The sequence below is a fragment of the Sturnus vulgaris genome, chromosome 5 (assembly GCF_052056855.1).
Source record: "Sturnus vulgaris isolate bStuVul1 chromosome 5, bStuVul1.hap1, whole genome shotgun sequence".
Lineage (NCBI taxonomy): Eukaryota > Metazoa > Chordata > Aves > Passeriformes > Sturnidae > Sturnus > Sturnus vulgaris.
In genome coordinates, this window is record NC_142247.1 from 56,553,006 (window position 1) to 56,841,363 (window position 288,358).

The 288,358-nt window shown below is 37.9% G+C and overlaps 4 protein-coding genes and 2 long non-coding RNA genes across 14 annotated transcripts; 3 read left to right on the forward strand and 3 right to left on the reverse strand.

The window, feature by feature from the left end:
• Nucleotides 1–17,097: 17,097 nt before the first annotated feature.
• Nucleotides 17,098–34,199, reverse strand: LOC148223726 (uncharacterized). 2 transcript variants are annotated; one of them, XR_015804054.1, is made up of 2 exons: nt 18,842–34,199; nt 17,098–18,749 (listed from the first exon to the last, which is right to left on the reverse strand). It is a non-coding gene; the product is annotated as an uncharacterized LOC148223726 (long non-coding RNA). The 2 variants fall into 2 exon arrangements; XR_015804053.1 differs by having other exon boundaries at nt 17,098–18,752.
• Nucleotides 34,200–82,413: 48,214 nt separating this feature from the next.
• Nucleotides 82,414–95,186, reverse strand: CRELD2 (CRELD disulfide isomerase 2). The gene is made up of 10 exons (XM_014868935.2): nt 94,888–95,186; nt 93,909–93,991; nt 92,907–93,017; nt 90,606–90,697; nt 89,420–89,596; nt 88,102–88,200; nt 86,406–86,483; nt 85,519–85,614; nt 84,549–84,689; nt 82,414–82,987 (listed from the first exon to the last, which is right to left on the reverse strand). The coding sequence occupies exons 1-10, from the start codon at nt 95,056–95,058 to the stop codon at nt 82,929–82,931; spliced, it is 1,107 nt and encodes a 368-aa protein (XP_014724421.2). The 5' UTR covers nt 95,059–95,186; the 3' UTR covers nt 82,414–82,928.
• A 213-nt stretch (nt 95,187–95,399) lies between these two features.
• Nucleotides 95,400–121,478, forward strand: ALG12 (ALG12 alpha-1,6-mannosyltransferase). Of its 5 annotated transcripts, none has more exons than XM_014868937.2 (10): nt 95,400–95,571; nt 99,326–99,515; nt 99,661–99,793; nt 100,297–100,470; nt 101,792–101,986; nt 103,322–103,425; nt 103,882–104,105; nt 104,837–105,006; nt 105,189–105,264; nt 108,940–110,254. In XM_014868937.2, the coding sequence occupies exons 2-10, from the start codon at nt 99,351–99,353 to the stop codon at nt 109,169–109,171; spliced, it is 1,473 nt and encodes a 490-aa protein (XP_014724423.1). In that variant the 5' UTR covers nt 95,400–95,571; nt 99,326–99,350; the 3' UTR covers nt 109,172–110,254. The 5 variants fall into 5 exon arrangements, with proteins under 5 accessions (XP_014724423.1, XP_088021902.1, XP_088021901.1 ...); XM_088165776.1 differs by lacking the exon at nt 95,400–95,571 and adding an exon at nt 95,888–96,131; XM_088165775.1 differs by lacking the exon at nt 95,400–95,571 and adding an exon at nt 96,067–96,432.
• Nucleotides 116,436–121,324, reverse strand: ZBED4 (zinc finger BED-type containing 4). Its single transcript, XM_014868939.2, has one exon. The coding sequence runs from the start codon at nt 121,322–121,324 to the stop codon at nt 117,806–117,808; it is 3,519 nt and encodes a 1,172-aa protein (XP_014724425.1). The 3' UTR covers nt 116,436–117,805.
• Nucleotides 121,479–142,280: 20,802 nt separating the features above from the next.
• On the forward strand, nt 142,281–152,144 carry LOC148223727 (uncharacterized). The gene is made up of 2 exons (XR_015804055.1): nt 142,281–145,772; nt 146,647–152,144. It is a non-coding gene; the product is annotated as an uncharacterized LOC148223727 (long non-coding RNA).
• A 525-nt stretch (nt 152,145–152,669) lies between these two features.
• BRD1 (bromodomain containing 1) lies at nt 152,670–211,131 on the forward strand. Of its 4 annotated transcripts, none has more exons than XM_014868941.2 (13): nt 152,670–152,814; nt 157,013–158,393; nt 169,786–169,942; nt 176,149–176,280; nt 179,894–180,022; nt 180,927–181,239; nt 181,952–182,212; nt 185,401–185,889; nt 200,811–200,946; nt 201,996–202,123; nt 203,973–204,079; nt 206,351–206,505; nt 209,230–211,131. In XM_014868941.2, the coding sequence occupies exons 2-13, from the start codon at nt 157,027–157,029 to the stop codon at nt 209,411–209,413; spliced, it is 3,558 nt and encodes a 1,185-aa protein (XP_014724427.1). In that variant the 5' UTR covers nt 152,670–152,814; nt 157,013–157,026; the 3' UTR covers nt 209,414–211,131. The 4 variants fall into 4 exon arrangements, with proteins under 4 accessions (XP_014724427.1, XP_014724429.1, XP_014724426.1 ...); XM_014868940.2 differs by having other exon boundaries at nt 152,671–152,814; nt 203,970–204,079; XM_014868942.2 differs by having other exon boundaries at nt 152,671–152,814; nt 185,785–185,889; nt 203,970–204,079.
• The last annotated feature ends 77,227 nt before the right edge of the window (nt 211,132–288,358 follow it).

The window sequence follows — 288,358 nt, forward strand, 5'->3', positions numbered from 1 at the left end:
TATTGCTTCTGTACTGCATATCACAGCTACAGAAAACTGTTAGAATATTCTATCGCTCTGCATAAAAGCATGATTTTTTTCAATTACACATTAAGTATTCTGTTTAATCTAGTCTATGTATGTCAATCAGAAAGGCTTTCACCATTTCCTTTGGGAAAATTCTCCATAGACTTGTAGATTTTGCTGTCACAGAGGTTTCCCAGACAGTTAGCTTTTGTCCTTCCTTAACTCCATGCAGTTACTCATGTTTCTGCTCTCCTTCAGCCTCCTTAACTGATTCCTGCCCATTACTGAGAAGGCCTTTAGAAATTTGCAGAGAGCTAAACATCTGCTCCTTCCTCCTGCCAGTATTTTCTGCTATCAGTGATACTTCTGAAAGCAGCCTTTTAAAAAATAAGCTTGCAATGGGTTGGCGATTAAATTGCATGTTGTTTTATCAGCACACCTGTGACCCTCAGCCAGTCTTGCATCCTGTTGTGTTAGATGCTCTATGGGCATGATGGTGGGCATGAAACCAGAGCCAAAGCTTTTTCACAAACTGGAATTTCTCAGCTCATACTTTACTGAGTTGACTTGGCACATCTAGATCTTTATTCCCTGGATCAGTACCCCCTTTATGAAGTGAAGGCAACCACAGTAGACACTTTGTACCTTCAATTTGGATCAGTGTAGAGGGGAACTTCATAATTCCTGAGGGAAACAGGAAAGGAAGGACAAGTGTAGGAACCCAGGGCTCTTGAGCACTCTGGTAAACTCTGGGGTTAACGTTGTCACCTCATGTGGTTTGGTTGGGTTTATTGGTTTGGTTTGGCTTGGGGTTTTTTGTCAATAGGAATTGGTATCTTTGCTGATAAAGCTTGATTCTCAATGAAAAATAATGGCCAAAATGTCATCCCATGCTGAATTCCCCCACCTATCCACAGAGTGGCTCCCAGCCCAGAGCATGCAAACTGCTATTAGCTATTGAAAAGGTGTGCCATAAGCAATGAGTGGGAGGGTGGAAGGGTAGGATCCCAGGTTCCAGAGCCAGGCTTGTGCCAGCCTCAGTGGCAGACAGATGAAAGGAGCTGCTCCACCGAGTTCTTCTGGGGCAATGGGGAGCATAGTGTTGCACTCCCAAAATGAACCTGTGGGAGCTGGTGCACCCAAGAGCACCACAGGCACCCAGCTAGTGGGTCACACCAGCCCTTGGGAGGCTGTCTCTGCACCTCTCCTTCTGTTGGGTCTTGTCCTTTCTGTTTCCTCATTCAGCCCAGTCCTGCTTCCCCATGTAAGCTACAGTGGCTGTTTGCCTCTGTCCTTGTCTTGGTCTTGCCCCAAGCTACCCCTAATGCAAATGCTCAGTTTTATTTGTTATTCCCTTTCTTGCAGTTGTTCAGCCCCTGTTTAACACAACTTCTCCCAGGATTTGCTCTAACCAGCAGTGCTGAGAGATTTCAAAATAACATAAAGCCTTTGAGAGGTCTAAGATCACAGGCAATTGAGAAAGGGTGAACTCTGCTCTCCAAGTCTGGACTCCTTGAAACTCTCACACCTACAGGTCATCTAGCAACAAATGCACATGAAAAGTGCCTGGCCACTTTCCTTATGTGACTAGTTAATTTTTTTTTCATTATAAATTATTATTCCTCATGGGATCCATTATGATTTAATTAGCAAATAGGTTTTGGGATTTTTTTCCCTTGTTAATACTGTGTCTCACTGTGTCAATTAAAAAGAAAATTTGACTTCAATCACACAATATAGAGCTGTTAAAAATTGCTATGCAAACTTTTGTGGGAGAAAAAGTCTTTTGGGGGGGAGGCAATACTATGATAGTGAATCATAAGTTTGTATTGAAAAACAGCACAAAAATCAAAGAAATAGCCTGTGTTCTTTTTGTGACACATTTTCGTGCATAATTTTTAAGACATAGTCTTGAAATCTGGTAACAGCATTAGTATCTCCTGGTAGTTTGGGTTGGGTTTTTTTTCTTCCAGCTTTCCTTTTCTTGTTCTAATTATCTGAAACAGAACCAGGAAAAACTTTTCATAATTTCCTCTTAAATAGACTAATAGAAGGGTTTACCTCAGAGCAAATTGCCTACTTGCACCATTTTAATCTGTTCACCGTTCAAAATATTTTTTAAAGCCAGCTGAGGGAATGGAATAGGTACATTTCTTTGCAGCAATGAGTCAGTGGAAAGAGACACAGTGACTCCAGGGGAGACAACTGACATGTTTCATTGCCTTTTGAGCAGGTATTAGCCATCTTGTGGAGATTACAAACTTGATAGCCCACCTCCACATTAACCAGGTACAGAACTCTTTTTAGAAGCATGCTGATCATTTTTCAGTGTGAGGCTCTTTTCTCTTAGCTTTACAGTCACTTCTTATTTCTCATGATTGAACAGAGCGCCTCTGAACTTATAACACCTGAAAGATGACAGTAATGTGTCTTCTGCAAATGATATACTTTGGATATCTGTACACTTCCTGCTTTAAAAAGAAATGTTCACAAAGATAACAAATCATAGGAATTTTCTGGTTTAAATGAAATTCCCCATCTTCAGGATTCCAAGAGAGTGCTGAGATGAATCCATGGCTTGCCCAGAGCACTGCACTGATGAATGAAAACATACTGTAAAGCTTGATATTTATTCTAAACTCCCTGCCTTCACTCCATGGAAGGTTACCTTTCTACTTTCAGTCCAAGAAATATGAATAATTTGATTATCTGTGCATAGGCAAAATCCCACTGGGAGTCAATGCAAACATAAATTTCCTCATATGTTTCCTAGCATGTGAAGCTCTGCTCAAATCCATGTGCAGGAAAAAAAAAAAAAAAAAAAGGTAGTAATTTTAAATCTAAACCAGAAATTAATCCATCTGTTTAATATTTCCAATCTTCCAAGTGGCAACTGTCCTTATTCACAAGAAGAGGAGCATTCCAGTGGCATTCCATGCTCTGTCATGAGCAAGATCTTGTTCTCCACTGTGGTTTTCACTGAAAACTGTAAAAGATGCTGGGGAAAAAAGTGATAAATGTGCTATTATGAAATCCTTAATTTATTAAACAGCTAAAACATACCTCTGTAATTAAAACTAGATATATTCATATCTACCTATTTTCAGTGTGAGAAATATGCCTTGCCAAGTATTTCTTATCAGACAAAAAGAATCCTAGTTTGACCTTCAGTTCAACGTTCCTGTGCTTTCATTGCTTACAGCAGGCCTTTGAAATTCAGCGAGAAGAAAGCTCTGAAGATGAATACCTCTAGTGTCTCAAGAAATTCCATTTGTCTATGTCCCAGGTACATGTGTGGTGTCATTCCCATCTGTCAGAGAAGCCATGGCAGCGTGCCAAAATAACAACTGAACAGGAGTGCTCGAACACGCAACAAAATAACCAGAAACACCTGGTACATCAGGAGCTGTGTGCAGGAAACCTCCCTTATTAACGAGCAGGGAGGGAAATCTAAACCACCTTCCCTCAAATGTGTCGCATGGCCTCAGGGTCTCATTCTCAGCCCTGAAGGAACCATGTGAAGAAAGAGTTTTCCCACCATCTCATATAAGCAGAGACCCAAAGCAGGATTTTTCAAATATTTCACAAAGCCAGTACTAGGCCCAAATATATCTTCCCTTGCTAAGATATTCCTCCAGACAGCTGCAGTAGTTATTCAGAGTTCAGGCTGACTGTGGATGCTCAGAGCTTGATAATGCTGATAAAATTTGATAATAACATTGCCACATATATTATCAACAGAATGATTGTGAACCATGTGGGAGACCTAGGAGATGTATCTAACAACATTAAAATAAAACTATGACACTTGTTGAAAAGTCAAAAATCTGTCAGCTATAAAAGGACAAAATTAAGATCATCTGACATTTTACATCAGTCCTCTTGTACCTATAGCTGGGACAATCCTTCATGACATGGCATGGTGAATTCAGGAGTCTTCAGGTGTCTCTGTCATTTTGCTGCACAGGTGAGACAGTGCAAAGGACATATGACATTGTGATGACCATAGCTGATTACCAAATGTTTCCTTGGCACATTTCTTCCAGAAGGCTGGAGGGATTCTCCAGGAGGAAATGGTCACTTTTGTAGTGATACTACAAAGATGCTGCCTGTAGACATACAGGCAGGATATCATGCCCAAGAGCTCAGTGTCTGGAGATCTACAAGCAGGCATGTGGGAAGCTGGTCTGGCAAGGGCTTCACAAGGACCTCTGGCTGAAAAAAGCTCAGTAAGAGTTGTTATTCTGTTGAGAATTTTGGGATGAAATAACACATTTCCATAGTAAATGGCTGCAGAAGGAAGAAAATTTAAAGAGGTTGGAGGAGTATGTTGAATTATGCAGTTCATTTAAACAATTTTCGTCCTGCAGATACATTTGGAGTTGATTAACGTATACATAGATACTTGGCACCCTGGCTGCAGTGAATTTCCCTTCAAGCAAAGTAACAGTTCTTTTACTTCTTTTAATTCACTGAGTTCCACCAGATAAAAGAGAACAAAGTGTACCTGGAGCCTGAAAAGGGCCCCTATGTCCCAAAACAGTGTAAAAGCCAGTTTCATTAGCACACATCATTAAACATTTCATACAGAAAGGCACCATCTGCTCTTGAAAATTCTGGGACCTCAGCACAGAAGGTATTTGATTGCCCTCAGCAAAGAGGGAGAGCCTTTTTGACTGAACCTGGTAGACTTGGAACTGGGATTATTTTGCCAAAACTAGGGTTTTTCTTTGTTATACTAACCACTTCTCCCCTGATTTTACTGGATATCAAGAGCAGTCTCCAATTCCTTCCCAGTTGTTGCTGGGTTCCAGAGGATGGGAAGTCATGGACTGGTTGGACAGTAGTATTCAAAATTTATCAATTATGTGTATCCATTTTCCCTCCTGTAATCTCACAGCATCAGGCAGCTGCACCCTTACAGTCACCATACAGAGACTTAAACCAAAGCAAACTCTGGGCTAAATTTTGGCACAGGTTCCCATTGACAGTTCCTGACTGCTACACCAAGAGCAAGAAGGGCAGAGCTAATGTCACAAACGGGGTTTTCAGTGCCCCAGCTCTGTCCTACTTCACTGTGGCCAGGTCAGCAGCTGGAATATGCTGCAACCTTCAGGATGCCACAGCTCATGAACTGTGAGCCCAGAACACCCCGAGAGCTCCTCTGAACACACTGAACAGACCAAAGAGCTGCAGCTGAGGGACGTGGCTACTGCCATGGCTTTGTGCTGAATGAGCAAATGTCCCTTTTCTGGTTTTTCAGGAAACTGATCGCACAAAACAAATTTCATTACTCAGAAGAAAGAACTTTCACGAATATTTTATATTTACTTAATGGCCAAGAAACCAGTTATAATAAGGGATAAACCATCGTTCATGAAGATGTCAATTTGGAATATTTCTATCACATTTAAATATCCGTAAGTTTATATCAGATCGTAGTACATAACGGTAGTACACACTATAAAATTCTGGGGTTTTTCCCTGTATTTCTGTAAAAATTAGAGTAATATTTTCAGGAAATTACCCCCCAAAAAGAAAACTCTAATAAAATACACACCATTATGTTTAATGGTGTACTTTACTGGAATAATACTGATTTAGAAAACAAAATCAGTATTTGAAACTTGTAAATCTTTTTTTCAAACAAGACAAGATAGATCCTGAAAAAAAAGTCTAAATTTATGAAAATAATTTTTGGATCTTTTTTACAATCATGCAAGAATTATTCATTTTCACAACAAACTACATTTTTTATCAAAATGTATATTTTATCAAAATGATACTATTTGAAAAGTAATAAATATTATGTCTAATGCCAGGAAAATTACCATATCTGAAAATGACCATCTTATCACAATTGATAAAATTACCACCTAGGGGTTGCATATCCAGCAATGTCATCTAACCCACAGTCTTTTCCTCTTTTCCAAATGTGATAATTTAATTTTTTTCATGGCTATCAGCCTAATTGTCCCCGTGTTTTGCTCTCTTCTTTAATGAAAGACCAAAAAAATAGATAAAGCTTCTCAGCAGATCTTTTGTTCTACCCTTCATTTGCCCAATTACTTGTTAGAAACTTTGGGACTTATCTGAAATGCAGAGAATGCTTTTTCCTACATCATTAGTGTGAAACTGGTTTATATCCCTCAGAAAAGCTTCATCTTTATTGCTTTTTAAAAATCATTATTGTAGACTGAATTATTTCCATTTGTAATTCTGGAAGTACTTACTGATCTGTAAATTACTGGCATCCCCTTCTTCTGAGTTCTTTTGCCTGCCTAACATCTGATTACAATGATTCCAGCACTGCTAGGCATGTTCCAGTGTTTTATTCATAACAGTTCTTTATAAAATTGTGGGGCCATGTTTCACAATGTAATATTCATTTTCCTTATGTGTCTTTACTTACTAAAGTGTATTAACACATTTTAAAAAAAAAAGTTTCATAAACTTTCCTGCAAAAATAAGTCTCTTCAAGACATTTGGTATGTAGCTGTAGTGCATAGTCATTCTTCATCATTCCTAGTAAAGAGAGAATTAGCATTCCTTCAATCACTTATCTTTATAAGAATTAAAATTCTTTCCAGGATATTTAGTTCTTAGGGCATTTTATCACAGCACGTTTATGTTATAAACATGCTCTTTCTTGTTAGGAATTGCATTAATTTTCCAGTTAGTTATCAAAGCAAATTACTTCTAAATTTATAGCAGCCTGACATAGATTTACAGAATTAGAGCATAAATCTTCCTTGCTATCTTCAAAAACATAGGATGATACGTGCCTTTGCCCAGTCACTGTATGTAACCAGATGTGCTTGTTTTTTTAAGAAAAAAATTTATTCTCTCCTTATCTAAATCATGTGTGTCTGTGATTTGATGAATATGTTCCTTCGGTTGCTTCATCACTTTCCTAACAGAACTATTCTTTACCATGAAAGACAAGGCACTGACAATATTGAACTGTCACTCCCCAAATTTGTACTGCATACATGAAATGACCTTGAGGTAGAGTCTAAAGCAGCACTGCTGCTTCCTCAGAAGTACAGAACTAAGGAAGTTAGTCTGCCATGAGGATAAAGAGGATTCTACCGGGAAAGTCTAGTGCAAGAATAAGACTATTTATTATTTTAGTGTGAAACTGTCTGTCTCTTGATTTCCTATTTCTCTCATGAGGTTGATTTGGTATTTGCTGGTGATTCATTCTGATTTTTCTCTCGCTCAAAGCAAGGAAAGCTCTCTCACTCCAGGACAAAACAGAATTCAAGCAAAACACTTCTCCAGCACTTCTGAGTCTCAGTTGCTCTTTTTGCTGCAGTACATCTCTGGCACTATGCTCACAGTCATGCCTCTGCTCTATTACTAATTTTAGCCTTTGGATACTTCAGCTGTGAGCCATAGCCTCTTTTTTAACCACAAATTACTTTCTGGGTTCCTATGGGCTTGTTCATGTTCATGTTTTTCTCTTCTACTCTCCTTTCTCCCAAAGGGGAGTGGACCTCTACTATCCTTTCATGCAATGGCCTTTCTTAGTTGATAATTGTTTTATTTTCCCACCTCCATTTCAGCTTATTTTGTCTCCTCAGTAATGACTTTTGTCCTTAAGAACATTTTCTCTAAATAGAATCGACTAGAGTTTTGACTGAAAATTTTCCCTATTAAAATGGAATTGGTAAACTCAGTAAAAAATTAGACAGAGAGAGAAAAGAAAGAGGACACAGAAAGCAAAATATAAGACATGCTATTTAATATTTTCAGGGTAAAATTTCTTATGCTAACCTTAGAAATATCTTTTGGAGAAGATTTATGCATTATATGAAGTCAAAGAAGAGTGAAGAGTTATTTCACATGCTTCATGTGAATGGTCATCTCCAATATTGATATTAAATGGACAATATTGATGATCAGCTGGTCATCTCATACTGAAGACTAACCCATAAACTCATTTTTAGATGAGCTTCTATTTTCTTTTGCTTTTTTTCTTTTCATTAAGATATCTGGTGCATCTCTGATTAGTGCTATAATACCTATTATTGTGATTGAAAATGTAAGTATGAATATATGATAGCAAGGTTTATAAATAAATTATTCTAAAGCCTTAGCTCCAGCAATTGTAGATATAATATTTTGAAAAACAGAAGAAAATCAAATATTGGACAAGAAGTTAATCAACTGGAATCTCTATGGGAAGATTTACTCTTCTATTACATGGAAGTACAGCCATACATACATGTGTAAGTAGGTGTCAATACACCATCTGAATATCTAGAATACTTAAATTCCAAACAAAACATAGAAGCCTCTCTATCTGTCATCTCAGTAAGCTCAGAGCTTAATGAGTGAAGCATGAGATGCAATGCAAAAAGTAATTACTCAGGAGAGGAGAACAAGTATCACTTCCCTTCCTGATGTAACCAAAGATAAGCTGGAAAATGTCAGAAACTTTACTAATGTATTAGAATAATTTGCTGCTCCTGAAGCATCATTATACTAGTGAGTCAAGGGGCATTCTAACATTAAAATACATGATTTAATATAAAAACTAAACTTTGCAGAGACTTAGCTTCTAACCAATTTTGACAGTGTTAGCTTTATGGTTGGACTCAATGGTCTTAAAGGTGTTTCCAATCTAAATGATTCAGTGATTCTACCAGAGGTAAATAACTAAAATGGCATATCTGACATATTTAGAGAAGACTTGAGTGGTGAGCTAGCCAGCAATATTTCATTAAGGTTATTTTCATTAAAACAGAAAATATCTGTTCCATGAAATTGAATTTTTCTAGTGGCTATCTTCATTTTTCTGTTACTGATGAGAGCTACAGTTACCAATGCCATAGGCCCCTGTATTTCAGCCTTGAAAGAAAGCTGCAAAGCTAACAGAACTCTCTGAATGGGCATCAGCAGAGAGGAGCAGAAGGACAAAACACTTCACATTTGGCCATTTAGCTGCTGGTAACCCCAGCTGAAGATTAATAATTTCACATATGGAAAGGAAGAGGAAAGTGAACAGTACTTTCTGGGCAGGTAGACAACTAACAAGCCAAAACTCTCTGCAGGCACTTTTTTTTTTTAGTTTTTAAAGAAATCTCCTTCTGTTGACGTAAATAAAAGAAAATTATATGTGATGTTGGAAACTGGAAGAGGGAGGGAGGTCTGTTCATCATACTTTTTACCCCAATTCTGGAGGCAAATATTTTCCAAACTATTTTATTAGACCAAACAGATTTCTATTTTCCAAATATCTAACTATGATCAGTCAGATTTCCGACCACGTGCCAAACATACCTCATATATTTACATGGGATTTCACTAGAAAAAGATTAGCATGGTTCAGTAAAACCAGCCCTCCCTGCTCCCACCAGGCCTCCTAGAAATCATGTCCCACCCAGCCAGGGCCCTGCTCTCCATCCTCCCTGCTCAGCCTGCTCTGCTCATTCCTGCCTGCAGAAGGACCTGATCCTTCTCTTCTCACTCTCCCCATGCTCATGTGGCCCAGTCCCCACATTCCTTGATTCTGCTGGTCTTTCATCAGCATTTACTTGTGTTTCCCAGATATCACTATTCTTGACTGATAGGGAAGGGGTTCTTACTCACTTTTTTCCTTTTGATTTCTAAGGGAATATTGGTGATTGGATGTAAGCCAGAAATGAGTATGTGGTATATAGGGCTTTTGTAACTGACTTTTTTTATATACCAGTACCGTTTCAGTGTTTCATATAGTGTTAAATTTTTATTCTACTGAAAATTGTGATCCAATTTTTTAGTATATTTTATTTTCTTTATTTTATCAATATGTGTATGAACCTTATATTTTGTCTGATCATCAGCTAACAGATTTTTTCTTTTGAGAAATACACTTTATTTTTAAAATCATAGTTTTGTAAAAGAATTAACAGTGAGGGAAACACTGAGAAGAATTTATACAACTGTTTGGGCTCAAAATAAATAAGGGGGTTTGCTACGATTTTCCACAAATATGAGCTGAATAGATGCCTTCCCTCAAAGTAACTGCTGTGCTTTCCTCTCAGGGAAGGGAACAAAGATCACCAGCTGCCAGACTCAAGCTACTACACAGTAGCAAGCAAATGTTTCAGCACAAAGACGTTATTTATTTACTTAGTTAGTTTATCACCAAGCATGTGGAAGACAAGAAGATGGTGAGGAGTAGTTAGCATGGATTCACCAGGGAGGAAGCATGCTTGACCAGTCAGAGAGCCTTCCATGATGACTTGGCTGCATGGGGCAGTGGAGGGAGAGCAGCAAGGCTTTTGGCACAACATCCTTGCAGGCAAGCTTAGGAAGTGTGGCTTAGATGAACAGACAGTGAAGTAGATCAAGAACTGCCTGAATGACAGAGCTCAGAGGATTGAGATCAGAACCCAGCTGGAAGCCTGCAGTCTGTGGCATTCCCTATGGATCAATACTGGGTCCAGTTTTATTCAACTTGTTTAGCAATGACCTAGATAGAATGTACTCTCAGCAGGCTCAATGGTGATATGAGAGTGGGGAGAGTGGCTGATCCACCTGAATGCTATGCTGCCATTCAGTGGGACCTTGATAGGCTGGAGAATGGGGCAGAGACAAAAGGAGGTTCAACAAGGACAAGTGTAGGGTCCTGCAGCTGTGGAGGAATAATTCCAAGTACCAGCTGAGGGCAGCTCTGCTGAGAAGGACCTGGGAGTCTCGGTGGATGGCAATCTCTTTGTGAGCCAGCAGTGTGCCCTTGCAGCAGCAGTGCCAATGATATCCTGGCATGCATCAGGAGGAGTGTGGCCAGCAGGTCAAGGATGGTGATCCCACCCTCCCACGCCTCAGCCCTGGTCAGGCCACACCTGGAGTGCTGTGCCCCATTCTGGGCCCCTGAGTACAAGACAAGGAGCTACTGGAGAGGCCCAGCAAAGCCCACAGAGATCATGGAGGAGTCTGCAGCATCTCTCTTATGAGGAGAGATTGCAGGAGCTAGGCTTGCTTAGTCGACAGAAAACTGAGAGGGAATCTCCTTAATGCATATAATATCTCAAAGGCAGGTGCCAAGATAATGATGCCAGACTCTTTTCAGTGCTGCCCAGTCACAGGACAAGGAGCAATGGTCATAAACTAAAACACAAGAAGTTTTGCCTCAACACAAAGAACTTCTTTACATTGAGGGTGACAGAGCACTCTGTCACCTGCCCAGGGATGTCATGAAGTCTCCCTCACTGGAGCTACTCAAAATCCACCTGGATGTGTTCCCGTGTGACCCTGCCTTGGCAGGGGGGTTGTACTGGATGATCTCCAGAGGGCTTTTCCAAACCTAACAGCTCTGTGATTCTGTATAGTTATTAACACAAGCTTACTGTGATAATAGAAAAAGAATGATTAAAATTGGTGGGCAAGATATCAGTCAAAGAACTCGACATGAAATTATTTTCCCCAAAGCTGAAACAAACAGAAGGTCAATTATGTTGATTCAATGGATGGGTGACAACATATTAGTTTACCACAATTCAACTCTGTTTGGCTGTGAGCCCTGGTCTTCCACTTACAGACACAGTGTTTCCACCTGTCCCCCTCATTGTAGTATTAACTCTTCAGAGATACTATTAATATTTTCACTGTGTAAACCTGCCACCCAAATAGTACCCACTATATTGAGGCAAACCATTCCAATCTACTGGTGGAGAACATCAGTAACTGTCACATTTTATAAGCTTCAAATTTATTATAAAGTGGGGGATTATTAGTTTATTCTATATATATAAAATCACTAATTCAGAAGAACAAGTTAATATGCATTACTGTGTGTTTACCACCATGGGCACTAGCACATACAGATAGCTGCATCAATGTGCAAAAATAAACATTATGTCTTGAATTTTTTATGGAAATACAAAAATTTTATTCCATGTGTTTTATGTCATAATACCATCTCCAGAGAATCCGTGTTTCTTACAGATTTTAGTCATTCAGTTGAAGCTTAGAAAGCCTCATCAAAGGTAGTAAACTAAGGAATACACTATTAAATAAGGCAAAACCAAACAAAGATTGGCTTTTGCAGGGGGTGTGAATATATTCAAAAAATAATTATGCTTGACACTGTCATAGTCTGACCTCCTGGTGCCCCCAAAGCAATCACATACATGACAGAACAAAAGAATTCTGACATAATCTCATGAATATAACAGTTTAATAAATTATAACTTGTACAGTGAGCCACAGCACGTGGGATTTAGTTGCCCTTGGTTATATATTTAGAACAACTCAGGTTAAAAAAATACAGCTCAGCTATGAAAAGACTATGTCTTACTCCCGTGAATAAAAAAAAAAGTCTGATTTTCTCAGGACTAAAGAGCACACTGCCAGGTAGGTTCACCTACCCTGAGCAAAGTACCTCCTAATCCATCTCATCTGATACTACTGCTATCATATTAAGTGCCACAGTCACATTCCAAGAAAAAGACAACTTCAAGCATAGATCTGTACTTAAAACATCTTGTCTATTAGCCTAGCAAGTAAAAAAGAAATACCAAAGCAACTTTGGTAAAGTCTTTGCTTTATGACCTGTATTTGCAATGTTAAGGCAGTCTATAATTAGAGCACACAGGGACCAGTGACTAATGCACATGAAGCTACTGTGAATTAGGTGAAGTGTTGTCATTATTTTTGCTCATAGATGTAAATACCAGGCATTCTGATGCTGTTCCTCAAAGTGTAAATATTAGCACACCCTCCTCAAATACAACCACATAAAGAAAACACAAAAGAAAGAAAAAAACCCTCCAAGTGCAGATGCCGTATCTTCTCTTAAAGTATTTACAATGAATATGTTCACACCCAGCATGACCATAATTGCAGCGTACACAAAAATTCCATGCCCCCTCTGCAGCGACACATTTATGTGTATGACTACTAACAAAGAGGCACCAGTTTTTCACTTGCTCCTACATTGATTTTACTGCCCTCTCCCTTGACTTTCACGTTTTCCCTGTCTACAAGATCTTTTTGGCATCTTCAAGCAATGGCTGCAGGAAACATCAGATAGTTATTATTATTCACTAAGACCTGAAAGAATGCCTTTAACTATTACTTTCTTCTTCAAACCAAAGAGTTCCTGCAGTGCTAAACACTCAGTCACTGGACTGTCAGCTTCTTCTTGGTAAACAAAAAGCTGGAGTAAATATTGTGTATTTGCAAAGAATATGAGTGTTTTAACTGATTAAGTGGGAGGATGGAACAGCTAGCTCACAAATATTGTCCAAAATATGTGAACACAAGACAAAAGAAACATTCACTGTCCTAGCAAAATCAAGATAGCTCCTGTGGATTGCTAAGTATGTCTGTATCTGAACACACTCAATTATTTTTTTCACAGATATATAAAATCTATGAGTTCTCATATGTTTTAGAGTTTGGTGAAATCCAGCTCAGTGCCAGGAGCCAGTTATAGGATCAATGCACCTTTGAAGTAGTGCCTAGGTTTGTGTTGACCTTTGATAAGAGGATAAATTTCACCCTGTGTCATTAGTGCTGCCCACAAACATAAAAGGAGTATGTTTGCCTTGCCTTAACATCTTTGATATTTGCCCACTGCTTTGCTTGAGATATCAGGTATAAAGATGACCCTATCTTTCCTGACTATGTTGAAAAGGAGAGATATTTGTATTTAAAATAAGGTTCAAACCTAGGACGGAAAGATAGTGCCAACTCTTGCTGAACCTTTCCCTAGCATAGTGCAAGAAGCCAGCAGAGGTGAGCTGATGCAACTTTGCTGTAATAAAAGAGTTCAAAACCAGTCATGATTTGTCAAGCCAGAGGCTAAAACAGCTTGAGAGAAGGTTATGATACCACAGAGATCAGGCATTACCCATTGACCGTGATATCCCACCAAGAGGAGAGGAAAACCTCAAAGCCATCAGTTTTCTGACCCTTTGAGGGCTTGTAGCACACTGGGTGAAGGATAGCCTTGTCCAAGGGTGCAGACCTCACTGTTGTGCCCTGCTCAGCCCACTGAAGCAGGTGATTAAATTTGGCTATGACCACTTTGGGCTAACACTGCTTCCCCTGGCACACCCACATCAAGTCTCTGACATGGGGAGGAGAGGGGCTGAGCTTAGGGCGTGGGCTACAAAACAAAACACACTTTAGATACAAACTCTTCTGCTATCCAAAGGACAGCTGGAAGTGCTGTCAGGCAGCTCCTCTGCTGTCCCAAACAGATAGGTCCCATCCCTTAATGTCAGCCCTGCCCCTTCTCCTCTCATAAGCCAAAGGACACCAGAAGGTTGCCCAGCTGGCTGCAGGCAATGCTGGCTGCCAGCAGAAGAGGAGTGACCAAGGCCAGCTCTGCTTGTCAATAAAACAGGCCTTGACCCATCCTTCCAGCCTGCTATGAGTGGGGCTTTTGCATGTGACTAAGAGGCACATATGCAGAGAGAGTGAAAAATTAAACTGATTGGGGGAAATTGGTTTAAATTGTGCTTATGTTTGTGATCCTTAAGAAGGCGGGTAGCAGGTGAAGGTTCAAATTCCCAGTGTCACACACAAACACAGACCATGACCTTAAATGTGGAGCCTTTTTTGACAGAAAATTAAATACAGGAACGTGAATGTACAACTGTACAAATTTTGTAATGGGGTTCCTTAAAAACTTGCTGGTAGAACAAGATTTCTGCTACAAACAAAGAATCATATTGGTAGTCAGTTCTCTATTAATTTATCAGTCCTCAATGTCACAAAATAGGGGCTATGTTTGGGCTATGTCCCCAGGAGTTCCTCTGGCAAAGGGGTCCCTCTGAATCTGGAAGACTGCCCAATTACAATTTAAAGAAATTTACAGCAAGGATGACTGACTACAGACAAAAGTCTTTAACAGCATCAGGAAAATAGAAAGAAAGGCTGTAAGAGGGCGATTGTGTGTGTCAGAGCACTTTCTTTTGTCATATGAGTGAAGTGAGGACAATTTTTCTTTTTAAGTTTTGCAGTGAGTGGAATCAAGGTCCTGTTTGCTTTCCTTTCTTTCTTCTTTTCTTCTCTCTCTCTTTTACTGTGTGCAGACTCTCTATTAACATGGAAAACTTACACTGGTTATTATGGACTCTTTTTAGACTTACAAGTGGTAACAAAAAGGGGCCCTTAACTTAAAATTCTCTTTTGGGCAGAATGGGGAAAAAATACAACATTGCTGTTAGCCCTGGGCTTAGGCAGGGAAGCGGTAGATGTCCAGTTCCCCTGGGAACTAAAAGGAGCTGCCAGAGAGCTGCTGCATTGGAAATTCCACCCAGAGCAGAATTATCATAGAATTGTTTAGGTCAGAAAGGACCTCTAATAATACTGAGTCCCAGCTATTAACTCAGCACTGCCAAGCCTGCCACTAAACACTGTCCCTAAGTGCCACATCTACATGTCTTTTAAATACCCCCAGAGATGTGACTCCAACACTTCCCTGTTCCAACACTTGATCACTCTTTCAGTGAAGAAATTCTTCCTAATATCTGACCTAAACCTCCACTGGTGCAACTTGGGGCCATTTTCTCTCATCCTGTCAGGTATTACATGTGAGAAAAATTCAACCTCCACCTGGCTACAGCCTCCTTTGGGTTAGTTGTAGAGATAAGGGTAGTTGTTGCAATAAGGTCACCCTTGAGCCTCCTTTCCTCCAGGCTGAACATCCCCAGCTCCCTCAACTGCTCCTCATAAGATTTATGCTCTAGACCCTTTACCAGCTCCGTTGCCCTTCTCTGGACATGCTCAAGCACTTCAATGTGAGTGCTGTAGAGAGGGGACCAGAACTGAACACTGGCCTTGAGGTGTGGCCTCACCAGTGCCAAGCACAAAGGGACAATCACTGCTCTGGTCCTGCTGGCCACACTATTTTTCACCAAGGAAACAGTGCACCCCTTCAAATCATGATCAGTTTCTCCAGGAGAATGCTTTGGGAGACAGCTTCAAAGGCTTTGATAAAGCGCAGGTAGACCCTCTTCCAAGGGTCACCTTGTCATAGAAGTATGTCCTTCCTTACCTAAAGGGGACTTACAAGAAGATTGATGAAGGACTTGTGGGGTTTAGGATAGTAATGTAGTGACAGAACAAGGAGAAATGGCCTTAAAATGAAGGAGGGTAGGTTTAGATTCAATATTAGGAAGAAATTCTTTACTGTAAGAGTGGTGAGACACTGGACTGGGTTGCCCTGGGAGGGTGTGGATTCCCCATCCCTGAAGGTGTTCAGGGCCAGGCTGGATAGGGCTCTGATCTCCTGGTCTAATGTTCTTGCTCATGGAAGGGGAGTTGGAGCCAGCTTTTAAGGTTCCTTCCAACCCAAATCATTCTGTGATTTTATAATATCAGAGATCAGGATTAGAAGATCAGATCAAGAGCTAAAATAATTTTCAGGAGCTAGGGACTTTTGCTAGCTCTCTTTCTAGTTTCTGGGAGTTGTCCATAGACAGAGGTTGTACCATTGTGCCTGGAACAAGCATTGTTTGCTCATGCCATCCCATCGTTATCATGAGTATTACAATCCAGTGTTGAGCTGGTACAGGAGAGTGGCCAAATGATTCAGAAACATCTAAGATTGATTATAATCAAGCTCATTTGCTCTTTTTTTATTGCAAATATCTCCTGCCTGACTCACCTTCAGGTGTGGCTGAACCTTACTGTTTAACCCTTGCAGCTTCCAATCTGACCTTGTGCCTCAGCAGCGTGGCTGTGAGTCAGTGCACTGCCCAGACATGCACTGGGAGCTTTCGGTTACCAGGCTGAGAGAAAATAAGGCAGTCCAGCTCAAGATGTACAGCCAGGAACCCTTGCCACCCTATACTGTGTGGTCTCACCCATGAAGGGAATGGTCTTTGGGCTGTGCTATCCTGTGAAAGGCTTCTGGGCATTATCCTAGGCAGCGTAAATATGCCAAAACTCCAACATGGGGCTTATTTCCTTCTAATACTTACAGTTAAATTGTAAGGATAATTGAAGGCTAGATCAAATCTGTTCTTCAACTGGCACACTGGTTTACTGGTAATTCATACCCCAGTTCTCCCACTGGTTACAGAAAAAGTCCATTTTCACCTAGATAGATCCCATAAATCCTCACAAAAGCATGTGAAAAATTGCTCAGTTAAAGAATTTATTTAATTTAGGACAGTTCCTATGATTTCTCAAACAGTAAGAGGGAAATTATGTAGAGCAGTTAATAAGCTGACCAAGTAGATAAAAGAATAAATAGATATGTTCACACACTTCTCAAGTAATAATAATGTAACAAAGCACAATACTCATTAGAAATATCTGGCCTATCTACAGGTCAAAAAAAAGCAGGTCTTCTCTTCAGGTTTAATTATAACTTACCAGAATCTAAAACATTGATCATAGAAACAAGGCCCTAACATTATTTCTGGAAAGGGATACTACATTTTATTTAAATAATTCTGTAGCATTATCTCTTTCCTCTAACATTTTCAGTTGTTTGCTCCCTAATTCTACCCTCCACCAAGTTCAAGAACCTGACAGGATTCTATAAGTGATTAAAGCAATGATAGCTTGAATTGCTCTGCATATCTTCATTAGTGTCAGATCAAAATCATTTCAGATCAGTGTCAATTCCCAAGCAATATCACCATGATGATCTCACTGCCTTGCAGGAGAATCAAAAGTGGTTGCAGCCAGGTCCAGCCCTCGGTGGAATGGTGTCATTTGCTTCCTCTGGCTTACCTGCCCACCTTTCACCCTGTATTATGCAGGCTTCTTTGTCTCTTTTAGGGCAATAAGCCCCCTGAGTCATATATGACAGAAATAGGCCATGGGTTATTCTTATGTTGGAAAATGGGTTATTCTTATAAAAGTGAGTCCAAATATTTCTGACACACTTTGGATACATACTAGCTAAGGCACCAAACATACTGTTTTTATGATATTGGCAAAGTACATAATTAGAATTGTGCATGTCCATGTTTGATTGACTGATACTAATTTCCTTTACAAAAACAACTTTAAGAAAATTATTTTGTGGAGGAATTGGATGAAGTGTGTCATAATATTTAATGATCATACTTGTTCCAGTGCCTGAATTAATGACATGTCACCTTACTGAAAGATGGATTTATGAGTGATTTAGCTTCAGCTCAGTTATTCTGTTTATCATCTTTCACCACAATGGGAAATACACCATTCGAACAATTCCAAAATAAGAAAAATAAACAAAATTGATGATGACAGTTTCCCAATATAATTGTCCTGAATGTTTAATATTTTGACATCTGCATTATTAAACCAAATTGCTTCATTTTCATTCAGTGACTGCCAGTGGAGCTGCAAATCTTGCAAATGTCAGTGAACAGCATGCAAGTGAAACCACCACTTCTTTGTAATGTACAGGCACCTCCTTGGGCAGATTAACTGTACAGTGGACATTGGCTGATTCAGCACCATGAAAACACAGCTGTGCTGCTTCTTCAGCTGTCTTGGGTCTGGTATTAGTGTTATGGTTTTCATATCATAACCTGCCTGAACTAATAATCTTTCCAGAACTTTACCTGGCTTCATGAAGGATGGGCAGACTTGATGTCCTTTCTCAGAACCAAGAGTCCATAGGAAAACAATGTGCAGAGGACCAATGACTTCCAGACTTAACAACTACAGGTGAGCTTTGGTTTATTAATTTATTAACAGAAGTTGGACTTGTGATCCTTGTGGGTACCTTCCAACTCAGGATTCTATGATTCCATGGTTATGCTTTGTATCAGACCTCAAGGATTTGGAGAGAGATGCTGCTGGAAGCAAAAGAAGATGACAGTGTCAGTATCATGTTGCCCAAGGTGCATTAAATAAGGTGTAGAGCAAGACTCGTGCAGATCCTGACCTGGAAACTGATGCTGCACTTAGCTCTGGAACTGGAAGCACTGGGAAACATGGGCATGTGGAATGCCACAGACATGGCTCTGTATAGTTACAGCTTTATGGTGAGCAGTGACTAGGAACACAAAATCAACAAACAATTAGAAGGAACACCTGGAAACCTTTTGATCCAAACACCTCAAAGCAGGGCCTGTCTTGAAGACAGTTCAGATTGCTGAAAGGCAGATATTACATTGCACCAGTCAACACTGGTGGTGTCCAGAATTTTCCAATTTCTAGATGTCCAAGATTCTTTATATTGAAAAAAACAGGAAAACCACAGAATAAGTTCACTCTGTCCGTCAGTCTTATCACTGACAGATTGTTGCATACTAAAATATAATCAACCAAGCTCTAACTTTCATTATTCCTATGGAACTCAGTAACAGATTCAATAAGTCAGTAGTACTTCCATAGTATGAAATGGGTATAAGTAAAAGGAAAATTAAAGCCAGATATTATTTACAGCAGCGATTTTATAGGAAGAAGTCTTCTGCTCCATGTTTTTTTCCTCAGTCTTCTTCTCTAAGGCAGAGCCCAAAGTTTCCCCTCTATAGTTCTCCAAGCCAAGAGTGATGGAAAGGAGTCCACAGCAGAATATATTGATCCTGAATGAAGAAACTTTCCAATAACTTCATTCCTCTTGCTTCATTTTACTCCATCTCTCACCATGTAAGACCTGGAAAACACTTCATGAGCATCCTGGCTTTCAATTCAGGGAGAAAATGTCCTGGTTCCTTTAGGATTTAGCTTTTAGCTTTTTCATATAGAATACGCTACCTTTGTATAAACACCTAAACAAAGGCATAACTGAGTTCTAGGTTTGTGCAAAGTAGATACTAGGGAAAGATTATATGTTTAGTTTAAAAAAACATATCTTGATACAGTTAATTAGAAAACAAATAAAACACTTACTGAATTATAGTTATGTGTAAGTGTAGCACACTTAGATAATCCTTAGCAAAACAGCTGGGAGCTGGAAGCAGTCTTACCACAGCAGCATGGGCACCACACATAATGGGGCTCACTCCTTGCAGCAGCACAGCAAACCTGGCTCTTCCTGTCCTCCTTACTAAACAGAATGCAGACAAAACATGCACTTGCATCCTTAAGTTTTTTAATCAAGACAGATTTATGAGGTGGGTAAATTCACCGCAAAGTGAAAGGCATTGTGACAATGCAATCCAGCCCTCATAAAATGAAAGCTATATATAAAAGTAGTCCAAAACCCCTCACAGTTAATTAAGGAGAGATCTTCAGAAAAAAAAAAAAAAAAAAGTGCCAAAATACCAATAACTTCAATATTGCAAACAATATAACTTCAGTTTGAAGAACTTCTAGTAACTCTATCACAGGCAGAGTTAAGATGAGGAAATCTGTTAAGTCTGAGTCTGTATGCATTTATTATGTTTTCAAAGAAGTTTTGAGATCCTTCAGAGCCTGTTTTTGGCTTTTTGTTGCCTCACAAGTTACAGCAGCCAGGAAAAACTCTGGCTTTCTTCTGGACAAGGGGTTTTCCAGATATTTGTTGAGGTTAAGAATGTGTTTTGCATGGATTTGGCCTAGAGAAAAGTGTTAAAGAGAACAGAATTTAAATAAGCTAGAATCCCCAAAGCAAAGATAATCAGAAGCTAAGAAAGTGTTGCAGTTTAAATACAGAGTTTGAAAAATCCAGTGAGAGATGTCAGGCACATCACAAATTCTCTCTGTCTCCATTCTCCAGCTGTAAAATAGAGATAATATTTCTCCTCTAATTCTCCAGGAGGTTATAGCATAAATTCATTAACATTTTCAAGGCATTCAGATGTTATATGAGTATCTGAGAGCAAAATAGGAAACTGCTGTTGGTGAATGAAGGCCTTAAAAATTGTTAAATAGATACATCTTGATCCCTTTTATATTTCCCATGGAAATTTGAACTTAATTCTGGAAAAGAATGCAAGGATAGAAAATGGATTCTTTGAGAACTAAAGCCAGGGATCATTGATATCTCTAAGGTTGAAAAGGACTAATAACCTCTTAATATTTGCAATCTCAGCTCCTATCCCTGTTCACATTCATATTACTTCTGCCTTTTCTGTTGCTCTTCTATTCCCATTATTTATCAAGAGTGGTAAGAGAACCCATCCCTGTAACACAATATCAGGTTTTTTTAATGAGACTGGCTGAAATTTACTCTTGCTGTTAATAAGGAAGATAAGCAATGAAATCTTAGCCTCATTGAGACCAATGGGATTTTTTCTGTTGATCTCAGTAAAACCAGAACTTTATTTAGGAATCAATACTGATACCTTAGACTCTTTGACAGCTTTGATATATCTTTGAGGGAAAGTGCATTGACTTTGTTGCAGATCCTAATAGGAAAACATGATTTCAATATCACTCTTTCAAGGGTTTATTTTCTACCCAAGAGAAATAATTGGTACCCAGAATAGTTCATTCAGCAGGAGAGTGGTCTCATACACACTTGAATTCTGATTCTCTTGGTACTTGAGTCATAGATGAAGGTAAATTTGAGGTGACCTTTTGGTCTCTTTCCTTCTATGGTTAAATAACTGTTCATAAGCAAAGAGTAGAACATATTAAGAACAAGGTGTATTGTCTGACTGGAAGAACACATCTCAATGTAGCTAGAAAGGTCTGCCTAGTCTTATTAAATAATTCTTTAAAAAGCTTAGAGATTTTTGTATTTTATCTGAAGTGCTGGTCTATAAAAGCATGTGACAGTCTGTAAGATATAAACAGAATCTACCATAAAGAAAAAGTATTTGCATCAGATATTTACAAATTCAACAACCAAAGGAAAAGAGATATAATATCAAGATAGTGAAAAACAGTCAGTAAAAGGTATTAACAGCTTTCCTTTTTGCTTCTGTATCCAATAATGTACTTCAAGCAGTGACTTATAAACAAGTAAATCATTGTTTACTGTGATGGCATTCTTTCAAATACTAGGAACTGAATGTGTGGTCCACATCATAAAGGGCAAGCAGATTATCTGCTTTTGATGGAGATTCATTTCCCAGCAACTATTTGTTAAGAAAATTATTCAAAGACAGACATCCATTAAACTTGTCAGAATTAAAATGTCTCCAATCTTCGGGCACCTGTTGGATCAATTTGGAGATAAGTAGAACTCTTAGTGTTGTGACTGACACAAATAAAAATGAAAAGTATTCATTTTGTAAATATTTATTATTCACAAAATAAGAATTATATCAAGAGTTTTCATAATTGCAAAAATACCAATTACATTCAAAGGAAAGAGGTAGAGTTATAGTACATTTGATGCTCGGTTTGACCTTTTCAGCACTGTAGATACCTGGGACTCAAAGTATTTACTGTCAATCCTTAGGCATGCTCCAGTTGAAGGACACACTTGTCACCTTACTCTTCGCTGTGTTTTGCAGGTTTTCTTCCTGATTTCAAGGTAAAACTCTTTTCTCAGTTCAAATGCATAACAACTGGGGCCCCTTTTATTACATCTAACTTTGTAAGCATACAAAAGAGTATGATCAGCTTTATACAAATAAATATGACAGTTTTATCTTTATTTGTTGACCAGCAATCCAGTGAAAATATAGTGTATTTTCTTTTTCTTAAAATAGGTAGGATACTGCTTTGATTTCTTTTTACTCAGATTAATTCAGGAGAATAGAATTTCCCACCTTTTGTCTTTTTAACATAAGTGCATCTTTAGTAGTTTTGGGGACCTGATTGGCCAGCATTGCTGATTATGGAATGAAATAAATCCTGAAAATAGAAACACAGGAGGAAAATTTAAAGGGTACCAAAGAAGATTTTTCATTTACTAGTTAGAAAGGGATTGGTGTAAGATTTGTCCCTGCTGGTAAAAGCCTGAGATTCCAATTCTATTTTGACAGATTTCCAGTGACTAGGCTTACTCACAAGTACCAGATGACTCCAGAAAAACCTAAAATCAGTTATGACATTCAAATCAGAACACAAAGTTCCCATGGACCTGTGCCCAGAAGCTGCTCCTGTGGATGCCCAGGAGTGTTTTGGTCTGGAGACCAAACAGTTGCCCAAGTTCTGTAATAACACAGTAATGCCTTGTTGTATGTAAAACACAGTCACCGTGTTTTTGTGTACCAAAAGTCTTGTTACTGCCTCACTCACCATTTTGTTGTTTTGCCATAAAGATTTTAGTGCTTATTAACCACTCTGCTCTTCTAACTGCTGCAATTATCCCACCCTTCTGTCCTTTGCCTTTGATTTATTTAATTTGCCTTCATAAGAAGAGAACTGATGATGACTAGGATGAAAATATAACAACTCATAAAGAGGCACAAAGAACACATGTACTAGAAGATGTATGTCAAGCCTTCAATATTTTATGAATTGATGAGCAATTCTAGAATGGTGGCCTACTCTAAGAAAGACTGGAAGAACCACCTGGGCACCACAAGACTCAGTCCCAACTTGCAAAGTGATTGATCAACCTGAGGATCTTGCTACTGCCTCCCTGTCCTCCCCATAGCACTCCCTGCCCCATCAGTTTAGCCTGTGTACCTTTCATGACTCACTAAGGATGACCCCTCAGGAGCACCCTCCCTAGATAGCAGAGTGGGCTTGTAATGCCAGCAAGTACACTTGAGAGACCAAAACTGCTCCATGTCCTTCTTGCTAAAGCATGGTTACTATCCTCTGAGAGAGACTAAAGGGGAAAACAGCTTCTCTACATTTCCTGAGAACTCCTCTACCACCATTTTATAGGGGAGAGTGACTAAAAATATATATATTGGCAGGAGTTAAAGCAGGAATCAGCTTCTGTCTGTCCCTTTCTCCTTCCTTCTCCTACACATGACTGATTTTTCTTCAGCGGACACACAGTCCAACAAGGAGTTCTGGTACACTCAAGCCAGGGCTATGATCTAGGTGGGCCAGAGAATAGATCTGGAGGGTGTAAGAGGGGTTGGTAGAGCCTTAACTCACATAAGCAATCTGTAGAAGCTCTTCACATCTACAGCATGTGCGGGGCAGGAGGGGAGAGCAGAGAGAAGTATAGAAAGGCATTGACAGCAGCCTTATCATTTTTATTTTTACTGGAGAACAGTTTGGCCAATTCCAAACAGTAGGAACACCAGAAGGAAGGGATTAGCAAGTCTATAAAGTCTGTCAACACAAAATAAAACTATACCTGACAAGAGTGAATTTCCACTTCCACACTTATATTCAGTGCCATTTCAGCTTGTTATGGCAGACATTGTCTGGGAAACAATAGGACACCTTAGCATCCTTTACAGCAGATACCTTAAAGCCAGTGAAGGATCCATTTGTCTCAATTGGTATTTGCAAAGAACTATGAAGAGGTAAACGAGATACTTGTCAGGGAGGCAGCACTTGGAGTGATGGTGCAGTAGGGGCAGTCCCTTGAGATTTTTTAAAACCATTTAGACAGCTAATAGCAGCGGGTGTTCAGTGCTGGTGAACAGACATGTTAGACTGCACTGCAAGAAAACAAAATACACATCTGTGAGGCAAGGTCAAAGCAGACTGACAGCACACAGATGCCCAGTGCTGGTCCTAGCTCTTCCGTCAGCTAAGCCAGGATTCATCCCTAGAGAATTCAGCAATTGTATCTTGTGACATTGGGGAGCTACACTTGACCTATTTAACATTACAAAATAGATGTATCTTTAGGAAATCTTCCCATTTGCTATTGACAAAGAATAAAACATGACTTCTGGGTCACATGTAAAAACCTCTAAACAGAACTTTAAACCAGTTAAGAGCAACATGAGCAAGCTGCCATTGCACTGTTTGAAACAAGTAAACAAAAGCCACTTCTTGTTATTATTTCATAAGGGTTTAAATAAGCAAACATTTGAAACACAAGATTTTACAGTAAAAAAGCAAGAGAGCCATGTTTCATTAGGGGCATTAGTTTTTGTAGTCAGAAACAGCACCAAATAGATCAAAGATACGGCTCTTTATTGATTAGTCCTCGGCGTGTGTTTAATCAGAGACTGGCCTCTTCCAGGTAGACTGACAGTAAATTAACAGAGACACTCATCTGTTCTTGGAAATACCACGTTGTTGGACATTAGAAGGTTCTCTAACTAAGTCCAGTGTTTTTAGTGAAATTCACATGACCATAGTCTAAATTATCAGCAAACAGAGGATTACAGATGTGTTAGTTAACGACTAATGAACAAGCAAACAAAAACTATTTGCATTATATTATTATACTCTTAACCTTATAGTCACCTTAGTCTATTTTTACAGTTATTTTCTTTAGCTGATGAAACCAAAGCATACCTTCAATTGAATTTATTAGGCTCTGTGTTGCTGTTTCTATTTTGTTTCAGCTGTTTTTGCTGCATAGGAGAACCAAGAAAGGATTGCAAATGCTCAAACAGAAAAAAAAGAAGTGAAAATAAAAGCCAATCTGAGTCCCTTTTAAAAAGCTTTACTCTTAACAAGATGTTCTCCATTTCCACAGGTTTTAAAGAGAGGTCCAGCCTCTATTTTCAAAGGCAATGTAGCTGATCCACAGAAAATGTTCACCCATGTTTCATCAGCCTGTGTTACTATTCGGATACCAGAAAGAAACTTTGACTAGACTGGCCATCAGCAATCAGACTCCAGGTAAACATTTCCCACAAAGAGCAGAAAAGCCCTCTCCACGTGACAGCAGAGCCAGGACTCGTGTTCCAGGAGTCAGGTTTTCACTGCTGCATGGCACCAGCCAAAGGCAGGTGGGCAGTGAGGTCAAGGCTGGGCTGACACAGCACCCTGACCTGTGTACACTGCAGGGCTCTGGATGCCTGGCTCTCCCTTTACTCTTGCCAAGCTGACGTTCATCATCCTGCATGAGATAAGTCTGGACTTGATGAGGCTCATGCTTACATTTATACCATTAGTCAAGCTGCAACAGGTGCTCTTATAATGGTAAGGGAGATCATGGGTGGCACAGTCTCTTGTTTTCCCATAGATGTAGAAAATGCAATTTTTTATGAGTTGAAGGACAGGGCCCTTACCCCAAAAGCCCATTTTACCTGCTCTTAGCTATCCTGCATGCTCTCAGCTGATGTAGCCCCACAAACTAACTGGAATTATATCATGTGTTTGCTGTCAGCTGTGTTCTGCTTGTATTTCAACTGCATATATTTGCAACCGAGTGGGGTTTTTTTTCCCAAACTTCACAAAGTAGATTTCTTTTGTAAACTTTCTTCCTACTTTTTAAAAGGGAAGTGCCTCAGATTAGAAGGAAGTTTTGTAAAGGTTCCATCCAGTACGCTCCTAGAATTTCACACTCCAGTGAATAAAGCAGGGTCTTTGTAACTTTGGGGATCACAAAGAGGAGGGAGGGGAGGTTGAACATAAATGAGGCAAAAATGCAATCTTTATTTTAAAATGTGGTACTTTTGAGACAAGTATTTTTTAATGTCCCTAGGAGGTTTCAATCTTCAGGACGTATTACTGCTACTGCTGCAGCAGTTTGCTCACAGCTAGTCCCTGGAGGATATGACAACTGCTTGAACAAGAAACACCACCCAAACTATCCAATACCTCCTGCATCTACACACACCTTAATCAAGACAGTGTGGGCTAATTTTTCTGCTGTAATAGGGAAATCTACACAAGCTGCCAGCACAGGAAGTGATATCACTCCTACCCTTGGCAAGTACACTAGGATGTGTACTAGGGAAGGGTACTTGAACATTTCCTAGCCTGTCAAAGGTCTGTCAAGGAGGGGGGCATTATTCCCTGTTTTGCAGTTCAAGACCCAAGACGGAGACCATGTGCTCTGACCTGCGTGACACAGTCTGAAACTGAGCAGGGATTCAGCCTTTCATCCTTGTGTTTTGGACAGGGCTTTTTTCTTGTGTGGTTGGAGAGTAACATGGAATACCATACTTCAGACATAAAAAAACCCCAGGAAGATGTAATTAAGACACATCCCATAATGAGATCGTAATATTATGATTGACAAAGTCCTTTCTCAGGGAAAGAGAACTACCTGGCTCTTACTCAGAGAAGAAAATCAAAGGGACAGTCATACTGACCCTGCCACACTGAGTGGTTTTCGGGTTTTCACTTGGAAGTAAAAGGAACTGTGGATGTATGATTAGCAAAATATCTGTAAATCCTGTTTGAATAGAGGAGGGAGCTATGTTTTGTCTTATAAATCAGGATTTTAGTTGATGTGGTAAGATTCCTTGTATAACTTGTCTACATAAATGAAACTCAATCCCTGTTGTCTCAAGCCACAGAGAATTATAGAATAATGAGAAACAAAACTAAACCCAAGGAACCTAGTCAACTAAGACTTAAAATGAAAATTGTAAGTAAAAGTTACACAAAAAAGTTACACGAACAGATTAACTTTCTCAGTGAAATTGTTTTCATTTCACTAAGGAAAACAAACTTTGGAAACCCTTTGCAACTGGAAAACACAGCATCAGTGTTAAAACAATCCTGTGCAGCTGTGTCTGTGTTCTGCACCTGCCTCTTGCACCTTGGGTAGATGTCTTTCAGAAAAAACATAGGAGTGCTGATTAACAGCTGGTGGAGAAGATGGCCAGGGATGGTGATGAACAAAGGCTGAGGTGGAGTATTACAAGATAATTGGGCAGATTTGAGGTCAGATAACAGAGCAATCTTACAGTAATCAATGAACACATAGAAATTTTATTTCTTGTAAAACTTCAAGGCAGTTGAAATCCATCTATGCTCAGTATTTTGGAAAGAGCAAAACAGACTTTCATAGTTTACTAAATAGAACTACACCATGGCCAATGTTTTACTGGCTTTATCACCACATGCAAAGTGGTGTACAAACAGATTGAGCCAGTGCATAATGAAGCAACAAGTCTGCACTGAGCATAACTGCCACCCTACAATAAACAATCATCAAATATTATGAAGCCCTGGGAACAGTTTTTGGAATACACAACATTGCACTTTTTCCAAGTGGCTGAAGCTGTTGGCTGTGGCATGGTAGTAGTTCAAGGTCCTCAGGGAAATCCATTTACTTCCCAGTGCTCACGTCTTTCTAGCTAAAGAGGGGCCAAAAAAAGCAGCAGCAAGTAGACAAATGTCAGGATTGTGTAATCCTTATTTTTTCCCCTCTTCAGGAAATAACTAGAGAAAATAATATAATGTATGGAAGCCATGAGATAATGTCTTATTTCACTTGGTAGAGGACATGGCTTTAACTGTCTCTTACTACAGTAGGATTTCACAGGCCATATCTAACCATAGAGCTATGCTGACATGTAACTGAATCTTTAAAAGAAAAGGAAAATCCCTCTACTGCACGCTTTTGTAAAATGCAAAATTTCCTGTCCTCATAGTGCTTACCCAGAATGTCTGTGGTACACAGATCTGATTTTGCTGTTAATTGTTCAGTTATCTCTCCACCTAATTACCTACCTCTCTAATTGCATCTGGGAGGCCAGTAACTGCAAGGTAGAGAAGTCTGTGTCTATTTATCTCATATTTGCACCTGACAAGTAGTTTCAACATGGGCTCCTCCCATGTTAGGCTGACCTAACACGGCATAATATGCCTTGCCATCGGAGTTGCATCGAGAAGCTGGTTCCCATCAGACTGGGTTATCAGTGTCCATGCTTTTTCCTCCTTTGGATGCAAAATTCTCTAGATGTCCCTTGATGCTGAGATCACCTGGTGGCTCTGTCTGATGGCTCATGCAGATTTCCCAAGGAGAGCTGTATGCACAGACAGTGTTTTAACCCATATTTGAGCAGCTGTTTCCAGGTGCACTTCAGACTGCTGATTTTTGGTCGGCAGCTTAGAGGCAACTTTGGCTGCCACACAGAGAATAGAGAAGTGGAGGCAGAAAAGCACAGGCAATCCTTCTCTCCTCCCCCATCATTTAAATTGGATATATAGTATGGAAGAGACCCCTGGAGCTGTGTATAACCCAAATTCTGACTGAATGGAAAAAATTAGTATGCTGCAACCTCTCACTGAGAGCAGGAGATATACTGGCAATGGAGCCAGAAAGGACAAGAGGAGCTATCTAGCAGAATTGCCTCCATCTTTGATTGTAAAACCTATACTATACCCCCAGGTCCAACAGAGTCTAGTCTGATTGCTTGGTGAGGGAGGAGGTGGGTGGCATTTCAGGGCTTGCTGTATGGAGACTTTTTTCATCTATTTTTGAGGCAGTTGAAGTTTAGCTTTAGTTGAGCTAAAGGCAAAAGACTGTGGGGGGAAATATTTGTGCAAAATATTTTGTATAACGTTACAGGACTTTTAAAAAATTTATGTGGCAAGCAAGCAGAGACTTATATAAGTGCCAAAGCTGCATGATCAAAATGTTAATAGGTAAACATATTCATAAAAATGCTGTGAAATGAAGAATCATCTGAGTTTCTTTTAACACAGAAGAGATGTTAATAATGATCCTCAACCCACTGCCAACATGCTGCAGGGCTCAAAGCTGCACATAACTCTGAGCTCCACAATTCATCCCATTTGTCCTTGCTTCCAGACTGCCAGAGTGCAGGTCGGTTCATGGTCAACAGCACTGGAGGCAGCTGACACATCCAAAAGAATCAGAAATGACACCTGATCTTCATCCATCATTGGCAAAGGATTATCAGCCAACACAAATATGTGCTGTGACTTCTGTTATCAAGTGGTTTGTAAACAACCATGTATTACAGACAGGATTTCAAGAGAGCTCCATGTTGCCCTATCCAGAAAGAAAAGCAGAATAAAAGTGTGCTGACACGAGCTGATGCAAATTCAGTGCTCATAGCATACGGAGAGTAGGCTTATCTGGCCACCTACTGTAGGATCTGGGATCTGACAGAAGGATTTGGGATCAGAGGAGATAAGTAAGGAAATAACGAAGATTAAATTGATGCATGTCATTGTGTGGAAGAGTGTCTGGTTTAAAACTAGGATTTATTGGGAACACTTTCTGTGTGAAACAAGTTCAAAAACACTACGTTTCAGTCTCTCAAATTTGCTGTCATGTAGAGAATTTTCATATGGTACAACTATTCCACAGATCAGTCAAAATTCATGTCATTCTGACTTTAAAGGTAATCTCTGGATTATTCTGTCCAAAACAAGGCTATTTTAATTTCTACAAACAGAGAAAAAGGGAAGGGCTGTTCTTTGGACAAGGAGGCAGTTCTCTGTGCGTGTGCTTCTTCTCTGACATCAGAGCCCAGAAAATAATACTCCCCTGAGTAGTAACCCTAACTTCTCCCTCACTCCCGTACTGTCCTCAGTCCCTTCTGTCCCAAGCCTTAAATTTCCCAGTCCTTCCTGCCAAAAAACTCTTTCAAAAGCCTTCTGTGTTGAGGCTCCCCTTCCACATTGTCCCTTTCCAAGTTCTCTGCTGTTTCAAATCACCTTCCTCCCATATAAAAGCCACTCATCTTCCTGCCCATCTCTCCTTGCTTAGATTTACTTCATCTCTGACAATTATTTCCTCATAACTTTCACTAACCCTGTTCCTCCAGAGATAGTCCTTGCAATCCCCCAACCTCTAAAACAGAGAAATCCTAATCCTTTTTGAAACCCAACCTTTCTTTACCATCTGCCACCTTTCTTCTCCAAACCCTTTATCAAACATTTCCTCAGACCTTTAGGTCCCTTTCTGTTCCCAATTCCCATTTCCTCTCCTGCAGCCCCTGTGCTCCACATGCCTAGTATTCCCAGCCTTGTTCCCACCTCCTGAGTGGTGCCATTCATTTATAATCCATGTATTACCCCCCTGTTGACTGCCAAGGGTCTTCTCATCCTCTTGCCTCCAGCAGAGCCCTCCCCTTCCTTATGCTGCCCTCAGAGAAACTCTTTGGAGATGCTGGCCACACACTGGAGCCAGCTGCATTGGTTCCATCAGACATAAAGGAAACTTCTAGCAGCTTCTCACAGAAGCCAGCCCTGTAGCCACCCAGATACCAAAAACTTGCCGTACAAACCCAAGACAAAAGTAATTATTCAAGAAGTATGAGCATCAAGTTTCATTTCCCTCCTCAGCCAGTGGGAATTCAAACTCATTTATCCTCCTGCTTTATACTCTCCTTTTCATCTTGTTAGTCTTCTTTTTCCTGTGACAATTCCAACTTCAACTCAAGAAGATGCAACAAAATACACAGAACAACCTGTACCTGAAGAGGTCTGATGCTCAATCAAGAAATTAAAGACTTGACATTGAACTTTCTCAGTCTAGCCAAGAAAGGCCTAGAGACAAAAATTCACAATTTTTTCAAGTATTAGAAAAAGCTATTGTAATATATTATGAAGGAATTAAAAAACCCACTTTCCTTTAAAAAATATTCATAACTGTGTTTTTCAAGCAGCACACTGTTCTGCATGCATTTGCTATGAAGGTTCTGAGAATATATTCCAACTTAAAGAGAGACTTAGGAGAAAATTCCTATTTCTGAAACTTGATCAAGTGTTGAAACAGCTGCTGAACTTCTCATATTGGGCAATTTGAGATGAACTGCAGAGAACTGAATTCTCATAATAGTAATGTTAAACATCAAACAGGGGGGCCCTGGTGAGTTTAGGTATCTATATTGAGTTAGCTGAAGCTGAGCAGGGGATTTCAGGATCATAATTATGCTCAGCTACACCCAAGTTTACCCAGAACTTTCTCAACCCTGAGTCCTTTTGCAGATATGACCTTGTTTTGATTTTTTTCCTTTCCTCCAAAATGTCTTCCAGATCATTCTCAGAAATCCATGAGGTTAAAGTGGTTTTCTGCTTTTTTCTTCTATACTTGGACATAAGGTAATGGTTAAATGACCTCAGAAGGCTTTATGGGAGAGATTATGAGATGTTGTCATAGCAAATTACCAGTTCCTGATCAACACTGGTGCTGGCTCCTCACGAAAGCAAGAAACTCAAGAGACAAGAAAAGCCTCTCCAGCTGAAGTAAGAAAGGAGACTCCCCTGCCAGAACACTTTTCCACAGTGCTGAGAGGATCACCAGTAGTTTGGCTGGCTCTGTCCATTGTCCTCTGTTAGGGTAGTGCATGAGGACAGTGCAACTTCCTCTCCATGTGCTCATCTTGCTGGGATTCCCTCATGTCCTCAGGCTGGGACCTGTAGCCTCTCTCTACAGAACTATTCCAGATGGGATGTGGTTTTGTCAGCTGGACTGACAACTGTCCTTTGGGAACTGACTCCAGTGAAGTATGTCAAAGTTGTCATGCAAAGGGTGACAACTGTCAGATAACCATTGTCATTGATTTCTCTAGTTATGTTTTCTCAATACACAATATTTTGACTGTGAAATATCATCTAACTGCATACTTCCTAGTGGGGAAAATGGTTTTGTTTTGGTTTTTTTTTCTCATTTTTATTCCATGTGCTAGAATGTCTTTCCTATACTTTTTTTCTTCCACCTCCAAGCCTTGCTGTAGTAATTTAATAATTGAGTAACTAGCACTGAAAACAATGGAACAATTAATTCCAGCTGTCACATCCACATTAGAGAACTTACCTCTGGGGCAGATTTGGCTCTCCCATTTAAAGTTTTAAACTGTCAGTTGCAAAACAGAGATTTTAGAGCAGCCCCTATACTGTCTAGCAAATTTCTGAAATGAACCTGCAAGCCTTTTAAAAATCTGTTTCGCCTAAATGGCACTTTTCAAGGAGGTAATTGGGTTTTTTTGAGACTATAAACAAATGTGAGTAAAGAAACATTACACTGGGCTGTATCACTCTATCTTTCTAATCTGCTTAAAGCCTAAAGAAAATTATTAAATTTAACCTCTCTGAAATAGAAACTAAATAATTTCAGCAACAATTACCATTCACTTCTGTATTACTTTCAAAAGTAAATAAATAAGGAAATATCTATCAGAACCATGATAAGCTACAAAGAAGTTTTCCTTTTGTTACCTCCTCAAACAGGATTGTGGTGTTTTTCTAGTAAAAGTTAAATTAAATGTTCTATAAATCCTTGCAAATGGTTTGCTTTCATTTCAATAAAAGATATCTATAGCACTAGTCATGAGAATCGGCCTTCTGTGCAGTGACCACTTCAGACAACACTCAAATCACTCCCTCACCTTTTGCTTCTGATTCAGGCAATGATGACACAGAGGCACCCTGAGTTCCTTACTGCCTCTCTGATGCCCATGCATGTGATAGCCTGACTAAAGGGCTTGGTGCAAAGATGTTCCAGGGTTCATTAATAGCTTCTGCACAAATTGCAGTCCTATCCAGAAACACCTGCCAGTCATTCAGCAGAGCTCTGGGGTCAGAGGAACCAGGTAATCCACAGCAACCATTTAGCAGGTGAGTAAATTTGGTCATTTCAAAATAGTCTGTGCTTTGCCACACAGAAGATTCAAAGACTGCCAAGAGAACTGGACAATCAAAGCTGGTTTATCAAGCATCCTCCTATTTTACTACATGTCAGCCAAAGATCTGCCCTGATGTATTGGTTATTTGACAAATGCACTGCGAAACGTGTGGTGCCAATAGCTCTGCTGGTAATTACATTTTTCCTTGTGCCGATCCTGGAATCTCCTATTTTGAGTTAGTGGCAGCTGGACACTGGGCCAGCAGTGTGCTGAAATGGGGAGCAGGAATAGCAAAGTTGTAGACAGTATCATCATGAACTGAGTGTGTTATTACGAGCAAAGCATGACCACACATGCAAAATGCTGATTCCACCCAAACACATAAAGCCTGACTTTAAGCTGATTTAGCTCTGTCTTTTCTGCTCCTTGTTGAGTCATCACAAGGCTTTCTTGTCCAGGATTAGACCTAATCCTTCTGTGACATCACCCTTTACACCCACTAATGTATAAAGTGAGGGCTGAACCCTGGCCACAATAGCTCCCGCAGATTTGTAAATCATAGCATACACGAAACAGCTTTTTCTTGCCTGTATTATAAAGTATCAGGTTCCTTTTTCTAATTTCTGCACAACATCTTGATGTAATTTGTTCTACTTTGGCATTTTTTACAAAGCAATATGTAGCACAACCCAACATTTATAAAAATTACAACAATCTGTACTTTTTACAATATACTTGCATTTCAACTATAGCCTTTAAGTTTATAAAAAATGGTTTTTTCACATCTTACAGTGGGGTTCATCTACCTTAATTCTAACACCTAGAAGTCAACCACTTCATGTAGAGGCCCTGCTTCATGTTACCTTTATTCTTCTTCCTCTCTTCTTGCTTCCAATGCTCATTTTGCCACTGTTGTTTTTCTGTGATTGCTTCCACTTCTCCATAAATCCTCTTACTTTAAGATTACCATTCCTCTGTTCTGGCTCTAGCCTTCCTTCCTTCCTTCCTTCCTTCCTTCCTTCCTTCCTTCCTTCCTTCCTTCCTTCCTTCCTTCCTCCCTCTTTGGTCACCTTCCTCCTCCATTTCCCTCTTCTCCTCTGATGTACCAGCTGCCTTATTATCCCTCTTTGTCACATTCTTACTTCTTCTTGTCTTTCCTTTCTGCTTCTCTGCAAGATACTCCTTCCCCTTTTCTTCTTCCTCCATTCCCACCTGCTCTTCTGTGTATCAGTTTTCCACTTTGATGTCTTCTCACTCTCACTGCTCTTATTTCCTCATTTCAATCTGCTTCCTTTAAATCCCTACATCTTTTACTATTTCCAGCTGTTCTTGTTTTACCATTTGAATTTGTTTGGCTTTTTGATGGCTTCTTTTCTTCTTCTTTCGTTCCTATTCTATAAGTGATTCTCAGGTGTTACAGGTTTTGCTAATTCTGTGTGAGCCCAAGAAATAAAAATACCTGTCCTCCAAATTTCATCTACCCAAACTCCTGAAGGGACGTCTTGAATGGTACCACAGCTCTTCAGTTTCACTAGGCCATCACTAAAATAAAATTTTGAGTTTAGGTGGAAGGATAGCCTTTCCTTGTTCTGGTCTTCAGATCAGGAAGGATCTTGTTGTGTAATCTCCCACCTGTGCACCCAGGTTTTCTTTGGAAGGAGTGCTTATTGTGCTCCAGACTGTGCTTCAGCCTGGACAACAGACTGGGACTGCAACCATTCAGCAGAACACATGGGCACAGCAGGACTTCAGGAGTCTCAGGCTAGAAAAGTGAGTTATGCATGTGACATGGCAAAACTTACTATTTTCATACTACATAAAAAGCCGAGGTTAGAAGCATTAGAAGGAGACAAACAGAAGAAAATGCCAAACTACAGACTCTGTACAGACTACAGCAGTCAGTAAGAACTTCTCAAGACAGCCTTCTATCTTTCACCCTGTCAGTTCTTGGCACAGAGATTGCAAACATAATCTACAATTCTCAGGGTTGATGAGCTTCCAGACTGGAGACAACAGCCTGAGGAGTGATCTGTAGATTGTCTAAATGGCACTGGAGACTTCTTAACTGAAAGGCCTCAGCACCTCTTCAGCACAGTATCACCACTTTGAGTTAAAGAACTCTCAAAACTGATCAGAAAACTGACAGCTCTGAACATGCAGACAGGTCTAAAGAAATAGAGCAGCTCCCAACAGCAACCAGCAAACCCAGAAAAAAGGCAGCCAGGAAAGCCTGGAACCAGAGGGTTGGTGATCCTGTATTACACTCAAGTTTTGGGTGAATCCATGTGCTGCACCTTTCAGTCATAGCTTAGATACTCCTCTGGGCAGAGAGAGTCACTTTTTTGGACAAAGGAATGAGCACATTCCTTTTGCTGTTTGATTTTATTATTCAAATACTACTGGATTTCTCATGTAAATACATATAACTGTGCTCAGCAAATTCCATTTTGCAGTCCTTCAAAACGAGCCCTCATTTATGCCTAGGCCTCCCAAGTATGGTGATAATACAACTGATTAAGCAATAGCAATACTGAAGCAAATTCTTTTGGAATTACATTACTTTAGACTCTACTGCTATTCCTCAGCATGTCTCTCCTAAGGAGTTATTTGGACTTTCACTCAATTAACTCAGCATCCCCCGAAGTGAGTAAGCCTCCAGATGGTCTCTTCTTTTGAGGTGGCTAAGATATTTTTACTGGGAGGGGGATGCAATTTCTTTCAGACTGCATCTGTGAGACATTTAGGAGGATATATTGGTGCTCACAAAATAACGATGCCTGTCCTGAAAAATCATCCTGCTCTTTTATGACAGTCTGTTTTAATTGGCTGTGTACCTTGTGTAGCTGTCTTCTTGGCCCATAGTTTTGCCTGAGCTGGGCTGAGATGTCAAAAATGGAAGAAGAAAATTAATTAAACCTTCATGCAAAAAAGCACCCAATTCTTTTGTCATAACACTAATTTTACATTAGTTTGTAAAGTTTACCATTCATATTAGTGCATTTTATGAAATTGCTTTTAATTGACAGCACTGTGAGATGTCAAACAGACATTAGGAGGTTTTTCCAGTTATATAATATTCTTTTATTTAAATAATATTCTTTTTTAAAGTATCTTAGTTTATCAGTCCCTCCATCCTCTATTTCAGAGCAACATCACTTGATCAGTTTTTAGTATCATCTTGGTACTAATAGAAAGAATTATAAAAGGTGTCTTAAATACTCTGATTCATAATTTAGAATATTTGTCAACCTCCAGTATAGTCCTCATGTTTTGCACTGAAACCTGCACTACATCCATATTTCTGAGTTCTTTCATTTTTCTTTTTTTTTTTTTTTTCTCCTTTATTCATCTCTTTGTTCTTATCTGTACTCAGGCTTCTCACCCTTGTTCACAGAGGCTTTAAGAGCATTGCTGTTTCCTAACTGTTCTGGTTATTGTTCTGGCATATCAAGGACATATACACATGTATTAGGACAGAGTATTTGGTTTGAAAGCAGAAGTTTCATCATGAATGTGAAGAGTAGCACGCTGACTTCTTCCACCCTTCTAATTGTAATGATCCCACAATTACTGATTTGAGAATCACAAGGACTATATTGAAAATATATCCCCTGCTGAAAATATACCTGGTGTTTTTGGCTAATTGCAGCACAGAAACACAGGAATAGGTTGAATTCCTAGAGAGTCTATTCAGTCTCATTTTTTAGTTGCATAGCATTTTCTCCCACACTGCAATTTTCCTAGGTAATAATATCACCCTCGCTTTGAAAGGGAGAGAAATATTTATAAATGTGTCAGAGCCCTAAAAGACAATTCTTTATTGAAAGCTGAAATTTGCTCAAGTAAGAACTTCAGTCATCAGATTTTCTGTGCCCTCTGCTGCAGCATACTATTATTAAACCTCACCAATGAGTATGAAAAACGTGACACAGTAACCAAACAGTTACATAAATGCTTCCTACAGATGCTTCAGATGAAAAAGCTAATCACAAGCCCTGCTAAATTAGGCTGAAGTGAGGGTAGTAGGGTCCCTCTCACTGATAAAAAACTCTCCTTGTCATGTGGCTTGTGATTGTAACCTTTGCTGTAGTTTTCTGAGTGGACAATTGGTAAATGATGGTCCACACTTGATGGCAGCAGGACCCTGTCCTCTCAGAATCTGTGACACAGGGAAGATCTACTGCACTCTAAGTCTCAGGGGACACTCTGAATACCTACCATGTTGCTAAAATGGATATAGGTGGAATTTAATATTCACTCCCAAAGGAGAGAGGGATGTCAGAAACCTCTATCCCAACATTAAGTTTTCTTACACCAAGCAAATCATGGAAATGCAGCACTGGGTTCATTGAAAAGCATTTCCTAATACTGCAGGCAGCAAGTTACAGAAAGGCTTTTCACTGGAGAAGAAGTTAAAACCATCACTGTTAAACTAGATCTTGAACTCCCTTATCTTATGCTATAATCAATGGAATGACACAAAAATTATTACTGTCTATCCAAATGCAGAAAGAAAAGTATTCGTCACCAGAGCAATTTTGTTTATATTTCTAGAAAACCAGAATAAAGATCTAGATTTAGACATACTCCCACCCTCAGCATGCTCTGTTAGTTAGTGATGAGTAGCAGTGCATTTAATATATTAGCGGTTTTGGAATTCTCTTCACAGAAGTTAAGTGCCTAACTGTGAGTTAAAGTATCTTTTCAGGAGGCCAAGCACTTGTCTGTGAGCTCCTTTAGTTCCTTTTGCTTATCTGGCCTAATGAATTTCTTGGTGTTCTTTAGAGAGATAGAGAGGTAGGATGCTCACAGGGATCACTGGGAACTCAGCATTCCTGCAAGCCAGACTGGTTACCAGAGCATACCTGTTTCCTCACTAATGCAGAATTGCTATTCACTTGTTTCAAATAAACATACTCTCCTGCCCTTCCACGCACTTTGCATTATTCCACAGAGTTTTACAGTACTTCTCCAGGAGGCACGTGATCATCTCTTCCAGCTATGGAACCAAAAGGTAGAGCTGTGTGAGTCCAAACATAGATGATAAAACAATGAGCTGTTAGTTTCAGACTTTTTTGTTGTTGTTTGTCAGGAGCTCTGCAGTGACAGTGCATTGGTCTTTGGTCTTTCTGTAATCTAGCCTGAATCCCACAGCTCTGTAGCCCAGCAATTTGTCACGAGCGAGTCCTTTGTATTTGTCGTCTCACAGAAATTTGCAGTATTTCATACTAGTTCTCCCCTAGATGATCTTTGGATGTGATATTAAACATTATCACTGTGTACCAGAGAGAGGACATGGCCCATTACAACAAAATATCAATAACTATCACCTCATGGCTTGGAGTGACAGAATCTAAATTCCGGGGTTTTGTACTTACAGACAGGAATTGGTGGAATTACCTTCATGTCCATCTAGCCCTTTCACCCAAACAGTAAGGGATACTTCTGTGTTTGCAAGGAAGGTGCTGTATTGAAAATGAAATAGCCTTGTGTTCTTGCAATAGAGTTTTGAAGGACCACATCATTCATAGGGGTGCAGGCTACACAAAACTCTGAGGAATGCATAGGAACAGTGCTCTGAGGTCAGCATGAGAGGGCAAATGTGACAGAGGACAGGTGACCCACTCTGCCTGGGATAAACCCTACCTGGTGCAGGTCCCTGGAGGTGGGAAGAGTGGATACACCAGCTGACATGCTCCAAAGCACCCAGAGCACACACTAGCACCTACTTTCCTTAGATATTGTGTTAAAGAATCTGCACCTCGTGGGCTGCTGGAAGCATTTCAACAGGACAGGCCAGAGGAAGATCACTCGGTCAAGAAGCTAAGAACCCCAGGATTGCTGTGTGAAGAGAATCTACACTGCACACACGTTACATCTTTTGAGTGGGAAAGAAAGCTTCTTCTGCAAAATTTTCCTGTGCTGACTTCACCAGCAAGACTGTGGTAAGTGGCAGTGTGATCACTTGGCAGAGAGAATACTATTTTTTCTACCCTTTTCAGGTCTCATAAAAATAAAAGTGAGCTTATTGGTTCACGTTTTCATTGCTCAACCTTCCCTGAAAGATGGGAAAACCTATCCATAGGGGAGCTACCAAGAAACAACTTTAAAAAAACCCCACTTTAAAATAACTTGTACCATTATCACAAGGAAATACTTAATAAAAGCAAGGATGCTTTTCTTGCTTTTTGTGTAAGTACCAAATAAAATGCATGCCCATTACCTTGTCTTCCAAAAATAAAAAAAAAGAAATTCAGAATAAAAATATGTCCATTGTTTTAGAATAAAAACACTATATCATTCACTATATCTTTATAAAGGTCCAGTTTTCCTGGAGATTCCTGGTAATTCCAAGGCTCTAAAAATTACATGTAACAAAAGAACTTATAAAAATGTGAGAAGAGGTGAGGTATAATTTTTTCCAAAGAAACCATCAATTCCAGTTAGATTTCTTGCTTTAAAAACTGTAAAATAAACCAAACCACAGTCATTTAAGGTCACTAGACTGAAAAATTACATTTTCTTGGAAGTATTTCCAAGTGTAGTAACAGAAGATATGAGGCTCTTTCCTTGGCTGTCTCCAACAAGTTCTCAAAGGAACTATGCAGTAGCAAAGGAGAGGAAACCTCCTGCAGCTTTCTTGTTCAAGGGGTTGTTCTGTACTGATTCCACGCCCAGTGTGATCTGGATGCCTCTCAGGGATGCTTAACCAATGCTGAATGGCCAGAGCACCTCACCATGTGCCTTAGAGAAACTGCCTCAGAACACACAGGCAAATCTTCCTCTGTCCACAAAACGATGTAGCCAAATGGCAAAGTGTCGCCACAAAAAATCCCCAGTAGCTGCTCATGGCAGCTTCTGGCACCCTCTGCATTGCCAGCAGGGCTCAGAGGGCTCCAAATGTGGCTGAAGTTGCTGCCTGCAGATTTTATAGCAATGGTTGTTGTGGAAAGGAAAACTCCAGAGCTAACTTCATAGAAATAAAAATCTCTCTCTGTGTAATTTACTTTACAAATCTTCTGGAATGTGGTACCATGCAGTGTGTTGTGGTGCATCACTGTCAAGCTGAGAGTTTGAGTAAACACAAAAAAATCACAGATAAGCTCATTCTAACTTGTGAAAGCCAAAAGTGAGCTGGGATGTAACAGGGGCTAAGTGTGGCATGTCCTGTGATAAGAAGGAGCTTAATCAGGGAAGGGCCCTTGTTCTCAATTTGCTAATTTCCTTTTCCTACAACGTTGTCAAACAAGGGCGTAGAGGGCCTTTTTAATTGGAAAATGTCCTAATGTCTTCACTGATTCAGGCACTTGCAGGTCTGGGTGGGACTTTTACAGTCAGCACCAGCCAATATTGTCCCAGTGTTTCAATGTTTTCTGTCCCTCTATATCCTGCATTGCGAGGTAAGGCCACTTGTCATGTCAACCCATATTGCCAGCAGGGAATATAGAATAAGGTACTATGAAGGAGATCAAGTTGGAAGAGACCCGGCTGAATATCTAAGTATTGGGAATCTCTAATGCCAGTATATAAATCAGCTTCGTTCTTAGTGGCCAAATTCTGGTCTGATTTACATCTGTGTGGATCCAGATAAACTCTGTGAAAGTGAAAGGAGGTCCTGTGGAGCAATGAGAAAGAAACAGAATATACCTCTTTGCTTAAATCTATCATGGTTTCAGGACTACAAAGAAGTTGGGAAGACTTTTTTTGTGAACTAGTGAAAAGGTAATCCATAAAAACAAAATTTTACCCAGTGATCAGAAACACAAATAGGGTACTACTAGATTATAACTCTCAGAGTTGCACTCATAGGAGAGCAAAAAAAGAAAAAAACATCATGATAGCAAAAGAGAAAACTAGAACCATCAGCTTTTCATTCTATATAACAGGTTTTCTTTGTATTTGTTTCCACTTGGAAACAAGTTGTGCTTTGTAACAGGTTAAAAACACGTAAAACTCATTTGTGTGAGACCTAGTGTTTCCCGATTCTGCATGGCAACAAGCATGATGAACTGAGAGCTGCCCACTGGAAGTGACACTTTGCATCACCAAATGCATAAAGTATCACTTTTTTGTTCTCTCTGTACAACACAGTACCAGCTTTCACTGCTTGTTACATCATAATTTTCGTGGGACAGAAGACTAAAGAACAGAATGCCAAGCCTGGTATAATGTTTTTCGGATAGAACGAGGGGGAGAATGAAGGTCGTTGCTACTGGAAAAGAACAACGTACTTCACAGAGGCAAGATAGAGCAGGAAGAACTGGAAACTAACAGCTTTGGCTCCCATGCTGCACACAGTGATGCTGCCTATGAATTGTCAGTGACTGGAAGTCCCCACTGATATCAGGATATGGAGAGATGTCACCATTTTTCCAGGGGTATAAAATTAGAAAGCTAAATCTTGACTAGTGAAGAGATTTTCTTCAGCAGGAGGAGGAAAGCAACTGCAAGGTTTCAGAGGGGTTGTCTGTCTTTGTGAATTCAAGCTGTGAAAGCACAGCAGAATGGCCTGCTCAGTCACAAAATGGCCCCAAAATCCCTGGCTGTTAGATGGAGCTGACAGATCTCAGCTTTCCTGAAGAAACCAGCCAGATGCTGTAGTCTCTCATATGGCTAGCTATGTCAGGCAGAACAGGGTATGCAATCCATGAGCCAGGAAAAAATTTTGAAGTGTCTTCCTCTGCCCCACTTCTCTTGGTTTCCAAGGACTGAAATAGCTTCTTGTGAACAGAAACAAGTACAATCCTGAGACACAGGACACAACCACAAGAATTTAATGTTCACAGCTTGGTTTCAATGCCAGTTCTCTTTCTCCTCCCAAAATGTAGACATAATCAGCTCTAGAGAAGTCACGTCCACTCAGCTTAGCTCTCTGCCCCTCCACAGCAGAGTAGTCCCCTCCTTGATGTTACAGAGGGAGAACAGTTCCAGGATGTTCACTCTGTCCCTGGAAACAAGGCCAGGTACTTGTTGGTAGAGTCCTGGATGGGCCAGTCAAATGCCCACCAGAGGCTGGGCTGTGGCAGGAGAGACCCCAACCCTCTGTGCAGCTGTGATCCCCTTACTGGTGTACTCATGGCCAAAAGAGCAGGAGAGACTGCAGGACTCAGCAGTAACAGCACTGACCTGTGGTCACCCTCTGTTACCTGCCGTGGGCAGCTTCTCCTGCATCCACACTGCAGTGCAGACCAGACTGCCTCACAAAATCACTGTGCTCAGAGGAGAATTGGCTACCAGTGTGATTGACTTTCCATAAAATAGTCCCAGTCAAAATATTTAGGATGTACATAAAAGATAGACAACAAAATATTCCTGTTCCAGAGGATCCAGTGAGGGGATGGAGCAAATTTCCTAAAGACACCTTCCAAAACATCCTGTCCAAAAAACAATAATACTGTCACAACAAAAGCCTCTGCCCAATGCCACTGGAGAATGGCTAAGGGGCCCTGTAAAATCTGCTTCTGGAGAAAGAACATGCTCAGATTTGATGCAGTGTACAGATTTTTATAGATTGCTAAACAGTTTTGAAAATAATTAGTTTAAATTCAAGTAAGAAAAAGACACACAAAATATATTTCTTGAGCCCTCTTACAAATTTTCTTGCTTTATTCATTCAAGGCTCTCAGCAGGGAGGCTAACCAATTTCCTTTGTATTGCCAGCAGTTTCAGGATTTCAGCATCACTAGCAAATGCCAAAACTTTCACAGTATCTGTGATATTTGAAACAGAGCTTTGGTTATGAACATTTGTTTATAGCGTGCTTTCACTCCAAACTCCCAAAACACTGAGCACCACAGAAATCTCTGCTCTGGTACTAACAGGAATCCCTTCACTGGTCCCTGGATTATTAAAACCTCTGTCAAGGGAGCAACAGCTCTTAATACAGCAGCTCTGTACTACAGCCTCAGACAAGAAAGGAATAATAATGTATCTAACTAAATTACATGCAAAAGTCAGCAAGAAAGAATATAGTTGCCCACATGGAATTTGGACAGAGCACTCGTGTTAACACCCTAGCTCCTGGCCAAAGTGTCAAAGCACTTCTGGAAGCTAAGAGTGGCCAAGAACTTGGTTTTACAGCTCATTCAATAGACCATAATGTTCGTATTAACTAATGGATTATATAATAATTACCATTTTAGTGACAAGTTGCAGCTCTTCATATTATGATTTTTTTGGTGGTGGTGGTGGTAATGGTGCCTGACTTAAAATGGCCTGTCACTGCTGTTGGTTTTTTTCCAATTCTGAGTGGGTTTAGTCCATTTCAAGTCTTTCAGGCACTCATTCTTTTCTGTGTCTCTTGCTGATAAGAGTTTCTACAGGAGTCGTTTATTATGACAAAAAAATCAAGACATACAGATCAGGTAATTTTTCAGAGAGGAGTTCTTAGATTTAAGGGAAATGCAGATTTTGCACTCATCTGCAAAAGTTCACTCCAATTCAAGGAGAGTCTGTGTGACCTGCTCATACAAGATTTTAGCAAGTCTCTTTCTTTCTTTCTTTCTTTCTTTCTTTCTTTCTTTCTTTCTTTCTTTCTTTCTTTCTTTCTTTCTTTCTTTCTTTCTTTCTTTCTTTCTTTCTTTCTTTATTAGGCAAGTACAGGTGAAAGAAATATGTGAGCAGCAGAATTTATTAGAGTGTATGGAGCACCAGGGGAGACTAATTATAAAACTTCAATACAAGACTGACACCATCTGGCTACTACAAGAGTTTGCAGAACTTGTAACGTTTCTGTGAAATACTCATTTTATACCTGGAAACCTACAGTATTTTGAGATCCAGTTCCAAGTGACAATCCCCAGTGAACAGTCAGCACCACCAGTGTGCACCCTATGGAAGCTGGAAAAGCAGAGGGCTGCTGAGCAGCAGACACCCTCCTGCTGCTCCTCCATCTCTGCTCTCAGGGCAGGTGCAGGTGCTTTATCACCACAGCTCTGCAATGTCGCCAACTAAAGCGGTCCTCTAGTGTAAGCAGTTTCTACTGAAGATTGATTTCGCTTTTTTTTATATCTGCAGGGTAAACCTCTAGCTTTTGTTAGTATCTTCCCAGGAGCACGCAAGAAAATGAGGTGAGAAGCCAGAGTGTTCTTTGAGAAACTGCAACTGTTTCTCCCAGCAAATCACCCGAGGCTTAAGCCAATGCACTTGAACAATGTACCAAAGTCAATTAAATTGTTCATGCTCTTAAACTGAAGTGACTGGATAAGCACGTCTTAACAACAGTTTGAAAAACAAATTTAACTAAATGCAACCTATTATTTACCTAACTCCTGTACTGAGCTTGGATTCACAACCTATGAACTTCATTCCCTCCATCAGGAAAGAAAAATAAGATAATGATCAAAATTACACTGCAGTTGAATACAAGATGACAAGAAGTAATTTCTCACTTCTCTAACTGCTTTTCCCCAGATACTTGCAGCTGACTTATTTGCATTTATTTGGAGCAGAATTGCTTTTTCTTTGCACTTTCCCAGAAAGGAGTAACACTGACTGCTTTCTTGAGCTCAGTGAGTCAGAATGAGTCAGACCACAAGGCGAGAGAGGGTCCCTGGCACAGAACTTCTCTCTGCAGAGGGTTTGAGGAAGAAGGGAGTTTCAAACCACACATGGAGCTCCCTTCATGGAGCTTTTGCCAGGATGCCACGACTGTAGCACATTTCCCCAGTCAGATCAGGGCAAGGGCATATTGAATTAAGTCCTTGCTGACTGATAAGATGAATACTTGCGCTTTTGAGGAAGGAGTAGAGTTATGCAATAAACAATAAAGAATATGATCCAAACAAATCATCATTGCAATTATAGAGACAAAAACTTCAAAGATATTACAAGCAGATGGAGAAATAGGATTTTCAAAAGTATGATGTTTCCTTAATAAGAACTCCATATGGGATTTAAAGTTTCCAGCTTTTTCTAGTTTCCATAGAAAACTATTTGCGTATCTTAACATAATATAGATTATTACCGTGTGTCCAACAAATTTACTAAAGGAGTGTTCAAACTCTACCCAGAAAAGGAATTTTCATTCTTCACATTGCGTGTTAAGTTCAAATTTGTGTGTTCAAATCAAAAAGAGATTATTTTTTTTCCCTTCCTTGCAATCCTGAAAACTACATACTAGGGTAAATAAGTAAGAAAGAATTGTGAAATCTCAAATATACTTCCCTTCCTAATAAATGGTCTAGTTTTCCAAATACGTCTTGGAAAACAGCCAGAACTACAAGCCAAAGCTATGTGAATATCTGTTTGCGTCATTTGGTTGCCAAAAAATGATCAAATAATGAAATAAAAACTACTTTGACCTAAAATGAACTTTTCTTAATTCCTTGGAAAAAACAGACAAATCAGTGAAAATTATTTGAGGGAAAAAAAAAAAAATCCAAAAACCAGCAACGACAACAAAAAAACTTCTTAAAACTTTATGTTTTCTTCATATAATGAACCTACTACAAATGTTTGCATTTGTTAGTGTAGGATCTTTTTTTCTGAAAATGAGGTAACTACTTTTAATCAGGTTACCAGATTAAACACAAATGCTTCTCTCATTGTTTACTGTTCTGTTTCCTGTCCTTAAGAGACTTCAGTGCTTCTGACCGTGCCCCATTATTAACATTTCAGCAGCTCTGAGATGAAATCAAATGCTGCTGTGGGGAGTTGTTATTCTGCACTTTGTTGGAGAGCACTGGGCTGGCCTGGACTCTGCTAGGGAAGCACCTCTTTTCTGTTTGGCAGCTCGTTGCTGCATTTCTGAGCGATTTTCTACCTTGTATCAAAATGAGTAATCACAATTTATTAAAAATTCACACAAGCATTTCCATGAGTTCACACTCTGTTCTTATCACAGATGGACCCGAATTGCAAAATCTGGATCCTGAATTAAATATTCTTTTGCTTTGGTATGTCAGATGCAAGGTCTTGCCTTCATTAAAGAAAAAGAAAAAAAGGAAAAAGAAAAATAAAAGGCAAAAGGTGTGTTCTCATTTTGAATTTGCTAAGTAAAGGTTAAATCCTAGCAAAGGCAAAGGAACTCAGATTTTATGTGGCTTCTCTACAGTCATCAGCTCAATGTGTAACTTATTTGAAGCCTATAAACTGCCCTGTCTTCAATGGAGAATTGTTGTGCATCAATTGCTCTGAGTTATGGGTACCTATTATCGTTAGTGAGGAAAGTACCCAAGTACCTGAGCAAGGCCTAGTTCCAACCTCAAAAACACCAGAAACACTAAAGCACTGAATGCTAAGATATTTATCATTTGTTTGTGCTGCAAGCACACTGCACAATGTTAGAGGCAATCGTGAGGCAGGATCCCAAGATGAGAGATATCACTCACATCTCCAGTACCACGGGAGAACAAAGGAATTGTGCAGAAGATGTAAGGATTTTGCTGCTTTGCACGGAATGATAGGAAAGCATCATGTTTTGCTTATGCTGGTTTGTGACAAGGACCACTAATAATAGCGTTTTTCACACTGTTATTTTTGGCTGGTCTGTGTATTATAACATAAGGAAGAGAAAATGAGGACCAGTCAAAATTTAGCATAAATTAGATTATTATGATGTAAACACTTAAATTTTGACATGCACTTAACAGTTCTTCTGCACCCAGCAATGATTGAAATAAGATGAACGTGTTTTGCAGTAATGCCAGATCCCATAATATCATCCAGGATCAGTAATGAGAAGGGCTGCTCTCTCTGAAGATTACTGCAATCACATATTTCCACAGAAGGTTTAATGTTCAGCAGTCTGTTAGGAAGAAATGTGTTTTAAAATAGAGTTGGAAATTGAAAAGATTATTATGACACAATTATGCAGAAAAAAAAAAATGTGCAGAGAATTTCATGGGGAGCAGTCTGGGAGAAGTCAAAACAAACAAACAAACAAAGAAAAAATGAAGCTTTTTACCTGTGTTACACCCAGCTTCTTAACAGATACCTCGGTGGGACTTCTACAGTTACTTCTCTGTATTGGTTTATCTTCAGTCACATTAAAAGATCCTTCTGTCACATTCTGAACCGTGCAAAGGGTAAAATACATAATGTTGTGTACAGCTAAAATTCAGTGGCTCACCAATATTGCAGCCAAGGCCAAAATCCTTGGATTGCAGTGTCAGCTTTACGATAGTACTTCGTAGCACTGAAGTTATCTATTTCCACTTCATAAGCATTTTTTATTTTTTATGCTTTTTTGTATGCCTTTTGAAGTCCAGAAAACCTTACAGCAAAGCATGCTGTATCACCAGACAATTTTTCCATTGGAATTTTCTTTAGATATATCCTGGAAGATTGTGATCATGAAATTTGTACTGTTCCATGATTTATGCTTTTTCCCTGTGCCAAATAGATACATACTAATATACTACAGAATATGCTCTTAGTATCACCAAGCAGAAAAACACAATGTATTAAATGTCTACTAAGTTTACCATATGAGATCATTTAAATTACGTTTAAGTGACTTCAATCCTCCAAATTCATTTAAAACCCTAAGAGCCGGCATAAGTCCAGAAGCAATCAGAAGGAAACCAAGACCTACATGAGATCGATAAAATTTTTAAATTTAGAGTCTCTGAATCATCCAGATTGCTGACAAAGAATGCAAGCTCATAAAAAAAAAAAAAGGAAACCAGTTAGTGGCTTTTCTAAGTAAACATCCAACATATTTTTTATCATGCAATGAAGCTTTTTGATATATGTCATCTTTGCTCTTTTCCAGCTCCTATCTGTCAGTGGAAATGTAATCTTTTATATACCAAAAGATTAATGTTCTCAAAAAAAAAAAAAAATCTGTTTTCAGGGGTTTATAACTCATCTGTGGAAGACTGTTCCAGGCAAAAAAAAAAAAAAAAAAAAAAAAAAAAAAAAGAATCTTTTTGAAGTGCAAAGATCAAAGATCACATTAAACTACATGTTTAAAAGAAAACTGTACCTTTTTTCTTCAGCACAGCAAGCCAAAAGTTCAGAACAGCAGTGAAAGGATAAATGGACCTGGTCTGCTTTATTTTGACTTCACACTGTTAGAAGTGATAGAATTTATATGTTTAATAGCAAACATCAATATTAGGAGAACATTAAACTGATTTTGAGGAATCATGGAGGCTGGCATTCACTATCACAATTTAAATTATTTCAATTCATTGCAAGACAAGAGTGTCTCCTAAGAGTTTCAGAAATAACTATTTTAATTTAAATTTGGGGTAACCATTGATTTCATAAGAGCAATGATTTTGCCCCCAGCAGATTGTACACAGCAAAAATTCAGTTTCATCAAGGGAATGTTTGGCAATCAGGATAAATAAAGTGAAGGTTTATTTAAATGTTGAGAAGAATGAAAATATTAAATCAAACAGAAAATTAAAAAAAAAATTAAATTACTTGAAGTATATTACCTGAATCTTGTCACAAAAGGCAAAACAACCCTTCTAAAGCACTTCTATGTGTTGGTAGTTCCATAGAAGTCTGTACTTTTGCAAGGTAAAGCTGACATATAAGGATAGCTTGAAAACAAAATCAGACAAGCATGTATGCCAGAGAGACAAACTATCAAAGAGAGATCTCTGGCACTAAAAAAGCACTGTGAACCAATCACACTGTGCTAGTTAATCTCTAATATTTTTATAAGCTTTTTCTTATTTTCTTTTTAAATATGTCCTGTAGTTTTGATGTTACAGGATATATATAAAATAATAAGTTATAAATCATTAAACCTGATGATATTTTTTCACTTAGCATTTATGTTTTATTTGTATGATGGAATTTTTTGCAGTCTGCCTCTAATTATAGGAAGATTTCTTTCCTGTAGTTTATTTGACTTCATTCACCACTTCTCAACATATGCCATATTTAGAATGTGATATAACTAAAATTTTGTGTGAAACCATGCCAGTTCTTCTATTTTGGGGCCAATTAAAGAATGTATCCCTTTTAAGTGAGTGTTTAAATCTCCTTTGGTTAAATATCATAATTAAAATAAGCCCAAGAAGACCACCTCTGTGGAGGTAAAAGTGATGCTGCTTGTTGGATAGAGCTTGGGCAGGTTATAGGACACAGCCCCAGTGATGGAATTCCTTCAGAGTAGGCATCGTCACTGGGCTTTGCAGAAGAAACTCAGGAATCTTGCACATCAATCCTCTGTGAGTCCAAACTGACTCTGTGTCTCTTCTTCTAGAGTGTGTCACTTTAGACATTATCTAGTTAGATATGATCTAAATTATATTCACTTTAGACATTATATATTTGGCTATTGTTAGTTTTAATTTCTAACCTATGATCAAACAAGCAAAAATAAACCCATTTTAGTGTTTTTAAAAATTATGTTAGCTCTAGAAAATCCTTGGATGAAAAATCCGTATTTTATTTTGGCTGTTTCCTTCTCTCTCTAGCTGATAAATGTATAAAATATATGAAAATTCGGTCCACTTGTACTTTATAAGCACAAAAGAAATCCACCTTCCAAATGTACACAAACCAAACCCTATCACATTACTTCCCTGCCAAAGACACATGCACATTTTGGGAATCGGAAGCAGAGCCAGGAATACATCTAAACTATTCACTGGAATGATAATAATACTATTAATAAATATATACAGAGTTTGTAACTTCTCTTGTTCGATCAAAGAAGATTGAACAAGAAAGATTACCTAGTCTGTACTCTGACAGATTACAGATCATTGCATTTTATCAATTTACCCTTCTCAAGTGTTTGAATATCTAAATTTAGGACTCTGAAAGGAATGCTCAAAGGCCCTGAGTTGAGCTAAGCTATTTATCACATGAAGTCTTCTATTCTCTCCTTATCCCAAAGGTTCTTGCTCCTGTAGCCAGGCAAAGGGGTAATTGTTACAGCCTGCATCTTGCTTCACCTTTTAACAAGGAAGAGGAGGTGAGAATACAGAGCTGGATGCACTGACACCTCCAAAACCAGAAGCTAGATCCAAATCTGAGCTCATCTTTAGGCACTTCGGTCAAAATACTCTGAAGCTCATCAGCGATCCTGTTTACAGCAGGGGAAATCAAATTCTTACAAGTGTCCAAGGCCCTTTATATGATACAATACTGAAATTATTTCTCTTTCTAATCTTGCTGTTATTCCCTGCATTTCCTGTGTATACAATAGTGATTTCAAATACAAGTTCAAACTTAAATAGCAGACCCTTTTATCCCTGGAGTCAGGCTATTCTCCTAGAATATTGCAGAAGTCAATAGGAGAATTTGCACCAAGAGTAGTTTTTGGCCTTTACATTGTTTTTGACACCTTAAATACTTGCAATTTTTTTTGTGTGGGGCATATGAACCATCTTTAAGAGAAAGTGGTCATAAAAGGCCACTTCACAAAGGCTTCCACTGGTAAGTGCCTTCCCATGACTGGATTAGTGCTGCCTCTGCTGCCTGCCTTCCTTCAGCTGCCTGACTTCTGACAGGTGATGTTTTGGGAGCTAGGATCTGAAAGGTGTCAAATGGGAGGTAACACACCTCAGCAGAGCTGTTTTTTCTAAATTCATATGGAAACTTTTCTTCAACAGGTACCCATTAAAGAATCCTGTTTTAACTTACACTGGGATCAGGCACCCTGAAATCAGTGACCTCTCAAGCCCCTTCAGCACAACGAGCCGTGTGTGTAAAGCCATGGGGTACAGCACACATTTCAACCCGGGTAGTCACTGTCTAATACTGCGTTTCCATGCATGAATCAAGGACCCAGATACCTTGAGGCTTGCTCATGGCTAGGTGTCAATGCTGTCTTCTCTTTTCCTCATCTTAGACAGGTCCTTGAAGAGAGCTCTCTATGAAAAGCCACCAGGAAGACATTCCTGTGAGAAGGCTGTGTGCTGTAACCTCCTGATGTCATGGCAACAGCTAGTGAAGTTTTATGCCATTTTTGCTTTATTTCAGGACACATGTTCCTGCAAATGAGGATTTGCTCCCACTGATTAATGCTGTCCAATTTTTGTTGAGTCACCTCAGAACAAAACTACTGATTTCTACGGGCTTAGTAGAAAAATAAAAGATGAAGCAAAATTCCCATAAAGTAATCTAGATTAGCCCTGTGATTGAGGGTTGTGCACAGAGATTACAGTAATTTAACTAAAATGTTTTGAAGCTATTTAGTTAAAATCCATGACCTATCCATACCCTTAGAAAAATTTATTTGACTGAATGTATTTGTTTTAGGCACTGGAAGAGACTGATAAATTTTTACAAAAGGGAGTGAGTCTCAGATTTTCCAAATGAATTTACAAATTTAAAAACTCTATTTTCACCCTGGGACTGAAACTGACAAATGTCTTTTTCTCTTATATTAACTGAAATGATTACATGAAAATTACTGGAGTTGAAGTCGTGTATCCCTGATTACTGTAGAGAAAACAAACAGCTTCTATATTCACACTGCCAAAGAGCAGAAGTATGGTGAGGTCATTTCTAAAAGATTTCTCATAAATTACCACCCAAATTTCTCACAAATCCAGAAATTATTTCTCTTATCAACCCAGGATTATTTTGGCATTAGGTCAGGGATTAACTCAAGCATTCTGAAGTAAAAACTGGAAGAGGAGGGTAATGTCTGGAAAAACAAATCTGGTTGACTCCTGCTAAGTTTCTGGAATGTCAACTATTGTTACAGTTGTACTTTGTAAAGTGTGTCTCATAGGTGCCACTGTACTACACTCTAAATGGAAGATGTGACCCCTGACTCAACAAGTTTACATTTGCTTTTCAGTTCTGGAGCACAGGAAACACATAAGAAGAGGCCAAAATACAGAGACTAAAAATCTACAGTAACCTGTCACACCTTAGTTTGCTCATAACAAAGAACATCAAAGATCAGGTTTGGATTTTTCCTAACTAAGAAAGGAAACTGTTGGAGCTAACTCATCTCTTAGACTGGGTGAATTTAAAAGCTCAAATAAACCACTTGCTATCCTGTATCCTATTTCAGAAGGATGCACGAGCATTGCAAGAGCTTGCAATCTAAAAGATCATTTCTGTGTTTGGCCCAGAAGCTGTAGTGTACATTATTACCAACTTAATGGATATTGTAATGGTAAGAAAGAGAACATCCAAGAAATGCAAACCTGGAAGGTCCATCCTTTATGATTCCTGATCTGCTTGTATCCTTCCCTTTACACTAGTGCTGCATGGACTCCTATGGCAGTGACTGGTTTTGATGAGAGGAGATATTGCAGGTTGTGTTGAATTGCTTAGTACTGTCAGTAGAGAAAAAAATTGGGAAAGATGAGTTTCATAATATGAAACTAGGACAGTTTCAACCCATCACTGTGATGGTGGGTTTGTTTAAGCTAAAAGATAACAGGTTCAAGTATGTGCTTGATATTTAGACCCCCATCTTCCATATTTTTCCCAAAGTGTGAAGGTATGGAACTCTTAATTACTTCAGTTGGTGTTAAGGATTTACCAACTCTGAGGAAAGACCAGAAGAAATGTCTTACATACAGATTAAGTGTCTCACCAATCACAGGATTAATCACAGAGGCATGGGAATGTGCACATCCGCATGTGTGAACATAGGCACACTTGCAAGTGTTTAGGGATGTCACATCTGTACACCATCAGGAGTCAGTGCCTCTCTTTGATACCACTTCAGACATCCACAGAGCCTGTCTCACGAGGGTGGAGGACAAGCTGGGAACCAGGGAATGTGATATGTGGGTATTTGTTCCTCATTCTCCCATGACAGTGGCATCCTCATAGACTGTCTGCATTTCTTTATTTATTTTGTTGGCATTGATCTTGGAGGTCTTAAATTATCCTAAATGAAACATTTGAATAAAAATGCCTGAGAGCTGTCAGCATGCAATTCCACTCTGTATTATTTTCTAAGCTTTGCATCCAGCCTTCACAGTACAGATGCTTGCAGTCTGGTGTGCTATAACTTGCTTTTATTTTCAAATAGTGCATTTTTTCAACATTTCAGAGCTATACAACCTCCATCAGGACATAGTGACAGCTGAACACAGGTTTTAAATAGCTGCCTGATATTTAGAAATACAGCTTTCTAGGTGTCCAAGATTAACTCTGTGATTCATTCAAAGTTGAAAGAAGGAAGGTAGCGACTCTTCTCTGATGCACTGTGGTTAGGAAGAGGATTTATTTTTACAAACTCTGACTAATCAAATTGTAAAGCAAGGGAGAATAGCTAGTGTGTTAATGAATGACCACTACATAGGAAGGTCAGTATTGACATACAGACAGAGAGCCATGGAGGTGTCCTTCACCACTGCTCTCCATAAGCTAAGGGTGCATTGTCTATAAAACCTTCAAAGAGCATTGGCAAAAACAACCAACAAAACAAAGCTCAGCAAATGTCTCTTTCTTGTCCATTCTTTGGCTCACAACCCAGAGGCAAGTGGAGCTGTGCAGACTTGCAGCAGCAAGGTCTGAGGCCAGCAGAGCATCCAGGATATGCTGGCAGTCTATCAGAGCACTCGACACACAGCTGTTGTGTAGCTGATCCTCACAGGTAAGAGAGCACCAGTACTGCTGGCTGTGCAGTCCTGAAACCAGGCCACAGGCAGAGTTAGTCCAGGCTCAGAGCAGTGTTCACAGCAATATACTGCTTCTATGGCCAAGCCAACATCTGCATCTAGCAGGCCTGCAGGCTCAGAGCTACGTTAGAGCTCTCCTGACAGACCAGCAGTGCAAAATTTTGTCTTGCCTCAATAGTGGCAGGTTAAAGCTCAAGACTCAGTAATTAAATGCTGACTTTGTTATGTCTGACTTACTGCTTCAGTTACTCACTGCTCACTACTGAATCTACTGGAGCCTCCCTCACTGGAGATATTCAAGAACTATCTGGACACCATTCTGTGCCACGTGCTCTGAGATGACCTTGCTTGAGTAGGGAGGTTGAACCAGATGACCCACTATGGTCCCTTCCAACCTCATCCATATTGTGATTCTGGATGATAACTTGATTTAGTTCCACAGTATTTATTACAGATGCATTTTTTAAAGAGAGAGCATAAAATTAGATACTGAAATCAAATTTCCTAGTAAGCTTTGAAAACTGAGGTAAAATTACTGAAGTAAATGTAGTAGTAAAAGTGCTTTTTTGTATTAAACTATTTGTAAATTGTGAAATGTAACAATTTTTCATAATTGACTACTTAAGAAATGTAGTACAAAGAAAGTCACAGCTGGCCACTTGAGACAATAAATATCAATCAAGTCTATTCCATAACTCAGCAATTCAAAATAGCTGGTCTGACATATTTTAACTGAGGTATTTTAACTAATTTCAAGTATAGTGGTAAGGAAAAATACTGCTTATGTAACTTTCCTAAAGCAACTACTCTGATAGTAAATTATATCTGATGTTGAGTCCTAATGCTTCATTACACTTCAGATTTGCCTTTTTTTTTTTTTTTTAATTTAGAATGGTTAGAAAAACTGGCAGGATGACCCATTTTCATGTTACTCATTCAGGCCTCACTGGTCACTGTAAAGAAGGTTTTGGTGCCCATCAGCCAGGAGAAAACTGGCTTAAATTTTATTTAACCAATCACTGGCAGTTCAGAGATAGGAGCATCTAGTCATCATACACATCCCTGCCCTTAATGACTAGATTTAATAGTCCTACTCTCATTTGGTACTGTATCTCTCACCCAACTTAAATACCTTTCTAATGTCCTCTGAAAGTGTCTAGAATGCCAAGAAATGTCATGTTGCTATGATCATAATCATAATAAATGACAGCTGACTATAACTCAAGATACTGCCAAAATCAATTATTAAAATCTCCAGTTTTAGCAAGCAATATTATCCATACAAAGAGAAACACCATCATATCCTGCATTATTCCCTGAACTAAGGTAGGACCATTAATTTATAATATTTGCCAGGATGTTTTTGGATTGTTTTTCTACCAGAGAAGGACACTTGCCATTTGATTCACTGACTCCATTTTCTTAACAGATCCCATGGAATACATGAGGAGCACTATGAGTATGGTTTGGCAGGGACATAATTAATTTTAAACATCACTTAACTTGATCACTGAAACCTCTTTAAGTCTTTCTGAGACGAGATTCTGTTTAGAAGGGCTTCTATATATGCTGAAATATGGACAGGTCCAAGGAAAATCCTTCTATCTGGAGATGAGGATTCCTTTCAGTTTCATGCAGCCCCATGGCACATCCATCTCTGCAGGTTGAAAACACCTTGTGTAGTGCCTACCTGCCCCTGCTGCCTCCAGCACTGCCTTGGCACAGGGACAAAGCTTCTTGCACGATTTCAAAGTGATTGTGGAGTGCACACACAGACAGAAGCTGGGGCAACAGCCTTGAAAGTGAGATCTTGAAGGTCGAGAAACCACTGGAAGGCCCCAGAGCTGGGATAGCAGCATCATGGACAGATCCTTCCCTTTACAAATGACCCAACACAGAGGGGAGTGAGCAGAAGCACTACTATTATATAGCCCAGCCTGAGACCTATGCAGCTCCCAAGTAAAATGCTATATACACTGAAGAAGAAAGATAAAATAAAAGATTAAGTGTCTCCTCAGATATTTGCAAAGATCGCTATTCTCATTTTCCACCTAAAGAAACCCCACTGCACTGTTCCTCATGTTGGCACAGTCCAGGCAAACACCTGGACTGACATGGCTCCATCTTGGCTCTAGCTTCCTATTTGTCCAGTGACACCTCCACCAGCAGCTGTAGCTCCATCTTCCAACATTCTCAGCACCTGCCTTCAAGTTCTAACCCACTGATCTTATTCCATTCTCATGTCTTAACACTCTCCCATTCTTTCTATGTGGGAAAGACCTATTAGCAATAATTTAACACCAATCTCCAATCTCAATGATCTCTGACTGAGAGAAACAACTTAGGAGTCATGGTGACTATTGATTAACATCACCCCACTCTACACTTTGCCGAGACTACCTCAAACAACATAAATTCAACGTTGTGTTGAATTTACCTCCTTATAGGTCATTGGATCAAGCACACAGACCGGTGGGGAAGCAGGAAGCAGAAACAAGGCTTTCTCCTTGTCGAGGATGTATCTAAAATAGTAGCCTACAGATTTAGACACTTTTCTTTCTGTTTTACATTCTGTCTGTAGAGTAAATGACCATCACCACAGTCTTGTCTGTAGGCTGCCAAGGAGTGCAATATCCTGGTAAGGACAATCTGAATCTCATCAGGATAAGAGGAATATTAAACCAGATCTCCCCCTTTCTGATTAACATCTATAGTCTTGCAGTACTATCTATTTTCTTTAGCTGTGATTTGGAAAATACTGGGGTTTTTTTGTGCTGAACTCAATACTCTGTGATAGACAGGTCTAATTTGCTGCAAAATTTGCTTAGATTTAAGACAGATGCCAGAAAGCTCCACTAGCTATCACAGCCAGCCTCGAGACACAAGCCACAGAGCTTTGAGGATGCCTGCAAGTGCAGGAAGAGTGGTTGTGCAAAGCACAGCCCTGTCACCTGGAGGCACCCAGGGACACTGAGCAACCTGGCTGAGTCCTGCAGTCCCTGTGGTTTGTGTGGGCAACTGGCTTTGCTGAGAATTAACTGAGTCTGATGCCTGTGTGAGCAGGGCTGAGCAGGTACACGCCAGTCTGTGGGACTGCTGACGGTGCCAGACAGATGTATCCTCTCCTGGATGCTTCCTTCCCCTGCAGCAGGGAGGGCAAAGGAGGACAGCTCACAGGGCTGAGCCACAGCAGCTTGTGTGCTGGAACAAACTCAGAAACAAGCTCGGATGTTCAAGTTCAGTGCAGTGGTCTTTGTACAGCTTTGAATGTCCTTCTGGTTCTCTGTTTGTTCTCTCTCCTTAGAGGCATTCTCTCCTTAGCAGGGATGGTGTGAGAAAAAACACTGAATATTGTGAAGCTTGCAGATATTTGGATAATGGGGCTGTGCAGCTTCCTCAAATGCATTGTTAGAGACCATATAGCACACTGGTGATTTCTTAGGAAATACTGGGGGTTTTATTATTTTGTCTACATAGGTGCATAATTATATAGGGGTTGACACCACTGAACCCTGTGACAAGCTAAAACTTTCTATTCTATTTTCTCTCACAAGGTGAAACTTTTTTTAAAAACACTTCAGTAAACTGCTTCATCCATCCCAAAGTTCTATCTAGGTAAAAATTACATTTTGTTTCTTTCTTTCAGAGAATGAGAAGGTTAGTTTTAGCATGACAATAACTCAGGAACATTTAGAGAGGAAGAGACAGACTGCCACCTACTAAACACACCACGCAAAATAAAAATACATACCCTGTACTTCATAGCTAGAAACAGTTTTTTTTAGTTAAAGGTTTAACTCCATGTAAGCAATAACATCAGTTACTATATAGACTATATGGCCTAAATAAAAATGGTAATATCAGGCTATGAAGTGTTCTCAAATAAGGTGAAAAACAGCGTGAAATACTCTTTAATCTGTGTATAGGGTTGAATGAACCAATAATGAGATTTGTTAGGGTCTGGCTGCACCCAGGTGACTGGTCTGCTCTACCAAGGCTGTGTGATTGCTTTTGTATACAAACGGGGCCAATCCTAAGAAATCAGCTGCTGCACAAAAACCATCATTAGTTACCTGACAGTATCCTGATAAAACCCGAGACAATAAAAGGATGAGGGATGAAGGCATAAGACTCTTCTCATGTCAAAGGATTGGAGTTACCAATGGTCAAATGATGTAGTAGAAGCAAAAGTGTCATAATGGACACCACGGAGCATATTTCATGCATGAACCATAGCAGACACTATGGCGTTCAATGGGATAAGGCAGTGAGAAGTAGCACCTTGTTTATTAATAAATTAAATTTCTTAAACCATATTTAGCTCAAGCTGGGAATTTTCTATGATCACCACAAAGCAATGAGGTGACCTCCAGCAGCCATGTTTGTGTGCACATTTGGGGAACAGGACACCCCAAAGTGCTCCTCTTCTTTGTTCTTCCCGATGGAATCCAAGTCTATGCCTGTGTCTGACCTGTGTCTGGGCACTCCAGTGCCATATTAAAGTTTTACAGCACAGCATTTAAAAATCTTTTAGAGGGAGCTGATCACCTTGCAGTACTATGAAAAAGGGTATTATGACTGCTTGGCGAGTGTTAGCATCTGCCACAGAAATCTGACCATCTTAATTAAGTTCAGGTGGAATAAATACATAATAACACAACAAGCAGTGCAGAAAAAACTAACTAAAAGATCCGCACCAAAGATTATCAAGATGCCACTATTCTGGAGGAAGCACTACTTAAGAGTTTGAGAGCTGGTTAAAAGACAGAAAACAAAAGACAGGGCTCAAGTGTCACTTATAGATGGAGGAAATACTGGAGTATCCCCAGGTACAGATGCTGGAACTAGTTTCATTTAACTTTTTCATGAATGACCGGGAAAAACAAGTATGCAGTGAAACCCCCAATTATCCAGACCTTACTACTACATGTAGTCAAAAGCCACACCAGTGGAGAGGAGACACAAGAGCTTCACTGGCCCGAGCAAAAGTGTAAAGTTCCCCTTAAAAGAAAAAATCCCCTTCAGAACAGACTGGATCTGCACTGTTCTTTACTGACACAGCTGTGCAGGAGAGGACTTCTCATGTGGGCAAAGATTTACTCCTTCATAGGAGAGGCCATTATCCATGAGACTGTGGCAGTACATGTTCCTTTTCCAGGGAAAATCTCAACCTTCATTTTGCTATCAATCACAAATTGCCATGTTTCAGAAAGAAACTTAAGGCTCAAGAAGATCTTGCAGGTCTTTCATCCTCACTGGATGAAATGTTGCAAGAAACGGGTTCTAGAGAGTAACATCTCCAGCTTCCAGATTGGATTCAGTAACTAATGACTGCTTATTATGTGTGAGAATACTGTGTTGTTCCATTCATCATTATATATAAAGCAATACTTTTACTTTCCAAATTTGAAGAGTTGTGAGGCTCTTTCCTTAGCAGTTCAAAGAAGCAAAAATCTAACTCCTTCATATTTTCAAAGAACAGTGAGATCCTCTGTCCTCCATCTTAGTTCAAGCCTGTTACTCCTGTCCAAAATCTTCATCACTACTAACCCAATGTGGTACTGATAGCTATTAGTGCAAGCATAGTGACAGACACTTGCAGAGCTGAAGCTTTGAAGTCTGTTTTTTTTTTTTTGAATGGATGTCTCTGAATTTTTAGGAGTAGGATTTAGCTCTGGATTAAGACAATAAGGTCTTGTTAAAATTGTTTAAAGAATTCAAGGAATACTTGTAGGTTCTTGTGCTACTTTAGAGAACTTAGCTACTCCAAACCATTTGGAGGTAGCACAGAGCTTGCATATGACACTGAATTAGCAAAATATTTGAAGTTTCTTGGAAGAGCAGGTGGTATGTCTCACAAGCATTTAAAATTACACATGATGTACATTTACTAAATCCAGATGCATATGAGTGTATCTAGAAGGAAATAAACTTGAATTTTGGCAGCTAATGTTTTGAGCAACTGGTGTCAGATGAACTTTGTTTCTATCATAGTTGTTCACATAATGAATATGGGTTTCCTCCACATTTTCTCGTCACCTCACACTCATTGCACTATGACTTTAACTATCAGCGATCTCCTGTTCCCAAGTGTCCACGCAGAGTATGAGATCACAGCCCTTAGATTCGCAAGCATTAAATATACACGCCCTGTGTGTACCTTCAACATGAATAGAAGTTGCTTGACCATGTCTCCAGATAGCTTTAGTCAGATCAGCCACTACACTTAAATAAATTTGCAGCAAAGTTATCTTGGCTCTGGGCTGGGCACATGCTTACTCCAGCTGCTGGCCTTCCTCCTACTCAGCAGCCACTCTGCGAGTGGGCAAGACCAGGCTGACCAGTGGCAGCTGGCATTGCACTTACAGAGCAGAAGGAGACTGCTGGTAGGGTTTAAAATACATGTTTTACAGCATGCCAGTGCAAGGCAGGAGCCAATTTTATGACATTTGGCTGATATGGAATGTCTATCCTCGATGCTTTAGGGAATGAGAAAATAAACAGCGCCAAATATGCAAATTTAAATCATTCTATTCCATACACGCATTTTACTAGTATGATAGCGTGCCTGGCAATTATGTCCTCAGCTAACCCTGTATCTAGGTAATTTCTCTCTCCCAAGCCAGCCTTTTGTGATTATCACTTATAAAATTTGTGTTTTGCACTCTACCTTGAAAATTATCAAATTGGGCGCAGCTTATACATGTCTGCAACTCACTGCAAGTAATTTGGAGAAACATGGTAAGCAAGAGAAGCCCTGCCTTTCCACAGTCGTATGACTTGACTGCAATATCGCTTGTAAATTTGCATTTATATTTAAATAATGAACTTTGTGTTCAATTTGATCTTTCTTGAACTCTTGTACTATAAATATATATATATATATATATACAGGAGTATTCATGTGCAAGGATATTTTTTTATACTTTTAAACTTTCAACCTGCTAGAAAACCTGCTGTAAACAAGTTCTTGGACTCCTACATTTTTCACTACTACATGACTTCTGCAATATTATTAAATGAAATCTTTCATACTTTTATCTGAACTAAAGGTAATATTTACTGGAGCATACTTCTATGGAATTTTTCAGCAAAAACCTCTTTTGCAACGACTCTGAAATACACACAGAGATGCTTCAGCAGCTTGGTACTTAACTATCGTAAGAGGGATGTTGTGTGACATCTGAGGTCATGAAGCAGCTTACAGGCAGCATTCAAAAGCATGTATGAACGAATCCAAACTAACTGCAAGAAGACAAGCACCCTCCATTTACTTGCAAAGCCTGACTATGAAAGAGCTCATTGTATCTGTGTGTGTACGTGTATGTGTGCAGATACAATCACTGGCGACTGGCCCTTCATGGCAAAGTCAAACAGCAAGTGAAAATGAGGATATGAAAAACAACCTGCTCTGCAGTCACCTTACTTCTTCCTTATATTCATTTTAACTTCTTTTTTAAATGAAGGAGATCAATTATGCCAAACAAGCAAGAACCAGTCATGACAATTATTCACAGTCCAACACAAATATGTAACCAAGCAGCACAGAAAACACCCCAATAAAACGGCACAAAGATAAATAAGTGAAAAAAGGGAAGTGTTGCATGTTGCTTAGCTTGGATATGAGTAGGATGGGGTAGGATGTGCACAGCACAGGCTATAAAGCACCTGCTCAAAGACAGGGGTTGGAACTTTTCTACCATAACCTGGTTACTCAGAAGTTGTTTTGTAGTGTGGTTGCTGTAAGCTTAAAGCCACCATGACACCTGATGATGACTCTGAAGCACTGTCAGGAAAGAGAAAATTACAGTATCTGGGACTCCCTGGAAGTGCAAGAAGTAGCATATTTCCAGCTGGATTCAAGAGACCGAGATGTGGCCTCCATGACTGTGGAGTCTTCATTCCCTTTCTACCTGAGGTGATTCACCTCAATCCCCATCAGGACTGAAAATGTCGAGTCACCCTAGGTGACCACAGAAAGCTACAAAAGCCCTGTTTCTCACTGTGGCTGAACCACAGTGTTTGCTTCCTGCCTTCTGGAATTTCCTTATATAAATTGGAGCTCAGGGGATTCCCTCTCCTATTGCTTTTTTGAGAGCTATTCCTAGGCTGTCCTCACTTTCCGCTTCCTGGACACGCTGCTGCCTATTATGACATTGCACTTTTGACCTGCAATCCCCTGTCTCTTTTTTTTTTTTCCTACTTGTGTTAAGAAAAGGGATTTCCAGCTGATTTTCTTATATCATCTGGTTTCTGAGAAGCTCCTAAATAATCTTGCAGATTTCTCCAGTACCTTTGGTTCTCTGCACAAAGCAGAGAGAATGGGAGTCCCTGCTTATCGGTCCCTTACCCCAGCTGAGAGGCTCCTCCCTATCAGCCAGCTCCCAGCCAGACCCTTTGAAAGCCTCATGGTCAGACAGCTCATCCATCACATAGGTCAAACTCAGCCAGAGCTCAGATGAAGAAGTCTCCAGGTGGATTTTTACAAACAAACAAATCTCCAGTATGATCTGAGGGCAGGGAGGGTGCTTTTGGAGCCTAGCCCTTGGCTTTGCTGCTTAGCTGAGATTTTGAGAATGCTAAGGCAGTTAAATACCTTAAAGCTATCAGCATGCTTCTGCATCTCACAAATGCTTGGAAAACATAAGACAAAGATTAAAAGTTTTAAAGCAGGATGGAAGGTTTACTCAAATTAACTTAAATCAGTGAAACATTCCTAACTGAATCTGCTGATTTTTAAGTTGGACCATTCCCAAAAAAGGCATTTTTAGAGCTTTGGGGTGCTATAGGGAAAAATATACCAAGAAAGTACAGTAAAGCAAGCTGTGAGGAATTGGTGACAAGACTTCCAGAATTTTTGGACCATGTGCCAGGGACTTGGCAGTACACTAGCCATAATAAAATATCCCACCAAAGGGGAAGACAGTAGCATTTACCCTGAAAAGAAATGGAAAAGGTATTAGCATTGTTACTACTGTATCTCTGAGCTCAGAGCCCTTCTCTTGGCCCCAAGGGAAGCAAAGGATTTCATCCACATGGGTTTGCTCTTTTAAGCTGTCACATCTCTGTAATAAACTCATGGAACATGAAAACAACAGTAGACACAAACCAGGTGTCTCAGCTCTACCCAGAATCCAAGCTTACTTTACCCACTGTTTCTGAATAAATACCATGACTGCATGAGAGAATGCTATATCCCAAATATATCCAGATAATGCATTCTCCTTTCCATAAAAACTAAAATAGCAGTTTCTTTACCATTTAAAGAAGTGTCATTGAACGGGCTCTTTGTGAAGCCAAGCAGGCATTATGGAAATGATGGGGATGTGCATGGGTTAAGCTTTTGCCTGACCAGATTTCATGTTCTTAGCAGGTTTCCCTGCGAACACCACTGGAGCACTTGTAGGTGTGTAGAACCAAATGTCCAGGGGCCAGGAGGAGGTTTTGGGACGCCCTTGCCCTCCTGTGAGCAGTCAGGAGTTGGTGCGAGGGCAGCAGCTCCTCCCCACAAACCCCGTCCCTGCCTCCGCTGTCCAACTGGGTGAAAGGGAAAGCTCCAAACAAGCACAGACACAGGGCAGACCTGGCAGGGGACATGGAAGAGCCGCGTGTGAGCGGCACACAGCCCGGGAGCCGCGGCGGCGGAGCTCTGCGCGGAGCCGCGCTTCCCTCTAGCGGCTGCGGCACTGCCGGGAGCCCGAACGCATCAGCTGAAAAACATCGCGGCTCGGGTGCCCCCACGGCAGGGTGTGGCACAGGTATCGACAGATGCGCTCGTGTGTGTGCTGGGTCGAAAGAGGTAAAGACATCAGACACGTTTAATACGTTTATACACATGCATATAGTTGCGTCTACATACACACTTCTTAGTGCTGTTCACTCTGTGTTGGTTTTTTAATCAGCACCCTACTAGGTAGCTTTTCCTTTTTATTCAGGCACTTGCTGTTCACAGACAGACATGAGCCAGAAAGAGTTCAGAACTGATAAACACTGCATTCCCAGACCTCTTTCGCTTTGCAAAGGGAAGTCAAAAAGCTCCCCAATAACAGGATGTAGGCTTCTCTAATGGAAAACAGCCAGGGAACTCCCCAAGCCTTTCAGTAAACCCAGCAGTTTTCCAGCCAAAAGCTAAAAATGACCTGATGAGCAATTGACACCTTCGGTAAGGGAAATGGCAGCAGGGGTGCCTTGACGTGGCCCACACAGCATATTTTAAGCACAGATTTGTGCATGATGTGAAAGCCATGCCAGTAAAACTCATCAGCTGAGATTTCTACCACCCCCTGGATGCCACAGGTCCCAGATATGCAGCTGCTGAAACACTCAAGGATGACACATCATGCCTTTCTGGCACAGCTCAGTAAGTGCTTTTCAGGTAAAAGCACATAAAAGAAATAACACATAAACACTGGGTTTTCCTCCTGTTGAAGAAAAGAAACAGAAAGAAATTTAACTGTAAAACCAAAGTAAAAAAGTAGATTTGTGCCTCTGTAGTGACTTTGTGTAAAAATAAGCAGTTTAGAAGGTGGACAGCACCCATCAATTAGAAAAATACAGCGCTGCTTTCTGTGTCTGTTTGCTTACAACATAACCAGGTTTTGTGCCTTGCTCTCTTGGAAGGCTGCTGCATTTTACATTTGTGAGTTATATACTTTTAATAGCACCTAATGAGGCATCTTCTGCAGAATCCTCCTCTGTTCATAAATGTGATCCATTGCCTGCATGTGTAGTATCACATACCAAAAATAGCTCACAGCTCCTACCCATATTCTGAATATATCACACAAAAGAAGCACCATAGAAGCAGCACACAGAAATAGAAATCGTGGGCAAAGTAGAAAGGATTATTGTAATTCAGACTCCTGTAAGTGCATTGGCATTGTCTTTCCTTACATGGTGTCATCCTATTTTTAGTAAGATTCATATCTTATTTAGTACTTGCAGTTTGAATGGGATAGAGACAGGTGAGGAAAAGATGTTTTTCCAAAATGGCTGTAAGCTTCTAAAGAAAAAAAAATCTCTTGTAATTGAAATTAGCCTTCACACTTTTAATAAGACTAATGTGGGGGGCATTAATATAAAACCTAATCCCTTAAATTTATAGAAGAGAGTGAGAGATTTTCATGAGCTCTGAAAGAAACAGGACCAGTTTGTACCGCAAAAAGTGGTGAGGATGCATGGTGAAGGTCAGGAGAGTAGTCATATGGTGAAGAATGAATTTAGTGGTCACCACTTCTCACCCATTTTTGCTAGGGCTCCCAGTCCCTCTGGGCTGGCCTCAGTCTTGTCTTTTCCACATCCCTGCCTCTGAAGTTTGCTCCTATTTTCCCCCTGGGCCAGTCCTGCTCTCCCTGGTAGAAGGCTGGGCAGTAAGGGGTTAAGTTACCCCTGCCTTGGCTCCACTCTCACTCAGCTCCCATCACTCCTCTCCACTCACAGGTCTTGATCCCAGGAGTATAGATTTCTAACTTCTTCTCTAGATTCCTCAGCCAGTTGCAACGCCCTGGCCCGGGGCACCTCAGTCTCTTCCCAGCCATGTCCTTTCCCAGCCCATCTCAAAGCTCCACCTGCTTCCTTGGTTCTGCTGCCTCTGTTCTCCCTCTGTCCAACCTTATCTTGCACTTTCATGGTCTTGCAGTTTCTTGCAGTTTCTTTGCTTCCTTCAGAATTCAACAGCCTCTATAATATTAATTATTTCCTTTCTTTCTTTATAGTCCCACTTTCCTTATCCAACAAGTCCCAGGTAATGCAGTAAATTAATCTGGCCATCATAGCAAACTTTATCCAAGTTTTTAAGTCCTGAGGAAAGCCAGGGGAAGAATGTCTAAGAAAAAGCTCCTAGAGACCCAGTGGAGACCTTGTTTAGGCTCTTTAGTTTTATTAGGAAAGAGTTTTATATGTCTCAAGGGAGCCTGCCAGAGAAACTCCTAGGAAGAGGAATCACTTCTCTCTGCTGTCCTGGAGTAGAGTTGTGGAAGAATGAGTCATTTTGCAGATCAAAAGGTCTGGGAACTGTTCATGTTTACAGGAGACGTGGATTCCAGATCTAAGCTGAAAACACACTGATTAGACAGGAGATCAAAGTAAGAACATCAAATACATCTGACCCAGATGTAACATGGCCACAAGGGCCTTTATGGTTTTGTCATGTTATGCCAAGCCATATTTCCATTTAAAAACAAACAGTACCTTATCTGAGTAGAATGGGACATCATAGACAAATGCAAGTTTCACCATTTTGCTTAATATATGTAGTTTCATTTCTTTATCCAGGTGCTTGAATGCATAACATCTGTTGCTTTCATCTCTAATTCCCAAATGATCCACTGCCAAACTGCTAAGGATGGAAGTTTTAGTGGTGCCACGTGCTCCTAGTTCAAGTATATGTCATTTCACTCTTGCAGCTAAACTGCTTTGTCCCCCCAAAGGAAACCTGACCAGAACTGCAAAGAGACACCAGAAAAACACACCCTGCATAGCTGTGCTGGCCATGTGGAGTCACCTGAATGTTCCAGGAGGACTGAAGGGAAACCACCTCTGGGTAATCAAATCACAAACTCATTCCACCATCTAGTACAACAGGCTCCAGTGCCACAGTGCCACAGAAGAGGGATAGCTGTGGCTTTTAAGCAAATATGAAAAGCAGATTTTGTAACATTAATGCATATGTAACTATGCATGCTTCAGATTGACAACATAATTGTCAAAGGATGTCAAAAGGAAAGATCAAGAAGTGCAAATGTGTAACAATTTTAATGATTTCTAAATTGCTAATCATGATTTTTGAATGATCAATTAGCAGCTATTGTACAGCAAACAAAATTATATACATAATGTAAGTAGCATAAAGTCCTCTCAGATGTAATTTCTCCAGCATCTGAAGGCCTCATCCTGTAAACTGATGCTAATTTGCTGAAGTCTTGCCAGTTAATGATCTGCCCAATTGCAATGAAAAGAGGTTTTATATTTTTCTTTTACTTACGCCATTCCATTAGGTTAATTGAAATAACAAAATATAAATGGTCTAAGTTATGATATTTGGAAACATAGTGGTTTCAAATATTAAGGCAAGAATCAGCTTCAGTTTTAGGAGCACCCTAGTAGAGACACCTAATGTATATAAGACAAAGACTGCTATAGGCAACATCAGAACCTGGCATTTATGAAAACTAGTCATCTTGCTAAGGACAGCAATAATAATGACAGCTACCTATTATATACCTAAAAATGTTCTTTATAGTATTTTTAAGGATGTGAGGAGAGTAAAGTTTCAAAACACCTCAGTATCAGTCAGCAAGAGAGGAGAACACACAGAATGAATGCATCATCTGCTGACCAAAGGCACTGATTACCCAGTCAGTACACAGATGAGATCAACATGCACTGATGGGGCACTCACAAGTTAAAGCACCATTTAACAATAGATTTAAGTCTGTACCTAAGCAGGAGACCAGAAGAAAATAAAGTTTTTGTCATGGTCATTACCTCCTCAGCTGGAGTGGGAATGAAATTTATTTTGAGCTCTTTAGTGATACCCATGACCATTTTCATAATTAGATTCCAAACCAAACACAACCCAATTAATATAAAGCCTGGAAGGAATCCTAAAACCTAAAAAAATTCTACAGTGCAGCTAATCTGATGCCAGGTTGCAGTAGGTGAGGCCTATCATCTAGCAGGCTGAAATTATACAAAAGATAATGAACACAAACACTTGGATTCAAAGTGAAAAGGAGAGGGATGTGCCACTTGCTGCTAAAAATGTTTGGTGCACTTGCCAAGAGTCATCTGCAGGACTTGCTGCACTCACTGCTCCGTGTTTCACACAACGTGGATGTCCCTTTTCTTAGGGAGGAAGTGGAAACAGGTGGCTTCAGTTCCTTTTGTGGGTTACAGTTGATGAAGTGATGAATTCTGCAAAAATCTAATTGTGTTTTGGATGCTTTACTTTCTGTTCTTTTTTTTTTTTATGAACACTCAGCAAGTAGTGGATGACAACACAACATTTTTCCAGTGTAGTTTAATTACTCTGAATTCTAAAAGAATTAAGAATCTCTTTTTCTCCTGTAATTTCAGCAACTTCTTGTCTCACTGAGCAGACACTCCTACCATAGCTGTGCCTAGCTGTAAGTCTAAGAGAGGAACATATCCTAAGAAGAAAGTAATTTCCTGCTCTGATTCGGTATAAGCAATGAGTCTCTAACACTTCACAGGTGGTTTTTATTGCTTAAACTATTCCTAAAGCTACACTGTAAAACAGCTCTGTAGTACAGAGGTCTATTTCTGACTGAAGATGCTTGTGTGGGTAGGGGCCATTTATGGGGTTTGGCTGACTCATCAGGGGCCTTGTGAGGAAATGTTCGACTTGCCATGAGTAAGGAATAGGCAGAGTTTCCACAGTGGGGAGCATATGGAGAACAGTGATGTACTTCTCCTACCACCTTTAGCCCAGTCAGAGGTCAAAGTGACTCCTACCAGAGTTTATAACAGCACATAGGTTACTTCCAGCTTAGCAGGGCGAGACCTGCTAAGTAAGTGAGAGTTATGTTTCTAATTAAGGAACAAACGTCTCCCGCTGCTGTGCTGTATTAATCCAATTCTGGTGGTTTCTGTGTGAAGGGAATCCCTGTCTGCCCTGATGGGTAAATCAACACCTGCTTGTCCTGAACTAAGTGCAACCCAGTCAACAGAACTACCTAGGGCTTCTGAACCCAAAGGTTTTTGTTTTGAATGAGGTCCACAAACACCCAGATGAAGATTTCTCAAATTCAGCTGCTGTGCACAGATGAAGCTGAGTTTGAGGTCCCCGTGCTGCTGCTCTGAAGGGAGCCCAGTGTGCAGATGGGTCAATGCCAAACACAAGTGCTGATCCAGAATCAAACACATCGACATTGAGGAGTCCCTGGGCACCTCTTGACCCTTTTAAACAGCCCTGGCAGTATGACTGTGGGCTATGGCAGTGGGCAGCTCATCACACAGTGCACCCAACATATTGCAAACTAGATAGGACAACAACACTTGAAGGCTTTTTGGAAAGACTTGATAGAGGAACAGGTAATTCCTAAGTAGCCCTAAAAGCCATCACTACTGGACATCACAAATTTTGTATACACAAAGCTGAACAAAGAAAAGTCATGGGTTTTTTTTAGAAGACTAGGAATATCTTAAGCAGGTGTTATGAAAATTACCAAATAATTTAATTACAACATACAGGTCTGATCCCAAAAGATAATTAAAAGATAAAAGATTAAAATATAATTATCATAAACTATCCTATTGTAAAACAAAAACATTTCTTATTGGTTTTGGAGAAACTACAAAACTGGTACAGAAAGCAGACTCTCACAGAAAATTATTACCATAGATAATTGAATAGAAAATTATTTCATTAATAATACAGTTTACTGAATTGGTAGACATACTCAACCAGCATAACAATAGAATCTTATATTGAAAGTATACTTCTTGCAAGAGAATCTTCACCCTGGAGAAATGGCATGTTTTTTATTATTAACATAGCACAACACTAAAACTACTATACAACTCATGGGATTTTGGGATTAATTATCATTGCTATGAACCATAAAACTTCTACAAGCATAAATTTTTATCAATGTGATAAAATAGGTGTTATAAAATATGTCTGTCAGTTGCCTGAGGGGTGTTCAGACTGTCAGAAAACCTTTTTCCAATTAAAAAAGGACACATTTTTTTAATCTTTTCCTTGGTGAAACTGCAATGCAGATCTGCCTTGAAAAATGTATGCTGATTCTGAAGTCTTAGTACTTTTACATCCAAGCCTCATTTGTATCCTTAGTCTGTGATAACCTGCCTTCGAAGTGGTGCAGTACTTCACAGTCAGACTTGATTTCCATCATTGCATACCCATTACAATGACATTTCTGCTAATTCAAGCCAAATTAAGCCTCCCTGCAGGACAAAAGACTATTAATTTCTAAACCAGGAGGGACTGATTTTGTTTGCTGAGTAATACCATTTTCCTAGCTTCAATAGGGATATAATAGTCTGACTTTGCATTAAGTCTCCTGACACATCCAAAACAAGAATCATCATCAAGATAGCAGCATTTTCTTCACTGACGGGTACTAGCTTTTGTGTTCAGAAATATTGTCTATGTTTTACTTGGGCAACTGTTTCATAAATATTTCTACTTGCAGTTTTACTCAGCAGACAACCAGGTTTTGGTAAAGGTGTATATAAACACATTGCCAGCCCCACTCAGTACTGCTTAACTCTTGAAGAGAAATCTGCAGTCATAATAAACAACTTGTGATATCTGTGTGAAGCACCTACTGTGGACTGGCACTGTACCAAGAGATTTTCAGCCATTCCAGCCCAGTGTTCTGGGGGGAGACTTTTTAGGAGGCATTTGGCAACAGCAGACCCAGAGATGCAGCTACACTCAGTCCTTATTTGCAAGAACTTCCTATGTGAGAGACTGGCTCATAGAGGTATTTTGCTTTTTCTTACATGTGAGCAAGCAAACCCATCTGCTATTCAATTTATCCCTCTGTTTAGCCTCTACTCTTTTGTATATTTGGAGTTTGAGATTTCTCTTTGTAAGAGAGCCAGAACAAATAAAGTTTTATCTGTTATGCTATTGTCTAATTCTCTAATTCAAGTGTTCAGACAAAATGCATTTATCTTTCTTCTCTTTTGAACTTTTGCTTCTTTCTGAAAGCTCATTTACTACAGGGGGGGTCCCCAATGACTAGGGTATTCTCCTTGCAAGAGACCTCTTTAAAACACTGGCAGAAAGGTTTCTATTTTCAACTATTCATTTTCAGTGCTGTAAGGTCTCAGCCATGGTCCAATTAAAAACTGTGGGTAAGTCTCCCACTGACCCACAGCAATGGTAACACCTGACTTACAGTGATACCCCCAAGTGACAGGATTGGCTTAGTTCCATCCCTTCAGGGGCATTGAATCACTGTGGATCACCCTAAGTTTTACTGGCAAGGGAAAGCATTCCATCCTCTCTCTTTAGACACCAACAGAAATGAGGTAAAACAACACCTAGTGTAGGAAAAAAGTAAGCAGCAAGCAAAGGCCTTTGGACAGCTGTGATCTGAGGAAGGAGACTGGCTGCAGATAAAAGCAAGAAGGGAGTGGGGAGGAATGTAGCAGGTGGGGAAGGGAGGGGGCAGAGAAAGCCAAGGAGTTAGCCAGAAAAAATGATCCCCAGAATTGCTTAATCAGTATCACCTGCCATCTCCAAAATCTATTCAATGTTGGAAAGTATTCTTGAACTTCTCCCTACCTGCATGCACAACTTTACTAATTAGCTAAATGTTTCTCTTTAACTTGGAAGCCATTTAAATATAATAACCTATGTTTTCAAGTGGAAAATAATAATAATTTCACTTGTCTGCTTTCATTGATTTCCACTACAACATCAATTCTGAAAAACCAGTTTGTACTTTAAACACTAGTCACTGTATCTAAGTGCTTTTAAATGTGAAAAAAAATGTTACTCCTGCTAGTTGTAGAAACAAGTATTCTAGAAAATAATTCATGACTGGTCACCATAAGATATATCACTAGCAGCTATGAAAGAATGAGAGGTTAAAGAAGTTTGATGAAGTTAAGCATTTCTTAACAGCCTTCATAAGAAAAGTTTTCCCTGTGAAGAAGAAAGAACATTTTGTCCTGCTATTATTGCCATCCCCTAAAAAAGTTTCTTTTTCTTAGAATTGGTACTTTTTAGACAAAATAAAGGGAAAAATTAAAAAAAAAAAAAAAATTTGGAAAAAAGAAGAGATTGAGACAATATGCATTCGTCATGTTGCATTTTATAATTTTCTCTGTCCATCTATTCTGTTCTTGCTGTGGGCATACAGCAGCACTGATTCCCTGAACAAGAGGCTTTGTAAATTCTAATCATGACCATACAACCATCCTTGTATAATCAAAAGCAACTTTTTCTCCCTGCCCGTTATTTTCCTTGAATTCTGGCCAAAATTGCAGCTGCCTGTCCTTACAAAGTTTACATTAATTGTCGGATTTGTTTGAACTGATATGTGTCAAGCTCCACAGTCCAAAACTTGGAGTTATTTCATTGTTTTGGACATTTCACACTGGAGCTTTTGAGTGGCTTTCCCACTTTTGTGGTGATACAAATTTCACAGAAGCATTAGAAAGCACAAAATCACTATGATCCCCGTGTTCACTAGAGATGTTTGGTTTGCAGCAATACCACTGAATTCATCCAAAGTCCAGTCTGCCACAGGCCTGTCACGTTCTCCAGAGCAAGTCAGGTAACCATTCAGATGCCTTGGATAACAATGACTATGTGTTGCACACTTAGCCCACTAAATTTCCTAATTAAGGTCAATGCTTATAATTCCTGAGTCTGGCCTTCAAATTCAATGAGAGGCACCAGAGACACTCCACCCTCTGTATTAAGGGATGTGCTCTCCTATCTCACACTGGGATAACACTGTCCGGGCCAGTTTATCAAGCACAGGCCTGCCCAAAGGATAAAGCTCAATGAAGCAAATGATCCAAAAATCACACAAGTAATTTACAGCATGGCTAGATCTAGAACCCAGGAATCTCATCCCTGCCTGCACTCCACTATGGATTTGTTTATGGACATGTTATCTGAACATCCTATGCTTTATAAAAGGTACTTCAAAGGTGGACCTGGAGAAACTCAGAGCAATCTTTGTTGAAATCTTGCAGAATGTAACCGACTGACGCCTCAGTGTGCTGCCATTACACACAACTCAATTCATCAGTCATCTGTCCTTGCTGACAGGTCTAAGTTAAAAATCTTTGGAGTTTCAAAGCTCTTCTGTGGAAGAACTAAAGTAAAATGTCAGTGTGCTACTGGAATGACTTTTGCTCATTCCATTTCACTGGCATCACATTTACCATATATTCTGAACTACCCTGTTTTTCAGAAGGTTCTATATTTTGTTCTACACATCATCACATCTACTTTTTCCTATAGTCCTATAGGGGTTTTTTTTAAAAAAAGAATTGTCAAAGCTCACTTATTTTGGATGCTTTGGTAAAAATCTTCTGCTTGCTGCTTATTCATAGAGGACAACAGGATTAAAACCAATGATATTAGCAATGACAAAACTCATCAGTGACTGTTTCCCACTTCTTATTCTAACAAATTCCCATCTCTTCCTTCAACCTACTATTAGGAACTGTAAGGGTTTTAAGGCTTTCCTTGAGTCTTAAATACAGTTATCGTGCTTAGTTTGCAGAATTATGGCGTTTTTACCTCCTCCTTTATATTTGTAAACACAAGGACTAAAAAAGTGTTGCCTGTCCATTCTTTTACTGGCAAACTCAGAAGCCCATGATCCTGTGAAAAAATCCCTTTCTATTCCAAAGAACAGTGAAACTTTTTGTCACAGTATGACTATTTCCTAGAATCATTTTTAAGTTGAGAAATAAACAAATTTCCCATGAAAGTTTATTCAACTGCTATTCAAAGAACATTAACTCATATAGCTGCTTCTTTCCAGTACTGTGCTTCTAACTCATATAAACACTGTGTTCTTACTTCACATTGAGGGAAGTCCAAATATTATTACAATACAGAATGCAAGCCAATAAGAAGCATGTACCTCCACTGGTGATGCTTTCCCTGGTAAATATCAGACTATTTTCAGAGTAATAGCAGATAACTCTTCAGAAGTACTACATATGCTTGTTTATAGAATTCTATGAAAGCTGGCAGGTTTTTAAATTGCTGTTAATGGACACGTAAATTTACAGGATTTGAAACACATGCTCTAATATAGCTAAATTCAACAACCATGGATGTTTCCCGTGGAAGTGTGAGACGTAGAGCAGGGGTCAGTCTCTTTTCAAGTGCAGTGTGCCAGACTACTTTTTTCCCCCAGCTAGAGGCTAAGTGCACTTGAAAGAGCTCAGTGGTAGCTAGAAAACACTGCATCTGAAGGGATGACCTCTCCCCCACTTCTGGTATTTTATGTTGTTGACCCTTGCCTTAGATGGAGACATTTCAGCCATATGCAGACCTCTCTCTCTGCAGTACCTTGAGGCCTGCAGGCTGATGCTTTCCCATTAAAATTTAAATGTATCAGTTACAGACTGAGATTATTCATAACCTTAAAATGAAACAAGTAACAGAAGACTAACCTCACCGTTCTTCAGGTAACAAGAATGGTAGCTATCTGGTCTATAGATATTCCAGCACCTAATTCTCTCTTTGCTAATCTCCTACTTTTTCCAAACATGAAATCATAAAAAATGAAATTAAAGAAGAAGTACACTAGACCGTGACCTTCACAAAACCATATATTTTTGCTGACCCAGTACATTTCCACAAGGTTTTGGGAAGAAATAGATAGAATTCAATTGACCATAGTGTCAAGTCAAGGGTCTTGTACAAAATACTGCTATACTGCCCCTAATGAGTCACCAGCTTTCATCAATTCATCTGGCTCACATGGTGCCAGGTTGCAAATTGGTCATAAAAGTGGTTCCATTAGTCTCAGTGCTCTAACAATCCTAGGAGCTCCAGATGCACCAGCAAGAATTCTGAAAAGGTCCCAGGTGCTTCTTGCCACTTTATTGCTATGCTTGTGATCTGCAGAATACATGCAGCTGTAGACAGCAGGAGAAACTGGTGATATAGTTGACTGGCAGAGGAGAAGACTGAAGAACAGTGAGGGAGCAACAGTTATGCTTTAATAATCTCTGTTTCTACACATGAGTAATGACATAAATATATTTGTTTTTTGGAGAAAGATTATGATCCTTTAAAAATAAAAGTAATACTTATAGTGAGGTTTTCATCACTCTGTCAACTTAAATGTCCATTTGTGCCTTGTACCTCGACTATCATATCACATGAGAGATATGTAAGCTATATAAGAAACTATTTTTCTTCTTGATGTATTATTTTTCAAATAAAAGATAAAACTCTGTGAGTCTGTTATTTGCTGAATAGACTAGAAATCCATGATGTAATTTTGTAGTTTCACTTGTAGTAACATTGTGTGCAAATCTGTAATCCACAAGCCTACAAATTTTTGTATGTGATTCTAGTAAATTCATTCTATTAAAGGCAGCGGAACTGTTGATTTGAATGAGAATGGAGTGTAAATATAAGAATTCATAAAAAAATGGGATCTAGCCAAGATGGAGGAATGGACTGACAGTGCCTTATGAAACTCAAAAAAGACAAGCCCAAATTGCTGCCCTTTGGAAGGAAGATCCTCTTGCAGTGACACCATCTAGGGACTGAGATCTGGACAGGGAGTCTGTGTAAAAAGCCCTGGGGGTCCAGTGGGCAGTGAGAGGAATGAGAGCCAGCAGTGCCCTGGCAGGAGAGATGGCCAGCAGCCTTCTGGCATGCATTACAGGAGCAGAGCCACTGGATCAAGGATTCACAGCAGTGCATGGCAAGAGGCAAGAAACAGCAGAGGTAAGTTGGAACACAGCAGGTTCAACCTGAACACACAGATAAGCATTTTGCCTGTGAGAGCAGCTGCCAAAAGAGGACAACGCGCAGTCTCCATCCTTATGGGTTTTCAAGAGTGGGTAAAGCAACTGCTCAGCTTTCACAGCAACTCTGCCTCACCACTTGTTTGGGTGACAAACAACCTGGAGTACCTCCAAGCCTGAATTTCTCCGTTTTTAAGATTGTACTATACTGACAAGATCTTGGTTTGTGCTTTTGGAAAAACAGCAGTGTAGGTTTATTCAACAAAGTATGTGGCCTATTTAACACTTTTACTTAAGCACAATGAGGCCCATATAATTAAGCGCTGACATTTTCAGCCCCTCCCCTCAGTACAGTAACTCTCAGGCAGTAACCTCCTGATGTATCCAATCTAACACGTTCTGGCCAGCTGAAGAGTACCCTCTGCTGGCTTAACACTGAAGCTGTGAAAATCTGCAGCACAGTATACTGAAAATGCATGGCACAGAGAAACTCCTTTTCCTGAGTAGCACAGCTGTGCATCTGTGCATGGGGCAAACAGCTGTGCTGTAGCATTTATAACCTACAAAGGGAATTCCTGAAGCAACACTGCACCACAGTCCACAGAGCTCTCTTTCCAAACAACTGCAATTCCAGAGCTGTGCCATTAGAATGAGTCTTGTCAAATAGCCTGTCAAGCGCCATCTGTGTGAAGAGCTTTAGCCTAAAACAAAACTTATTCTAGGGACACTCTGTTTGTTTTGAACATGTACAGTGTGCAATGAATTGATAACAGAATTATGTCCTAAAAGACACAACAGCTTGTGTCTTAATGACTCATCTTTTCTCTCTTGCAAGCTAATGGTAAGAGTTTATCCAGCTTCTACAGCTCACACTGCAATAAAATTTCTTGTTGCAAAAGTTGACATCAGGTAGAAATAATTTATTTTAATCACTGCATATCTCATGATACTTAATAAAAAAAATTTAAGTTATGAAGTACTTCAATTGGCAGCTGTTTATCTATGGCACACAAGTCTATATATATACCTACCTGTGAAAGTGTTTCTTTATAAACATAAGCATTTTGATGTATAGATGAGTAAATGAAAAAATGGAGTAGAGACAATTCTTTATTTCCTGACCTAAATACTAAGAAGCTGCTGCTTCAGTGCAGGCTCTTGGCCAAATTCTTAAAGAGATCCAAGAGATTGCCACTGAAGGTGAATACCACACCATCCCTTTCTGGTGGCTGCTCCATACACCTGGCGATTTTGTATTCCTTCTTTTCTACTCCCCGTGATGTGTGATCTTTCTATTTGCCCATGCTGAGCTGCAACAGCTAACCTTGCTGTTACTTGATAAATAAATGAAAATAACTTTCTTAAAGTTACAAAATCACTGAGGGGACACATTCACACAGAAAAAATCCTGAATTTCCCAAGAGCAAGTTGATTTATCTTAGTACTGAAACTGTGTTTCACTGCTGCCAAGAGTTATGGTTAGCTATTTTATTTAGATGACTACATCTCATACAAAAATGTCAGCTGTTGTTATGCTTTTCTAAATGGTAGTTTCTGGTCTTCTTAGCTTTAGTGCTTGAAAATGCGACACTGTTTATTCCAGAAACCAAAAAATTTGAAAGCCAACTAAAAGGCTGCATGTTTTTTATGATAAAGGTCAAAGATGAGTCTCAGTTCCCTGAACATGTTCCTCTTCCACCTTTTGCAATGCAAAGATCTTATACAGGACTATCTTTTATGTCTGTGCATTACCTCAAACAAATGAGGCATAATCACAGCTGCGCATGGGAGAGTTCTTGTTTATGGTGCTAGTCATTAAAAATAATTACTATCAATTGATAATATATTCTGATAGATAAAATAATGTGGAATGATGGAAAATACATTACCTCAGCAATTTTTAAATTAGATACTGCATTTCCAAACAGCACGGAGAGAATAATTCCACTTTGGCGAGGGAAGAATAAGATGACTCACAAAGTCTCACTTGTTGGAATACTGACTAATTTATTCACATATCCCTTTTTTGGGGGCAGCCATTTTTATCTATGAAGAAAAAAAAATATAACAAAACAAACAAGCAAACAAAAACCACCAAAAAACCCTAAGTAGGACACTTTATTTCTTAAAGTGTCTATTCCTTCTTCCTCCAATTCATAAAAATACAAACAAACAAAAAACCAGAGTTTTTAAAACTAAGAAATACTAAAGAAAATCAATGTTTGATTGGTTTTTAATTACAGATAATTTCTTACAAGTACACAGAATGGGCAAGAATAACAGGACCAAATTCCTAGAAGCCACTGAAAAAATCAGTGTGAGCTAGAACTGATTTTATTTAAGGAGCTTTTTCTTTTTTCCTCAAGGAAGATAAATTTGCATAGTCCAAGTATGATATCTATCAGAATTCCCCCAGAGGTACAGAAAGATTTATGAAGTTGCTGTATATGTAATCTACCAAAATGATACACTATGTGGACATCACAATTTGCAAAACATGAAGAACAACCACCAAAGTATCCATAATTTCTCAAATATGCTTAAAAATACTGACATAGCAGCCCCTACATGTATTTAAAGATTCAACTGTTTTCTTTTTTCTTCCCTCTTGGATTTACTGTGCACTGTGAATACAGAATTCAGCAATAGAAACACATTCTTCTAGATGCACAACTTTCCAGCTACTGCCCTTGCAGTTTCTGCACTAGTGGATGCAGAGCTAGATGTGAATCCTACACATCAAATGCAGTGATGTAAACTGGGGGACATGTGAGGATTAGAGCATATCTCTAACAAAAGCAGATGAAAAAAAGATGACCCTTAGTCCCAAAGAGCCTACAGAGCCTACCCCACCAAGACTGAATAAGAAGGGTTGGATTCAACAAAAAAGCACCATTAGGTAGAGAGAGAGTATTTTTACCTCAGCAGTAGATCAAGAAGTGTAACCAAATTCTATTTTGCCTTCAAAACAAGCAAGATCATAACCCTTTATATCAGAAGAGTAGATCTGCACAGTTCAGGCATCAGCATGAGAGGAAAGCCAAGGCAGACTGTCCTAGACAGAAGGGTCCAAGGCAGTTGGTTGATTTTCAGTGATCACTTTCTCCAATCCTCATGTGTGGGAAATAAAGCAAAGGCGGCAGGAAGCTGAAAAGCTGAGAAGAATGAACAACGAGCTCCTGACTACAGTCATAAAAAGGAACACACAAGGTGGAAACAGTAGCAAGTGGTCTGGAAGGAACAGAGCCACTGTCTTGGCATGAAGGAATGGAATCAAGAAAGCCAAAGCCTGTTTGGAGAACTGGCAAAGGATTTGAAGAGTATTAAGAACTGCTGCAGGCATATCTACAGAAAAATGAAACAATGAAATTAGACAACATGTGAAATTGCTGAAAGGAATGAGAAAAATTCAGTTTTGATGCAAGAAGGGGGGTGAAAAAAGCACAGGCAGTTGTTTTGAATACCCTCAGAAGATTCTTTTCAGAACAGATAAAATAATATCTTAGGCAACAATCTATAGCAGTCTGACAGACAGAGGGAAGGGAGGGGTATCAGGTTATCTAGGACCATTATAGACAACTGTCCTTTATATTATTGCTACAGATGATCCAGGACTTCTTGGAGTTTTTAAAGCTTTTATTTTGTAGCTGGGGGTTTTATTGTTTATTTTTCTCTCGACACATTTTTTTCAGTTAGTCACTTGCTAAGGCAAACTTGAATTATTTGTGTGCCTTACTTTGTGTAGTATTAAGAATAGTTAGAAGGGCAGGGTGCACCCTGCTCATCAGGGAGAATTGTCTCTATATATCCACGTAGTGCCACATACACCAAGAGCTTTATGCTAGAAGTGTGATTTGATGATTTTCACAATTCTTGGTGTTTTTTCAACTTGCAAATGTCATTGTTTGATTCTTGAACTGACAACTGCCTGAGTAGTACCTCTCCCATACACATTAGGATGATATATGATCAGTCCTCATCATCCATAAAAAGTCCTGTGTTTTTACAGTATATCACATATATTTTACAGTCACCTGTGTCATAATCTTGTCTATAACTTACAGACTTGTTATCTTTCCTGAGAAAGAAGATTATGATTTGAACCCTTTCAAGTGATCGCTGACTTCCTGAATTATCTAAGTCATCAAGGTGTTCTGCAAAAGAAAATTCATTTACCCTATTTAGCAATGGATGGTATTACACTTTGAAGAGAACTCAGTTATTACAGACATGTTGGGAATTCACATCAAAGAAAATGCTCAATATTATGTACCAATGTTCAGCTGAAAACATTTCAGCACATACCTTGATTTCTAAGTTTAGACACTGCAGGATTGTGGAATAGATGCTGCATACTTGAGACTACTTTCCTGGTCTACTTTGGAGCCTTAATTGAAACATGAAAGCCTCTAAGTTTGCTCCTGGAAAGGGTTTCTGGACCTTCCATGGAGTGCAGCTATCACATACAAGAGAATCTTGTCCTTTCAAGTGCCTATTTACACTGTTTAGTACTATTTCCCATGGCAAAAACCCACTTAGATTTAGGTCAAGAAACCCCAAAGTAGTAGCAAAATAATCTAAGAAAAGCAATGCCACTTCCAGTTTGATAGTGCAGTATGAAGTTTAGAAAATAAATCATAGGTGTGGGTCGAGAAGTTCACTTTGGTATTTATGACAGAAGTACCTAACCAACACTTTGCTGATGCTCAAACCTTGTTTGTTGGGTATCTCAGATAACTATTTACCAGCATATTTGTATAGTTGGACATGAGACCTTTAATTCCAGACAACCCTAAATACAAAGTCTAGTATCACATAACCACATGTCCTAACAATGCAATGACAAAATTAATGAAACAACTTTCTTTTAGCACTAAAGTATTAACATATACAGTAGAAAGCATTGATAGTCTGGACTGGCTTGGTTAAGAAAATGTACTTCATCACCACTTTCTGCTAATCAGTTCAAATCCTGCTCTTCCCTCCCTTTCATTCTGATTGTAAAGGGCAAAACCCAAGAAAACTCAGAGTTCAATCCCCACTGTATTCTAGACAGAGGGGAAAAAAGATTAAGTTCAGTCAAAACAATTTTTAGTTTCAACTTCTAAAATGCAGCAGTAATTACAGTCTGAAATAGTGAAAAGAGAATACAGAATAAAACAAGGGAACTAATTCATTAAAAACTCAGCATCAAGACAGTGTATGATAGTAGCATAGTACTAAATATTCATTGCATACATATCTCGGCCAATATTCCTTCAGTCAAAGCTCTAAATATTTGAATTCACCTTTTTGGACCCCACAAGGATTTAATACAGAGAAACATGTGCCTATAATTGGTGGCAGGAGAATGGGAGAATTGAGGAAAATTGAATATTAGTGACTCCTAATACCCAGGTACTACATCTGTATGTTTCGTAGGGAACAACACTGTGATGGTTCTACTCTAGTAATGGAAAGCTGAAAACATTTTTCTCCTGAAGTGGAAAATCAGTCTGGCTGTATCAGACTATTCATTACTTTTGCAAGTCAGGCGAGGAAGAGTTTCTCTTCTTTATCACCACAGAAGAACAAATTAATGAAGTTTTTGGTTTTTATCAGTTCATCTCAGAGTTGAGCCTAACTAAGACAATTCAGTTAAGGCTTTCTGTCCAAAGCTTTGGGAGGTGGGAAGCAAATGCTTCTACAATGTAGTTAAGAACCTCATCAGGTATCCATTAGTAAGTTGAAAGAAACTTAGAATAGCAAGTTCTTCATCAGGAAGCATTATTTCAGGCTTGGAACATTAACAGACGTTTGTACTGGACAGACAACTCCCTTGAATATGAGTGGATGGTAGTTTCTAAACAGAACGAACATTTCCTATTACGATTAACAACCGTTCATACCACAACCTGCTACACCCGGGAATTAAATGTGAGTGAATGAGCAATACAGAGAAGCTACACTCCTGCAGGTTCCTTAGGGGCTAATACTAATGTAACTGGCTACACCTGTACTAAAAAACCTTAAAGATCCTCCAATTGTATTCCATGTGCTTCCCAAAATGCCTACTTTTTCCTTTTAATTTAGTACTCATTAAATACAATGCCTACCCTCCAGCTTGCAAGATTTTGCGACAAATAGGCCCATCTTTGACAATTACAGCTGAGAAAGCACAGAAGAATAAGCAAGATAAGATAAAATTAACTTGGCAAGTTAAGAAACATCTAGATATAACAGCTAAAGAAAACTGACTTAAAGAAAATTGTCACAGGTATCTTAATATCACTAGGCATTTAAACTACCATGCACAAGACTAGCTTAGACAGCTTTTGACATAAGAATCCAACAGAATCAGATTTTGTACAATATTCACCTAGGTATCTATCACACATACAAATTTTCCATGCACTGTGACTTAGTTGGAAAAAAAGTCCTCAGAAACATGTAGATGTCTGATCCTTATTACTCAACAGAATACGTCAATCCTATTTACGGCCTTTTTATGTCTCCTTACCTCAGGGTACTGTTTATAACTTCTTCATAGTCAAGCCTAAACTGTGCTCTTCTTAGCTGTATTCTACAACCCCTTGTTATACTCCCTGTATCCACCACCAAAATGTATTTGAAACTTTAATCACCTCCACCAAACACTGTACATGGATGGTCCTTATTTTATTTAGAGCTATGACACTCCTACAGGATTATATCCATTTTAGTTCTTACACTTGCCTTTAAGCTTAGAGACAACACATAGAAAGTTGTGTCAATGCTATGCTTATAAGCTTTCCCTCTGAAATAGCACAAGAGAAAAGATGAAAAATTGATTGTAGTATGCTTGCTCTGCAGTAGACAGAAAGCCATTATATTACACACAGGCTGGAGGCTGTAGTGAAAGTCCTGTATTCATGAGTTCTAGAGAGTACTCACATAATTATGAGCCATTGTGGATATGTGTTTGCCAAACCTACTCTTCACCACTTTCTAAACTAGTTTACATAGTTGATGCAAGTATCTATCAGAAAGACCTGTTTACCTGCCTTTGAAAAGTTAAGTTGATGTAATTCTTCCTTTAGAGGAAAGTGTATTGTGAGAAAGGGGATGTTGTTGGGTTGGGGTTTTTATTTCATGTGTATTCCAATACAGCTGAGTGCTAGAATGCAGTGCTGAACTGAAATACAGTACAAGGCTGTGGGGTTTTGGTTCTTTGAGAGTTGTTTGGGTTGCTTTTGTGATTTTGTGATTTTTTCACTGACTTAAAAGAAAAATAGGCATAACAACACATCAAGGTATTACCATCTTAAAAAATTTAAGGCACATTCCAACAAAATAAACTTTTATTGAATGCAATATTAGGCATTCTATTTTGTTTAAGGGAACAGTGCTTCCCTCCCCCCCAGAGAGATTCCCTTTGACAATTTCCAAAAGCTGTATTTCAATTACAGAAATATTTCTCATGATTAGAAACAAATTTTCCTCGAAACAAATTTTCCTTGAATTATGAAGTGCAACTAAATTGTTCCAGAAGATAATATCTTTCAGTAGGCACTAGAACAAGAAGCCTGCAAGTTGTTTACAGTTGCTGGGTACAGTGTTATGTTCATTCAAATTTTATAGTAACCCATCTAGAGTGTTGTTTTTGAAGATTTATATAAAAAGTGGGATTTAAGAATACAGAAATGCAGCTTAAAGAGCAGGTTGTCACCATTGAAAAAACAAAGTCTTAATGGCAACCTGTGTATTTCATACCACTTTCACGGTATGTCAGCTAGCAGAGGCTTAGTCCAATAATTTAAAACTTTAGATAGGAATGTCTTTTGGTTCTGAACGCAGATCATAAGTCAACATGTTCAGTATGTGAAGGCTCAGCTGTTTCACTCTCTACTTCCTCTCCTGTGAAGTTAAAATCACAATTAGAATACAAATCTACTATCAATTATACATAAATAATTAATTATATAACTATGATTTTTGAAATTAGGATTTTTTTAAAGAGAAACCCAAATTAACATATTTATCATGACCAGAGAAGCAATTAAGCCATATATAACACCTACTTGCACCATTCACCTAACCTAAGCTTGTATTGTTTTTTTACTATATGCAAACAAAATTTTTCAAATAAATTGGTATTATACTATTAGTAGAAGGGAAAAAAAAATCAGCACAGGCACTTCTATTCTAGGCTTTCATTTTCAGCTATTCAGTGAATTTCCTCCTTTCCACACAACCTGTCAGTAGCAGTTCTGGTATTTGAAAAAACTGTGCATGTCTTACTCAGAATTGTTTTTTATAGTACAAACTGCTCAGTTCAGATGTTAAAACAACTTTAAAAAAAACCAGAGCAATTTTATTCTATTAGAAAAAGCATTATCTAAACAAAAAAAACCAAAAAAACAACCTAAGCCAATTTGTCAACCTTTTATTTTACTTTTAGTCTCAAAATGTCAGACCACATTACCAAAGATAGTAACTGATACCCTGCAAATCTGTATGAGAGAAGTACATAACTGATTCTAAAGGACTAATAACAGTAAGCACTGAGAGTAAAAGGAATTAACTAAGTGGCCTTGAGAAGTAATACAATATCCATCTTTACAACTTATTAGTACAAGATGAAAAATCAGTCTTGGGGATAGAAATGGGAGGACAAAAAAACCACTCAAACAAGCTAAGAAGTGTAAAGAGAACAAAGGTATGAAATTAGGTGTCTCTCATCTATTTTTCTATAGCTATAACTGCAAAATAATTCCATCTTTCTCTCTGGAATTGTAAAAGAGGCCTAGATGGAGTAATGGAACATTTAATGAATGTAGTTCTGTCCATACGAGTCAACACATCCTAGAAAAATGACAGCTGAATTTTTTGACTGAAGCTATAATTTAAGTGAAGCTAAACAGTTGTCTATGACTGACAGGTGGATGTCTTCCCCATTTTCACCTTAACACCAGCTTTGGCATTTACATAATCACAAAATAAACAAATTCAGCTTTGTTATCCAGCAAAACGAATTCCTAATTATTTTTTTAATTTGCAATTTTCTGAGATTTCAATGAGTTGAAGCTTGCATGCAATCAGATAAATCCTTAAGTCAACTATAATTAATGATAAAGGAAAGAAGAGAGGAGGACAAACTCATTTTTTGACAGTGGAAATTTGCTAGCTTATCTTATGTAACAAAGCCAAACCCTTAAGTGACTTAAAAACACAACTTTGAGTTAAGCAAAAATGTAGCAACACAAGAGCAGAATGTTTAAAAACAAAACTATCTTTAAGCAAAAAACAACCACATGTCAAAGCGTGGCCTACACTATAAACTATTAATACAGACCACGCCTGTACGAAGATGAGAAATAATACAGAAGGGTTTACAAGTAACTAGACCCTTAAACTTAAATAAAATTCCAAATTGTTGATACAATTTTTTTTAAATTGTCCCTGAAAAGCTACTTGCCTGGTTTTACAGTTTGAACACAGGTTCCATCCTTATCTTCAAACCCTTTGGAACATACACACTTGTAACTACCTGACGTATTAACACAGTCTTGATTCTCTTTCGTGCAGACCTTTTCAGGAAGGTTACATTCATTTATATCTAGAGATAGCACACGGGAAGAAAGAATCCACTGCAGTTATTTTGATATAAACCTTATTTGCGCTCAGTCATAAACAAAATTCTATTCAAATACGAAAAACACTGAGTAGCAGAATTCTGCTGCAACAGATTTAACTTCTGTTAAAATAATCTAATTCTTCATTATTTGAACTGTTTCAAAGTTACTCAGATAACACCCAGTAGTGCTTTTTAATGTTTTGCAGTCCCTGTATGGAGAAATGTATTAAGTTATATTTGTCACAATTAGGCAATTTGTCTTAACCTACTGAACATTTTCCCCACAGTCATTTTCTATTTATGCCATCAAAATATAGCTAAAAGGAACAGAGCTTGAAATACTGCATTATCACAGTCAATAGCTACTTCAGGTTATGCATATGTTCTGCTATTTCCCACAGAGGAAGTCTAATTTCACGTTAAAATTCACTAAGAATGAATATGATTTGAACTTGGACATTGATGGATTATCAGAATGCCTGCCTTTCTGCTACAAAATGAATAGAAACACAGATCTGATAAAGTGGTAAATAAGGGACAAAAGACTCATATAGCTGTCTCCTGAACCTACTATAAAATACCTTGTTCCTTCGTACCAGGGCTCACTTTGAGATTTGTCAAGCATATTAGCTCAGTAATATAAAGGAAGTTATTGAGAACGTCCTTGCAGCTAATACCAGAACGACTGGGTTCATTCTGACAGGCATGAAAGCTGAAGCACACAAATGTGAATGTACTTATGAGCTCCTCATCATGGCAAACCAAGAGTGAATTAACCAGAGTTCTACCAAGTACTGCTAAATCCACCAACCTGTACACTTCTCATCTTCCTTCACGTATCCAGATGCACAGGTCTTACATTTTTCAGAACCTTCTCCTGTGCAACCAACACAGCTGGCATCACATGCTAAAGATAAAATATTTTATGTATAAAAAAATGTTACATCTGGGGTTTAAAATAAAATACCACCCTTCAAGTCAGGCAGCTTACCCACATAAGGAATCATAGAATGGCTTGGGCTGGAAGTTGACCCTAAAGATCATCTAGTTCCAACCCCGTGCCCTAGGTTGGATGCCTTTCACTAGACCAAGTAGCTCAGAGTCCCACCCAACCAGTCTTTGAACACATCCAGGGACAGGGAGTTCATAACTTCTCAGGTCTGGTGCCTCAACACCTCCATAGCAAAGATTTTCTTCCTAATACCTAATCTAAGTCTACTCTATTTCAGCTTGAAGCCATTCTCCCTTGTCTTGTCCACTGCATGCCCTTGTAAAAAGTCATTCTCCACCTTAGCTGTAGGCCTCTTTAGGTACTGAAAGGCCCTGAAGCCTTCTCCTGTCCAGAATGGACAATCCCAGCTCTCTCAGACTGTCCTCATAGGGGATGTGACCCACTTAATTAAGACCTTCACAGCTATCCTCTGGACCCGCTCAGGCAGGTCCATGCCTTCCTTACGTAGGAGGCCCAGAGCTAGATGCAGTACTCGAGGTGGGCAGGCGTCTCACAAAAGCCAAGTAGAAATAACCAGAAATTTCTTTGTTTTGCTCATACAATAGGTCTAAAGCCTCATGTTCCCCATGCCCAGTGAGGATCAGACCACACTGTACCAAATACCTATCATGCATTTTCTAAGCATTACTTCTAGCATTAGTTTAGGATTCTAGACAGTAAAATACAACAGCAGATTGAAAAGAAACCTTTGCATGAGAAAGATCCATCTGTGTTCAAACAATACTGGTGATCTTTGCAAGGAGAAGCAGCACATTCATCTATATCTGAAAGATAAACAGTGACAAGTTACTTAAAGTAGTAATGATTAAAAAGCCAGATTAAGAGTCGAATGCTATAAACTGACTGCATTGAGAATAGCTGTTGTGATGGGCTTGGGGTCAAGTATGCAACAGAACTAGGATGGCAACATACAGGGTTTTGTTCAGCTTAAGATTGTATTAGAAAATCAAAACTGATCCTCATTTGCTTTGCGATGACAGTAAGATGTATCAGAAACTCAAGAGCTCAAATTAAATAAACTTCCAGGATACCTGCTATCCTTTTCATTTTCAAGTCATGCATTTATGCAACTATAACAAACAAGCAGACAGACCATAGTTCTGGAACACTATTTTCTCCTGTATTCCTACATTACTAAGTTACATAACTTTTCATATGACTAAAAAACTTATACTAATGCACATACATGCAGCTCTTAGTATTCTACACAAAGCAAATTGGAACAAACCAGATTATGATTAGGATGAAGCTGAAAACCAATTCTACTGCAGAGTTAAAACATGCAAACCTTATGATTTTGAGGAAAGTTAGATTAAAAAATTCAAACAAAGAAGGGTATTTCAATCTCTCTCTTCCTGTCATTGCCGTCACTCTCATCGTGTTGCTGCACCTATCATTCATACTGATTACTCAATTGATTTATAGTCCATTAGTGGCAATAATTATTTGGAAAAAAACCTAGCTGTACAGAAAACAGTACTAAAGCATCTTAATAATGCCCTGGGAGTGTTCAGTAGTTGTCTAAGCAGGTATTGCAAGACCTATAATTCAAGCCCAGTTCTCACCAGCACTTTGTAAAGGAAGCAGTGTTTATATAATTTCTAAGACACTGTTTCCAGGCATTATATTAGAGGTCTTTAAAGGGTCACATTCAAGCACTTAAACAGAATGTGTTACTCTCTCCTATTGCATTCCTGCATTGGGAGTATTTTCAATGTTCGCATTTTTACTGAAATGTTACACATTTATCTCCTCATAAACCAAGTTAAATGCTAAGATAAAAACAGGTAAGAGATTAGTGGAAGCACTGAGCTTGATGTCTCCCAGTATTTCTGTCCAACAACAGGAGAAGTTAGCATGCATGGCTTTTAGTGAAGTGTTTGAATTTTATGAAGGTTGAGCATTTACGACAAAATTATGTGAAGGTAAATGTGCAATTTGTACAAAATATGTAGTTAAGTTTATACCAATCTTCTACTAATTGACAAAATATCTAAAGTCAAGAGCAGGACATTGTTTAGCATTCAAACAAGCACCATGAAAACTCATCTAAAAAGAAACACCCCTATTTGCTGCTCCATGTATTCCACTAAACTAAAAAGACATACAGTAAACAGTATGATAAAGATAACTATCATCACCAGGCAATCAGTGGTGAAAAATACTGCTTTCCTGCAACACAAAACAAGTAAGGAAGAGAGAGACTATTAAAACTGTAGAAATCTAAGCTGACAGATCATTTCCATAAAACACAATAAAACTATAAATAAATATACAATAAAATAGGAACTACTACTACAATAAAAAAGGAAGTGATGTCATCTAATCTTACTAGCCATTGTCAGTACAAAAATAGCTTGAAGTCTACCAAGCATTACTCACCCACACAAGCTCCACCTTCATTTTTAATCCAGCCTTCTTTACAGTCTTGACAGTCCTTGTTACTTGAACCAGTACAAGTCTTACAGGCAGCATGACAGGCTGAGAGAAGAAAACTACAATCTGAGTTTTGTTGAGAGATCCCAAGACAAGTTCAGGCACACAAACTCTCAGAGACAACTTTATTTAGAATTCACTGGAAGCAGTCATTTTTTAGTAGCTTGAAACTCCCATTCACAAGCCAGCACTTCAATAAGGTCAAGATTTAATTTCGAAACATGCAGCTATCTGACCAAAACAACTGCAAAATCCCAAAACACCCCGGGAAACCAAATCTAGCAATTAGTTATTTGCACCACTGAGAATACTGCCATGAAATTCTAGTGACTAGAAGTGGCAAGTCCAATTTCTAAAGTATCTGGAAAGAGGAGATCAGGAAGGCAAACTTAGCTCAGTCCCTCAAGGCTGGGACATGAGTTTAAACATCAAACTCTGCAATTCTCTACCTAATGAATCCTCACACTACTTATATTTAAAACTAGCTATGAGAGCAATGCGTGAAGTGATTTAACTCTGAAGAACTTCAGAAGGAAATATACTAGAAATATGTATATGCAGCTATATATGCATATTGTAGACATATATATATAACATGCATATATAACACACTCTATGTAACATATGTATATTATGTATTGTAATCTAAAATCATATAGAATTACTACACAACTAGATTAAAAAGAAACCAAAAAAACCCAACCCAATACAGGCAATTTAAAAACAATCTTATTAGACCCCAGGGTCAGGATGTAGCTGTTGCAGAACCTCATCAAGAGTCTAAGAACAATTGAAAATCTGACCAATGCAAAATTTTATTCCTATGACCTGACTTTGTTGCAAAATTAAACTTAGGCATATCTAACTGGAATCTAAGTAGTTTGCAGTACAGATGAACTGTTTCCATGCCCATTTATTCCATTTAAGCTTATCTGAGACATGAAGAAAACCTAGCTTTTAAAGCAGTCTAGTATGTAGCAATTTCAGCTCAAGATTTTAACAGTACTTTAGGCAGAGAAGCAAAGAAGCAAAGATTGTTATGAATTCTGCTTCTTAAAGCAGGAAAAAAAATTAAAAATGAAGGGCAATGTGGAAAGATGACCTAGCAAAACCTTAGAATTCCACTAAACTGACTAACATGTCTTTTATGCTTAAAGCTGAGTGGCCAAAGTATGTTTTGTTTCTACATTTGTTAGTTTCAACTGTTTCTAGTTTTGCTTGCAAAAACTGAAGCAGTAACACAAAGATATAAGCACATCATTACCTGTACAAACAGAATGTGTCTCATTTCTCAAGGAACTGAAGTAACCACTAGAACAGTCCAAGCAAAATTGTCCTGTGTACTCCTTCTTACAGCTGCATGAGCCATCTCCACCTCGGGTACCGTCACCGTCACAGTGGCCATTTCCATGGCAAGGTCGTTCTGATCCACCATGACAAGCTAAAAAAGGATCAAAAATATTTTTAAATCAGATGTTTAAGGAAATAACTTTCTACTCTCAGACACAAGCACCTGAAGTCCCTCCTCCTTCACAGAAAATAAAATAAAAATTAATTTTAAAATGTCACACAAAAGCAGAATGTAATTTCCAAGAGTCTTTTTCGCTCTTGAGAGTAACCAAAAGTTTTGCAATAAGGCAATGCTCAATAATATATTCAAGTATAAGGGAAACTCAAAAACAATCTCCAGGAAAGTATCAATTTGATTTTGGGTAAAGATCATGGCTCAAATTTTTATTTATTTTCATAGCTTCCTGGATAAAATTGGTATCTTTATTTTTTCTTGATCTCTGAGAAGGCTCATATCACATTTGTAAAAATATACTGGCTATCATTTAGATCAATATAGGGAACGGGGACCTAATTTTACCAATATATTAAGTGGCCAAAATCGATCTCTTAACAATGTGTACAGTTTTAAAGATTTATAAATTTTACCAGCTCCAGAGGCCAAAATATCTCTCATCACTTTTGCAAAGACCTTTCATCTCCCATCTGCTTTTACCCAATTTTTCTCATGGCCTTTTTAACTGAACCTCAGTTGCAAGTTTCTTAATTTAAACCCTGGCAGCATTTGGGTTGTTTTACTCTTGAAACTGGTCAAGGATTCTTGTTTACACAGATTGTGCAAGGTCACCTAAACAACAGACTTCATGTTACAGAGAGCCTTTAAGGATGGGTCAGGTGCGGATATGAGCATCAGACGGATTTTTTCTACACATCTCCATACCCTTGACAGCTTTGTACATTACTGTATGCCCAGAAGATATTTATTCAGGCAGGATATTCACAAGGTAGCCACTCAATTATGAGGCAGCGAGCAGGTACATACTACACAGCAGCCTGTGCCTCATACAAAATAGATCACGTATTTGCCCATGACAGTATGGACTGAAACAAACAGGCAAAAAAACAGTATCGGCTACTGAATGTTTCAGAAGAAAAATTACCAAGGCAATCTGGTCCGTAAGTTCCAGTAGGACAGCAAACTTCTATTGTTTCAATGCAAAACCACTTAAACAGATCTGGATACTTCTTCTTTCTGTATACGAAAGACATTAATTTACAAACAAAAAGAACAAAGATTCTTTAAAAGCCAACTCACACAACTGAACCAGCACAACACAGGAGAGAAACCTATTGCATATGACATATTAGAAACCTATTTCTTCCGAAGATTTCAGGAATTAATTTCTAGAAGTCTTCCAACTTGAAAACGTACCTTTTAAAATAAAATACTATTAACAAGTTCTACTCAAATTTTATAGATATATTTAAGAAAAAAGTGAAATAAGAGAAACAAATCAATTCATCTTCATATGTGCACACACCCCTTTTTTTAAACACCTTACTTTATTGAGAAGGTTTACCTAGAGTTTAGACAGTCTTATTTATGTCTTTCTCTTATAGATAATTGCTGTATCTTTATCTCAAGTATACAGAAGATAGCCCAGAAGAGATGTTAACATTTGTTCAAATTATTGGCAACTTGACGATAGGGTTAAAATTTCTCCCTTTTTTAGCATTGATTGAATATTATTTAGAAGACATTTTTAAAATTAAGAAGTTAGTTATGTGCTATGTGAGCACCAGCATACCGTTGAGTCTAGCTCCCTGCACCTCACAGGACTTCCTACCCTAAACTAGTCAGTTAAGTGAGCAAGAATGTCCTCCAGATGATTCCAGAACTCTGACAGGCTTGGTGCTGTGAGGAATCTGTTCCAGTGATCGACCACCCTTTATGTAACAATTTGTAAAAAACGCCTAAGGTATTCATGGGCAAAGAGACTGTCTTTGGAAACTGCCACAGAAACCAAATGACATTTGGATACTGCAGGTTAAAGAAATGAAGGCAAACAATCAATTGCGTGCACTCAAAAGGTCTATTAAATACAGAAGCTTTCCAAAACCCAATGTATTTTATGAATGGTTTTTATTATTTTAAGAAGTTTACTTTGTCAAGTTTTCTAATTTAATGACCAGTTCTGCAAATTTTAGCCAAATTAAAGACTCTGGGTTGCATAGTTTACCTTTCTGGAAGGCATGTCCTATGAGGAGCACCTAAGGACTCTGTGCTTGTCTAGAAGCAGGTGGAGGTGGCCTCATTGCCCTCTGCAGCTTCCTGAGGAGGGAAAGGGGAGAAGGAGGTGCCGATCTCTGTTGTATTTAATGACAGGACACAAGGGAAGGGTTCACAGCTGCACCAGGAGAGGTTTAGACTGGACATTAAGAAACATTTCTTTACCAAGAGGATGATCAAACACTGGGACAGGTTTCCTAGAGCGGTGGTGGAGGCCCCAAGCCTGTCAGTGTTTTAGAGGTGTTTGGACGATGACAACATGCTTTAACTTTTGATCAGCCCTGAAGAAGTCAGGCAGTGGGACTAAGTGATTGTTGTCGGTTCTTTCCAACTGAAATATTCTATTTTCTGGTCTGCTATTCTATTCCATTCACGATGTGTTAACATATACGCAATCCTATATAGTTAGGTAAAAGGATAAAGCAGTCATTTAGAAGGAAGTGGAATATCAAAAAGCCTTATCCAGTTATGAAACATTATAATGACAGTTCACCCTATTGAATTCTAACTAACTAGGAGTGCTGACAGTCTAAATCAGTGAAAAAAACCTAGAAGAAATGTGATTTGGAACTAAAAAACCAAAACATTAAGAAATCTAAATGTTACACTGTCATCTATGCAGACTAAGACTAGTATACAAAAAGCTTAGCTGTAACACAAATCTCAGTTTAGCTTAAAATGCAGGTAGAAAAGTCAGCTGATACTCTATCATTCTCAAGAGATCCAACTTGTACACTGATTAGCACCAACTATTCCTTTGATTGCCAGCAGAACAAAACGTAGTTTCAGGAAAAAAAAGCAATCAACCAAAAAACCCACAAGAATCAAAGAGACCCTTGCAGTTTTGTGACAAAGGAAAACAAACAAGGGACTAAATTTCAAAATTTTCCAATTGACACCCCACTGGCAAGTAAATAGACAGTGTACAAGAAGTAAGTGTAAATGCTTTGGTGCAACACTGCTGCAACTGGAAATCAGAAAGAACATGGTACAGCAGCACACGATACTAAAAGTTAGCCTGAAACCAGCTGTTGCCCAATGGCTACTCTCTTGAAAGGCAATGAAGAATTACACATACTGCTATTGTTCAGGCACAAGATTTAACATTATTAGTTCATCCTCTTAGATAGTTTAATGACATAAAGATCTCCATCAAGAAAATTATACTTACAATTTGAACCACCATTTCTCTATAAGTTCTTCATGCTCTTCTACCATGTTGTTACATTCGAAGTTACTACTGTCACACAGATTCTCTATGATCTCTACAAGACGAATTTCACTACAAGCAAAGAAGGAAAACCGTAAATTTAATTTAAACATTCAATACAACTCAAGACCTGACAGAGCAACCAGACTCCAGTAAGATTATTTCATCATTTATGGGGTACCCTGAATTAGTTTCAAAATATACCAAATATCAGAGTAAAGAATCAATAAACATTATTTCAGTAAACAAAAAAAACAAAACAAAACAAAAAAAAAACCAACACGCCAAAACCAAAATAAAGACCACAAGAACCTTGTGACTTGCTTGCATTTACTATATTTGCAGATTGTAGGTTTGATAGATTTTTAGCTTCCAAGAAAATTGGAGTGCAGTACTTTTCTCTTATGTTCAACAACAAATTTAATGTATTTTTATTTTATACAAGTCTGTGAATCTCACAGTAACATCTCAGTGCTCCAAGACAAAAAATGAATTTGAAATGCAGGAGAAAGGTACCAGGTTACTCCTCTCCATGGTTAACCAGATATGCGTACAGTAATCTGCTTTCTCTTTGGCACTGAAACAGTGACAATTCTAGGGAGGAGATACCACACACTGTACCTTTTATGACTAGCAATAAAGTATTGACTATTATTTAGATTCATTATTTTAAGACTTTAATGGGTCAATAGGAAAAAAATCCTACTATGACTAATAACATAATTAACTTTTGTTACTTTCAGAAACAAGACTAATAAAGGCAATACTAAAGCCTTCAAGTCCTTACTATAATCTTTAGATTACAATATAATGCAACGTTATAGTCATTAAGAATTTGAGGTTTGGACAAGAGAAACCTTAGCTGCTAGCTTCAATATTTAAGTTCCAAACAAGCTCTGGTATAGTGAAGTTACAAACAGTGAATACAAATTCAGCTGAATGAGAAGTACTGAGACAGCTCACCTGGACTCATACTTTGACAGCGTCTTCTCTTCCCAAGCAGTGTTTCCACCACCAAAGTTTTTTTTAGCTGTATCTGCTAAACCCTAAAATAAAAAGTACCAGAAATTACATAGGGTTTGTTTCTAACAAAAATTAAGGACAATAACAAATGTTTACATAAAAATTGCAAAAAGTGCCATGCATAAACTACAGTAGAGCTCTCAAGCCGCTGATCAAATTCCTGAGTGAAAACAGCAGCTACTAACAACATGAAAAGTGAGAAAGTGTATGTTACAGCATAGCATGATTTAATTTTCCTAATGCATTAACAAGGCCACGTTACAGGAAGTTTATTATTTATTATCATTTGAACAGAACCTCTACTTCATTCAGTTTACATAACAGCCTGGTCTGCATCACGTTGTAAGTTAAGCACACAACCGTACAACAGGGCGATCAGCACAGCTGTCTCCAAACACAGCCAATGCCACCAAACAACAGCTCGCAGAAAACCCTGCAGTTCGAGTGACCTGGCGAGCCGCAGCAGCCGATTGGCGTATGGAGAACACAAAGCTCCGGGCACCAGGCGCAGCAGCCCCACGCAGGCAGCGCAGAATTTACCGTGCCACACGTATGGCTGCTGCGAGTGGCAACAGACAGCGAATGTTCGGGGACGGAGCCTTTCATCAGCACTTCCCATGGAACCAGACACACTCCAACGGAGCCAGCCTTTTTGCACAAAGGGCAAGAAAACACCTTTGGCAGCAGAGATGGAGGAGCTCCGGCATCCGCCTGCCTCAGCACTGCGACTGCTGCCGGAGCGGGACCCGCCGCTGCCCCATCACAGGGCCGGGCACCGCCTCCAACGCGGCTCCGGCAGAGGAGCTCCCGTAGCGCGGCCTCTCGGCCCGCCAGACCTACGCCGCTGCTCGGCCCCGCCGGGAGCCCCCGCGAACCCCCGCCCCACCGCGGGGCCGTCCGCCCGCACGCCGCGGCCCACCTGGTTGAACCTGTCCACGATGCCCCGGCAGGTGGAGCACGCCAGGCGCCGCCGCTCACCGGCGCCGCGGACAGGCGGCGGCAGCAACAGGGCGGCACAGAGCAGCACGGCCAAAGCTACGCGAAACGGTCGTGGCACAGGACCCGGTCGAGGAGAGGGGCCGGGCCCCATGGCGAGGTCGCGGGACCCCTGGACGCGGAGCGGGGCCGTCCCAGCCGAGCCCCCTCAGCAGCGGCGGCGGCGGCCGCGCTCGCCCCGCCCCGGCCCCGCCGGCCCGCGAGCTCCATTCAGATTTCCGCGTCAGCCCCACCCGCGTACGAGCCGCGGGCGCTCGTTGGCCGAGGTGGCGGTGCGAAGGGACGTGGTCCAATCAGCGCCCGCCACGCTCCGGACCAATGGGAGCCCCCCGCGTGCCCAGAGAGCCGGGCGGGGCAGAGCTGTTAAAGCAAGCGACGCCCATCGGCCGCCATTATGAGAAAGGGCAGGCACCGGCTCCGCAGAGGCTTCAGAGCCGCGCGCCATTTGTATTTTACAGCCTCCTCGGAGACCTTCTACTGCCGGGGGCGTGCCCTGCCCTCACCTAATATGGCTGGTGGGGGAGGCGGTCACGTGTTCGCGGGGCTGGCGGTGCCTCTCCCGCGCTGCCGGCGCCCTCTGCGGGGCGGCCACGTGGGCGCGCGCGCGGTGAGTGCGGGCCGGGCCGCGGGCGCTGCCCGGGCCGGCGGCGCGGGCGGCATGGAGGGACGGGGCGGCGGGGAGAGCCGCGGCAGCGGGAGAGCCGCCAGCTGCCCGTGCCTTCGCTGTAGCCGGGACAGAGGGCGCTCCCGGCAGCCCCGCCGGGCTGTGCCAGGCGGCCGCCCCGGCTCTCCGCCTCCCGGGCGCGGGAGTTGTGGTGTGGCGGGAGGGAGCGCGGCCGGGCAGGGCAGGGCAGCGCAGCCGCCTCCTGAGGGGTGTGCGCGGGGCGAGGTGCCTGCCCCTGCCGCGGGGGCCTGGCGGCCTCGGGGCGGCGCCGGCGGCTGCGGGAGCCGCGGATGGTGCTTGGTCTCGGCCTGAAGCCCCCACGGAGCTCCCTCACAGGAGCGCCCTGACACGGGCGCTTCAGACCCGGCCGGGCGCGCACCTGCGGGGCTGGCTGGGCTGCGCTGGGTGGATGTCCGAGAGTCCGGCTGTCCCTTGCTGGGGCCGGGGTGCCCGGGAACCACGAGGGCAGGCTGGGGGGGGGACGGTGTTTGGGTTGCATTTGGGTAGGTTTCCGTCCGAGCGCATTCTGCATGCTTCTTCCCCGGCCCCAGGAGTACCATTTCTTTCTTTACCACTTCGTCGTACCTTTGTGTCTGGTAGTGTCTCACACTGTATTTCCTGCCTCAACTTTTCTCTTCTTTTTTATTTTTTTTCTCCTAGTTTTTTTATTTTTGTTTTTTTTATAGCAAGTCTCGAAACTTATGAGGAAGTGCATATAAGAATAGTAACGGTAGTTTTTTCCTAATACAAGAAGAAGAAGAAGCAATCTCAGCAACTGCAAGGTTTAAATCTAACCTCATTGAGGTATTAGCCCTAGAGCAAGCTTGGAAGAGCCATTAACGCATAGGAAAAAAAGCCATGGAAACTTAAGAAAAATGGGTTTTGCCAAAGCTAGATCAAGCAAAAGAGGGAAGACCTTATGCTGGGGTGTGCTTGGTGGTTCTGCTTAGGTGCCTCCGTGTGAGGAAGTGAAATGGCTCTGTGGACAGATGTAACATGCAGTTTGGCTGCCAAACTCTATCATAGCTCTTATGAAGCATGTCTGAAAAACTTAAGTGAGCTAAATATGGTAGGTTTTTCACGGGAAGGGTAAAAAATCTATGTAAACTAATGATACTTCCACTGAATAAGAATAAAACGGCAACAAACCATTTTTGATGGAAGTACCTTAGATGCTTTTTTTTGTTGTTGTTGTTGTATGAAAACCCCTTTTTTTTTCCCAACCAGTTTAATCCCAAGAAAAGATTAATCCTTTGTGCTAAAAACCTCTGCTCTTCTATGATTCAGTCTTGATATAGATTCCTGAGGTGGGGGGGGGGGTCATTGTGGCTGTGTTCTAGAGGCCTGAGGAAGATTTTTCTGAAGTTGCCAGAATGTAATCAATGGACAAATCTCTGCGTATTTGCTTATGATTATTCCTCTAAGCTTCATTATTAAATTATTTTATTGAGTGAAAATCTGTTTCTGTGGTTTTGGCATTTGAAAAATAAAAAACCCCTTTAATTTCAAGTATTTGTTTTTATATAGCAAATTTATTTTAATCACCAAATTTAGTATCGACCTGTCATGATAAATTCCACTTGAATTTCGATGCTTGTCAGCATCAATTGTCAACAAAGCAAGTTATCTTGAGTCTTGACAAGACCACTGAATTTATTAGGGTTTATCTCAGAAACCTGGGTGTTGTCTTCATGCTTTGGTTTTTTATCTTTTAGCATGTTTCCCTTCAGGGAATTTCAGTATTTATAATGCATGTAATTATCTTCAAGATGTACAAGTATACTGGTATGCTTACTTTTTTCAGGCATACAAAAGGATTGGAGTCAACAAGATTAAAAAAAAAAAAAAAGCTTGTGATAAACTGTTGTAGATCGGTCAGAGGATAATAAATGCAGTATTTATAGGTGATGGTAACAACTCGGTATTATGCAGATGATGTAGTTAAGAAGGAAAAAATAGAGCTTCTTGGTACTTGGGTCCTTTTGTAAGGATTCATTGGGTCCTAAAATAGCTGCAGTGTTAAGAAGTTGTGAATTTGGAGTCAGAAATATCTACCTTGCAGGTGAATATCCTGCTTCACCTGATGCATGAGCTACAAGTACCATGTTGCTGTGTGCAGCAGTGGATTTACCCTTCAATGTCCATTCTTCTCAGTTACGTTTGGCCAGTAACATGAGATTCTTCTGCATTATTGGAAAAATTTGGCAAGTTTGCCTTCGATAGACAAGATTTTGTGTGACATAAATTGCCTGTGCAGGGACTTAATTCCTGCCAGATACTTTTTGAGGCATCCTGGTGTGGGAGATCAGACCTCAAAAAGTGGGACTGACTCAATCCCTGCATCCTGGTGTCAGTCCCATACCTCTTTTCCTACTTCTGAGGGACAGGGATTCTGTTGTAGCATAAACCATCGTTATTCATTCTGGTAAAGAAGTAATACTAGGCACGGGTTAAAAAAGCTATTCCCATCTCCTGGGATGAAGGGTTTAGGCTCCTGACAATGCTCTGTCTTTGGGCCCAGGCTTAGAGCTTCAGTTACAGTCTCCAGCAGAAGCAATCATCAGAAAAAGAAATGCAGTCAATTAGATATTTAAAATAATATGCAGATGCATGCAATTTACAGGGATACACAAATTTCAGGATTTATTGTTAATAGTTCTGAATACAAGGAACATAAGCTTGCTCATTTTTACTAATTAGCATCACAAACATCGGTTCAGATAAAGGTAGCTCTAGGAGGCAGCTGCTAAGTAATCCTAGGAAATCTGCCAACTATCTTATATCTGTTTGATGGACATATTTAGATCAAAACAGGAGAAAACATCTCTAACCAAAACCTCAGTTACACCTTAAAAGTGCTGGTTTTGAAATTTATCTCTGTGAGAACAGAGCAAGAATAACAATAACCAAAATCTCTTGTCTTTTATTAAATTGTAAACTTACAAAAAATTCGGAAGCTTAAATTAAAAGAGCATGAAATAGATCAGCTCTGGCATCACCTGAACATATGATTTTATCGTAATGATAAAATACAACATAAGTACTACCATAAGAATGGCTCAGCAGTTTTGTGAAGTGAAGCACTAGGGAGAGGTGGCCTTCATTTCTGGGTAGAAGTGTGAGATATGGGGTACCGAATGTCTCTTGCCATAGTGACATGTGTGAGTGCCAGAGGGGATTTGTCCTTCTCTGGCCAAGTTCAGACCTTGCTGCTGGCAAACTCGAGACATCAAAGTACTCTGTTCTGAGTATTCTCATTCTCATGGGTCCTGTCCCACTGATTTTGGAGCCCTGAACAAACAACAGAGTGTGTTCTAAAGATCAGGTGTAAATCCAGTGTGCAGTTAAAGTGAGGGTAAATTACAAAGCTGTCCCACAAATCACAGACGTAACTGAGGTGACACTCAGCAGTGGGGCAGTATGGAATGCAAAGGGATAAGGTTTTTTAGGTGAAAACTAAAACAATTATATTTACAGACAGTGACATAAATTCTGAAGTGCTTCTGAATATATTTTTGAGTACCTTAATGGAATGTAGCAAAAAGTTTCCTGGATGTTTGGACTTATTAGTCTTTGTTTAAACTTTTCGACTGCTGTAGTACATTTTCCTTGCATCATCAGTCTTTTTTTCTGATTGTACACTTCATGCCATGTTATTTATGTAATTTTTTTCAAATTTTCTTTTTAATAATAATAGAATATATCTGAATTTCAAACCCAAGATGGCTCAGAAGAGGAGCTCAAGTGGGCGATCATTCCCATTGCTGCTGCTGCTCATTGCAGTGGCCTTTATTCATTTAACTGTCTGTCCTTTCACAAAAGTGGAGGAAAGCTTTAACCTACAAGCTATCCATGATGTGGTGTACCACCAGCTGGACTTGGATAAGGTAAATTGAAGATAATATCTTAATTTTTGGACAGTGTTAAAGATGGCAATTCCCTGCAGTATCTGTAGGACAAATGTGGTGTGAATGTGACTTATTTTCCCTTGTTTCTGATTTGCCTATTTTAAGTAGATTCTCCTTTTTGCAGTATGACCATCATGAATTTCCTGGAGTTGTCCCAAGAACGTTCCTTGGACCAATTTTTATTGCTGCTCTTTCCAGCCCAGCTATCTACATACTTTCTGTGCTAAGAATGTCCAAGTTTTATTCCCAGCTGATAGGTATGAGAACTTCAAGTCCTCAGAGATGTCACCCATTAGAGCATCAGTTAAAACATTGTTGCTGCATTTGGATCAATGGTTGAATTATGATACTCATTTCCACAATGAAGGAAAACCCAAACTATGGCACCTGGGTCTGGCATGGCCATCCCCTCTTTGGGGAGTAACTAACAGCACACAGAAAGTCTATGCTAGCAAATGCCAGGCAATGTAGAAAAAGCAAGTAAGTCTCTTCAGAGAGTACACTCCCGCTTCAGAAAGGATTGTTAACTTTGGCATGGAAGCATTGACCTTTGTGCAGAACTACCAGACAAGTTAAAAGTGGGTTAGAATAGTTAAATCAAATGGAATTTTGTTTGACTTTGTTTCTTTGAAGGTAGTTATATTGTGGTATCTTATGTGTTAATCTTCAGAACACCATCCCATTACATTGTATAACATGGTCATTCATCAGCGATCCGTCTGATGCTATGCTTTGATTCCCATTTTTATTCTCTTGATAGTCCGAGGAAGTCTGGGGCTCAGTGTGATTTACACGTTATGGAAACTGCAGAAAGAAGTTAGAAAACAGTTTGGAGCAACTACAGCATCAATCTTCTGTCTCATCACTGTTACTCAGTTTCATTTGATGTTTTACTGTACAAGAACCCTCCCTAATGTGTTTGCACTTCCATTTGGTAGGTATTTAATGGGAAAAAATTAAAATTTAAAACTTAATGTATCAGTAGTTAAAAAACATGAAAAGTATAGACAGACCAAATTAACATGTCCGCTTGATTAAATTGTGTGATAACAAGACTAGAAAGCTTGAGATTTTTCTCTTTTTTTGCCATATATGCTTACAATGATTGTTGAATCAAGTTTTTTTTGAAAGTGAGTACGTGTGGGTTTTGTCAGATGGCTTTGATTAGCTAGAGGTGTGAGTATACTTGTCTAATGCATGAAGCATAGAGCTATGAAAAAGGATGAAGTACACCTGCAGTTCAAAAAAACCCTATGAATTTGGCCTGCACTTTCTCATGAGAGTGTAGAAGAAATTCCTACTGCAGCATCTCCACCTTCCTCTTCTGAAGCTGTCTACAAATGCAGCAGTTTCTATACTTGGAGTAAAAAAAAAAAAAAAAAAAGCCCAAAGCCAAACCCTTCTTTACATCTACGCTTTTCCCCGAGAACTGATGAAGAGGAAAATAATCGCATGTGACAGATATTAACTGAGTCACTGAATGCTTCAGTGCAAGTTGTTCAGCTAATAAAATTGTGAGGTTGCTGTAAGAATCTGTATAGATGAGAAATGAGAAACAAAAGCAGATTAATTGTCAGATGAACTGTGTAGTAATGTCTCAGATAATTTCTGCATATTAAAAAGTACAAGTTTTTTCATTATTTTACACATTAATATTTCATGTTTTCCTTAGGATCCTGAGCACTTTACTATGCTGAGATTTAAACTAAAAGTAGAGACAACTTCATCTGTAGAGATATGGTCCCACCTAATCATGTAAATGAATTTATAGATCTTTCTCCCACAGCAGTAGTCTGTAGTCTCATTTTTATGTTTGAAATGAGTTTGTGTTGTCATTAATATAGAATATACTTAGCCAAGAGAATGAACTAACTGCCCAGTTGATATTGAGCAATAATAACTATGAATCATAGTTGGAGAAGCTTTTAATGCTCTTTTAATGTTTTCTTTTCTTTTTTCCCCCCCTCAACAGCTATTAAATATATTGCCTAGAAAGAGGTCCCATGTTTTCCTTCTAGGGTTATACTTTTCCTAATTACTTAAGCATCGACAGTATAAAGCTGTGCATTATTCCAAATTACATTTCTGTAACAAAGGAAGAATTTCTGGACTAGAAATGGTAGGAAGACCAAGAAAGGATTGATGGGAAGTTAGAGGAACAAGAAGATAGCGTTGAGTGTTACCCTTTAGAAAATAAATAATTCAGTGTGTTGGATGATGTGTTTGGGGGTTATGTTGTTTTTTTTTTTTTGCAGTGCTCCTGGCATTGACGTTTTGGATACAGCAAAAGCAAAGGCCATTCATTTGGTTCTCAGCTTTGGCGATTATAGTCTTCAGATCAGAGCTCTGCATATTTTTAGGCCTCATGCTCCTGGTGACGTTATTAACTAAAAGAATCTCCATTTTCAAGGTGCTTTCCCATGCTGTTCCTGCTGGTATATTTTGGTTGGGTAAGTGTTTGCTTGGAAGAAAGCAAATGACATGAAGTTCAAGTGGAGTTTTGACTGATTTACCTGTTGAATGGCCCTTTAGGGTGTTTTTGGGGGGGTGGCAGTGGAGAGAGGCTAAGTGGGGTGTTGTAAGTTGTTTTTGTTTTAGTTTGAGTCTATTTGCTAATAATACAACAGGATTTTTTATTTCTTTGAGAATTTCTGTGTGAGGAAATAGATGTGTGCAGAGCAGGGAAAGCTAGTGTGGTCTCTGTCTTTAGATGCATACAGTGTAATGCCCTGATCTTCAAGAGGCTTAGATGTGCAAGTTGACTTCAGTACAATTAGTACCTGACTGTAGCTACTTGTGCGTAGTTGTAGTATCTATTGCCATGGTGATGAGTCCCAGGATAAAATACCAACTGTGTGACAGAGAGATACCAAGCAGGAGGGTTCTGGGGAGAGTTGCAGTTCACCTCTGTTCCGTATTAAATTCAATTTAACAGCTTAAGTGATCTCCATACTGGAGAGGTTGAAAAATTCCCTTGTCTCTACCCATCTGTGGGAGACCCATGTGTATATGCACAGAAATACTCCAAGCTGCTCTGCAGCTTACTTAATGAAAAATGCTGTTGTCAGATATGTGATGATGAGCCCTGGCAGTGTGCTGTCCCTTGCACAGTGTGCACAGTAGAAGCACTAAAACAATTATGCCAGGTGCATTTGGTGGCACCTCATGATGTAAGAGTTTGGAGGTCCAATGGGAATTAACTGTTGGCACTCCCATTTTCTATCTGAGCAAAATCCTTAAATACCAGAGCAGTTTTCACAGAGTGAGTTTTCACTCCTCCTGAGTGGAGGAGATAGGGCTGACAGTTTTGCTGCTTTCTTTTTGCCTTTCATCCCTTATTCTCCTTCTTCCTCCACCTAATGAATAGTAGCAAACTTTGTGATTGCTTTTTATAAGTTAACAAAAAACAATTGTTTACAATAAAAAATTATTTAATACTATATGAAGTTAACATGAGCTTCTTATCATTCATTACATTTAATGCTCTTAATACTAAAGCAAAACTCAAACCATTTTTTTTTAAACCTGAGGTTGGAGTGGGGTGAATCCTAATAGGATTCATGTTTAACATGCTTCTTTTAAGGCTTCTGTTCAGAAGTGTCTCCCCTGCATTTCCCCTGCAAGACAGACCTATTCAGCCTTCTCCGTGGTTTTGGATGAGGCTTACAATGCATGTTTCAGTTTATGTTGGTCTCAATATGCTGTGTATGTGCTATTTGGATGTGTTAGCCTGCTTTTCCCGGGTTTTTAGTTCATGCAGATTTGTATCTCTTTAATTCTTTTAGGGCTAACGGTTGCTGTGGATTCTCTATTTTGGAGGCAGCTTGTGTGGCCTGAAGGGAAAGTGCTCTGGTATAACACAGTTTTAAACAAAAGTTCCAACTGGGGAGTATCCTTTGAAAGATACAGAGAAAAAGAACACTATCAGCCAAAGCAAAGACTTGATGTGACTTATTCCTGAGACTTTGGATGTTAGAGTCTACTTTTCATTATTTAAAACTTATGAGACAATGTCTATCTCTTAGGTAGTTTTGCAAATTGTAAGTCTCCTCTGCTAACGTTTTTCTTGCCTCTTTATGTTCTAACAATATAAAGCCAGGTTTCTTCCCCTTGGTTTTTCATGTTGCCCATCATTAGTGCCATTTGATGCGCCTCTGTTGGCTGATATGAATGTAATTAAGCAACTGTTTTTAGTTCTCCAAAGAGAAGACAGGAAATGAAAGGCTGGAAGAATGTGTATACAAAAAGTATACCGTATATTTGCAAAACTTGTGGGTACTAATGTAAAGAATAGTTACTTTACTTGTTAGCAGTGAAAGCATCCTTAACTCTTTTCACCTTGAAGACCTCTCCCTTCTTGTGGTATTTCTATTCAGCCCTGCCTCGTGCTTTGGGATGCAGCATAATATTTGTACCTTTAGGAGTAACAGAAAAGAGAACTCGGATTTTACTTTTGCCAGCACTGGGCTTTATTTTCTTGTATTCGTTTCTCCCACACAAAGAGCTGCGTTTCATCATCTATACTTTCCCTGTTTTCAACATAGTGGCTGCTAAAATGTGCTCACGAATGTAAGTTCAAAATCCTGTTTGTTGGGTTTTTTCCTCTGAAAATGCAAAATGAAAACTATTAGTACTATTTCTGTGTACTTTTTTCCATCTTGAATTTTGGATCATATTGAAATATTCATATGCTGTAGAAAGGAGTTTAAGGTCTTTGTACCCATTTGACTGCAGAGAGAAGTGGAAACAGAGAAAAGTCAAATGCTTTTATGGGACTATTTGGGAAGTCTGAAGGAGAATTGAGAATAGAGCTCTAATTTTACTGTAACGCTGTTACAATGAAGTTTATCTACTGAAAAAAAAAAAGACATATTGCAGTGTACTCCTGAGCTGTTACTGTAACTTACCTCAGGAGATAGTTTTATACACAGGCGAGGCTTGTGAAACATGGAGTTAAATAGTTACGTTTGGGTATATTGAGAAAACAAATTGAAGTTCAGAGTTTAACTTCTTTAAAAGAGAATATATTCATAGCTGAAGTTTTTAAACACAGAAATACTTAGCTTTATTGATAAGTTTGTCTTAGCTTTTTTAATGAGAATATTCTAATTTAAATGTCACTAGAAGTTAAATCTTCTAGAAATTGGTAATAAATACATGCCATACAGGATTAATCAAATTTGCATTAATCTTCATTACCTAGAAGTGGAGTTTCCATAACAGTTGTGTCACAGTAGTCAGTGACCAATATGAAAGAAAGTAACAGTTAATTCTTCCTTGTTTTTTCTCTTCCTCAACAGTCTGAATAACTACCGGAGATCCTGGCTGCACAAACTTGGATCTTTCTTTATTATAATGCATCTTCTACTTAATGCTATTTATTCAGGAACATCTTTATATGTTTCACATTTCAATTATCCTGGAGGAGTGGCAATTCAGAAGTTGCATGAGTTGGTACCTTCAACAACAGGTATGTAAAGCTGGCTTGAGGTATGTTCACCTAATTTTAATTTCAGTATATATTCTAATGTATTGTATACTGCTTCTTCAAACTTGGTGCATACATCTTCTTTGTTACTATTTTGTTAATTTCTTACTAGAGTGTACCTGGAAGAATTTTGAAACTGTTCTCTATATTCTTTATTGATGTAGATGTCTCTGTTCACATTGATGTGGCTGCAGCGCAAACAGGAGTTTCTCGGTTTCTGGAAATCAATTCTGATTGGAGGTATGTTCTGAAGGAGGTATTTTGATCTGAGGACAGTAAGCTGCTTTTTCCTTTTTTGCATGTGCACAGGGACAAGCATTGCAAGCACAATTTATACTACAGTGTATTTATTAAACTAGCTTAAGAACAGTATGAATCTTCAGAGAATTTTTGATGTCTCCAGTGCTGCCATTTCAGAAATAAAGCACTGCAGTGTTTTTTCATTGTTTTGGTTGATTTTGATTTGCCTATATAGCATAGAATATTTCAAAGGACAAGAGGAAATGGCCTCAAGTTTGCCAGGGGAGGTTTAGATGCAATACTAGGAAAAATTCCTTCATGGAAAGGGTTGTCAAGGATTGGAACAGGCTGCCCAGGGAAGTGGTGGAGTCCCTGGAAGTGTTAAAAGTGTGGATGACTTGGGGCCATGGCTTAATGGTGGATATGGTGGTGATGCTAAGGTGATAATTGGGCTTGATGTTCTTAGACATCTTTTCCAGCCTTAATGATACTGTGATTCTAAAGACATCAGAAACAGCACAAAAATTGTTAGCTTACCAAAATTTATACAATATGCTTAATGCGGCTAGGTTTGATACCCCACTAGACCTTGTGAAACAGAGCTGTTCTTAGCAGAAGAGTGTATATAATGGTTTGTTTGTCTGAGTGATCTGTGGCAATGTGAGGCTCATGTACATTTTAATATTGAAAGTCTGTTTTTATGTGAAACATCCTTCATATAGATGGCATTGAAACTGCTGCTGTGAACACATTCATCAGCTTTGAGGGAAGGCTGTTAAGTGCTTTGTTACTATGACCAGCAGTGATACATAGAGTTGGAATATTGGAATGAATAGTAGGAGACATTGTGGGGTGGCATCATTTGCTTTTCAGGATGAAAACCAGAAAATAAGCCTTTCTGATTCTTAGGCCTACCTCTTCAACTGAAGCATAAGTTTTTAATTTAAACAAAAATGATCTTAATGAAAACGATTCATTAGAAGGTGACACACACACTCCCTCCATACTGCACAAAACAAAAGCAAGACAAGTAGATTTTGATTTAACAAGTGTTCTGAGCATAGTTATTTTTCTCCAGTTATCTCCAGTATTTGGGATCAGATGAACAAACATAATTAAAGTATTGGTATGTTTAGAGCTAAAAGTATTTTGGAAGTAAAGCAGAAGAAGGGGAAAGAATGCTTCCAAGGGAATTGCAAAAATCATCGCTCTTGCTATGCGTTTTTATTTCCAAGCACTCTCATGATGGTACAGACAGTTTAAAGCCTTCACCATTACCTGTCTACTGTTTATTTCAAATTGGTGTTTTGTATGTTGAATCTAGAGAAAGTCTTAAGCCATGAATCAGGAGGAGACATTAAGCTGCTAGAGTACAAGGGATAGAGCATGCATGATAGCTAAAATGTTTCAGTCTTTGGGGTTTTTAAATATACTTAAATAGGCACACTACTCTGAATACAATTCTCTCAGTAGTAGTTCTTCATTCCAATGGGCTTTTTGAGTTGGTGAGTGTTGGATTGCTTTGGATTTGTAAGGCTTGTAAGGCCTTGTGGGATTGGAAGGTGAATGAATAATGTCCCTGTCACTGATAGATGTTTCATAGTGTTGCAGCTACAGAGCAGTTTTTCTCTCACTTTTATCTGTACTCAGCAGAACAAAGGCTCAAAGTCAGCATAAAGTTTCATGTTAAAAAAATTAGGCAAAAATCCACATCTGAGCATCATACAAAGGACTGGTCTGGCAGCACAGTAGTGCAAAGTTTAGTGGCACCAACTGTCCATTTTCTGGTTGTCCAAGAAGGTGAAGCCTTTCAGATGGGTGAAAACTAACTTAACATCTTCATAGACAGTATATGTCAGGTGAAAACAGATTAGGGATGGGGTGGCTGTGAAGTCTGATGATTCATCAGATAATTGCAATCCATAAACAAAAGTGTCTTAAAGTTATCAACTTTCAGTAGTGTGCTCAGATTAGATCTATTTGCCTCAAGAAAAATGCAAGCAATCTATTATTTTTCTTCAAAGGGTGATTGAAAGGAGCTTGATGCAGGTTCTTATACAGAACAGGTGTTACAATCTTGTCTTCAATTAGTGCAGTCTCTTTGAACTCTGAATAAATATGCTGCGTAAGCTTAGAGTATTTAAAAATAATAAAATTCAGAAATGCTTGCAGCCAGATGAAAGGCCTTTTACTTGCTGATGAAGAAGATGCGAAATTAGTAGTTGGTAAGGTTGTTACAAAGTAATGCTGCTCCTTCTACCAGTTTGCATGTATCTACCAACCTAAAGGGTATTGTGATATTTTTGGAAATAGCAGGTGAAATTAGCATGCAATTGTTTTAGAAGAAGAAAACAGCTGTTCAAAGTGTGCAAAGTCTAATTCTGCATTAGATGGTGTATTTAGTGACACTTACGAATTCTGTCAGCCTGGAGTCTTTTCTGAGTTGCCAAAATTTTAGTTAATAAGTCCCACAAAACCTCTAGTTTTCTGTAAAGTACTTCCTTCAAATATCTTAAATGAAACAGTGGTTTATGGAGTGTTTTGGGGTGAACTTACCTCTTCTCCTTTGAAGTTGCTGCATTGAGGACTCGATCAGGCTGCTGTGTCCAGTATGACTATTCTAACCCTTAAGCTGCTATAAATTGCACCTGGCTCTCCTCAGTGGATGAACAAATCACTATTCTGAAGTAGAATCATGTCCTCATGAGACAGTGAGGATGATCTGTCTCAATTCCTAGAAGATTAAAGGGGTTCATACAGCTCTTAAGAGATAATGAACTTTAGTTTTGGGCCTAGGTCAGATGAAATGTGGCTGAAACTAGAACTTGCACATCCCTGCCAAATGGCTAAGTCACTTGTTTTCTCATCCTGTAAATTCCCTCAATAGCTGGATTAAACATAAATTCTTTTAATAAATAAATGTAAGTGTACATAATATATAGTCCTAGAACTCAGTAGTTACTTTTAAATACCTTTTTAAATGTTTATATATAATTTATATGTATTCTGGTACTTTAACAGTTTGTAAAAGCTGACCCAAAGTGACCTGCCCAAACATGTAGTAGATCAGGGAAGTGAACTTAGAAATAACAAGTGCCAAATTAGTACTGCAATTGCCAGGCTCTTTCTTTCCTCCAGTGTTCAAGGAGCTCTTCTCCCTGCTATTCTCTAAGGCTCCTACTCTAATGGATGACTACCAGAAGAAAAAGGTTTCTGCTTAATACCATATAAGGTATTTTTTAGAATTACTAAAAAACCCTACAAACAAACAAAAATCAGCAAAAAAACCCCAACAAAACCAACCCCAAATCCTCACATTTCTCCAAATGCAGTTTTTGTAGAATAAAACTTAAAAATGGTTCCGTTTCCTACAGTCTTAGGCTTTGGAGTCTTTTTTCCACTGAATTCAAATAGGGAACTAGTAAGAAATTTTCTAGGAGTTGTGATTTATATCACAATAGCAGCAGAAAAGACTTGCATGGACTGAGTTCCCTTCAATTAAGTTCATTCTTCAAAAATACTATTTCTTCCTCCAGTTCTATTTAATCAGGAGACATAATTGAGAATGTTAGTTCCTTTTTGTGTTTCATCTTGGATGCTACATGCATCTGCAGTAATGGCCATCTTTAATAGATAAAGCAAGGAATAAAAATAAACCTTCTTTATTCTTCACAGGTATGACAAAAGAGAAGATGTTAAACCAGGAGACCAGTTGATGTTTTCTTATACACATATACTGATGGAAACAAATCCTCTTCAAATATCACATTACAAGACAACCCACAGGCCACTGGCAAATATACCTGGCATCAGTAAAATTGGGTTGAACCTTACTGCACTACCTCCTTTTACTTTAAACTTGAAACCAAAATTAGTACTGTTGGAAAAACTTCCTCTATCATCTTGACTGTGAATTTTAAGTAAGTCTTTTGATATGATTTTGCTGATGACTGAACTATGTAAGACAGCAGCAAATTGTCATTCCAGCACTGCAACAGCTTCTGTGGAAAATGGCACGGAAAATCTCTGTACTGATTGGTATTTAGCTCCATCCTGTTCCTTACATAAATAATACAGTGCATTACTAGTCAGTACATACTCAGTATACTGAGTTGTACTGTTATATATGTTTGAGAGAGGTTGCCTACAAGTTTAGTGGTATTAAGTAAAACCTGCCTACTTGGTTTAGTAGTCTGTTTCATCATATAGCACAGGTATGTCCTAATTATCCTATATAAGATACAAAATCAACAGGTTTGTGCTAGGGCAATAATTTGATATGTAATCTCTGTGTGTAAAGATGTATTACTTAATGTATCTGCAGGATTGTAACTCCCTCAGCTGTCTGATTGCCTGTGTGAAATCTAATGATGTTATCAACATAGGAAAGCCATATTCATCACAGCTTCATCGTAATACCTAATTTTGCCCTATAGGCTACCAAACTAATGAAGCATTCACTTAAGAAGCAGTTGGGCCTCTTGACAAGTGCTGTTTGATAACAGATTTGAGTACTAAGGATGATTATCTTCATTCCAACACCTCATGAAAAAGCAATAACTTGGATTTCCCAGGAAAAAGAATTTTTAAAATAATGTTTCCTCTCTTCTGTTGTAATTATATCTTAATTTGCAGTGCAAAAATTTACCTATGAAAATGTCCACTTAAAGATAGATGGTGTTTTCCTTTTTTTTTTTTTTTTTTATTAAGTAATCCCTTTGGAAAGGAATATTCTAATGTGCCATGTGCTGCATTCTATAAACTAGAGTAAGATTGCATGCTCTGTAGTTTCTTTATTAGATGTTTTTGTTAAAGATGTCTACATAGGTTGCTAAATGGAACAAGAAAAAAGGTTAGAATTCTGTTTCGGGCCAGTTGTAATATGACAGAAGCTCCATTAATATAAAATGCCAGAATCACGAAATTATCATGGGCAGAAAACTATTCCTTGTTGACTGAATACTTGAGTAAAATATAATTACGGAATAAAGTGGTTTGTTTTCTTTTTATTCTTAAACTTGCTTGATCCAGGAACTACCTTTCAGTTTGTTTTTGCTTTTGGGACCATGTTTTCTTTTTATCCTCTAGATTATGTATCAGTGGAACTATCTGGTGGGGTGGAGCCTGCTCTGTTGTGGGTGGCTGTTGTTGCCCGGGCTTCCTTGGCCTGAGCAGATCTGGCAAAGGCAACCTGCAGAACTTGTTGGTCCAGTCTCTGGCCGCTCTTGAAATTTAAATCATTCGAGTATTATCTGACTTGTCTTTGGAAGAAAATGTAGCTTCCTCTAGAGCCAGTTTGAACATCAAACAATTCACAAGAGACAGAAGGAAATACATGTGCAAATAGCTGCAAATTTGGAACCACACAAAGGAAAACTTCTGTTTAAGGATTTAGGTAACCTTCATGTTAAAGCTAATTATTGACTTCATGTAACTCCCCCACACTGGAATCCACAATTCAAGAACCTAGACTAAAATTTATGCTGCCCAGGTGTATGCAAATGTCTGTGTGGTTGCTTCAGCTTTCCAGATCCCCAGTTGTCAGAATCCCTCTGCAGGAACTTGCTTCTCTCACCTACAGAGAAGACTTAGGGCTACTGTGCTTGCAGAATAGGCATCTCAAGCTACTGCCTGAAGTGGCACTAAATATGTTACACATTAGGCATTTGAAGAGTTTCATCTTGCTGAATCTCATACTCACATCATATAGAGTCCTTTCACAGACTTACTCTGGTGTGTAGGTGCTACCTGTGGGACTTAAACCAGTGACAGTGTTCAGCTGTGGAGCTCATGTTCCTGTTCACGGCATCATCACCCATGGAAATAGAAGCCATCAGCTCAAACTGGCCTTTGACTATTTGTTTGGAGTAGAGACAGATAAAATACGTACAAGAAGACAAGAAAGAAATTCTGGATTGCAGTTTTCAAGAGTGTCTGAAGTTTATTTGGGTCCTGTTACATCTTGTTCTGTATCTGAAGTTATTGAAAGTGCTTAATTTGAAAATCTGCAACTTTGGTTTCATAGCTAAAAGGGATAGAGTGTGACCTAGGCAGTGCATGGAATGCCACACGACCTCTGTAACAACATGTGTCAGAGCAGGCTTAAATTGGATAATAGGAAAAGGTTCTTCACCCAGAGGGTGGTTGGGCACTGGAACAGGCTCCCCAGGGACGTGGTCACAGCACCAAGCCTGACAGAGTTCAAGAAGTGTTTGGACAAGTGCTGTGATTCTTGGAGATGTCCTGTGCAGGGCCAAGAGTTGAACTTTGATGATCCTTGTGTGTCCTTTCCAACTCATGTGTTCCTCAGACACAGGCCATGACTATTATGGTGGTCCACACTTGGAATAAGCAGGGGCAGCTGGTGAACTGGGATGAAGATTACTGCAGTTTTTCCCTAAAGGCTGCTTGAATAAAACAAGCAATCTTTGGAACAGAAACTAAAGCCATCTCTCTCTTAAATTAATTTTCTCATCTCCAAGTCTTGTGTTGCCTTTCTTTAGCTCCACAAGAACAATAGAGCTTATTTTCTCATTTAATATAAATTATTGTTGAGTGTACTTGCATGGAAGAAAAAGGTTCCCTTAAATATGAGAAGGCATAAAGTCTCTTGCTCCTTCTACAAACCTGAAGTGGGGTATTACAATTTCTGCATTTGGTGGCACAGTAGGAAGCACCAAGTTACAGAATGAATGGGGCAGGTAGGAGAACAGAGACTATTACTTTAAAGTTTCTTCAAAAATTTCAAGTGTTCAAATTTCTCATACCTATTTAAGTTCTTAAAAGAAAAATACCTTTTGACTTGACTGATTGCAATCCTATCATAAAGTTCAGCTTTTCTTAACAAAAGCAGAAATAAGTCAAGCAGACTGAATTAACCTGAATAAAGCAAAAAGACAGATACTACAGTTCATCTATAGTGCTGCTATAGAATTATTTTAGGATGTCTTGTTTAAACTCTCCAAGGGTCAAATGTTATATAGCATCATGCATTACTCTTTCAAGTTTGACTTAATGTCTTAGAAGCAATGCTTGTTCCTGTAAAAAGTCCAACAGATTATTTGGACAAAAATACATCACCATGCCATTTCACATGGAGAAGGTGAATAATCACAGTCTTAGAGCCTGAGATGTACGACATTCTTGTTATAAAACTAAATAAAGTAATTGCATGAAAAAAAAGGTTGTGGAACTTGCCAATAGAGGGCATTTCTGGAAGCTGAAAGTAAAATCTGCTTCAAAATAAAGGTAAACTGATGCCTCTTGCATCAAGAACCAAAAGAACTGAAGATCAAGGAACAACATCCTGTTCACAAAGTCTCTAATATCAAGAGCTAGAAAAAAATCAGACTATTTTGTCCTTATACCTGCCCTAAGTACTTGCTATGAGTCTTCTTTCTCAAGCTAAACTGAGGTGAGAAGACATGGAGAATGGTTGTATTGGATCTGACATCAAATATATGTATCTGCTGCTACCACTGAGGAAAAACCAGAACATGTCTCGGGTTCTTCCCTTGTTTTTGTCCATCAGAATACAACCTCAATGCTATCTATTTTGTTTAACACATTCTGAAGCACTGAGCACACTCCTTTTTCTTGCTTCCTGGCCATTTCACACATCCCCTTAGTAAGACAGATTACACATTCAGAACAATCTTGAGATTGTGCTGTTGCTCCTGTAGTTACAGTTGTTCCAGGACAATTATTATCCTGACTACTTCTAGTTCTTCCCATAATGTTAAGGAGCTTGAAAACTGATACGAGTTCTTAGCATTGGTTTGCTCTATCAATTTCAATGCAAGAGAATGTGTCTCTTGGATCTGACAGCATTTTTTCATACCTTACACAGAAATTCCAGAAATTATAGCCTTCTGTTGTATTCCTTTACTACATGTGCTCAATCTTGCATACTCCCCTTCTACCAACACCCTGGAAAAACTTTCCTTCTTAGTATTTAAAGGCTCTTTCTTGTACAAGTGACTTCACTTTGTGTTTGCAAGAAAATAAGAAAACTTGTCATCAAGCTGAGTTTATGACTGATGTAAGCAAGTGTTCAGCCACAGCTATCTCAGTGAGCTGGTTACGTAATTAGTCTCAACTATGCCAAGACTCAAGAGACTGTTAAACAATGATACATGAAATATATCACTATCTACTTAACATGTGACACCAAAGATTAAAAAGGTATTTGCAAAAATTCCATAAGCTACATAACAAATACCTCTACAAAGGTTTTCTTCATTTCCTATTTATATATATATATGATTTCAAAGTGTAACTGGTCCACTTTGTATGCAGCTACTTATTTTAGATCAGCTCTTTAGATAAACATGAACAACTGTAACTACTTTTTGGTTGCTGAATTCAGAACTTTATGATAGAAAGGGCAGCCAGTGTTTCCTCTGAAATTCTGCATCTTATTGTCATGGGCAGTCTTTCACCAATTCTGCTTTATTTCAGCTATAACTGCCCTTGGTTCTGTACCAAGGCTTCATCTGTGCCAAGTATAAGGTAAAAATGCTGCCTGAAATGGAGTCCACATTTTCTTTTAAAACTGCCAACTTTGGAAGTTGGAAGAAAGCAGTGGTTCAGAGATTAAATAAGAATCAGGGACAGCTTAAGCAAAGATCCAGTACTTAGAACCCAGGTCTGATACCTGAGCTGGGGACAGCACCATGGTTACTGTTTCTGGTTGGCATACTCATTTTACGAAATCACGTTTTGTCTGAAACCAAGACGGTAAAGAATCACTAAGATTTTGCTAAGAATAAAGCACAAGACGAATAAGTTTGTGAAAGAGTAAAATGCTTAGTTTATAAAATCTAAATAATCTAAAACTACAAAGTGTTATTTGTTAATTGTATATTATATATACATGTAGTTTTCCTGTGTTTGGAGGTACTGAAATGAAAATTTAATCTGGTTAGCTCTGAATAATGACAGAAAATTTACTATAAGGGAGAGATCTCAACAACTGTATACACCGACTCTGAGCTGTCATCATCAATTCCATCAATTACATCCTTACGCTGGTCTTGATACGGCTCTAGTTGAAATTTCAGTTCTTTATAAATTCAGAAGCTATTTTTGGGATGCAAGGGGAAGCTATGAGTATTTGTAGTAAGTGCTCACTGACTAAATTCTGCAAACACATTTCCTTCACTTGGACTTGGTGGGCAGGGAAAGATGGCACAAATAAAAAGAGGCAAATGTGGGGGAAGCATTATCTCAGGTTTCTGAAGCATAATATACATCTCAGTATGTACTTTCCATCATACACCCTTCACAAGACCAGAGTTCTTTGGAAAGGCTGTTGCAGATCTCAACTGCTTTCCATTCCTAACTTTATTACTACAAACTATTTCTTGCTGCAGTGTATAGTTGTTACACCTGCCTACTTTTAAAAGAAGCAGAAGATGCTTCTTTAGAAGGGAGCTTTAAGATTTTTATGATGACCAAGTATCATCTACACTTTACTTTCTGTGCTAACACTGAAAAAAGTTTGCTTACTAAATTTATTTCTGAAGTCGCTAATGTACTGGAGGTATGCATTTAAGTATCACTGTTGCAGGCTCACCATATTATTTATGCATTAGAGAACTGTCTGCTGCTGCAAGGACAGGTGCAGCACAAACTCAGGTTGATGAGAACTCCCACTGTTTACAGCTTTGTTAGTCCGAGGGAAAGCATTGTAAAAATAGGGGGGAGTCTTATCTATTACAAATATGAGAAGAGTTGTAAAAACATAAAATTTTAGCAATCACTGAGAATTTACATTAAAAATAATAAGGCAAACCCAACACAAAACAGTCACTCAAGAACTTACCTCAAGCTTCAATGAAAGCTTTCAGCCCTTCTTTTGGAATCATTATTTTCTCACAGGCAGCAGTGCCTGATCTGAGGGAGATGCTCCTGTAACTCCTATAGAAGGATCAAGGCTTACAACTGAAAACAGCAACTTACTCAGTTTCCCTTATATTTAAGAATTAAGTGTTTCAATTTTAAGGTATTTTGGGCCTGCATATTATCTTAAAAAAAAATATATATAACCGTTTAATTCTTAACCAAGCTGACACTGAAACAGTGTGGTCTTAAGAACTAAGACCTTTAAAAATCCACACCAAACCAAAATGAAAAAGGGAAATCACATGTATAAATAAACTAACTTGATGAAATTTTACTTCTAAAAATAGTGACTAGTTCTTGTGTTCTCAGGATGTTTTGACAAAAAGCGTGACTATACAATTAATTATCTGTATGACTAAGAAGTAGATTTCGAGCTACAAAATGTCATCACTACAACTTTCCACACAGGAAGTTTGATAGGAGCTACAGTAAAGCCTCCCTTCAGAGGAGCCAAGATTCTTGTGTCCAGAGAACTGTGAGTTTCAGGTGAGCTTGTTCACTGCCAGCATTCCTCCTCGTTTGATGTGACTCCACAATGCTTTAAGTCATAGGCTGTATTTACATTGAAGCCTTGAGTGACAAATCACTTGTTTAATAAGAAAAGTGGTTTTTTTCATCATCTCTCCACTGGTTTGGAGAGATTAAAAATCTCCTTTACAAGGGTCAAGGTTATATTCGCAGTTAAAATGTAGGAGAAAAAACTGAGATAATAATTAACCAGTAACCATTTAAACATGTTTCCCAGTAAGCTGCTTCAAACTCACCTATTTCCAGCTATATGTAAACTAGACCAAATTGTTTTATTACTGCAGGAAAAATGTGTGCTGTTCTCATTTAACCCTAGAAGAACAAAGAGATGCTGATTGTTGATAGAAGCAAACATTATTTTTTAAAATACTGCAGGAAAAAAAGCAGTATTAGTCTTTCCCAAGTGCACTATGTGCTACTTAAATAGTACAGGTATAAACGTAACATGATGGAATAACACTTGAAATACCTCAAACTAAAATGTTTGGAGAAACGACACATGGAAACATGTGAATTACTTGGGAAGTAATTCAACCAATTTCCCTGAGGTTAAAATGAGGTTGGAAAATCAAAAAAAGCAGAATCCAGGCTCAAATCTAAAGAGCTAAATGGAAAACCTTTCTTTTCACATAGGTTGTTCTGTGATATATTTATGATTACAATTGTTTGAATTAATTTTTATTCAATAGTTGTCTTAAATCCATCTGAAAATAAAAGGCAGTGTTGACTACCACTGGAAAATTGCAAATAAAATGTTTAATTTCAGAAACTGAGTTCACCATTTATAAATACACTAAAACATAGTAAATGCAAAATTGGATTAGGCATTAGGTAGAGTATTTTAACAAAGCTACAACTTTTCTAAAAGGTCATAGGCAAATGATGACTTGTTTCCCAAAAATGTATTCAATGAAAACTGAAATTAAAAGATGACTCTTTCTAGAGTTAAACTAAGGAGAATGTTCCTTTCAAATTAAAATGCTGGCTATTTTTTCCATCTTATTTGAAGTTTTAAAGGCTGTATATCCCATTTGCCTGATGGACACCAACAGTTAAGAATCAACCCTACTATATAAAGTTCTACGCAGTGCACCATATCCATAAGGCTATAACTGAAAACCAGAAGATCAGTTATTTCTGTACTAGGAGCTTTAAGACGGGCTGTTCTACACAATTGAAATTACATTAGCAGTAAGGGCTCAATTTTTACAATAGGGACCTTATAGTTTTGATGCACTCAAGATTAGAAAAGGCTTCAGAATGACATTAGAGTCTTTTTGTAAGTTTCTTGCCTTTTTTGTACACGGCATTAAATAACAAGCATTAATTCACAAACTTTGAGAAAACTTGCAAAGACCTTTTATAAATACCCAGAATATTTCTGTAATTCACTTAAAAGTAAAACCTGAACAGGAGAACCCAGAACGGGAAGTTCTACTACCGATTGCTGTGTAAGTGACATTCCATCTCATGTTAAATTTAAGATTTATTTTCAGATATTAAGTCAACAGTCTCCTGTAAACACATCTTCCTCAATAACTCTTCTTAATCCTTTAAGTACTTTAGGGCTTGCAGTTAAAAACACCGTATGATAAAAAGACAGCTTGAACCCCATCTTTCACGTACAGCTTTCTTTTGACAACTACAAAACCTGTTTTCTTGCAATTAAAGCAATGTTCAACTAAAATACAGTACCTGGTTTATGGTTTTTACATAATAATTGAATAAAAAACTACAGAATAGAACTGTTTACATCTTTTTTTTTTTTTTTTTTTGCCATTCTATTAAAACAAATGACTGAGCTTTTAAAAGTTCATTTACAATTATGAATTAAAACCTACATAATTTTGTATAATTTGACGAGACAGGCTATCTCTAGTGTGAACTTTTAAAAAACATATATACAATATCTGGCCTGAAGTACTATGAATAAGGCACATGTAGACATATTGAAAGCTGAAAAAAAATGAACCTTAAAATTTGGAATTATAGTCACTGATTAGATGTCATACATGGCCCCTACTGGAGCAATTTAAAAATCCGAGTTATAGATAGTTAATATCCAGTGAGCAACAATAGATTTAGTCTAGCAGTTTGTTCATTAGTTTCAATACTGGAAGTATATTAAAGGAAGATTCACTTTCAAAAAGATAAGCTTTTCAAAGTGTTCAATCATTAACCTTGACTGACTAAAGTTGTTGCTTTCATTGGATGTATTGAACAATCTCTCTGAAGGAACAATGCTTGGTGGACAACCCAAGAACCTGACAGCCAATTTTGACAGTACTGGCCAAGATGACTTCTTAAAGTTCCAGTAAGTTAGAGGATCACAGTTATGCTCAAGGACTTCTTCCTCCAAGTAAGAAAGCACCATTTCCTCTGGTAACTTTGCTCTTTCTTTCAGGTCTTTTGTTTTCTTCATGTCACCCATGAGTGACCAGAGATTATCTTCCCCATACGAATTTGTAGATGGTGAACCTATATCACATCCATTGGAAACAGGTTTATCATCATCTGAGGTAGAACTCATTATTTCCAGCTCCCTGATTAAGTCTTGTTTATATTGTTCAGCCTCCTCTTCTGTAAATAACGATGTTTTATACCGGGGATCCAGAAGCGTAGCAAAAATGTACCTTGGATCATGAAGCGTGGAGGACAATCTACTCACCATAGCTTCTTTTAAAGATTTCAGCATAGTATCTATGCCCATAGTTTCCTCAAATAGCATTTCTATTTTCCTGTTAAGTATATGAATCATTGGAATCACTTGGCTTAGCGTAGACATGTGTGTACTCATCTCTCTACTTGCAGCTTCAAAAGGTTTGAGAGCATGACACACTGACTGCATGACTTCCCACTGATCACAACTTATTAGCTCCCGAAAGCTGCACTCAATTGACATTTCATCAATTGCTCTTTTCTGTTCAATGAGACGTTCAAGCATATGAAATGATGTATTCCACTTGGATGGAACATCTTGTATTAGCTGATGCTGAGGCAACTCATACTCTTTTTGCAATTCAGCTAACTTCTCTTTTGCTTTTGCTGACCGATGGACGCGTTCACAGATCTTTCTTGCAATACTAAGTAAATTCTGAACCATTCTCTGGCTTTTAATAGCCTCATTTACAATTACATTAACAGTGTGACTAAAACATTGTACACTGGAATGATCACCTTCATTTAAAGTTTTCTCTATACTCTGATTATCAGTAACAGTAATCCCAATCTGAAGTCCGATGGAAGTAATCCACGTTTCCCACCAGTATTCTAGCTGCTTTTGAATACTGATTCCATTGTAGTCACAATCAATCTGTGACACATTTAATAGTGCTGAACAATGGTAATCCTCACACTGTGGTCGAAATGAAGACTCAAATGTTACCCAGTGAGCAGTCAGGGTTAGATATTCTCGTGTTTGGTTGCTCATCCATATTCCAGATGTAAAATGGATCACTCCACTTTCGGCTTCTTTAAGATGTGAAATAATTATTTGTTTTACATTATCATACATATCTGGAATTGCTGTCCTAGAAAAGTAAGATGGAGAAGGTAAAGAATACTGAGGTTGCAAATATTCAAGCAGCCTGTTAAAGCCAATGTTGTCTACAAAAGAATATGGCTGAAGGTCAAGTGCAATCATTTCAGCTACAAGACTTGTGATTTTTTTGGCAACTGGATGAGAGTCACAAAACTTGTCATTGGTTTCATCAAAATTTGAAGATCCTATTAATTCTGTGCGGAGTGGCATATGATTATCCGTAGATGAGGATAATACTGTCTCTGGGACATCAGTTTTCAATACATTGTTATGAAACCGCTGCAAATGTCTTAGAAGGCAACTTGTGCCTAGGTTTGTTGGCTTTTTCCCCCTACTTATTATACGTCCACAGTGTGTACATATTACTTTTGTTGAATCTGCAGAACAAATTGAAAAGTGATTCCACAGTTTTGAGGTCTTCTTACTATTAACCGGAAATATAATTTGATTATCATGTGTAACCATTGTAGGCAAGTCAGTCAACTTTGAGGAGGAACATTCTGCAGAAGCCAAAGTGGCATAAGGAGAATTTGCCAAACTCACGTCAAGAAAGCTCTTTTGGTTTCCAATTACATCAGGATGGCGCCGATATAGATGTCTCATTAAGCAGCTTGTGCCCACATCTCCTTTCTTACCACGACTTATCATACAACTGCAGTATCTACATACTGCTTTTAGACTGTCTGCAGGTGAGAGTGAAAAGTGGTGCCAGACTTCTGACTTAAGCCTTTTCATAATCCTTTTATTTTGCTGAAACACAGCAGTAGGTTCAAATATTAGTGGACCCAATCCCTCACACTGTTTTTCAGGAGATGAAACAAAGGAGACTTCACCTATATCATCAGAAGATGATAGCATTGAGTCTTCCACTAGAGCATCTCCAGAAGTGAGATTGGTATGGATCTCCTCAGAGATTCTGTCTGGAGAAGAGGAAACAGAAGTTGGTTCTTTCATTAGTTTTCCAGGAGAGGATGACATAGAATTCAGATCACTGTCTGACGGTAGTAAAGAAGGCAAGAGAGTAGGAGGTGCGGTGTAGAGAGGTGGTATGCTGGTACCACCCCCATTCTCTTGCAGGACAATGGAACGATGGGCTCTCCACATGTGTCTTATTAAACAACTTGTTCCTAGGTCTTTTCCATTTTTTCCTCTACTGAATTCATTCATGCAGTGGATGCAAACAGCTTTAGAATTATCTAGAGGTGACAAATAAAAGTGTTTCCAGACAGCAGATCTCCTTCTAGAACCTGATGCACTCTTTGGAATTACAACTGTTTTTTCTGCTACATTCTCAACAGTGTCATCATATTGGCTGTTGGCTTGCTGTGGAGATGAACCAACCATGACTTCTTCTTTGCTGCACTTTTCAGAAACTGCAAGATCTGATATTTCTTCAGAAGAAACAATAGAAACAGATTCTTCAATTATTCGATCTGGAGATGGTATTTTAGAAGCCATTTTCTTGACCAGTTTTATGGGGGATAACATAGAACTCAGATCTCCAACATCTGCAGACTGAGGTGGAAGCAGTAACGTAGATGAAGAAAAGGAAGATATACCTGGCATAGTTCCATTTTCTTGAATCAATACAGTGGGATGTGCTCTCCTCACGTGTCTCATGAGACAACTTGTACTCAAGTCCTTTTCATTTTTACCCCTGCTAAATTCTTTCATACAGTACATACATATTGCTTTAGTGCTATCTCTAGGAGATATAAAAAAATGGTTCCAAGCAGGTGACTTTTTTCTGGAGCTTATGTTTCTGCTAGAAAGGAGGCTTTGTGTCACAGCTTCCATTGCTACATCATACAGCGTATTACTATACTGAGAAAAAAGAGATCCATAATCATCTTCATTTTCTGTAGATAAATATTTGCCAGCGTTGTTGGTAATGAAGTTCTTTTCTTTGTCATCCTGTTCATCACTGCTGTCCACATGTTTGAAATCATCTTGTTCTGTCTTTATATCTGTTCTTTCCAGAGTACAGTTAATGCTGTCGTCTTCTTGCTCTACTTTCAAGTTATTGATTTTACCCAATACAAAAGTATCATCCATTCCGGGGCAATCTGCTTTACTCATGTCCATGGATGATAAATTCTTGCCAAGACTTCATTTATTAATAAATATAGGTAATTTAAAGATTATTTAAAATTTGATTAGAATTATGTGTCTTGTATACTGAATGTAAAACAAAATGTGTGCATGTGTTAAAATAAACTCTGGTTTATGAATTCTTTAAGTATTTAAGTATCCGTGTTGCACATAAGCAAATATAATTAGTCATGAAAATGCATTTAAAAATTATAGACTTAATTAATGGAATCTCATTTTTTCCCAGGATCAGGACATCTCAGGTCATAGATGAATGTTCTCAAAGACAGCTACTGCTAAATGCTTCATGTTGTAGATATAATCCTAAAAAACGGATGTTCTATTTTCTTGGTGTAGAAAGCCATTCTGTTCATCTTGATTGGGCAACTGAGATTCTTTTACACCATCTACAAAAAAAACCAGAAGACAAAGTTGAATAATACACTTTTAAAAACTACAGTAAAGGTGAAATGAAAGCAGGCACTAAGTATTCTGTATTTTGGGTTTTTTTCTCCTTTGAGATAAAAACAATTTAATGTACTATTGGGAAAAAAAGGAAAAAAAACGACGTTTACTCAATACATTTATTGTAGGCAAATACATGTCTACACATGCAGCTCTGGTTCAACTTTGACAAAAATCTGGAGTCTAAGTGTCACTTTTGTATTTGCTTGCACGTACCTATACCTCATCCTCCATCATCATTCAACCACTACATGCATACATATACCGAAGTACACACACATACATATATAAACCCTATATAGGTGTCTACATCTACCAATATATATGAACACAAGCAGGCATTTAATTACGTTAGCACAGAAATATGTACTTAAAACCAAACGTTTTATCTCAGTCCTGTGAGTCCATCATACTGACAGCAGTCTTTAAAAAGAAAACAAGTAACCTCTGTAAGGGTGTTCAGGCGTTTCATACTAATCACTCTTCCTCTGACCATTGTCACATGTTTGTATTCATGCCGTACCACTCCCAGACAACAACATGCTACAGAAAAAAAGCTACTTTTAGAGTTTCATTATTAAAAACTGAAATGTTTACTGTATGAATGCCATACAGAGAGGTCTTCCAAAAGTGTAGCAACATCACTCAGAAGCAGACACACTGGATTGCATATGCTGGTGCCTAGTGCAGCACTGCCAGCTGAAGTCCCTCACATGCCCAAAGGTTACATTAGAAAGCCCATTTACAAGACAGCTAATTTCAGTTGCGAGTAAAGATTCTTCACCACCAATTCTAGTACAAAGAGTAGGTTTTCAAAGCTGCATATAAAGTTACATAAAAGGGCAACAGCAGCCTCAAAAACTAGAACTGAGTAGTCTCTCACAAATATGAAGAAATTATCTGCATTTATCAGTCACTTTTTTTTCCACAGCAACTATATTAGGATATTAAATGCTGCCAAACCCTTTCTCATTTATTTTTCTGTGCCCATTAATGCAGTTACTGATTTCTTTATTCAGGATAACAAACATTTTTGGCCAAACTGCTGATGCTACACTATGCATTGCAATTTTTGCAAACTGAATTTTATGGAACTCTTTCTCTACAGCTGAAGCCAAAACACAAATTTAAATTGATTATTTTTAAAACTTTCCACAACCTCTATGTGTTACTAAAACAAAGGAAGAATTAGGGTGATTCTTGGGGTGTCCTGTGCAGGGCCAGGAGTTGGACTTGATGATTTTTATAGTTGCCTTCCAAATCAGCATATTCTATGATTTCTGCAATGGTAAAATTAGCCATAGGCACTAACCATATTAAAAAGGCTGTTAGGCACATTGACATTTTATTAGCTTTATAACCTATTTTGACTAATTTTTCTCTGAGGTTTGTTTATATAGAAATTAGGAACATTCCTTTCTACACTTTCTGTGGATTTCTGATTTATGGAAAGCCTGTCATCATGGTAACTTCCTTTCTTTTCCTTTCTTTTCAAGTGAAAGGGCAGGGAAAAGGAGGGGCAATGATCTTACCTATTTTAAGAAAAGGGAGATGGAGCAGTCAGAACTTGCTAAGAGGTAGGGAACAATTCTGCTTTTCTTTCTCTGCAAGTTTTAGTATTTGTGCCTTTCTTTCTCATTCTTGGAGGATAAAAAAATGTTTTCAGATACCAAAAGATATGAGGGTTGAGCATGAAGAACAATGAAGGGAAAGAATTGAAGGGGAAAAAAAACCCTTAGATTTCTACAAGAAATTTACACTACACAGACTTTCCCATTGGCTTGTGAAAATCTGAGAACAATTCTGACAGCCAGACTAAATTTACATGACTCAGTATAAAATTGAATGAATCAGAAATTAGTGATCACACACGTACTGATGATGCGGACATATGTGGATCTGGGACAAGACAGAGAGTGGAACATAGTCAACTTTTTTTAATAGCTATCAAATCAAGAGGATTTTTGTTTCATCTTTACTTTGATCTTATCTGTGAATTTGGAGGTTTTACTGCAAACAGGAAAAGCAAGAAAATATAATAAGCTGTTCTGACTTAGGATCAGAGAATAGAAAGGCTCACAAGCAAGTGGCTTGATACACAGCTTACAGAATATAAATTATGCATGGAAGTGCCAAGTTACAGTAAGGACATTACAGATTCCTAGCTAGATTCACACAAAATAAATGCGTATATCCACTAGGATCGTGTTCCGATGAAGCTGTGTGCAATTTCTTTGGCTCAAAACAGGTAATCACATCTTCATCCTGCGGTTCCTGTAATTTCTCAACTATGCAAAAACAATTCTAGGCTTTAAACAGAAAAATCTGCAGAAATGCTTCAAGAGTCTGTCCTGATAAGCAGTTACTGCTCAACACAGTGAAGCTTAAGGTAGCTGTGATGGGAAGATTTGAAAACCTGATAAATAAGGCCAGTTGCAAACTTTATAACCACACTTAACTAGATTGACATTCATTAACAACACATTGCCGGTGGTTAAGTTCTTAATCATTATCAGCCATTATCACTACATATTCAAACACTTAGGCCCTAATCACCTTATCCTAAATTAGCTTTGAGTACACAATACCACTGAGCTGATGCCGTGTAGTTAAATACTGATGACTGTAGTCCTTGACAGTCTTAGTTACTGAAGCTGAGGTGAAAAGGTGAGGGAGTTGTTTGGACTCTGAAGCAGGAACCATGGTGGTAGACTTCTTTCTTCCATATTTCTCCTTGCTGTCACAGCATGCTTTTAATATTCATACTCTCCTCTACTAAAGCAAGTAGGAAGCAATCTCATCTGCTCCTGACCCTACTACCTTCATTTCTTTAGGACCAAAAATTGTTCTTGCTCCACTAGAAATCTTTCCTTATTATTCTGTATCCCTGGTTTTTGATTGCAGTTTTTACTGCTTGAATTGTTGATTCACATGGTTTTTGTCCTCCTAGGTCTCCCTTTGCAGCTATGTGCTATTTCTATATTTATGCTTAGCTGTGAAAATGCCTGCATGCTGTTAACAGAGTTATTATGCTATTAGCATAATAATTTACAGACTGTGGTCAGTTACACTATTTTAGTGTACTTTTGACTGAGTGTAAGACAAGAAAAAATTATTTATATCTTGTCCACTTTATGGCTGTTATAGGTCTCTGGGTACATAGTACATATTTTTCCCAGCCTTGTTTCTGCCTTCTAGAAATGAGCAGAAATAGCTGAGATTAGAGGAGATAGTCACTTCCAGGGAAATCTCCGAAGTTGGATGCCTATTAGAAGATTTTGAATGTTTTTTGGTTTTTTTCTTTCAAACATCTAAGAATTATTTTTGTTCGTTTGAGAACTGGCTGAATGGCACAGCTCAGAGGGTTGCAATCAACAGGACAGTCTGGTTAGAGGAAACCTAGCTAGAAACCTGAAACACAGGAGGGTCTATCTGAATACAAGGAAAAAACCTTTCTTTAGACAGTGACAGAGCACTGGAAGTAGCTGCCCAGAGAGGCTTTGGAATCTCCTTTGGAGATATTCACAACCAGACTAGACAAAGATAAAAGCAGGATTGTCAAACGTGCTCCAGCTGAATCTGCATTAGCAGGGGAGTTGGACTAGCTGAGCTCCAGAGGTCCCTTCCAACCCCCATCATTCTCTGATTCTGTGTTATGAATGTTACATCACACTGTAAAATTAAGTCAACCTCCTTCCCTTCGAACACCCTTGCACTTTCAACTGAAACTTTCTTTAGAATATAGTACCCAGAATACTCAGGGTTAGAAACATAAATATGTTTTTCATCTTCTCCTCCCATGCCAACTCTATGTAAGAGTCAATCTGTTTTAGTAAGAAACAAAAAAGGATGTTTTAAAATTTTATAGTCACCTAAAACGAAGTATGAATTTGATTGTGACCACGTTTATATAGCTTATTTATCCTTGGACCCAAGCTACTCAAAATTAAGGACTACTACTAAACAAGCAGGATGTTCAAGAAGGAAAATATTTTCAAAGGTACAAAAAGCTATAGGCAGTTAACTCAAAATTACTTATGCTTTTGAAATCTCCACAATGAGATAGTCACTTTGCAACAAAACCATCTTCAAAGAAAATGAATAGAACTAAAGAACAACTATACTCAAATGCACTACTCTGGACTATTAGCTCCTGAGCAGTAGTTTGCTGTGTTTAAGAAGCCTACAGAAACATTTTATAGGATTTTCCATTCAAAATGGGATTACTGGAAGCATACAGTGGTTGACAAGATATGTCCAGAGAATGTCACTGATTCTCAGTGCCACAGCAAACTGCCATGACCAGAAGAAATCGCTGCTGAAGGAAAGAGGTAAAAAATGAAACACTGGTGTCTCAGAATTGCAGACATACATAAACACACAGAGAAGTATGAAAAGTATGCAAGAACACTGAAACATAAGCTGATTATTTTTCGTGAAGCAAAAAAGCCTGTAAGCTTTAAACAATTTTAGATTAAGTAGTCAGGCAAAAATCATGAACTTGATTATATGACAAAATCTTGGTGCAAATAATGGTCTAGAAAAAGCAGTTTAAAACAATAAAATTACATTATTACTGAAGAGCATGTAGTATAAATACAAAGACACACACCTGCAAAACGCAAGTGCAGTTTATTCAAGAAAGATGTGAAGTGTGGAGACAGTGAAAGTAAAAGCATTTACTAGTTTGAAAAAAGAATCCAAAGTAGTGACAGATTTTGAGCATAAGATGTACATAAAAGCTCATTAATAGTAATTTGCACAAACGGATGTCAGTTTTATAATAGCGTTCATCTTGTTTATTTTTGGAAATGTACAGGCATCATTAGGAATACCTAAGAACAAGCAATTCAAGCAATAAGAAAAGCATACTTGAAGAAATTCTTTGCTTCAACTGCAATGGTAGGTACTATGCTAATTAAGGAATATTTGCTAAAGCAAAACAATCAAACAAAACAGAAACACACACACACAAAACCCCTCAAAAATCCTGAGAATACACATCCCAAATCCTAAACAAATAAGCAGACATATTTGTATAAATTTATAATCCAGATGAACCTTACTGCTTTTCAAAGTTATAAATCCCTTGAAGAAGGAAAACTAAGAACAGTGCATTTTTTCTATAGAAATTTCCTATGAGAAAATATCAGTAGTAGCTTACCTGTAAGAAATTACAGAGATTGCAAGATACTGATCAGTCAATCAAAATGCAGAATTATAAATGCAAAATTGGCATGTTAGTCACACTGAAACAAGGTGGGTCCTAGTCTCAAGCCTCACAGAAGCTCACAGGAATTGGCACAGATGTACAAGCATGAACTAGAGATATGCAATAGTTTCATCTTGAATAAAGTACAGAAAGTCAAGCTTAATAGAAGAAACAAGTTGTTCTGGATTTCATGGGAAGTATGATTTGTAAAGAACTGCTGGAAGAGAAAAGAGGTGACACCTTTACTATTCCATTACTTTTAAGTCACCTGAAAGGCAGATCTTATGAAAACCAGTAACTGCTGCGGTTTTACAAAGGTTTTCTCTCCAGCTTGTAAAATAACCTATCACATGCACAACCCCAAGTGCTCCATCTGGCCACAAAGGAATGAAGAGTGGAAACAGCACCACCAATATTGAACACTGCCCCTTGTCGACATGAACAGTCTTCTGTGAGCTCCCCAGTGTACTTGTGCTACTTGTCAGGACATGGCACAGAGACCTGTGACTTGCTGATGTACAAAGATCACTCATGTCCCTTCACGTTACTGGAAAACTCAGGGCTTGGTGTAAGCTGGGCCTAAATCAGTCATTGCAGAGAAAAAAGCAAGATGTAGAAAGCTGAGTATAACAGTCACCTTAGACTCTGAGTACTCTAATTACAAATGCAAGAATTTAGCTGAAGCAGAGACAAGATAAAAATTGTCCCTAGTGTAAATATTCCCCTCTTTCTTGGCTCTTGCCTCACAAAACATCAAATAATTTCACTGTGAACACAGATGATTTTAAGCAGTAAACTAGATCTCCTAGGGCCAAGTTGCACTTTTCTGGTTCTGTGGACTCTATTCTATGTTTTCTATTTTCTCCACCACCTCTAAATTAATAATAATTCAAGAAGGTAACAGCTCAGAAGTGAAAATTTTAGTAATTTGACTATTGTTAAATGGACAGCGTTGAGTTAAAAATGTAACCAGCACACAGAAAACACCTAACACTGTACAAACTCAAACTTCTCAAACTTTGTTTCTTACTCTTGAAAGATATTTTTATTTGTACAGCTGTTTTCTTCTCTTGTTGCTGTAAACATGGAAAGTCAATGGGATGCTGTTTACTACTAATTTTCAAGTAGTCCGTAAAACCTCAGAAAAGATTCAAAACTAAAAGCTCCAGCTTTGTACCAGTATTTCCATCTCAAACCCTAAATCATCTGCAACACAGTGTGCATGCCAGCTCCCCCTGCACAAAACTACACTGGCTTGTACTCCAATGTGTAAAAGTATGAAAATAATTCATGACACTGGTAAAACCAAAGAGAAACAATATGATTTACAAATTAACATCATTAAAAATACTTTGGAACAAAGTGGAAATGAAGATATCTTTTCTAAAGTAATATTTATTTTAATTCAGATCTTACAGTCGTGTATCCTCAAACATAAAACTTCTTAAAATAATTGAGATAACGCTTTTAAAATATAATACATTACCATTACACACTACTATACATTTCATATTAATTGAAGTGTGATAGAAATAAAGAAAAAGAAATTTATTTAGAAATAAATAATCAACTTAGCATGTATATTATTTACACTGGGTTGACATTTAGTTCTGGTATCTATATAGCAGGATGCTCTGCCTGGAATGGGGTAAACCAACTTGAACAATGCCCTGTTTGCAAACCTACAAGTGGTAAATGAAGAAGGGATCATCATGCTGCTTTTGGTGTTGAATAATGCTGAAACCAGTCTGACTCATCAGTCCCAAAGCTAAACATCCTCACAGTGAGATGAAGGTGTGGTAGATCTGTTCCTGGATAAATAAACAAGTGATACTACTGATAACTTGTCCAAAGCTGCTAAGCTGACACAGCTGAAGACATCTGACCATCAGCAGTCTCTTTACACTATAAAAGCCCAGTCCAAATTTTAATGCAGGGTCTTCTGACATAAGCCTTCTTGGGGTGTATGTATTCCAAGACTCCTCCCTTGAATGGGGAACATCCCTCAAGATCACTCCTCTTATTCCTTGAGGCTGAGCTAAAGAGATCTGCCCAAGGTCATTGTTACGGGTGAGTAACATCATTTACCTTAATTGTTTTGCCAGCTTTGATACAACTGCTTCAATACAACTGCTTCATAATGCACTATATTGTAATAGTTGTTATGGTTCCTGTACTGTGTAGTAAATAATTCTGTAAATTATTTGTATCCAATCATTATCACATTATGTATTTATATAAATATATATAGTTTGCTATGCTTAATCCTGCAGGACAAAGTTGTATAAAGGTTCAATTACACCTCTATGATCGTTTAGACAAAAATCACTGAAAAATCTGGACAAGACTGCATCCAGTCACATCTAGGCTCCTCTCTAAGAAGGAGTTTAGAAAGCATGGAGGTCCTTTCTGCACCCCCTGACTCACCACGAGGGCTTCTTTAACAAACTTTGAAGCTCCCATTCAGCCCACCAGGTTTGGTAAACAAGCTCAGTACCCAAGCATTTCATCAGACTCAATGATGCAGGCTCACTGCACAGCATGTATGAGAACAAATCAGGTGTCTGATACAAGGTACCAAGTCAAAGCTCAACCTTATTTCTGGAGAAATCAATCTTCGTAATTTATCTGCCAATGTATTAAGCATGTATCTATTTGAAGCATCATCCTCCACCACCTAGACTTAATTAACACTCTGAAACATGCTAAAGCCCATAGCACAGAAATCCCCATTCCACATGGTTTTAACAGCATTTATATTAAAAGTAAAATAAAAGATGTACAGCTACAACAACAAAACAATCACCCTGGTCAAAGCATCACTCCCAACTTTTAGTAAAAAAAACAAAGAAGCACATTGCATTACCGCTACATATAACATTATATATCACCGGAATTAGTAGCACTATTCACACCTACAATCACCTGATAAGCTTTTAATTGTTGCTATTTTTTTTCCTTAGTGCACTAAAAATACCATCAGATCTTAAATGGGGCTATATCCCTTCACATGTCCTTTAATGAAGCACAAAAAAAAAAAAGGTTCTACACATGCTAATAATTTGTCCCAGCTTCTACTAAGAAAGGACTCATAAAAAAACAGATCTATCACACGAAATAAATCATGTCAACATTTGTCTAAGATCCAAACTGTCTCAAGTGTTGAAGTGTTACTTCTCATTATCAGGCATACAATACTTGCAGGATATGTTTCTGAGCTATTGGTCACACCTACCAAATGTCAGATCTTTCATTTGTTAAAATGCCAGTGTTTTAAGCAGTAATTTCATTAAAACTTTAAGCAGGATTTTCCCAAATCTTACACATCAGTTCAGCGCTGCTATAGCAAATTATACATATATTTTGATATTTTTATCCTTTACAATTTTTGACAAACAAGTATGCTGATATGATGGAGATAAAATGTTATAAGAAATAAGGTGGTTTTCTTAAGGAAAAAAAATCAGATTTTTTTTTTTTTTTTACACAGCTGAAGCATGTATTGTTTGGTTTAGAGAATTTTTGGAGCAGGACATCAAAGCTGCTTTTAGTACCGCATGCTGTACAATTTGGGGCTGACTGGAGACAAATGAAGGCTGCAGTAACACAACACAAGGGTAAAATGGAGAAGATAAAAATAGGAACAGAGTAGGAAAGATGCATCAGTATTATCGCAGGATACGAAAAACACACAACCAAAACTGCAGTAACAATAGATAAGTCAGAAAAGAAGGAAAGGCAAAAGACTGAAGATTTACTCCATATTGCTAGAGAACAGCAGCCTGCTTTCAGAAAAGCATCAGAAAACTCAAAGCAAAGCTCCTCTAACAACTCTTCTCTCCAAGTGATCAATCCTCTGAATAGCCCATTAGACTCTTCCCCGTGCAGCCCACAGCTGATGAAGTAAAAGGGATAGTAGATACTCTACCTTCCTAGCTTGCAACATAATAAAAACCACACACTTTTATGGGTTTTATTTTTGTGAAATGTCTATCTTTAAATCCAGTAAGAGTGAAACTTCAAGCACTTTAAGGATGATTTCAAACAGTAAGAAATGAGACACCTGTAAAGAAGAAAGCTGAATAGGCAGGATGATGAAAAACAAAACAAAACAAAACAGTAATGAGAGACATACCATGTTTTGTGTAGTCAGTCTTGGAACTCTTGCTGAAAACATCCATCTAAGTAGGAAGTGGAAAAAGACCTCACAGATTTGTAAACAGAGTCCTTTACAGAATATATTACACTAACCTGTTAAAACTATAATTTTTCTGATATACAAAACAGAACCATATCTGTTAAACTGCTACGACCACTATGTAGTAGTATTTATTTTCATGCAAACCAGATGAAGTCTGAAGATGTCTGTTTCAAAAAACCCTTCACAGCTACCCAGTGAACCCAATTCTGTGCTCATATTGATGCCAGTTAGTTTCAATAGTGCTGTTGAGAGGTTTTCCATTATTTATATGGTATTTGTATATGTGTAACATGACATAATACTATGCTTCTATTAAAACATTTGTATCCTGGAATGTTTGTGAACTCAAAGGAAGGTTAGAACGAAAAGGCAATTCATGGTACCCAAAACCAAAAAAACATATTTTCAGGAGTACGAACATTAGTTTAAATACTTCATTGGGACTTTTTTAAACCTAAGCTTAATCTTTCTTTTGTCATAAAACTTTTTCAAGTCAGAAGATATCCGGTATGGAGAAGAAAAATTTCTTTGGAGAATCATTTTCAACGAAGGTACCTTCTTTCTTGTAATAAACTGAAGAAACATGTGTAGATTTTTCTTGAAGTAAGGAAAAGATCATCTCTACTAAAACTACTAAATAAAACAGAAAACAATATTCACAATACTATCCAATGTAATTAGAATTCAGAAACACTCAGTTTCACCACTGTGCCAATGAGTAAAAGAACTGTAACAGAAACAAAGAAATAACTTTAAAACCAAGATTCCATGTCACACGCAGGCATAATGCACATGCCCACAATAGGGCGTGAACTTCTTATGCCTCTTTCAAGTATTTTTTTGTCATTCTGTATTTTCTAAGTAAATTGTTCGTTCATCAGTAGCATCTGACATTTTCACCTGAAATCCCAGGTTAAAAAAAACAATGATCACATCTCTCTCCTTCTCATAACCTTCCTATTCACGGAACAGGGGAGAGGGAGGGAGGAATGAGTGTGCATATCTAGGTATTTACTTGTCAACCAGCCTGTTCCTAGCCTTCATGACAAGAGGTATTCTCCTCTTAATCTCTTTTAGGATATATTCTCTGTCTTCTTCAAGACAAGGTAAGACTTTAGTAAAGACTTAACTGATTCAAACAACCATGATAAGGGAAGCCCACACTGTTTCCACCAGCACCACAGTGAGCACTAGCAGCAAGTACAAAGTCACTCTTCCACCCCAGACAAACAAATTACTCCTGCTAATAGCTTCTTCTCTCAAAATAAATTATTTTTAGAAGAACCATCATACTGCCATAGACAGATCTTAATTTGATCAAAGAAGGCTTTGCTTAAGGAGCAAAAAATACAAGAAATTTTAAATTAAGAATAAAACTTTTTTTGTAGTACTTATTCTAACCAGTGCAGTTCATGAGCTTTAATTAATGTAATGCTACTTATTTTTCAAATAAGTTTTACATAGTACAACTACATGGGTGTCTTATTCAGAGCAGGATCCACAACCCTATTAGTACAAGAACAGACAAAGAAATAGACAACCCTTTCCATTCACTTGATTTTTATTATTAATAATAATTATATTAATAAACCTAATATTTTGTGAGGCATAGAAAAGGGAAATAAAAACATTTAGAGAAAAGGACGAGGAATCTTCCTGCTCTTTATGAGCATCATTGTATTTCCTGTCATAAATGGATTATGGTCTCCCCACAGTTCAGTAAGCCACTGAAGACAACTCAAAATCACTAAGAAAGGAAACAAACAGAACCTCAGTTCCTCCCATTTCCCAGTACCAAAGCAAGGATGCTGCTGACACAGCACAATCTGCACACTGACTCCCTGAAAACTGACCCACTCTTCCCACTGTTTCAGCAGCTATTAATGCAAGTCACAGCAAGTGACAACCTCCCATGAAATGAGTTTTACACTCTTGTCTTTCAGTCGTTTTTTTTAACTCCTGTCTGTACATATGCTCCCATATCATGCATATCATGTTTCCACCTTTAACGAAGAATAAAGAAGGGGAACCACAGGGTAAAAAAACCAGAAAAAAATTATATGATTGCCAAGAGCTATGCCACATTTTAGCACTGGGATTTGCAGTCTCAAATCTTAAATTAAAAAAAGTTGTCATGAGCTAGGAATCAGTAGCTGGGTGTGAGACAAACAGGCAGCCGTTTGCACACTGCTTAGTTCTCTCCCACCTTCTCAGGGCACATCTAGCACTACTAGATCCCTTTAATCAGGAACTAGATTTTCTTCAGTGATCTAAACTGCACATAAAACTTACTATATAGCATACGCACTGAAAGATGAATTCTTACAGTGCTAAAGGATGTAGACTGATAACACTGCCAACCTACCAAAATTTAAAATTTTAACAGAGAAGGTAAGATCTGGACAGCAGAATCTCTGTTTTCAGGAGACTCCAGCTCTATGTTAGTATCTGTTTTTAGGGTACCCACTGTCAAGAGAGTGCTGTTTTAATCACAAATTAAGAAAGGATCTATCAGAACACTGAGCTTGCAGTCAACAATTATTTCATAAGGGGCTATAAATCAAAAAATAGTTCTTGAAGGTACACAAAGACCAGATACTAATTTTCATTAGACAGGCAGCACTAAAGTGGATTATTTTTTTTGAAGGCATTTAACCTTGAGAGTCACAATGGAAAGGCACTTTATAATATACTACAATGCTTGACATCATATAATGAAACCGTGCAAAGCATTCAGTGACCTTGAGATAAGTATATTAAAATACAGCATTAACTACATAGAGAGTGGACTTTGGATATTCCTGAAAAAAAATATTCTCTTTTGTCAGATTTCTTTACAGTGGTCTAAAACTGACCTGGGAGGCTGGTACAAACAACTACTCTCTCCTGTTCTTCAGCTCTTTTCTGGGTTTGGAAGGCACTAGCAGCTCATTTTTGCTTAGACTGATGACAATCCACAGGCAGATTTAGTATGCAACAAAATCTCCCACATCTTCTGTATGTGTCACCTAGGAAAAGTTTCCTTCAAGGAATGAATCTGAATCATACTTCTAATTTTCTCTTCCTCCAGAGACCACAGTCGTACAGAGAAAGGCTGTGAAAGTTGGGGTTACTCAGAAGAGAATGGTCCAATGAGACTTTAGACTAGCCTTTCAGGAAGAGGAGTTTGTAAGAAGGATAAGGACAAACCTTTTATTAGGGCCTGTAATGATAGGAAAAGGGGTATAGTTTTAAATGAAAAGAGGGTAGCGTCAAACTAGATATAAGGAATAGATTTTTTACGATGCTGGTTAAATGCTGACACAGGTTTTCCAGTGATGCAGTAGATGTCCCGTCTCTGGCCATCACTCAAGGCCAGGTTGGATGGGGTTCTGAGTGATGTAGTCTAGTTGAAGATATCCCTCCTCATGGCAAGAGGTTTGACTAAGTGGCCTTTAGAGGTCCATTCTTCTGATTCTATGACCTCACCAAGACTTCCTAGCTCAATGTTTTCTCCATCTTAGACATTTTGCTGATCTGTTGCTAACATGCATGTTAACCAATAATACAGATTGCTTAAATACTGAACTATTTTATTCAAGGCACAGAGGGGATGGGATAAGAAATAAATACAAAGCTCTGAAACACTATACAAGAACAACATTTATTGTTACTCCACATATAAATGCTTATCTTGATATGAAAATTTTTTTCTCTACAGCATCTTACTCAGGAATCTCAGGCTTCCAAAAAAATCTGTATTCAAAATCTCAAATAGAACATATAAAGTTTTAATATTTTCAGATAAAAATTCCAGAAGAAATTATTAAAACTCACTCGCTCAGTGAAGACATGAAATCTGATTAAGACATCTGTAATCTGAGTACAGGATGAATGCAGCATCTAAGTTACCTCCCCTTTTTAAATGGTGTAATTCAGGGTAAGGATGTATATATGCCAGCTGATACCACAGAGTAAGAAGTGCCCCATAAATCATGAAATAGTTACTATTTCTGTACCACTCTAAAGATATCCAGGCTTCCAAACTTAAGTTTTAAGGCTCAGGCACTCATACAAACCTCCTGCTAAATTATTAAGCTCCATACAAGTCAATGCACAGGCATACAATTATTCATTACTTTTTTTCCATTGTCTTCCTTTAAATTAATAAAAATAGTGATACAAGACCCAAAACAAACAAGCTGCTCACTAGTTTATTGAGAAAAACAAACAAACTTACACTTCTGTTCCACTGCAGGCAGGCAGCTTCATTTGAGGTTAAATACTTGCTACTCAAACTTAATGAGATGACTGTATCTAAGGAAAAGAAGAAAGTAATTACTTTTGATATTTTTTAAACACATTAACTGTCACAGTTAAGTGGCAACTCATGGGATGTTTCAAACTTCTCTTTAGGTGACAGCTCCAGGAGCTGCACTTACCTCTCACCTTTTTTCAAATCTCTAGCCCTCACAATTATCAAGAAAAAAATCAGACATTTTCACTTCTAGAGCACCAAAGCAAAATAAAAACAAAAATCCCTCAGATGATTGCTAAAATAAAATTTAAAACTAAAATTTTTGTATTTATTTTAGCACTGCTCTATATTTTATGCTTATGCTGAATGAAACAGAATCTACATTACATACAAGATTTCAAAGGAGCTTGCTGCACTAGAGGATTCAACTTGCTACACCTTCTCTTCATAAGCTAAATATATTGCTTATACACTGCACCAACCACATGTATTAATCAACATGCAATACCACAGGTTCAACACAAGATTATCACTCCCTGTGTATGAGAAAGGAGCGATTGCAAGTGGAGCATATTAAATCACATATTTTGACTTAACAATTAAACAGACCAAAACTGTCTATCACAGGACACATTTTTTGTTTTGCAACTTCAGTCACACTTATATCACCAATATACGGACATAAGTGTCACAGAGCAGAGGTCCCAGTACACTGAAAAAACCCAACCCAACAAACCAAGAAAACATTTTGCCACCTTAGAAAATCCATAATGTGCAAGACATTCTCTTTTATATTGCAGAGATTACTCTTCTTGATCAGATTGAGATGTTTAACACTACATATATATATACATATATATGTATTTATGTACAAACATGCATATTTAGATGCACACTTAGGATTTTTTCCTTAGGAAGGAGATCACCTCTCAGAGGGCAGATAGTCCTGATGACTGGCTTAGTGTGCATTATGAAATGAGCTATATATCACTTCTCTTACTGACATTTTTTACTTAAAAAACTCCCAAGTGCCTCTTAAGCAATTGAAACACCTCCAGAGCTGTGCTGCTGGCTAATTTGACTGTTGAGATACTTTAGCTATCCCTATTACAGCAACATTTAAATAATGTATGCAGAGAGGAAGGTGTCAGCCAAGGAGACATAGACCCACCAGAGGCAGGGTGATCAGTGGAGCAGTTAGAGAACTCTCTTCAGATGTGGATTAAGCTCCTCAGGCAAAGCAGGGAAGTAAACCTGGCTCTCCCACATTCCTTGCAAGTGCCAGAGCCATCAGACTACAGGCAAAATAAAGTAAAAATATGCATCTTTATGCTCCCCGATGTCTTTAAAAAACACCAGAATCCCCCAAACCTTCCATTCCCATTTTCCCCCCCTCTGATTTTGTTAAACTTGTTATAGTTTCAAGCTAGGCCAAACATTTTGTTCAATTCAAATAAATGTTTGGGTTTTCTTGATTGCTTATTTTTGTGAGAAGAATAACAAAGAAAAAGTAACTTTAGCTGGATCTCAGATTATTTTCTTTAGAGGCAGGCACTGATTCAGAAAATAGCATACAGAATTACAGCAACAGGTAAGCAGAGTAATTATTGAAAAGCCACTTAACCTATTTGGGGTGAAACAGGCACAAATTCTTTGATCATTGTCACACGAGAGAAATATATTATTAAATATCCTTTCCCATATATTTTGCAAATAATTGCAAAAAAGTATTGCTAAAATGTACAGCTGTTAAAAATTCTATTTTCAGCCTTGATTTTCAAGCTTATGAGTACTGAACCTCAGAACTGGCTTTTATTTTAATATACAGAAAATCTGAACAGTCACTGCAAAATTACTCTCACACATCACAGGAAAATCATATCTGTATGATACTAGTGAATGCAAGCTAGAAGACATAAAAAAAAAGAAAAAAGAGAAAATCCAGCAACCTTTCACACAGCTCTAACAAAAAACTAGTAACCTTCTAAACCTTCAGAGCTGGATTGTCCAACCCAATGTGTCTTTAAACAACAAAGGAGGAAGGGAAAGAAGTGAGAGATGGAAAGGACACAACTGTGCAGTAATTGCTAAAGAGAGCACACAGGTTGTGAGTTTACACAAAGATTATAGTAATATAATAATATTTCTTATGTCAACATCTACTGAAAACCAGTCTTAGACTATAGAAAAGACTCATACCTCACCTTCAAATATGTTGTTCAATATAAAAAAAAAACCCAAAAAAACACTATTTATCCTGAATCATCACACCTGAATGAAAATAAAGGCCTTAAAAATCAAGCTATTTCTCTGCTGTTGTTTTAACAGCCCATCATATTGAGTTCTATCTCATCACAGAAAAAAAAAGCCAAAACCAAACCACAACCCCAAACCTAAACCAATACTACCATGGTTAAACGATGTATCACACTAATTTAGGACAGAAGTTCCTTCGCTTCAGTAAACCAACAAAGAAGCAAAAAACGCCCAAAAAACTAATCAAATAAACAAACAAAAGGACCAAAAAATTACGATAAAAGCTTTAGTTTTTCTTACTTCTTGACCTGAGAGCTTTAAACTCTAGATTTCACTTGAAAGCTACCATTAGGTCACAGAAACCACTAAATTTTTTCACTAATTGGCTGAAATGAAGCAATTCCATAGCTGTAAATTGACCAATATTGAGGATGCCAGTAACACATACAAAATAAATAGCCAAAGATGTGCAGAAAACAAGGCACATCTGCCATACAAGAACTCTTTCTTTGTGAAGTCTGTTTGAAAGTATACAGTATAACAGGTAACATTATGTAAATTACTTATGTTGATACTACAAATACACAAAGATCGTCCCTACTTCAGGAAAAAACGTCAGTCATGATGAGTTAAACACTCTGCTCTATATGGTGCAAAATTCTCCACTAAACTACATATAATATTCTTTTCAATATAAAACTAAGCCAGTATACATGTATCATAGTGCTATTTGCATATGGCGGATTATTTTAACTGTTCATTACAGTGGCAACCCCATAGCAAAATATACTCACTTTGAAGATGAAACTCTTAAAAAATTAAAAGCAAGCTGCAAAGAAACAGGATTTACAAACGCCCCTGTAAATATTCTTCACTGTGAATGGCAATAAAATGCAGCAAGCTGTTGAGAAATACAATATTTACATTCTTTAACTCAAACTTTCTCAAAGGAAAAAAAAAATCTCTCAGAAGTTAATGTATTTAGGATTCTAAAATCTCACAAAAGAACGAATTCCAAGAAAAAAAGGAGAAGAAAACAGAAAGATCCAGCAGGCTCAAAGGCCACTTCCTTCTGTAATACCTAGTTTTTAAAAGTATTTGATAGGATATTCTACTTCAGCGGATGGACAATTTTAAATAAGCATGTAAAATTCTGTTGCCCTCTTCTATTTTCCAAGGCCCTGTTATAAGTCTTAGTGGTGTGTTAATGTTTATTGAAGACCCCTTCTGCACTAACCACCTGTGACACTGGCTGTTCTGCAAACACGGTTCTTGCTCTAGACATTTACTGTAGTGGTTTAAAACAAGCCATAGTAGGGGGAAGCACCAGATAGAGAGGCTGCAGCAGACAAAGTAACAAAAAGTTAGCAAACAGTACTCTAAGCTCATCACCTGTCTAGCCTTCTGCTGTTCTATACCTTGCCTCTGACATTATCAATGACGATGCCGTACCTGTCACAATTTTGCCTTATACAGACGTCATGAATGAGTGGTTTGACTGCTTAAAGCAACACTGTCAAAGGTACTGGCAAAAGCAGTGCTTAATATGGATATGTGAAAATGCAACTTCACAGAGTTCAATGACAAGGTTCACTCTACTACTTAACTACACGGACTAAAGCATACAAGGAAAGATCAAATAAGAAGCAATTTGGAATGATTTACACAAAAGCTGTGAATGCAAATGCAGTAAGACTGCAAAGGATATAAGTAGAAAGATAAGGGTGCAGAAGGATTTAGCAGCACTTAATACTTGAGTACTTTAACATTTACAAAGTGATTTGATAGTTTTCACAATAACAATGAATTAACTATGGATTCAAAATAGTAACATTTGTAGCATAATTTCTACGCATGTAAAGGCTGCTATGAAAAATTCCCTTCAAATTCACTAAAATATGTCAAATCCCTTTGCATTTCCCAATAGGCAATGGTTGCACCTTGAGCAACATGGAGATGGGGGGTGAGAGGCTGACAATCCTTGAGTACCACACACTTGAGGGTTTGTGAGCTCTGGGAGGCACTGACACAGGCTGCTGCGGTCCAGGCGAGCTCAAACAGCCTCACTTGGACTGCTGTTTATAGGGTCAGAAGGTGACTGGCTTTGGTCATCAGTAACCTTCCTTCCTGACCGTAAATCAAGTCTGTAACTACTAAGCTTTTTTCCCCAAAGTGTAGTAACAATGATACCGTTCCACTCAGGCTACATCCAGGTAAATGGTTTACCAAGACCACAAGAGGTAATTGCTTATCCTTTGTTTCCCAGCTTTACCACGCCAGAGCTCCCGGTAGGATCAGGGAGTGCCTCGCGGCCCAACTGGTACAGTCAAGGCTCGCTTCACCACTCAGCTGGTTTGGTCAGCGCTCACCAGGAGCTTCCAAGAAGGCAGAGCAGTCACAAGGATGGAGGGTGTTACATCACAAGAAGTAAAAGAGTTATTGTTATGTAACAGTACAAATGTTTAGAAAACTTTTCTCCAAGATGTTTAGTTTAGGTACTTCATTTTACTTATTCTCAATCAATTATTACATTTGACTCCTCTGGAGAACTTGTATGGAATAAATTCCTCAACATCTGTTAAAGCTGAAAGGTACTAGCAACATAAAATACCGAAGTAGCACCTTGTCTGTTTGTCTTACACCTAGCGGACAGTACTCAAACTTCTAAAAGCACACAAAATAATTTATTTTGAACAGATTTTTTTCCTCTGCAAAACCAGTCTCCATAGTGAATAATAATTAGAATGCCCCTGCCCAGTATTTGCACAAACACAGGCTTCCTAGTAGCAGCATAGTATCTTGGGGATAGTTGATAAAGTCTTCCAGACTTCATTCCCCCCAGTATGTAAGCCACAAATGTTCTCCCAAAGGTGGACGCCTGCTCTTAAAGTGAAACACTGCATTACTGAAGATAACCTTTAGAAGAAAAATGCTGTGCTCATGCTCTTGAAAATCAAAACAGATACACATGTATAGTGGGCCTTAAAGACAATAACATGTAAGGAAAGTCTGGAAAGTACATTCACATTATGGGGGCTTGAAAAGCTTCCTCTGCATACTATTATAGGTGTAGCATGACAGCTCATGCTAAATTATTGAAATCTCTCAAAGGAAGCCCCAGAAAGAAGACAGGACTGCTTCTAACACAAGCACAACGGAGAAAGGTCTCTACACTGCAAAGCCTAACTCTACTGAACTTAGCAATGATAAGTACAACCACCATTAAGGCAAAAGAGGCTTTAACCTTTCAATACAATAATACATGTTTTTATACTTTTAGTAGGCTGTATATGCAGCAGACAACTTTAAGAGTATTGGACACCCTAAGAACTCCAGTAAACATTCTAACACAAGCAGTGTAACATCAGCAGCTGTCTCAGTGTAGATCTAGAAGCTACAAAAGACACTTTTAAGCAAAGTTACCACGCCCCAAGCAGAAAACGAGAGCAGCACTACAAGAAAGCTAAATTCTGCACTTTTCCGAGACACCATTCTTGAGCGACTCTCCCCAGAAGGGATAGCTGGAACTTCACCGCACATAAGCGCAGACGCGGTGCTTACGCTGCGGCCGAAGCCGCTGGCGGGCGCCTGCCCACCTCGTGTCCTGTTTCTCGGGGGGGAAGCGCTTTTCAGGATTTCCCGGGCTTTCCGGTCCCGGCATCGACTCGGGAGCCTGTACCCCAGGCGGCCCCTAATGCCGGGTGTTCGCACCCAGAGGAGGGCGGTGGGCTTTCCACGCCGGGGCTACCTGGGCCATTTTGGGTCGGAATGGCAGCGGCCACATGGTCACCGCTCCCTCCGCGGGCCCGGCTCCTGCGGCCCCGCCAGGTGGGCGCGGGCGCTCAGCCCCGGCAGGTCCCGCCGGCCCGGCCCGCACCGCGCACAATGCCGGGGGGACTCGAGACGCACCCGGCGCCGCGGCGGGCACCCCTCCCCGGGCGGGGGACGCTGGGGGCCCGCCGGGCAGCCCGAGACAGCACCGAACCCCTAGGCACCAGCGACCTCAGTTCACCGGGCCGTCCGGGCCCCCTGCGGGGCCCCGCAGACAATGGAGCCGGCACCGCGGGCCTGGTTCCCGGCTTCCTTGCACTGCCCCGACACCACACGCCCCCTCCCCGGCCTAGCGGCACTGTCCCGCGGGCGTTCCTGGGAGGGACAAGGCGCCGCCGGGCCCGGGACGCAGGTCCCCGGCCGCGCAAGGCACCGAGGCCGCTGAGGCCAAACGCGGCGGTGGCGGGCACAGGAGGGGGAGGGGGGGTGTGTGAGACCAGAGAGCTGTACCGCCCTGCCCGGCGCCCTCCCGGTGCCGGAACAGTGCTACTCACCTCCCCGGGCGGCCGCCGTGGGGGAAGCCGGAGGTCGCCGCTGCCGCCGCCCGGCCGGACCCGAAGGAGTTAAGAGGAAGGGCCGGGCGGGCCCGTCCCATTCATTACCCGGCGCTTTGTCTCCGCCGCCGCCGCGGCGCTGAGCAGCTGCCCCGGCTCGGCCGCCGCGGGCGCGGGGCGCACGCGCGGGGGGCGGCGCCACGCACGGCGCGCGACATGTCAGCGCGCCGGGCCGCAAAATGGCGGCACCGGGCTGCGATGCTCAGAGGTGGGGGGGGGGGGTCCATTCGTATCCGCGTCCTGGCAGTCCCACAGGAGGGCCGGGGCCCGATACCGGCCTTCTCCGCAAGGGCACGGCCGCTGGTCGCTGCATCCCGCTTTGTTCCTGGGGCGGCTGAGGGTTGCGGCTCTGAGGGTGCCGGGCCGGGGTTGGGGCGGTTCCTGCCGTGCTTTAGGCCTGCAGGGACCTCCGGGGCCTCTGCCCGGCCGGCTGCGCCTTCCCCGGGAAGCTGCGGTCGGGGGCCTCGCATTCCCCATGGGCCGGCCGTGGAGAGGCTTTCCCAGACATCGCTCCGCTGGAGCGGGCACGGATAGGCTGTTCCGAGAGCAGCCCTCGTCTTGCCAGGAATTTAGCTTCCAATGTTCGTATCCGCAGTTAAACCCACCCTGATGTGTATGCGTGGTCTAACGCGCAGTGGGTTTAGTTCTGGGCGCTGTTTTGATGTACTGAGTCTGCCTCGGGAGGGACCCTTGGCGTGGCGCTCGAGTCTCACCCGGGCAGGCATCCCAGGGAAGGATGTTCAAAGATGAAGGGAATGCACTGCGTCGGTTCAGGGAAACAGTGGCCTGCTATATTCTTGAGGTCGTGTTCTGGATAAAGCTCCTCCGGTTCTGGTGTTCGGTTGTAGGTCGGTGATTGTCTTCTCCGAGTGAGAGACATTAGTTAAGGTTATCAATGGGCCGAGTGATCCAGGCTTTTCAGGTGGGGTGAGGGTGAAGAAGGGTGGTTTGTTGGGTCCTTTTGATACATGTCATTTCTCCGGAGAGCTGAGTGAGATCTAATCTGCTGTGATTGTGACATTTGTTGTCAAATTTCAGTGGCAGTCATAGATTTCACTTTCTTTGCCTAAAGTGTTGGTAGTTAGAACTTACTTCTTACCTTTGAGAGTGAAAACAGGAGAAAAACCTTAAGAATACTGTAAACAGTACTGTTTTGGAAACTTAAATTTTAAGTTAAGGCAGTTGTTTAGAGAGACAGTGCTTAAGCAAGTCCTTGCTTTTTGATCTGAGTTATTTTCATCAGTTAATTTTCTTCTTTTGTCTTTGTGATTTGAACAGATTTAGTAAAGAGTGTTTTGGTTGGATATATAGCAGTATATGAAGAGATCAGTCAATAGCTTTCTGATTCGAAATAGTGTAGCTCTTCAACATTCCGCCATATTAGGTGTGTGTACTTAAGTACTGGTGTGATTTTTCTAAATGGATTCTAATCCATCTAAATATATAGATATAAATCTAAATAATTTGTTGTGGTTAATACTTCCTTTGGAAATCTCATGTCAAGTTTCATGTCAAACTGCCAACAAAATAGTTGTTATGCTGTGTGCAGGCAGTCCTTTGTTCCTTATTAATTTTTAACTTAGAGTTGCTTTTTATTGGTGGAGTTCAGCTGTATCAGAGTGCATGTATATATGTGTATACAGACATTATTATATATATAGTATATATATTAGTTACTGTAGGTGACTATAGTCACCTATAGGCCAAGCAACTGAGGCCAAAGTGATTTGAGGTGAAGTTACTTGTGTTCCACTGTTAAAAAGTGCAGTTATATGAATAAAACTGCTTAAAAATGAAGTTTCATCTTGGCTAGATCTGCCAGCTAGACACAGTAATAGAGGTGCAAGAGCTTAGTTAAGAAGTCTCTGTCACCGGTCTGTTGACAGGACATTACGGTGGTGATGATAGTAACAACTGTTATTATTAGTATTGAAATATGTCGCCTCACAAAGCATCTTTTAGAGAACTATAAAATTGCAAAAGTTAAAATGACATAGTTACACTTGTCACAGTGTGGAAAGATTAAATATCATAGTACGTGGCTTTGTTAATGGCCTTTTTTAACAGCTGTGATTTCAGAGAGTTTCACAATTCATAGTTGAAAATTTTACAGTAAATTAAAAAATGACTGGAAATTAATTTTGCACTTTTGCACTGTGTAGCTCTTTCTGTAATCACCTCTCTGTACCTCTTTATTTTTTCATACATTCTATTCTGAAAATTTCCTTAGCAGTTAGGGAAGTTGAGATTAATAAAAGTTAATTATTTCTTTAAATTATCTTTTAGATGGCTTGAGAACCAATCAGTGATTCTATATATAATCTACAGGTGTATATCACAGATTGAGTGAAATAACTAGAGTTTCTCTGTTCTTGTTGTTTTGCAAAAATACACCAGATACTCAAGAAATTAGGTCCTAAATATCTGAGCAAAGCTGGATCCAGAACGTCTTCTGACAAACAACCAAGTAATGTGATGAATAAAACACAGAGGTGGTGATCTGGTGACAGGCACAAGAAAGAGTAAATAACTGCAATTCCTAGAGTAGGCTCCAGACTGCCGGCTTGTGGTGAATGTAGCAGCACTGATGTGGTGATAATCTAAAGATACAAATTTTCCATAAAGGTTAAAGTCTGAGGTGTAAGTATGTGAAAGAACATAGTCATTTAGGAAGACAGATAATTAGGAAAATCTGCAAGGCATCCTGAAAGGAAGAACACAAAACTCTGGTTATCTAACTTCAGAAGAGTAATTTTGTTTTCTTTGATTTTTCCTCTATTTATGCATTTATAATCTTGTCTGTTTCAGATATTATGAATAAACATCTTTATTTGCATGATTAACTGAACCTGGCATGAATTAAAAGTGATATGATATTAAATGAATATAAAACAGTAATTTCTCACTCCAGTCCCTGGAGCAAACTGCAAGTATCTGTCACCCCATTATGTTTTGTGGAATAGCAGAAATCTAGAAGACCATGCTTCCAAATAAATTGTTCGGGTTCTCTGGAAAATAGGTATTACAGGTTCAGAGAAGAAAGAAACATCACTTATGTAGCTGTAAGTAACTGTCTCTCTGCCATTCTCTCTACTGCAGTGTACCTTGAACTTGGAAGGCTCTCAAGGAGGCTATAGCAAGAGCCTAGTTGAAAACTAAATTAAATTCTTATATCCCATCTTACTGTGACAGAACTCAAAATATGCCTTAAATACACCTATTTCAATATGTTATTAGCCAAAAGTAGATGTTTAGTGCTGCAGACAGAGTTTTGTGGTCCCAGGGTCTCTCCAGTCACTCGGCTGTTCATCTTAATCTAATTTTATTGCTTCCTTCCTTCCATTTCTTAATTGGTAGTAAACATAATGTTGATACTGCAGTGATAAAGTGATGTAGTTCTGTCTTTTTGCATCTGTATACATTTGGAAACACTAAACATTGATAATAACAGTATAGTTAGTAGTATTGATACCATTACCTTTTTTTTAGCAAAATTAAGCAGTTAATATTTATCTCCAAACATGTTCTGGCAAGCTTATTTTCACTCAAACCTCTGGTTTCACCTCTAGCAACTTCTGCATCAGTGATGTGTTTTCCATATGAAGTCATGAAGAATAAAACTACATCAAGAGATAACAGTTCTTAAATAAAGCACAAAGAATTGCAGATTTTTCGTATGCACTGAGGTAATACATTTAATAAAATTAACTCCTTTCCTCTTTGTATAGACTTCAGCCTCTTCCAGGAACCTATCTAGGCAATGTCAACGATCAAAACCTTAAAAGAGAGGTCAAAAGTACTAGGTCTGGATGTCCAATTTAGTATCTATTTAGTATCTATCATGGAGTATGGTTTCTAAGAACTTGTAACATAGGAAAGTACTTATATTTAGCATACGTCCCCATTTATTTTAGTGAGTACTTGGCTCTGCTCATCAGATCCAAGATGTCAGAGTGGGTGCTCAGGAAATAAGGGATGAGCAATCACACAGGAGTTAGGAGCAAGCATTCATTGCCAAAACCAATGCCCTTGTGCATTTATATTAATTACCTTATTTTTATGAACACAGCTCTTTCATCTCTATGATCCTCACGCTGTAACATATCAGAGGTGCATGTCATTGATTTTTGACTTGGAGTTGAGCGTATAACAGCATGCTGACGAGATTTAATCATACTTGCCCTTTATGTAGAGTGAGCATGGTGCTGGAGTATGTCTTTCAGGAGTGGTCAGTTTGGAGTTCCTATTCTAGTATTTTTATTGGGTCTATGGGGATTTTGTCTACATTACGAAGCCATTGGTATCAGAACTGATTTATATATACTTGAGTTTGGAAGTTCTCTGTTAGACAGCATCAGGCCTTGGCTGAGGCAGTAGCAAGTCTGGGACAAACAAGGTTGTGTAGGGCTCATTACTGCTTGTTAAATGATACAATAATTTGGATTCTCTGAACAAAGGAAGCTGCAGGCCATGTTGCTTGCTCTTCGTGGTTCAGGCTTTTTTGTGGATGTCATGTGTTGAGTCTTACCTCGGACTTTTCACTTTATTTTTCCTTCCCAGATTTTGATGTCACCTTCTTTTAGTCCTTCCCCATATAAATGAGGATGCAAGGTTTTAATTCTGAATGAGCCCATCTATTTTTGAATTTCTTCTGTGACAAATGACTAGGGATTCTGACAGTCGAACTTCTTCATTGCGAACCATCTTAATCATCTGCAGACCAGGTTTATCCTCTAGAATGAACGAGGAAGAGATAGTAAAGTAATTAAAACTGGATTTAGGTCTTATTGCTAATTGAATTTTAACTTAATTATACTAAAGCTGAAGTATTAACTCATTGTAAACATTGGAGATTGTTTCTTAGAGATACATGTTTCTGAGTGAGCTAACTAGGAAAAGAACTTCCCTCAGATCTTATACCTCATTTTGTATTAAATTTGCAAGTATTTTAACTGACACCAGAGGAACTGAGAATAGAGAAGTCACTGTAAGGGTTTCAATAAATAAAATTAACTTTGTGTATAATTAAACTTTATGAAGGCAGTCTTTGCTTGGATAAATGCTGTGTAGAGGATCCTTTCCAGTGTAGAGGAGAGGGTCAGAAAGTAGGAAAGGGAGACAATGTATTTGTATAATAGTGTTTACATGGGTTATACTATCTTAAGAAGTTACTTCATTTATCATGAACTCACATATCTTCTGAAACCCGAACCTGATCAGGAAAACAACCACAGAAACTAAAAAATTGTATTTCTCAAAAAATCATTGTGTATCAGATATAGGTATGGAGCACACTTTGTTTTCCCTTTGTTATGGCTGCATTTGACAAAACTGTTCAGTTCAAATAGGTCCTTTTTTTGCATTAACTTTCTATAAATTCTGTCTTATATCTGCTACTGTGGTTTCCTCAGTGTTTTGCAATAAAAGAGGTCAAAATCCAAAGTAGATTGTTTAGCCACACTGTTTTGTAATTCTTTGCTGTGTAAGTATGATATTTTTAGAACTTTTTACATAGCAATTACTGTTTTGCATTTTGATTCCTACCCATTGCCATTGACATTCTGTCTTTGCCCATAACTTGGCTCAGTTAGTTATGCTGTGTGAATTGACAGACACTCCAATTCTAAACATGCAGCTGCTTTTGTAAGCTAAGCTAATGATGGCTAATAACTGGGGATGCTGAAGGGGCACTCCCAAATCCTGGATTTACTTTACTGCTGCTCTTTTGTGCTGGTAATCATTTTCATCTGATCATGCAGGGAGGCTCTCCTGGGAGCTAAACAGAAAATTGGTGACTTGTTTATGAAGGGGTTGTTCAGATGGCAGTTATCCTGTGGCAGGAATAGCTTCTTACAAAGACCTTTGCAGGGGGAGTTACTATGCAGAACATAATAAAGGTGCTGAACTGTAAACACTAGGAATTGAATAATTAATACTGAAGAGACAATGATGAAAGAGAAGGGGAATATTATTTTCTTGATTATGGCTCTGTCTGCTCATTTGGAAACAGCAATATCATTATACATAAGAGTGCCAATAACTCTGTTCCAAGGGTTTGTTCTTGATAAAATGGTCTCTAAAATAGTAGATGGTAGTTCTGCTGTTTGGGAGACCTACAGGTCAGTACGTGGACAAGCTCTGTGCTTGTGTTGCAGCATGTTGTAATTTGGGTGTGGGGTTTCGTTTTGTATTATTGAAGCATAGTTTACACATGTTTTCATGTATATCCTGATTGTGAAGTTTAGTTTTTCATCTTTGCAGTGTCCAGAGGAGTGAGGTCAGTCCGCACCGTCCACTATGCAACTGTTATGGGCACATTTTGTAGAGAGCATCTTAAAACTGCAAAATCCTAAAGGTATGATATTAAAAGATTCAATATAGTGGATAAGTAAAGCAGGGTGTAGATTTCCCTGTCAGTTGTGTATCTCAGCAAAGTGCTTGGTGTATCTCTCAGTCAGCATGTGACAGGATACATTCCTCTTCTTGCAGTAGGTTACCCTAAGCATTAATTCCAACAAATGCTTAAATGGAAATGCAGTTAGGGCCTTTGCAAAGCAGCTTTACTACTTGAAGACCATTCTGTCAAATGATCTTCAAGCTTATCTATATATGACATTCCATAGGACTGCTTATCAGATGCAGCTCACAGAGGTATTTCTTAGCAAGCACTCTGATCAAGCGTGACTTCTGGTGGAGCTTGGATGATAAAAGGTCTTTTGACCTTCATCAGTACCATAAAAGGCACTGTCACAGTTCCCAGTCTGTTTTTAAACTTGTGTTTTGGTGAAGACTCTTCATTTGGATTGACATGAACTGTTCTGAAGGGTCAGACTAAATGGTCTCATTAACAAAGAACCACGTTGGCTGTGAGAATGAGAAAGGTACTACATGCAGGAAGTAAGAGTTACTGAGGCTGTAAGAAGCAAAAAATCCTTGATTCCATGGCAGTTGGTGAACATTATGTACACCAATATTATTTCATTTTTATTCTCCCTTTTGTCATAATGCAGCTGAAACTTCCAGATCAGAGGACTGAGAAGGAAAATCCAGACGATTTTTCCTAACTAGAGAAGAAGGAATATATTCAGTAAACAAATAGGAATTAAATGGACCAACAGTTCTGTTATATATTTGAAGCCAAAAATATGATCATCATTCTGGGATGGTCATCTAGGATTTTGGACCATATATCCCACTCAGTCTAGTATGACATACCAGTCTTTCTGACAAGGTGTCAATGATAACTAGGAGATGGATCAGTGATACATGTGTTTTTCTGTAAATACAAAAATTTGCAAAGCACCCAGAAGATGCAGAGTGATCCTGCACCACTGCCACACAGACTGAAAATAAACAGCTGGAAATTTGTCAGCACGCTGCTCTAGTATGTCTATTGATAAGGTTACATCATCTTTTCCACAGTGAACGCTGTTCTGGCTTCTGTGAGGTTTGGGAACAACCTCTTGTGAACCTGCAAATCACGCCCAGGAGTATTCTACCAGTGCCACATAGGATGACTGATGAAGTGAGAGAGATCTAAAAGCATTCCCATGTAGAATGAGAGGACCATGGTAATGTTGTATCTCATAGATGAGTGTGAAGGTGTAAATTGTATAATGGAGAAGCCAAACTTGAAAACTTGCTGGTGATACATTACCTTCAGGCATCATACAGACGTATCGCATGCAAGGTTAGGCAGATTTGTCATCATCATAGGAAGACAACCCACACATGTGTGTTATGGCATATAACCTTTCACAAAATGCATATTCTTGCAGGTTGTAAGGAAGGTGTGGGGTGAGTTCTGGTTCTTTTTTGTCCCTTCACCAGCCAGCTGCCCAGGCCAGGAGAGGAAAACAAAGTTGCATCCAAAGTAAGTCAGTACCCCTGCCAGTATTTAGTGCTGCAGTGAGTCTTGACTTTTAATCTGTAAAACAAAGGTGATATGCTTTAGAAACATAGAAATGTGTCTCATGAAATTTGATTCAAGGAAACAATGGAGGAGGATGCCGAGGCAGATAAATAGTGATTGTGTTTCTTTACGTGATCTTTCTTGCAATGATTCTGTTGAGAATTTGACAACTAGAAGATCCTCCTTCTGTGAAGTTTTCCATGCAGAGTGAGTCAGCACTGGCAACTTGGTTAACAGTTTGATGCTGTCAGGTAAGGGTGTGAGGATTCTGAAGGACTGGGACTGAAGCCCCTTGCACATGTTGAACTGGTGTGAAAAAAGGTGGTGAGGGATCTGTTGCCATCAAACTATGGATCAGAGGGCTTCTTGGCCCTTGATTTTTGGCTTGAAATTCTATTTTAGTAAAATTATATTCTTTTGAGTAACCATGTCTCATTTGTGAGGTGGAAAAGACAAAGGTAACAGATCTTTGAGGTTATAGGCACATGCTGAGGACTGGTCAGATGCCCCAGACAGTACTACATACTGCTCTATTTTGAAATACATGGGTTAATGTACTAATACTTAAAATGGAGAGGTTGAACATTCTGTTCTGGTAGCCTGTCATAAGGTCAATGAGAAATTATTTTGAACTCTAAGACTCCTAATACAGAGCTTTTTGTTGAGTGTACCCGGATCTTTGTACCATTGCTCTGAAATATCATCTGAAGGAATGACATACTTCTGTGTCCTAGCCTGGATGGTCCAAAGTGAAAACTCTACATGCCACCTTCTTACTGAGAGTAGTTGGGAGAATCTAGAAGCATGAGTTTCAATTACAGAAAAGTGGTCAAATGGTGAAAATACCAATAAGGAATACTACATTCTCAAAGGGATGTCCAGGGACTATGGAATGCTGTAATCCATCAGGCAGAAAAAAAAAAAAAAAACTGGAAAAAAGCCAGAGTTTCTGTGGCTCAGACATTAGAATGTGGACACCATCAAGGTTTCTGTGGAAAAATTGTCTCCACTTAAAACGTATTTGTTCAGGTGCACAGCAGATACATATGTGAATTATCCCTTAAAAGATAAACCAGTATATTTCCTTATCATAATACTAAGTTTTTGACAACATTATTTCTATTCATTTTTCTACTTTGCATACTAATGCACATGATGTGGTATGATGCTCCCTCTTTAATGCCTTTCTATCACAGGTTGTATTCTAGTGCAATAACACTAGCTTCTATCAGCATGTTGTAAGACTTCTGAGATTGATGGCAGGATCACTAAAAAAAATTTAACTGGGGAGTAGTTCCTCACAGGAAAGTATACAAATGACTAGATGGCCTCCATAGTTAATACGAACTTTCTTATATTGGACATTGATGGTGTTTTCTCTGTCTGAGCCTAGGGATCTATTCCAACACTGAGCAGACTGCACAAGTGTTAGATGCTTTAATAGCTTGTGTTTTGTTCAGAGATCAGTGTGCTAAATGGTTCCTTATGAGGAAAAATAATTTGGAAAGTACTTCTCCTATTCTACAAGATTTCTGTAGCCTAGTTGCTTAAACTCTCTGGACCTTAATTAACTATCTGCAATTAATAATAGGTATATCTAATTTTGATTCCCTAGTCATATATATATATTGTAGGACCAACTGATTTTTGAGGCAAGAAAACATTTTACTGCTAGAGAAAACATAAAAAATGAATTGGTAAGTTGTTCTGCAGCAATTCAGCTCAGTGGATGCTAAATACTGATGGGTAAAGAGAATCACACCTACTCTCAATCACTTCCTTTTTATTATATGTAGGACTTGTTCTGGATGATCAGCACAGGCAAGTGTTTGTGTTAGGCTGGGCCAGCTAAACGTTTTTTAAGGCTGTGGGTGCAGCTGCCTTGCAGAAATATATTGCAGAAATAATCCTCCAGTTCTCGAGTATAGCTGTAGTAGGTATCTAAAAATAATACCTAACCAAGGGTGTCCTTCGCAGGGGGAACCAGAAATAACCTTCTTTTTCTCTGTCAAAGTATAATCAGTTAATCTACAAGCAGCAGCTTGACCCAGAGACCACGAAAGAGCTGACTTTCAAGCACTATATCTACGTAAGGAATCTTGAGCTTGGACTTCCCCCCAGAGATAATAAATACCACTCGCTTTAACTTTTGAGCCTCGGTTTTGTAACGAGCCGCGTCCCGCCTCCATCCGTTCCCTGGCCCCCGCGCTGGGCCGTTCGAACGTTCTACCAGGGACGCGCGGCGGGTTCAGGCTCGGGGCCGGCCAGTCTGGACGGGAGCGCGGCGGTCGCGGGGCCAACGCGCTCCCGCCCCGAGCGCGGCCGCTGCCAGCCCCGGGCGCGGAGAGCGGCGGCGCGCAGGCACCGCCCCGCGGTGGCGGCAGCGGCGGGGCTGGGCGGCGCCTGGCGCCCTCACGTCCCTTCCCTCGCTCGCTCCCTCCCTCCCCGCCCGCCTCTCCTCTCCTCTCCTCCTCCCCCCCGTCGGCGCAGCGCTGTGGTGAAGCCGCATTGTTTGTGCCGCGGGGGGAGGGGAGCCGCTCAGCCCCGGGAGCCGAGCGCCGAGCCCGCAGCCGGACGGCGACCCGCGCCGCGCCTCACGAATGCGCCGCGCCCGGCGGCAGCAGCAGCCCCGCACCCAGCGCCGGGTGACCGCCGCGGGCAGCGCGGCCCTCCTAGCGCCCGCTCGGCCGCCCGCGGCTGCCGGACGCGGGGCCAGGCGGCAGCACCGGCGGGGCCTCCGCCATTAACCCGGCCGAGCGTCGGCCGCAGCGGCGGAGCGGGAGGTCTGTCAGCCGCTCCTCGGCGGCTCCCACAGCGTGAGTACGGCCGGGTGGGCGGCGGGAGCCGGCGGGTGGGGGCTGCGGGGCCGGGAGCCGGCGGAACGGCAGGGCGGCATGGGGGAAAGAGCAGGGCGGACTGGGCTCGGCAGCCTGCGGCGGGGGGGGGCAGCTGCGGGCGGGCGGGCGGGAAGGCGAGGTGAGCGCAGCGGTCTGGGGGAGGGAGGGAGGGCGCCGCTGGAGCTGTTTTGTCAGCCGCCATATTTGTGGGCCGAGTATTTTCGCGGCGGGGAGGGAGTGACTGTTGGGAAGGGCTGGAGATGATGGGCCCGGGCAGGAACCATCCTGCCGGGGGCCGGGAGGGGGGAGCGCCGCGCCGGGCAGGAACCATCGGCGGGAGGGGAGGGAGCGCGTTGGAGGCTCCCTGGGCGTGGGCAGGAAGTGTTGGCGCGGCACCGGCGAGGGCGGGCCCGGGGGCGTGAGCAGCCGCGCGCGGGAGGCAGGATTCCGGGATGGCTGCGGGAGCTGGCGGCGGCGCGCTTTTTCCGCCGGGCCGGCGCGGGGACAGCGGCTCTGGTGGTCCCGCGTGCCTTGGCCGTGCCAGCGCACGTTCGCTGGGCTCCGTGAGCCCTCGCTCTGGGCCGTGCTGCAGGGAATCGCTCCTGCTGCGCGGCTGAAGCGGCGGGTGGTGTCCTCCCGGAGTGCGTGTAAGCGCTGTTTGCTTACCGGCCCTCATTGTCTAGGATTAAGGAGCATTCCTGTGTCTTTCTCTTTTTAATGGTCTACCTGAAAGTGCTACTGAGAATGAAATTCCTTAGTCCTTTGAACAGGGGATCCAGGGACCAAAGACAGTTTATTTGAAGAGGAGGAAGGTAACTAGGGCAGGGATTGTGATTTGGAAGGGTATGCTACTGTACTTTTCATGTGGTTTTAGCTATCTTACACCTTGATAAATAGCTTTTTTTTTTTTTTTTTTTTTTTTTTTTTTTTTGCCTCATACCGTGTATTTCACAGAAACAGCTGTCCCCGTGTACTTCTGTTATGGTGAGGATAAACGTCTGCTGGTGATTTCCTTCCCAAGTAGCTGATGCAATTCTAGGAGATGAGAGTTGTGCATAACTTTCCTGGTTAATATCCTGTAGTCTTTGAGGGCAGGAGAGTACTAACAGAAGTGCACTTAAATAATTTTGTGTGCGGTTAGTGCAGTATCTTTGTGAGCATTTAATGGAAACTTGTCTTAGTTTGCTCTTCAAATGTAGGTCTTGGTCCTCATTCCTATCGATCTACAGGATGCTGGGAAGGGGTGGGAGGGAGAAATGCTATCTGGTAATTGCCTAGGAAAAGCCAACCAGTTGTAGGTCATGAATTTGTTATGCAGAACTCTGGTCTTTTTCCAGAGTATGTATAGAACATTTGCAAACAGAAGAATTTTGGACAAACAAAAAAACCCCCAGTGCTTTAGTGCTTTGGCTTCTGAGGCATTTAAGTTATTCACACTGAATTTGCATGAAAGTCGGCCTGAGTACTACCAGTTTCAATTCTGGTTGCATTACATTGTATTTGTAGGGTATCCAGTCTGTGTTTGAGACTGTAACTTCCTGCCTAATTCAACTGTATTTACTGTTTTAATGCTAAATTTAATTATTTTAATTTAATATTTTTGAATATTACAGTATACTTAAAAAATTATTGGGCTAACATCTATCAGTCTGGTTCATACATTTTGACTTTTGCAAAAGCTGTCCTAAATTTTTAAGCAAGATTAAAGATCTTGTGCTTTTGAGTATTTTCTTCCTATTTTTAGTGCCTGAAGCCATACTTGAGAATCTTGGGAACAGAGGGGGGATGTAGTGCTTGGAAACATAGCATTAATGTGTTTTTCTGTGGTACTGGGCTAAGGTAGTGTTGACAAGTTACACATGTTTTTGATTTCTGAAGGTCACCTCTCATCCCTCCCTCTGTGTTTTTTCCAAAAGTCTCTATCCTCAGGAGCCATATGAACAGATACACAACCAGCTAAAATGTAGAAAGGGGCGTTAAAAATACTAAAACAGACTTTTACATCTAGACAGAATTTAAATGCAATTATATAAGGTAAAAGTGCTGTAAACTGCGGTTTTTTGATTGATGAGTAATTTGAGTCTATTCTGATCTGTAATAAGTTGCTGTACATTGACACATCAGTGTGCTTTAGCTGAAGAATCCATCGTTATTTGTTCACCATAACAGAAATCAGGGCCATTGTATTACCTTTGGGTCTCTGAATTACAAAATCTGCATTGAAACTGGGAACTAACTTTTAATTTTGGTTAAATTACTGGTACATTTCTGGTTTTAGTTGTTGGGCCTTCTTTGGCAGTATTAATTGTTTAAACTGCTTTTTACAGTTAAGAAACTAATATGATCGAATCCTGTGTTGTTTTACAGAATTTAATTATTAAATGCTTCTTCCAAAGTTATTTGAAGAGGTGGAGCCTCTTTTATTCTTCTTTTGTTTATAAAGAGCAAATCAGAGATCCGTCATGATTGGGCACTGACGGTTGGCTATACAGTACAGAAACTAGTAATAAGGGTTAAGAATTAGTTGGGTAAAAGTCAGATGTACGAGAAGCACCATTTTTGCATGAATAATAAAACTAGCTTAGATTATGAAAGCAGAATCTGTTTGTGAGAGCAGACAGATTAGAGCCTTTCAGGAGCTAGTCTTAGGGTTAGTTGCCTAAGTGATCTAATCTTCCTGTGAAAGCAGTTCCTTCAGTACTTTGAGGCCTTTAGGAATTGGCATCATAGACTTAAGCGAAAGACAAGCAGCGTGGAGTCGTTCATGTAGTTGTTCAGTGCTTACTGTTTTCTTCCTGAAATAGATATACTGGCCTTTCACAGTAGTTGTGTTTTGATTTCTCTATTTCTCTGCTATTTTGGCAATACATGCTAAGAATAGTTGTGTTGTAGTGAGCAGCCCTGACTCAAAATGCAGCTTGAAATGGTGAGTCCCTAGTAATACTTTAGGCAGTGATTAAAGATTAAGGGGTTTTTATGTAGCTGAGGTTGGATGATGCCAATTATTAATGATTTATTGGGAGGAAGGAATGAGTGAAATAGAATTTTAAACTTGACAATGTCCATCAGGTTTGTAATATTTTCAACCCTTATAGAAGAAAAACCCCACCCACTGTGAAGATGTCAAAAAGCTATGAGTATATATGGAAGCTTTTAACTTAGAAATTTTGTGACCAAAATGCATGCTCATCCTTGTCATGGGGCTTTGGAGTTGGGGAGAGGAAGCTATCTTTTTGTATGGTATGTGATCTTTTTACAGCGGGTTGTAAACTTAAAAATGCTTTTAAAGAGCTTGGAAATGGGTTTATAAACAGGGATTTTTTTATCTATCAGCAGTTGATTTGAGAACAGCTCCTGAAGAATCTGTTGAAGGAGAAGGGTGTGTGAACACGCGTACTTAAAAGCAGGGAACATGTTTTGGCCCTAAGTCAAATCTGCTTTACAGGTGGAATATTTACTACTTGCAGTCCTTACTGCACTATATTGGGCACTGCGAGTTCTGTCATGTTCTTGTCATGTTGTGAAGAGCAATGGGCTCACTAAGGATTGAGGAAAGTAAAAAAAGTATAAGGCTGTCAAACTGCCCACTTGCCAAATGTGGACGTATGTGTGCTTTTCTGGCTTTTAAATATAGCTATAGTAATTGAGTTGATATCGTGAGTGTTTCAAATTGCACTGGAAAAAAATTCAGAGAAAACTTGTTTTTCTTTCACAATTACATTAATTCTTTAGAAAAGAGGTCTAGAGGAGAATCTGTAACTGTTGCAAAAATTTTCAAACTGCAGAAACACCCATAAGGTGTTAAGAAGCATTGTAATAAAGGTTTTCTTAAAAGGTAACAAAAGCATTTTAAATCTGTGATACTTCTGAAATGTTTTTGTTCTCATGCAGTGGTCTTGCCAACAGTGTTTCTATAGAATTTCTAGCAAGGATTTTGTATAGCTATGTTTACTCAGGGAAGCTGTTACTTGGAATATCTATTGATATTTATGTTAAACTTGTACGAAACTGAGCTGTCCTGTTGAGTAACAGTGACAGGCTTTTGCTTTTGTTTACTTTTAGTTAAATATATGTACAGAGGGCTGTAGAACTGAAGGTTTTTTCCTTACTATAGTAAAACTAATACTTTAATATGATTGTTTGGAATTCATAGTATTAACTGTTGCTCTGATTTTAGGTAAACATTACCAAATGAGGAGAAAAGGAAGATGCCATCGAGTATCGGCAGCAAGGCATTCTTCTTCCCCATGCAGTATTAAGCACTCCCCGACACGAGAAACCTTGACATACGCTCAAGCTCAAAGGATGGTTGAAATAGAAATTGAAGGTCGCCTGCATAGGATCAGTATCTTTGATCCTTTAGAAATTATATTAGAAGATGATCTTACTGCCCAGGAAATGAGTGAATGCAACAGCAATAAAGAAAATAGTGAAAGACCACCCGTTTGTCTAAGAAGCAAACGCCATAAAAATAACAAAGTGAAAAAGAAAAATGAAGCTCTTCCGAGCTCCCATGGTATACCTGCTACAACAGCTCCTCTTCCAGAACCAAAAGTACGCATTGTTGAATACAGTCCCCCTTCAGCTCCTCGGAGGCCTCCAATTTATTACAAATTCATTGAGAAGTCAGCAGAAGAACTTGATAATGAAGTTGAGTATGACATGGATGAAGAAGATTATGCGTGGTTAGAATTGATAAATGATAAGCGGAAAAGTGATGGAGTGTCAGTTGTTTCACAAAATATGTTTGAATTCCTTATGGATAGGTTTGAAAAAGAGTCTTATTGTGAGAACCAAAAACAGGGTGATCATCAGTCTTTAATTGATGAAGATGCAGTGTGTTGTATATGCATGGATGGTGAATGTCAGAACAGCAATGTGATCCTATTTTGTGATATGTGTAATTTAGCAGTACATCAGGAATGCTATGGGGTGCCATATATACCTGAGGGCCAGTGGCTCTGCAGACACTGTTTGCAGTCCCGCTCTCGGCCTGTAGACTGTGTGCTGTGCCCAAACAAGGGAGGTGCCTTTAAAAAGACAGATGATGATCGTTGGGGACACGTGGTGTGTGCTCTGTGGATTCCAGAAGTTGGATTTGCCAATACTGTTTTTATTGAGCCAATTGATGGTGTCAGGAACATTCCCCCAGCCAGATGGAAGTTAACGTGCTACCTCTGTAAACAGAAAGGTGTTGGTGCCTGCATCCAGTGCCACAAAGCAAACTGCTATACCGCATTCCATGTGACTTGTGCTCAAAAGGCTGGTCTATATATGAAAATGGAACCTGTGAAAGAACTAACTGGCAGTGGAACAACGTTCTCTGTGAAAAAGACTGCCTATTGCGATGTACATACTCCACCAGGTTGCACACGGAGACCTCTCAATATTTATGGAGAAGCTGAAATTAAAAACGGTGTTTGTAGAAAGGAGGGATCAGTCAGAACTGCTAGGTCTACATCAAAAATCAGAAAAAAGACTAAAAAAGCCAAGAAAACAGTGGTTGAACCTTGTACAGTTATGCCAACAGTATCTGCTCCTTATATTCCCCCCCAGAGGTAAGCAAACCATCAAAATGTGAGAAACCTTTATTTATTTAATTTTAAACCAATGCATTTAGATGCCACCTTGAAGTTTTTGTACATTTTTTACGCGCTTTCTTTAAAGGCCTTTTTCAGAGAATTACTGTTAATTATGTACATTGCACTTCTGTGGAGTTGCATTAAACATGCAGTAACTTCCTCAGAGAAATTATTAAGTGATCTGTCTTGTCGTCAGAACATTTGGTTTGGGTTTTTTTGTCAGACTAAGTTACGGTGTGTGTTCACTTGTCATTCACTGTGCTTCTAGGACTTAACGGCTAAATTCAGAACAGTAGTTGCAGTTGGTCTTCATATTAAAGAAAAAAAGCCAAGCTCAAAGTTAACTTTATTTGTAATTTTGGATACTGAGCTTCTTTTTCTAATTTTAAAAGATCCAAAATAAAAATTACAATTAATTGTGTATGTAAGTTTTGAATCTTGTTCATCTCACATAAATTAAGAATAAAGTTGTAGTGTAAGATGTATGTAAGTTTTACAAAAAACCTTCAAGGAAGTGTTTTTCCTTGTGTGGCAGAATAACTTTTCCAGAGGTATTTCTGGAATTTATGTTTGTATGTTTACAACACCAGTATATTTGTTTACCCTTGAATTGAAATCTACTAATTCAAGAACAGTAATTTGGAAGGTTTCTCAAACAGGCACCAGTTCTATGTGCAGGCTCATTTCCTGTACTGTGACAGGACTTTGAATGCACAGAAATGAGGGCTTTTAAAATAATATGATGCCTTTTAAATGGCTGACTCACAAGTCTCAGGTAGTGAGCAATTAAAGCTGGTTAAATTAATCTAAATAAATATATGTTTAGAGACTGCAGTTTTTTCCTGTAATAAGTTTTGCTTATGTAAGAAGCTGCTTATTGACTGACTTTGACAAACAGCCTTCAGCTCCCATGTGGTGTTTACAAATATCAGATTTATTGCTTTGTTCTCTGTTAGGATTGGCTTGGTAAAATGGTATTTTTGTTTAGTGACGCACTGCAGAAAAACTCGAGTTGTCAGTAGGCAACTAATACTGCTATTTAAGCAGGAACTACTCTCCGTGGAAGGGGGAAGTTGGTGTAAAATAATTCATCTTTGCCTTAGTTAGGACAATCCCTATTGGTAGTGTAACGTGTTTTTGTTTTGCTTTTTTTAAGACAATGTAAGAAAGAACATGAACTAAGAGTTGAGGATTAGAAAGTATTTTGTCAGTTGTGCTTCTGGCAGCTCATTCCATTGGCAACTTTTAAAATCAGACTTTAAAAAGCTGCTATCATCAGATGGCTTTTTTTAAAATAGTCATTAGATGCCAGGAGCAAAAATACAAAGACATTTTCTTCTTTCTTGTTTTTCATATTTATGATTGAATTTCTTTTCAAGACAGCAGAAAAATTCACGTTTCTTCTATTTGTGCTTTTCTCCATATTTCTAGAAACAAGTACAGTTCTTATATTATATGTCATACGTGTAAAAAACATGCACAGTTTAAAGGTATTTTAAAGTTGAGCTTTATTATAAATTGCTTGGTTTTGGCTGAGAGAGACCCTTGCTTAAGTACTCTTTGTAACATGAACTCGTTCAGTCCTAGAAAACTATCCCTGAATTAAAAGTGAAACAGAAATGGGCGTATTAAAAGGAAAAGTGATTACACTGTAGACCCAACTGTCTGGTTTTAGAACCAAAGTTGTCAAGTTTTCTTTGGCTGTTCTTCAGGTTTTTTTCTGTTTTGAAAACACTCTTGTGTTTCTGTAGGTATTAAGTACATACCCAGAAATTATTTAAAAATTATTTGGATAATTTCACAGTAGCCTTAATTTAAATTTTTTTTTCTAATCTGTTTTTTAAATACTGTTTTTGCTCTTGGAGCTGAAGCATGATTTTTCAGAGGCCTTGAGGAAGAGCAATTAGGCTATTTAAGTTACTAGAGAATAAATATATACACTCAGTGTTTAAACACTAGTGCTTTTTAACCTGAAGAATTTGATTTTAATATGTTTTCAACATCTCTGGACATTGAGGCACACGTGGAAATGTTTGGTTTAGATTGCTTTCTTAATACCTAGACTGTATGCCTCCTTGGCATATTGCTGGCTCTTCAGAGTTGGTAGTTGGAAGAGTGTACAAGTATGGAGATGATAGCGAGCAGGAAAGCACATGCTGGAGGCAGCCCCTGAGTACATCTGGTGAAGCTTGAGGAAAACCATCTTGCGAGTTATGTTCAGTTTAAGGAGAAGGATTTATATCCTTTTCTGGATAGTGAGAGTATATGAACGACTGAGCATTTTAGTAATGCAGTTTTTAATAATTCTATTTTCCAAAACAATTATCTTAATGTTCAGGATATTTTAAAAAGACTGGGTGTGGAACAGCATACCTCATAATTTCTGCACAACTTTGGTAGCTTATGAATTTCTGGATCCTTAGGTCAGCTTTCTGTTCTATTCCTTGAATGACTTCAACCAGAATTTTTTACACAGATGTCATACTCTAAGCTTTTTGCTATTCAATTATATAGGTAGTGTTGTTCTCTAGGTCGTTTATAATCTAATTATATAACCTCTCAGATTTTCTTTTGTGAACTCTTCATTTAGGGGTGCAGATCAGAAGTTGCTAACCATTGATCCATTGATGATAGGAGAAAAATGCTTACCTTCCTTGCCTTTTTTTTTTTTTCAGTAATTTATTTTTAATGTTAGGTCTATATCTATCCTGTTGCCTAAGTGTTTTGGAAAGTCTATACCTAGGTATCTACTTCAAAAGCTGCAGTAGTTCATCTTAGAGCCTTAAGGTGGTTTCAGTTTTCAGTGCTGTCAATGCTGACTTGTAACTTGGTTAATGCTTGTAATAATGTATGGGACAACCAGGGAACTCTTATGCATGGAGGATGTATGTCAGACCTGGCTAGAGAGATGTGTTGTTTCTTTACTAGGAAATTCCATTCAATTTTTATTGAAATACAAAACTCTTGAATGTGGTTGCTTACACTGTACTGTTCGTACTCATCAACTTTTTTCATTTACCTGGTTTTGGTGGGTTTGTTTTTTGGTTTTCTTTATTGTTTAAAGGTAGAAGTTGTGTTTCTGGGAAGTGCCAGAGCAGCTGTGCTGTGTAGGGAGGAGAGTGGGAAAGGACACACTAAAACTGTCCCACTGTATGGGAGGGACAGACAGTACCTTCTCCTCTTGCAAAGTGGTAGTCAAAAAGTAGCCTCCCGCTGCCACCAGCTAGTTTGGCTGAAGAAGTGGCAAATTTCTTCTTGAAGTATAGTATTGCTACTAGGGGAAATGGTTAAATTTTTCTTAGTAGAGAGATTCCCCGCCCCCCCCCAAAAAAAAGATATAGATACTAGAAGGATTTTGTTTAGACTGCAGGTCCAGAATTTTCAAGCTTGGAAATCCTAACTTTTAGGGTTGGCTTGACAATGTAAATCTAGTTGCTTCTCTCTGTTATCTTGCACTGACTCTGTGCTCTATTTCTTGTGTTGTTTTTTTGTTGGTTTTTTTTGTTGGTTTTTTTTTTTTTTTTAAATCTGCTGCTGCTCATCCTTATCCTTATTGTCCTGTTTCCTTATTCAGCAAGCTGAAGGGGTACATGAAGCAAAAGTGTTACAGTGTTAGCTGGGAAAACTACATGGTTCCTCTTATTTTTGAGTGCTTGATTCTTCAGTACAAATAGCATTGTTTTTGTGTAGCCTCTTGATCTTATGTGTCAAAAGAGGCATTTTAAAAATGTATGCTTGTTAGCCAGTGTCAATATCCACATTTTGTAAAAATGCTGTGAAACTATGATACTGTAGCTATATACTAGGAGGGAAATAGAATGTGATATAAAATAGTTAATCTTCAGTATGTTAAAAGTATACACTGAGATACAGTGTAATTTGCTTTATTAAAATGCCATTTGTGCAAGTAGTGGTCTATTAAATGGAAGCTGACATTAAAAGTAGATAAATATTTGCTTTCATCTATACTTTCTGCAAACATGACATGTTTGTTATGTCTGAAATTAAGGTAATATTTGAAATGCAATGGTTGTATAGAGAGCAAAGAATAAGTAAAAAAGCCCCACTTTTAATAAAAGTAGGAACACTGTATGTTGTTGCATGAGATGCATTGCATCATTAATATTAAAAGAAAATTTAAAGATTATTATGAAAGTAGATAAGTAGGTAGCCGACCACTGAGAGCAAAAATTGCTGAGACTCTTACAAAAACATTTTCAGCTCTTTTGACAGATCAGCATTTGTGTGCCTCACATTAACTGATTTCTCTATGTTGATCTTTGGTTTCATTAGAAGGAATACCGTGCCTGGTAGTAAGCTGGATTTGTGTTAATGTGTTTCAAGGCAGAACCAGTATTTTTTTTCGGTTTATAATTTACTCAGTTGAGCTATTCTGAACTTTGTTACCAAGTTAATTAAAGGTAATCTTGTTATCTTAACACAGGAATCTTGATTGTCTCTGAAAGGAAATGTTGGCCAGAAAAATAAATAATAAATAAATAGAAAGTGTTGAAATGCAGTATAAGGGGAAAGGTACATTAACAAAGCCTTCAAGACATTGTTAGTCTGCATTTACAGATAATGCTGCATGTTCATGTATGTAGTTTGTGGATTTCTTTTGAGGATTTTTTAAAATGTTTTTTAAGGTGCTCTTTTTGTTTTTTAAGGTACTTTTTTTTTTAATACATTCAGAAAGCTTTTAAGGTGGGGGGAAATATCAAGAAATTTGGCTTAAAATTCAGCTATTGAAAAATGTTTCTGGGGCCAGCATTGCAAAGAACTTGGAAGCTGAATAAATCCAGACTAATGTCTGTTAGCTTTTTATCCTTGAATATACATGTATGTATAATTCACAGAATCATGTGAAAATGCTTATTTTAATTCCAGGGTGGGGCATGATGTAGGTGTGTCTTGTGACTGTACTTAATACATGGATCAGAAAATCACCTAAGTGGAGGGAATGCCAGAAGTCCTGGGCTGCTGATATTTCTTGTCTTGTCGCATTGTTTGACTTTGAAACCTTTCTGTTATATGTAGAAACTACTGCTGATGTCATTCTGATCTCTTTGCTTAAATAAAAAAAAGTAATTTTCCCTAAATAAAAAAAGAGCTACTGTGGTGTTCACTAGTTTTGCATCAGTGGTATTTTTAAAAAGTAAAGGTAACTTTAGAGCATTATTTTGAAGCTAGTTCATCTTGACACTGGTTGGCTTATTAAATAAGGATTAATTAATGTGTTCAGAGAAGTGTAATTTATTTAGGAAATTGTAAAGTAGATTTTGAGTAAAAATAATACTTTTTCCCCCTTCTGTTTATTTTATGTGTACTAGGCCTAGAAGCTTAAAACAAATTATTATGTTACCTCTGCAAGGCATATCAGTAATATCCTATGTGCTTTCTAAGGGGTTTGATCCACAATGATTATATATGTGATCATGTAGTAATGAAGACCAAGATTTATGTGATTTTGTTCTTCAGAACTTCTGAGTTTCAGCAGTTATGTGAACTTCCAGTTTTTGGTTTTGTTTTTTTTTGGTGGCAAATAGAGGGTGTTGTGATTTGTGCCATAGCAAAACATCTAAAGAATGCATTGTCTGAAGGACTGCCTCCTGGCAGGTTTTTTTATTCAATGATCAAGTTACAGGGTGCACAAAAAATTAGAAGATAAATACCGAGCTTTCTTCTTACTACAGATCAAGATGTGATTTTTGATTAATACATCTGATGTGAATTTAGCCTTTTGATACTAGATTTCAAAGTCGTGTGTGGTCGTTATTTATGTATAGGAACTGGCAGAAATAAATCTGTGCATGTGATTTCTCTGAGAAGAAGTTTTTCCAGTTTGACAGGGTGGGGGGATTTCATTGTTTGAGTTGGGATTCGTTTTGGTTTTTTATTGTATTTATTGTTTTGGGTTTTTTTCCTTATCCAAAGTTATTGGAATATCACAAAGTCTAGTTGTTAGAATAGGAAGAAAATAACAGAAAATTAACTGAAATAACAATGTTTCCTCACCTCTTCATTTCACTGTTCTACTTTTCCTGTCCAAGCAAAATTTTACAAGCTGCTTGCTTAAACAGAAAACTAGGGGTTCACAGTCATGTAAGCAAGACAATGTGCTTCCTACGTGTGCATTCAAAATCAAATACTATTTAAATACCAGTAAATGTTGAGTAAAGAATAGGAACATGGAGAGACTTTCAGGCTTCAGAAGGTGTATCAGTAGATTAAATATATACTATTAGACCCTCAACTGAGGAGAGGCAAATTCAGTAGCTAGACAGAAAGGAATAAAACCTGCAAAGTGGTTCTAATTAAGAGAGTGTGTATTTGTTGCATGGGAATTCGGCAGACTTGTGTTGCAGAGGTTTAAATGAAAGCTTTTTCAGTCTCTCCAGGATTTGATATGTACTCTGTTAGGCATCTAGCTGATTTCTGCTTGGTATTAAAGGAATGTTATCCTTTTTCAAAAGGAAAGAAAGACATGGAGATGGATTCTGACTTTTACTTAGTTATTCATTTACCTCTGTCTTTCAAGTTGGTCAGAACAATTTGAGGGTTTTTTTATTTTTAAGTTAATAAGTCATATAGTAAGTTTTATCTTTTATTGGGGAATGTGATAACAAAGTTGTGGTTTTTCACTGTTTAAAAAAAATTGTATTGAAAGACAAGTTTTACAAACACACTGTTAAGCAGCTGCTCCCAAAGGTTTTCCATGAGAAGAGTGAGTTTCTTATGTCCAGGTGTCTTATCTTCAAGAGCTGAAGTTTTTGGATATGGAGCTAGGAGGAATAGTTGATAAGGCTCCAGAATTAACTCCAATTCCCCAAATAAATTCTTCCATAGCTTTTTATTCTAGTTTTATGCTAATTGTCTTCCAGTATGTGTCACTGGAATTACTGTAATTATCTGTAGGGAATTCTTATGTCTTTCCTGCTTCCTACAAGTATCAGTATATTTTGTGGAACTTAGCTGAACAAGGCTTGAAAATTCAAGTGTTCTGGAAACTCAGTTTACTTTGTTGCAACTTGTTCAATAATTTTTTTTTACGTTTTGTTCTGACACGTTTTAAAGCATATCTGCAATCTTTGTGTGGGAAAATAAGGGTATTTTATTTGCTCTGTAAAGTGGAACATAATTTGATTGATAATGTATATTAGCATAGGTCAAGAGAAACTGTTATGTTAGTGATACTGAATGAAATTTTACAGAGTACAATACAGTTTTCCTGTGTTGTGTGTGCCTTTAATAATGCTATGCTGGATAAAGGACAATGCAAAATAACAAACTGATAGAACTGGAGGCTCAGGACAGTGTGGTACTGGTATGGTAATCAATACCAGTGGTATTAATACCAATGGTATGGTAATTAAATGGTATGGTAATAGTAACTGTGGTAATTAAAATACTAGGGTTCATTCATGTTCAAAAAATCACTTAGTTTTAATGGATATTCGATCTTCCTTTGAGTGTTTGATGAATACCGATTTTCATACTAAGTTCTTTGTGCTTGAGTTACTGTAGTAATGGTGTCAAAATCACACACTTGCTCAAGTAAATGTTCTCTCCAGTTTATATTTCAAAAACTTAAGAGTCTTGAGGTATTGTAATACTAAAAATAATACCTGAGGAGGTAAGAAGTGTGTATGGTCTGTGGAGTTGTTAGTAATGATTGATAAAAAGTTGCTGATTATCTCTCATTGGCTTTCTTAGGTTAAACGGCCACACCGTTGGTTACCAAAAATACTGGTTTCACTTTTCCCTGTAACCAGTTCCCTGGTTGCCACAGTGATATATAACTGACACTGGGAAAGGAAGTCATGAGTCGAAGAAGGCAGCTCTGAGATTTGCTAATATGATAAAAACACATCTCTTACGTTGACAAAATTTATTTTATGCGTTTATCTGAAAGGTGAGGAAACAAGGACTGAGTAACACACCAGGCTCTCTGAATGCATTGACCAGTGCATTAGGTGTATCATCCTTTACAGGGTAAATTATCCATGAAATGTCTCCATGTGAGGAGACTGTAGGTGCTATTTCAAAGTTTCAGTTCTAAAGGGACCTTTTCCTTTTTAAAGACAATCAGGGAATTGTATGATATCCCTGTTTGTAGTGCACATCAGTGTTTTGCAGGGCTGGGGCAAGGAAATAGTTCTGGCTCACTCAGTCGGCTACAGCACAATTAAAACAGTTTTGAAAAATGGTTTTGTCATCTGTGTAGTTTTGGCATGTAGCTCTAAAAAAAACAAAACCAAGAATCAGTATGACTACAAGTGCTAAGACATCAAAAGGCTGCAGTGGGCACCAGCTTAAAACCTAATGCTTCTTCTATGAGACCAGTTAGATAGCAGCAGTCACTGAATATCATTGGAACACAGTCACCTTTTTAAGAATTTTCAAATTCCTCTATCAATGTACTTTGTTTAATAGTATAGAAAATAATACAGAAAGCTGTTCTTTTTTGATGTGCGTATACTGGAAAAGTTCTAGTGTGGACAGATACCTTAGCAAAAAAATGCCTTTGCTGAGGTGTTTTCTGTAGTTCTGGGAGGTGTCCTAAGTTCTCTAAGCCTTGCCTCTGCATTGGGGATTTGTCAGTCTAGTGTAGCAATTAATCCTGTCATGTCCAAGTCAGATCTTGATTCCAAAATGATGAAGTCTTTAAACAGCTCTCCTTACCTAGCTCAAATACATGCCTGTTTTTTTATTCTTCAGTATTTTTTTATTACATCTTTGTTGGAAAAAACAAGGGAAGTGGAATATATGGAAAATTACTTTAGGTGGTGGGAGCTTCAAAATTAGTACCCAGTCTGTGCAACTTAAAATGTTGTCTCATTTCCCCAAAATGATTGTACTGCCCATCAAAATTTAAACTGCTTGGGACAGTAAAAGTCAGCCTGGAAGTATCAGACTAAGCAAAAGGATGGTTAAAAAGCTGTGATATAATTAGGATCTAGCAGCAGATGTAACATCCTCCTAGCACTAAGTTCATAGTGTAGAGGCTCTGTAGATATCTGCCACGTGAAGAGTTTCATTTCAGAGCTCTGTATTTGGGAAGTATGTAGGTACTGCCCATGTGTGGTGTTTAAAAGAAATGCTTGGTGTAATTCAGAGGGGAAGGCAGAGACGGCTAGCTTCCAACCTCTTGTTAAGTAGTCTCTGGACTCCAAATTACCTTCTGTTTATTTATATTTTGAAAGTTGTGAGAGTGTCTACTGTGAACATCTTTTAAAGCTTCTTTTAACACTCTACTATTGTAATTATATATGAATAGTGTCTTTAATTATGTGAATTGGTAAATGTACTTAAAGCTGTAGCTAAAGATGTTTGCGTAGTCTTGCCACATCTGATGGGCATGAAGCCAAAGCACCTTTCTTCATGTTACGATTCTCTGATCTTTTCAAATAGTTGTGTATTTGGCTGTGCTTTTTTTGACTTCGTTCAGTAAGTTTCACTGTTTCCAAGAGATTCGTGAAAGCAGTTATTTGATTTTGATTGCATTCTATAATTGCTTTTAATTATATTGTTTGAAGTTTAGTAGGTCATCTGCATTGAGTAAATCTTTGTGGAGCCTATGTCTGCCTTGCAGTGCAAGACAGTCTGAAGTCTTTCTGCAAACCTTCTAAGCTTTAAATTAAGCTAGAATTTTTTCAAGAATGCCTAACTAGCTTAGTTATTAACTAAAAAAACCAATGTCATTGAGGAACCAAAGGATACAATGGCGCTCTCTTTTAAAGAAAACCTGGGTTTGCTCTGCCTTTGCCTGGTGATGATTGAAAACTTTAGCTATAGTTTGTAGCGCTAAATAGACCTATTGCACCTTATCTACACAGTCCAAAAAACCCCAGGGATAGATGACCTTGCGTGAACTCAAATTATGTTAGTCTGAAAAATATTTATTTTTCTCAGATATTCTGAAAAACCATTTTACTCAAGGCTTACTTCTACCTTTACATTTTCTTTAGGTGTTTTGACTACTTAGTTTTTATCACTTACCTGCAAAACGGCTTTCTTCCTAATATAAAAAGGGAAAAAGCTGAAAAATATTAGTATGTATATACAATCATGGTTTGTGTTTAAATGTTTCATGGTACTTCTCTACAAATCAGACACTTCTTGAGTAAATATTTGCTTCGTTTAGTATTAAATTTTGGAGAATATGTGATAAACCCTCCTAATGATTGTAGAGTTTTGTTATGGGTAGTAGTAATATTCTGAGTGAAGAATTAAAAGATTTCTTTTTTCATTGTTATTATCTGTTCTATAACTGTTTTACATCCAGCTCTCTTTCCAGCTCACCCCTGCCTCAGAAATGAAGGAACTCTCTCTCTTGCAATACAGGGGATTGGTAGCTTGGGGCATTTTGCGTTAATTTTACAAGGGCTGCCACCAGTTACAAATGCCAGCATTATCATACAAAGAAAAAATATTTTCATTCCATAATCATTAACGTTTTCTAACTTCTATTTTGCTGTAATTTCAAGATACTGTAGGCACAGACAGCTGAAGATGTGTTTCAGATAAACTTTGTTTTTAATATGTTTTCAGAAGCTAGTGTCGTTTTTGAGACTTGGACATCCATCTAGCATGTCATTATTTGAAAAATAAGAGTCAGTATTGCTGTGTGTGCTGTTCATAAAGCACTTTCCTTGAGTATTTGTAAGTGAGGATATGCGTAGAGTATTTACATTTGTTAAAAAGCAGCTTTGCAGAAAATACTGATTGGTTTTGATTGAAATGTTTTGTTAACTGTTTGTATCATCTTCACGTCTTCTGTTTGGTTATTTTTCATCATATGTGTGGGGTAAAATAGTAATTGTTCCTGTGTTTTATATTTTTTGTTTGGTTTATTTGTCAGAAATTTAATATTAATAGAGTAATACAAGGCTTTCATTGCATATTTTTATGCAAAGAGTTTGAAGATGTACTGTCTGTAAAATAAACTACTAATTCTTTCTGTAGATGTCAACAAATGATTTGATGATTTTCACTGTGATTTGGAGCTTTTTATCTGATTCATTTTCAATAGGAAAATCATTCTGAAATGCACATAAAGCTTTATTCTCAGCCCTAATCTGGGATTGCTCTTCCCATAATGATTACAAATAAATTGATTCCCTTTAGCTTTATAAAGTATCTTAATGTATTTGGTAGAAACTGCCGTGTCAAACAGATGTAGTTGGTTGTAATTTACTGCTCAGAAATAATTGTACTGGAAGGGATCTTGCTGAAGGAAGTTAGTAACATAATGATTACTTCTGGTTTTACCGTATGCATTCATATATATGTGATATTTAACTTCCATAGATAAATATGTTTTATGCTTTGCTGTGAAAAATACAATATCAGTTTTTCCATGTTTTAGATTAAATAAGATTATGAATCAGGTGGCCATTCAGCGAAAGAAGCATTTTGTTGAACGCGTGCACAGTTACTGGTTGCTTAAAAGACTGTCTAGGAATGGTGTTCCACTGTTGAGAAGGCTGCAATCCAGTTTACAGTCACAAAGAAACACACAACAGGTATGTGACATACTTTTTACTTACAAGAAGAAATCAGAAATTTTCTATTTTATTGAGTTAAAAATAAACTAGGAAACCTAGTGCAAAGTAAAAACTTTGTTTTACTCAGGACTGAATACTTTACCCTGAAAGTAAATATATCTGAAGTGATATTAAGTATATTGGCAATTGGGAATTGTCTAATACTTTTTAATATGTGAGATATAAAAAAAAATTGCGCAGCTTTATCTTCTGTTTTGCTTAAATGTTTCACAAAAATACTATTATCACAAATATCATAATGCTGTTATTCTTTGATAAGTGTTGTAGTTTTTTGGAACTCAATGTACTGTCAGATAAAAAATAAAAGTTATTTTAAATTCATCAAAAGATGCAAAGCAAATGTTTTATTTGACACTTGAAAAAAATGTGGATTTTAACAGGGTGAATGGTTAGACAGCTAGTTTACAGTTCTCGAATTGAGATCTGTGTTGCCCACCTTGTTCGGTAATAACAAAATGCAAGTTGTTGATGCAATTCAAACTGTTTCAATTTCTTGTTTTGCTTTTGACACAGTTCAGTGGGATTGTAGACACGCATAAGTTTAGCTGTACACTCCTATGAATAAGTTGCTGAAAAACATCATAACAGCAACTCCAGGTGGTCTGTTTTGGTTTTAAGTTACCGAATTGCTTAAAAAATAATTAAAACTTCTGAATTGTGTGGATCCATGTGTGTAGACTTTAAAATGCTGTGAAGTGTCATGGTGTGGAAATTTTTACGGCATCCCAGTTTCCTTTTCTAATGGAATGGAATGTGTAGGTCGTGTTCTTTCCATTCTCCTGGCATTTGACTTCCTGTAAAATAGCCCCTTAAACTTAGGAATTAATTCTAGAATAATTTACTTGTATTAAATGGAATTTTTCCACATATGAAGTGGAACTTATTTTTGTTAATTGTATTTCTGTTTGCTGATTAAGTCATTGATTGATTTAGTCATAAAAGTACTGTGATCAACACTGCTTCCTGATTATTTGGTCTGTCATGTTTGTGTGTGTTCATTTTTTTAGCTTTTCTCGTGAAAAAAACTAATTAATAATTTCCAGAAAAATTGAGAGTGGAAACAGCCTCTGGAGGTCATCTGGTAGAACCCACTGCTCAAGCAGGGCCACTTAGAGCAGGTTGTCTGGTACCATGTCCAGCTGGCTTTTGAGTATCTCCAAGGGTGGAAACTCCACAACCTCTCAGGACATCTGTGCCAGTCCTTAGTCACCCTTACATTTTAGAAAAAAAACCCAGGAGTCTTCTGATGTCCATTCTTACTTTGTGCCCATTGCCTCTTGTATTGTCACTGGGCACCACTGAATGGAGCCTGGTTCCATCTTCTTGCCTCCTCCCTTCAGGTATTTGTGTGTATTGGTGAGATTTCCACCCCTGAGCCTTTTGTCTTCCAGGCTAAACAGTTCGGCTCTCTCAGCCTTTCCTCATAGCTGAGATTCTCGAATTGCATTTATGTGGCCTCCTGTTAGGTGGAGTCCACTTTGAATAGAAATTGACCTCTTGTTTGTCTTGTTTTCATTGTTTCTATGTTACTCCATTTTGAAGTTTGATTAATCTTTTAGTTCTGCATGAGAGGTTCTGAAGAGTGATACCTAGCAAAGTACCTAGTCAATGTTACCTAATAATAGTTGAAATTCATTTATTCAGATAATAAACTTCTTTTTAAATGAGCTTGAGTCCTTGTAAAATACTAAATTCAAACACATAAGTGTGGTGCTATTGTGGCAGTATAGAACTAGACCATTGTTAGTGTCTGAAAAAATTACATGAGCCAGTTTTCTCTGGGATGGCATGATAAGGGTGCAACATTTCTATATACTTGAATAATGACTATCAGAATAAAACGATTTTTGTAACTGATGCTTGATTAAAATAAAATAGGCCTTTAATATGAGCATTTTAAAATTCAGTTGCCTGTTTACACTTCAGTACAAACAGTATTTCTTTATTTTCTTTTCTAATTTGAGAATGATTCCTAAATAAGGAAATAATATATTCTAAATAAATTGGAAGCTATTTGTATTGGTCCGTTAAAAATTTTGTTCTCTTGAAAAGTAAAATCTAGTTTCAAGGCGAGCTGAGTATTAAATGATTCTGTTGACACAAAATGTGTAGTTACTGCTTTTCAGTGAGTAGCCAGTGTCCTGTGTATGACATTGGTTTTTTTCCATAGCACTTTCAATAGCTATTTATTAAAGCAGTCATAACTGCAAGGCATTTAATGTATTTTATTACTCCCAAGTGTAAATCAATTTATAATCAAGACAATAAACAGCAATGGCATAGCTGTTGTGAGAACACCTTAAAAACTTTTAGATAGGCATGATTATTTTGTTCATTTCAGTCCAGATGGGAAAATTATTTTTATTTTATATGAGGGGTCAGAATATCAAGAAACATATATAGATTTTTTTCAGTTAATCAAATATAAACAGTGATGTGATAGTCAGATTTTTTTTTAATTGTTATTTAAACAGAAAATAAATGTTACAGTGACAAACTGAAACCCTGAAAATGGTTTCAGGATGCGTGATGAAAAGTGGTTTTGATCATTCTCTGTTTGGTTACTAGAACAAATTTGGCAAAGTGAGAGGTCTTTATGGTCTAGACTTCCTAATAAATGTGTTTCAGAGTTCAGTTATGGTATGGTTTTGAGGGTCTAAGAGTTCTAAACCAGGCAAAAAGACCTGGACTGCCTCACCATTTGCAGGAGCAAGGAACTCTCTAAGAGAATGGTTTCTACTTTCCTCTCTCCACCTAGAAATTAAGGAAAGATAGTGGAATACTTCAATAGATTTATATCCTCATTATTTTAGTTTTTTTCTCCTGAACTTTTAAGAATGCTTGGATGAAAATTAGGCATGAAATGTAAGTGTAGAAGCTTGCTGCTACTGTAGTGATGTTAGTTTAAAGCCACTGTTAGAAGAAATGAAGGTGCGGATGATTTAAGGTCACACCTGCACTGAAAATTTCATTAAGAACACAAGTTGCAACCACTAAATGGTTTTGTCTAATTGGCATACAAGTCCAGCAGAACATGCTGTTAAAACTAATTGTATTGCTCAAGGTCCGTTTCATCACTGTCATTCTATTTTTGTTTGTATCATATTAAGTTGCAGTCTCTGTAAGGAGTGAGGCTGTTCTCACACATTTGCATCCAGCATAAGGAGGGATATGGTTCTACACTGACAGTATTCCTGCTGGTATGGAGACACTGGTAGCATACTAATGGTGAGACGAGTTCTCAGTTGCTGCATGTTCTTTTTCTAGACTTAAAAATGTTTTCCTCTTCCCTCAGTATTAATAAATGTATAAGTTTTAACTTCTCTAGGTAATACTGTGTTCAAGAACTAAGTCCATTGGAAAATCAGAGACTCACAGAATGGTTTGGAGTGGAAGGGTCCTTAAAGATTACCTAGTTCCCACTCTGTTGTCATGGGCAGGGACAGCTTCCACTACACCAGGTTACTCAGTGCACACCCAACCTGACATTGAACGCTGTCAGGGATGGGGCATTAACAGCTTCTCTGGCCAGCCTGTTCCAGTGTCTCAACACCCTCACAGTCAAGAATTTCTTCCTAATATCTAATCTAAATTTCTCTTCTTTCAGTTTGAACTCATTGCTCCTTGTCCTATGAGTACAGTTCCTGATGAAGAGTCCCTCTCCAAACGAGAATTTCTTCACTAATTTTTCTTGTGTCATCAGCCAAATGAAACTTTGGTGACTCTCAGGACAGTTGTAGAAAGAAAGGCTTGGAAGAATAACTTGCCTATCAGAAAGTTAATAGAAACTTTCTGTGTCAGAAAGCTAAAAATTTTGAAAGGAACGCTTTCTGTCATTTTACTGGTTGGTTGTTGGAACCCAGTGCATCATGCTCTCTTCAACTTGCCTGGACCTTTTAATCTAATCAAGGCATATGTTGTATGTCAGATAGTGAATACATTAGGGCAAAGGAGAGTTATCTTAGCTATTAAGCTGTAAACTGTCTGCTAGCATTACTTTGCATAGAAGTGTCAAAAAATTGGAGGCCTGCTATTAATCCCCAAGCCAGAGTGCCATTCAGAAAGGTAGCATATGTGTGCTGAAAAAAAGGCAGGCAGGGCACTCTTGATATTCTGGGTCACATCTGCAGATTGGCAAGTATATGCCTATTTTATAGAATGAAATTGGTAAAACTACTAATTCGTGTAAAAGATTTTTATTCCATTTGAGTATAACCGCATCTTGAAGTTCAGCCAAATACTTAAGTGTCTGATAAACTACCCTAAGGCCTGCTGTAGCTTTCATCAGGCTCGGTTCCCCAGTTTCTTAAATTAGGCTGTTACATAAGGCAAAGGAGCAGGCTCTGAATGTTTGCAAGCAGAGGGAGAACAAGCCTTCTACTTCTGGCAATTTAATTTTGGTTCTTAAAAACAGTAGAACTGAAAAAATAGTACAGCTAGGAGTTGGGTTGTATTTCCATGCATGAAGTTTATATTCAGAGATGAAGGGGTTTAGGAGAGCAGCAGTTAGTGGCAGTGTAGGCTTCCTATTTCAGTGAGTCTCTTGAGAATTTTAAGGAAGGAAAAATCATTGAAAATACAATTTTCTGTCAAAATTTACTTTTGAACTATTCTGGCCACAGCAGTTAAATTACCTTGTGTCTATGTAAAGATTTAACTCTTCAAAAGAAATTACAGCTGTTAGTTGTAATAGTCATTGGGAAACACAACTAGACGTTTCTAGCTCCAGATTTTAGGTTTCATTTTTCTTTTTGATGGCTTTTTTTCATTACTGAAAGGAGAAACAAACTGTTATTTCCAGACTGCTATATTCTAGTGCAGAAATAGTTGATATTTTAAGTATTTTCAGCTTCAGTGAAGTCAGAGATTTGAATGACACTAAGCTTTACCTTTACAAAGTATATAAAGCAATAAAATACAATTCTGATTACAGAATTATAGCACTGGCAAATCTATTAGATAATGTTTCTAAGCTTCCAGTTTTTGTAATTCAATTTTTAGAGCTGACTATCTGAAAAATTCCACAAGTTTCCTTTAGAGGACCTATGGTACTTCTAAACTATTCTTCTCTTAAGGAATTTGTGGCTTTCAGTGTAACAATTTGTAATGTTGTTTGTTGTTCATCTGCTTAGCCGCTTTCCTTTATTCCTCTGTCTTCTGTATATAGAAACTGGTGGAATTTGCTGTTTTTGTTTTAGCTTTTAGTACACCCTCCAAGATGACTTAACAAGTGTATATTGCGTTATGCCAGTTATGGGCAAGCATGCAAAGTTTTGGATATCTCTCAGAGGTGCTTTTACAAAACACTCATTTTTCAAATGTAATAATTTTCCAAAGCAGATGTTTCTTCTATGTTCTTGGTACTAATATCAGGAATTTGGTTTCTTTATGGCCTCATTTTTGGTGAATTACCAATACCATTTGAATTCTATAAGTAGTATTCTAGTATTCCCCCTTTTCCTTATGAAAAACAGTAAAGTCAAACACTCTGGATTTTTGTATGTACAAATCAATCTAAATACTGCAGGTGTTTAAACATTACTTACTGTGAAATATGTGTAAATTAAGTTCTTTCATCCATTTTCGAAAAGGGTGTATTGCTGCATTATTCACCTGCAGTACCATTTGAAGTTACTATATTATCTAATGAACAGCTTTTCTTTTCCTGTCCTCACAAGCCATAATTATTTTGTTTTGTTACAAGTGTGTCCTAGTTCTGCTGGGTGTGAGGAAGGTGGACTGTGTTGACCACATGAGTAATTTGTTTCTCCCAGGCTGGAGTTTCTGAAGAAACTGATGGTGTTCACCTAGTTTGGTGTTCCCTAGTTTGATGGGAAATCCTGGTTTATATTTTGCAGCTTTTTGTGTTTTTTGGTTGCTCTTTGCTGTGTTGGTTCTTCTGATGTCAACAGCCATTTCCATAGGATTGTTTTCCAGTTTAGATTTTATTTTCAATTAGACCCTCGAGTAACTCTGGAATATACCCTGAACACAGGTTTTCTGTTGTTGCAGCATGAAGCTCATGAAGCTTATGAGCAAGTGTCATAACTATAAGACAGCAGTTTCTCTTTTCATTTGCATACATTTTGTAATTGTATAGAACTATCTTATATAAAAGAAGTATGCATTTTTCATTTCATGAAAACGTTTTGATTCTTTTATAGAGAGAAGATGATGAAGAAATGCAAGCCTTAAAAGAAAAATTGAAGTACTGGCAAAGGCTGCGCCATGATCTTGAAAGAGCACGTTTATTGATAGAACTTATACGTAAGCGTGAAAAATTAAAAAGAGAACAGGTAAATGGAGTGCCTTTTAATTTGGTGAAACTTTTCTGAGGGAAAGATAATTAAGTATTCTCACACACAGTTTTTTCAGTAGAAGAACAGGTGTATTTTAATCCTCACATAGGGGTCAAGTGCATGCTGTGCACTCAAAACTATTTGAAAGATATAAAATTTTCATAGAAGCATAGAATGGCTTAGAATGTTGAAAGGAACATTAAGGATCATGTAGTCCAACCCCTCTTCAATGCACAGGGATATCCTCAACTAGATCAGGTTGTTCAAGGCCCCATCCAACCTAGCCTTTATTTTTTCCAGGTATAAGACATTTGCCACCTCTCTGGGCAACCTGTTGTTCCAGTGCTTCACCCTCATTGTAAAAAATTTCTTACATGTAGTCTGAATCTCCCATCTTTTAGTTTAAAACTGTTATCCCTTCTCCTGTCACTACAGGCCCTACTAATCAGTTTGTCCCCATCTGTCTTAAAGAACCCCTTTAAGTACTGAGAGGCTGCAATAAAGTCTCACTTGGGCACTTGGGCCCTCTCTTCTCTCAGTGAGCAACTCCATTTCTCTCAGCCTTTCTTCAGAAGAGAGCTCCAGTCTGATCATATTTGTGGCCCTCCTCTTGACTCGCTTCAGCAGCTTTATGACCTTATAATGGGGGCTGCAGAGCAGTGCAGGTGGGGCCAAACGAGGGCAGAATAGAGGGATAGAATCACCTCCGTTGACCTTGTGGCCACACTTCTTTCCATACAGCCCTGGATACAGTTGACTTTTCTGGACTGCAAGTGCATGCTGCCAGCTCGTATTGAGGTTTTCATACTCTCAAGTTCATGACAGGGCTGGAGCTGTTCATTCCTCAGCTGTTCTTGATACTTGAGGTTGGCATAACCCAGGTGCAGGAAGACATGGAGCTTGACCTTGTTGAACCCCATGAGATTCCCATGGAGCCCACTTTTTGTCTGGGTCTGGATGAGATCCTGTCCTTCAGGTGTCACTGCACAATTCATCTTGGTGTCATCTGCAGATCTGTTGAGGGTGCACTTGGTCCTTTGGTCTTATGTCATTGGTGAAAATGCTAAATACTACTGGTTCCAGTACAGACCCCTGAGGGACAGGACTCATTACTGATCTCCATCCAGAGTCCAAGCCATTGATCACTGCTCTCTGGATGCAGCCATCCAGCCAGTTCCTTACCTATGGAGCAGTCCACCCATTGAATCTGTCTATCTTCAGTTTAGAGTTGGGGACCATGTCAGAGGTCTTAGAGAAGTCCAGATAGATGACATCTTGCCTTGTCTCCTGATAGAGTTATTCCATCATAGAAGGCCACAACGGTGGTTAGTCAGGACTTGCCCTTGTGTCAAGATCTGCTATTAATACAGAGCGGGGGTCGTGATGGTTCGTTTGATCTCAGAGGTGCAAACAGGCAAAATGCAGGGGACAAAATCAGTTTATTCAACGACAGCAATGCATTTTTATTAAATGCCAACAACTCAGTTGCAATAGAGGGGAGAGACAGAGGAAACAAAGTATAGAGAGAGAAAAAGAAGAGGATGGGAAAATAGCTACCAATGAGACGAGACGGGCGTCCTCATGGGCCAGCCAATAGACAAGTCTTCATCCGTGGGGAGATCTCAAGGGTCTTCTCCAGAGGGTCGCTCTTTTATAGTCCTCCTCCAAAGCAAGTGGCCTCTGGCCAAAAAGTGGGAAGATTTATGGACCATTGTGTGGTGCTGCGGGAGCCAGGTGCGGTTGGGCAGTACATGCAGTCTCCAGTTGGTACAACACAATCTCTGGTTGGTGCCACAACAGCACAGTTCAGTGAACACAATACACCAGCAATACAACAGTCACCTGACAAGCATCCATCTTGGCCAGGACAGGAAACCATTGTCCAGAGTCAGCCTGGGTGGGGGTCCTCGAGGTCTCCTTGCGACGGTCGAGAGGCAAAAAAAACCGAGGGAAACTTCGGACCGACCCTTACACCTTGGAAGGGCTGTGCTGGCTGTCCTGAATCATCTTGTGCCCCACATGGAAGTTTTGCCCTGTGAAGTTATCCATAATGTACTCCAGGAGTCTCCTACAGCTTGTCATGGTACTTTTCCATATGTCAGAGTGGTTGAAGTCCCCCACAGGAAGAGAGCCTGTGGAAGCAATGCCTGTCTGTAGCTGGAGCAAGAAGGCTTTGTCAATAGGCTGCCTGTAAATACCAACCATAGGGTTCCTTATCTCATCTTGGTGTCCAAGCTTTCAACCTGCTCATGACTTTTCTTGAAACAACTCTTCACAATATATTAATTTCTCAATGTAGAGGGCAACCCTGCTGCCCCTTGGTATGCTCTTGGCCTTTCTGACCAGCTTGTAACCATCCATAGTCACACTCCAGTCATGGGATTTGTCTCACCAAATTTCAGTAATGGAAATTAGGGCAGGGTTCTCTACCAAGACTGTGACTTCCAGCTCCTTATGTTTATTGCCCATGCTGTGTGCATCCGTATAAAGGAATTATTATTTATTTTATCTATTCAGGTTTTCTCAATACATGTCCATATACTTAGTAGCACTCTTATCCTTCTGTCATGAAGAAAAGTAAAAATAAAAGCTGCATCTGAAGTCCTACAGCATTCTACAGTTAACATTGCCAGGAGAAGAGATTTGAGGAAGTGATAATGCAGAAAGATGAAGTCTTACATGAAAACTGAATGAAAAATTTTTGCACTTAGGAGTTTTTAATGATCCTTATTTGTAAAAGCAGCATTTCATTTTCACTTTTGCGAACTGTGAACATTCATTGCAAGCTAATATAATTTGTCCTTCTGGAGTGCTTTCTGGAATGCTATGCATCATTCATGTGCATTCACTTATCACTTGCTTTACTTACACATGTATTATTATTTATATGCATGTATTTTACATTTGTATTTGCTTAAACTTTATTTACATATATATTATATATATATATATGTGCACACACCTTTAATCTTTCATTAAGAATTTAGCTGTAGCAAGACTATTTCACTGCTGACAACTCTTTAAAAGGCCTGAAAATTAAGCTACAGAGGAATTGAAATAGTGTAAAAAATAAAAAAAAATCTGAAGGACGTTCAAGTATTTGAAGATGTTGATTCTGTTTTCTGAAATAATTTTCTTGGAATTTATATAAAACATGGTCTTTCCAATTACTCTTCGTCTTATGTAGTCTGTAAATCAGATTCTCTTTTTAAACTTCAAAATAGCAGTACAACTGAAATTTAATTTGAAATGTTACCTTTAAATTCTAACTATTTTCACATTGTTGGTGAATTGTGAAGCTGTTATTATGTAGCATCTTTAAAAAAGAAAATATTTAAAAGTGGAACAAAATTCTTACATATAAAATCCAAACTCGAGTTCTGGGAAGCTGGGGTTGAAGGAATGAGAATAATTTTTTTCTTACAAAACCATTAGCTGAAAACCTATGTCAGATAAATGTCAGCTGATTAAATTGACAGTAGTACTGAACTCATTTACTTAAATGTATTTATATTTTATATCTTATCTAAAATACTATACTATTGCTGCTAAACTTTAATGCAGTATGTTAATGAGAAATGCTCAGCTGGATAATTTGTTTCTTCTTTAGGTCAAGATTGAGCAGGTTACTATGGAACTTCAGCTTATTCCATTCACTGTACTTCTGCGATCGGTTCTGGATCAGCTGCAGGAAAAGGATTCTGCTCGTATATTTGCTCAGCCAGTGAACCTTAAGGAGGTATGTTTGCAGCTCTGTTTCCTGATGTTTACATGTGTTTACTTGGTGGCACTTAAGTACAAGAAACAAGTCATTACATGCAGAGATAGAAGCAGGTTTACCTTTTAATCTTTATTCTGATAATTAACATTATGAGTTATGGTTTCCTGCTATGAGAGCTTTTTTATGTTTATATACCAAAGTAATTTCTGAAAGATACTTGTATGGAATTTTGGGTGCATAATGATACTTTTCAGTAAGATGATTTTGGTAAAGCAAATTCGAAGGATATAAAAATTGCAATGCAGATACTATGTTCTTATTTGAAGGTGAAACTAGACAGAGTGTATGTGTGTGTACATATACTGCGTACACATCTGTTTATTATATGTAGAAACACTAAGACTGAAAAAGTTTGCCAAGATCATCAAGTCCAGTCTTTGACCTAATACCACCATGCCAACTAAACCATATTGCAAAGTACCACACGTGTTTCTTTTGAACATTTCCATGGATGACGAATGCACTACTTCCCTGGGGAGCCTGTTCAATTCTAAACCACCCTTTCAGTGTAGAAATTTTTCCTAATACCCAACCTGAACTGCCCCTGGCACAATCTTTTCCATTTTCCCTTGTCCTATCACTAGTTGCCTGGAAGTAGGAGTACACAAAACCACAGAATTCCCAAGAATCTCTTAGTAGAGCTCAGACTAGTTACCCAAGATGCAGAATATTGTAATGCATAAACTTCTGTTGGCATGCAAATGTTTGCAATATCAAGATGTGCAATTCTAAGTTACCTTTTTAATTTCTTGTACTGAGGTGTTACAAAATACGTTTAAAAAGTGGATCAGTTAGTAACTAATGTTAGTTTGTCTGTAATAAGACAATTTTACCCATTTGTATTTTAAATATTTCTTCAAAGGTTCCAGACTATTTGGATCATATTAAACACCCTATGGATTTCTCTACCATGCGAAAACGGTTAGAAGCTCAAGGCTATAAAAACCTCACTGAATTTGAAGAAGACTTCAATCTGATCATAGATAACTGTATGAAATACAATGCAAAAGATACAATATTTTATAGAGCTGCAGTGCGGTTAAGAGATCAAGGAGGTGTAGTTCTCAGGCAAGCCAGGCGAGATGCTGAAGGAATTGGTTATAACAATGAAACTGGAATGCACTTGTCAGAACGGCCTAAACTTGAGTCACCCCAGCCTTTCTCTTGGGAAGATGGTAAGATGTTTTTCAATTACTATTGTATGTTGCATTTTTCATTGCATGCAGCGTGTATGTTCCATACAGATGTTTAGGATTGTTGCTGTTCAGTTTGCTAACTAGATTCCCCACCCACCATTAAAAGCATTGCTTGAAAGAGTCTGGTGTTTCTATTCTAGCAGATCTGTCATTAGACATCAGTGCTATCTGGATTCTGATTTTGGCAATATCAGAGCCTAATTTAACAATTTACATGGAAAAGGTTTTTAAGTTGAGTGCTTTTTTTCACATCTTTATATATGCTTGTAAGGCATGGAAAATGAATACCAGTGTTCATAAACTTGAGCACATTCCTAAATAACCTACTCGAAAAATCGAGCATGTTTGTAATACTAGGAATTAAAATTTTTTTTGACATACACGTGAGTTTTCTGAGGCTTGGCAATGGAGGAGAATAATTAACACATTTCTTTTATAACCTTCCTTCTGACCTTTTACTTCTTTGCTCTACTACTTAGTTTTTTTGAGCAAAATGCTGATTAAGAAAAATAGTAAATATATAGTAGGAATTAATTTCAGTATTTCTGACTATAATCTAAATAGGTTTTTGACAGTATTTTTTTATTTTGGCATGCAAATTCAGTTTTTTTTCCTCCTGTTGGTATTACTGTTCTGAGAAATATTCTGGGAAATGCTAACACGTTGTCAATTGTACGTGTTTTGACTTCAGTGGATAGGTTACTGAATCCTGCAAACAGAGCACATATGTCTTTGGAAGAACAGCTGAGAGAGCTGCTAGAAAAACTTGATCTCACCTGTGCAATGAAATCCAGTGGGTCAAGGAGCAAAAGAGCAAAGCTGTTAAAGAAAGAAATCAGCATTATTCGCAACAAACTCAGTCAGCAGCACAACCAAGCTCCTCAAATAGAATCAGGTATTGGAAGTTTTGAAGAAGAAAGTGCAGCATTAGAACAAGATGGAGAAGAAGAAGGTAAGATTGTAAACCAGGTTTAAATGAGTACTGTTCTGAACTGCTTCAGTCAGGTGCTGTGATGTAAGTCATAGCGTGAATTAAAGAATTTGATAAGTTAACAATTAAATTTAAAATACTGACTTTGAAATTAAAAGAGTAGTTTTAAAATATGCAAATAGCTGCTTAATCACAACAAATATTTTAAGAGTAGAATGGTCTTAAAAACCCTCCCTCCATTCTTTTTTATCGTAGCATGGCTTTAAAAACTTAAGTGTTAAAAAATGATAGTGCAGACAATCTCGTACAAAAAGCAGTCGGAAATGCCTGAGTGGAAAATATCCTTATACTTTTGTAAATACACTTAAATGTCAAAATATGTATTAGGGATCATGTGAGCCTAGGTCAATGGTAATAAAGACTCAGGCTGTTCTACTGGGTTTATAGCCATTTTTGTTCACTACTCCAGACTCTGTGGAGGAGGGTGGGTAGGCTTTGGGGTAATTTGCTTATTTATTTATCTATTTTAAATAAAGCCAACTATTGGTAAGACTTAAAAAATTCCACATTATAGAATCAAGTCAGCCATATCTGCCCAGCTCTTCCCCTTTTGCTTCTCTTCCTCCTCAAAACATTTGTCTCAGAACTCGGCTAATTGCCATTGATTTCAATGAGAGCAGTGTGCGGGAAGGACTGAGTTAATATTTTAATTAAGTACCATATTTGCCTTTTTAGCTTTTAAATGGGTTTCTCAGGTTTATATTGCTCATTTTTAAATGATGCGAAGAAAATCTCACTCTAATAAGAATTCTATTGACTTTGTTTCATGATTAGCTGTAAGAAACTAAACTTTTTCTTAAGGAGCGTTAGATATGTGTTTCATTTTTGAATAAGTGCATTGAAATAGGAGGAGGAAAGAGCTCAAGGGAAAGTGGAAGTATGGTAATTAATAAAGTAGTCTCTATTTGTTGTGGCTTGATGCTATCAAAATTTTTGAAAGGTGAAGTCAATAAAATGATTTTCCTTAACTGCCATTCAAACAGCAACTTAGTATGTAATTCCAAACATAGAACTTGCTAGAGATTTGAGCATTGGTAGAAAAAGTATACATGAAGCAGCACATTATCTTGTTCTGAGGCTTTTAAGTGTTCTCAAAGTCTTTAATGATTTGGACTTTTAAATTAGGGTATTTTTTTAATCTTCAAGTGATGATGGTACTAAATATAGTTCTTTAAGAATGTGGAGTTTGGCACCTAATGAATCCACAATTTTTTAAAATTTGTAGCTTAACGGGGTTTTTTGCCACAGCTTTTAACTTCAGCTGTTTTTTGTGAAAAAAGTAGTCCAAGGTGAGCAGTAGTGGTTTTCTTATATTTACAGTATGCTTTTTAAATAAAACATGATGAGAGGCACGATCCAGGGTTGGTTGTTATGGTTCTGATCTAGTGGAGAGCAATAATTTTTTCAAATTTCAGTTCTCAAATGGAAGGTACATAGAGGAGTAAAGAAAAGAAACTGCCCAAAAAAAAAAGATAAGAAAAGTATTAAAATCCTGTGCCCAGGATCTCTACAGGAGCTGACTTTGATAGAACTGTGAATTACCACCTTGCAATTCTGTTTCCAGTCTTTGATCATGTGAAAAATACAGTACCAGAATAACCCAGTGAAATTTAGGTTTTATTTCTAAATAATTCTTGAGTGGTTTTATGTTCTTCAGTCTTTCTCCAAATATTTTATAATTAGTTGTAAGAAAATCAAAATTTCTTCACAAAGAAAGTCACCTTGGAGATTCTAAAGTACAGGATTTTTTTAATGGCTAGTAGTTTAAATGTGCTTATCTGACGGTACATTTCATTCTACAGTCTTCCTGAAATATTAGTTACCAATTCAAATACCTATGTGCCTTCAAATAATGTATCAGTCATGCTGTATTTTAAAAACAGGGGGTATTTTTAATATGAACTGTGCTATTGTTTAATTAAACCTTAAGCAATGAGGTAAAGATTTTTCTGCACTTAGAAATTACTGATTTCCAAGTAAACATTGCTGGGCCAAAACCAAATAAAATAAACTGCAAATAGAGAGCTTAAACGCTTGAGGGTTTTACACCTTTCTTTAGGTGGCATAGAAAATTTAGCTAAGTTTAAATATTTCATGTGATGGCATAAATAGTACATTAGTGTTATACAGTTACTCTAGAATAAGTATTTCCTTTCTTGTATTTTGAAAGATTCTTCTGGAAGCTAGAAAGATTTTCACATCTTTTTGAGTTCATAATTATGGGTTGGGACATTCTTCTGTTTCTATTAGGGAATGCTGCAGTACTAGAATATTTTTTTCTTTCCCATTACTTGTGATGAAAAACTGAAACTACTTTTATATACTCACTGTCATATCTCTATTGTCTTTTCCCAGCATGGCTTTAGTGGAATTGAGTGGGACATGATCATACTAAAACAAAATTAAAATGTGGGGGGAAGGGGCCTGGAGAAAAATGGTAGCGGGTGTTTCTTCTGATTTCTCATATCAAATCTGCATTATCAAGTGTGTTATTTGCCAACTAGTGGCTAATCAAGCTGCAAGATTTTAGGGGTGTTGGGTTTTTCTTTCCCATTTTTTTACTTTTTATTAGATAAAATTTCTGGTCATAACTGTAAAAAGGCTTTACAAATCATGCCCTTGTGTAGATTTTGTAACACAGTTCACTTAAGTAGAACAGGTTACAAATACTTTTTTTTAATTGATTAGCTGATAAAATTTTTCATAGGCAGATAAGGTGAACATTGACAAAGTGAAATAGATAAAAACTTACATTATCAAAAATTTTACTTGAATGGCAGTATAATTACATTTAACAGATAATCATCCGCCACCACAACTTAATAATGAAAAAATAGATTTTGTAGTTTTTAGTTAATGAAACTAACACAACTGCATGAGAAGAAGAAAGTACTTATCCAGGTATAAATTGTTAACACCAACTATAGACATCTTCTTTCCTATCTATGTAACCCCTGTTACATTCCCAGTATAAAAGTAGGAACTACTAACTAGGACAGATTGTTGCTAGACAAGTTTTGGTTTTAAAATGTTATGCTTTGTTTCCAGACAACAATTTATTTGGTGGGCTGCACATTTATAGTGAGTTTTATAATAGACTTTATAACTACAGGTTTTCAAAAATCACACTCTATTTATAATTTTTTCAGGAGATAAATCTCCCCCTAAACTTGAACCATCAGATGCATTACCTCTTCCTTCAAACTTGGAGACTAATTCAGAACCACCAACCCTCAAACCAGTAGAACTCAATCCAGAGCAGAGTAAGCTTTACAAAAGAGTAAAATTTGATAATGAATTATATAGCACTTCCATTCAGAAAGAAATAAATGGACACACTCCAGAACACTTACTTGACAGTAATCTCAATGAGTCGACTGTTTCTGCTGTAGCTGAGTCATCAACTGATGTAAACAGACGTACATCCATTCTCTTCTGCAAATCGAAAAGTATAAGCCCCCAAAAGTCTGCAAAGAACACTGAAACCCAGCCAACTTCTCCACAGCTAGGGACCAAAACCTTTTTGTCTGTAGTCCTTCCAAGGTTGGAGACACTTCTGCACCCAAGGAAAAGATCAAGGAGTGCATGTGGAGATTCTGAGGTTGATGATGAGTCCCCTGTAAAGCGCTTGGATACAGGTAAATGCTTACAAAACTTATTTGAATGGATGCTTCTGGAAAGTTAACATACCTGTTCATTTTTACGTATGTGTGATTGTTAATCTTCAGATTTTAGCACTTGAAACAGGTTGTCCTCATAGCTGAGTAGTTACAGTTTAGAAAATTATTACTCAATTTTGAGTTGGCCCTTGACAGTTAGACTTACTGAACCAAGTTTGCGTTCCTTAGTTTCATGATGCAGTTTTTAAGATTACATTTATCGATGTATGTGAAACCTGTAGGAAAGATTAATCGGCTCCTCTTTTGAAAATTCCCTCTTAAATTACATGGAAACTTGACATGTGATGCCAAAACTAGAAGGCTTTTAAGCAGGAGCATGAAAAATGCTTGTGCCGTGTATGATTTCATTTTGCTGAGTGTTACTCCAAGCATATTTTTACATTATGAAACTGATGACTGTGTATGGGGCACTTTGTATATCCATGTATTTTATGGAAGCATTAAAATCCCAACGTATAATGACACTTCATGTGGTTTTTTTCTTTAGTCTGTGCACTTTAAGTAGAGTTGAAGGTAAGATTATGCTCTTAAGGAGACTTCTCTAAAGGATATTTTAAAAAAAATGTTATCTTGATACATTACTGCAGAACAGCTCAAGACATATAATTATATCTTCTCTTAGCACACCATAATTCTATTTATTTGAGAAGTTCATGTAAAACCTTTGAGGAAGAAAAGCAGCATGAGGAAATTACTTATGGGTAGTTCCTTAATGTCATCCACAGCCATTGCTATGATTTTTATATTACCTTTGAAATAAATATTCTGTTTCATTGTCATGTTGGGTACCCTTACGCAGATATGAAAACAGCTTAGGAAGATTTTATCTCTGAATGAAAGTGATGGGAGTTCAATTTGAACATTAGGTGTGAAGATGTGCTTTAGAAGCTGGGGGGATGGGGGGGATTTATTTGGGGGAAAAGGGAAGTGTTTTTTAGGTTGTTTCTTTTTTGTTCGATGGGAATTTTTTTGTTTTGAATAACAGGATTTTTTGAGGTGTGGGGTGGTGCGATTTTTAAAATTGGTTGGTTGGCTAGGGTTTTTTTGAGTGATAAGATGGGGACACTAATGATTCTAATGCTGGAATCATAGCATGGGAAAACGTTACATAAGATTTAGTGAGGGGAATTGTTTTTCATTTATATTTTTGGGGTTTTGTTTGGTTAGCCTGTTTGGAAAGCCCCAACTTCCATTCATTTTCCTAACAGCTTGGAAAGAGCATGTAGATTTGATCTGGTACTTTAGTTCTGAAGTAAGTACCAAGTGAAGGCAGTGTGATAATAGGAATGAGTTAATCTTTATTAATATTATAAAAAGCTTCTGTTTCTAAATATCCTAATTTGCTAGTTTATAGTCTAGATGATTTCATTATGTGCCTGTATATAGATTGCATTTTATCACACACAGTGAATCATTTGGTGGTAGATCACACCGGGAATTAGTCCTAATTCCTTGAAATGTTTATGTTAAAGATTGTGATTTTTTTCTTTAGGGGAAGAAAAGATGTTTTATTTTGTAAGAAAACTAACTTAATTCTTCAAAGGGAAAAAAAGGCATCAACAAAACCAAAACCCATATGATTCCTGAATATGTTTAAATTCAGCCATTTTTTCTTTCTCTATGTGGAGTTAGGTGTATGTAGAGCAAATATACTTTTGATTGTCTTCAAAACTAACAACCCAGTTACAGGAATAAAATCCAGAAGTTAAAAAGTTTTTCTATTGTTATTTTAAAACAAAATTATGTAATCTCTTCTTAAACTAGTAAAGATATAAAGCGAATTAAATTTATATAGAACTAATACGTAGGGGGCATTTATAGTTAGCATTTGTACTTGTTCAAGAAGAGTGAATTGAAATGGTTTATCCAATTAATAGTCACCTGAAAATGTTCTAGTTATTCTTCATTTTGTGTTTTAAGCATATATGGTTCATACAGATGTGACAGTTTATCTGATCTTGTTCCTTTGATTAGTTTTCCTGTGTTCCAACCAAACGTTTTGTTTTCACATAGGAAATTTTATTCCTCATGTTTGCTTAAATTAGTGTGGAGACACAAAATCCAAAATATTTGCAGTTGGCAGCTATCTCGTGCTACAGTTCAACAGGAAGCCAGCACAAATGTCAGATACTTATCAAGATTTAAAAGCAATTGAGATTTTTTTATGTGTGCAGCTAGTAATGATTTGTGCAGATGTTTGTGTTACAATTAAGATGCATTAGGTGATGTATGCCGCAATACATTCTTTCTATTTGGTTATTTTTTACAAAATTTAACCTCATGCGCTAGGTAAAAATGTTTTTATTCAGTAGAATCCAGCAGAGCTTTTCCTTCCAAAGCCATCCAACCACATGAAAAGGCATGCAACAGGCTTCCTGTGTGCATTGACATGAGTTAGCAGCTTTGTGGGAAATCCCTGCAGCTGAAAATGAATTATTGTTGCACAGTTTTCTTTGAATGGTGTGAATATTAACTATTCTTAATTTTACTGAATACAGAAAAAGTTAAAAAGAGTTTTGCTTAATATGCAAAGCATTGAAATTTTTAAATGGTGGAGAGCTGCACTGTCAAATATTTTTTTTTCCTTACCTATTCACAGCTAATATGAGCATTCTTGGCATTATTTAAGGATGTCTTGTTTCTGTCCTTAACTTTTCAGTCTCTTCAGTGTTTCCCCCTTTCTTGTCATTCCTGTATTTTTATGTGACGAAGTTCAAAGGAAGACTAAAGTTTATTTAGTTGAGTAAAATCATACGTACCTGGTTTCGTTATTCTTTTAGACTGCTTTTGTTGTGTTTTCTTAACTTACATTTGGGATTGATGTTTTTCCAGTTATTTTCAAGAAAGACACATTTAGGATCCACTGATACAGTCCTTTGTAAGTGTGGTGTCCCACATGCTGTTGGCTTCATGCACAAGATTACTGAAATGCCAACTCTTTTTCAGAAATAGGGGACTAATGAACAACATGAGTTAACCTTCAAAGAGGACTGAAGGCAGTTCATTTCAATACTCTGACCTTTCGTATGTGAATCTTTAAAATATAGCAGCAGGAAATGTAGTCTAAGAAGCAGGAGTGTAGTCTAATCTTAAATTTAAATTTCCTACTGCTCTCCTAGGGCATTATCACAGAGTACATCTGTTTTGTAGTTGCTATGTAGAAAATGACAGTTACATAGCAGAGACATGCTTAAAAATTTCTTATACATACTTGATATATTTTGGGTTTGCTTCACATGGTATCTAGCAACAATTTCCAAAAGAAGATTGTTGGTATACTTAGGAAATTTTCATGCCATCAGAGATTGATGTATGATTCTTGAAGGTTGGGCACATCAGGTCTTTACTGTGATAAATTCAATGACCTTTTCAAAATAGCCATTGTATACTTATCTTGCTCTTTTATTATAAAGATGAATCCTTTTTGTCAGGGAAATACTTTGTGCAGTTATTACATCAGAGAAAAATGAAACTGATTAGTGGATAGAAGGTATATTTTACTGACCATTAAGTATTTGCCTGTATCAGCTGTATAAGTATCTTACAAGTAAGATAGCAGATAGAACAAATTATTTTTTTAAGAAACCATTTTTAACATTGTAAAAGGCTAGATTATGATCAGATGAGATTTGCATATGTACTTGGTGTTCTTAATCATCTCTAAGTTTTTGTAAATTTTGGTTAATAATTCATGGTTACTGTTACAGTACTCTCTATTTTAATTAAAAACTAAGTATTTAAAATAAACAACCATAGGTAACTTACCATAGGATCAGGATTTCAGATTGTGATTATTATAGTGCAGTATGTTGTAGTAAAAATTGTTGAAATAATAATTTCTATTATTTCTTGTCCAAATGCAGTAGTAGAAAATTTCAGTGAAGTATATAATTTACTTCATAATTTTGCTTCCAGCTACACAGATTTTCTCAACCTACTGAAACACATGTAAACAAGTATTTAGAATATGGATCACTGAAGTAGAATATTCACACAGTAAAAAGCACGGAGTGGGGGAATTTATCATTTCTTAATACATACTTCACATACAGTTATCAGTATACAACAAAGATTCCTTACTAAATCTGTTAGTAAATGTTGGGCTGACTTTGTTTCTGCACAACTACTACAAACTGATGGGAAGTAATGTGTATATGAATTCCATCTCCATTTGATAGAATTTAATATTGTAGTGAGGACCGCTATTATTTAATTTGATATGATACGGGTAGACATTGTGTCTGGAGTGAAATGGAGCACAGTTTATTTTTTTAATTCTTGAGTACTTGATTTCTAATGAATCTTTGCCTCTCTGGATCACAGGCCAGTTTGGCTAAAAGTTAAGCTTCATATGTACAGCATTCAGCTACCATTCACTCAGTAGAGGAAGTGAAAGTAAAACATGCATATCTAAGAAACTTACGTACTTGAGGTAAATTAAAAGAAACTAAATTAGAAGTTGCTCAGTGGAAAAAAAAACCAAATTGGTATAATTTCTGGTTAGCATAGACAGGAATGATCGTACATGTGTGTGTGTATATGTATGTATGTATATATATATATATATACATGATTGATACTCATTAATCAAGTGCAATAATTTGACTAAATCTGTTGACAGATCCATAGTCCCGATTTGTTGTATTTAAATGCATAGTGATTGTTTCATGTGAAGTCTGATTTGAAATTTAATTATTTGAGCACTTAGTGGTGTCCAAGAACTTTAGCTGCCTGACTGCAGGAGGTTTGGAAACATAAAACATTTTAAGGTGTATTTGCAAACAAAGTATTGGAGAGTGTGTGGACATTGTGAAGGCTTAAAAGGAATTATTCCCTGTATTGTTAAATTTGTCTGTTTAGAGACTTGGGGACTGAAGGAATCTTGACAACATGTTGAGTTGTCAGGATAAGTTTGGTTAATTGGTTTTCTAGTAGGTTGATAGGTCCCTGGAGAGTGTAGGACCATTTGCTAAGAAAATAAAGCAAATTAAGGAGAGAAATTAGGAGGGGAAGAAAAAAAAGAATCCCGCTTCATTTCTTAATTTCTTTTTGGCCCACTCGAACTTTAGACAGGAGTTCTGCCAGCCCTATGAAAAATTCTGCCAATTTAATTTCTGGGAACATTCCAAGAGATAGGGGTGGATGTTTGTAATACACATAGAATAAAATAAGTGCATAAGGCAGAAGGACGGGGTAGGAAACTATTTTATGCCAATCAACACTCACAATGGTTTTTACAGAAATAAATGTTTCTTCTGGTTTTATTAGATATAAATAATCATAGTATTAACTTCCTAGCTATGAAAAATAATTTTCCTATTTCTTGATTTATATTATTAAATAGGGGGAATTTTGAGCAACATAGTTGAGAATGGTGGGGGTTGATGAACACCTCGATAAATGGCAAATTTTTTCAAGGTTTGTGAGGTGTGTGCATGCATATGGTGCATTATACACTAGTGTTCTGGAAATTTTTCTTGGGTCTTAAACATGTTAATTTCTTTGAAAGTGATGTCTTTTGCATTATTTTTAAGATCTTAGTTATTAGCACCCAACATACAGTAATTTCTAGAAGCCCTTTTGTTTGTCTTGATCCTGTAGGAATTGTGGAGTCTTTTACTGTATTCTGGTACTGATTTTTAATACTTATATCATTTCATGGCACAGGTTTGTCTTTCTAAAAAATTAAATGTCATAGTCCCCTATGTGCTTCATCTGTGACATTTAAGACTATTTTTTCTGTGTGGTGCAGATGGTAAACAGAACTGTGGGATTTATTGAAAATATTTTAAAAGTCAGTGAATTCCGAGATTCACACTGTACTTTTTATAAGTGTGTTCTTAATTTATTTAAGAAGATACTTGCCACAGTGCTGGGGCTGAGTATAGATGACCTACCTTCAAATTCACAGGCTTAGATACTGTGAAGTCCCCTCTTACCAGACATACAGTGGATCAAGTCAGCTGACCTGGTTGGAACATCATAGAATAATTTGGTTGGAAGGGGCCTTTAAAGGTTATCTAATCCATCCTCCACATACTGACCCACAGGTCTGATTTAAGAGGTGGGCAATAGAAAAGGTTAATGCACTGACTCCAACAGTAAGTCAGACATTGAACCTGGCAGGCACAAGTACCAGTCACGGCCCGTTCTGCTGTGAGTGGAGAGTGGGACAGTTTACACACTGTGATTGACTGCAGATTAATGTCTCTCAGAGAAGGTTTGTGTGTGGATTTATGGTTTGTGATGGTTTTTTTCCCTTTTTCCCCTCAGTGAGAACAGATTAGATTATGTACTTGCATGCACAGAGGAATGTCCTTCATAAAGAGTAATTATGTTAGCATGTACTTGTCCATGGTATCATACACACAATCCCGTGTTTGGGGATAGTTTTAATTGAATAGCTCTCTACTATGTTTCTCATTGTAGTACCCAGGTGTAATTTCTTCGGTGTACACAGGGGAAGTAAGATATCCCATACAAAGAAAGATGTAATACTCAAGAATGGGTAAAATGGAAGCAAAGTTGCTTTGTTTTGTTGCTACCAAAACAGCAGTCATTGGTCATGCTGTCACTTTGACAGGCCATGCTATCCTAAATGTGGTAATGCCTCTGCTTTGATTTCATTTTCTCTTCTCCTTACTTTTATTCTGTTTTCTTCTTTGACTTCTCCTGTTTTCCTTCCCTCCAAAGCTGTAATAATGCTCAGAAATTACTTCCTAACAGCGTGGCATTGGAAAAAAATTGAGACAAAAGTAGATGCTAAGAACTAATCCTCAGCTGATAAGCATGGCTAACTTCTGAGTTCTCTAAAAAAAATCTGTGTTGAAAATAAAAGGGTCTGAGGGGAAAAAAGCAACTATAGATTCATCTGATCAGATACAAAGATATAAACATGCAAGTCAGCCTTATTTTAAATATTTTGTTCAGTTTTGCCTAAAAATAGCAAAGCTGGGCTGGTATTTAATAGCTCTTGATTATGTTCACTTGATGATGCTTTCAAGCACTGTCAGGTTGACTGCATGAGCAGTGAAACATCTCATCTGGTTTTTCCAGCTCCTGTCAGTGAAGCCAGGAAGACAATCTTAGGATAGCAAGCACTGTTAGTTTTTGCTAGGCTGGAATAATTTTTTAGTATGATGTTTCAGTGTCAAACGACTCAGGTCATGCACTTCCTCAAGTACTCTGCAAGCTGCTATAGAAGGAGGCTGTAAAGCTCTGGATCTTTTACACTGAATTACATGAAGTTTTAATGTCTCTGAATGAAGTACCTCTCAAGGTAAAAAAGGCCTGGAAAATTAGGACTGGGAATGCAGCTGTGTAACTTACTGAAGTAATTAAAAGATTTGCAGTTTATTGTGGTATCCTGTATGTCATCTCAGGAGTGGCAGATCTATGCCTGGATCTTTCTTTCAAGTAGCAACTTCAATTTCATTTTCTGTTCCCTGTCCTAGAAAGAGGAACAAATTATGAACCAGTTTTCCTAAATAGCTTTAGAAGGCTAATAAATGTTAAATCATTTATTTTTAATAGAATAGAATTGCTGGACCTGCTTACATAGGAGAGCTCTGGAGTTCTTTGTCCATCTGTTTTCTTTTCTTTGGATACCATACTCAAAAATTGTGTTCTCACAATTACAGGGAAAGCTTTACTTTCAATGAAGAAAAAACTGTGTTGATAAAAGCTCTGTGTAAAATCCTATAGATAGTAATTTCCAAAAGTTAGTTCCATTCAGGAAAGCTTGGTTGAGGAAATGGAGCAGCCTTTGTAGGTGTAGATCCTGCTGGGCTGCTCTGAAAGACTGCTAGACACTAGGATTTTCATGCAGTATATTGATAATAATTATCATGCTTTTTCATTATATAAGTTGTTAATTAAAATAATATTTATTGATGTAAGTCTTTAAGAAATCTCTAAAGATTTTTTAATTTATATCAGGGTTTTGTAGGTGAGAAAGTAAAAAGCTTCAAAAGGAAAACGTATAAAAAAATGTTTCTTTCTTAAGGATCTTAACTGTTTGGGTATAAATCATTAAAAAATATTTGGAAAAAAGATTCTGATCATAAATCCTCTGAAGTAATTTTTGCCAAGGTAATAAGAAGTCCTAAATATCACTGGCTTTCTATAGTAATTTCTTGGATCCTGAATGGGATACCATTGGTGTGTATGTGATTCAGGCACTGAAAGCTTGTATTTTGCAATCTTCTGTTTTACATGTCATAAATTATATAAACCAAAGCTGATTCAGGAAGTCAGTCTGTAAAGTTTGGTTTGAATTTTTTAGATTGTGTGTGCACTTTTTAATGGCATTTTCTACTCTACTGCTTCATTTGTCTGTACCACTGGAAAACTTGATATTGTCTTAGAAGAAGTTGTACATTTTGGTTTTTTGAGAAATGTTTCTTCTGGTATGCTCTTTTTTCATTTCAGAGCTCTCTGGAGTGTTTTCAAACTCCTCCACTAAGGCTGCCTCCCACTTGCATATTTTAAAATGCCTTGAACAGTCATCCTACAGTAGAGACATCCTGTTGTAGTGCAGAGCAATGTATGATCCTTATCTTATGGAAGCAGTAGTTATTAAATGTTGATTCGTTTTCCTTTCTGTTGTGTAAATCAGATTTTGCTATTGTATCAGAATCTCATCTGATTTGCCAGAGACGCTTCTTATTCTCAGATTTGAAGAAAATTAGTAGTCACAATATTAATTCTTTGGCATTCTTTTGGAACTCATCAAACAGGCCATTCATTGAGCCACCAAATTGTATTTGTTCTGTGTCACTTAAACTTTCAAAGGCTAACATTTTCTGGTTAGGATCTTGAAAGGTGCTGCTGTTTAGTGTGTAGGAGCCACATCACAGGTTCATATGGAGCTGTCTTTGCTGTCTTTAGCCATGACCAGGTTTTAAGCAAGTTCTAAAAGCTTTATTTCCAAGGGGATTCTTCACACCAGGCTTTGTAGTCTTTGAGTAACTGGCTTCCTCTTTGCATATTGAAGACTGTTTTAAGCACTGGAAGCTTTGATGTCCTCTGATACTCATCTGTGTATTCTGAAAAGCAGAATTGTGCTTAATACTCCTACTGCACTCTAGAAGTTACTGTTTGAAGTAACATTTAAAGGGTTACTCTTGGGGTCTTAGACTCTTACTTCTGAAAAAAAAAACAACTTAATGGATGCCTTCCTGATTCTGCAATCTGCCCACTTCCAAGGTTTGCATTTTTAAGAATACAGTAACTTTTTTCGATTTATTACCTTCAACTATTCAGTTACCCTGTGTGTGCTTATCTGTATATATAAATCCCCCTAAATTGGTGACATCTCCTTTCTTACTCCTACTGGAGGTATTTTTAGATAAGTTTCTAAACTGTGTTCTTGATGCATATCATGCACGTGGAGGTTGTACTCTGTGTTTTCAATGACTTGCAGTATTTTCTTTTTCAAGAAAGAGGCCTGAATCAAAGTGAAACTTACTTAGATTGTCCCTTTAGAAAGCTTAGATTTTAGTGATAGAATACATAGGACACTTGTGTCATTCTCACTGTCTCTGGACACAGCTGTAAGGATGGCTTATTTATTTGAAAGCTCTGTTTCCTTTCAGAGAGACTTAATGGCTTTTTCACTGTCTTCCAGGTTCTCATATTAACTAATATCATGCTGGGTATTTATCTCTTTGGATCCTAATTATTTTCTATTATCCTCAACATGGAATGGAATTCAATTAAATGATCATTTTGGAACGCAGAAAGACAATTACATTTGAAGTAATTAATTTGGATCATGTTGGAGACACCAGCCATCCTTAAAACAAAAAAACAAATAGAAATGAACACTCTTGGAGGAAGTCTTTGACATATATGAAACTATGCTCTTCATTCAATATATTGCCCCATTTCCGTAAGTTACAAAGTTGTACGTGTTGTAGTATATGTGACACAGATTGGTCGCAGAGTTTTACCAGTCCCAGCATTCTTATTCCCAGAATATGTTCTCTGAGAGCAGATTATCTAAGAATGCTGCATCTACATCCTCTTCCCTTCCCCCAAATAAAGTCTCATTTTCCTTGGAGAAGAGAAACCTACTAAGAAAAAAATGTTGGTTTTTTAAATAAAATACAGATTTTCCTCTACTGTATATATATTTTAATGAAGAGTAACGTCACTGGTTCTGGGTAAGTGCACAAGTTGCGACTGAAAATTAGACTAAATAGTGTAGTAGAAGTGCTGGTGCACTCTGTGCAGTCATTTTTTGAATGCTCCCAGTTTTTTTAGTGGTTGAATCTCAGCCCTTCAGCTCTAGTTATAGGAGAATACTTCATCTTACATTTGGATATGCTTGATTTTGCATCAGGCTATATATATATATATATATATATATATGTATATATATATATATACAGCAGAACTGTAAGATGTGATTACAGTCTGAAATGTACAATTCTGTATTCTGGGGCAGCATTTTGTACATTCATGGACTTGCTCTGCTGCTCTTTGGACTATACTGAGCTTTGTTCCTCTACCACGTTTTCCAGACTTCTGGTCTCTTTTGGAAATTACCTTTTCCTGCTTCCATTAATTTAATGTGGGTGACAAGATTCTAACTTGCTTGATGTGGGTAGTCAGTGAAAGTTATAATTGTAGCCTAAGAACAAACTGGCACTGTTGAGAAAAAGTTAAAACTTTGCCTGATAGGTACAGTTTTCAGTGCAGTGAGAGCTGTGGAAAAGTGTCAGGCTGATCTTCTTTGTCTTACTTTTTTTTCTTCTCGGTTAGCATTTCTTTTTTTTTCAAAATGGTTGTGTTACGCTATGATTGGCAAGGCAGTAAATTTTCCACATAAATTGAAATTGAGCCGAAGATTAGAAATGGCAGTAACCCTACATTTAAGACTGATAGCAGAACTTCATTGTTTTAGAATTCCCTTTTTAATTGAAAAAAGTTCTGCCTCTTGGGAGTGGACTGCTTTTTTGAAGAAACTTAAGCACAGAGGGGAAAAGTAAAGGAAGTGAACCACTAATGAAGGGCTTTTAGTTTGATCTTTAGGACTTTTGGGAGGAAGAGGAGGATCATTCAGTGGTGTTGGTGAGGCAATATGTGTAAGAAGTTCAGTACCTGACATAAAATTTCACTCCATGACTGTAGAGAAAGCTCATTTGATCCAACAAAATCATGAGCTTTTGGAAAGTTGCAAGCAGGATGAGTTAGATCTCATGGACTTTCTTTATTTGGCCTTCTTATTTATATCTACTGATTCAGTAAAATGCAAGTTCCTTAAAGCAAATGGAGATCTTTAATTTCACTTACTCTAGCAGCTACAGGACATTGGGTGTTTCATGATTCATTGCAGAAAATAGTTTTGTAACGATGTAACAGAAACCAAATTGTGTAGTATATCTGATCTTTTTTTTGCACATCAGTGCTGCTACCATTAAGCACTTCGATTTTATTGCCTCGTTTTTTTTTCCTGGCAAGTTACAAGGTCACTTGTGAGCTGTTTCATCTGTGACTAGATTGAGTGTGTTTCGTTTAAAATAAGCTTTGAGGTTTTCCTTTCTTAAAATAATGCCTATTCCTTATAACTTCTGAAATGTGGACTGTATTAACTGGAGTCTCATGGATTTTGTATGCTCCTGTCATTTGGGGCTTGATGCTCAGGAAAATTACTCCTGCTGATAGCTTGCATGTTCTTTGTTTTTCATACTTCCACAAGCAAGAGAGAAATATGTCTAGGAACCTCTAAATTCTTTTGCACTTTAGTATTCCTTTTTTGTCAGAAATGCTGTGGAGTTTTTTCCCCACTTACCATAGTTTAACCCCAGCTGACAACCAAGTACCACCCAGCCACTCTCACTTCCACACTCCTCCCTCCCCACAGTGGGATGAGGATGAGAATCAGAAAAAGGTAAAACTTCTGGGTTGAGATAAGAACAGTTTAATAATTGAAACAAAGTTAAATTGATAGTAATAACAATAAGAAAAAGGAATAAAACCCAAGAGGAAAAACCCAAGTGATGCAAAATACTGTTGCATAGCACCTGCTAACCCCTGCCCCCAGCAGTGATCAGCCCCTCCAGTATCAGCCCCTCCCAGCCAATTCTCATCAGTTTATCTGTGGGGCACGGCACTCCATGGTGTGGAATATCCTTTTGGCCAGTGTGGATCAGCTGTCCTGGCCATGCTCCCTCCCACCTTCTTGTGCAGCTGCTCACTGGCAGAGCATGAGACATTGAAAAGTCCTTGACTTATTGTCAGCACTACTCATCAACTCAAACATTTGAGTGTTATCAACACTCAAATTAAAATACATCACTATACCAGCTACTCAGCAAAAAATTTGCTCTATCCCAGCAGAACCCAAGACATCACTGTTAGTAACCATTCTGCAGATTGATAAAACATTTTTTACAGTAATCTGAAGTGAATTAAACGAGTCATTAAACTCACAGCTTATATTTAAACTAGAATAAGGCTGCCACCTCAGAGAGTTGTCTCCATTGCTATAGTTGCATGTTTCTGTTGTATCCCTTGTTTCTTAACTTCAGCAATCAGGCGATCACATGGTTGCTTTGTCCAGTGCATTGCTGAAAACTGACTCTTTACTATGACCACATATTTCTTGGTACTGACTTGTTAACAAAGGGAAGATGCCATTGCCAGGGACTGAGAGTGCCAAAATGTCCATTTTGGTGGTAGTACAGTCATAAACTGATTGAAATAATAAAAATATGAAGCCTTTTTGTCCTGGGTGTGCATGTACATACAAAACCAGTGTATGCAGAGATAAGCATCCAAGTTACATTTGGCTTATATATGGTTAAATGTTATGCACGTGCTGTTATAATACAGGTACTTCTTTCCACTTTCACAGTCCATTGGGAACCTGAAATGTGCCGGTGTTTTAGTAGCAGCAGCAATCATCACTTGATGTCTTCCTATTTAAAATTCACACTGGATCTGACTCGTTTCTGCTGATAGCTGCTTCACATTAACTAGATGCCTGAGTGATAATTTGAGTAATGTGTCTCCAGCTTGTGGCAGGATGAAAACAAAACAGTTTATACACCTCACTTGAAAGATAAGTCTGACAGGATATTGAAGAACAAAAAATATTTTTTGCCGAGACATAAGAGATGTCCTTTGCAGAATGGGGTTTTTATAGCTTTTCTTTTCAAATGCCATGTGAAATGTATTGTGAAAACTTAAATTCCCCTCTACACTTTTTCATAAAGCATGCTCTGTTCCAGCACAGTCTAGGACCTCCTGAATCTGCAGATATTTTTATCAACTTTCTGAGAGTGAGAACAAGACTAAACAATACCACTGATTAATAGCTTGGTGCTTGACACTCAGGCCAATGCTACCTTTATCATTTTTCTTCTGTAGGAAATCAAAGGTAAATATAGGAGTTACAAAAGTAACATTCTTGAATTAATATTTACAATGTAAACTAAATGGCAATGAAAGAGAATGCTTATATGTAAATCTTCCAGAACCTTGAGTAAATATACTCCTTTTTCTCTTAAAAATCGAAAATTTATTAATCCAAATGGAAGGTTTCCTGGGGCGGAGGGGAAAACCCCCTAAGTCACTGTATGGAAATGCTTGAAAAATTACTGGATTGTACAAAGTAACTTGCTAAGCTCAAGTTCCTTAGTTATCAGCCTCTTTTGCAGAGGTCTTTGTAGCAAACGTACTGGAAGAATTAATAAAGGAAGTTTTGTCGTGATTGTTTCATAGCACAGTGCTCTGTGGAGGGGCATGTGAAGTTGCATCACCTAGTTTGACTGGGTCTAAATGTACAATGATCATGATGGCCTTCAACTCTTGGTAGTGGTAAGGATGGCTGGGATGGGTAGCTTTTTCTTGTGTTGTGAGCAGCATGCTAAGAATTGAACGTGTTTTAAAATTGTGTTTTCTTGTAGCCTACAGTGTGCAGTAGCTGATTGCAGGCTGGTACCATTGCCTTTAGCTGAGTCCATTTCTGATGATATTCTAGAGTCTGTTGGATTCTTTCCGTGTTAGTCCTAATGTCCACATCTTCGCACACACTCCCACACACCCTGGAAAGTCTTCAGAATGCTGTCTTAAAACTTTTCATTGCCTCTTTAATCAAGTATAGAAATGGCTTAATAAGGACTATACTGTTTGGTATACAAACCAGAGCAGGATTTGCAACAGCTCATCAAATAAGTAGATTGTAATATAAAAGCCTTTTTAATGTTTTCATTGCAATTATGAAATTAAAATGTAATATTCTTTGATGTATATAAACTTGTGTTAGGGGAAGGCTAATTGAAAACAGTACCATGTATATTATTGATTATTGGTGACAGAAAACAGTCATCATCGTGTCAGTCAGCCTGACTTTACTGAAATAGAAAGACTACCAGGAAGAATTAGATAGTGTCATGAAGAAATCCATATCAGTCTTTACTTCAGTGTTTGAAACGTATTTTAATGATTATAGAATTGCATTAAAATAAGCCTTTTGTTGACTTGGTAATCTGCCTGATCTGTAACATTTTATTTTTTTGGTTTTTTTCTACTTAGCTTTTGCAGCACGATTGTTTTAATAGTTGGAAACATTACCGCAAAGATTGATTTGATACTCCGTTTAATATTTCCCATATTAAAATCTTTGCTTGCTTTTTTTTCGTACCTTACCTAAAGGTTCATCCTGTCTTTAAAATCTGGACAAGAAGAACTTTCTATTTATAATACTTCCTTGAAATTACATATTTTGTTAATATTCACATTCTTTTTCATCACACCAAAATACTTGAAGAACAAAACAATAATGGTACATTGTCTGAATACAAAAAGTTGTTAATGAAAATGGTGTGGTTTCCAGTTTGATGCAGTTTATTTTTTGTGTTATGTTGCAGGTCTGTCAAATGGTTTTGGAGATGAAAGTAAAGAGAGAGCATTAGATGATACTCCAGGAAGAAAAGTTGAACCTCGTCGCCGCTGTGCATCAGAATCTAGTATTTCATCTAGTAACAGTCTCTTGTGTAACTCAAGGTAAAACTGTAAATATGAAATGCAGATTTGAGACTGGATATATCAGTTTTCTGTAGTGCTTGTGACTCACATTGGAGGATTGGATAAATTTCGGAAAAAAGAGTGCATTTCAATTTTCTCAGTTATGTCAGAGCTGATATACCTTTCAGGATTGCTGAGATTCTTCTGTTGAATTCAGTTTATTGCATATCCAGGCAGTTACTTTTTTTAAACTGACTATGCTTCACTTACTCTGTAAAACTACTAATATATTTTTTCATATAGTATCTTGGCTTAATTACTTTCCTAATCCAGAGCACTAAAAATGTCTGTGTTTATTTTTGTGGGGATGAGAGAAGCAACTTAGAAAGCAGAGTCTTGTACCCAGCAAAAGTAGTTAGATAGCTTTGGAACTGTGTATCCATCACCTATGGTGTATCTTCTGAAAGAACACTGATCTCTGGGTGAAAGGTAGCTGTCTCCAGTCCTGGGCTATGAGGATGGGGCATACAGAAAAGTAGAGAGTAAATCTGTTAGGCAGAAAAAGAGGACTTTATTCATGTGTTCAAGTTAAGGGAATGGTGTTAATGCAGTCATGCCAAACAGGCTTTCAGAAACAAAGAGAATTTAATATTGCATCTATTTTAAGTGTGCTATTCTAGATCAAATTATCAGTATAATTGTTGTTCAGATTCTATGATTTCTTGAAGAAAACTCAAGTGTGCAGAGAACAAATTTCCATTTTGAATATAGAGACATTCCACAATTGAAAGACTGGAATTAGTAGTAAAAAATTAAAGAGACAATAGTTGTGTTTTCTATGTAGTAGAACTGTTGGAGCAGTGGAACTGTCTTTTGCTGATAACCAGGCAATTCTGTGTCTGAAAATAATCAGGGCTTTGGATTTTATGTTGTTTATATGTGTTACTCAAAACATTTTTAGAGCTTGCTCCATTGATTTTACTCTGTACTGATGTAATTTAAATTCTTGTTCAAAATTTTGATTTTTAGTGAACAGTGTTAATTATCACTTGATAAACTTGATAGTTTTAATATTAATTCTTCTGTAGTTTCAGTCTGCCGAAGTGTGGTAAAGGTAAACCTGCCCTGATACGGAGACATACACTGGAAGATCGAAGTGAACTGATATCATGCATTGAAAATGGAAACTATGCCAAAGCAGCAAGAATTGCAGCTGGTAACTATAAATAATTGAATTCTCAATAATTTTGTCCATTTATTTGACAGATTCTAATATTCTTATTTTTACTGCTTAAATACATTAAGCCTTCTGAAAGTGTTATTGATATCTTTCCAGAAACTACTAAATTCTGCTTTCGACTCATTAAAGACCTAAAAAGAATAGCATCTGACTGATTGTGATTAATTTTCTCTTCTTGCTTGAGGAAATAAAGAGGTTTCTAAATAAAAAGAGAAGATGAATTTTCTCTTACAGATCTTGTAAAAGAAAAGTAGTAATCATATGTGCTAGATTAGTAACACCTTACTACCATGTGAAATAAATTCTGACTAGGAAGAATTCTGAGACTCTTACTTGTATATATACCTGAGAAGTCTCTTGAGTCTGGCTGCATGCATCCTATCAGCTTGTGTATGATTCTCTATTCAGCATTAAAATACCATTTTCTTTGCAGCATGAGAATAGTGTACGTTTCTTTCTTGTTAGCTGTGCTGAAGAAGACTTGTACTGTTTTTATGTACCAGATACAGTTCTAAATACATATTTTTTAATAGTCTGTGAATGAAGGATGATTTAAGGGAAAGCTTCATGGCTCTCTCTAACTGACATGTGAATACTTCACAAACTGTTACTAACAGAGCAGAGAAATAGAGAAATAGAACTTACTGTGCAGAATGAAGTAATTTTTTATGTGATCACTTTAAACACTTTTTTCTTGGTAATTCTACTTTTAAAAGGTCTTAAACCATTTTTTTCCCTGGTACGTTTTTGTAATGTGTAGATAGAACATGTATCTGCATGCCACCTTTCATTATAAATAAGCAATGCCCATTTAAAATGCATTTTCTCTCTGCAGCAAGTATTGCCTGACTGCTTAGAGAAAGTGCAGCTGCAGCCCCTGAACTGTATCTTGGTACCGGGTTTCCCCATACAAGAAGTGCTGCTTGACCTTTACAGCATATGAGCTTGGATAACTTTTCCCACTTTGATCACCACCCCCAGTTCATCTTGAGGGTGTAATTCACTGTCTTCTGATCAGTCTCTGGACTGTATCTAGGGGACCAGTTGTGGTTTTGGTTGACTGAAAGGCTTAAACCTGTCTCAGACTTCAATCCATTTCTGGGCAATGGAGAAGAAAATTGAGGATTCTGGTAGAAGTGCGCAGTAACATCAACTCAGCTATTCACTACCCTGCTTTTTGAGATGAAATAAAACACTAGTGCTGCTGCTGGAAACCTATTGATGTTTTTGAACTTGACTGCAGGAAAGGGCAGGTCTGAGAGACCAAGAAAAATTTTTAAAAAATAAATAGAAACCAAAATGCTGGTTAGAATTTAGGCATAAGAATACAAAGGTATACCAGAGAAGTATTGTTAAGTTATCAGGTACTAATCTCAGTGTGGGTATCCAGGTATCCAACACTTGGAAACATATACCATGCAACTTACATCTTGAAAATCATCACCTCTGTGACAGGATTGTCATCACAGTAAAAGAAACTGTTATCTGAAGTACATAATTTTATGTTTTCTTTGGAGCTTTTTCAAAGGGAAAGAATTACTGGAACTTGGCAAGCACTTCCTAAAACCTAAGATGTTTTAAGATACGCTAATTCTAGAAGTGTCTAAACCCTTGTTCTTTATCTGTAGTCTTGGAATAAAATAGTTGTATCATGTAAAGAGCTCTTATGAATACTGCCTTGTTTTTATTGATATGTATGTGAAAGTTGGTATTAGTATTTGGATTCTAAGGATCATGAGCTATTGATTAGGAAACCAAGAACTGCTGATTTGTCTGAGGTTTCATTCTGGAGCATTTTAATTTTATATTTCTTTGTTCTTAGAAGTTGGGCATAGCAGTATGTGGATTTCAACTGATGCTGCAACATCTGTTCTTGAGCCTCTAAAAGTAGTATGGGCCAAATGCAGTGGATATCCCTCTTACCCAGCTCTGGTAAGTGCCCAGCTTCCCAGAAGTACCGTAGTGACTGTTTCTGGTCTGTCTGAAAACACCGTGAGCAAACTCAAGGTAATTGGTAAATTCCCATTCAGGTTGAATAAAGGTGGCTTATTCTGCCTTCTTTAACCATGCACTGAGTTTGTAAAGTTACTGCAATATCAAATTTTAAGTCAATAATTTCTGCTGCCGTGCCTGCCCTTTGAGATGTGCAATACTCCTGTGTTGAGGTTTAACCCAGACAGCAGCTGAGCCTCCTGCAGCCACTCGCTCACTCCCTCTGGGTGGGGGGAGAGTGAGAAGAGTGCAAGTGAGAAAACTCATGTGTTGAGATAAAGACAGTTTAACAGAGAAAGCAAAAGCTTTGCACACAGACAAAGCAAATTCATTCACCACTTCCCATGTGTTCAGTCATCCCCAGGAACACAGCCATCACATGTGGCTTGGGAAGACTAACGCCATCACACTAAATGTCCCAACCTTCCTCCTCCTTCCCCCAGCTCTGTATACTGAGCATGATGCCATATGGGATGGAATATCCCTCAGGTCATTTGGGGTCAGCTGCCCCAGCTGTGTCCCAAGTCCTTGTGCACCCCCAGCCTCCTCGCTGGTGGGGCAGTATGAGAAGGGAAAAAGGCCTTGACTCTGAAAGCATTGCCCAGCATTAACAAAAACATCTCTATATTTATAATCAATGCCATTTTCAGCCTAAATCGGAAACATAGCCCCATACCACCTACTACAAAGAAAATGGTCTCTCTCCCTGTTAAAACCAGCATACTTGTCTCTGTAGTCTTTGTTTCTACATTATATATTATTTCTGCTGCAAAATGAGTATAAAAATACTCTTGATTCTGCAGCTCATTAAAGAAACAAAAACCTCAGTAGCTGGAGTAAGCTGACTGATGGCAGCCAGTTGTGAATGATGTACTGGAAACTTAAAGCTGTTGTTATTATAGGAGATATATAGATATATATAGATATCTATATAATGTGTGTGTGTATTACTAAAGGAGAAACAGACAGTTCAACTTCCATCAAAGCTTGCAGAGAAAATATTGGTGAGGCGTTTGGCTTTAGGCCTTTAGGGTTATACAAACAGTTCATACACTGGCTTGATTTATATATGAGTCTGGACAATCACAACTTTTAATATGTATGTTCTAAGCATAACATGAAATGTAATCATACAGAGGCAGGTTAAAACTTCGAGAGGTGGCATTCAGAGCACTTGAATTTAAGTACCCTCAGTGGGTGATTCAAAGACACTTGGGTCATATGCTGAAAATTTGATGATTTGATGATGGTCTTGTGAAAGGGGTTAGCGTTAGATTTAAACTGATGAAGACCAAAGGGTTCCTTTTCTGCCTTCTCCTTTATGTCAGCACTGGTGTTGCTGAGAGTGGGATAAGTTGATTGAAGAGTTAAACCTCTGTCAAGAGAAGAAAATTCTTCTGATTTCTACAAGCTCCCCATAGTATTAGCTTTCTATTCATTTATTTCCCAAAGTCAGTTTACTGTGGATTAAGATTGTTGCCAGTGTGGATGGTGGAAAAACAACAGGAGTTCGTAGAGTAGGAGATGGGTGGAACAGGCATGGAGTAAAAGCCATTCTTTGGGAAGAAACTAAGCATTTCATAATGCTGTGAGCTGCCTGCAAAGGAGTTTTTCCATCAGGATGGTTAGTTTTAACTTCAGCAGCATGTTCCCTCTCTCCCTCAGTTTTGTTTAGAAAGACTTTGTTGCTGTAATTGCATATTTTGCTGAAGACTGAGTCGTTGAATTGGATATGCAAGATATTTGGAAGTTACAAATTTTTGGTTTTTAAGTTTTGCTCCAGAGTTTGAGTAGGGAGCATGTACTTTACAGAAATACTCCACAACATAGGTTGGTTCTTTAAGATATATGAATTTCACACCCCAAAATTTGATGCCAGTTACAGCTTTTAGAAATCCTGATTTGACTTTTTCTTTCTAAAAACTTCTTGTCAGTCTCAAAGTTGTACTAAGTGGAGTTCAAATGGGACTTTTAAGAAGAACTGATATGGATGAAAAATGCTTTTTTCTGTGTTTTCAGTCAAGTCTACCAGTAGGTCTCCACTGTGCCTATTTAGCTTATGTCAAAAAGTTGTGTGTGACACAAAGCCAGTTTATATTCAGTGACTGTTCAGTTTATTATTTATTTCTTGTTAATTTATTTTGTAATACCTTCTTAAAAGGAATGACATCATTTTAAATATGAGGAACTGTCCTTTCTTCTCTCTTACAGATTATTGACCCTAAGATGCCTCGTGTTGCTGGCCATCACAATGGTGTTACTATACCAGTGCCACCTCTAGATGTACTGAAAATTGGAGAACAAATGCAGACCAAATCAGACGAGAAATTGTTCTTAGTACTGTTTTTTGACAATAAAAGAAGTTGGTATGTTATTGAAATGTATTGTTTGATGCAGTGACTTAAAATTTTAAGAACCTGTACCTTTGGTCTAGAAGAAAATTGAAACGTTATTTTTCCATTGATATAATTCCTAAGGAAGTGTAAACTGTAAGGTTAAAATTTCGTATTTGAGTCTTATTTTTGGACTAAGGTATATATCATCAGTGAAAGATACCTTTTTATTGTCAGTTTGGAAAAAATATAATTCATTAAATACTTTTATTTGTTTACAAGCTACTTTCATTTATTGATCTGATGAAATTGCTTCATAGGTTTTTAAAAAGTAATAGTCTAGCATTTATCTCTATCCTTCATAATTGCTTTTTGAATTATAACACTCCTCCCCCAGTCTGCTCATGCATTTTCTTCGAATTTTTAACCTCTTTAGTTAAATGCTTTATTAACACTTTCATTTGACCTTCTTAGCCTTTTCTATTTTTTTTTCATTAAAACTTCCCTATTTCCATTTATTTTGGCATCTGCAATATGCTGCATAGAGCCTGAAGGGGGATAATTCACGGAACAAAACATTCTCTTTCCCTCCCCTGTGGTCTTCAGTTTTAGGGCTGGTGGGGTTTTTCTGGGGAGGTAGGGGGAGACATACTAGGTTTTTTGGTGTTCTTTTAGTTATTAGAGTTGGTTTTGGTGGGTTTTTCCCAGACATGGAAACTTCTCATCTACCTTTCATCAAACTGTGTATTTCTCTTCTGTGTTCTCTGTAGACCCTTACCTCTTCTCATTTCCATACAGGTCAAGCTAACTGTAAATCTGTCCATGTCTTGTTTTTCTCTTGAATTTGCTTACTTTTAGCTCTCAGTTTCTTCTTTGGATAATTATATGTGGCATCTAATGATGCTGCCATTCTCCTGACTCCCTCTGTGCCAGTACAAGATCACTTAAATAAATCCCTGCCTAAAATTTATAACTAATGTTTGCTCTTCTGCCCCTTAGATTTTTTTGGCATAATTTCTTTGCTCTTCAGTTACTTTCTTAATTATTTGGTACTTCTTCATAACTATGTTTGTTCAGTTGCTCAGGATTCCATATGATCCTGCATTCTTCTGCCTTTGTTTGCAGAGAACATCTGCATTTGAACATACTCAGACTTCTTTTTCTCTATTTTTCTCATACTGGGTTTCACTGGTATAACACGTTTTCCCTGGTCACTTTCTTAATTGTTCTGATTGCTTCTTGTTCTGGGGAGTCCTCTGCAGCTTAAACTTTTCTGATTAGTCTCTATATGCAGGTGGTCCTAAATCATGTAAATATTGTGCAGTTGTCTCTAATGTGTACTCTGCATAGATGGACAGGAAAAGACTCAATAATTCTTTCAGCCCCTTTCCTCCCCTTCACCCTGACCCCACCAACTTGTTTTGGTAATGGTTCTTTTATTGTGATTATTTTGACACTCATAATTTTATCTCTGTTGTGTCTCTTTTAGTCTTGAACCCGTGTTGGTGATTTTCATTCATTTGCAGGATGTGCGTCATCTTCAGTGTGCAATACCAGTGTCTGTCCCCTGTGGATTTTCTTATTTGTTTATTCTTCTTCCCCGCTTATATCTGGAGGACTTGCAAAGCTTTCTTTTAAAAATACCTTCTTAAAACTTCCTCTGATCTGTATTAAAATGGATAATGGTTAGACTGCTGCTTTTCATGCTATTATCATACTGTCTCTGTCCTTGTGCTGACTCCTCACATTTTGTGTGCGTGCCCAGTACAATACGGCTCTGGTTTAGAGTCCTTTAAGAGAAGGAAAATATTTCAATAACCAATTTTACTCATGTCTAAGAAAATTCTTGCAGATTTGACTGTCTGATTTCCTGTTGGTCTGGCTTCAGATGGTCTCCCAAACTAATGTTTTCAAGCAAAAGGTGGGCTTCTGCCTTTTGCAGGAGTGGGATTGCAGACTACAGTAACATATCTTAAACATATTAATTAATTAACCTAATTTTTGTTTTCGTTAATGCCTGTAATTTCAGAAAACAGGATTACAATCAACATTTATGAAAATGACATCTATTTAATTTATACTTTTAAAGTAAATATTTAGAATGCTTTAACTAGAATAATGGAATGTACAGCTTTACTTTACAGAGCTTTTTTGTAGAGCTCCATTATCACTCCTGCATGCTCAGAATTTGAAGATATTTATGGAGCTTAAAACAGACAAGTACCCTGAATAGAGAGCTAGTGGAGTTTCATATTGCAGGGTAAAAGCATGCTAAAGCAGAACTTCCTTGCCAGTTTAGCTTTCTCCATAAAAAACAAATTGAGATGCCTGAAATCTAAGGCAAAAATCCATCATCTGAAAACTCCTTGTAAATAATGGAAGGGGAAGAATGAAGAGAAATTATCCTGTGTCAGGTGAATCTTGAGCCATATCCATTGTTAGTTGCTGCTGCCTATTCTTTACCTGCATCAGTATTTCAAGCTAATTTTTTTTCTGTTGATACTTAATCACTTAGTACATATCACTGAATTGGAGTGTATTCTCACTTTTATGGAAGGGATTTTCTTAATATTTCATGTTCTTTAAATATTTAAGGCAAGTAAGCATTATCTTAAAAGGCGTTTTATTGGGTTTTTTTAAGATGTTAAAGGTGATCTGTGATATGAGAAACATTGCATAGTAGCCCTGACATTTCTGGACAGACTCCTTGATTTTATTCTATATTTAACAGATTTAATTTTTACCTTTCTCTTACAGGCAGTGGCTTCCCAAATCCAAAATGGTTCCCCTTGGTATAGATGAGACCATAGACAAGTTAAAAATGATGGAAGGACGTAACTCGAGCATACGAAAAGCAGTAAGAATTGCTTTTGATCGTGCTATGAATCACCTGAGTCGAGTCCATGGAGAACCAGTCAGTGACTTCAGTGATATTGACTAACAGAGATTCTCTAGCAAGGCATGAAAAATACCACAGAGACTTGAACTCTACTAATAAACCTCTTTGTCTAAAAGAATGTATTGAAGATACAACCCCTTAATTGTTGATTCAGTGGCTGAGTTCTGCAAACTTGAAATAGTTGAGCAATTCTTCTAAATCACCATTGCCATATTGATTAATTATTTTATTGTGTTGTAGATTGGAGGATTTTCCACTAAACCTGTTAAAATGTCTTGTTCATAGTGTTCATAATTGTACATAAATGTATATTCAACACTTAACTTATTCTGATTTTAGAAGTAGCTCCTTAATTCCTTTTATAATTTTGCTGGGGAGGGATTTGGTTTTTGTTTTTTTCCACGCTTTTACTTCCTTTTTTTCTTTCTTCTGAGGTTAAGTTACCTAAGCACCATCTTCCAGCTTTAGGTGTTTAGTGGATCTTAAAGCCTAGTATCAAAATGGCATCAAATATAAGTTTGCCTGAATCATATACAGTATGGTGCTGCTTGTATCATTTCTTCCTTGGTCTGTAGCTTCTGAAAAAGACTTCTGAATGTTTGTGTAAATTGTTGCTCTTTGCACAAAGTACCACATATTTAAGATTGATGTAAATTTACAATTACAAATATGTATTTTAAGAAAGGAAGTTGTGTTATTTTGGAGGGTACTTTGTGAGAAAGACATCAGTAAAAATTATACTATGTACATCACTTGCAAATCACCAAAAACACTCCATTGTTGCCCAAAATGACTTAAGGTTGTTATTGTTTTAAACAAACCTGGCTTAAAGCCTGCAAGCACATTATTTCTTTCAAAACCATATCCCATTTATCTCCCATTGGTTTAATTTTGTTGATATGTGTGCCTCCCTGTGTTTTATTTATTGTAGAAAATGTATTAATTTGCTTTATAATGAAAAATAAAATTGACAAATATATTGATATGCATTTTTATACAGGCACATGAGAAGACAACTTGCTTTGGGAGAAAAATGTATTGGAAATTGTATAAAATAACTTGATGGATTGTGTGTAATTTGGTTTTTTGGTAACTTGTAATCTTTTGTTTCCAATGAGGGGATTTATGTAACTTTTAATTTAGAACACTTTGGTAGCAATAGAAACTTTGGATACATTTTTGTATGGTACATGTGATGTATATAGAATTAGTACTTTATTTTTATTTTTAAGAAGTAAAGCATTATGTTTGGGCAGGGGGAAGAAGGAGGGTGGGTTTCCAGAACTGCATTTTTATATTAAAAAGAAAAAAAAATAAAGTCAAGATATTGATTGTTGTAGCTACTTTATTCCTACCTTCACTGAAATATTGAATTTGTAACAATGAAAATGGCAAGGTATGTTTGCAATGTGATTTATAATGGCTCCATTATTTATAAATGCACTGTGTTTTAACTCTTTTGCAGTGATATCGTAAATACTGTACCAAGTTATATAATATGAAACACCAAATAATGCATATGAATGCACGAAGTATTTATGCCCAGCTTTTTTATAAAGGATTAGCAAATACAGCAAAACCAATACTTTTTAAATCTTTTTTTTTAAACTTCATTGAATAGCATACTTCATTGTTAAACCTGCTTGAATCTTTATTTTAAAGGGACAATTACTTTTTAAATAGTTTTTAATGTTTTTATTCTCTATTGTTTGTAATACCCCCGTAGAAGCTTGAAATAAAATTTCTTTCTCAACTGTAAATTTTGTCCTGAATTTAGCCCCTGAGATTTTGCTGCAGTGCCCGTTTTCTTAGTCCATGACTGAGCTGTTCCAGAGGCACTGGGCCAAGAAGCTGAATGTTCACCTGTGGCACCCAGCATTGTCCTTACTGAGCCCTTTGCATAGGAGATATTCCAGTTAGCTGAGACCAGTTGCCTGTGATGGACTCTGGTAATTAGGGATGAGTTGAATAAATTTCACAAATGATCAAGAAAATCGTTTTCTCAGACTTGACAGCAGACACAGCTTTAGGGAGAACAGTGATGACAGGTATACTGGAAGGCCCATCATTGAGGTATGCTGCTCTGATGGCCACAACAGCCACATCAGTTAGAAAAAATTAAAATCTGGTTTTTTGCATTAAATATAATGACTTCAAACATCTGCCATATAATCGTGCTCTTCTTTAAAGGGAATGGAGCCTAATTTGGGCAGTGTTGAGATTGTAGAACCACTTGTCGTCATTAGGACTCTGTTAAAGGTATTAAAAAATACTCTGCATCAAATTTTATTTCAGGCTGGTTCCACAAAATGTACTTCGATTATGTATGTAAAACTCAATAATGATTCACAACTTCATTTTGGTGCACAGAGAAATGGAAACGCAGTTACAACCTTGGAAATGCAGTTACAACAGAAGTTGGAAGATGACGGTACTTGTATGATAAGAATGTTGATACCTGTGAAATACGAAGTGCCAGTTCAAAAAAAACCATACATTTGCAAAATGATTCTACATTCTCAGTTGGTTTGCACACTAGCAACATATGGGGGGGGGGGGGGAAGAGCTCATCTTTAGGAAAAAAAAAGAGCATTAATGTAATTATTTTGGAACATTTTTAAAAAATGCATCTTCAGGGAAAGCTCTAGTTCGAATTTTGCTGACTTCCAAGTGATATTTTATGACTTTTCTGTTCAGAGATGGTTTCATCAGTTCTTGGAGAAGGAAAATGGGCTGCCTTCATCTTAGAGGGGTGACTATGCACTTGGGAGAATTATCAGCTGGAAAACTTCACTGACTAAAAGAAGCCTGTTCAGTATCCTGACAAAGCACACTGCATCTTCTGATTAAACTGGCACGAAAATCTGGTTTATTTTTGTTCTGAATATGTGGTGGAAACTGTCCCAGGAATTCTTCCCACATCTTGCCGAGAGGAGGTTGCAGCGGTGTCAGTTACTCCCATACTCTAGTGATGAAATCCATTGTCATCTGGTGGCTGTTGAGATTGAGTTAAAGTTTAAAATAATTTCTCAGACTCACCAGTCTTTAGTGTGATTTTAGTGTTTTTAATGAATTTCGTACCTACTTAGGAAAGGAAGTCTGAACTCCAAAGCTGCTTTATCACCAAATTCTAGGGCGTAACCAGATACAGTAGTCAGATGAACGTGTGCATATTGGAGTGTACTTCACTATGTTTTAGACCTTGTTCTTCTATGATGGTAATAATAACATGGAGTGGAAATTAGTATTCTAGTAGAGAGAAAAACTGGGACACCACATTCTGGCTTGCCAACTTCTTAGAGTTTTAAGTATGAGGTGTAAGTTTGCACCTTCACTGCTCAGTTCTGGTGTGATCATTTCCTGTTAATAGAAGCGTGAGACCGACATCATCAGTTGAAACGATGTGAAAATGTCTTTTCTTGTATCAAAATAAGAGCAATTATGTTATAGTATTTAGGGAGAAAATGTGACTAAAGAAAAATGGCTTTAAAAAGTTTTTTACCAACTTCAGTGATTTTTTGGGGAATGTTTGTTGTGATTTTCTGTCCTTTACACTAGAGGGAGCAATGCACACAGACCATCAACATCCACAAAATAAGTATTCAGTTTTTCTTTTCCAAATGCTGCTATTAAAACTTATTGCTTGTAAGCAGTCTTTTTTGCTTCTAGTATTTCTAGTTCATCAAAAGTAGCTTTCTCTGTTCTTGCTGCAAGTGAGCCGATTTGGGAATGCTTAATTTTAATTATAGCTAGTACAAAGGACAAATAGCTCTGGATTTCTGGCTCTCATGTCTAATTGCAAGGGACAGATGAGTAATTTCTTGCACTTTTATTTAGTTTTTTTTTTCTTTTCACAGTTGCATTCTGTAGTGTTAGGAAATGACTCAGAGGTGGTTGCTGCTGGTAGCACTGCAAGAAAAATAGATTGATTAACAGAAATACTCAAGTTTGGAGGTGAAGGTTCCAGATGAGACAGTTGCTCTGTCCTGCAGCCTGGCAAGGGGAGGTTGTCTTGAGGATGTGTGCAAGGGAACCAAATAAATTTAATTCAGTCTTATTATCATATGGGTAAAGGTTGTTGTCTATGTGAGAAAAAACTTTCTGACCCCCAGCATATCTGTAACAAAAAATACAGAAGTGGAATGTAAATGGAGGAGACATTTACTGTCCACATCCAGCACAACACCTTTGGGTTACCTTGTTTAGGTTTTTGTTTAGCATCATTCAGTTGCTATGACTTAACCTGTTTTATCGTTCTTCCTTGAAAGATTTATTTCCTCCAAAACTTTTAATGTAGAAAAATAGTAAATTCGAGGTAATGAAAGCTTGGAAAATATTATTTTGGAATAGCATGAAGTTAAAAAAATTTTAAAACTTTTGGATTTGGTATTTCATGGGAAGGGGCTGTAAATTTATTTTTACCTGCCTACTTATTCAACTTTTATTGGCTGTGCACAGAAACTGCTACCAAAACTCTGATGATCAGGAAGGAAAATACTAAATCTCAGCATTTTTAATGATACAATCTTTTTCAATTGTTTCTATGTGTTAAACTAACAGTGTTTGCAGTCACCCTATTCTATTTTCTGCTTATATTACAATGGAGAGAGGCGACAGAATAAGAATATTGTTTTTCTTTTAATAATTTAAAGTATTCTTTAAATTTTTAAAATTGATCCCCGTGTTATCACATATCTTCTCATTATGCTGCTGCTCTGCTGCCTTTGTGCTGCTCTGCTGCCTTTTTATTTTCACAGTTCCTCGAAGCTCAGCTCATCTTTTGATCATTTTGATCTGTTTTGAAGTCTCCACTGCAGCAAGCCAGCACTGTCAGCAAACCAGGGAGGTCTCCACTTACTGGGCTAAAGTGGCTGAAGTCTGGCTGTTCAAAGAGATCTAGGGTAATGTGAATAGTTTCCATGTCCGGTCTTTGGTTGCTCCTATTTATATGAAATTTTATGTATTGATACCTATTTTTCTCGTCTGCCCTATTAAGCTGCATTTTTGGTCTTGTCTCAGCTGTCTGGAGCCATTGTCCACCATGAAGGGCTTCCTTCACATTGTAAATTCTGTATAAACACCAGATGTACCCGTATTCTCTGTTCAGCCTCCCTGGCACCAGTCCCGAGTAGGTTTAGCCTAAGAGGATGAGTTGAATGCTCACACGTCTTCCTCTCCTACGGTCAGGTAGTGGGGCCTCCACTCCTCCATACTTGGCTCTTTGAGGAGACATTTACTGTCCACATCCAACCCTATGAGGATAGCAATTTTCACATCCTTATTTTAAAAAGCCACAAAGCCCAGAGGACAAAGGAGAATCTACACCTGTCATTTTAATGTGAAAACAGAGTTGCTAATAGATGGTGCAAAGACGATGAAGGATCGGAGTTCTTTTGATTAATTTTTTGGGCTTTGTCACTGTTTTGAGATAGTGACAGACAATTCATTTTTTCAGACTGCTAGTCCTTGTTTAAAAAAAGTTGGTAATACTCTCCTTTTGTAATTTTGCTTTAAGGCCATGTAAACTTGATGCTCATGCTCAAATAGATGGAGAACCACAGGAACATGAGTAATTTTTGTCAATAATCAATAGGGAGCTATTGAAAAACATTAGCATTTTTTTACCCTGCAACTTGTAGGATTTTGGGACTTTGAAGATTGTCTAATTTTTTGGTGTGCAGAGTTCACAAAGGTATTGTAACACTGTAAACTACTTTAGTTGTAAGAAAACCAATCATGTCTTCTTTTCGTAGGAGTTATTTTAAAAATAATTTACATTTAAGGTGTGCATAAAATGCTGCTGCTTAAGGTTTTCTATTTAACACTTCTATAAGGAAAATTTTATAAGGAAACCATTTGATAAGGAAAATAGGATAATAAAATTATCTTAATTAAAATTAACCATACAATGTAGTAATTAATGTAATAGCTATAATACAGATATAATATTTAAAATATTAATATTAAAAATAATGAAGATAATATAATTTTATGTTGTAGCACTTTATTTACCACAAGGTTTTCTTTCCTAATTATTCTGATTTTTAATGCTGCTTTAATAAAAGTCTATTGTTCCCCAGCTGTTCCTCTTTCACTGAGAATGAGTGACAGCAAACCAATACTTGTTAGGAAGCACAAAACAGAAGACACAAGATGTTACACAGACGAGAGCAGACATTTGGACACTCCCCATCCAGGTGCTCAGTGCATTGGTGCTTCCCTTCCATGAATCACGAAGTGCAGGAACTCATGGGCAAAGCAAGCAGACAAGGTTCCTGCATGGCTTTGACATGTGGCCATTGTAGCAGCAGGCTAGAGACAACTGGGCATTTAAAACAAAACAAAAATCTTAATAATTTTGTGATGGGAACCGTGCAATAGCTCATTGTCCTGATGAGCCAGGAGGTCTCTTCAATGCTGTGTTGTTAATTCTTAATTGTTAAGCTGCCTCGGGACAGGTAAATATGACTTTTTACCTAATCTTCTTAAGTCTAATTTTATTATTTTCCTTTCTTCCCAATTCATATGTTAAAATAAAGTCAGAATAAGTAATCAGAATTAATGGTTCCCAGGATGAGAGAAGCAAACATGCTGTGTTTTTTTGCTCTCCATTTACTTACTCTCACATTCTGTTCATTATTTACTTAATGATATTTTGTGTTGTTGTGGTGGTGTTCATACAAGTCATAGCATTAAGAGGTATAAAAGTTCTAGTTTATATAAAGATGATGATATTTTATGTAAATAAAATGCGTCATCCAATATTGTAATTTTTTTCTGTTTTTCAGAAGACCTTCTGGAGTGGAGTGAAAAATACTTCTCATCAAAATAAAGAGAGAATTGTTAGCAGTTAAGAGAAGTTGCTGCATTATTTGATGTATCAGAGACTATGCCTGTCCACCAGAAAATACAAGGAAAAGGTAAAGAAAACTGAAGAGGTAAAGAACTGACGACAGTAAAATAATTTTTGTTTTGGAAGTCCATTTTCTAGGCAAGGAAAAGGATGCTGGATAGAAAACAAGAGCAGGCTTCTCAGTTTAGAGTTAGAATAAAAAAAAATAATGTCAGAGACAGTAACAGCAGCAGTCACATGACACCTCCTCCAGAGCCTTGTATGCCAGACTGTTGATGCTGCTTATTACTGCAATTGTTCAAAGTGTCTGTCAAGTGTCTCATGCTTCATATAAGCTATTTGCATAAAAATAAACCATTAGCATTTTAACACCTCAGCAATAAAAAGTTTTAGTTTTGAAAACTCTGGTCTAATTTTATATTTAACATTCGGTAGTTTCATTAATCTTGGTTAGTGTGACACTGTCTTTCTGTGTCCAAGGTTACTAGAGTTGACAGTGATGTATTCAGTCAGGTTAGGTGTAGCTAATGAACTACACAAGTCTGTTTTATTACCTGTCTCTCTAAAAATTTCTTTTGGGGACAGCCTGAAGTTCATATTAGCCTTTGTATTCAACAGTTTCTTTAATGTCAGCTATATGTGTACAATTACCAATTAAAGAACAAACAGCCTTGGGAGTGAAAACAGTTGGAAAGCTGAAGCTGAGTCTGTTTAGCTTTGCATTTGCAGCAAGCGAACACAGGAAACCTTTGCAGTAAATATTGGTCCTCTCAAGCACACATAATCAAATTACCACTTTCTTTTCTCATATTCATGGGATCTGCTATAAAAGAAAACCACAGGCTGTTTGGCTATAAGGTTAGACAACGTCTTACTGATTAATTTTATTACAAACAAGAGGGAAAACAGTTGCAGAGCAAGACAAAAGTAATGCCTTACTGCTGCTCCTGCCATTAAATTAGTTCTGGTAAAGCTCCTGTTGGTGAAAATTGAGTGAATTGTCCAAGGACAGTAGAAATTCAGATTGTCCAGGGCCACAGAGAAAGCCTGGGACAGAGCTAGAATCAAACTGAATACATTTCTGCCTCAGTGATAAAATTGTCTTCTTTTTTATTCAGTTGATAGATTTGGGATTTAATCACTGGCTCAGCTGCCCAGTGAACTTTGTTAGAAAAGGAGTGTGGTGGGCTGACCCCAGTTAGCAGCAAAGCATCCACGGAGCTACTCCATCATTCCCTGTGGGAGTGCAGAGGAAGAGCAAAAGCAAGAGAACTTGTAGGTCAAGATTAAACAGCTTAACAAGTGAGCATGAAAAATATCTTTGGGCAGTTCAGGTCAGCAGTTGTGGCTGTGTTTCCTCCCAGTCTCCTTCCCCCTCCCAGCAGAGAGGCAGAGTGAAAAGCAGAAGGACTTGGTGCTGTACAAATACTGCTCAGCAGTAGCCAAAACACTTGTATGTGATCAACACAGTTCACTCACAAATCCAGAGCATGGCACAGTATCAGCTGCTGTGACATTCCAGCCAGACCCAGAACAAAAGTTTAAGATTTTTTCAATTTGCTTTTGTTTTGCATCAGCATCAATGGTCTTATTATAGTAAATTTTAATTTTTTATTTCAAGGCAGAAGTCCTCTAACCTCCTGTTAGAATAGTCAACAGTGCTGTAGGCAGAACAGGCCTATGGGATATGGGAGACAGAGGTTCCCATTTCATCCTGTGGACACTCAGCTTGGGCTGCTGTTACCCCAACCAGCCACCCATTCTGTAAATAGAAAAAGCCTTGTTGAAATGAATATGCTTCAATTAAAATCAAAATTGTTACCAAAACCAGCTTAATAATGCTATCAAAAAGTTTTGCTTCAGTACATTTATTTATCTTGGTCTCTTGTCTACCTGTAAATCTTGATTCTACCTAATTTCTACTCCTTAGTTGCAGATGTGAAACACAATATAAAACTGTCTTATAAAATATATACTAATTGATCTTAATCTATTTACTGCTATTTGACTGCTGGGACTAGTTGTTCCTGGTATCCAAACTATATGGGTATGCCATGACAGTATTGAAATAAATAAAAGTTCTATTGTGTATCGTGGGAATGCATTTGGGGACGACCAAAGCAAATAGTGTCTGTAGTTAAAGACTTTAAATTCATTTGTAATGCGTTTAAATCTATGGGGTTTTACCAATCTCTGCTTCATTTAGAAACTCCATTTCCATTTCCATTACTTTATGTGCTGATAAAAATATGAATGTTTTAACATTTTAAGTTAATTTCATACTGCTAGATCTCTGGGCAAAAAAGATGACAGGTTGTTAAGTATTATTCCCTAAATACATGCTTAAGTAGTAAAAAGAGAAAAAAAATCCTTATTTTGGAAAAGTGGAGATGCCAAGTTTTAATCAAATGATAGCACAAAATTAACAGTGGTCTTTAAGGCATTTGAGTACTTCATTCTGACAGATAAGCTGCTCATTTAGTACAAATATACTACAAAGAGATAGGAGAACTGTGTTAGGCAGAATTTTTCTCATGGAAAACTTCTGTTAGTAAGACCAGATTATTGTGAAAACACAGTAAAATAATAAACTGCGCTTATACATTTCACAAACATAATTCATTTTCACTAAATGAGTACAATCTTAGTTAAATAGTTTTCCCTCAGAGACAAAATGTAGATACCTTAATGGGCTGAATTCTGCCCAAACTTAAGGCTTGAGCTAAAATTCATGTATCATCTATGAAAAATAACAGCCATGGACAAACATTTTCGTGACAAAAATCTAAATCTAAATCTAAATCTAAACCTGACTCTCTTACTCAGTTAGGTTGTTTGCTTGCTTGTTTACTTGTTTGTGTTTTGTTGCTCCCCCTCTCTCTGCTCATCCTTTATCATTTCTGATAATCTTTCCCAAGGGTGGAACTGTAAAAGTAACTGCCAGGAGACAGAGATGAAGAGGACGTGACCCTGCTTTCCAATTTCTCTGTCTTGCTTCATTTTTCAGACTTCTTAGGGACCTGTTTTTAACAGTCACAGTCAGCTTTCCCTTTAGTTGATTCTCCTTCTCCTCGTCTGCTGTGAGAGGGGAAATGAAATGGTTAACTCCGAAGGAGGTGAACAAACTGAGCACATCTTCACGTGGGGCTTTTAGCATTGCACAGTGTGAGATTACAAGGATGCACAAGAACCAGTTTAGCTGGATCCTGCTCTGTGCACCCAAACAGGCCTGCTGAGGTAAGCAGCTTGAATTTTTGACAACCAGCATTTACAATTGCATTAGAATACATATCCAGTATGAAATTTTAAATTAGCTGCTTGGTTGGATTTCCTGTATTACCTATTTTAAAACAATACATAAAACAGAGAAATACAAGTCTGAAAAAGTGCTGATTTCCAGACAATATTCTGCAATTAGCAGTTCAAACAGAAGAAATATACACAAACAATGTAAAGGTAGTTAAAAGAGTTTAGTCTTCAGTAAATATGCCTGCATTCTGCAGAGTAGAACTGACTCATGTCCAATTTGTTTTGGTAAACTAATGCTTTTTAAATAAAACCCTCCTTTTGTATTATGGAGCACTTGTATAAAAATATTATAATATATAAAATCACTCCTTTCACTCAATTTATTACTATTTGCCATGGTTTGATTCATGCAATCCACATATGAGAGGGAGTTTGCTGTGTCCTTCAACTGTCACTGAAGTCACAGAATTGACTTACTGCTAGTGATGTCTCCAGGATAGACAATAGCAATATCAGTAGGCCTTTGGCAGAGAAAGATTATGATGTTCTAAGACTAAATTATGAAAGTTAACTATTTAGAAGGTCGTGGGAATCTCTAGGGTGGGATGTAATTAAATCCTGACTTTTTCTCAGAGGAAGAGTTACTGGCAAAGGATAAATCTAGGGCATTAAGCTTTGAACAACTTTTCAGCTTTAAAAAGTTTGTTTTTCCAAGAAAGATCACTTGCTGAATCCCATGCTTGCATAAAATAGAGAAATTTTGACACTGGCTTTGAAAATTAATGCTCTGGGGCCTATTTAATCCATTGGATTGGATTGGAGTGGCAAGGTCTTGGTAGCAGAGGGGCTACAGAGGTATCTCCCATGAGAAGATTCAAGAAGGTTCCCCCATGTCTAACAAAGCCAATGCCCTCTGGTTCCAAGACAGATCTGGTGCTGGCCAAGGCCAAAGCCAAGGCCACCAGTGATGGTGGTGATGCCTTGGGATAACAGATTTAAGAAGGTGGGGGGGTGAAACTGCTGCACAATAGCTGGAAAGAGGAGTGTGAATGTGTGAAAGAGCCCTGCAGTACAGAAGGAGTTGGAGAAGCTGCTCCAGGCAATGGAGCTGGGATTCCCCTGCAGCCCGTGGTGCCCATGGTGAGGCAGATGTGCCCATGGAGGACCACAGGGATGCAGAGATCCAGCTGCTGGAGGAGACTGATGCCAGGGAAGGATACTCAGAAGAGGCTGTGATGCAGAGGGAAGCCCACACTGGAGCAGGCTCCTGGCAGTACCTGTGGGTCATGGGGAGAGGGGCCCAGGCTGGAGCAGGTTTGGGGGCAGGATCTGTGGCCCCGTGGGGGATCTATGCTGGACCAGTGCAGGGACAATTGTCTCCCAGAGGAAGGAGTGACAGGGACAATGTGTGATGAATTGACATGACAGCCCCCATTCCCCTGTGCTGCTGGTGGGGAGGAAGTAGAGAAATAGGGAGCAAAATTGAGCCTGGGAAGAAGGGAAGGGTAGCAAGGTGTTTTAAGATTTTATTTCTTCTGATCCTACTTGGATTCAATTGACAGTAAATTAAACTAATTTCCTCAAGCTGAGTCTGTTTTGCCTGGCATCTTCTGATCAAACAACTGAGTAATCTCTCCCTGTAACTGCTGAGTGATATCTCCCTGTCTTTATCTCAACCCAGGAGCCTTTTTTACATTTCTCTCCACTGTCCAGTTGTGGAGGGGAGTAAAAGAGTGGCTTTAGTGCCCACTCAGATCAGGCCTCCCACACCTATCACGGAAGCAACTCTGATGGTCCTGGTAGGCAGTAACCACACAGGATGGATCTGTGAGATCAACTCTGTGCCCTGCTTGAGTCTGCCAAGGAATCTGAACACAGCCGTGCAAATAGTTCCACTGCTACCCTCATGTCTACAGTGCAAGCAGATACTCATGGTTTTGGCTTCTGGTGGAGCTGCAGTGATAAAGACCTTTCTCATCACAGGAAAAATAATTAACCATGTGAATTTAAGCTTATCTCTGTGACTTTGCTCTGGAACAAGAAAACTGTGCTGACCCGAACAGATCCTATAATCACCTGGCAAAGGCTGTTCATTTCTGTCTTTCAGTCCATATTTTATGCAATATATTTTGTACTGGGGGATTTAAAGCGTGCTGAGAATGGACAGCTTTCCTTGTAGACTTTCTGAGCCTTTCCAGAGGGAAGGACACCTCAGAAAAGCAATAACTCTATAGATTTTAAAGAACTTTTGGTGAAAATCTTGGGTTTAAGTCAGACATACAATGTAGATATTTTCATTGTTTTCATTTCTCTTACTTTCACAGACTCTTGGAGTAAATAACTGAAAGGCATTGAATTTTAATTTTTCAAACTATTGGAATAATCTCTTGAAACAAATAAACTTATTTATTTGAAAAATGTTGTTTTCCTAACTGTCATTTCCTTGCAACAGAAGTCCTACCTAGGTATTCACTAAATGAGCATATGAGCATAGAAATCTACCCGTGGAAGGATTAGAGTCTAATGCTTTAAGCTGCTACACTTTTAATATAGAGCTGAAATGTACTCCTGCAGAATTAGCATAATTTGGGAATATCATTTGGTGACCTTTTTATTTATGTTTTCCAAATTTGTTTTGTTTAGGCCATTTGCAGAGTGCTATTATTTCTCCCATCCAGAACCCAACTAGCTAGAACTACTTGCTTTTCCTGATTCTGAGGGCTGCTGTTTCTGCATGCTAATTCGTCACTACCTGTCCAATATATAAAAATGCATTTGCAAGTTTCTTCTAAAATTCACTAAGAATATTGAGTGATTTTCCATTAAATCAGTATTTACTGGACTGATGAGCTGTAGACCTATCTGTCTGGAGTATATGTGACCAACACAGCACAGTTTGGAAGGATCTGATGCTAAAGCAGATATTTCAAGGTAGTTGCTCTTCCACTGTTAATGAAGACTTTAAAGTGACAACAGATCTCAAAGGCTGAGTGGTGACTGTTTTATCAGCTTCAAAATAGTACACCTTTGCTTTCATATTTAAATAGTTGGAATCACAAGGCTACAGAACAAGGTAGAGTAAAAAGGATTCCTACTTCAAAGGGAACAGAACAAGCAACAATTTCAGGTATCTTGAGAGCATATTCCAAATGAATCTATGCATATAATTTTTTTTGCAATTTGCAGCTCTGTTGTTGAGTCTGAAGCAAAGACTTAAAAAGTTCGCTGAGGTCTAAGAATAAGAAACAGTATCTAAATATTACAGAAAACAGAGAAAAGCTGACAAGGAATAGTTTAGTTGTTTTAAGCTCTACTACCAGTTTTGCATAACCTGACAATTATTGCAGCTTTTTGGCACTGCTGGTCTGGATGATGGCCATGTCCTTCTCTTGCAGTGTGATAACACAAGTCTGCAGGGCTCAGGCTTATATAAATCAGGTTTGCAGAAAAAGAGACCATAAATGCTTAGCACATACATTTTTAATAACTGTGTGACAAACACCCAAAGATCATTATCTCATCACAAAGTTACTCTTCTAGTCAGCTCTTTCCCATCCCTTTCTTGCTCTTGATTTTCCTAAGAGTAGCAACAGGAAAAGACAAAGCAGCATCAGCCCTGCTGTCTTCATCCTTTGGGAGGTTTCATGCAGTGTGAAGCTGTCTCTGTGCTCAGACAACAGGAAATATTTCATTTTCAACAGGAAGAGGAGTATCTGGTAGTCCAGCCTTCTGGTGGTGCTTAATTCTGAGAAGCCAAAAGTGAATCTGCAACATATTAAAAATAGATTAAAAAAAAAAAAAACAAACGAAAAAAACCCAAACAAAAACAAAAAACCCAAAACTTTTTTCTGCAACAACTTTTGCATAGGAGAAAAAGGAACAGGCTTTAGTTGCTGTCAAGATGTTTCAGGTTTGACATTAAGATAAAAGCTTCGTAATACTGATACTTTCACAGCTCAGGTTTAGACGGCTGACAGATTTTGTGGAATTGTTATAATTTTCTATCTTAGTAGAGTAATTAATAAAACTATTTCAGGGCTCTGGGATTTTTTTCCCTTTTTTTGGTATAATAATATTTCAATCCTCTTTTTCTGAAAATTTCATTGTGGTAGAACTTTTACATCTGATGTGAATCATTTTTATTTTTCCCTTCTTGCAGGCAGTTAAAAATAAAGATAGACCATTTCTAAAGTAAAATGTTTCCAAGTGGAAACTACAAAGGTGTGTACATATTAAAAAAGGGCCAAGGTTTTTGAAATTTTCAAATAAAGAGACAAACTGTTTTACAAGACATAATTACCATCAATGCTTCAGTAATCAGTGGCAAGTGACACTGATAGGTAATTTTCTTATTTTTGCTGGAGTTTTTGTTTGTGTTAAAGAAGGAAAATATCAAAGCTAAATGACTCCATGGAAACTGCACATACTCATGCTCAAGACATTTCATATGATCTATTAAACACAAATATGTTTTAATTTGAACACTATTTTTATGTTCCTGGTGCTATCCATATTTGTAACATTGATATAAGTATTTATGACAAGTCTCATCACATTTCTTAGTATTTTAATTGTGAAATACTTAATGGTACTGACATTTAAAATAACATTATCAGTATTAGAATTAATACTGAAATTAATAGAGTAGTGGAAACTCTAAGAACATCTTTATACTTACAATGACATTGGGTAGCACTCCATTATAATTTTAATAGGAAATTATTTCATTATTATGGGTTTGCTATCAGCTCATAAATGTACCCTGAACAGGGAAGCTGTGTGTGGCTGAAATATAAATCTTTTACCTTAGCTTGATACTGCAATTCTTATTATCAGTTTGATAAAAAAGTGCCCGGAAACATTTTGGAGGCTTACAGAAAGGAGAGCCAAAATGTCCCACAAATCTAGTTTAGCTGTCTCCAAAACCTTATCAAACCTCTTTCTTCATAGAAAGTTTCTTATATCTTAATATCCATATCTTAAACCTGGGAGATTCCTCTGTTTTCTACCAGAAATTAGCAGAATATAGTAACTTATGGGTTTTTTTCCTATGTCAGTCTTGATTTAACTTCACATCCAAATCCTATTTTAATCCTTCCAATGAACATGCCCTTTTTAATTGCACCCAACTTTTACCCAGAGAACATTGCAGCTATGATTTGAATAAAAACACAAGAATATTGACAACTTTGAAGAGAATTATGTGTTTTCCCCCATGAAGGCCTCCTCTTTATGCTGCAGATACTCTCTTTGATGGGTGATGCCACAGGGACAGTTTTGTTTTAACATAACATATTGCCTGTTAAAATAAATCTAAATGAACACAGAGGTCATACTGAGCTGGTCCCAAATGTCCCTATAGACATATGTACAGACAGGTGGTTAATGCAGCCTCCTGTCCAAAACCAGATCTGGAGGGATTTCTCCTTATTCCTGACAGATGGTCAGCCCTTCTCAGAGAACCTGAATATGTTCTTTTAAAATATTTATGTGATTCTAAGATGGAACTATGGGTTCTTTGGGTGCAAAACCATGATCTGCCTTTCAAAGATGTTTATTTGTGACTTTGCAATTAATTTTCTTTTCATGAAAAAACGACTACAAAAATACTGAGGACAAAACTTCAGTTATTTAGGGATAAAATAGCAGACATTAATTATATTGTATTATGCTTTATTTCTTTGTTTCTTTTCTTAAAAAAACATCTAGGGTACTGAGGTACATTTGCTCTCCTTCAAAGTCAGTGCTGTTTGAGAAAAGTGTATGATTTGTGTATCTGTCCATCCTGAACAGAGTGCAGAGGACACCTCTCTTGTGCAGCAGCACTGACCCAGGGACAGGGGATCCCTCTGTGTCACCCGTGTTTCTCTGGCAGCAGCGTGCACGTCTTGCTATAACCACACAGTGCTGTGTCATGCAGTGCTGCAGCAGCTTCTCATCCTTCACCTGCTCTCTCCATCAGCAACAGGCTCTGTGGGAGCACACCAAGGCTGCCTGTGCTGGCCAGCTCTGTGGAATGCAGCTGATATCATTGCTGTGAAAGGATCCATTTGCCTTAGTGTTCTGGTTAAGTTGCTTGGATCGTTGGCCCCAAAATGACCATGGAAAATAACACCCACAGCTTTAACTTTGTTATTCCATGAACTCCCAAGAAGCTGAGAGAAGCCAAGAATATTGTTGCTCCAGAATAACCCAGCAAATGAGTCATAAAAGTGTAAAATGTATGAAGTATATATGTATATATATATATATATGTAGTGATGCAGTATTAATATCTTCATCATTGGGTTACAAACAATTCCCATAATGTGACAGACCTGTGGGTGATAAAGGCAAGGCTCATGCTGTGGCACTGCTTAAAATTATTACTGTAGTTCCACCAAGATTATCTGCTTGCACAGGAAAATAGTACAAAAATGTCTAGCCTTAATATTCAGAGAGATTAAAAATGTGTTCCTTCACAGGCAAGAGTGGATAATCTGAGCCTTTGGGTCTTAAGTCCTGTATTCTGCTATAGAAATGTCTTTCAAAGCCCATTCTAAACCCACTAAAACTTAAAGCTGATTTGCAAAGAAATTTTGCTCTGTCAGCTTCTGCACAATGATGGTTTAAAGTCCTTATAAATACAGAGGCTCTGTTAAACTGAGTGAAGCAGACCAAATTTGTCTTTACAGGAAAACGTATTTCTGAGAAACAGCTGTGGCATTTTTTTAATCAGTGGAGGTTTTAAACTGAATTTCAGCATATGGCTACAGCAAACATATGGACCAGAAGATTATTAATATGTGTACACAGAAACTCCCAAGAAATCCATATTGTTTTGATAAATGAAAATGACTTCCAGTAAGTGCCACACTCTATTCTGTGCTAAAATAATAATAAAATAATTACTTTGCATGAATAAAGTGTGTTGGCTGTAGTCAGTCTGGAGGAGTTTAGCCCTTGCTTGAAAGGTGCTGTTGGTGACCAAGATAAAAGCCTAAAACATTTCTAATTATGTTTTAAGTTTCCCAAAGGAGTAAACCCCACATTAGCTGTTTTCTAGCAATTAAACATTTGACATTTGGAGATTACTACTCAAATGTGTAAACAGTGATTCTGTCCTCAAATTCTTATTAATTTCATTGAGGGATTATTAGCTGTGGTCCACAGCAGGATTCCTTACATATTTCTCTTTGCAGCACCAGGAAGAAGTGGAATTTTCATTAAGTGTGGAATTTTCTGTGTCCCTGTGTCTCTCTGAGTGGTAACATAAAGTACAAACTACAAGTAGCTTGTATCAGGAGCGCATTGGTTTTATTCCTTTATGTTCTTTTCAGAGGAAAAACTGGTGTCCATGCCATTAGTACTGCATTAGATAGCTCTTTAAAAATAGACTCCCTTAATGCTCCATGTTGAAAGAAACATTGGGATACAACAGTAATTAGAACTGGAGGAGATTTAATGATTGTGTCTTTAGTGTCAGAGGATACTTCCAGAATTTTGGATTTAGTCAACTGATATATACAGGGACACTGAGAGTACATGGCCTCTTTAGATACTCATATTAAGTTATTCTCTATAGGTACAATTTATTTTCCTTTTTATGATTGATGCTACATCTGATGTTTTCTTCAAAACTGCGATTTAACAGAAAGGTGATAATGCAAACATGTCAAAAGACATCACATGAGGATATATATATTTGTTATTGTTGTGACACAACATCTGCTTCTACTCGTGTGCTCTGTATGAGCATTTTATAACGAAAAGTTGCAAAATTTGAAGAAAAGATAAAGCAATAAAATGTACAAAGCTTACTGCAATAACACACACCAAGAAGAGATGGATTTTTTTGTTTGATCTTGTCTCTGCTCATGTCAATCTCTTCTGTGTTTACAGACTCAACAACAGCAGAATGGAGTCTGTGATCATCATTCTGCTAAGGTGTGAGTGTGTTAACATGGGAGTGCCTTTTTCAGCCAAATCCACACCTTAGTGCCTGGTGGAAGGCATCCAGCCTATTTGCTTGCCTTTCTTGTTTTAATGGACTGAAATATTTCCCCAGACTTTGCTCTAGAGTGTGCCATGTGTGCTGTATTACAGACCTGAGCTTTTCAGACATGCGCTGATGTCCATTGAGGCGTTATGTTGTATGTTCTCAAATGCTACAATCTTTTGTACAAGGCCCATTCAAAATACTCGTGATTCTTTTTCAAAAGTGGAGTGACATTTCTCTTAATCTAATTTAGACAGGAAGAATTTTAAAGCTTCTTAAAATCAGGTATGAATAATTTCAACTTGGAAAATCAAAATAAATGTTCACTGTTAAAATTAATCTGATTATTATGGATACAAATGGTTGAATACATTTTCATTTTTTCAACTTCTGTGATAGAAGTCATGTGTGTTTACTTGAATCTCCTCTGTGTATTACTGCACCAAATAAAGAGCAGAGTAAATAAACCTGAGACAAATTTAGCTGAGAATGAGTGATCATTATATAAAATATTATGGAAAATTGTACTAGAAATCTCTTACCGTTAACTAGCTGATATTATATATTTAATGCACAGTTTAAAGTGACTGCAATACATTATAAAATATTAAAAGAAAGCTTCCATTTACGAAAATGATTCTGTAAATGAAATGCAAATCAGGCTGATAGTAATTGAATGTTACTCGATTGCTATTGTGTGATTAGATTTCAAACTTGTTATTGTTTCTCATTTGTAGCTCTGAAATAAAATGCAAAATGTTTAAAGAAAAGTAGTATGTCTTCAATAATGTCCCACTTTGACACCCTCTATATAATGTATCCCCAATATATCATCATTATTGACCAAGAGTCCCTTTCAACACAGACTCATTGGCTTCTTAAATGAATGTGGCATTTCGAGGTCTCATCTTAAGCTGCTTATTAACAGTACAAAGAAGGAACCTCACATTCTGCAGCGTCTTGGAAACATAAACCAATGCTCTTAGCTCCCACCTTTGGGTGAAATAGTCTCCTTGGCAGCAGATGACAGAGCAGGGAGCAGGGCTCAGTGTTCCCCATAATGAACCTGCATTCTCCAGATGTGCCCTCTTGTAGGGAATGTCCTGAGTGTACGAGTGCCTGAGATTCCCTAGCCCAGCAATCTGGGTCCAGCGGGGAAGTGTGCTTACAAAACAGGCAACTTCACAAGTATGGCAATTGTAAACCTAAGTAAATCAAACACACATATATGCATGATATATCTTTATTGGATATATGCTATCTGGTCCAGATAATTGTGTTTAAAATCTTTCCTTATTACACACATCTTTCCTTAAGAACAGACTCATTGTTTATGTGGTGGGTGTTTTTTTTGTTGGTTTTTTGTTGTTGTTGTTGTTTTTTTTAATTTTTTTTAATCTGCATTCTAAAATATATTTAAGTAGGATGCAGATATGTTAAAATATTTTAGATACAAATATTGAGTAAATAAAATAATTTCTGCATACTAATCTTTTTAAAGAAATCAGTTACCTGTGTAACTTGATAGGTGAGCAGTTTTCCTGTATTAAAGCTGCTTTTCTAGCTAAAGTCTTTTGGGAGAGAATATTACTTTACTGAGTCACCTTCTAAATGTTTAATTAAATTTTTATGTCTAAATTTATAAACCATTAATCATAGTCTTAGAACACAATATTACGGGTTGGAAGGGACCACTAAAGGTCATCTAGTCCAAATCTCCTGCAATGATCAGGGACATCTTCAACTAGATCAGGTTGCTAAAAGCTCCATCTAACCTGATCTTCAATGTTTCCAAGGATCCAGTATCTGTGATCCCTCAGAGCAACTTGCTACATTGTTCCTCCATCCTCATTGTAAAAAAAATTAGTTCCCTATAGCTTGTCTAAATCTAACTAAATCTTTTAGTTTGAAACATTATTCCTTGTTCTGTCCCTATCTTTTCAATAGGCCCGCTTTAGGCAGTGGAAGGCTGCAATGAGGTCTCCAGGCTGAACAGCCCCAACTCTTTCAGCCTTTCTTCAGAGCAGAGGTGCTTCAGCCCTCTGACCATCTCTGTGGCCCTCTGGACTCACTCCAAAAGGTCCATGTTTTTTCTGTGCTGGGGACCCCAGAACTGGACATTGTATTCCAAGTGGAGTCTCATCTGAGCTGTGCAGAGGGACAGAATCACTTCCCTCTCCCTGCTGCCCACGCTGCTTTGGATTCAGCCCAGGACACAGTTGGCTTTCTGTGCTTCAAATGCACATTGCCAGGTCATGTCTGGCCTCTCATCCACCAGCACCCTCAGGTTCTTCTCAGCAGGGCTGTTCTCAGTCCCTGCATCCCCCAGCCTGTATAGATTGATAATTCTTGCACGTAAAACTGTTCCCTGCAACTGTAAAATGTTGATGCTGTAAAATATTTATTATCAGATACTATTAATTTTTTGTAAAGTGAAATATCTCTGATTGTTTCAGGAGAGCTGAACATCCTTAATTTGATCTTAAAGATTCATTGAAAAGTAATCAATTTTTTCTAGAGTGCCATAAATTTGTCATCACCAATCACAGGATAACAAATCTAGATTTAAAAAATTTTCTTCTGCCACTGCAGTCCACAAGATGGCAATCTTGGACTGAATTTGTCTCCACAAATTATTCTGCTCATAGTTTTGCTGCTGCTTCCAACTCTGGGAGCATGTTTGAAGCCTGTTGTACTGTGCTTATGTCTGGGCCTGCACTGTGAGCAACCCTTAGGCACGTTCCAATGCGCCCTCAAAACTGGCAGCTCCAGTACTACAGAAACACATTCCTTTGGTCTAAGTAGTTTTCAGTGTGATTCACTTTCATTCAGGCATCTAGTTTTGAAAAATCTTTTTTAAAAGTATAGAGACTGCTTAGAAATAGAGACACCTCTTAATGGCTTCTATATGTTTAATTCAAACAAAAGTCTCAAACATAGCTATGTATTGCACATTATCTGCTCAGTATACATGTTATCCTACCCTGTTCCCACCAGAGCATTAAAACCTCTGATAATCTTTTGGAAAATATTGACCTAATATGTGACCCTCAGCATTAAGAAGCCACTACAGTGGAAGCTTCTCCGCTATGAGAACTTGTCTGGCTCCACTGAACTCAGCATTACCACCGTGGAAGGAGTTGCTCATCTCTCTCCTGGGTCACTCCAAGATTTGAAGGTGCTATGCTAATTCAAAATTGCCTGTTTAGCAGGGTGTACTTGGTAGCATAGTCCTAGGGCATAAATCAGCCTTCCTGTGAATGGTTTCAGAAACAGGCAGCAGGAGGCCCTGAGAAGGTGTTTGCAGGATGACATGCAGAGTTTGAGCGCCACAGTCTGTATCAGCCCTGGAATTCTAGTTAAATTCCAGCTTAAAATATTTCAAAACCTGGACAATGACAAACCCTCAATTTGCTAATCGTAGCAGAAAAAAAATCACAACTAATATTGTAATTTGTCTGTATTTATTCAATGAACAAGCTGCACCTATTCATTGCTATTTAGGGCATTTCATCTTTCCAAGACTTGAATCTGGGATATGGAAATGTCAAAATTCAAGAATTAAATATGAAAGGGAAATTATCTGAAAGAAAGCCAAGAAAAATAAGATTAAAAGTTTTATCTTTTATTGCATTAGATTTTATTTATATTTCGTGAGTTATTGAAGGCTTCTGAGCATCAAAAAGAGGTTCTATTACCTTTCTTTAGAGCATAAAGTGGACAAAGATCATTGTGACTTCTCTATCACCAGGCTTAGTTAAAGGAATAAAGATTGGTGGAAAGGAAATGAAGAAATCCAGCTCATTCTTCCATGTCCTTCAGAAAAGGAGACAAAAGCTAAGGTAGTCACAGAGAACAGTACAGGCTGAAGATGTGGTCTGCTCCTATGCTCGACCTCTGTGCAAAAAGAGCTCTTCTGGGCAGCTGTAGGCTTGGCACTACCAGAAAATAGAGGTGTTGGCAGGCTGGCAGGAGTGGGTGCTGCCAGATGGTGACAGGACTGTGCCATCAGCCTGACCTGCTCTGATGTAAATGCTTTCCTGGTTTCTCTTTTTTTTCATGTTTTGATCTACTCATGAGTCTTACTCAGAGGGATGGGACTGAAGTGCCTTAAGTTGTACTACTTTTTGATATCAAATTTCAAACTTCAAATTTCTCAAGATACTTCTTTTTTTTCCCCATAAATTTCCTTCTGATTTTCCAAATTTGATGGAGGAATGTAAACCAAAACTGAATCTTCATTACTTCTTCCCATAAATCAAACCTTTATATGTATCACTGTCATGTTTCTATGGCGATTTCTATAGTTTCCACTTGGTACTATTTTGGTTATTACTATTCCAACTGAAATAAATTTTGGCCATATTAAGATTTTATGAGACATTAGACAAAGTATTTAAATAAATATATCTTACCTTTATTCATCATCTCCAGTATTTTTTGGTTAGGAATGTATAAGAAAAATCATATTTTGCACATTTCAGCTAGTATTTCTGGGGGAAAAAAAAAAAAGGAGCTTACCAGAATGCAATATTACTGAATTATAGTGTCTTCCACTGACTACGTTGATTGTGAGATAAATTTAGAATAGACTACAATAATTTTCCCTTAGTATCTCAATCTTATTAAAGTCTTATTCAGAAATGCAGATTAGACCTGATCCCCATAACTGTGTAAAAAGTTTATAAAAAAGTACTCTAAATACTGAGAAAACCTACCCATGTAATTTCTTTTTTTTATCACAAATGTCAGCAAAACAACACACCTATGTAACAGTGCAGAAAGGTGACAGAAAAATTAGAGGTCTTGTCTTTGTCTTGTGATGTAATGGGGAGTTTTTCAATTGCTTTTAATAAGAGAGAGATAAGGTCTTGAGAATGTAAACAGTCAAGAGTTATTTGTGTTAATTGCTTTTATTCTTAAAAAGCCCCAGCAGCTCTTTTTTTAATCCAAACTGCCTGAAGAAACCTTATAGTGTGTATACATGAACAGAGTTTCTTCTCTTCTTTTATCATTTCTTATAACCTTGCATATACTGCTGGCTTATATTTCTACATTTAAAGCTCTATTATTTGCAGAAGAATTAAAATGAGACCGTTTCTCTGCAGTAAACACATGCACTATCAATATTATCCTCTTATTTATTGCATACACTAAGAAGTACAAGAAAAAATTATTCTAAAAATAAAAGCATATTAAAAGAGAAATCACTTCAGAGGGCATGAAACCGTGTTTGGGTTGTAGATTATCACAGGGAAACTATTATAAAAAGTATTATAATTTAAAAGCTGTTTTCTAAAATCAATTACTGTATAAAAACCCCATTGTACTGGAAACTGAGATTTGTATAAAAACACCATGGAAAGTATTTGTTCTTCTAAACTCAAACTATAATACCACGTTGTTTTACTTTGAGGGAAATGCAGGGCTGGGTGCAGTTGGATGTTCCCATTGCACTGCCGTTCCAAAGTGTCTCTTGGCAGTTCTTCCTTAGGGGGCCTTGGTTCCTGCTGTTAAACTGTGGGAGCTTTCTCTAGACAAGGAGGAAGGGGTAAAAAAAGAAAATTTAATAAAAGATTATCTTTTTCTTTTGAAGTTAGGGCAAGAGCTGAGCACACAGGGATGCTGTGTGTGTGCTATTTTTTGGGAAGCTGTTCGCCCACCATGGGGGCAGCCACGGCAGCACATGCACCTTGAGGGGCTGTGGTGCTTCTGGGCTTCCAACTTTTCTGAAACTCTCCTCATCCTGCAGAGGTGAACCACCCCTGTGGGAAAAGTTACCTTACTCTCACATAGCTGTGGGGTTCTGGCTTCCTACAACATGAGAAAACTGGGGAGTGTATAAGTGACCTGTTCACTGTTTGCAAACAGTGGAGCAGCTGGCTTTCAGGACCATGGCTGAGTCAGAATCTGCTGACAGGATCTCATCAGACGGGAGGATGGAACCTGGTGCTCCTTCTGCTCACAAGCAGTGTGGGAGCTGATCCTGGCCCGTGAGCTCCTGGCACACTGGAGACCCTCCCCGACAGCAGGTGTTGTCTCATGCCAATGCATGAGTCTGTCTCAGAGGGCAGGTGCTCCCTGATCTTGAGAAGTGACTACAGTTGGTCAGTCATGCAGCTCCTCTTCCCTCCTCTATGTCAGAATTTTATCGACCTCCTGTCATTGGCACTGCTCTTCCTTCAAATAGGAGCTAAGGCTCATTAGTGGGGCAGCTTGTTCTGCTCCTGCCCTGGCTGTGGCTGCTTTTTGAGGAAGTTACGAACTATTGATGAGATAGGTCTCATGAAGATTTATTCCTTGTCAAAAATAGACATCATTAATATAATTTCCAATTAAATTTCTTTTCTCCTCTCTGAAAGGCTTCTTGCCAGCTTCCAGTATCATATTTAGTTAAGTAATCTGTGAGGATTTGTCATATTATTTACACTGGCATAAATTATATTACTTTCACACAAATTTGGCTAATCATCTGTTGCTGAGATTTTCCACTGAGTTACAAGGCATGGGAACTGCATGCTGGCTTAGAGCGAGGGTCGCTGGCTTTCCAGAACAGAGCCTGTCAGTACAATCACCCTGAAAGGACAAGGGTTGATTAGTTTTCTCTGAGGCAATAGCTCATTACATGATGATAAAGTCTAAAAGGTAGATGAATAAAATTTGAGCTTTTATCTGAGGCTTTTGGGAACCTTAGTGGTCCCTCCTGCCTCTGAACCCTAACACTTGGCTCATTTTCAAAGCACCTCACCCTGATCAATCCAAAATCCTGCTTCAGTTTCTTCATTTGTGAAATGGGACTAACAGTTGCATTGCCAGCCTCAAAATCTGAAATATGATGAACAGCTTTCCGGAGCATTACTAGCTTGTTTTCAGTATTCGGGGTTTTTGTGGGGACTCTTGAGGGTTTGGTTTTGTTTTCTTTTTAAATTGCTGTGTAAATTTTTTATGTCATTAAATATTAGAGACATATTTTGTGGTTTTTGCTGTAGGTAGAACCTTCCTTGAAAATAAGAAATCAAGACTGGATATTTTTATATATTCACAATGTTTAGTAGTAAGGTGCTGAAAAAAAAATCCACAAATTATAGGAAGAAGATAGTTTACAAAATTATCTGAGAACTAGCCTGCAAGAATCAAATTAATCCTTATTTACAGACAAATTTTCAAGGTGCCAATCATGATAGTTTTAATTCGACTTCCAAAGAATTTAAATTGTAATATTTACATATAATATAGGTATTCTTACTTTAGCGGCTTTAATATTTTAGGTATCCTAGAATCAAGTGAAAAGTAAATTTTTCCTAAGCATGCAGAGACTGTTGTGGCAGAAGACATTCAACTGGTTTCAATAACATAATTCTGTTGCCTTCAGCAGAGTTTTTAGATTGATTCTGGTTTGGGATCTGGCCCAAAATGAAGAGGACTCATCCCGAATTAATCTGCTCTTTCAGATATTCTGTTTCTGAGATCTTCACTTCCCCAGTGAAGGTCAGGGCAGTAGGAGGTAAAACACTGTCATGATTAATATTCCCCACATCTGTCTGGAGCAGAATGCCTAGTGCAGAAAGCCAGCTGACCAGAGGGCATTGTTAAAGAAGGTGATGCATTCCTATAGCTAAAAGCACAAAGACTCTAGTGAGCAAACTTTTCTTTTGTAAACAGTAAAGTTCAGGTCTCAGTCTGGCAAATTGTTATCATCTCACCTTATTTGAAGATAGAGGGCAATTGGTTTGAAGTAGGGTTTTTTCAGTCACAACGAGATGTTGCTTTCTTTCAACACTGAAAATAAAAAAAAAGTACAACATGAGTTTGCTTAATAAAATTATTAAAATTTGTGATTTTTTTTTTTTTGTATCTAGAAAATCTTTAGAATGGTAAGATTTTCAGCACTGGTAGGTAATACTGTTAGTAGCTTCACAGTAATGTTAGGGAAATAACCCGCAAAAATGATCTTCTCTACTTATATAGCTTATTTAAAAAATTACATGTGACTAAATATAAGTTTGCATGTTTTATTTGTGTTTCAATACCACAGGAAACATTCTGCAGCAACCTTGGAAATGCCAAGACTCTACGGTGCAAAGAAAGTGTCACTGTTTTTTCTGAGGAAGGCCACTTAATGTCCATGTACACACCGAGTACTCCCCTACCTATGAACACCTCATGATGTGTTAAGGAACAAGTCACCAAGTCACCTGCCAGATGTTTCCTTTGAACTTATTCCTTTCAGTGAAGTTTTTGATGAGAAATAAAAGAATAATTCTCAGTTTTTCATTTAGTGAAGAAATGTTAAGTATTTTAAGTAGACTATAAAATACTCTAAACAGATACAAAATTCAAAGACGATCTTATTCAGTATTAACTTTTCTAATTTACTTTTTCCTCTGTTCCTATTTCATAGGCTAACCAGTTTATTATCTAGATCAAAATGTCAGAGTTCCTGAAGAATAGAGAGTTTCTAGTTCACAAGAATGGCAGTTATTTTGCATTTAAAAATCTGTTATAAAGGGAAATCTGACCTATGATGTCTGGAGAATAGCTGAATTGTAGCTCGCTGCTTTTTTTCTTCCTCGTCTAAGTGGGGAAAAGTTTATGCCTGCTACAGAAAATGAAGAACTTCTGTAGGAAAGAATATGTATTAAAAAGTAATGTAATTGCTGTTAAGGTCAGTGCATAAAACACGTTAATAACATTTTGATTTGTTCTACTCCTGGAATCTCAAAACAAAAGTCATTGTGTTTTGAGAACAAGAACCGAGCTAGTCTCTGGTGTAAGACAGTGCTTTGCACAGTGGAGGTTGGTGACAGCAGGCTGTTATGGGTTTCCTAAAGAATAATGGCTTGTGTTACCATTAGACCAAGGGAGGGTAGGACCAGTACTTATAGTGCTCCATCACTGACAAACCTCGTGCATTAAATGTCATCAGTGACAGCCCTCACTCCTCCATACCCTCCTGCACAGCCAGAAGGAAAAGACAGAAGAAAGAGCCTTAGCCTCAGCACATTTAAATCATGAAGAAGGACAGGACCTCCCTGGAATCTTTGGGTACAAAGTAGAATGCATTGTAAGTTATAGGACTCAAGATACCAATAAACATCAGTTGTGACTATACTGAGCAAATGGTCTTTAATTAAATACACGGAAGACCAAAATGTATATTTAAGAATGCTCCTCTGAGATTTCTGTTTCAATTGGACATTCCAACTGTCCTCCTGCTGCTGGAGGAGTCCTCCCCGTTTTATGTTAACTGCAAAGGAAAAAAGAAAGAAGGATCACTGAAATTCAGTAAACAGTTGTTTAAAGGTTGACCAAAGCTCTAAAAAAATAACTTTTATTTCTTTAATGGCTGGGCATATATTAATGACTTCAGTAACTTTAAGACTCATTTGGAAATGTAAAGCACCACCAATAATTTCAGGAAGTATTTCTAGTTGTAATTGTATATCCTCTCTATATAATGATGCTGCTAACCTGAGATTTCAGCCCCTAAGCTTACCAGAGCTATTTATATGTTTACTTACCCCAAGGTACTAGCCATGAAAATCCTTGAAAAAGCACCATCATTAGCACCCAATTAGAGAGAAAACTTATGCTAATAAAGCCAGGAGTTGCTTTTAATGCTATGAAAAAGAAAAAATATTTAATGACTGTATTTTTGGAAACCTTTTGATGTTCATGATAATTAGTTCAGTCCAGCTACTAAATTAAGGGCAGTTAAAGTATTATACAGACATTTGAAGGTTGCTATATTCAGAGAAGAACTTTTGTAATCTTGTGGCAGTGAATGGCATCTTATCCAATATACAGATTTAGTCAAAGAATGTCAGCAGTGGAAAATCAACTCAAGGATTCTGTTGGGGTTTTTAGAGGCTTTGCCTCTAAAATATATGAAAATATTTGAAAAAACAGCTGTATAGCTGCAGAAAGTTATAGTTCCTGCATCTGCAGAAAGTTACATTCTACATCCAAAATCATTGTTGTTATCAATGCATCCACTGAAGAATCCATAGTATATCAGTCTTGAATTTATTCAATAACAGTTCATGACTTATTTCAACTACAACACATTTCTGAACCACTGTGCAAATACCTCTCTCAGCTAAGTGACTTCAAGTGTCTGGTGCTAGTTTCAGAGGGCAAACAAATACATATTTTTGAATAGTCTAGATTAGCTTTCGATCTTCTCTCAGGGCAGTTCAAAGCAATAAAATACCCCATTTTCCAGGTACCTAAGAGTTTGCTGTGGCAGAGGTGATCTGATGGAGTTCAAAGAAACTATGTTGAGGGGGTATAGCTCTTTTCAGTCCCTGGATGGTCTTACAACCTAGAGGATGATCTGGTACCAAATGGTGCAAATTAGGGCTAAAATTGCTTTACATTCTATTAATTTTTCACATCCCTATGGCTGCATTGCTCAAGGAGGCTTGCAGAGATCTAAAGCTGTCCTGATCCTGCCTTCTCCAGTGAAGGCCAGGGACTAATTTAGCCATCTGTTGTACACCTAACTCACCTTTCACCTGACATACCTATACACAACAGGTGTAAATATAAATAATGGGGGATTATTTTTAGCATATTAAAAGATTATTAAAAATTGAGGATTTTCGTTAGAAGGGCATTGCTCTCCCTTATCTGTGTAAATTACCAACACAGTCAGCAACTATTTCGTATTTTGCCTCTCCTCTCCTCTCCTCTCCTCTCCTCTCCTCTCCTCTCCTCTCCTCTCCTCTCCTCTCCTCTCCTCTCCTCTCCTCTCCTCTCCTCTCCTCTCCTCTCCTCTCCTCTCCTCTCCTCTCCTCTCCTCTCCTCTCCTCTCCTCTCCTCTCCTCTCCTCTCCTCTCCTCTCCTCTCCTCTCCTCTCCTCTCCTCTCCTCTCCTCTCCTCTCCTCTCCTCTCCTCTCCCTCTCCTCTCTTCTCCATTTCAATGTATTTAATGTATTTCCATTCTTGTTTTTGTCTTGTAACTTTTTTTGTCTTTGACTTTTTATGTTAATTTTTCACAGGAACATCTGAACAGAAACATTTACTGAGCTCAGAGCTGCTGAAGAATGCATTGATGTGCATGAACTCGCTAAAGATATGTTTTAACTCCTACAGACCAGATCCTTCAGGATCCAGACAATACAGCTCCTAAAAACATATGCATCTGTCCCTAAAGTATAAAATGGTGTAAATGCCATCACTACTGCAAGCCATTTGGCTATTACAGCAAGGAAAGGTGCAAGAGTTTTCATTGTACATTTGTCAGAATACACCAGGGTGTATTTTTGGTCTAAGACAATACAAGGAGCTCAAACACGCGAACTACAGAGATCAAAGGAATCAAAATGTAAAAAATGCAACATTTCACGTAATAAGTATATCTGCCCGGTCATGGACAAAATGACAAAAATATCCAAAGATGCTTAAACAAAAGTCAAGAGAATTCTGCTCAGCTGCGTTCGTGCATAGCCGTGAGCCAAGGCGGCTGCTGCTCATCCCCTGGGAGTCAGGCACAGCGAGCGGCACAGCCCGGCTGAGGCTGCTGTGTCACAGGGCCAAGTCAAGAGCTGGGACAGCCCATTCAGCCTGTCAGTGTCTTTGTGTTCAGTGTACCAGCGAATGGCCGCTCCTGCCCCTCCGGTCTCCCGCGGCGGTGCCGGTGCCCGGCCGGGCCTGCGGGCGCTGCGGGGCCGCTCCCTGAGGGGCCGTGCCCGGCCCGGCCCAGCCCGCTCACGGCCGGGCACGGCCGCGTGGGCAGCGTGTGCTTGAGGGGCGGCAAAGAAATGCCACAAAGGCAGAGAAAAGGGAAAAAGGTGCAAGAAACGGCCCTGCAGACAGCAGGGTCAGGCAAGATGCTGTGGGATGAGGTATCGCAGATGCTCGATCAGACACTTGCCTGGAGAGACCCCGCTGGAGGTGGGTTATCCTGCAGGACTGCAGCCCATGGAATAACCCGCTCCGAAGCAAGGATCATCAGGGAGGAGCTGTTCTGTGCTAATCACAATCCCCATTCCCCATCCCCTGGTGCTGCTCAAGGGCTGGGATGTTCTTTTAATCTTTGTCTCTCGCTTCCAAATCTATTTCAATTGTCAATAAATTAAATTAGTTTTCTCCGAGGTAGGTCTATTTTCCCCATGACATTAATTGCTAAATGACCTCCCTGTATTTATCTCGTCCTGTGAGCACTCTCACGCTCTTGCTGCCATGCTGTTGAGGAGGGGCAGTGGGTGCGCGGTGAGCAGCAGCGGGACAGGCTGAGCGCGCCGTGAAAACGCGGCAGGGCCGCCGGGTGCTGCAGGTGCAGCCGCGCTGGATCCACACACACACTGCGGTCAGGGCTGCCTGGTGTCTGCCGCACAGGGGAATGTCTCTGCGACTGCGCTTCCGTGTGGATAAGGAGACAGCTGTTATGTAAGTCAGCGCTGGATTAGGGATATTCTCCTGTCCTGCGGGGCAGTGCTGTGTTGACAAACATACTATGCTTGGATAGGCATTACATGATAGTCAGCACTGCGGGGGAGCACAAGCCTGGGAAGTAGGTCTTGTGCTTGATGTACTAGATTGGCTTTCTGACATAGAAGAATGTTGCAAATTATACTGCCTTTTTTTAATGGGGTTGATAAGTCCTGAGGTTGAGGCACAGAAATTTAGATATTACCCAGAAATGGATCAATCTTCTGGATAAAAAATTTACAAATAAATCTCAAGCACAGAATGAAGTCGAAAATATCAGATTTAGATTTCCTCTCTATGATAAAGTAGTACCTAACATAAGCAGCAGTACACTACTGCAAATCATAGTAACCAATTCTGTACAGTCAGTTTTGAAGAGAAGGGGTCCCTACACATTTCTGCAGTGTTTGCTACAGTCCTGCATATGCAACTCAGAGCTGATTTCTTCTACACTGTCAAAACAGTGGTTTTGCTGGTCAAAAATTCCTGCTTGCATTAATGTGATATGCTGCTTGTCTGTGGATAACCCTTCATAGGCAGCTAAAACTTTTTAGGCATTTATCAGGATGACTTAGTGAATTTTTTTTCAGATACAGATTTTTTAGGACATTTTCCAGTCCTTGGCATCTCAGTGATATTTTTCCAGATGGAATTCAATGAAATTCTTTTATGTTCCTCATCATACCAACATCCTTATTTAGGGACATATTCCTCAGGGTTTCTAGAAATTAATTGTATAAATAAATATACTTAACATCTAACTAAATATTGCAAAATTGCATCCATGCTACTGATATGGGTTCAACTTCTGTTCAGTTTACAAAAGCCATCAGCCATACTGTCGGAGAAGAGTATGTCCCTTGTCATTTTAAGAGCCCAACTGCATTGAGATGCAGAGACATTTGGCTTAGGTAAGACTTAGGTGGCAGTGAGGAGGAGGGGATCCTGGAACCCAGGAGTGAAGTGTAGCTGCATTATTCTGTAGCTCAGTCATGCAAGGAGAGATGGGTATCAATTAGTCAGATGAAGCACTGATCAGAAGTTGTTTTACTGCTTCCAGACCTGGGCTGTTTTATTTGCATGTCCCCTCACTGCAATATGGCAGTCACTGCAAAACTGAAGAGCTTTGCAGTGAGCTCTGATATACCATGGAGCCCTGCATATTTCAAAGTAGTCAAGGTGCTGTGTGGCCAGTCCAGAACTGAAAGAAATGCAGTTGCACATGTGTGTTAATAAAGAATGCAGTCTTTTCCTCAATAGTAGCTGATTAGTAGGTTAAGTTTGAGGTCTTCCCCTCCAGTGTTCAATTATGCTGAAAATATTAATATAATTGCCAAACATTTGTATCAAACATAAGACTTCCTAATCTGAATATGTTTTGGTTTGTTTGGTTGGTTGGTTTTTTTGTTTTTGTTTTTTTTTCCAGTTATGGAATGGTTGACCTGGTGGTAATAACACCAAGGTTGTGGGCTTGGTACTCATATGGGCCATTCACCTAAGAGTTGAACTTGATGATCCTTGTGAGTCCCTTCCAACGCAGAATATTCTGTGATTTGTGTGATCTTAACAACAAATCTATTACATATGCTAATGTCTATTGGAATTAAAAAATAGAAAGAAGAAAAATGTAGGATGAGCATGGGTGAATGTACTTCAGTAAAAAAAAAGGGAAAAATAAATACTTTAAGTGCGTGTTCAGAACACAAAATTGTGTAGAAAATTTAGGCAGAAGATTGCAGAAACTGAATGAATCACTATATAGAAAAGAAATGAAGAATGTAGGAAGGCCTTTAAACTGGAATTGCAAAGGCAAAACAGAAAATAGAGATGATATAAAAAAGGTGAAAGTAACTAGAAAGAGCAAAACATAGAAATGGAAAAAGAGATAAAAAAAACATAATTTGATTTGGCAAAATGAGCAGGAATGGTGAGAGAACATGGACAATGGCAAGAAAATTGGTGAGGAATAAATTGATTTTATTTGATGAGAGGTCTGTTTCCTAATGTCTGATTCCTTTTGGTAGATTGTAATGTGTTAGCTGACTGAATACACAGCTGTTATACACTGGGATTATTTCATCCTGATAGCTGATAGAAGCTGCATGTGTGTAGCAAACAAGGTGATGAGCTAATCGCCAAATTATATCAGAAGTATTTAATTCAGTTAAGAACATGGAATGTATTGGATTGTTTTCCTGGGGTTCATCCTGTGCTTCATGAACTTTTTATGCACAGGAATTTCCCTAATGAGTTCCACTCATGAAGGCATTGAAGACCTATCTTAGGCTTAGTCAAAATCTCTCTCTTACATCAAGGTGACATGTATTCACTAAGAACTAATTACTAAAAACATTTACACTTGTGATTACTCCTTTAAAACATAACAATATGGAAAATCCTTTTATGTTTAATATAGTTTTAGTAAAAAGAGGACGTTAGAAAGCAGAGACAGCAGAATATGAGGCTTTTCCTATTTTACCCATCTTGAATGGTGGATCTAGGCATGGCAGTGACTGTCATAGGACAGCTCCTTGATTTGCTGTGCCAGGCAGGATGTAGTTTCAGACAAGAATTAAGGGGATTTATGAGAAAACATTAATGAAACTCACCCAATTTTAAAAATCTGCTTCTCAGTTCTAAAGCAGCATCTGAATATAAAGGTAAAGAATAATTTTCCTTTCCCCTGTCTGACAAGTAAATTGCCAAGCGTATTTTGTAAGAATGAAATAAATGAGATTTTTCAATGTACATGAATTATTCTGAGCAAGCCTGCAAAAATCCAGATGCCCTTATTGCTCTAAGCAAGTTTTGAAGGCCAAACTAGGCTACCTGTCTGTTCATTAAACAGTTATTTTCCTGATCCTTTGGAAAGAACTATCACTTCATGTGAATTCACTCTAGCATAGTCAGAAAGGAATGACTCTCATCACAAATTTGTAAGAGCAGGGTCCTGAAATTGCACTACCTGAATGGACTAAGCAGAGGGATGATGTGACATGCACACACATGAATGCCTTCCCCTGATCCCAAAGAAATCTGTCATGTGGATGATTCGTGTTGTAGGGCTGCCCTCAATACAATTTCTGGCTGTTCGGAAACAGTCTCTGTAATGACTTTTTGTTATTTTCATGTTTCTTGCATTGAGTTTGTTCACGTGGAGGCTTAAGAGCCTTCAGATCTTATGTTTGCATTGTATAGATGCTCTGTACAATTTTTTTCCAACACTTTTACATCTGCAGACCTTCTTTTATAAGGATAGTCTGACTTGTCATTTTGTCATTAATGGTTCCTCTTCTCATACTTAGAGAAATATATTGTTGAACTGTAAGCCTATTGCACAAAAAAAATATAAAGACTCTACATGGGACAAAAACAATAACTGAATAAGAAAAACCCACATTAAAGCTTTTAAACCCTCAGATCAAAAATGTTGTTCTTAGAAAAATAGAACTGGCTATCTACTTACCTCTTTACTTAGAGAAAGAAAAAACTTTGGATGCTTCTATTGTTAAGTGTAGTTAAGTGTAGTTATTTCACCTTCCTTCTACCTGTGGAAATTCCTGGGGATGCACCACACAAAGATTCTCATGGGCAAAGTTTAATACTTTTGAGGATTGCCTAACCAGACAATAGGAATGAATCCTGGCACTTATTTGCTTTTTGAGGCACTCTAAGTTCTAGCAGAGAAAACTAGGATGATTTTCCTAGAGGACTGAGATCCAAGGTACCCTTAAATGGGGTTTGAAATCTTGCTGGTTAATCAGATTTCTGTACTGTCTTAATGGACTGTTTGCAGTGAATAGAAAAGGTCCCTGAATAATAGAGGGATGAAAAATTATCAGTCCCTATGATCATGTGGTTTGTATTCCTTACTGTAAATTTTGAAAGGAATATGCACCTGTTAAATTGGTATGTCAGTTTTGCTACATATTTTTTTGTTTTATTTTCATTTAATGACTAGACCACAGAGAGATAGTTGGGGAGATAGGAATACAGAAGGGAGGAGGAGCTCTCCCTGCACACAAGGGAGAGAGTGTGTTGCAGTAAAGGTGACTAGTCTATGAAGGTTTGGACAGATTTGCTGGAGCAGGCAGCAGGGCTCAGACAGCATTAATGAGATTGTTTATTAGTACCGGATGAACAATTCTGCAACTCACTTGACAAACACCAAGCAAAAAGCTCCACAGGGGAGCATCCCACTGCCTTAAGCAACTCTATGATCTGTGGAACAAAATAATCACAGAAGAAAAACAATCTAATTTCCATTTATTGAGTTTTTTCTAATATATGAAAGTGCTTCTATCAGAATTTAAAATCTAGGCTGGATGAGATCAGGAGCTTTGTTTAAAAATCAGAAGTCTGTGGTTAAAACAGCAGCACAAACCCAAAATGTCGTGACTGAAGTTAATAAGCTGTATATGCTGTACTGCATCTATTTAATTTATAGGGTTTTTAAGTTCTTTGTTTTTGATTCTTAAATTCAAAAGTGTTACCTTAGCTACTGCATAGCATTGGATTTTCTTACTACTGAAAACTGCTCTATTTTCCACAACTGTCTGCTATCCCTGCATGCCACAGCGTCTGAATCTGTTTGAAACGGATGTTTGTCAGCTAACTTCACGAGAGCCTTTTTTTTTTTTTTTCTTTTTTGAATACATTCCCTCAGGGTCTGCCTGAACTAAGCTTTGTCTGTAGCAAGTACTCTTTTTGGTATATGTGTACACACACATTTCTATTCACATGAAAACTATGTGTGCATGAGTATTGAACATATACATCATCTTTCTCTTTCCATCCTTCCATCCATTTATCCATCTACACATCCATTCAGTCATCGAGTTTAAGAGGAATTTCTTATAGTATAGGATAAACAATAGACTTTGTAAGATTTTCATCTTAAACTTTTTTTTGGCGGTGATCCAAGATCATCAGGAAAGTGAATGTAAAAAGCTGATTCTTCTTCTTTATTCAGTATGTCTAGGAAAAGTGACTAAACTGAAAGGAATTGGTCACACTATGTCAATTATATTTTGAATTAATGCCCGGAGTGCATTAATCAATTGGTTACTATGATTTCTCAGGTCATTTGTACTCACAACTGAACCTTAGTGCTATAATGGAAGGTATACCACAGAGTTATAATTGAAGGTATACCATTTTGAGGGGATGTATCATTACCATATTCCTTGTGTTATGCTTTCTTTCTTTTGATGCTTTCCGGTTTGACTCCATCAATATGAGATGTCATTGTGATGTTGATATGTTAAATACTGAGTACATTCTTCCATTCCCTCTAGATCACCTGCTCCTTTCCTTCATCAAGACATGAACAACTCTTAACCCAGCAGAAAAGTTAGAACACATATCTGTACTCATACACTGTTATCCTTCCACAACCTTAAACAGTCATTCTTGAATTCTCATCTGATTGCAGTTTTATGGGTTTAGATTTAAAGTGTTTAGTACACCACAATTTTCATTGCTCTCTAAGGTTTATCTTCCCTGACTCTCATAGGCATTGCAGAAATGAAGCATCTTTCTGTTCAGCAGGAGAGCTGTCATGATTGCTAACAAGCAAACTGTATCTAGAAGGAATTTCATTTCTACAGTCAGCTCTTTCAGTGAGCAGGAATGGATTGGCAGTAGCACTAGTGCTGGTACATGGAAGCTATCTACCTATTTGGAAAGCTTTTGCTCATGTAGTTCAACATAAAGCAATATCATGTAGTAAATGCAGAAAGCTGAAACACTTGCTTAAATAACCTCTTGGTTATTTATTAGGAAGGGTAAAATTATATCCACCTTGGTACAGCTGAGGAAGAAGGAGTCTCTCTCACCACAAACAAACTTAAGATTTTATTTAGCCTAAAAATAAATTTCTGTCTCCATGTGCCAGGGGTGTCTCATTTTTGTTCATATGGCTATTTTGACTATAAAGAAGTAAAACTTAAAATTACAATAAATAGCAGTAATTATTTTATGAAAATTCTAAGTTAAATGCTTTCAATTTAATGCTTTTTGCAAGGTCTTATGTGTATTGAAATTCCAATAGATATTTGTTAACTATTTAAAGCCATAAGCCTCATCATTATGAGGGTGGTGAGATTCTGGATGGAACAGGTTGCCCAGGGACGTTGCGATTGCCCCAACCCTGACAGTGTTCAAGGCCAGGTTGGATTTGGCCTTGGGCAACCTGCTCTAGGGAGAGTTGTCCCTGCTCATGAAGGGGGTGGTTGCGATTGGATGATCTTTTACTGCAAGTTTCTTCTAACCCTTAACATTCTATGACTGTGATTCTATGATTTATTGAAGAGCTCTTAGATGTGGCCATCCCAGTCTGACAGCCAGATGGGCTGTCAAGGCCCATAGCTGTTCAGCTAGGTAAATGTACTGTGTCAGTTCAGCAGCACTCTGTAGGCACAACTAATTGAGGATATGATGAGAAAGGACTGAATGTTGTGACTATGTTCTGATAATGATTCATAGTGATTATGAAGCAACTACTGTGACTGTGTGTTGTTAATGAGCAGCAATCTAGTCAAGCCTTGTTTTGAAATTTGAAACTGGCCTGGCTTATCACCCTCCTAAATATTTCTATCACGGTGATCTCTAATTTTCTGACTGGTGTGTGTGTACATATATATATATATATACACACCCCCTCCCGTATTTTCAGTTGTAATGCCAGTGTCAGGCAGTCATTGAGAGTCATTGAGAGTGTGACAGAGAATTTTACCTTTAATCACATATTCTCTGGTTTCACCTACCTAGCTCTCTGCACTTTGGCTGTTTAGTCTTTGCAAGGCATATGTGGATTATAGTCAGCAAGGGAGAAAGGTACCATCAGGCCTCCCTCATTCCAACTCTCCTGGACATCTAACTTGGATTTGGAGTCACTTCGCTGGGGTATCTAGAACTCTCATCTGATTATAGAGGAAGGTTACATGAATTTCTTGGGTTTGGAACTGACTACAAGTCATTGCTGAACTATTTCCCATCCCTGGAGGCTGCCTCTTCCAGGTACTTAAATTTTCTTTTAATTCAGGCCTGAGCTGTCTAAACATGAAACAGTCAACACAGATTTTTCAGAGTTATGCACCAGCCACCCATATAAAGAGGAATATTAATTTATGCCAGTGGACTTTTTGCTGAGAGTTTTGAATGTACACTTTACATATCAGTGGTAAGGAGAAAGCTCAGTCCATTATCTAGTGTGCCTGCAGCTAGGCAACTGTACTTATTTTATTGAACCAAGTTCAGAGATTCATAGATCATAAAAGCCAGTAGGAACCATTGTGATCATTTGCTGTGACCTCCTGCAGAACACAGTCCATTGGAGATTTTTGAATTAATTCCTATATGAACTAAAGTGTTCCATTTAGAAAAATAGCCAATCTTGAAAGTGTTTCCAGAGATAAGTCTGCCATAATCAGTAGCAAATTATTTTAATGTTTTATTAGTCTATAGTGCTTTACAATTGATCTGAATTTAGCTTACTTCATCTAGATCATTTGATTTCATTACAGAATTACCTGCTGCACTGATGAATCTGATATTATGAAGTGCTTGTTTTTCATGTGGGTATGGAGACTAAGGCATGCAATAAACCAACCTTCCCTTTATTAAGGAAGATTGAATGAATTAGCTACTGAAGGACATGTATTTTGAGAGGTATTTTCTGATCAATAGAACTTGTATAAACATTTTCTACACTGTGAACACCGTTCTAATAATGCAGGCCTTGAAGCTGGACAAGACAATATCTCTGTAGGCGTCGTAGCACTGCCAAGTACAGAAATACAGATATCTTATCTATTCCAAATAAATATCCTGTTTAGTGAAACAGGATTTATACGACGGGTTTTGATCTTGCTGTTGCATTTGAAGGTTGAATTAGCTATGACCTGAACAGTTCTCTTAATACTTATATCTTCAGATAAAAAATAAGAGACAAATTATTCTGTTTTGTAAGCATTGGCCATATTTGGACATACTAAATGCATTAAAAAGTACTCAAAACCATACTAAACGCCTGCACTGGTGCTCATTTTAGCCTGCGATCTACCCTTAGTGTTAGTGACCTTACAGATTGCCTTTCATACACTGTTATGTCTTCTAGTAATATAGTACCTTATTTTATGTCCTCTCTATGTCCTTACTTCTCTGCAATTACAGATATATCATGCAGCATATATTAAAACTCTAGCTGCTCTCCACTCTTGAGCAAATAATGATATTTATTTTATTCTCTGATTGAGTCTTTAGTGATCTCAGTTACCAGTCTTTTAGAATTCCTGACAGATTTGAGGTAATTATTTCCAAGACTATTTCTGAGCATGCAAATCACATTTTTCCCCCCTGAAGAAGTTTCTCTTTAATTTTCTCTGATACCTACAGAAAGTACAAAGGGAACCAAACAACTAGCAGGTGAGGTGGATTCCTGAAGGTGGATTCCGTTTGTGAAATTATCAGTCAGTTTTAATTCTTTGATAACTTTCATATTCTTTCTGTTGCTCTGTTTTTGTAAGCAAAATGCATTAAATCAAAGGCATAAGAGTAGTCTAAGAACACTACATCAAGACCACTAATCAGCTGCAATTACTTCTGTTACTTTATTAAGACTAACAATATGACACAAAGATATTAAGTTAGGTAATTATACACAAGAGGAAAGTGCCCTTTCTCCTTAAACTCATTAATTCTGAACTGTGCTGTAGTTGCTACAAACTGTGGTTAGGAATAATCTTGGGATGCCAGTTTCTTTCCCATTTCTGTGACATGTTAGTGAACACATTTTTCACTGCAATTCTTGAGAGCTGCTGAAAGTGCAAGGCATAGGAAAACCTGACAATTCCTGTCTTGAACATTGTTTCCAGTGCGAGTCATATTCTTCATCTTCTATGCAGGTCCTGTTCTGGGGTATGTTATTGCACAGGAACATGATGGCATAATTTTTTCCATCTGTAGCATGAGTTGACTTTTCAGGATGATTGTCTGTGTGCATAACCTTGGGATGATTAGATTTGCAAATGCCTGAGGTACATGCTACACCAAAATCATCTGGAGCACATGTGCATGGTTTGGTTATATTTGTGCATGCAGCTTGAAAGCAGTAGTGACTTCTCTGAAATTTGAATTGTTTAAAGTGGAGCACCTGGACTTTGTGGGGCGTGGAGAGGGTTCTGCACTCTATAATTATTTGTGTCACATATCAAAAGCAGAAAAGCTTGCACAGGGAATTTTGGCATGTTCATTGTACTCTATACTTAGATTTCTAGATAACATTCTATTTTCTCTCAATGTAACAAATAAAAGAACAAAGACTTCATGGAGATACCGGAGACAGGCTTGCTTTCATTAAATTTTGCCTATATGGAGATATTTACATAACTAGAACAAGAATGAACATTCAAAATATCATCATAATTCAACCAAAAATGAGATTGGACAGAAAAGCATTACAGTAATTCTTTTTGTTCATCAGTGTTATCTAGATTGCAGAGCAGAGAAATAAAATTTAGAAACTAAAGAAAAGGGAAAAAGCCAGAAAGAATAAAACTTTTCATAGGAAAATGTTTAATGAAAAACTGAAAGAAGATTGCTACCAGACAATTAATATTTTCATAGGTTATAAAGCAATCAAGGCCCAAGGCATTACAAGGTGTACTTCAGCTGGCAGATAGTTCCACTTGGTGCATGAAATACTACTGCCCCAAAGAAGTCAATACCAGGCAAAGGCAGTTGTAAGGAATTTAGCTACAAAGCTTGATACAGCACTATACAGGCTTTTGTGGTTTTGCTTTTTTTTTTTTTTTCCCTTACCTGTTAGGTTAGCATTGCATAGAATATCTAATAATGCAGAGGCATGAAAGGAAAATGGTGACATATGTATTTATTTGGTTGTGATGACACCTGAGAGACACGTGAATATGATTTGTATTTAAGCAAAGTGTTAATTAAAATATTTTTTACCTTTTGGATTGTCTTGCTTTAAGACAATTTAAGGGGGCAGACAATCCCAAATGAGTTACCGCCACACATTTTTTTAACCACTCCCTTTTCACCAATAAGGAGAGACAAATGTGAGAAGATATAAGTTTAAAAGTAACAGTTTAGTAAAAAATGGAGCAACAGGCGAAAAATGAAAGTGATAAACACTGGCTACAAAGCTCCTGAATCTCACAGACTAGGACCAAAGAGAAACAAAAATAACGAGCAGCCCGTCCCCCCAAGATGGTGCCCTCCATAGGCGATTGTGTATGGGCAGAGAGAACAAAGAGAGAAAAGCAGCACGGTCAGTGAACCTCCACAATTACAAAAACTTGTTCTTCTGCCCGAACAACAACCAAGGGGAACAAGGACAACGGGGACATCCTGGAGTCCAAAACCAGCCAAATGCCGCCCTTATCTCTCTGGCAGCCTGAACTGGGTCCGTAGCTAGAACCTGTGGAGGGGCTTCACCTTCTCCTTGGCAAAATCAGCGCTCAGCTGGCTGGGGTGACTTGGACTCCGTGCCCTGCCGGGCACTGCTGGTCGGCTGGGGCCGCTGGATGGAGCGGGACTGTTTCATTTTCCCTGGCGTGGTGCTGCGGCTGCTTGCCGGCCGTGCTCTTGCTGCCTCAGCTCTCCTGGCAGGCTCGAGAGGGTAAGGCAAGAGAGCTCCTTCCTGAGTGACACCGACCTTAAAAGAGCAGCAACCCTTCTCTGACATCGTGGCTCTCTTTCTGGCTGCCAGGTCTTAAGAGATGATAACAATTTTGGGTACAGGTAGTTATAGAATACAATAACATTTTGGGTTACGCAGGTCTGGAGATACTCCCTTCTCATTTGCCTTCTTCAGTGAATGAAGTACTTTGTTAGCCTATCATAAAGGTTAGCAGAATAGTTCATAATCTCTTAATGCAACACGGAATGGGCCTGTGATAATACTTAGTGCACACCTCCCTCTGTCACGCCCTGGTGCTCACTTTGCATGAAAGCTGATTTTCAGGGCTAAGAGGCAGCACAAAGAGCACAAACAGATCAGATTTTGTGATAGTGCTGTACTTGTGCAGACAGAGACAGATCCTATGTTATTTGCATTTTGAAAGATGCATTATGAATATTTCACACCTGGCACCCAGTTACTTAAGTGACATCTGGGCACTAGGAGGGCTAATGACCCTAAGAGGGCATTCTTGTCCACCTGTGCCACTCAGATGTAGCTGTTTGGTGCTATAATACTCATGATGGCTCAGCCACTGCAGACATTCACCTCTCTGTTCTTTAGTCTCTAAAGAGGTTGCATTTAGGCAACATAAAGTGGCCACAAGCCTTAAACGTTCCCCAGCTTGGTGCAGAGACAATTCCTTTAGAGAAATGGTTGAGGGCAATAGAGCTGGCACAGCTTTCTTCAGTGTTATTACTTAATTAACTTTGAGACTATTTCTCTTACTGCATTTAATTATCAGTACATTTTGTAGATCTTTGCAAAACCCAGTTCTCTTGCCAAGGTGAGTTTTTTTTTCATTTTAAGGGATATGCACTTTCACTCATTGCTGATTTCAGTGCCATTTGTGTGTGTGATGCCTGAAGTGGCATTGGGCCACTAAACACATGAGCACAATAATTCTCATCTTTCATACTTTTTGAAAGAAATCCAATTTAAAAAATAGAAACTTCTATTAATTATGCATATACCAAAAAAATCACTAAAAGTTCAAGGTGGCCATGACAAAGAATTTTAACTTGACAGCAGGAATTTCTTTTCACCTGCAGAATAGGGTTAGAGTATTATGGCATGTATTCAGGCAAGGTATGCTTTCCTGATGTAAAACAGTGTGCTTTCCTGAAGCAAATTTAAAAAGTGGTGAGAAAGTACTAGCAAAAGCTTATTTCTGATTTTGCAAACACAAGCAAATCTTCATGAAGATTAAGCAATCAATGAATAGAAATTTCATTATGTAGCCTCTCTGTGCTCCTTAAGAAAATGTATGGTTTAAGTTATGAATATTCAACAGTCCATAAAGTACAATATTTAAGGAGTCTTCTAATAGGCCTGAATTATGAATAGTTCCAGGAAAGGTGGCTCACAGTGTAGAAGGGTAATCTAAATTTGTCAATTCATTCTCAACTGAATTATATGCTAATATTATTATATGTAATTTGAATATTGCATCTTATACTTAATTTGTTCTTTCATTCCTATGATCTAAAAGCATTTAAGAAATTATATTTCATGAAGTGAAGAAACCTGGCTGAGAATGAAATTTACAGCAGGTGTTGTAAACTCAATTTAAACCATATAAAATAAATCTCTAGGCAGCAATTGCCACACGCGTCCATGTTTGAATAACGTGGTAATGTATTCAAAAGGACACAATGAATGAATGGCTACAAACAGATAAAAATGCTAAAATACAACATAATAATTGCCAATGAAGAGACAGTGTCTTCCAAATTAGGCACATTGATGGTCCAGGTAGTGAACTTCTGCATCTAGAACAGGTCAGAGTCATTTTGCAGAAGTGTTTTTTGTTAAAAGCTGATTTGCCAAACCCAAAAGTCTTTCTCAGAAATAATTTTAACTGAAGGCAATTAGAAAGGTTTCAGAGGAGACTACAAATGTTCCAAAGAGAATAAAAGCAGGAAAAAAAAGCATTTCCCATACTGTGAGATGAACTCACTTTTGCCCTCTATGGGCCTTTCTGAAGATAGGAGAGACCCCAGAGCAAGGAGCAAGAAGGGAAACAGTACTTGTTGAGAGAAAGGGACAGAGAGGATTTTGCTTTTGGAAAAGCTGAAGAATGGCCCCCGGCCGCTCTGGATGCAGAAGCCTGAACTCTTGGTCATTCACAAAAGGTCCCGCAATCTTGCACAGTTATGATCTTTTGATCAGATTTTCTTTTGCTTTCCCCTCAACTCATCTAAACTCTGGGGAGGTGATCCAAGGAATTGCAAACAGTGGCATCCCCTTTAGTTCAGTTAAATTACTGCAATTTTAAAATTGTGAGTAGCAGTTTATTGTGCTGTCTAATAACTGTAATAATTCTCAGCACTTTTATATAGCTATTCATCTTCAAAGAATATCACAAATATTAGCTAATTAATTTTCTGGTTTTCTTTTAAGACACAGTATTGCAGACTGTGATCATGAAGACACCCAGGTAATTATAATTTTCTTTGCATTGAAGATTATTCCAAAGACTATTTTTGTTATTTTAGGTGTAGTGTTGCAAATGCTCATTTGATCAGATAAAAGTTAACACTAAAGTGATTAAATGATAGGATTTTTGTTTAAAAACTTCAAGAGTGGCATGCTAGTAAATCCTTATTGACAAAGGATTCTTTCATCTAAAACTTAACTGTTAAGTACTGAAAAGTAGCATTAATGGATTGGTTTTGACACAGCTCAGGCACAGGAGGAATATAAGGAAATCTAACTTTTATACTATCAGAAAATTATAAATTTAAATATTCAAAGTTCAGAGCAGTATTTTGATAATGCTTTTCACAATGATTTTCAGCAGAGCAGTAAGTAGAAATTGGTCCTTTTTTCTTAAAAGAGGAGGTCTAAAAGATGCATTTTGCAACAAATAATTTGGTAAAGATGCATAATACATGAGCCACTGTTCCACTGACCACCATTTTCTTGATTCTTGATTGGTTTTTTTTACTCTAGTGATTATTGCTTCTTACTTAAGGGACAGCAAGTGGTTAAACTAACAGAGTTAACTATTTTTTTCACCTCTCCTCTAAGGAAATAGGAATTAAATAATAAAAGGCATTTGAAATGAGCAACAGAGCAGATTCCTTAAATGTCTTCTGTCTCCTCTCTCCAGAGACAAGCACAACAAGGTGAATCTCATCATTATTTGTCTTTTCAAGGGCAAAGCTGTGATAGACAGGGCTTAATGTGTATCTTGGTGGAATTGGATTTGATCCTCAGGGCTGGGCCAGAAGGCTGCTTTGTTAGATTTGTTAGATTTACTCTCTCTCCTGTATTCTCTGTCTACCACAAACAAAATTACCTCTTGGAGGCCTGCATCAGCCTCACCACCCTGAGACTATCTCCTTTTCTTGATTTCAGTCACATCTAAATCTCTTTAAACTGTCGACATGATGATTTGTGGAGAGACAGGGATTAAGCAGAAGGGAGATTAACACAGTTGTCTGTCTTCTTTGAAATAATATACCTGCTGCCAGTAAGGGCATTCTTCAATTTACATAACTTAGCTCACAAGGAGGGCTTTACGGTTGTTATTGGGTTGCTTTTTTGCTATCAGAAGTACAAACTCATCTGCTACTTGCACATCTCTTCAATTCCTGTAAGACTGAGACATGCCCTCTTCATAGACAGAATGAAATTTTTTGGTATTTGAGTAACATGCATTCAAGTAGATTATTTAAGAAATATGTATTAAATTCTGCTGGATTAGATATGAATTTCAAATACTCTAAAGAAAACACCTACATTCCAGTAGAGTAAAAACTCTGTGAACAATTGTTTTGAAATGGAATAATGATCTCTCTTTTTCTTTCATTTGCTGAAAGAAATTGGCAGATTACTTATTCTTCTTGTTGTCTAAGAAAGAAATGCCGTGCTTTATCTTCTTTAATACTTAGACAATTCTTAACAGCAGTAACTAGAATTGCTTGTTCAGAATTTTGGGCTTGGCCTTATGGTAGTGGAGAACAAAGGACTGCAGAAAAGAAAGAAGAAAAAATTATCTAAAGACAGGAATAAGAGTATCTATTTTTCTCACACTTTATATCTTTTATCTTTATTCAGTTACAACGGATAAGGCACAGAGCCTTTTCTTCTGTATATACAAGACTTTGTAAAAGAAGCCTTGTTTTTAATTAGGAACTGAATTGTGAGATAGGACTATGCAAGTTAAGGCAAAGCACAAATTTTAAGCCAGAAAATTGATAAATGTACTGTCACAGCCACAGAAACTGTAAGAGCTGCAGGAGAAAAAGGAATAATTACATGGAAAAAAAGACAGTAGCCTCCTAGGTGTGAGACTCAGTTTTTGGTACTTTCTATTTTTATATGAAATCTCACATAAAAGCTGCTTCATGATTGCTGGGTAGTGTGCTGTTCTGTTAGAATGAGGAAGCTTATGTAGTTTTCTCCAGCCTTGCTTCTCTGGGAGTCAAAGCATTTGTGAAAACATCTGTTGCATCAGAACCAGGAAAGGTTTTTGTGTTACAGAGCTTCAGCTTGGTGCTCAGTACGCTGCAGAGGAACGAAGGCAGAGGAACAGGCAGAACTGTTCTTTTCATCCCCCTCTGTGTCTCACTGAAATGCTAAGCAGTTCTTAACATGCTATAGAGTTTTTTTTTTTTTCAATATGAAAAACTAAAGTAATATGAACAACTACAGGTGATGACATAAAATCTATTAGTGAGTCAATTTCTTAACCTATTTCCTGGGTCAAATATGTTTCTGAGGCTTGAAGAATTTACTTATTTTTCTTTTTGTTCTTTTTTCAGAACTTTTACTTCATGATTATCTTTAAGTGTCCTCAGCTGTATTTATTAACCATGCCTCAAAAAAACAGTTTATTTTCCTGAACTTCCCAGCTAAACCAAGCAGCTGTACATAATTCAGACTTTTAGTAAAAAACTTTCAGATAGGCATCCAAACTTTGAGGTACGTATAAGGCTTGAACTGCATCTTCCAGATTTGCCCATTTTTGGCAGAAATTCCAACCGCAGCTACTTTTCCATCTTTGTATTAGCTCCATCTTTTAAACAGCTCCTATGACATGAAACTTTGGTTATTTGACACTTGTAAATAACAGGATTTCTTTGAGAAAATAAAGACACAGGCTCAGTCCTCAGGTGTGCATAAGTCAAGACATTGAGCTGAAAGAGATTATCCCAGTGATGACAACGTGAGGAGGAGGTTACATTATCAGTGGCACACACCATTATGCAAGACCCTCAGTGGACTCCATATTCTCCAAAACCTCACAGATTTTCTGCAAGTCTTTGCATTGGTTTCACTAGCTTCTGATTAAGACCAGAACCATTTATTACTATTGTTATTTTTGTTTTACCTATCAACTAGTGTTGGGCTTCTGGTATTGAAAAAAGACTCAGATGTGAAAAGAAAGGCTATGTCTTACACAGGCTTAGAACAGGTATGGTAGAGACAGATAACTTTACAAGAAAGGACACACAATGATTAACAGAGGGAAAATACTTGATGAATAGATCCTTGCACTAAAAGAGATTTGGGCAGCTATATGTTTTCCAGTACATTCTATCTATAGTAATTGTGGTTGTTTCTGTAGGTCAGGTCTTATTTTTAATTAATTGAATTGCTGAATTGCCCTATTCTTCCTTTTAGGAAGGACAGTCTTAATTCTAGCCTTAAAAATCTTTAAAGGCTTACTCTTAACTAAATAAATTGGTCAGGAAGAATAAGGCATCTCTATAAATTATCCTGGCATACCACTTATGGGAAAAAAATTATCTGGAAATTACCTTTTATTGCCACAGATACAAGAAGAATAAGAACTGCCAAAGGGATGCTGAGAAAGGCTTCTGTACTATCCCTGTCTAGTTTAACTCTTTAGTTTGTTTAGTTTCACTCTTAGACTTCTCTGAAAAAAATTGAAATCAACCTCTTGACAAGAAAAATTCATTATTTCCTTTTAGTATGTGAAATTATGTCAGCTGTTGCCACCAAATCTATGATGTGAGTGGAATTAATGTTGTTTACTTTCTGAAATGTTTGTTTTATTTTGTGCAGGTTTAGAAATATACAGAATTTTATTTATACTTGCAATACCTAATCCAAAATGGCGACAGAAAAACATTTCCTCTAAACTCATTCTGCAAATTTAATTGCTCACAATATTCTCTGTGGGAATAAAAAAATTGCATGAATGCCCAGCATGAAGAGGCACTGGGATTAAATATGAAACATTTCACCTTACTATGTCTTCATATCAATGGGTTAAACATGATAAACAGTTTATGTATTCGCATCAATTTAAGCTGCTGGGTCCATCAGTAGAATGAATACATTTTCTGTTGTTTTTTTTGCTCATCAGTAAATCTAGTACAAAATCTGATGCTATAGCAGTTGGATTTATATTGCTGCAACAGATAGAGATTATTACTGATGCCAAGAAGACTGATTTTCTGCTGATTTGATTAGGACAGTAACTGTGCAAAGCTCCATATTAATATATTAGAACACTGCAGTCCCCTAGAAGCCTGCAGAAGGGAATTTTGTATTGGATTTGGAAAAAAACAGATCTGTTGTTTCTGTATCCGACTGCATCTATTAGAAAATTCATACAAATTCTTTAATCAGCCTGTTCATGTGTGCTAGGAAATGGGCTTTCCATATTAACCAGGGAAATGTCAACTCAAGGCTATGGGGGCTGGTGCTAATAAGGTTAATGAATAGCTGGCCTGAAAAGCAACAGATGGGCCTAACAGAGCGGGAGCCTTAATGGCATTTGTAATGCCTAGGGTCAACTGCAGTTTATCTTCATTTTTTTCTCATTTAAAATATTCCAACGGAATAATAAAATAAGTTTAAATTTTCCCCACAGGGAGATGAAATTTATGCAGCACTGTTTATTGAATATCAATGTGTTTGGTTATAAACAGAGGACTGCTACACCACTGCTAGAACTGTAGTTGTATATTTGCATTTGCAGAGGCATTTTTCATTTAGCTCATTTAAAACAGTACACTCTTTTTATCTATTGCTGCTGCAGAACTGTTTTGGATTTTTTTTTTAATTTTGTTTTGTTTTGTCGCTCTTTTTCTGAAGACAGCTATCACAGAAGGTCAATTTGTGGCTGTATATTGCAGGTAGACATGACCATTATGCTAAATTTGCATAGAGGAATTATAAGGGTAGAGTTTGAATGCCCATGTTGTGGTCTTCCCTACAGTGACAGAATTCATGCTCATTATAATAGTATGCCATATGATAGAATAGGATGGAGATGACAAAAATATATGGTAGAAATCATAAACGTTTCTAGATAAAGCAGAAAATATTTCTGATCAAAATGTATTTGTTACAACTGAAATAACTTCTGTGACTTGTTGTCCTTCATCTCAGATATTCTAGTCTTTAATCAGAAGAAATAATCTGCACAAGAGACAATTGATATAGTCCTCTCTAGTCTAAATACAGGCACAGGGTGATGTTAAACTATTGTTATAGCCCATCTATTGCGTGAATTTAGTCTACAATACTTAAGCTCTAATATCAGCTAAGGCAGTGAAACATAATGTTTAGGGAGGTTTTAAGACTTGTTCTAACAAACAGTTTTTTGAATAGGTATTGCTTTTGGAGAAAAAGGAAACACTGAATTCTTATTTAGCTTATGTCTCCCTCAAATATCTTTGAATAAATATATGGATCCAAAGTAGTTTTATTTATGAAACTCACTTTCATACTTTGTAAATGCATGGAAATAGTTAAGAACATTTTTAAATTTAGGCTAAGACTTTTTAAAGCACTTAATCCTGAGTGGATGCTGCCAAGTTTTCCACATCAAATGCTTTTGATCACCTCTCTTCTGCTTCTTAAGCACTCTCTTTAAGTCAGTGTTAAAACTTCCTTTGATTTTAATGGGGGCAGAGTTAGGCCAATACAGTGGGCTTTTGAAAATCTCACTTCATGTGGATTTTTAAAATATTATTCGATTATTCATAATGAAAAAACATAGATTTAACTGTAAATTTGGGCAGTTCAATGATTTCAAAGTGTCTGATGAAATTTGTCTCACTCAAGGTTAGGCGTCAGAAAATTGGGTGTCCAGGTCAAGGCCAGCCATCATGCTATTCAAGACAAATCTTCCTACAGAAGCTGTCCAGTAAAGAGCAGAAGAAACAATTAATTATTTGAGATGTAAAAACTGAATTAATTTTCCCACTCATTGTAAAAAAAAGGATTTCTGTTATGATAATCTTGACATTTTTAGATTCAGGAATCTGCTTTATAATATTTCCAATTTAAACAGACACAAATGAGCAAAAAATTCAGGTGTTGGTTGAATTAGTATTTTACTTAAAGAATATCATATTCTACATACATTCTAGAATGTTTCAAAGCCAGTGTCCTGAAAGAGAGATTAATATATATATCTGAATAATTTACTAATTGTCCTATTATTTCTATAAATGTGGCAAATGTAAGAAAAAATATTACTGAATCATTTATGTAGTGAATTTTATAGAATTTGTCAAGTAATATTTAATCTGATTTTCACACGGTCTGGAGTAAAACTTATCATATAAATTCAAAACCAGAAACATCTAATTTTATCATAGAATGACTTAAATCTGCATATTAGTTTGTGATAGATCTGTGCTGCTTACTGGTCTGGGAATAGGACCATCCTTGCACAGTACTGTACATTTGCAATTAACTGCAAGTTCTGTAGATACAGCATGGAGGAATGGAATCTACTCACTTTTCCCTTGAGCACCAGAGAACTTATGTGCTTATTGAACAGGTGATTTTTATATTCTTTCATGTTGGCTTCTGCCCAGTGACAACTGGTCTGTTCCAAATCTGGCTTACAGTTCCACTTGAATTCTGAAGTTCTTATTGCATGTAACATGAGTTTTGGGAATTTTATAGTAGGATAGTTTTTTATTTATCCTGCCTGCTGATTTTTTAGAAGAAAAGACACATATTTTTGCTAATGGTAATTTTTCAAATAATAACTTTAAAACACTGTGCTCATTGAGCTGTGTCTTATTTCATTATTTTAAGTGGCACAGACTATATTTGTAAGCCTCTTAGGTGGTAAGTTTCAGAGAGGATTTCAAACTTCTAACTCCAGAAAATCAGTTGATGACCACATGAGAAGAAAGGATAACCAATTTGCTGAAAAAGAATGTAACCAATTCCTATCTAGTAAATAGTTGTAACATTTTTAAAATATAAGCTTTTCTTTTTTTCCTTCCCACCCTCCACCCTGATAGGTTTATGATTACCTAGAACTCTAAATTCATTAATTTAATGTATAAATGAACACTGTTTAGTCTTCTGTACACTTTTTGTAGTTCAAATCTGGAAACTGTTTAGCATTAGAACACCTTGCCATATGGAAAAATATAATGCTAATGAAATCTGATAGATGGCACTGTTGGATTGTTGATAAACCATGAGCCTGACTCCTGTGTTGCTAGTATTCAGAAGGATGTTATTGCTTATTAAAGGACTGTTGCTTTAGAAAGCTTCATAGAAACACATTTATTTCAGCCTGTATTTGCTCGGTAGTGGGACTCAATGTATTGGTCTGGTTGTTGGTCTGTAATTCTCTCCTTTTTATTTGTTCCAGGGCATCTCTATATCCCATTAAGACTTGCTATGCTTATACCAAGGTTTGTGGATATTTCTTAGCTCACATGGCGTCTGGCTAGAGCAGAGATTTTGGGAACAAAATCTTTGATTCTTTCTTCATTTGTTATAAGTCAGAGCATTAAACATTGCATTACACATTCCTTTCATGTTCTGTTATCGCTTTCTTTAAGGTCTTAAGAATGGCAACCAACTCCTGTGGGACTGCCAGTACCTTCAGATGAATTGACTATGAATATGTGAAGCAAATTAAAGGCTAACTTGTCTAGCTTTTGCACTAACTTAAGATCAGACAAATGCAAGGGCACTGTTGGAACTAGTCCAGGTAAATCCATTGGATTTCATTTGAACTAAAACCTAATGCAGCTTTTGCAGGAATATTAGAATGAGAATTTTCTTGATGTATTATCTGACATGCAACTTGGACTATAACCAAAAAAAGGATGCCAAACAATGAGTAGCAATAAGATGATTCATCTACTCTTAAATATATAACAATGTTGTTGAGTAAAAGCTACATTAAAGAGTTATTTTATGTACAAGAGGGATTCTGTTATTGAAAAATCTTCATACTGGTTGTGAATTCTGTGATTGTTATGTCAAAAACTAAAGCTAGAGAGAGACTTGTTGAACATCTGCTTTTCAAAATTCATTCTGTTTATGCTGTGTCATTTATTCCCACTCTTAGCACTGCAGTAAATAAAATTCCTCAATAAACTTCTAAACATATAAACATGTAGTGTTATTAAATAGTTGCTCATTTTTTTTCTATTTTAAAATTGACAATTGTGCAATTTCTGTGATTTCAAATAATAGTGAATATACCTAAAATCAGTAAATGCAATCATCCACCTTAGAAGATCTAAGCAGCATGCTGAAGGATGTAATGGATTTAGGAAAGTAGACTTGCTATAATTGCATAACTTGAAATGTATCATGCACTACTAAAATTTTCCCTTATGATAATGAAAAAATCAATGTGACAACAACATTAGTGATTATCTTCTTTCAGGTCTGAGGTATATGGGAAATATTTCTTCCCTATTGTGAAGAAAAATTGAAAGAAAAATGTAAAGCAAAAACTATCCCTGAAATTTTTCTCCTGGAATTCTTTTCTCCCTTTCATTTCTTCAAAAAGCAGAATGTTTGTTCTGCTGGCAAACAATTACAGGGACTGTAAGAACTCTGAACTTGAAGGCTGTTGTGAAGCCCAGGTATGTCTGTGATGGTCTTTTGCCTGCACATTTTCTCTCTGTACTGAGCACCTTTTGTTCTCTGTCATCAGAACATCAGCCAACCTCTTCTTGCTTGGTAGCAGCATCTACCTTGGCCTTGAGTATTAAATGGTTTTGGAAGTGCATGAAGGTGTGAATTGGAGGAAAGTGCTGTTATTTTCCCGTGAGAGAGGAAATGTGATGCTACAGGTCTTGTTTTAAGTTGAGGCTGCCTCCTGGCCTGTGCATTTGGCCTTTGGTCACATGCACAATTTTTAGGTATACACAGTTCCCTGTGTGAGAGCAGGAGAATTAAGGTACACAATAATTTCTGCCAAGGCTTTTCCATTTCTTGTATATACATCCCTTTACACAGAGTTCTTGGTGGAATCAACTAATACTCATTTTAATGATAACTAATACTCATTTTAATAACTATTTTAATAGATATTAGAGATTAAAAAAAGATGGTAGTCAAGTATGGGAATAATCATGAGGACTATACATACATCTCAGTGAAGTACAATTTATTTGCTTTGAGTCAAGTCACCTAGAGAGAAGTACATTTTATTTCAGCTAGAAGTATTTGTGCAGAAATAGAATATGCCTATTATTTATGTCTTACAAACATTTATAATTTCATTGCTGCACCAAGTTATTAGGCTATTCCAAGAATACAAAGGACTGTACCTGATTCAGTGATTCTGTTCCAAGAAAATCCTCCAATGGTACCACATGGTATAGCAAAAATCAGTTTATAATGGAAGGTTTGAACTTTTAATGAAATGAAAAATAGTTTTGCTGATGAATTTTGCTTCTTTTATTTCTGGAGATATTTTTTACTCAAAAATTAGCCTTTAATAGAATAAAAATGGGTTATTGGGGGAATATCAACTGCATGTGGTATAACTCCTTTTCAGTAGATCAGATTTGTTCTAAAAAATATCCCTGAAAAAAATGCAATTATATAATTTATAAGTTTAGTGTTTTGAACATTTATGCTTTTAAAAAAGTAGCCTGAGAAATGCCAGTTTGTGTCTGTTCTTCAACTGAAATTATATTCCAAAAATGGATTCCAGTAGACAAAGATTTTAATCTCCACAAGCACATGTAATAGATACGTCTCACCTGAATGTATTCTGGATGACCAATTGCACCATTTGAAAGGCACTGATGTCTCAACTGCTTCCATAACCAGATGCTTAATGTTCAGAAAAAAAAGCAGTAGTAGTAGATTTTTTCAAAATCTACTCATTTAGGTGGAATAAAACAGGTTCTAGGAGTAATTGGGGACTACTTCACTGCCTGTAAGAATTCATCAAGGCAATCTTTTTGTCTAATCGTCCAGCCATGGTTGTAAATTATAGCACCATTGTAGTTTCAGCTAGCTTTTTTTTTCAACAAAAGAGAGAAAAAAAAAAGGAGTGCCTTAGTCAGAAAATTATCTGGTATTTAAAATTATGTTTTAGTTATTTAAAGATTTGAATTATATTTACTTTCCATTGATACCTCTACTTGTCATCTCAAAAACATTTTATCCTTCCCTTAAAAGCAGATAAGGCTTGAGATGTCTTTGCTCTGTACTTTAAAAAAAGGAAGACGAGCTTTCCAGTATCTTATGTCAGAGATTCAGATGATTTACAAGAGATTGCATGTAAGAAATTCTGTTTAGAATTTTTTTCAAATAGTCATGCAAAAGTTTTGTTTACATAAAGAAAACGGGAAACTTAATATCAACATGATAACTGTGTCCCACTGCATAAGAATGAATAGGGTAGAGATGACAAATATATGGAAGAAATCATGAACATTTCTAGATGAATTTATTGAAAGAAGATATTTTTGCAAAAATGGAGAGTCTCAAAAGATGGTGAAGTTTGATGGTGCCAGGAAAATCTTTGCTCTGTTGAGGACACACAAAGCTATAAAGCACCTCAGTGAGAAACACAGTGGAATTGTTAGAACCACAAATCAGAATTAGGTACAAAGAAATATATTTTCATTATTTGAGCCTTCTACAAAATATAATTAATACTTTTACTTACTGAAGGAAAATACTGAAGGTTGGATGTGAGACAGCTTCTTACAAAACTCATGATTTTGGGAGGATGAGTATCCAAAAACTTGGATATTCTAATATACACCTGATTTGGAGACTGTCTTCCCCTTGAAAAATATGTAATGCAAGAAACAATTTCTTGCTGTTTTAAAAATTGTAAGCCACTTGAATGAATCTAAAAAGTACATCTACTTACTACTTATCTAAGAATTAATAGAAATAATTTGCCACTAGCAAACTTCATTCTGAAAAATTTTCAGCAAACATTATAGACAAAAGCATTACGATTTCAGTTCATTTTTTTTCTCTTAGGAATGCACTCAAGAATGTATGAAAATACTTTAAAAATTACTTTAGTCAATCCATGTTCATTTAATATCTCATCAATATTAGAAAAATATGTATGAAAAACATTTGCAGAAAACATGTTTGCAAAGGTTGAAGCTTGAAATAAAATCCTCTATTATTCAGACTGAATTGAATCAGACATACTTGATATGTATTTCTAGATTTTTTTTCTTTGTACTTTGATGTTTTAGCGTCCATTTTTCCCACTGAAGATCCAGGGGATGTAACCACTTCTAGAAATAAGAAATAAATTTAGATTTTATTATTAAACATTAGCTGCTATGTGATTGAATGATTAGCATTAAGAATATTCAGATGGATATTTACTCTAACCTTGCCATGTGCTGCAGTTTATTTCAGCAAATTTTTTTAGTTATGGATTAGAATATTTCTGCTTGTGATATAAGTGGTTGAAATAATTGAAAAATCTGCTGAAAAATTCCATGTTAATATATTTTTAGAAGGCATAAATAGCCTTCGTGTAAATATTTCTCATTTTCTCCATTGTTTACTTTATAGTTTTATACATTTATACTTAGTGATTCTATTTAAAAATATGATTTTGAATAGTTAATGATTTTGCCCTTTATACAGGCCTAACAAAACCACTTGGTTATTGAAAATCGTTTTTATTAGACATCTTTGAAAAAAGATACTATATAAAAACAAACATAATCTTTAAAAATAGGTGAATTTTTTCTGTGAAAAAGGAAAAATATAAAAAATATATAAAAAGATGTTACACGATTTTTTTCAATGAAAAGATGTAATCTCATTGTAATTAATCTCACAATGTGTCTTTTCAATAAGTAGTCATGCTTCAATTTTGTGTATAAGGAGAAAATTTATTGTATAATGCCTCATCTCAGGATTCAGAATTGAGAAGGATATATTTGCTGAGCAGTAATACTTCAAACTCTATTACTTTTTCTGTTGTAATCCTTTTATGACTTTTTCATAAGAAAAAGAAAACCACAGTTGTTGAATAATAAGGTATGGTCCAAAAAAGAGAAACTCGTACGTGACTGAATATTTGACATGCATTGTCTTAATTTCTACTTAAGCCAGGGGGGTTTTTTTGTTTGTTTTGTTTTTTGTTTGTTTTTTGTTTGTTTGTTTGTTTTGGTTTGGTTTTGTTTTTCACTTTATAACTCTCTTGAAGCTAAGGGAATGTTCTGTAGGAGCAATGGCTGTGCAACAGTCCAGGCTCCCATCATCCATTTGTGAGTCAGTTCCTGATCCTTGCTTTGTAATAAAACATTTAGTCACCTTTCCCCCAAAGCTTTACCAAGACAAGTTTGATTTTGGTGTAAATAATGACATTATTGAGTGGCAAATAATCACCATGACTCCTGTGAAACCTGAAAGTCAGTCATTTCTCATAGGAAGGTTGATTGATGCCTTCTCTTTTCTGCATCCAGAAAAAGTGCCAGTTATTCGCACTTGCACACACAAACACATACACTTATGCTACATTTTCTTTAGAATTAGAAACTTGATCATTAAATTAAAGTTTAAAAGATTTAACTAAAAAATTAATGAAACCATTTGGCATGGAATCAGGATAAATGTGAGGGTTTTGAGATAGAATGAATAGACCTATCTGGTGAAAGTGAAGGAGGTAACATTAGTGTGGGAGAGACTTTGGACTGAAAGAGGATGAAGGAAAATGGCCCTAGCCTGGGAATTGTGAAAGACCTATAGCAGGTCAGGGATAAAATTTCAGGATCAGAAGGAATATTGGGAGCAAGAAACTCAATCCTAGACTGGCTTGAGTTGTGACCTACAATCCCACCCTGGATTAGGGTTTGTGGTAGGGCAGATTGTTCAGAACTTCCTTGGTCTTGAAACATTGAGTCTGGGCACTTCTCACCTGGACCTGTTATGAGATAAAGATGAGAAGCCTCTTCTCCCTGCAAGGAACTGTAATTCCTCCCTTACTCTTCAGCACCCCAACATGTATGAGCACTTAGCACTGCTGTTCTTCTTCTAGGCTTGGGTGGTTTCTTTTGCTAGAAAAAAAATACCTTTAGTTAGAATCTCATAGAAATTTTACAACATTAAAAAAATGCCAAAATAAATCCCAAACCAAAATGATGCACTAAACTTTGCCAGTAAAATGTCTCACCTTTCTAAGAAAAAACATATTAAATCTCCTAAAGGGAATTGTATTGAAATAAAGCTCTGACTTCCATGTTTTTGAAAACTGCAAAAATAGAGGTGATGGCAAGAAGTAGTCATAGCTGTCAGGAGACTAAACTACCCTAAAGACCCCCAGATTCTGTGAAATAGCAATAGACACTGAAAAAGTCATGGCAAAGCTGACAGATACACAATGCAAGCAATTTACTGATTATCTGGGGAAGATAACAAAACACCTGCTGCTTACTAAAGTCCACTAGCTATCAGAATTAGAGAAAAAGGAATTCAAAATTTTTTCCTCATCTGCCTCTATGTATTTTATTTTATGATGCACTTCCCTATAATTTTAACAGAGAATAATATATATAATCTAAAATCTAGAATATCTAAAATCTAGAATATCTAAAAGCAATTTTGAGAAGATAAAGAACTGGACACTGCATGTTTCAATATGAATCAAGCAAGTGCCACTTTATTGTTTTCTTCTAACCCTAATATACAATTTCTCTACCCCTACACGCGATCACGCAACTTTTCATTGGTGCAAGCCTTCTGGCATGAGGCAAACAGAGTTCCTTGGCACTTACCTATCACCTTCAGCTCATATTGTCTTGCCCCTTGTGTCCTGGGGTACAATGCAAAAATGTGTATTCTATCACCATCTGTTAAAATGTGGGAGGGGTGGTGATCCTTATCTCTGTGGGAGATATCCTCTGCTGATGTGCCATCTGATAAGATGGGGGGATGATCATCGTTATCTATTCACAATCCATCCCTCCTCCAGAAGATATATTCTGTTAATGGGCCATTCAGTCCTATTGTGTGACTGATAAGATTACATCATCCCATTGGGAGATGCCCCAGCCAGGGGCAGGAGCCAAGCCTTTCCTACCTAGATAAAAAAACTGGGGTTTGGGACCCGAGGGCAGACCTTTCTACTGGATCCCAGAGGAAAGTCGGACCTTTTCCACATCATCGCTGGATCTTCAGAGGAAAACTGCACCTTCTACAGGAGCACTGCTTCAACAGAACCACATCTGTCATCCAGGAGGACTGCAGCCACCATTTATAGGGACTGCTACCAACACCCTGACTGACAGGGTGTCAGGTTGTATTTCTGACTGTGTTGGTGGTTGTTTCTTTTATATTATTGCATGTATTTTATTTTTTCTCTTTTCTCCTATTAAATTGTATTACTGACTTGGAATCTCGCACTGGTTTTACTTTCAAACCAACACACCCTTGTCTTCTTGTTAGGCCACAGCTGTTCTTATCTCTCTTTCAAGGTGACTTCAAGGGCAAAGCTACAGGCCTAGATCAGACTCATAAAAGCCCTTTCCTGGCTCGTTCACTACATGCTCATCTTCTTCTAAAAGCATTTCCACACAATTGTATACATGCCTTTTTGCATGTATGAATGCAAATGAATGACACAAATGATTACTTAAACTTGCTATTCTGAGAAAAGAAGGCCTTTAAAAATCTGTTTTGAATAAGCTCCTCTAAGTAGAACCGTTTTAAGTCTCTGATCTGCCCATTCTAGATATAGCATAGTGCATTTATCATAACTTAAAGGAAGGGTGTGTTTATGGATTTTTCTTTTAAACAGCAAAATTAGAAGAGAACTAAAAAAGAGCTTAAGAACATTTGTAGGTTCGATTTTTGTACCTACATTTATTTCAGTCACACTTCTGACCATGAATCTGAGTGCTGCTGGAATTATTTTAGAACATTGGTCTGTACCTGACATGTGAATGAAGATATCAGCATCTAGACTGTGCTCAATGAGTGTGGAAGTATTTTACTTGAATATGTTTAAAGCAGAAAAGCATAGGAAAAGACCCCAACAACTTGCTTGCATGAGTAGAAACTGCAAATGCTTTTTGACCTTGAATACTGTTTTTTTTTAAATATTAATCAGAATCACAGGGTATGAGGTTGGATTAAGCACTTTCTTAAGAATGTCTTTTTTTTCTTCCCCCTATAAAATTGCCTTTTAAAGTGTGTTCGTCAAAGTCTTTCATCAAAAAGATAAAACTTTTAATATTAGTAATTTAAATATAGTTGTAAATATGAATTCATTTATGCACTGAATTTTAGCTGTGGTCTTGAGTTGTAGTTTATATCCATGAAATTTGAAATGACACTGATTTTAAGAACAGTGAAAATTTATCACTTAACTAGTGAACAGTAGAATCACAATTGTACTAACAGCATTCTTGGCTTTTATGGTGTGAGCAATATGCTGAAACCAAGGGCCCCTAACTGGTAATTTTCCATGGGAGACAGTACTGGTGTCACTGCCCAGGCACTCGCAGTGGGAGCTGTGGGACAGCCTCTAGGAGGAGAGGATGGGGTTGCCCTGAGAGGATTTGAGCCAGCCCCGAAACAGACCTGCCACTGGCCAAAGCTGGGCCCATCAGCAGTGCTGCTGGTGCCTCTGTGATAGTATGTTTAAGAAAGAGTAAAACCAGCTGTGTGTCAGCTCTGAAAGAGGAGTGAGAAAATGTCACACAGCCATCAAGGTCAGAGAAGGAAGAGAAGGAGGAGCTTGAGGCTCTGGAGCAGAGATTTCCCTTCAGCCCATGGACAGATGTCTGTGGAGCAGGTTTATCCTGAAGAGCTGTAGGTCATGGCTGGACCCACACTGGAACAGGGGAAAAGTGTGAGACAGAAGAAGTAACAAATAGGAGCTGGAAGGACTGCTCCATTCCCTGTCCCCCTGCACTACTCAGGATGGGAAGATGTTGAAGAATAGGAATGGAGGTGTGAAACTGGGTGGGAGAAAGGTTTTATTTTAATTTTTATTTTTGTTTCTCACTACACTATTCTGTTTTTATTGGCAACAAATTAATTTTCCCTTAGTCTTTATCTCAATCCATGAGATTTTTCATCATGTTTTCTCCCTTGTGCTCCTGGTGAAGAAGGGTGAAAGTGCATCTGGGTGGGCAGTTGTCAGGTTCTGGTCATTGTCAACCCACTGCAGGTAGTAATGTTTTAAAGCTTTTCTTCTAATGTTTCTGTAATTGCTGTGATTTAACCCTGGTTAATTGTGCCAAGTTCTTAAATGCTCAATACCATGGAGCAGTCCTCCCACATTTTGAACACACAGGTTCAAATTATATTTGTAGACAGAGCAACAGGGTAGGTCTCTTTCTCTTGGCAGTGCTCAAAGTGCCTTAACACCTACCTGCCATTAAAGCTATGCCTCACTGACTGCTTCCTTGACTGTCATGGAAATTCTGGATGCATCAAGAATAGAAAGTTAGCATTAATTTGCAATGAAAATGCTCTTTCTCGTTCTCCCAAGTGTGTTAGTGGGATTTAATATAGTTCTCGTTGCAGCTGCAAGCAGAATCCCTTATCATGGTTGACTCTGCAGCTGGGTTTCACATGCCCTGTGTAGGAGAGTTCTTACAGAGTTGCAATTAATTTCTTTGAAGGTGATCATGTTTCTTGGCACACAGTTATGAAAAATGCAAACTGGCTTTTTGGTGTCACTGTGGTTACAACTAAATAACTACTGTTGAATGGTTTTATATGCTGGCAAAAGTATTTGGTGTAGTGCTATTGTACTTGATTCTGTGTTATTCCTGCCTTGGCAGTGCCCCCATTCTATCAAAACAGGTGTATATTGCCCATTACAAAGTACAGTTTCTATAATTTACTACAGTGAAAAAATTTTCTTAGATAACGTGGCCCTTACTTTACTTCCACAGGCATTAAATGCCTCCCCAGCACAGCTGTTGCCTCATTTGTAATATGTTATCCTTATTATCCATATTACAGTAGGACCCAAGAGCCAATGGAGAAGAGTTTTCTTTGTTCCAGATGTGATATATAGAATAACAGACAATCACTTGAGGAGCTTACAGTAGGGATTGCGGAGGCCTTAGATACCATATAAGAGGTATGACAAACTGTCTGCATCTGAGATTCACTAAGAGTCAACTCAGTGATATGTCCCGTCCTTCACAATGAGCCCCCTGTTACTCCGCCTGACCCTGCTGTGAATATGCAGTCCAATTCTACAGCCAAGGCCAAGAAAAGGCGTATCACACACATGAGGGTGATTAGTAGATGTTCTGTGTTGCCTCTGAGTTTTTGCCTTCTGATCTTAAAACATTCTTTTATACTTTCTCACACTCTTCTGATAAACAGAAGTTGTTTGCATTCCTGTTTGGAAGAAGAGAAATTGACATAGTAACAAGCCAATTAAAGTCATAAATTCTTCTAGCATTGCCCAATCCAAGATCATTGTTAGATGTCTATAAATAGACATCTCATATAAATAAAATTGTCTTTTCCTGTTCACCTAACCTGGTGTAAAGTGTGTGTCTGTCTCTTTTCTGTGTGTGTCACAAGACCCGCAGTTCTGTTCTGTGCTCTTTATTGCTTTTTTACTCTATTTTAAAATAGAAACAAATATAAATACATAGGTAAACATTTTAAACTGAGAATATGTTTAATGGAATTTCTTCCTGTTTTCTGTAATCATCAGGAATTCTGACTTCATTGACTAATATTTGAGCAATGTGAAGTCCATAATGATCTATTTCTGACATCCTGGATTTAAAAATAATGTACTTTAACACTTAAATATTTTACTTTGCCTTTCTAAGTAATAACAAGAAGAGTTATTAATATTCTGGAAAAGCACAACTATTCAAACTTGGACAAATACATAAACAGGATTTAAAAGGCGAGAATTATTGATGTCAATAAATAAATTCTTCATCAGTGTTACCTGACTAGTTATAAATCTGGGCAATCATCTTCAAAAGTACTTTTCAGATAACCATCTAAATTTAGAGTTGAATTATTTTCTGCCATACTGGAAACACAGAAGAGGTCATTCATAATGTTTCACAACTTAAATGATTATTTAATGGAGAATACACAAGATTGAAAGCTTTTTTCCACATTCTCTTGGGCATATTGATAAATCATGCAAGTAGTTTTATATCCTAAATGTATTTTTCTACAGTGCATGTAGTATCACCTTCAGTTTACTTTTTTTTTTTTGGTGATTAAAAATTACATTTTTCTTCATGGTTAAGTATTTCTTTCTCCCTCCTTCCACATAAGGTTACTGGAAGTAATGGTTATATCTAAGAATGGCACTCATCCATTCTAAGGTAAGGAGTTACCCCTAATAATGGTTATTTTAAATGCTTATCTTAATTTTCTTATTCATACTGGCAAACAGAATAACAAGAATAACAGGATCTTTTACAATAGCTGCCATGACAACTGCTAGCTGTTAAATTAATCAAGGAGAAGATAGAGAACAGTTCTAAACTAAAAATGGTTCAAGTGCATGGAAAATTTGAAGTATAATTTTGTATCAATTGTCTTTGTAAATGAAGGATAGGGGTAGTACACAAGATTTCTCTGGAGTAGCTATCTGAAATACTAATGGTTTTTGAGTTTGGTTTGGTTTTGTTCTAGTTTTGTTTGGGGTTTTTTTCCTAAATAATAACCTGTAGTTTTACTGGGATTTTTTAGAAAAAAAATTGATTGGTTTATTATTCTTCACTTAAGAGTTAAAGATTTTGTGAACATCTGATAAATCTGTTGATAAGCAGTACAAATTTTAAAGAAGCAACACCCATATTCTAACATGTTTAAATTAAACTGTTCAAAGGATGTTCTGCTCTTGATGTCTGTGTTGAACATGAGAGTAAGGGGACAACTCTCATTCCCTCCTTTCTTTCTAACTCCAGGTTGGTTCAACTCCTACTATACGAGAGGGGCAAATATTTTATGATAAACCAGAAGTAAATGTCAGATGATGTGTTTGTGTCATGTAATCCTTCTCTATCAAGTCGTAGTTTTCTAAAAGATGGAGGGAGGATTCATATATCTCTATTTCCTTATCTGGTGATTCACTGACATTGGTTAGACAACATTATTTTATCTTTTCCATCATATTACTTGTTGTTAAACAGTGATATGTTTTGTAAGTCATGGATTGTATTTGAATCAAAGTGTACAGCACATTTTATATTTCCATGAGATATAAAACAAAGCCCTGGGAGATCAAATTTTATATAAAGTCTGTCTGGTGAAACAAAGTTTCTTTCTATTAATTAAATTCCACTGATTTGGCTTTGAGTAAGAATGTCTAGATTTTGCAGGCAATAATAGTAACCTGCCAGGTCAAGTGATGTTACAGTAACAGCAAAATACTTATTTTTAACAGAGGTATTTAAACATACTTAGGTAAAAAGAAATTAAGCAACTCAGTATCATTATTACATACATATAAATACATTTTAATCATTTTTGGAGGGTTTTATTTTCTCTCTATTTAATTCTTTGTAGTAGGATGCTGAGGATAAAGAACTAAGGCAATGCAGTGTACAAGAGCCTCATAGGGAGAACAAAGTATGGAACCTCACTGACCTTACCTGGTATTTTGTGAGAGTTTCCCAGTGTGTTGGTTTTAAGAAGCACAACCCCAAAATTTCTAGTTTGTTTGAGCTATTTTATTGGGTTTTTTTTCCTGAGGTCAGGTGAAATTCTTAATTTAACCATGAGGTTAAAGCACCATGAACTCAAAGCACATGAGCACTTCAAAGAACTATTGTAATAACACTGACAGGGAGGATAAACTAGTCTTCAGATAAGCTATCATCTATGATGGGTGCTACTTGTTTCAGCTCAGAAGGGAAATTAGGACAAGGAGGAATTCTAGAAAATGGAAAAGAATCAGGTTTTTGCATACTTTTATGTTAGTGTATCCTCTTCTACTCCTTAAGGAGACTTGTCTTTGTTTGCTTTTCTTCTAAAAGAAGTTGAGCAGATCCAGTGTTAATGACACTCAGCCTTGTTTCTTTAACTTCCTAATATACAAGGAATCCCCACTCAGTTTCAGAATATATATTTAAAATACTGAAGTAGTGGTAGACTGCCTCAGCTGCTCTATCAAAGAAGAAAAAAAAGAAAGAAAAATATTTTGTGTAAGTATACAACATACTTTTGACAGTTGGCCAAGCAGAGTTCGTATAATTCAACTTCTGCCTGTGTATAGGCTGATTTGTGTGCACGTGCTCATAGCTCTCCTGATAGGGTATGAAAGTGTAAAGAATTCCTAGTATTATTGTCCTTTCTGGAGGAAATACAAAACCACAGATTTGGTTCCAGTGTAATTTTGGATCCATATTTTCCTTTTGTAAACACTCAATCAAATCAAAGAGATAAAGATCAGATTAAGAGATTACAGATTCTTTTCAAAAGTTCAAAGTTTCAGATAGTTGACTTTTCTAATACGCTAAAGCTGTACTTCATAAAAGGTTTTAAGTACATGAAAAATCTCAACTAAGTCAGAGAGCTTACATATACAGCTGCAACTGCACCTTGTTCAAGATTTTAACCATATAAGGCTTAAGTTGGAATCCAGTGGTAAAATCAAGATGCATAATCATAATTTAAAAATATCAACCTTCCAAATTTGCAGCCAAAAACCTATGAAAGTCTTATTTCTACAATGCACATTAGGATGATTCTAGCAGAGCCTAATGAAAAAGAATGTCTGAGGTAAGTATTATTACCCCATGAGGTGAGAAGCTACAAATCACTGCTTTATACAAGAGTAGTATGTCCCTACACAATGTCACTGCAAGATTTCCAGCCAGGAGAAATTAAGGTATATTAGTTCTTGTATAAACAAGATGTTGTTTAATCAGACAGTTCCAGCTTCTGCTGGATATTTGTGTTGCACTGCATGTGTTTTTTTTATGTATAGTACAAATCCCAAGCAGTCTGCTGCACAGGGCACAGCAGAATATATGAATCATCTTGTGTTTGTGTGTAGCTACAACTTCCCCTTTGTTCCCAGTAGTGTTTGTGGCATGGATGTTTGTTGGTGCATTCTGTTTGGAGCACACTAATTTGAGGCAAGTTTGGAAATGAAGGGTTTAATCTCCTCATCTAGCTGCTGTTAATTTCTTTTCCCCCAGAATGGCTGCAGTATAAAGATATATTCCATAAGTGAAGGGACTATTGTTATTCAGGATGGAGATTCTGAATTAGACAAGCAGGAAAGTTTTTAGGAGCAGGATGGTTTCACATGGGAAAGCCTGAAGCTGTTGTCTGACTTTCGTTTTTACACTTTTTCTAAAGGAAAATTCGAGGACTTTCAGAGAAAAAAAAAAGGTGAGTGTTGGGTTTTGGATTGGATGAAAGACAAAGGATGTGTATGCAACCTACTGAGGCTACAGTGTAAATAAACACTGTTGCTTCAAGGCATGGGGACTGATGAATATAAATATAAGAGTACTGTGGAAAATAGAACAGTACACTTACAGGATATGGTACTGAAGACTGGGAGCCTTAGAAATGGCTTAGTTAAGAGGTTATCAAATTGTGGCTTTAATCTTGTCTAAGAATACCAAAAATATCCATCCAATCAATCTAGTCTTCAATTTGCTGTTAACAGTTTAATATCTGATAGTCCTTGGTTTGGGAGCTATGTTTTTGGGGCTGGTACTTGAAGCTAGCTCTGCATAGTCTGTGCATTACCTTTTATTAACTGCAGTCTTTCCAGAAGTGAGGAAAAAAATAGTAGCAAAAAGATAAGCTATTTAGGAAGAGCACCAGCCTCACTACTTCCTGCAATCTGTTCTCCATATAGGCATATTGGCATCCACAGCTGTCATGTTACAGATGGAAGAGGATACTGTAGGATCTCAGAGACCTCGGGTTTTTGAGCCTTCTGTGCTTTCTGGCACTGACCCCCCAGGAGAACACTGTTTTTGACCTGAGGCCTTGGAGAAGGCTTCCAAATTTGAGTGATGAAGTTAAAATAATGGGTGTGTAGTTAAATAGAAGTGTGTGCTTTCACATGGTGAAAGGTTTTAAATTTGAGGTTTTTATAGTATAGTAATAAGTATGGGACAAGATGTAAGATTTTGGGTGGTGTCTTTTTCGATGTTTATCTTCTGCCTTCTTCATGGTTTCAGGTAGTAGTTTCTGGTTGGTCAGTAAGTGTCACACTGAGGGTCACGAGAAGTTGATTATTGGGTTAAAAGGATAAATATTATAGGTGTTAATTCTCTATTGGACTATTTAGCTTTAAGAGACCTTGTAGCAGCTAGATCTGCCTCCATTTTGCTCGCTTCTAGCAGGTTACTAGAAGTGCTGCTGAACACTCTGAACTTTTTGATAAGATTTAATAAACAACCAAGCCCAAACATGAGGAAATCCGTTTCCTTCATGTATTTTTTAGTCCTAACTCTGAGTGAAGACAAAAGAGACTGAAACAAATCACTAATTAAATAGTACAAAACTCCCACCACTGTTACAGATACATTCCTTACTATTACTTACCTGTATTTGTTTATGGAATTGCTACTCAGGATTTTTTGTACCTTTCCAAACATGCTGATGCTGTCTTCTTTCAAAACCTCCCCTGGTTTTGAAATCTCCACATTCCAGAAATTCCATACATTTTGAAAAGTAGTATGACTTTCATTCTTACATTCTGTTTAAAGGAATATTCTTTTTTACCTGTTTGAAATTGAACTCCTACTGTTTTTATCAGGCACTCCCTTTCTTGCACTGAGGAATTTAGTAAATTTCATTTTGTGTTTGTCTTAGTCACTGACACCATGAGTTTTGTAAATTTTGATCATATCTCTTGTCCATCTGCTTTCCAAATTGGAGAGTCAGAATTGTTAGTCATTCTGTAACATAGCTGCTTTATTGTTTTTAGCACATCATCTGATCTCCAAAATTGCTATATCCTCCTTGACATGCAGAGACCAGAGCAACACAACATTTGAGATAAGGACACCTGTTGTTTTATACAACAGAAGAATTATACATTTGTCTTGGTCCCAATATTCTTCCAAACATCTTTTTGGCTTTCTTGGCTACCATTACATACAGATCTCATTGTTTCAGTGAACTGCTTATGATCTCAATGGCTCTATCTTGAATTGCAACTGCTACTTTTGTGGTCAGCATTGCACAGACATGACTTCATTAATTTTTCCCTAGATATAGTATTATATTAGTCTACAGTGAAGATTATCTAACACATCTTTCACAATATCTTCATAGACAAACTCAGGAACTGTGGATAGGATGAGTGGACAGTGAGATGGATGTGAACTGACTGAATGGCAGTCCCCAGACGGTCATGATCAAGGATATGATCATGAACAAGGAGTAGTTAGGAGTCTGTCACTAATGGTGACCCCTATGATTCAATACTGAACCCAGTATTTTTTAACTTATTCTTCAAGGGGCAGATGGAGGAGCTGCCAGTACCTCAGAGTGCTGTGCAGCCCTTCAGGAGGGCCTTGAGAGGCTGGAGAGATGGACAGAGAATAGTCTGAAATTCAGCAAAGGCAAATGCAGGGTTGTATACCTGGGGGAGAATAAACTCATGTACCAATGCAGGATTGGGGTTGATTTTCTGGAAAGCAGCACTGAGGAGAAGGAGCTGGGGGTCCTGGTGGACAACAGGCTCTCCATAAGCCAGCCAGTTAAATCCTGCCAAAAGGAGCAGCCAGTCCTATTCTATGATTACAGTGTGTTTCACACAACAGGGAGTCTGATTCTTGGCTGGACTGCAGGCACTCTTTTAATGGTCGTAAGTATTTAGGAAGATGACTTGAATCATGAAAGGATGGCACAAATTGTCAGCCTATATGATCTCTCTGTTCATTTACAGCACATCTTTAATGTGTTTGTGTTTCAGTCTAGTGGCTTGACTGTACCACATGTAAACATGCCAACTCTGTTTTAAAACTGGCTTGCCTGGGGCAGACAGCAGTTTAGCCATGATAACTGTGGGTTTCTGTGCTCAGCAGCACATTATGTATGCCTTTCATAACTCTTGCAGCTGAATCCTTTGGTATCTGAGCCTGTCTAGACCAAAATTTGCTACAAAATATCTAGACAAAGATGCACAGTAGACTACTGGAAAAACAAAATCCTGGTTTGCAATAATACGTTTCTGTCTGTTCTTTAACTCTGTGGTTGCTATTTTCATTCCTTTCGCATCTCAATAAGGCTTTCAACATATGCTTGATACATAATTGAGAGCACTAAAGGCAATGGCTGCAATGCATATAATAACTAACCTGGTATTATGTGCTGGGGTATTAATGTGCAAGAATATCTAGCAGTAACAGTTACAGAAGGCAAGCAGTCTTTGTTTTAGATGGATATTGCAGTAAAAAATATATAAGGGAAATGTTCCTTAAATAAAAGTTTTATTAGTTTTACCGGCACTCTACATTTAAATACTGTAAGTGATAAATTTGAAAAAGACTTAATGTTTTTCTATTAGGCTGTTATGTCTCCCTTCATCTTTTCACAATGTAACAGTTTGCAGACAGAATACTAAAGACAACTGTGGATCATTGCTAATTCTGTTAACTGGATGATTAAAATGACAAGAACATCTGCAAACAACTGTTGCTAGTAGTATTGCTGTTCCTGAAAGCTCTGCTGTTGCTAAAGATCTGACAGTGTTTCCATTACTAAATCTCATTGTAATCCTCATTGGGTTTAAACCCAGAATTCATATTCTCAGTCCAAAAGACAGTTTTTTGACAACATTTGGAATTAACCATATTTTAGTTGCAGAAAAGTGAGAGTTCCACAAACACTTGATATTTTTTAAGATACTTTGTATGTTCTAGAAGGCTTTTAATGCTCCTAAAATTATTCAAGTCATAACGTTTTTATGAATATCATGAATTCTTGGTTATCCTGAGTAACAGGAAAATGTGACCGTTTGAAATAACAAAATATGTGAAGCATGTGGACATAGATTCTGTAAATATTTACACCTGTACTTAATTTTTTAAGCAAGAACACAGCCTCCCTGTTGATTTAGTGAAGCTGTTCAAGCGCAAAAATTTAAATGAACACGCAGATATTTTTTGGAGGTCAGGAAATTGCCCTGTTTCTCCTGCAGAACTTTATTTTAATCTTTCTGGAAGCCAAACTGCCTGCTAAGAGTCATGCTTAATAGAGTCTGATTGCACACACTGATTAACCTCAGTAAGACTCTGATTTCACTGTCTAGATAAGACAGATAGTATCACTGTTTTTTTGTTTCATAGCCTACAGAAAGCTGCTGCAGAAGTCTACAAGCAAACTGGTGTCCTTTTTTGAATTACAGATTTGTATTTAATGGACTTTCCAGCATAAAGGCATATGAATATTCTTTTGATACGTCAGAACCACCAGTTTCCCAATGACATTTTTTTATGTATGGAAATATCAGGCTTCCTTTTTTCTTTGGAGAAAACAGGCCAAGAGGATTCCTATTGGTTTACTAATCTAGTTGTGAAATGCTGGTCATCTAACTTAAAAGACCATATTTCCAGAGATTCCTTGAACATGAGCCAGAATAAGACTAGAAAAATGACAATAATTTTTCCATTTCATTATTGACACTATGCAATAAAAAATAGTTTTTCATAATTATTTTCAGTTAAATTGTCACATTCAGATTCAAAGTATATCCTAGTAAGTGACCCAAATATAAATGTATGAATTGTACTATAAAGCACTTTGTGTTAATAATAGGAGATATAAACCTCTTACCAATTCGAATTTGTGTGCAATTCTGCTGAAGATTTACTTTGAAAGCGAGGATTTAAATGGAGGACAATTTGCATCTAGTTCAAATGATAGCTGAAAACAGCTGATAGATACAGAAAATATAAAAAAACCTGTTGTTCCAGTCTTGTCAACATATTGACTTGATCCATAAGAGAGTGAAAAAAATTGTCATTATATGGTTTTGAGTCACTAATTCAATTTTATTTGCCATAGTTGCAATATTCAGGCAAATGACCCTCACCCTTTCCTTAAATATAAGCAGCCATGAATGTTATTTTATAGGGGACTGTAGCTCTGCTTGCAGTTATCATCTAATCCTGATTCTCCTCAACCCTAAACATACCTCCTAGGAAGACACTGAGCTTGTATATTTGTACTTTAAAGTGTTAGCACAGCCTCCAGCACTGTCACATAGTGAGGAATCTTGTCAAAATTGAAAAATCTAATCTTGTAATGGGCAGATTATTCAAATACATTTCATTCCAGGTAAAATTAGAAAACCTGCAGTGTTCTTCGCAACTTTAAATTTTTTTGCCATTTTGTGTTACTCCAGCAATATGAATTTAACATTACACTTAACAATGGTTGAACTGGGTCAAATTTTCCTGCATATTATATTTCAATCAGTTTACCACTTTTCCATCATGGGGTTAAGATGTCTTATAATTGTGTGATCATTAATATTTTTCCATGTAATTTCTTGATCAAGTGTTGATAAAGAGTACTTTTTAAGTTTCATCTTGACTAATTTTGTTTTCAGCTAAAATGTCTTGAATAAAGGCTAAGTTAGTGAGGAAAACATCTACAAGAAGAAACTGTAATCAATTTTTTACTCTTTTTGGTTACCACCATTTTCTTCACTGTTTCCAAATGGGCCTTGCATTCCAGTGCTTTCCTATGCATTGGTCCTTGTGCTTTGACCTTGGTTTCAAATTCTCCCACCAGCTTTTGTGTAACTTGAAATAAGGATTACAAGCCCATTACTAAAATTTTCATGGGGAAGTAGAAATACATTGATAATTTTGAAATCTAAGCACATAAATTGTTAGGAATAATCCTCTCTACAATGACAAAGGTCGTAGAGCTGTTTTATTCTAATCTGCTTTCTTTCAGGACACATTGTAAGTAATACTGTGCAAATAGAATGAAGGTACTCAAAGAAATACTGATTTAAATTATCTTACTTCATGTAACTGGGTTGCTAAGCTGCTTGGCCTTCATTTTGTTACCACTCAGTAGTAACAAGACGACTGCACAGCAGCTTTCTCATTTAATGTGGGAATAGGGGTTTTTGTCATTGTTCATATCACTAAATTTGTTCTTAAGTATGAGGAGCTTGGTGTGTATCTTGGCAAAGTCCAGCTTTTTGTATTGGTGGTTGTTCCTCAGTGGAGCAAGAGTAAGTGACTGCTATACTTGCTGGTGCAGAGGAGAGGGCTAGAAAAAGGTAAAATCAGTTACTATAATTTGAAGACTCCAGGATAAACCTGTGTTGTGACAATCCTATATAGTCTGGGTAGTATACTGAATCTGAGTATGCTAGAAACTGAGTTTGACATCAAATAATTTATATATGTTTTTGTTATTATTTTGTTGTTTGTCTGGTTTTATTGATTTTTTTGTCTGAATTATTATTGTGGGAAAAACTCTTAGATAATGGTGCACACTAGTTCAGTCTGTGATCAGGATACATTTACTGTTGTCAAACACTGCTTTTGGGATTTTGGAGGGAAAAGTGCTTTGCAAAGGTAGGCATTATTTAAAGGGGACAAGTCTATTTTCTTCATCATGACTTCCCTTCACTGTATAATTTTCTACTTTCTTTTTTGTTTTCATCAGACTTCAAGTCTGATACCAAACTATCAATACAAGGGTATTGTCAAAATTAGTACTATATTGTCAGAAATGGGTATATAAATGTACTGAAGATTTATGCAATTGATAGTTGAAGTTTTATATATATAATCCTCATTGCAAGTAAAACAGACATGTAAAATGTTTTATATTTACATACATACTATAGTATGACAAAGTAAAACACAAAAAATATTTTCATTTCTAAACGAATGCAGAATTCGTTTTTGAAAAACAAGTAGACAACTATTTAATATATTGTGTTATGGTATAACTGGATAATCATCTTGACTCCCAATCTGAACTAAGCAATTTTTCACTGCCTTTGAATATGATGCTTGAAATAAGTAATAAGTGAAGGATGAAACCCAAAAAGAAATCTAAGCTTAAACTCATGCTGATCTGTATAGAGAGTTAGGAGTCTGTATGCTTTGATGTTGCTTTAATCCACTTTTCTCCAGCTGTCAGATATTAAACATCACGGGGCACATCATGAGCTCATGTAATTTGTTATAGTGCTATTGAAAAGTTAATGGAGCTGGAAGGCCAGCTGAAGGTCTGACCCTATAACGCTTCAGCTAGTATACACAAATCTGTAGAGCTGAGCTATTACAGGTCTCTTCCTCAGGAATGCCTTTCTTAAACTCTTTTCTGCTTTCATTTACAATGGATATATTGCGTCAGATTTGAGGAAAAAGGGTGATGTTTTCCACTAATTAGCTACCGTAGAACCAAATGAAACCTGAATTGCAAAATGTAGAAGGTCAGCTTCTCCTATTCCTATTCTGGCATTCATACTGCTCCAATTTATCTCATTTAGCAAACAGTAAGAAGCCAGCTTCAACTTGCAATGAAGTTTCATAGTCTAGCAATGGGAATTGGGTAATAGCTTGTAATGAATCACTACCTATTACTGTACCATGATTCTTTATGAGTTGGAGATTGTGTCACTGCCTCCAGGACAGAGGACAGCAAGAATTAAAAATCCATTTCAAACTGGACTGGCAAGGAATCATGTATATGTCAGCTTTCTGGAGAAAGCTGGTCTTGTATCTGGTAATGTAACTAGGAGCGCCGTCTTTTTCCTAAAAATATACTTGCTGTACTATTAGCAGATATAATTTTCTTGTATTTCATTAAATGAAATACTGAGGCCAGCAGTGTGAGTTTCAGCTAAGCCATGTGCCTGATCCCACACTTCTGTCACAACAAATGCAGACAGGGACACAGGCTGGGGGAAAGCAGCCCAGCAGTAAAGGAGCTAGGGGTGCAGATTGACAGTGGCCGAACATTGGCTAGCATGTGCCCAGATGGCTAAAAAGGCCAATGTCATCCTGGCCTGTGCCAGCAATAATGTGGCCAGCAGGATCAGGACAAGGATTGTCCTCCTGTACTCAGCACTGGTGAGACCATACCTCAAGTGCTGTGTTCATTTTGGGCCCCTCACTACAAGAAAAGCATTGAGTTGCTGGAGTGTGTCCAGAGAAGGGCAGTGGAGATGGGGAAGGGTCTGGAGCACAAATCTGGTGAGGAGCGGCTGAAGGAGCTGGGGGTGTTCTGCCTGGAGGAAAGGAGGCTCAGGAGAGACCTTGTATTGCTGTCTACAAGTACCTGAAAGGAGGCTGTAGCCAGGTGGGGATTGGCCTCTTCTCTCAGGCAGCCAGCAATAGCGCAAGAGGAAGTGGCCTCAAGAGGGAGGCTCAGATTGGACATCAGGAAGACTTTCTTTGCTGAAAGGGTTGTGAAGTGTTGCAAGGGGCTGGCCAGGGAGATGGTAGAGTCACTATCCCTGGAGATGTTCAAGAAATGACAGGACTTTAGTGCCATGGTCTAGTTGACAAGGGGTGGCCACTCAAAGGTTGGACTTGAGATCTTGGAGGTCTCTTCCAACCTAAGTGTTTCTGTAATTCTCTGATATTTTATGCTAAGGCATGTTAGATTAACAATATCTCTGAACAAATATGGTCTGGGGGCATACTCTTTGCACCCCTTCCCTCCTGCTTTGCAGGACATTTGGGTGAGTCACAAACATTGTGGTTTATGATTTTGTCATTAGGATCTGATCTTTGAAGTCCAGCTTCATAAACATACAAGTGTGTTTTCACTTCGACAGGAATATAATTCCTGAACTTCATATGTACTCTTTAATGAAAAGAAACGTTTCCATTGAGATTGTGACTTGATTTGTAAATTAATTTTTGATGAGATTATAACTACTAAGTAGAAATTGAGATTTTTTAAAAATAATGTTTCTGAAGACCATTAAAACTTTAATTAAACAAATTTACCATCATGATTGAACAGAGTCATACTAGCAAAGGGTTGAGTAAGCTTGTTTGGTCTGTGTCCCATGTTCATTATCATACAATACATGTGATGTTTATGAAGGTGAAAGAGAAAAAAAAGAGCCAAGCTCAAGTGTTGTGTATGTCTTGTTTCTCAGCAGCTCTCAATATTTTACAGAGAGAATAACATCTTGATAATTAAATTGCTTCCACATCTGTGCAATGGTGTCAGCAGGATATTGCCATATTGCATATGTTTAACAAATTACACATAATTTGTCTTTATATTTTCATTATGGAAATTGCATTCATATTATTCAACAAGAAGTACCACCATGTAAGAATGAGACAAGAAAATGGAATAACAAAACTGATTTTGAATATTTGCAAGTTAAATGCATTTTAACAAAGACAATAAAAATCCTGCTTTGGCAAGTTACAAGAGAAATAAGCAAAGCTGACATTCTGAGGAAACTTATTAATGAAAAAATTATTTACTTCTGTACTGTTGGAAGTGTTTATAGCATTGAAAGATAGAAAGGAAAATGCAGTCCAAGGGGAATGCAAAACTTCAAGGTTTGATGAGGAGTGAGACTTGATGGAACAGTAGTGAATATGCCACAGAGCTTTGGGGCATAATTTGAGTTACTTGAAATTGCAGGTTAAATTTAATTGTGATTGTTATCGGTTGTTTAGTGAAAACTGTTTTCTGATAAGTAAACCTCTATGGGTTTTTTTGGATGGAGAAGTAAACAAACCATCCCAAGAATAATTTTCAAAAGTGATTGGTTAAAAAAACTATGGAAAATAGGCTCTCCTCCTCTGTGTGGTGTAATAAAGCTATTTTTCTTTCAAGTAGCTTTAGTCAATACCCTATGTCTGTAACAGATTTTAATTTTTTCTGTTGCTCAAAGTTAACAAAGTACATAGAGAGAATACCTAGAGGTAAGAACAACAACACCTGAGAATACAGTTCTCTATAGATTAAGGCAGGTCGCTCTGTTTAAATATTTGCATGACTGCATCCTCTTAATTCTTATTCTATCAATTTGCATCCAATTTAGAGTGGTGCCTCAGGTGCTCATTGATTTCTGTTCTCTGTTACCAGTCTCCTTTCTTTCTGGCACTAAATACAAACAGAACATAAAAAATGAAGTGTACCTTGCAGCTGCTCTTTTTTTTTTTTCTTTTTTTTTTTTTTTTTTTTTTGGTAAATAATTTTATTACTTGGCATTAATCTAGACTTTGAATTAGTGAAGAAATACACTGGCGAAGGTATCTCTCTCTTCATGAGGCAAAAGATGTGTAGATACCACGAAGAATAGAAGCTAAATTTGGTGGATAGAGAGGAATATTTCTGATTTCTATGAGCATTTATATTCCTATGTTGACAGGCTCTAGGCAGCAACACGGTTTGACAGCAGATGAGGATAGGTTCTGGTCTCAACAAGGACACCTACTTCATGGTCAGCACTTTGAAAGGGAACATAGTTGCAAGGCCCTTTGGAGGACTTGACTTGGCATAAGATGATATCTTCAGGAGTTATAGTCTTTGTATGTAATCTCTAGTTCCCCTCTTGGAGACATCCTTGCTCTCTCCTCTTTTAGGAAAACTATTATCCATAGAAAATTATGGTTTTTCCTCATTGAATGAAATTTTTTGATCTTTGGAAAGAGCCAGCAAATCAACCTTCCTTTAATTACTTAGGAAAATTGTTCATGAACCATAAAAGAGATAATCTAGACTTAGTCAATGGTGATGCCCTTTCCTGTGTTATGGTCCTGGGCCTAAGATCTGGAGATGGTCCTCCTTGATTTTGTGCTTCTTTGCTTATGCAAAGTTGCCATAGCAGTGTTCTCTCTTACGAGCATTTTTTTGCCACTTTCTGGGGGGAAAGGTGCATATCCACATTATTCCACTCCAATGGAGAGTTATGTCAGTGAAGCAGGTGGTCAGAGCCTGTACAGAATGACTGTTTATTCAGCCCTGGTGAGACCACACAGAGTATTCTGTGTCCAGTTCTGAGCTCCCCACACAAGAACAACATTGCAGCAGTTCCAGTGAGGAGGGTTACCAAGATACTTAGGTGAGCATATGATGCACAAATAGAGTCTGAGAGGACTGATACTTTTCAGCCTGAAAAGGACAAGGCTAAAGGAAAACCTGACTGCTGTCTTTAACTCTTGAAAGAGACGTTATAGAGAAAATGGAAACAACCTTGGCTCAGAGGTGTATGGTGAAAGGACACAACACAGTGGGCACAAGCTGTAGCAAGACAAAATTGAACTCGAGGAAAAAATACATTCTCCAAGAGAATGGTTAAGCTGTGAAAAAGGTTTCCCAAGGCTGTGGAGTCTACATCTTTAGGTATATCCACAGAGTAACTTGACAAAGCCCTTAGAAACTGAATTGAACTTTTAAGTTGATCCTGCTTTGTGTAGGGAACGGATAAGATGACCTCCAGATGTCCTCTCCAGCAAAAATTATTTTGTTGTAGTGTGACCTTTCCCATTTCCCAAGCTGTGTAAGGACAGAACAGGGATCTCGCTACCTACCTCAGAGTACGTTCTTCCTCCTGAGCCTCCTGGATGGATTGATATCCCACATACAGTTCCCAGTGGTACTTCACCAACAGTTGAACAAGAGAGATAAGTGAAAGATTATAAATGCCTGAATTTTAACAGATAGTTATCATTATTAATGAGCACAGCCCAAGAAGGGGAAAAAAGAAAGCATTTTAAATTCAAACTAAAGTATAAAAATATCTTCACTGTCTTTGTTCTTTTCTTTTTGTGAGGAGAAGGAAAAAAGTGAAAACTAGTGCTATAGCTGTTTTTCCATGCATATGTTATCTGTCATTACCTGCATATGAATTGTGCACAAATAAAGAAATGAGGGACATGCAGTATGATATTTAATACTTCAAAGAAGATTCTTCATCGCTATGAGAGGCATCAGACATATTCCACTCCTCGAAATCCTTGAGAGTGAAGATCTGCAGCATAGAATTCAACCAATGGCTTTCAGCTTTTGACACAGACTGCCTTTATGAAGTAGAATTGAAGGAGTTTGAATGCTTGTAATGGATCCCTCTGAGAAACAGTATAATTGGTATGGCATTGGTCTGTTCTATTCCCTCTGCCTTTAGGGTAACTACTACATTCTCAGATTTCCCTTAAGATGAAAAGACTTTGGCTGACAGATGCCCTATACATTGAATGCATTGCTATAATCCAAACCTGTATGAGGAAAAATTTTCAGTTCCCCTCAAGTTTTAAGAACTGTGAATCACATATCTGAAGAGAAATAATACCTTTCTTGCTATAACTCAAACCTATTTCCCCTTTTCTTTTATTCACTACTGTTAAATCAACACCTTATAAGGAGGAAATTGCTAAGTTTTTCAGATGGATGTTCATGTGCCTCACCTTTTGTTTCAGTGGTGTTTGGATGTTTGCCTCCAATTTTCTCCCTTTACCCAAAATACTGTTGTCTGACTATTGTTACATTTGGCTGTGAGAGCAGCTGAGCAGCACATGGAATATTTACCATCCCTTCACTTTGGTAAAATGTATTTTCTTCTTTTACATACTTCTCTTTTTTTCTTAAGCTCTGTTATGTTTATTTAGTTATCCTTCAAACCATATTCTTCTTCCTAGTTCTTATTTGCCTGTTTTTTTCTTTGTAGTTTCATTTCTATCTCCCAGTCAGCTTTTTGACCTTTACATTTGCATGTTGCATTCTGATCTCTCTATTTATGTATTTCTTCTTATTTATTCCTTTGTTTCTGGTTTTCTTGTTTTATCTTAATCCATCATTGCCCCTGCCCTTTCTCCCTTTGCTGATACTCTAATTAAACTTTCCCTTATTAATTCTAACCTCTCCTTCCATGCAGAAAATGTGTATTTGGTATTTCTCTTTGGAGTGACAAATCTGTTTCATACTCTATGTCCATTTTTGTTTTGCCACAGTTCCTTTCTAGGGAGGATGAGTTTCAGTTGCATGGGCTCCATATGTATATATTAATTTTCCGTTTTCCTGTTCCTTTACTATTGCTCTCTGTTCATCTTCTCCCCTGCAATAAGTGAAATTCCACTGTACAGGTTAGCTATCAATGAGAATAATATATTGATGATGCTATCACCTTCTGTCTGATTTCTTTCTATTATGCTATAAGTCAAAAAGGTCAGGTAGAAATGCAGAGACATTCACAGATAAGCAGAATATTGTGCTCTGCTGTGTACACCAGTACAGACTTCAGACTGGAATCGTAGCCTGGATAGATTTTGAATGATGCAAGGAACTGAGCAATTCATTTAGCCTGTCATTATCACAAAGAAGCTTGAGAAATGCAAAGGAAAAACAACCTAAGCAAGAGTGTAGAGTGTTTTCCTTTTTGAAGATGATGTTTCCTTCCCTGAAATTTTATTTTGCACAGTGAAGATCTTTGCTGGGTTATCTACATGAAATAAGGTTTTGTTTGCATCTAGCTCAGACTAAGTCACTTTTTGAAACAGATTAGAAGGGTTTGGGTTATCTCAAAAGTTCTAAAATGTGCATAGTATTGGAGTAGAAATAACAGTGCTCTCTTCATATGTATGAAGACCTAATGCTGGCGGACCAAATTCTAAATCCAATCAAGAAAATATTTTCACTTCACTGCTAATGATTGGATAATTACAGTGCAGTTCAGAAAAGGAGTCAGAGGCAAAGAAAGATTTGTAACACGTGTAGTGGAAAAAAGGAGATGGCAGAGCCCATTTCTGTGTCTTGACACAGGATTTTTCTTTGCCGATTTGTTTTTCTTGAGGTAGAAGTACCCTTTTTTTGTGGTTTGAGTTTCTTTATTTTATCATCATCTTGCTGGAGTGCAGAAAGTGTCAATTTTTTTTTTTTTGCCTGAAGTACAGTGTATTTTAACGAATGGCTTTCAGAGAGGATGGTGCAAGTGTATCATTAAAGTACTTGCTAGGACAAGTAACAAAGACATTGTAATGATGTAAGTTACCTCACTAGAGAAAAAATGTATTCTATCCAAGTAAATGTATAAATTGCAGATTTTCTTCAGAAAGCTTTCTTCTTGTAGTTTCATTGTTAATTATAAGGCAAGCATTGTTTTGATGCTCTAAGAAACTACTCTGAGTAAAGAAGAACACAATTACACTCTTCTGCCTCTGTAGACAAAAATAGGCTTCACATTAGAGCTTAAGTGCCAGAAAACCTATACTCTATTTTGTCTTAAAAAATTTCAAGGATTGCTTTATAGCAGTTTGCATGATGCTATGTTTTGGATTTGAAACAAAAACATTGTTGAAAAGACAGTGGTGTTTTAGCTATTGCTGAGCAGTGCTTAATGGGTGAGGGCCTTTTCTGTTCCTCATGCTAGGGAGGAAGCTGGGGGAGGGACACAACCAGGACAGTTGACTCCAAATGTCCCAAGGGATGTTACAGGCCATATGGTGTCATGCTCAGCATATAATCTAGGGGAAGATCATGGAAGGGGGGACATTTGGAGTGGTGGTGGTATTTTTCTTCCAAAGTAACTGTTATGTGTGGAGCCCTGCTTTCCTGGGCATGGCTGAACACCTGCCTGCCCATGGGAAGTCATGAATGAATTCCTTGTTTTGCTTTGCTTGGGAACAC

Excerpts from the sequence above, each read along its gene's own strand:
- CRELD2 (XM_014868935.2), bottom strand. The coding sequence starts at position 95,058 with ATGGGGCCCGGCCCCTCTCCTCGACCGGGTCCTGTGCCACGACCGTTT. Across the intron at positions 93,992-94,887 it reads TCGTGGACAGGTTCAACCAG|GGTTTAGCAGATACAGCTAA; the intron begins GTGGGCCGCGGC and ends TTTTTATTTTAG. Across the intron at positions 86,484-88,101 it reads TGAAGGTGGAGCTTGTGTGG|ATATAGATGAATGTGCTGCT; the intron begins GTGAGTAATGCT and ends TTTATCTTTCAG.
- ALG12 (XM_014868937.2), top strand. The coding sequence starts at position 99,351 with ATGGCTCAGAAGAGGAGCTCAAGTGGGCGATCATTCCCATTGCTGCTG. Across the intron at positions 99,794-100,296 it reads GTTTTATTCCCAGCTGATAG|TCCGAGGAAGTCTGGGGCTC; the intron begins GTATGAGAACTT and ends TTCTCTTGATAG. Across the intron at positions 100,471-101,791 it reads TGTGTTTGCACTTCCATTTG|TGCTCCTGGCATTGACGTTT; the intron begins GTAGGTATTTAA and ends TTTTTTTTGCAG.
- ZBED4 (XM_014868939.2), bottom strand. The coding sequence starts at position 121,324 with ATGGACATGAGTAAAGCAGATTGCCCCGGAATGGATGATACTTTTGTA.
- BRD1 (XM_014868940.2), top strand. The coding sequence starts at position 157,027 with ATGAGGAGAAAAGGAAGATGCCATCGAGTATCGGCAGCAAGGCATTCT. Across the intron at positions 158,394-169,785 it reads CCTTATATTCCCCCCCAGAG|ATTAAATAAGATTATGAATC; the intron begins GTAAGCAAACCA and ends TCCATGTTTTAG. Across the intron at positions 206,506-209,229 it reads TTTGACAATAAAAGAAGTTG|GCAGTGGCTTCCCAAATCCA; the intron begins GTATGTTATTGA and ends TTTCTCTTACAG.